Source organism: Eulemur rufifrons, chromosome 30 (genome assembly GCF_041146395.1).
Source record: "Eulemur rufifrons isolate Redbay chromosome 30, OSU_ERuf_1, whole genome shotgun sequence".
NCBI lineage: Eukaryota > Metazoa > Chordata > Mammalia > Primates > Lemuridae > Eulemur > Eulemur rufifrons.
In genome coordinates this window covers 86,581,015-86,869,372 of record NC_091012.1, presented here as the reverse complement: position 1 = coordinate 86,869,372, position 288,358 = coordinate 86,581,015, and the positions used below count along the sequence as shown (strand labels likewise).

General features: G+C 37.3%; 2 protein-coding genes, 1 non-coding gene and 2 pseudogenes across 4 annotated transcripts; 4 read left to right on the top strand and 1 right to left on the bottom strand.

Annotated features, from left to right (window-relative positions):
• Nucleotides 1-25,666: 25,666 nt before the first annotated feature.
• Nucleotides 25,667-35,004, top strand: FGF16 (fibroblast growth factor 16). Its single transcript, XM_069463972.1, has 3 exons — nucleotides 25,667-26,210; nucleotides 32,171-32,274; nucleotides 34,000-35,004. Exons 1-3 carry the CDS (start codon nucleotides 25,937-25,939, stop codon nucleotides 34,243-34,245), a joined length of 624 nt encoding a protein of 207 aa, XP_069320073.1. The 5' UTR covers nucleotides 25,667-25,936; the 3' UTR covers nucleotides 34,246-35,004.
• A 15,556-nt stretch (nucleotides 35,005-50,560) lies between these two features.
• Nucleotides 50,561-267,423, bottom strand: ATRX (ATRX chromatin remodeler). 2 transcript variants are annotated; one of them, XM_069464119.1, is made up of 35 exons: nucleotides 267,196-267,423; nucleotides 225,644-225,756; nucleotides 211,255-211,310; nucleotides 210,046-210,098; nucleotides 209,022-209,146; nucleotides 206,256-206,369; nucleotides 201,774-201,883; nucleotides 199,655-199,722; nucleotides 195,955-199,031; nucleotides 191,200-191,272; nucleotides 180,439-180,572; nucleotides 179,786-179,962; nucleotides 171,909-172,002; nucleotides 169,222-169,324; nucleotides 167,256-167,480; nucleotides 151,847-151,988; nucleotides 150,423-150,532; nucleotides 149,389-149,535; nucleotides 149,055-149,232; nucleotides 136,194-136,331; nucleotides 134,446-134,621; nucleotides 132,623-132,740; nucleotides 127,004-127,134; nucleotides 126,270-126,358; nucleotides 125,970-126,142; nucleotides 119,694-119,847; nucleotides 115,035-115,141; nucleotides 110,085-110,193; nucleotides 90,532-90,709; nucleotides 88,995-89,189; nucleotides 57,820-57,969; nucleotides 56,831-56,956; nucleotides 55,974-56,069; nucleotides 55,339-55,467; nucleotides 50,561-54,313 (listed from the first exon to the last, which is right to left on the bottom strand). In XM_069464119.1, the coding sequence occupies exons 1-35, from the start codon at nucleotides 267,213-267,215 to the stop codon at nucleotides 54,035-54,037; spliced, it is 7,467 nt and encodes a 2,488-aa protein (XP_069320220.1). In that variant the 5' UTR covers nucleotides 267,216-267,423; the 3' UTR covers nucleotides 50,561-54,034. The 2 variants fall into 2 exon arrangements, with proteins under 2 accessions (XP_069320220.1, XP_069320221.1); XM_069464120.1 differs by lacking the exon at nucleotides 206,256-206,369.
• LOC138379207 (U4 spliceosomal RNA) lies at nucleotides 220,148-220,288 on the top strand. The gene has a single exon (XR_011231993.1). It is a non-coding gene; the product is annotated as a U4 spliceosomal RNA (small nuclear RNA).
• Nucleotides 221,448-221,726, top strand: LOC138378575 (large ribosomal subunit protein eL43-like; annotated as a pseudogene).
• Nucleotides 236,415-236,793, top strand: LOC138378708 (fatty acid-binding protein 5 pseudogene; annotated as a pseudogene).
• Nucleotides 267,424-288,358: the final 20,935 nt, after the last annotated feature.

The following is a 288,358-nucleotide window of genomic DNA, read 5'->3' as shown; positions in this document are numbered from 1 at the left end:
GTTCATCATTTGAGTTGAGCTCTGCAAACATTTCCTGTACATCTGCTCCACTCAGGCAACATGCTCTTTTTCCAAGATACAGAGATGGTCAAGATATTGTCTCCACTCTCAAAGAGCTCAGTCAACTATAGGTGACAGTCAAGAGGTAGTGACAACAAGAGGCAAATACCGTGATAAGGGAAATATTTAATAGTAGGCACTGGGAGAACATTGAGAAGGGGTACCTGACTCAGATTGGGAGGTGAGGGTACAGTGAGATTAGGGAAGCCTTTCTGTAAGAACTAACACTTGAACCCAGATATTCTCATGGCAAACCTCATACTCGTTTCATACCTCTGATGATAAACTTCATGATGCCTTGACACTTTGTTTTTCCCAGTCCACAGATAAGTTATAGAGTGCATCAAGATACCAGCACATGGCTCCCAAATTTGAAGTCAGATATATATATATATATATATATATATATATATATATATATAGCTTTGGCTGTCAGATCATCCAGGCTTCCAGGCCCATCCTCATAGTCAGGGTCTCTACGGGCCAGTGGGAAATGAGGAGACCTGAGAAGTCTGGGACATGGTTGAAATTGAGGATCTGCCTCATTGAAAACCAATTATTTTGTTACTCATTGAGGTGACCTAATTAAAAATTAAGGTATTAAGTGTTTACTATGTACCAGACACTGTGCTAAGCTTTTTTTTAATTTTTTTAATTTTTATTTTTTTATTTCAGTTTATTATGGGGGTACAAAAGTTTAGGTTATGTATATTGTCCATGCTCCACCACCCCCCCAAGTCAGAGCTTCATGCGTGTCCATTCCCCAGACAGTGTACATCGCACTCATTATGTAGGTATATACCCATCCCCATCCCCCATCCCCCACCCCTCACATCTGCCCGACATCCAATTGGTGTTATTCCCAAATGTGCATTTAGGTGATGATCAGGGAAACCAATGTGCTGGCGAGTACGTGTGGTGCACAATTCACAATCGCAAAGATGTGGAAACAACCCAAGTGTCCATCAATACATGAGTGATTAGTAAAATGTGGTATATGTATACCATGGAGTATTACTCAGCTATAAGAAATAATGGTGATATAGAATCTCTTATGTTCTCCTGGAAAGAGTTGGAACCCATTCTACTAAGTGAAGTATCCCAAGAATGGAAAAATAAGCACCACATGTGCTAAGCTTTTTATAGACATTATCTCAGTTCATCCTCCAACAGCCCAGTGCAGTAGGTATTAGTAACACCTCCAATCTACAGATGAGGAAATGGAGAGTTAGAGAGATCACATGACTTGTCAAAGACTAGGATTCTAGCCTAGGCCTGTGTACTGCAGTCCACTACACTGTTGTCCCTGAATTGTTGTGAACACCCCTTCCCCTGCCTCACAGCTACTCATTTCATCTATTCACTTACCCAGTATTTATTGAACATCTACTACATTTAAGGTACTATACTCAAATATGCTGTAGTTGAGATTCTAAGATGTGTAGGTCAAAGAATTTACCTTGAAGAAGTTTACAGAACATAAACTTGCTGATTTTTAGAATTTAGGGGTCACATTGCCCAACCCCGTCATCCTACACATGAGGAAATAGAAGACCAAACAAGTGAGTCACCCAAAGTCACATAGCTGGTTAATGACTCAGCCAGGGTGGAGATGGGTCTCCCTAAGTTGCTGGTTCACAAACTTTGAGTATCAGAAGCACCTTCTTTAAAATGCAGATACCGGAGCCCCACCTTAGACTACACATTCTGAATCTGTGGATGTGTTGCCTGGGAATCTGCCTATAAAGAAGGGCTGCATGTGGCCCTTAGACCACACAAGGAGAAACTGTTTCCTGTGTTCTGCTGTACCATCTGTACCACTAAATGGACGCAGCCAAACTCATTTTTACCCTGAGGTGAGACAGAAGAGTCAGACTTGATCAAAAGCAGGCCGGTATTGTGGACACAATTGATCTGGAGAGATAAGACCAAGGCAAAGGAAAAAATTGGAAAGGAATACAAGACAGTGAAATAAGAAATACAAAAATACCTAGCAAAGACAGTCAAGGCTGTAGCAGTCAGTGAAGGAAAAGTTCTCTGTGGGCTGAGTTGATCAGGGAAGCCTTTCTGGAGGAGGTGGGATTTAAATCCAGCATTGCAGGACAAGAAGGATTGTGTGGTCAGGAAAGAGTATGTTCCAGAGAGGGGAAATACATTGAGCATAGGCACAAAGTAAGGACATGACAGTTGTATTCAGGAAACCGAGAAGAAGCCTGCCCAATTCTGCCAGATTCAGGGGATAGAGTCCACGCCAGCTCTTACAGATCATACATGGAATGGGACAGGGGGATTAGAGCGACAATAAACAGCGAAAAAAAAAAAACAAAAAACAAATGACGATTTGAAGCTGTGGATAGGTGCTATGAAGATAATAAGCAGAGTGATATGACTGGGGCTTGGAGGAGCTAGGTAACTAGGGGAGTAAGAGACATCTTCTGAGGAGATGCCATTTTTGCCACAACTGGAATGATGGTGGATGTAGGCGTGCAGTGGAGAAAATGATGGGAAAGGTGGTTTTGAGACCATAACTGGGGACTCTCCACCCTAGCTTATCTGCTTTCATCTAAGCCCAGGTGAAAGAGACACAGTGCAGCATTGAGCCTGTTTTCTGATTTGTTCAAGATAGTGTGGGGTCCAGAAAAGAGAAAAATGCATTTCTGGGTCACTGAGTAAGATTTGGTTGGGGGTCTACCCCAGTAGAGTGGGCTACATCTGAAGGCACACTTTGCCCCAACATCCAGGTCTCTCACTGAGCCCAAGTCCTCACAGACTCCTCCCACTCCCACCAGATACCAAGCAGTTCCCCAGCTGGTTCAGCCTCTCTCTACTCTGTGGAAACCTGAGGCCCTGTGGCTGAGGCCTGACCCACAGAAACTGCTCAAGGCCCATGGGCTCTGCCAGAAATGGCCCACATGCATGGGTAGGCAGTCACCTTTCTCCTTTTGTAAGGCCAGAGTCTATTGCTCTACAGCCAAGGCCCAAGTCCCATGCTGGGGAAATGGCCATCAAACTTCAGTAAATCTTCCTTTTAGTCCTCCCTCCTTACCTTCCCCCACAATCACTGAACTCCTGCTGCCGTAGCCATGACTTGTGTCTACAGCTGGGCCATGGAAAAACTGGCAGCTTGGTGATTTGTCTTCGGTGCCCCAACATCCCCTTTTTGTGGCCATCTCTTCCCTGAGGGCACTCCCTCTCCCTGGCCAGATGTCTAGGACCCTCGTGGTCTCTCCTTTCACCCCATCTTCTTCTCTCAGGAAATAATATTAAAAGCCCACCAATATCCAGATTGAAGTATTAATAACTAATGAGGCGTAAGCAGCATTTGCATTTTGACAGGGTGGAATTGTAGGCCATGGCAAATAGATAGGGAAGATTTTTTTAATTAGGTACTTTACATGCATTCCTAAAATGATACTGGAAAGACAGTTGCCTATTCTGGCAATATGGGGTTAAACTCTGGATCCTTAAAGCAGAAGCTAAAAGAAAGACAATGTAGGAGCAAGAAAGAGCCAAGATACAGATTTGTCATAACTATGGGATGAGTTTATTTGTTTTTAACCATAATAATGATTAATATTATGGCAACACCCTGCATTGCGGGTATAAAAACACAATCTTCTCCCAAAATATGACTCAGCCTCTGTGCTCCCAGATATCACTGAAATTCCTTGGAAGGCAGCTGCAGGCCTCTGCAGAGGCTCCCATTCTTACTCCTTTCACAGTTGGACAAGACAAAGCAGACCCACAACCCTGCTGCTAGATGCCCAGTCATAAGGGAAGGAGGACTGGTCCCACAAATCCCCACACAGTACAGCCAACTGTACATCCTGTTCAGACCAATAGTTCCCCTATCCCCAACTGATGCCCAGGAAATGGGCTGCTTCTAGGCCAAACTCTCTGTTTAACAGCAATCCAAACACTTCATCCTAGACCTTTAAGTGGAAGGGCATGGGAAAGGTCAGATGGATAAGTGTTTGCCTTTATCCACAAAATTCTTATACTTCCAGAACCCTGCCCTCTTCTTGCTTGAGTACTCTTTGTGATTATATCTTTTATATAAAGAAGTGAAAAAAATAATCCCTCTACTCGGACCATATCCTTGGGTGTGGTTTTTCAGTTAACTAACTGATACCTGGCAGGAGCAGAGGTAGGAGGGGCAGCGAGACAAGGGCTAGGAAGATCTTAGAAGTGCAAGTATTCTAATTAGTATCACTTTTGAGTGCTGGCTCCAAAGGTTTTCCCTACCTTTTACCATACTTAGTGAAAAAGAAGCTAAGGCCCCAAAGAAGACAGGAACTTGCCCAAGGTCACACCAAAAGTATAGAGTAGAGCTTGGGAACATGAGCCAGGTCCTCAGCCTCCAGCCAAATGCTCCATCCAAAAAGATGTGTGATTCTCCCCAGTGACTCAGGGAAAAAAATGCAGAGAAACAGGGTTATCAGAGGAGAGAGTTGCAGTTCATGTGCTTTCATTCAGCCTCCTAAAATGAACGGGAAGGAGAGACACAAATAGAGCCTGAATAGATGTTAAAAATCCCTGAATTATAGAAGAGGAGTGGCAGCAAGATGACAGTCTCTTCTGTTTTCAAAGATGCTGCTCCAACATTGGGCTGCTCCATCTGCCCAGATGTCCTACACTATCCCAGAGGACAGAAGGGAAGGAAAGGAAGAAGTAGGGGAGAAAAAGAGAAGAAAGAAGTTGAGAAAAAGATTTGGAAGAAAAATAAAGAATGGCTGAACTAGTGTTTGAAAAAGAGCAACATGCCATCCCAGAATGCTCTGGGGCCCTAAGTTACAGTATAGGTTGGTTTCCTCTCTCCTCTCTCCCTCCCCCGCCCTTTTGCCTTGTCTCAGACACACACACTCTCTGTCTCTCTATCTACCTATCTTTATATCTATCTCTGTCTTTCTGTGTCCGTCTCATTAGTCTCCCTTGGGCCCACCCCTCTTTCCTCCGAGGACACCTGGCCCAGACTCTGGATCCTCTGGGCTTCCACTGTTCTGAAGGAATTGCTGGGCCAACGCAGCATATATGTTGTTTGACCTATATATTTCACAGATGTTAGTTCCCTCTGCCATTCCCCACAGGACCTGAGCACAGATAGTTTGGCAGGAAAAGATCTATTCCAAATGGTCTCATATTCAAAGAGGAAAATGTCATATTTCCTGCCCCTACTATCCACCACCAAGACAAAAAGGCCTCTTCTCAATGCCCCTTAGAGCAGGATTATGTAGACAGTTGAGCTAAGGCTATACCTACACCTGTTACCTGACTCCAACCCCCCTCATCCCTGCCTTTAATCCATAGGAGTGGGCTTCACTAGCCCCAGAGAAGAAGGAGGCCTGAGCCAACAAGAAAACTGTTGAAGCAAGGTGAGAACCACCCTCCAGAACTCAACTGAATTACATCTCACTCACCCAGAGGTCATTTTTCTGGAAACCGTACATATCTGGAACAATGCTTAGAATAAAGAAGTGAGAAGGAAAAAAAGAAGAGGGGCCTCCAGGAAGTCAAAATAAATGTCAGTATCCTTACAGTATAATTTACCGGCTTTACTCATAAAGGAATCTTTCCTAGAGCCAATTTCTTTACCTCAGACTAAATCCTTACAAGTGTGTTTATTGTTTCCATAGCCGCAGCAAATGAGAGACAGCAAATTATGAGGAGGCAGAAATACTGATAACAGCAGGAGTGACAGCTGAATGTAGACATAGACAGTGAATCACAGTTCTAAGATTTTGTCCTCTTAATAATATATCAGGACTACCTCCTATTGTCAAACTTGGAGCAACTTGCCGAGTGATGAGAAAGCTGGCAAGTCTTATGTGCCTAACAATCTGCTTTAGGGCATTGGTACTTGCCTGACCATTTGCTTGAGGATGATGAGTTATAATGGTGACAGCTCAGCTAAGGCTCCTTCCTAAAAAGAAAAAAGAAAAATAATAATAATAATTTCCTTAAGCCCAGCTGAGGCAAACCCAGCCCTGTTTTCAGAAATGGCTGTGTGTGGCCATATGTGTATTGTCATTAACCAGCCTAGAGGTGAGACTATAGTAGCAGATGTTTGGGATGGGATTCAGAGCATCAGACTGTCTCTAGAGGAGGGGCTACCACAGACAAGAGTCTCTTCCCTGGACTGGTCCTGCCAAGTCCTTATAGATTCTTGACCAAGTCTTCTCTGGCATTTCTGGAAAGACAGGTGCCTGCTGGGCCAAGCAGTCCCACCTTCTCCACACTCCTCTGACCATTTTGCTTTTAGTATCAGAACCCCATCCAGGACCACCGGGCTCAGCTAGTGTTAAAATTCCCTGAATATGCTCTTTGCAGTACAGGTAAGATAATAGGATTGTCACCTTTACTATCATTGGAGTGGTTTGGGTGTGAGGCGTGGCATGAGGGCTGGGAGTCACTACCCTGACCACTTGGACTAGGCTCTGAGGGAAGAAGCAATGAAACAGAAGGAGCCTTAGCTGAGCTGTCACCATTATAACTCATCATCCTCAAGCAAATGGTCACGCAAGTACCAATGCCCTAAAGCAGATAGCTAGGCAAGATTGGCCAATGAGACACCGCTCAGAAAGTTGCTCAATGTTTGACAACAGGAATCAGTCCTACTGTATTCTTAGTTAAAGGGCACATGGAGCTCCATGTTGGTTAGGTACAGGGATGCAGGGTCCCAGAAGTATGGCAGGCCCAGCAGCAGCCACCTACCATCACAGCCAGAGAATTTCGGTGGCAGGCAGCAATCCTCCAAATCAGACAGGTAGTAATGTTGAGTCCAATTACAGCTGAACCTCAGCCATTGGCAGGGGAGGATGGGAGAGAAGCATTCAGCCCCCAGGGAAGGAACTTGTTAAGAACTAGGCAAGGAACCAGGGCCCCAACCAAGTAGACCTTAGTCCAAGCAGAGAGCACATGCCCAGGGAGATGAACTGGGGACAGAAAAAGGCCACACAGTGAGGAACAGAAAAAGGCTGTGACTTGAGGACGGCAAGGTACCTGGGTCTTTCTTGTGGCTCACTCCAGTCACCAGTGGGCTGAGGCAACTGAGATGTCTCATACCCCACTTAGAATTAGCTCAGGGGGAGAACTGGGAAAGACTGATGAAGGCAGGGGCTTGCAGTCCTCTTAAATAAAAGAACAATTCCACCTCCAGGGGCATCCTTTATGAGCCATGAATTCACCCTGGATTCCTTAGTTAGCTTCTCTGAAGATCCTTGCACCCACTTTTTAAAAACAGCTTTATTGAGATATACCTCACATACCACACAGGTCACACATATAAAGTATACAGTTTGATGTTTTTTAGTATATTCAGAGGGTTGTGCAGTCATCACCACAATCACCTACTTTTTTAATTAAAATTTTTATTTTGAGATTTTATTTGATAGAGTCACATGAACCTGTAAGAAATAATACAGACAGATTCCTTGCACACTTTCCCCAGATTCCCCAAATGGTAACATCTTACAAAACTATACTGTTATTACAATATCACAACCGGGATATTGATATGGATACAACCCACTCAGCTGGATCAGAATTCTCCAGTTTTACTTGTGTTTATTGGTGTGTCTGTGTGTGTACACATGTGTGTTTCATTCTATGCTATTTTATCACCTGTGTAGGTTCCTGTATCCACCACCACAGTCAAGATGCTGAATAGTTCCATCACCACAAGGATCTCTCATGTTGCCCTTTTATAAACACACCTGCTTCACTCCTCTTCCCTTCCCTAATCCCTGGCAATCACGGATCTGTTCTCCATCTTCATAATTTTGTCATTTCAAGAATGTTATAGAAATGGAATCATACAGTATGGTATGATTGGCTTTTTTCACTCAGCATAATTCCCTCAAGAGTCATCCAAGTTGTTCCATGTTTCAATATGTTCTTCCTTTTTATCTTGTACCCGCTTTTAATTTAGGGAAATCTGCCAGTGACTAATACACTGAAGGAGAGGACCTGGATGAGGCATTTAAGTGCAATGAAGGAACTGCAAAAGCAGAGAGTGCAGGCCTCAGCAGAGCTCTTTCAGCCTTAAAGACACGCCTGGAGTCTGGAACTGCACTGAAGCACATGGCAGCTTCTTTTAACTGAAAAGTGCACAGCTTGGTTCTTGAGCAATCAGCTGCCAGCGGTTGTCACCATAGGACATCTGGCATGTGGGGGCTCCACCCATAGCAGACCCCACTCTCTAGAGGAGAAGCCTCAGAGGTAAGAAATCATTAATCCTAGCAGAGCCCAACCATGGAGTGCTTAACATTCCAGAAACTGTCCACATACTGAGCAACAGTTGCCTTTGGGGGAAGAAAAACCATGGCAGAAGCCAAGGAGCCTCAGGAAAGCCAAAGCCTCTTGCTTGATTTTTAGAGCAGTGTTATCTTGAGGAGGATATACTCCAGCAGTCTTGGTGGTACTGATTTCCCATTTCTCTTCTTTCACTCATTGATCCCACAATCAGCAGAATGAGGTAACTGTTGTGAAGTCTGTGATTTACTTTAAAATATTAGGTCATTAAATATGAAAGGTTTTGAATCAAAAGTCTAGTTTAGCATATCTCAAACAAGAAGCAGTACAATTAACCAAAGTACGTTCCTAAACTGTCAACACAGTTTTGTCATCTTAACTAGGTAGCTTGTTTATGCCATAAGCAAAGAAGCCTGGACAGCAAGTAGTGATGAAATGTGAAAGGCATTTTCCACAGCTTGTTGAGAATGGAATATTTTTCCTTGCAAGAAGTGGTCCAAAGCCTGGAAGAAGTGGTAATCAGTTGGTGCAAGGTCTGGTGATTACAGTGGTTGACAGAGAGTTTCCAAGTCCACCTGCTGTAGTTTGAGCAGCGTTGTTTGCACAACATGTGGTCTTGCAAGAGGATTGGCCTGTCTCTACTGACCATTCTCGGCTGCTTAATCACAAGCATCCTCATCATTTTATCCAATTGGTTGCAGTAGACATCCGCTGTAATCAACTGACCAGGTTTCATGAAGCTGTACTGGATAATACCAGCGCTGGACCACTAAACAGACCCCACTAGTGGGTTTCTTTCTTTTTTTTTTTTTTTTTGATATTCGGTTTTGGACTGTGTTTCAGCACTTCATCTTAATCAGACCATTGTGCCAAATGCTTGCAATTGTCAAAAAGAATCCATTTTTCATCACACATAACAGTACAGTGTAGAAATGGTTCACCTTTATGTCGTGACAGCAAAGAAAGGCAAGCTCCGAGACAATTTCCCCTCTGATGTTCATTAATTCATGTAGGACCCATCTATCCAGCTTCTTTACCTTGCCCATTTGTTTCAAATGGTCCAATATCATTGGAATAGTAGCATCAAACCTTGCTGCTAATTCACATGTAGGTTGAGATGGATTTGCTTCCACTACAGCCTTCAGCTCATCATTATCCACCTTGGTCTCAGGTCATTCACATGGCTCATTTTCAGGATAAAAATCACCAAAATGGAGGCCAGGCACGGTGGCTCACGCCTGTAATCCTAGCACTCTGGGAGGCCGAGGCGGGTGGATCGCTCAAGGTCAGGAGTTCAAGACCAGCCTGAGCAAGAGTGAGACCCCGTCTCTACTAAAAATAGAAAGAAATTATCTGGCCAACTAAAATATATATAGAAAAAATTAGCCGGGCATGGTGGCGCATGCCTGTAGTCCCAGCTACTCAGGAGGCTGAGGCAGTAGGATCGCTTAAGCCCAGGAGTTTGAGGTTGCTGTGAGCTAGGCTGACGCCACGGCACTCACTCTAGCCCTGGCAACAAAGCGAGACTCTGTCTCAAAAAAAAAAAAAAAAAATCACCAAAATGGAACTTCTCAAACCATCAGTGTACTGTGTGTTTATTAGCCACATCCTTCCCAAACATTTTGTGGATATTTTGAGCTATCTGTGCTGCACTTGTTCCACGATGAAACTCATATTCAAAAATAACACAAATTTTTGACTTATCCATGATTTCACAAAAATTGTTCTAAAAATTTTTGAAAGATAATCACAAGCCAAAACATGTGTTTGAAAGATTGAGGATGTACCTTCACAATAAACATAAAACAAGAAGTGTCAAAGTGAAATGTCAGAGATGTCAACTGTCAAACCTAAGGAAATCGGACATTCCATATTTAATAACCTATACTAAAGCAAAGAGAGTGTGATATTCCATAATTAGTTTAAATATACACTCTATAAGTAGTAGTCAGTCAGTTGCCTTAATCAAGACCTCTCAGTCAAAAACCGTACTCCAGAGATGGCTACTACACATCCTTTAGCTATGATCATTTCCTGTTAATATCAGAGGCTATGATAATTAGCATAATAAATGTTAGAAATATGTTTTCATTGGTGAGAACAGAGGCTTATTAAATTATACAATGGTTCTTAAAATGTTTTCTTATTGTTGAAATTAATGGTATTAAAAATATGTGGACAGACTAGAATATTTTAGCTTGAATGGTGTATAAAAATCTAGTAGTGGGCTGGGTACCGTGGCTCCCACCTGTAATCCTAGCATTTTGGGAGGCCTAGAAGGGAGAATCCCTTGAGGCCAGGAGTTGGAGACCTGCCTGGGTGACATAGTGAGGCCCTCATCGCTACAAAAAAAAAATTTTTTTTTTAATTAGACGGGCATGATGATGCACACCTGTAGTCCCTGCTACTTGGGAGGCTGAGGTGGGAGGCTCACTTGAGCCCAAGAGTTTGAGGCTGCAGTGAGCTATGATCATGCCACTGCACTCCAGCCTGGGGGACAGAGTGAGACCCTGTCTCTGGAAAAAAAATTATTAGCTTCCATCTCCTACCTCTACCTTTAGGGATGGCACTCTCAACCTGATCCCTAAAGGGCTCTGGGTCCTGCTTCTGTTTCCAGATAATTCTTGGTCTCCTGACCCCAATAAATGGTTAACTGAATCTGTGGCTGGAATAGTATCACATGTGCCTCAGGTGAAACTTTCATGCAAAAAGAACAACAACAAAAAAATCCAGAGCTCTGAAACATCATTGAGCATCTAGAACAGGTTTAATGACTGCTTTGTGCCTGCCTGCTAATAAATATTTGTATGTGTGGCAGAGTTTGGTCTGACACTTGCTTTTATTCCAAACTGGCAGAAAGGCTGTGGGGAAGTAACTAATCCCCTCACCTTCCTCTAATTGTTGGTGACTACTGAGACCTACCTATCTAACGTTATAGTTGTGTGTAACCAAATTGGTTTAGGTCAGTTCACCACAGGACCCCAAGACTGCAAAGAAGGAGCTATAATGGTAGAATCTCCATAAAGCTCTGAAAAATCCCAAGAGCCACAAAATGTCTGAAGGGAAGATACTTGACTCAGTAGCAAACAGCAGTCTTTGTCATGTGAGCAACCAAGATATCTGTATGTCAGATGAGGTTACCTGCAACTTGTGGTTCTTGGTCTTCATTGGGAAGGACTTTTCCATGGCATAAATCTCTCGAGGTAGATGTTTTTGAAAATATACACATTTCAACTCCTGAAATCATGGAGTATTGATAAGATTTCATAGTCTTAGCCAACCCACACATCTTTAAAAATCTAAAATTTCTGAACAATGATTTTCTTTATCATTATCTTTTACTTTTATTTTCACTTCAAAATATTAAGGGGATACAAGGATCTTTGTTACACGAATGAATTGTATAACACTGAAGTCGAGGCTTTTAGTGTTCCCATTGCCAGAATAATGTACATTATACCTGATAGGTAAGTTTTTATCCCTCACCCCTCTCTTAATTTCTAATGTCCTTTATGCCACTTTATGACCGTGTGCACCCATTGTTTGTTTAGCTCCCACATATTAGTGAGAGTATGTGGTGTTTGTTTTTCCATTCCTGAGATACTTTACTTAGAATAAGGCTCTTCAGTTCCATCCAAGTTGCTATAAATGGCATTATTTCATTCCTTTTTATGGCTGAGTAGTACTCCGTGGTATATACATACACCACATTTTCTTTATCCACTCATCAGTTGATGGGCACTTAAGTTGATTCCATATCTTTGCAACTATGAGTTGTGCTGTGATAAACATTTGGGTGTAGGTATCTTTTTCATAAAATGACTTCTTTTCCTTTGGGTAGATACCTAGTAGTGGGATTGCTAGATCAAACGGTAAGTCTACTTTCAGTTCTTTGAGGAATCTCCATACTGTTTTCCATAGAGGTTGTACTCATTTACAATCTCAGCAACAGCATATAAGCAAGTGTCTCTTTTTCACTGCATCCACACCAATACTTACTGTTTTTTGATTTTTTAATAATTGCCATTCTAACTGGGGTAAGATGGTATCTCATTGTGGTTTTAATTTGCATTTGCCTGAAGGTTAGTGATATTGAGTAGTTTTCCATAAGTTTGTTGGCCATTTGTCTATTTTCTTTTGAAAAAACTCTGTTGATGTCTTTTGCCTACTTTTAATAGGGTTATTTGGTTTTTTCTTGGTGATTTGTTTGAGTCCTTTGTAGATTCTGGATATTAGTCCTTTGTTAGATGTAAGGCTTGTGAATATTTTCTCCCATTTTGTAGGTTGTCCATTTACTCTGTTGACACAGCAGAAAAAAACACACTGGGAAAAAGAAGCCCTATTCAATAAATGGTATTGGGAAAATTGGATAGCCATGTACAGAAGAATGAAACAGGATCCCTATCTCTCGCCATATACAAACATTAACTCAAGATGGATTAAAGACTTAAATGTAAGACCTGAAACCATAAAAATTCTAGAAGAAAACATAGGAAAAACTCTTCTAGACATTGGCCTAGGCAAAGAATTTATGACTAAGACCCCAAAGGCAAATACATCAAGAACAAAAATAAATAAATGGGACTTAATTAAATTAAAAAGTTTCTGTATAGCAAGGGAAATAATCAATTGAACAATGACTGATAGGGAAAAAATCTCTCTGTATATTTAAGTGCCAGGCATGTTATACACATTATCTCTTTCAATTATCAAAAAAAAATGTCTTCAAGGAAAGGGAAGCTCAGAGAAGTTACCTGACTCATCTGGGGGTTCCATGCCCTGTAAGTGACACAGCTGAGGTTCAAACCCTATGTCTTCATCTGTTCGTGCTGCTGTAACAAAATACCACAAACTGGGTAATTAATAAATAATAGAAATTTATTTCTCACAGTTCTTGAGGCTGGGAATTCCAAGATCAAGGTGCCAGCATGTTCAGTGTCTGGTGAGGGCCGGGCCTCTGCTTCCAAGATGGCACCTTGAATGCTGTGTCCTCACATGGCAGAAAGCAAGAGGGGCCTAGGGTGCTCCCTCACACCTCTTTTATGAGGTTGCTAATCCCATTCATGTGGGCTCTGTCTTCATGACTTAATCACCTCCTAAAGGCCTCACCTCTTAATACTATCACGCTGGTGAATAAGTTTCAACATATAAATTTTAGGGGACACACTCAGACCTCCTTTTGCCTGACTCTTTCTGCTCCATACCACACTGCTGATCATCCTTTGAAAAGACGTGTGGGGAGAGAAGGTGAACAGCCAGGCACGGACAGAGCATGCATTCACAAAACAAGTCCTCTATTGCTGCGAAGTCACTCTAACCCACTCTCTCCACCCCTCAACAATTCACTACCATGAGCAACTACAGGAATGAAAAAGAATCAAAAGACCCACTAATGTCAAACACAGTGTCCCAGGTATACATAACATTATGTGTTACTAACTCACTATGAGATCTTCTGACTACATATGTAGCTCATACAGCTCATATATCATATACAACACCCGTCCCTACCCCATCACGAGGATAGGTTCCGAGACCTCCAGTGGATACTTGAAACCTTGGATAGTACTGAACCTGATTGTTGTCAATGAGAACACATTTCTGTTGCCTTCCACCCACGAATTTAATGCCTTTTCCTTCTTAACTAAGTACTTATCACACACTGTGGCCATAACTTTTGCAGTTTGAGGTCCAACAGTAAAACTAGCAGAAATTTCTTTTTCCTTCTTCACAATTTCACAGATAGAAGACTCATTCTTACTGCAGATCTGAGCAACCTCAACATATGATTTTTTTTCCTTTCCTTAAGTTGAGAACTTTCACCTTTTCACTTACAGGAAGCATTTTATGGTTTCTCTTTGGCATATCCAAATTGCCAGCATCACTACTCTTGCATTTTGGGGCCATTAATTAAGTTACTTCAACACAAGCACTGTGATACTATGACAGTCGGTCTGATAACTGGGAAGGCTACTAAGTGACTAACAGGCAGGAAGCATAGACGGTGCGGATACTCTGGACAAAGGGAGGATTCACATTCAGGGTGGGACAAAGCAGGACAACACAAGATTTCATCACACCATTCAGAAGGGCACACGATTTAAAATCCACAAATTGTTTATTTCTGGAATTTTTAACTTAATATTTCAGACTACGGTTGACCACGGGTAACTGAAACCACAGAAAGCAAAACTGTGGATAAGTGGGGAACCACCGTATTTCGTAGATTACATTTGAGTCTCACAATCACCTAAGAGGTAGCTTCAATTATTGTTTCAATTTTACAGCTAAAGAGACAAAATTGTATAGGATTAAATGACTTGCCCAAGGTCACACAGCCAGTAAATGATAGAGCCAAAAGTCAAACCCAGATCTGTCTGATTTCACACCCAGTACTTATCAACCCTTTACCTGACATTTCATACCTTTTACAAGTTCACTCCTGGACTCCAAGAGAGCCTGAGATCCACCACTTATGGTGTGTATCTAATTCCAAGACTGTCAGCCCCCTGGAGGGCCAAGCCCCAAACCCTTTTTGGAAGGCAAGTCCTCCCAACCCATGCAAGCAGCCAACTGGCCCCAGTTATAGTTTAGGAGTCTGAACATTTCCTGCTGGGATTTTCTCTCTCTCTTTCTACCTTCTTCCAGGTTGAGGTCAGTAGGTTAAGCATCCTCTGCTTTGGAAACCTTCAAGGCACTTGAAAAGACAAAGCTTTTTATATCTGCAAAAGTGGAGACCTGTGTCCTGTCACATTAAGAGAAACCATGAGTGCTGGTCCCACTCTCAAACCATCTGGGTCTTGCTTGGCTCCCCCAACTCTCGGCTCTTCCCTCCTCCCTCCCCCAACCATCCCCCAAATCCACACTTGGTTCAGGAGAAAGTCACAATTTTACAAATAGCTTCATGGTCATTGATTGGAATTGCACAACCCCTTGCGTAAACTATGAGATTACAAAATTTAGCTTTAAGAGCAGTTGTTTTATGGTCAGCCAAGTCATGATACTGTCATCTCATCTCACACCAGAGTGATCTCATCCTCTACTGTGGGCCTGAGATGCTAATCAAGAAAGGCCTGGGCTTGAGGAGGTCCAGACAATCAAGAGTCAGTGAAGCCAACGCCCTGAAAGGACAGTTTCGTACTCCCTTCCTAGGGTGGTGGGGAGAAGGATAGGGGAACTGAGGAAGCATATGCCTCTGGACTCTGCTGCAGAGATTTTGAGTAGTTGTATAGCTATGTAAGCTTGTCTAGGTAGCACTGTGATGACCTGTCCAGCTCCATACCCTATCTAGGGCCACATAACTCCCACTGATGCGTTTGCTCCCCTCCCCCATCTCTACCAAACCCAGATTCTAGGATTAATCCTGTGCTGAGTCAGAGGGAAATATAAGATATCTCTATCCAAACTGCAGGACATTATCTTAAGTGAAATAAGCCAAGCACAGAAAGACACATCTCACATGTTCTCACTCATATGTCAGAGCTAAATATTAAAACAATTGATCTCATGGAGATAGAGAATAGAATGGTGATTACCAGAGTCTGGGAAGGGTAGTGGGGAGGAAGGGATAAAGTGGGATGATTAATGGGTGCAAAAAAAAGCTAGATAGTGAGATAGAATGAACAATATTTGATAGCACAACAAAGTGACTATAATCAACAGTAAGTTATGGTATACTTTAAAATAACCAAAAGGGTGGAATTGGCATGTTCCTAACACAAACAAAGGAAAAATGCTTGAGGTGATGGATACTACAATCACCCTGATTTGATTCATACACATTTTATGCCTGTATCAAAACATCACATGTACCCTGTGTGTGTATATATATATATGTGTGTGTGTGTGTGTGTGTGTGTGTGTATACACACACACATACACAACTATTATGTAGTCATAATAATTAAAAATAAAAAATTAATTAATTATTTTTTTAAAAAGATATCTCCATCCATACCTTACCAGCTGTGGCTTAAGTAAGTGGCGTCTGGCTCTGCTCTGATCTCAAAATTCCAATTCCAGTAACTGGGCTCTTGTCTCTTCCCTTATGTATGGGTATCTGCCTTGTACCCAATTCCTGCAATTGGGCTCCTGTCATATTCCCTCAATATCAGCCCTGTAGTTACCTAGGAACCCAAGTTCTTCCAGCACGTGGTGGAGGAAAAGGGGCTTTCTTGTCAATCCCTCCAATACCTAACCTGGATCCCTTCTGACAATTGGGGTCCTTTGGATAAAGGGTCCTTTGAATAACATCAATTTTATATGTTGTCAGTTTCACTGGTAGAAAAGACAAAAAAATCAGCACTCATCCATTTCTGCTTATTTTTTTCCTCCCATCATTTCCTTATTTCTGTTAGTCATAATATTTGTATTTTGTCCAGATTTCTAACATATTGGTAACATTTCTCTGCCACCTGCAGTTGGTCTTCCTTGATACCAGCTCCCTACCTAGCCCCTTATCTCCAGCCTACTGCCAGACTTTCTAGATGTTGCAGGTTCTGCCCCCCTGCAAGGACACCTATCTCTTGCCTGTTGCCAGCCTCCTTGGTCTTGACTGCTGGCCTAAAAGCTACTTGTCCCTGGGCTTGTTGCTGAAACCTCCCCTTGCCACCAACTCTGCTCCCCTTGGGTATCCCTCTCGCCTTAGATTCTGCTCTAAGTCGGTTCTGGCACCACTGTGCCCAGCTGCTAAAGGGCATAATAACACCCTTAACTAATCTTGGTCCCAATATTTTTAAATAATGTGGGGAAAAATTCATTTTCTTCTCGGTTTTAACTAAAACAAAATTAGAATTGTTTGAAGTGTACTTTTTTGCCAATAAATTAAAGAAAACCAGGGGGAATAACATGTACCCAAAAGACTAGAAATCTAATGGCTTGAAGAATAAACATACATCTGATCACAGATTAGACTGAATGACAATGTATGAGACCATTTACATATTTTCTTTTTTTTTTTTTTTTTTTTTTTTTTTGAGACAGAGTCTCACTCTGTTGCCCGGGCTAGAGTGAGTGCCGTGGCATCATCCTAGCTCACAGCAACCTCAAACTCCTGGGCTTAAGTGATCCTACTGCCTCAGCCTCCCAAGTAGCTAGGACTACAGGCATGCGCCACCATGCCCGGCTAATTTTTTGTAAATATATATTTTAGTTGTCCATATAATTTCTTTCTATTTTTAGTAGAGACGGGGTCTCACTCTTGCTCAGGCTGGTCTTGAACTCCTGACCTCGAGCGATCCACCCGCCTCGGCCTCCCAGAGTGCTAGGATTACAGGCGTGAGCCACCACGCCCGGCCCATTTACATATTTTCTTTCTTCCACTCTTTTCCCCAATCCCTTTGTGAGAGTTGTTTTGTTTTGTCCCAGGGATGTCCTACTCCTTGCGGGAGAGGAGTTCAGCCCTGTCACAACCGCCTATAAAAAAATTGAAAAAGACAGTGGACTGATTAAATAGCTAATAATTCGTGTCCAAGGGGAGAAAGACCTCATTTCAGCTTTCCATGCCTCCTGCCAGCATGCCACAATCCCTACAGCTTCCCAACCTTTCCTCATGCCCTCCTCCCTGCTAGCTAGAAAGCCACTCCTTCTTCACTCCATTTATCTGAACCATACTCATTCTTCAAAACTCTAGTATCACTCCAGGAAAGATATCAATCTCCTGCTTCTCAAACTCCTGCAGCACTTAAAATCGACACCATACAATTTAGCACTTAACTCAGTCAATTCTTAACCCCTATTGCTTCATGTAAGCTAGTTTAGGTTCCACAATTAATCCCATACGAATCCTTCTTGACCTCCCTGGGGGGAACTTAGCAAAAGTCTGAGCCTGTAGTTGGGGCTCAGCAAGGACATACTAAAGATACTTGTTCTAGAAATAATATCAGGGGTTTCCATTCTTTTGGCATAACTGGTTAGAAAATGCAGTGTTCAAACACAGCCATAAAAGAAAAGAAAAAAACCTCTAGTATCCTGGGGAGCAGCTACCAAGGACACCACAGGTATTCCTAGGTCACTGAACCACAGAGTGTTAGAGTGGAAAGGAATCTTAATCATCTACTCCCAAACTTTTAAACTGGGGTATGCATACGCTTGGGGGGTCCATGGCAGTGTGCCAGGGGGTCTGTGAAGCCACAGGATAAACATGGCATGCCTTCCTAGAGTGTCAATTTTACTTGAGTTTAAGAAATTTAAAACATTTCTATATTAAAACAAATACAGCTATATAATGGAGGAGAATGCAAACTTTGCACACATTTTTAGGATAAAACACGAAACCTCAAAGACACTTGGAGCTTCTGGTAGGCTGCTTTGGGCTACCCTATCCGCCCCCCCTTTCCCCTACCCATGCTGGGGGATTTCTCCTATGTCATTAGGGTTACTTCAGCGAAAAAATAAAATAAAAGTTTGAGACAGACTGATCTAGTCCAACCCCCTTTTTCACAGTCAGGAAAAATGAGGCCCACAGATGAGAAGTAATTTAGCCAAAGCCCTATACAGTGAGTTCAGCGAGAGCTAGGACCACAATCCACCTCCACTGGAATGTATATTGCTTCTCAGCGCCTTCCTCAGGTGACTACTGACTACTAACTACACTTCCTTGCTAACTCTGCTTCCCACTTTGTACCTTTCAGGATTCTTTTTCTTTGCCAAGGGTTATACAGCCTGTCCTTAGGAAAACCTGTGGCACCAGCAGCTCTGAGAGCACGCCAGACCCTGCCAGTCCCTTTCTACAGCTTCAAATGTAGTGAATAATGATTCATTTCCCAAAAGTCAGCGTGTAACTGATGAGATTCAAACCCCTCCCAGACACAGGATGAAGTCCGTGTAACTGTAGGGACAGAGAAGCAAAGCAGGGTGGAGGTCCTGCTAATCAGCTGCCACATCCAGGAAGCAAAGAGCTGGTTTCAAGACCCTGCTTTTCCCCCTCCTTTGTATAAGGAGGTGCTATAGGGCTGCCTCAGCAAGGCTTCAAGGAAACTGGGGCCTCATAGATGCCCCCCACCTGGCTTCCCTGCCTCCCTCAGGCTGTGAGACTAAACAATTGCCTCAGGTAAAAACAGGAAGTGACTTTGAATTCAAAAGAACCCAGCTTCACTGTTATGTATATTCTTCATGCAAATTAGCAAGGGCTGCCTGTAGACTCACATACTTACCTAGATTTATTCACACCTTAAACCCACAACTCTTGCTGTTACACAGACATATGCAAATTCTTCTGCACACTGTCACAAATACAAACATAAACACACCTTTGTATTGGGGAAACCAATATAATCATAGTCTCCACCCACACTTCTCCTCCCCCATCACCCAGTCCCAGATATACACAGTCACCATTGATACCCACATTCACAATCACATACATCAGGTTGAGAAGTGATCCAGGTTTTCAGGGTTAGAGCCACATTCCACGGTGTCCCATTCCTCTGAGAGAACTAACAGATCATTTCACAAAGATGTCATCACCTGCCAACTAATGTCAAGTTACAGCCAGAATAAATGGTCCATTACCCAGCCCCATTACAGGTAGGCCCACAGGAGAATGACAGCAGAGACAAAGGAGACTTGTGGCTCAGTGTCACTGCAGGAGACTGACCAGACAGGTAATATGGGAGGCTCATCCCAACCAAAGAGATCTCCTTTCCTCCTTGGGCCCTAGAATTGGGGGTGGGGAGATGGAAGGTAGTTTGACTTTTTGCAGAATTCTCAAACTCTAGATACAGATCACCTAGGACAAAAAAAAAAAAAAAAAAAAAAAAAAAGGAAAGGAAAATACTGCTCTTTTAACATGGATTTTTTCTTGTCCAGAAGACAATTGGGTCATGTTATACTACTTTCTCTTTTGAACAAGGTCCCAATTCTTTTTGGAGACATGTAATGATCAACAGCATGGTCTCTGGAGCCAGACTCCAGGTCTGAATTTCAGCCACACCACATACTAGCTGTATGACCTTGAGCAAGTTATTTAACCTCTCTGGCCCTCAGTTTCACAGTCTGTTAAAAATCGAGATATTAATAGTATCTTCCGGCCAGGTGCAGTGGCTCATGCCTGTAATCCTAGCACTCTGGGAGGCCGAGGCAGGATTACTTGAGCTCAGGAGTTCGAGACCAGCCTGAGCAAGAGCAAGACCCTGTCTCTATTAAAAATAGAAAAAAAATTATCCAGGCGTGGTGGTAAGCATCTGTGGTCCCAGCTACTCAGGAGGCTGAGGCAAGAGGATCACTTGAGCCCAGGAGTATAAGGTTGCAGTGAACTATGGTGACGCCACTGCACTCTACCCAGAGTGACAGAGGGAGTCTCAAAAAAAAAAAAATGGAAATTGAACCTCCCTCCTCATTGCCCCCCTTAAAAAATTAATTTAAAAAAATAACATCTTTCTCATGGTGGTATGACATGATTTAAATGTAAGGCACTTAGAAAAGTGCCTGGGACCTACAGTGCTCAATAAATGGAATTACACAAATGAGCAATTTCCTGTTTTTCCCAGTCCTCTACTCCCTCACTACCTGCTTTCAAACCCAGAGCTGACAGCGTGGTCACCTCATTTCCAAGTCAGGCCTTCTAAAACCCAGAGAGAAGCGGGGCACAGTGGCTCACATCTTTAATCCCAGCACTTTAGGAGGTGGAAGCAGGAGGATCACTTGAGGTCAGGAGATTGAGAACAGCTTGGGCAACATAGCAAGACTCTGTCTCTACCAAAAAAAAAAAAAAAGCCAGGCATGGTGGCACACGCCTACTTGGGAGGCTGAGGTAGAAGGATCATTTGAGCCTAGGAGGTTGAGGTTATAGTGAGCTATGACCGCGCCACTGCACTAAAGCCTGGGTGACAGAGCAAGACCCTGTCTCAAATAAATAAATATTTTAAAATATAAAACTCAGAAAGAGCAAGACTGGCCCAATATCACACAGAAAGATTAACGGGATTGGAATTCATTGCTTTGGGGTGACTTGGCCAACCAGTGGCCAATGTTTTTTTTTTATCTATTTCATTTTCTCCTTAGGAAAAAACTAGCACAGTTTGAGGAACCTTGAGAGGAAGTATGCCTTGGGCCAGGCAGGATGTAAATAACATTAAGACCAATGACAACTTAACATGTGCTAGGCACAGTTTTCAATACATTCTGTGTATTATTTCAATTAAACCTCACAACAATCCTATGAAGTGATGACTACCATCATCATCTGCATCGTACCAAGGAGAAAACTGAGGCTCCACCACCTATAATGGCTTAAAGCTGGGATTATGAACCCAGGCAGACTGACACCAGAGACGGAGTGCTCAACCACTACACTCTCCTGCTGTCCACATAAGCAAGTAAAGCAGAAGGAGAGAGGAGGGAGAAACAAAGGAGCAATACAAGTTCTTTTTGAAGTAAATTGCTTGAGGCAGTCTAGTGGTTTAGTTAAGCTAATATAAGATCAAGGGTTAAGAACCTTGGGTTTAAGTCCTACCTCTGCTACTAGTTATTGAATCTCTTTGGGCCTCATCTTCCTCATCTGTAAAATGGGAATAAAACTATTCAATAGTATTTCTTAGAGTTGTGATAAGGTTTATAAAAGAGAATGCATGTAAGCACCCAGGGCAATGCTTAACACATCTACGTAAGCCCTCTTTAGAAGCAACTGATGTCGTTGACTGCGCCACCTGCAGGATTTGCCTAGCAACACAGCTCCCCCTACCCCTTCTCCTGGAAAATCAATCAGGAAGGAAAAAACATGTATAAATTATCCAGAAAATGAAAAACTAGGCAGAGTAACAGTTCTAGACATTGTTTCCCACCTCCCACCAACATTGTATGTGTCGGGGAGCGGTGGAGAGACAAGCCTCAGCATGATTAGCATCGCTTTCTCCTTCCTCAAGAAACAGAACCCACCAGCTTACCCCTCCACCTCTGGTCACTTATAGCCTGATTAAAAACTCTCCTTTTTCTTAAGTTTTGTTTTTCCATATTCTTTTCACATAAGTTGCTTTATTTTTCACATCAGGCGTGTGAGGTATTGGGAAAGGAGGAAATAATCTCAGATGTATTGAGTGTCTTCCATGCGACAGGCACAACGGTGGGCACTTTCCATCAGTGCTTTCATTTCATCCTCGCAATACCACCTATCTTCACTTTATAAATGATGCCTGAAAATTCAGTTAGGGTTTGCTTTTTTCATGTAAATTTTCCCCTCATCCCTTATACCCAGCACAACCCCCTGGACTGAGGTTGTGTCCTGCTGAGGATTTTCTGTAAACTGAAATACAGTATTCTGAAATCTCACTATCCTTGACAGTCTGATCTTTGCATAACTCCAAATCCCAAGAATTGAGAGTAATTTGCATCTGAGATCAATTCTCTGCATTTATTAGCTATATGATTCTGTACTAGGCAGCCTCACCCTCTATTTCCTCACCTCTAAAATGGAGATAATGACACCTTCTACTCCACAAGGTTGTGAAAATTAACTCTCATGAAAGTGCTCTGTCGACTGGGATGCTTCACAGAAACATTTAAAATGGAATCAACAAACAGCTTAATCTCAAAAGAACTTCAGATGGGCAATGGAATGCTTGTATCTCTGACCTTCAATCAAGCTGGACTCCAGATCTGCCAACTGTGGTTCGTGACTTTGGGAATGCTGGGGACAAAGAATGCAGAAATTTCCTGAAGTGACCATTGAGGAAATGGTCTTTGCCATTATCAATGTGTAACTTATATCATCATAGAGATATCTAAATCCTTTATATCACATGCTTCTCAAAGCAGTTTCATCTACATTATTTCATCTGGCACTCACCCCAAGAATTGGGCTTTACCAATTAAAATTGTTCCACTTGCTTTGTTACTATTTTCCCCTTCCTGGAACTGGCCCATCTGAATTTGCAAAATTCTTCCCATCTTCCCTTCAAGGCCCATTCTTTACAAAGGAGACCTTAGTCCAAAACCAGGCCCTAAATCCCCAGATCAGTCTTCCCTCTGCTTTCTGAATCTACACAACACTGTGCACCCTATACATCTCATACTCTAGTCATTTATATAATTGTCTTAACCTCTGCCCCTCTTTCCCCACCTTCTCACTAAATTCACAAACTCTTCGAAGGGAAGAAGGAAGAAGGGAAGAGTGATTTCTTTGCTGGTGTTCTATGTCAGTCACATTTTATAAAGCTTTTTATTATGGAAATTTTCATATAGATTTCATATATATTATATATAATTTTATATATATAAAGTATAATAAACATCCATATATCCATCACCCAGCTTCAACAATTAGCAACACAAGAACAATATTGCACCTATGCCTCCACTCCTTTTGCCTTCTTATTTTGGGTTATTTAATAGTTATCCCAGACAGCCTATTGTTTCATCCACAAATACTCCAATATGGACCCCACCTTTTGCATGCCTATGTCCCCTACAATTGAAAGATGACTGGCATCTGTGTTCCCTACTACCAGCAGCACATCAGATTATTTCTGAGTGCACCTACTATGTCCTGCGCTTGGCTTTGGAGGTTTGGCTTTGGAGGTTGCGTCTCAGCTAGGGAGGCACACCAGCACCAGGCCACGACGTTCCAAACCAAGAATTGCTATGGTTCCAAGGAGTGAGGACGAGGTGCACGTGGGAGCCCAGGAGCAGGACCTCGAATTGCAGTAACTGAATCAGCGGAATCTGTTTTCTTTTCTTTTTTTTTTTTTTTTTTGAGACAGAGTCTCTGTTGCCCGGGCTAGAGTGAGTGCCGTGGCGACAGTCTAGCTCACAGCAACCTCAAACTCCTGGGCTTAAGCGATCCTACTGCCTCAGCCTCCCGATTAGCTGGGACTACAGGCATGTGCCACCATGCCCGGCTAATTTTTTGTATATATATATTTTAGTTGTCCATATAATTTCTTTCTATTTTTAGTAGAGACGGGGTCTCACTCTTGCTCAGGCTGGTCTCGAACTCCTGACCTCGAGCGATCCACCCCTCCTCGGCCTCCCAGAGTGCTAGGATTACAGGCGTGAGCCACCGCGCCTGGCCTGTTTTCTAATCTCATGGTGACATTGGGTTCGAACTCGCTTCGAGATGCAGGGTCTCCAGCAGGAGGCGCTGCAAAGGCGGGGGTGGGGTTGCGTGAGTGGCGCGGGGCGCCCTGTGTTCAGCTTCTCCTGAGGGATCCTGGGAAGCCGGCCAGCGCCGGCTGCGGGAGAAAACTGCAAATAACCACGCCGTTTAACAGGCGAGCTGGGCGCTGAGTGCCAGGGCCCCGGGGTTCAGGTGCGGGGCAGAGGTGCGGGGTCGCGGGGCAGGCCCGCACCTGCTCCGCAGGTCTTCTCGACACTGCCTGTTGCCTTGGCTGCCGCCGGGTCCCGCCCCAACTGCCGCTCTTCCTGATAGAATATCTCCGAGCAGAGCACAGGACAGAGCGAGGAAACACCTGTTTCCAACAAGAAAAGAGGTGGGGGAAACCCCCCACCAGACTTCCAGTGGCCTCTCATGGAGCTTGGTCTCCAGAGCCTTGTAAAAGCGCGCAAAGAAAGCCAGCGGAGATCATTTTTCAAAAAGATGGCCTTCTATTTCTTACTGCCCCCTCCTTTCCCCTAAGCTGTAACGTCCCCTAAAAAAAAAGTCTTCTTTCCTCCTTGGGGTTTCCCGCTCCTCCCACACCCCTCAAGGCCCCAGCCTTAGTGTCTGCAGGGACCACAAACCCCAATCCCAAATTTTGCAACTGCATTTGCTTCTGGATTTTTCACTTCCTCAGCCCCTTGACCTATACAGGTAGGGAGTGGGACTCGGGGGTGCAGCGGAACAAAGAAACTAGGGAGCCCCTGTCCTGGGCCAGACGTCCCTTCCGCAGCCTCCGACTAGCCGAAGAATGAGGGGGGAGCAGGAGCGCTTGGAACCTCCCCCCACCCCCGCCAGCCTCCGCCCTCGGTCTCACGACACTCTCCAAAGGCTAGCAGCTGGAGGACGCAAGGACGCGTAGGAGGTGGGGATAGCCCCCGCGCAGCAGACAGACACAGCCCCACGGAACAGGCCTGAGGCCGTGGGCGCCAACGGCCTCCACGCACTGGACTCCGTTATTTCATCAACAGTTTAAGAAAAACCTGCCAAAAGCAGTTATGCCTCACTGCAATGTGTAGCTTTTTCCTGCCATTTTTTTTTCATAATAAAAGAGGGAGTGAAGTTCGCTCGCTCTCTCCCCCTTCACCCCCCCTCTCCCAAAAAGAGCCAAATGGATGCGAGAAGGGAAAAAAAAAAAAAAAAAAAGAACCCACACACCAATCTCCGAGGGGATGCCAGTGAGGTGTGGCTTGTATTTAAATATCCAATATGTCAATGTAAGGGGAGTGGGTATGTATATAAAGTGCTGTTTGCATCTGATAGCTCGACGAAGCCAGCTATGAAAGGCCAGGGGAGATGGATGCGGAGGGGAAGCGGCACTCTGACTGAGAGCAAGGTCAGGAGCGCGCTGCCCCACACTCCCCGCCGCTGAGAAGTTCCTTGGACGCGAACAGACGTCGACTGCAGCTCGGCAGAGCACGGAGCAAGCGAGCGAGCGCCGCCGAATCGCCGGCGCCCGCCGCTGGGAGAGCAGTTCGCGCCCTGTGGCCCCGGCCCGCGCGCGCCCCGCACCGCCCGCACCGACGTCGCCCCGCCATGGCGGAGGTGGGGGGGGTCTTCGCCTCTTTGGACTGGGATCTGCACGGCCTCTCCTCATCTCTGGGGAACGTGCCCCTAGCTGACTCCCCGGGTTTCCTAAATGAGCGCCTGGGCCAGATCGAGGGGAAGCTGCAGCGCGGCTCGCCCACAGACTTCGCCCACCTGAAGGGAATCCTGCGGCGCCGCCAGCTCTACTGCCGCACCGGCTTCCACTTGGAGATCTTCCCCAACGGGACGGTGCACGGCACCCGCCACGACCACAGCCGCTTCGGTGAGGACGCGGCCGAGAGGGGCGGGAGGCGGGCAGACCGCTCACTGGGGGAGCCGACGGCTTGGGGCTCCAGCGTGGGGCCCGCGGACCGCCCCCGGCTTGGTGCCGTCCGGGCCCGTCGAGGCGGGACATGATGGCGCAGACCTGAGCCGCCCGGCGTCAGGGCGTCCGGCACCCTTGGCCGCTCTCGAGAGGGGGCGGGGGCGTCTTGCGGTGTGGCCTCTCCTTTCCGCACTCCACCCTCTCTCCCTCGGGAACGAGGGTCTAGTCCTGAGAGCTGGACACTGGGCCTCGGACGAAAGCGGGTGGAGCTGGAAGAGGGGTGGGAGCTCTCGCCTAGGAAACCGGGAACCGTGGCTGCAGTGCGGGCCGAGCCACTAGAGCAGCAGGGCTGTCGCGGCCGGTTGCCTGGAGCAGGAGCCTGCAAGGGCCATGGGCGTGCTGGGCGGTCTTTGGCCAGCAGGGACCAGCTGCCGTGGCACCTGCCTGCCTTGGAGTCTCACGAGCTGGGTATCGGGGAGTCTAGGAATACCTCGCGGTGTCCACCGTGTAGGGCACAAGTCCTAGGGCTGCTTTTGCCTGGGACCACCTCTGGACTCCTTGCCTCAGTGAGGAAACCGTCCTGGGCCCACTCCCAGCCCCAGAAACAGGTGTCTCCTGAGCCTGAGACAGGAAACGGCCAATCTCCATCCAGGATTGTCTCTGCCTGCCCACCACTATGCGGATTGTTCAAAGGGCACCGCTGCCTGTCTCACACACAGAGCTAATTACACAATTAATATAAGGCTTGATCTGGGACAGGGGTCATTGGGTTTCTAAGCAAATTGTGATCACTCCTCAATAATTTGCCATTTTTATTTTCAGTTTCATAATCTCTAATAAGCCATCATGCCGGTGCTGTGACAGCTACCCTTCCTTCATGCCCCCAATCCTCCAATGCCTTCTGCTTCCTCCGCAGAGCCCTATAATCCAAGAAGGACACCTTCTACCCCTAAGCCAGTAAGAGGCTCTGCCTACCCTTAAGCATGACACGGTCCCCTTCTTTGTACCACCCACCTTCACACTGTCTCCGCACCCCCAAACCTCCCTATCTTCCTATTCTCCACACCTTGCTAGAGCTGCATCTGGAGTGCACAGTAAAAGGGGGGACATTGGGGCTAGTTGCTGGCTAAGGCCAAGCCTAGCAAACAACTTAGGGCCAGGGTTGGTCTTCCTTGCTGGGAGCAGGCAGGAACCCTAATGAGGTCTATGTCATCTTGGAAAAATGCACTCAAAAGAGCTGGAGTACAGTAAGTTGGGAGGGGTAATGGAGGGGTGCAGGTGTCTGTATAAACTTGCTGCAGGTCCTCAAAAGGGTGATAAGGTGGGGCAGGAGGAGAGGGAGTGTTAACTTGGCTCCTTTCTCTTCCATCGCTTGTGATTTTGCAGTCCTCTTTTGTTCCTCTTCATAAGGAATGGGACTCTCACCCTGGCCTCAGAGGCTTCCCAAAATGGCCTAAAGATACTGGGGTAGTTCATTTCTGATATATAGAAGCAAAGTCATGAAATTATGGAGAAATGTGGGGTAGGGGCAGTGAAGGTGGAGAAACTATGAGCACAGTTCCCAGCGGCTATAAGTGTTTGTCTGACTCTGTGCCTAAGCTGAACCAAATAACCTACAAGGTCAACATAAAATCAGTAATAGGCTCTTGGGATAAGTGGTCTTTAATTACCTCCCTAAAGACACATCTTAATTTCTTTTCATCTCTCAGGCCTGCTAAAGGTGTTAAGTTTAAGGAGAAACCAAAGGAAATAAAACTGGCAGGAGGAAGGGATGTTTTCACTGCTGCTTAAGTGACTGCTTCATTTTTGGGTTTGCCTTTAAAAAAAAAAAAACAAAAAAAAAACAAAACAAAAAAACACTGCCCAAGACCACCTCTGTATCACCTTTTCCCTTTCTTCCTTTGCTGACTTCCTGGCAGTTCCCTGTATTTTCTGTAAAGGAAATGATAACTGGTCAAAGCTGTCTCTTTGTAACCTCCCCTGCCAACTTTCAAACATACACTTACTCTTTCTCAGTTTAGCTTTTGGCACAGAAAGAGGTGGCGTTGAGTTTGCTAACTCTCTCCTCCCTCCACATTTGAGTTAATCAGCCAGGGTATTCAATAAATCGAAACTTTAACATTCCATAAGTGCTTTAGCAGTCAACATTCCAGCAGGGTAAAGTAGGCCAGACTTAAGATATAAAATATTATAGATTTCTGCTTGGGGGGAGGAGGTAGTCTCCAAAGGCCATGTAAAGTAAATAGCTATTTGTTGTAATTGGAGAGCAGGGCCCCCAAGGATTACCCTGGAATCCATGTGTTCAGAACAAGTCAGGCTGAGCCCAAGAGCAGCCCAACTCCAAATAATAACCTGTTGGCACAGCATATGCTCCCCTCTCTCCATCTGTAATCAGTAGCCAGGAGTATTTCAATACTGCCTGGCTGGTGGCATTTACATGAGGTTCACAGGGATCCTGACATTCCTGAGGGGCACCTGTGGACAGGCACAGCAGAGCTGGGGAGCCAGACTGGAGGAGAGGCCTCCCACCAGGTGGGATGGAGCAGGCTCATGCAGCTGCTTTGGTGTTTGAGTGAGCTGGTTCTTATTTGGCAAAATGCCAAAGCAGCACTGTCTTGGCCCTGAAGGTCTAAAAGGATGGCTGAGGGAGCTTGGGCAAATTATGGAATCAGATTAAATGACATATTAACCTGTCATCTAGCTAGATTCTGAAGGAGTGGGGGTCAGGACAGACCAGTTGTGACTGAGGCCCTAGGGAGAGAGGTGTAAGAAGATAAGAGTTTGGAAATTGTTGAGAAAAAGCCAGAGCCTGGGGTGGACAGGTCAAGATGAGGCAGAGTAGAGGGAGGTCCTGGACCTTGAAGGGGTGAGAGTACTGAGGACAAACTTTGTCTACTTAATACTTTGCCTCAACACTTTGCTGTTAACACCCCTGTCCAGCTGTAGCTGGGAAAATATGAAAATGGCTTGTTTTCTCTCCCCTTTCATGTTGGCTGGGATTCAAGAGAAGGTTTAGGAATATCTGTTCCATCATCATGTGCCACTGGGTTCCCACAGTTTGAATCCAGCTAATAGGAAAGTTGGCAAAAGGAAATGATGCCCAAAGACAGCTGGGCAGAGATGATTCCAGCTGTTGGAGACCCCTGTTACTGGACACAACCCAAGTGACTTCCTGTATGATCTGTCCTTTGGCATCAGGGTTAACAGAGAGTTGGAGAAAAACTGTGGTGACTCAAGTGGCCACACCTCTTTGGTTTCATGATTTGTTCTCACACCGGATCTTGGGCAGTGAGATCAGAAGCTGCCCTTGCTACTTAATGAGCTCGGGGTGGTCAGAGACATTAGATACTTAGAGAATGAGGGAACTAAGACTTGAAGCTCAGGAATAATCTGCCTGCGCAAAGCAAAGAACTGAAGGCTGCTGTGGGTTGGTGCCCCTCAGAGTTTAGTACCCAGAACTGAATCATGACCTGGTTTCTAGTTTCCTTGCCATACTGGCCACTCTCCTTTGAACATGCTCCTGTTTTTTCATATTCCTCTCTAAGCATAGTAGAACTAAACACAGTGCTCTCAGTGTGGTCTAACCAAGTCAGAGCAGAGTGGGGCAATCCCCTCACTTATGCTAGTTACTAGACCTCTATCAATGCAGCCTTGGATCACACTAGCTTTTTTCCCTTTTTATTCCTACTGTTTTACACTAGATTTTTAATGATTCTTAATTTTTATATTACCAGTTTTACATAAGCTTTTTAATAATCTCTCTAATCACCCATAATGCTGAGCTTACCTTGTTCAGTCAAATCTCTTAAGCTATTATTGTGTATATTTTGCTAAGCCACATCTCCCCATTGCAGAAATGGGCAGACTTGCATATAATTAAAATGCATAGGAACACAAAATTAACAGTACATGTTTTCAAGAAAATATACATGGCCTGAAGTAGAGAGGTAGATGGGAGCAGAGCATGGAGATAAAAAAGAAAGAAATAGATAACTAAAAAGCTCTTGCACAGACTAATTATGATAATAGGCCATGAACTAAGGGATATGGTTAACTGTCTGCACTGAGGCTCACCCTCCCTCAACAAAACCACAAATACCAAACACCATGGGAAATTGGTTTTGGGGACCAAAGTGCAAGACTTTACAGCGATTCTAATTAAGCATATTTTTTTGGAGCCAGCCCATTTTTCCATCCTCTTGAAATCTCTCTGAATCTTGATTATGTCATCCCTCTCTGATATATGTCTCCTGGAACCAGGGTAAGCAGTCCTATGTCCTCTTACAAGTCATTTAGTAAAATGTTAAACAGAGCAGAACCTTATATGGTGCAACTGAAGATTTAGGTCCATTAAATCAGTGTCTGATTAACCCCTACTTCGCACTAGGTATTTTCCCTTCGCCTCCTACCATCTTGTGCCAGTGTCTTTTTCCCTGACTCCTTTCTTTGTACTGTAAGAGTTACTAACAACCAGACTGAGATTAAAACTTGGAGGATTTCAATGAGAGAGGCCAAAGGCCAAACCCTGAGTGTTCTACAGAATGGCAGCAGCAGAACCTTACATTCTTCCAACGGATCTGGGTGGGCTGTGGAAACATGTACTCCCCACAAAGCTGCTGCACCTGAACACCAGCCCACCAGCTCGAGTCACTGGGGTTCCACAGAGGCCTTCTTAGTAGAGTTTTGAACCTGATTTCAAAATTAACCTCTTAATTTTTTTTTATCTTTAAGAAATCAGTTCAATTCCCTCTGTAGATTACATAGAATATTATTACCCTTAAGAATTGCATTTTGGGATAAGAAAGCCAGATAGGCGCTCATCTCATACCTTTGGATGCCTCAAACAATCATAACAAGTTTTTGGTCTATATGTTGAAAAATGTGGTTAGAAACAGGAAAATCAAAGAGGAATCTAGTCGACTATTATGTCTGTATCCAGATTACTATTTTAGGACAAAACTGTTATCTTCAATATCATCAGGATTTCAGTTCTGGGTCCTTTTTCTCTCTTAATAGCTGATTTCTTTTCTTTCTTTCTTTTTTTTCCTCCCACTGCTGTTGGGTAAATGAAAACATTCTCAAATCTTCACCTCTAATCTTGTCAGCTAGAAGGACATTGCTGAATTTCTTCCCTTTTGCCTTAAAGTTGCAACATCTGAAATCAGTGTCAGGTCCAATACCACCTGCCAACTCTTCACCATGGATAAACTTAAAATTCTCAAGAGACAAGGGGAGAATGACGGGCTTGTCAGCTTGGGGCAGTACTAGCTGAGAACACTTTTTAGGAGAAAGCTCTCACGAAGCCAAGTTTTGCCTCCTGCCATAAGTGGGGGGAACAAACTTAGTGAGTGGCCTGTGTGGCCTTTGTTAGAGTCAGCTACAGGCAGTTGACAGCCTCATTTGGCTTTAAGGACATGGGAGCTGAGATGGTGCAAAACAAGTTCAGCCTACAGGACGGTAAGGTAATACTGTGTACTCAAGGGAGGAGGGAGGTGACTTTGAGAAAGATACAGAAACCTAGCCTCATTCCTGCATTTAGAAAGCTGCCTTCCAATTTCTTGAAATGGGTGGTATTTGACAGCAATAGGACCTTGTACTTGTGTGCAGTTTTTGTCACCAAAGCCTTCTCATGGTCTCTTCCTCATAATGTGACTAAGAGTATTAAATAGAGGCAGAGATGGTTTCCCCCATTTTACATATGGAAAAACTGAGGCCCACAGTGACTGAGTGCCTTCTCTGTCTGAAGTTCCATTCTTGCTGCAAAAGATGGTTTTTGTCAGGCAATTCACCAAAGGCACACAGGGCTGGCCTCCATTTGTCCTCATTTGGGGACAAATGACTGGTAGCTCATGTCACCTGAACAGCTTTCTCTTAACTTGATGTCAGTAACAGGAATGGTGTTCATATTTTTGCCCTAGGAATCCTGGAATTTATCAGCCTGGCTGTGGGGCTGATTAGCATCCGGGGAGTGGACTCTGGCCTGTACCTAGGAATGAATGAGCGAGGAGAACTCTATGGATCGGTAAGTTTAAGGTTTTCTTTTCACTGGAGGCTATTACCATCAGTGTCTGGACAATGTAAGACAAAAGTATAAAAACATTCATCTAGGCCGGGCGTGGTGGCTCACGCCTGTAATCCTAGCACTCTGGGAGGCTGAGGTGGGCAGATCGTTTGAGCTCAGGAGTTCGAGACCAGCCTGAGCAAGAGCGGGACCCCATCTCTACTAAAAATAGAAAGAAATTATATGGACAGCTAAAAATATATATAGAAAAAATTAGCCGGGCATGGTGGCGCATGCCTGTAGTCCCAGCTACTCGGAAGGCTGAGACAGGAGGATCCTCTGAGCTCAGGAGTTTGAGGTTGCTGTGAGCTAGGCTGACGCCATGGCACTCACTCTAGCCTGGGCAACAGAGTGAGACTCTGTCTCAAAAAAACAAAACAAAACAAAACAAAACCATTCATCTAGCACTTGAAAGCACTTTTGTCAGCTGTAAAGGATTAGTGTCTTCTAGTTACTTCTTGGCTGCTCAGGGTCTTGCTATATAACACCTTCACTAATTCAGCCCTCATCAAAACATAAGATTTTCTGTGGTACATTTGCTTTTGCCTTTTCCATTAGAGGGCCAGCTAGTCTGATGATAACAGTAAGCTGTGCTGGTTTGTCAAGTAGATGGTCAGGATTTGGAGCATTAACCATCCCAAGGAGTACATCTGAATTTTAATGTGTGCCCAGAGGAGTAGCAGACGCACAGACACAAAAATAGTCAGTGGAAGAGCTGGCTTTCAAATTGAGGATTCTGAGGTTAACAACACAGTCCCTGATTTCCAGATTGCTTCAGCTGAGTCCCGAAGGCCAAATGAAACAAACAAATGAAGAATGAGGGTTCCAGGGTCTGGTGACAGCCCCAAGCCCCCAGCTAGGACTGGGCTGGCTGTAGTATGTTTTCTCTATTCTGGAAGCTAGCCCAGAGCTGGGGAATGGTGAGTGATTTGCTGACCTTAACCCTTTCAGAGGATCCCAACTCCTGGCTCTGGCTTTTGAGTCACATAGCATACTTTCTGGCTGCCTGTACCCCATGAAATCAGAACACATTTTTCCCTGACACCTACGAGATAGGCCTGTCCCCAGCACTTGGTATCGTCAACCCTAGCAAGTAGTATGGCGGCCGGATCAAGCGTGAGAAGGGACAGAGGCAAGAGACTCAGGAGCTGCCAGCTTGAAGTAGCCAGATTGGAGGAGCTTTTCAAGGAGATCTTTTCTGAGCTTTCCAACTGACAGGCCTGAGACCCTTCATTAGGAGAGATCACAGCTCACCTCCCATGGAGCTTTATATAGATCCAAGGCCTTTGCCTGTCAGTTGATGTGGCTGACTATAATCTGAATGGATTTGAACATCATTAGCCCTAAGTAGAGAGAAACCTCAGTGGGTGTCAGCAGGGCATTGGGAGGCCATAGCAGCAATTCTCTGGCTCAAAGAGCCAGATGAAGCCATCTTCTCAAATCTCCTCCCTTCAGGAAAGATCTCACCTAAAACATTTTTGTGTAGCTCATGAAAGACAATGAAGGAGATACAGTTAGGAGTATTTTGTGCTATTTGGAAGAAAGATACCTCATTAATACAAGGAGATAGGACTGAAATTTTCTAATATCAATGTGCTATTGCTATTTCAGGGTTTCTCCACCAGCAAGCTGGGATGGGAGAAATAGTCATATAATGGGCTCTGCTTTATTTTCTTACCCTCACAGAAGAAACTCACACGTGAATGTGTTTTCCGGGAACAGTTTGAAGAAAACTGGTACAACACCTATGCCTCCACCTTGTACAAACACTCGGACTCGGAGAGACAGTATTATGTGGCCCTGAATAAAGACGGCTCACCCCGGGAGGGATACAGGACTAAACGACACCAGAAATTCACTCACTTTTTACCCAGGCCAGTAGATCCTTCTAAGTTGCCCTCCATGTCCAGAGACCTCTTCCGCTATAGGTAATGGACCGCTGGTGTGACCCTCTGTGACCCATATACTCTGGGGCCACAGTCGTCTCTGCAAGCACTATACTCATAGCTTTTCAATGCTTCCTTCCTATCAATTTAGATAACAGAGAAGCACTTACTGTTCAACTCAACCCAGCTGTTCTCTTGTTGTTCAAAGTGTATATCAAGGTTGGGTTATTTCAGGGAGGGATGTTGTGGGAGGGGGTGGGCTTGAGGGAATCTTGTATATACTTTTTCTTTTCTCATGTTCTTTCCCCTGAGGTAGCATGACAAAGAATGGGGGCCCCTGCCAAGGGCCAGGGGTGTCTTACCCCACAATCTACCCAAATACCATGACAATGGGTATAAACAAAAGACCAAGGAATTGGCCATAGATGCTACCTACAGAGCTTTGGAGAAGTCTTGTTAAGAAAATCCTGGGGGCTACAGCCCTGCTGCAAGCCATCACTACATTGGCTCTGCAGATTTCTCATCTGTCCTGACATGCAGTTTCCCTGCCATTGGAAGTGGGAGATGGGATAGGTTGTAAGAAAATGATATTAAAATGTAAGCATGGATACTGTGCATAAGGACAAACTATTTATGAAATGTATATACTATTTATTTTATATATTTATTTATTTCAAAATAATTTTATTTTTAATGAGAGATGCTATGACTGGATTTTCATCAGAAAGAATAAGGTCCTACTGAAACAGGATAAAATGAATTATTAAAGGCTTTTATTGGCAATAAAATTGTCTTTATATTGTAAGCCTCTGTCTAATTCTATTTATTTGTACATTTATTAGGATTAAAAGGCTGGCCGTTTCTTTCTCTCTGACTTACTAGAATTTTCTGATGTCAGCATCATACTGCCTATGCTAGATGACTCCATTATCCAATATGTTAGCATTCTCTAGGGGCCTTATGTGAAGGCCTAGTGATTCTTTCCAGTTCTGTGACTTTAAATGTAGTGGTGAATCAAAGCTTCAGGAAGGTCTGGACCAACAGCTAATCTGAAGGTCCCATTTGTGCTTAGGACGAGGCATAGAGAAACCCTCTTTTAGGACTTGGTTAGGGCCCGAAGCCCTAAAATCAGAGACACTAATCAGTGGCTTCTTACTTCAGATATGAAGATGGAAGGGATTCAAAATAAACAACAATCAACAGGGAGACTGATTTTTTTGAACCAGTCAACTTCCCTTCTGAACATCTTCTCCCCTTCCCCCTCGTTACCCCCACCTTCAACCCCTGCCTAGTGCTTCTCCTGGGGAATTCTGGGAAGCTGTCAACACATTACCCTAAAACAGTAGAGCTCAGAGTACTGTATGTGGTCTCTTGACCAGTAGCATTACCTGGGAACTTGTTAGAGATTAGAAACTGTGGGAAGGGCCCAGAAATGTGCATGTTAACAAGCCTTACAGCAGGATTCTTGTGCACACTAAAGTTTGAGAACTACTGCCCTAAGTGAATGTTTTTTAATTGTTTTTGCAGCTATATGGTTTATAAATAAAGTTTTAGGGTAACTTCAGCCATAACACAAAAGTAGAGTGGCCCTAGGATGGTGTTATTTGGAGCTCCCTCTTCCCCAGAGCAGCCCCTGAGGTATCTTGCTTAAAATCCCTAACCTCTTTACTGATATTTACTGAGGTAGGAGCATAGGGCTATTTGCATTTTCATAGTTAATGTCAGGAGACAAGAATCAAAGGGATAAAAGTCTCATCAAGTATATAGGCACCATAAAGGCCCGGTGGGAGAAAGTTTTGTGTTTGGGACAGTTCCTCCTAGTGCTCCTCAGTCATATCATGTAGGCATCCACTATTTTTCCAACTAATTGTATGGCTGTGAAAAACAGCTTAGGTAACAGCTCACTTAAAAAGCAAAACCAGAAGGTCTATAAAAGCTCACCCAAATCTGAGTACCCGACAGAGAAGCCATGCATATGAGAATGCATACAAGGAATAGTAAATAAGACTGTATGATAAAAGTGCTAGATTGTGTGGCTTGTGTGATCATAGACTAGAATGCTCATAGTAGAACCACCAAGGTGAAGATTTCAGTGGGCTAGAGTGATTGGGGTGAGTTTTGCGAAAGTGGTTAATGCCTGCTGTGAAGAACCAACAGGATTTGGAGAGGCAAAGAGGCTGATTATGATGTTAGATGTTGGCATTGGGTTGTGGGGAAAAGAAACCACCTCTAGAAGTCTGTGAGAGAAGAGTAAAAATTAGCTATGTGACATTTTTATCACAATTATTTTTATGAGCAGCACACTTTATTTTAAAACAAAAATTGTACCTATGTTATCTACGTAGAGATGTTCAACTACCTAGAACTTTTGATACACAACTGCAATTTCTGAGGACTTGCGAAATACATGAGATCTGTTGTAACCATGAGCGTTAACTCTTGCAGGGCACTTGACATGGGCCTGGCAAGGCCACAAGCACAATACTGCGGGGCAGGATTTGCAAGCAAAACGCCACTGTAATGTAAAAGGGAAAAACTCCAAATCCTAGGGTCAGTCCTTACTTTTTCCTCTGGGTGGAAGTAGAGGAGAGAAAACTAAAAGAATTATGTAAGGTTCCAGGGTGCAGGAGAAGCTCACTCTTCAAGGATATTCTTGAACTTTGAGGGATAACAATGAATAGGGCATGTGGCCAGAAAATGGCAATGGGCAACTGTTTTCATTTTCAAAAAGAGGGGAAAGATAAATTCTGTAAATGGAAATGTAAGATGGATGACCTAGTGCCACTAGAGCAATCAACATATGATTTACTCCATATCCCCAAAGTGCTAGAGTAATGGATTTTGTGCCAACCAAAAGGGAATCATAAGAATACTAAGCTCTGGAACTTGGGTTTTGGATAAAAACATGTGCGGAGATCATTTCTTATTCAGCTTTGCATCCTTTCCCAGTGTTCAGAACATCATTCCTCGAACAGAATAGGCACTTGGAAAATGTTTGTTCAATAAATGAATGATTGGTTGAAAGAATGAATGAGTAAATGAATGAATGGGCAAAGACATAGATGGCTTCTTTAATGAATATATATATGACACAAATACTGGGCTAGAGAGAGCAAATGCATTATAAACAGGATCCTCTGAAGTGTTAAGTTCTGAGCATACTAAATATGCACAATGACAAACTAGAGTGTGTCTTGGGAAAGATAGTTCCCTGTCACCGGGAGAGTTTAAGCAAAGACTAGACAACCACTTGATAAGGATATTGCATCATTTTGAGGGGACAGGGTGAATACTAGGTAAAGATGGCAGGATGTGGCATTAGTTTACTAACTACATATTCTGTGGGAATTCTCCTGAGCACCAATAGTGTTCCAAGAAAGAACATATAAGACCTAAAGGTGCTATCCAACTGCTATTATAGGCCAAGAAAGACACTGTAGATCAGAGGTTCCAAACTTGGGATTCACAAGGTCCTTAAAGGTCCATGGAAAGCCTGAAGGCCTTGGGACCAAGCTCCCCAAAATAGTATGCAAAATTTTATGTAGATGTACATTTGTCCTTTCATGGGTCCTGAAAGGGTCCCCCAAAATGTTAGGAGCAACTACCATGGGAGTTTTCAGAGCCTCAAAGCTGTGGCATAAGAATTGGTGGCCACTGTGATCCTATGTGAAAACCTTAACAGAGTCTTTAGGTGTTTTATTTTTTCAAAAGTATAGATTTTATGTGTGAAACCTTTGACTCCCATCCTCTAAGAGATAGTTTCATGTTTTGCAACAAGGAGAAAGGAAGGGAAGGAGGAGCTTGGATGGCTGTACTACTCAGTGGTTCTGAACAAAGCCCAACCCTGGGTCAGCCCTGACTGCAGTTCCAAAAGCGGCAAGACTCTCCTTACCCTCCACACACAGTCCTCTTTTCACCCCTACTGCCACCACTGGGAGCTTATGAGAGCCATCAGGGAAGGTACCCTCCCAAAAGGAATCTAGTCAAAGGCTTGAAATAATAAGAACCCAAGTTTATCATACCTTCAAGTCACTGCAATGCTCAGCCACCAAATTCTTGGCTGGGTAGTCAGAAATCCATCAGGCTCAGGACTTTAGCGGGGCCACAGGTCACCTGGGCTCAGTCCATGTTGCCTGAAGTGCAGCCCCAGCCTTCCTCCTCCTGAAGAGGCTAGCCCTTGGGGACTGCTTTCCTTCTCTGAAGAGTAGCTGGAGCTACATTGCCTTTCCCCAGCACTTCATGAACTGGGCTCAGTCAGGGAAGAATATGGGAGGTAGGGGGAAGGGGGACCAGAGAGGAGAGATCCTCTCTTTTGGGAAGATGCATTCTCCACCAGTCATCTAACTCCCTTGCTCAACAGGAGGATCAGAACATCATTTAGTTTGTCCTTCCTAGTGCTCCCTCATCCTCAACAAAAAATGGAAAAACCTTTCTAGTAGGTCTCTACACCAGGGCCTTGTTGGCAAGTGCAGAAATACCCAGCTGTCTCCTTGACCCTCAATAGCCTCTCTCCACTCTTCCATCCCAGCATAGGCCGAATTTCCCCTCTGTATCTCTTTCAATCAGCCCCATTCTTTATCCTTTTACAATGGAGCCAAAGACATGCAGAGAACATGTTCTTCAGGCCCTAGAATCAGACCAACCTCATTTTAAATCACATCCCTTTACTTCTTAATTCTTTGGCCCTGAACAAATTCATTGATTCAATGAGTATTTATTGAGTACTTATTACATATTTAGACATATAAAGGTGAGTAAGACAGACATAGTTCCTCTCCTTGTGACATAGTATAGTCAGGAAGACAGACATAAACAAGTAAATCTACCTGTTGTAGTAAGTGCTGTCAAGAAAGAGTATAAGGTGCTATAAAAGTGTATATCAGGGAGGCATCACCTTTTCAAAGGGTTATGGAAGGATTCATGAAAAAGTGTTGCTTAGGCTGAGCCCTGAAGGGTGAGTAGGAATTAGCATAGTGGGAGTAGAAATAGCTTTCCAGGCAGAGGGAACAGGAATACGTGGAAGTCCAGAGGCAATGAAAACTATGAGAAACTACAAGAAAGTAGTATAGCAGATTTGTAGTAAGCCACAGTGTCCTCACCTTAACGGGGATGATCATAGTACCTGCCTCAAGGGCTGTTGCTGTGAAGATTAAATGAGATAATGTATGAGAAAATATAAAGTGCTTAGCACAGTACCTGGCATATAGTAAACAGTCTGTGAATGTTAGCTATTATCCTAACTTTTAGTATCATTATTTATTAGTAATATTAATTTGAAGACATATCTCAGAATAAGCACATGCATCAGTCCATCCTCTCTCCTAGATGTAAGATTCTGCTGGGTTATTATGTAGGACAAGTGGCATGCCATACAAACAAATGCTGGCCTCTTACTAAAAAAATCTAATTAAAGAACCTACCTAGAAATTCCATCTTCTAATGTACCTGGTGTGAAACAAACCAACAGAATCTCTCAGCCTTCCCCAGCTTCTATTCTAGTTATGTTTAGCAGTGCATCCTAGGGCCCCACAGTACTCCCTTTTCCAGGCTCCCATAACCACACCATGAATAAAGAGTGTCATCCAGGTCCCACATATCCAGAACCCTCCTATATTCGTATCTCTTCTTTATAGTCCTTAGAGTGCCCCATCCCTGTCCCCTTTTTAGTGTGCACTAAACTTCTAGTAACCCCCTGTTGGAAGGTACATGCTTGCTCTGTCAGTTTGCAGTTTTCCTGTGTCCCACCAGTTAGTTGTAAATGTTCTAAGTTTCCAAAGCCCATAAAACCATCCCTAACCTCACCTAACACTATACCCTATAGCTCTCCCCAGGTTTCCCCCTTAGGCTATTATACCCACACTCGGGAGGTGCCAGAACTCTCCTCCAATATAAACCCAGGCATAACCTTCTCCATGTACAACCTGAGTGTTATGTATGTATCTAGCACAAGGTAACCTAGAGGGCCCATATCCAAATCCCCATTCCAACTTTAGTTTAAAACACTCGCTTTCTCTGCTTCTGCTATTTGTTGCCAGCATTGCTAGACAAAGCTATCAGAATTGGGTCATCATATGGCTCTACTACAAATACAGTCTTATCAACCTCAAGCAAACCAGCCTTTTCTGCTTGACAACCCTTTGATTTATCTAGTTTTGGTTCTGTCTGGTATTCATCATAGCTCATCATAAAAATCTCTAACATCTGAACACCTTTATATTGACTCAGCATTTACCAGACTTCCCCGGTAAGCACTTGATATAATTATCTAAAAATACAGACTCCTGGGCCCTAATTGGGACTTCTTAAATCAGAATTTCCAACTGAGAGCCTTGGTTATCTATATCGATTGCCTCAAACTTTTTGATCTCAGGAACCCTTATACCCTTAAAAATTATTAAGGATCCCAAAAAGCTTTTGTTTATATGGACTATAGCTATTGATATTAGAAATTAAAATTCAGAAATTATCTAACAATTCATTTAAAATAACAAAAAACCCATTGCACATTAACATAACATTTTTATGAAAAATAACTATTTTCTCAAAAATTCAGTGAGAAAGGTGCTATTGTTTTATATTCCAAACCTCTTTGATGTTTGTCTTGATAGAAGACGGCTGAATTCTCATATCTGCTTCTGCATTCAATCTGTTGTTATATGTTCTTTTGACTGAAGCGTAGAGAGAAAAATCCAGCCTCTCATTGATATGTAATTAGAAAAGAGAGGACCTCATGGGTCCCCAGGAATACTTGGGCCACACTTTGAGAATCACTGATCTGTAGATTTAATAAATCCCCAAGTGATTTATTTTTTATTATTTTTTGTTTTATTAAATTTTAAACTAAATTTTTCCTTATTTTATTCTTCCCAAGTTCTAGAGTGCACCCAGATAATTCTTATCATGAGAATAGGTGGCAAACACTGCATTCGTTCATGTGAGATGTTACAAATCTCCATTTGTCTCAAGCTCTCAGCTCCAGTCTGCTCTGGATTGGGCACTCTTCGGTCTATTGCTGCAGATGAACCTAATACATGTTTTACCAAGAAGACCCAAGCCATCCAATAGTGGCTTCCTATCAATCATTTTTGGTGTTCTTCAGTTTTGCTTTTCTCTTTCTATTTTTATTTTATTTATTTTTTCTTTTTCTTAATTTTTTTTCTTTTTCTTTCTTTCTTTTTTTTTTTTTTTTTTTTGAGACAGAGTCTCACTCTGTTGCCTGGGCTAGAGTGCCATGGCATCAGCTTAGCTCACAGCAACCTCAAACTCCTAGGCTCAAGCAATCCTTCTGCCTCAGCCTCCTGAGTAGCTGGGACTACAGGCATGCGCCACCATGCCCGGATAACTTTTTCTATATATTTTTTAGTTGTCCAGATAATTTCTTTCTATTTTTAGTAGAGACGGGGTCTCACTCTTGCTCCTCTTGAACTCCTGAGCTCAAACGATCTGCCTGCCTCGGCCTCCCAGAGTGCTAGGATTACAGGCGTGAGCCACCACGCCCGGCCCCATAACTTCTTAATGTCAGGATCAAGACCAACAAGTTTTCTCCTCAACTTCATCTTACCTGTCAAAGTGCAGCGAATTCAGTAACTGCTAACAAATTTCATTGACTTAACTTGAGGGGAGGCTTACAGTGTAACAGAGATTCGAAAAACAGAGAGAAATCTTATTGCCCTGAAGCCTTCTGTCCTTTTGCCCTGGTATCCCTTGTCCTCAGGCACAGTGATCGATTTTTACACAGTAGTCACCCAAAACCATGCAACTGACTGGCAAAGGAAACAACCACAAGTTCCCCCCACACTGAACCTCAAGGCATATCTGGATGGGGGGCAGAAATCCTAAGCTAAAGAGGCTTGAGCCCTCTGGCAGTTTTGATGACTTTTAGTAGTTTAAAGAGGAAGAACGTATCATTACATTCCATGTTATTTGAGCTGCTGTATGGTGGGGAGCAACCTAAGGAAATACAACACGTCTAGATGTGTGTTTCAGTAAGACCACTCTGCTGCAGTGCAAAAGATGATTGCAGTGTAGGTGGGGAGACAAATTAAGAAGCTCCTGCAGCTCCTCTTCCACTGAGGAAGTGATCAGGGTTGGGTAGATGGAGGTTGATGGTATTGGAGAGAGACGAAATGATGGATAGAGAGAGATCTCTAAGGAGAAGGGAGGAACTTGGATCCATAGCACAGGTGGAAGAATTCATTTGTTGTTAGAAGGGAGACACTAATACTGAAGCACGAGAAAAGGTGAAAAAAAGGTAAATTTGTGAAGGGAACTCGGTGGAAAGGAGGTGGAGAGATTCTGACTTGATGCCTTGTAATTCTCAGCGAACTAGGAAACAAGGTCATCTCCTAAGCATGGAAAGGAAGGTAATAGGTAGCTTGATTAGAGACACTTAGAAGAGTTTCTAGGCAGCTGAGTTTAGAAATCATGACTTTGCTGTAGCTCCAGTCCCCAGAGTTGTGGGATTTTTCCTTCTAAGAAACAGTCATAGGATTTGGTAATTAGGATATCATCGTTTCCTGTCAAGAAAGTACCTTCTGTGGAGGAGTGTAAGCAGAGGGCATATTGCTGGGCCTAAGGGGTGAACAAGACAGTAGGGGGAACTGCAGGAAGCAAGTACAGACCACACTTTCAAGAAGCTTTGCAGAAAAGAGAAAAGGGGAGATAGGGCCATGGCTTGAGAAGGAAGCAGAGAAGGGATATCGTGTGTTTGTTTTTAGACCTAAAAGCAAACTTTTTTAGATTTTGAGGCCTAAAAAAGATGCATTGTATGTACACTTATGGAGGTGGCATAAAGTAGTGTTTGAGAGCACAGGCTCTGCGCTCAAAGTGCCTGGGTTCAAATTCTGGTTTTGCCACTTACCTTAGGCAAATCACGTATCCTCTCTGTGCCTCAGTTTTTTCATCAGCAAAATAGAAAAAAATATAGGATCTACCTCAGGATTGTTGCAAGTAATAAATGAGATAATATTTGTAAAACACATACGACAGTAACTGGCAGATAGTAAGTGTTCAACGTGTGTTAGATAATTATTTAAGGAAAAATTACATGCAAGATATGACTGGGTTTGTTCTGATTTTAGTAAACTTCTTTTTCTCGTTGTAGAAGTGATATATATACCTTTTTTTAAAAAAAATGGTAGCTTTTGAAAAAATATACAAGTACTTTTTTGCTACAAATCCCAGAAAATAAAGATAAGAAAAAAGAAGTAAACAAAAACAACTGGACCTTCATTCCCTATCACCTTCAACATCTGGTGTTTCTGGTGTGTATCATTCCAGACTTTTTTCTATTTATCCAATAATGGTTTTAAATTCATGTTTTAGGGTGTGTGTGTATGTGGGGGTACTACAGGGAGGCCTGGCAAATATTAATACTTCCACTGAGCTTTTGAGCTTTGTCTCTTGTGGTAGCTAGAGTTAATTGCCCTAATACATTTGTTTTCCTGATTTCCCTTGACCTCATGCCCCTAGGGAAGCTCAAACCCACTATACTGTGGCCCAGCCCCTAGATCTGGGAACCCCAAAACGTGAGAGACCTAGGCCCTCCATCTGCCTATAGGGGAGCTCAGACATCTTCCCTGATGCTCTAGTTCTAAGAATTTCCGCTTTCTGGTCCCTGCTTAGATTGCAGATACTCTATCTCCGACTGCCTTAGATCTACTCTCCTCTTGCTCTTTGAAGCATGGTCCCTGGGCCAACAGCATCAACTTCACCTGGGAGCTTGTTAGAAATGCACATTGTTGGGCCTCACACCAGACCTATTATATCAGAATCTAAAGTTTAGTGAGCTCCCCAGGTGATTCATGTGTACATTAAAATTTGAGAAGCACTGGACCAGGTGATCTCTAAGAATACAAAGAGATTCTAAAAGTGAAGATTTCACTAAATGTTCTTGAACACTAGAAACTTCAAGAACTTTCCCACCAAAAGTTTTACCTTTCTTCAGGCCATTCTGTTTTGTGGACTGAGCTGAGCTTGGTAGGTGAATATTAGCCCTGTGCCTTCCTTTGGGATCCCAGTGCATCCCATTCAAATGTTAAACATCTTTATGATCAAACTCAGCAGCCAGAGAGTGGAGCCAGGGAAAAGACTGAATAACTCTGGTCCTAAGGGGGTGGAGGAGAGCTGACTTTTTCTGACTAGATAATGTCAAAGAATTTCCTCTCAGAAGAATGCTGGCCATGCAATCAGGGAATAAGTTCCCACCAACAAGCACAAAAGGACACCATCTGCAGGATGGTTCTACTCCTTTGTTCTATATACCACCCTAAGTTAAAGATGAGAAACTTCTACCAAGGATCACTCACCCACTGATGTTAATTAAGTAGTTAATAAATAAAGGGGCCCTTGAGTATAAAGCAATTTTTTCACTGCAACAAACCATATTATTTATTTTAAAAACCATGAACAGAAAATATAAGACCTTATTTTGTAAACATAATAGGGAATTACAAGGTGTACTTCAGTTTTTTGTTATGACCATCTAAGAAATAGAGACAGAAAGAAGAGAGAAGAGAGAAAGGGAAGAGAAAGACAGACAAAGAGCACCAAAGAAAAAGACAGAAACAGACATACATATACATACAAGGACACAGAAACTGAATTTTTTTTTTTTTTTTTTTGAGACAGAGTCTCACTCTGTTGCCCGGGCTAGAGTGAGTGCCGTGGCGTCAGCCTAGCTCACAGCAACCTCAAACTCCTGGGCTTAAGCGATCCTACTGCCTCAGCCTCCCGAGTAGCTGGGTCTACAGGCATGTGCCACCATGCCCGGCTAATTTTTTGTATATATATATTCTAGTTGTCCATATAATTTCTTTCTATTTTTAGTAGAGACGGGGTCTCACTCTTGCTCAGGCTGGTCTCGAACTCCTGACCTCGAGCGATCCACCCGCCTCGGCCTCCCAGAGTGCTAGGATTACAGGCGTGAGCCACTGCGCCCGGCCAGAAACTGAATTTGATGGTATTGACATTGCCATAATGTTCTCATGTAGGATATGACTGCTAAGACATTCACTCATAAATTCATTAAACATTTATAGCATACCTTTTCTGTGTCAGGTGCTGAAGATATTAAAAGTGAGCAAAAATAGATGGGCTCCTGCCCTAAGGGCATTTACATATCCAGCAGGGGAGCAAGACATTATTTAAGTAATCACACAAATAACCATTTATATTAGTTTCCTGTTGCTGCTAGAACAAATCACCACTAACATAGTGGCTTAAAATAATACCCATTTATTATCTTACAGTTCTGTTGGGTAGAAATATGACATGGGTTTCACTGGGCTAAAATCAAGCTGTCAGCAGAGCTAAGATCCTTTCTGGAGGCTCTAGGTGAGGATTCTTTTCCTTGCCTTTTCCAGCTTCTAGAGGCCACCCACATTCCCTGCCCATGGCCCTCTTCCTCCATCTTCAAAACCAACAAGGTTGCATCTCTCTGAGCCTTTCTTACTTAATCACATCTTCCTGTGACTCTCCTTCTGCCTCCGTTTTTCCACTTTTTTTTTTTTGAGACAGGGTCTCACTCTGTCACTAGGCTAGAGTGCCGTGGCATCATCACAGCTCACTGCAACCTCAAACTCCTGGGCTCAGCGATTTTCCTGCCAAAGCCTCCCGAGTAGCTGGGACTACAGGTGCGCCACCAGGCCTGGCTAATTTTCTTATTTTTTGTAGAGATAGGGTCTCCCGCTTGCTCAGGCTGGTCTCGAACCCCTGGCCTCAAGCGATATTCCTGCCTCAGCCTCCCAAAGTGCTAGGTTTACGGGTGTGAGCCATCACACCCAGTCCCTTTTCCTCTTTTAAGGACCCTGTGATTACATTTGGGCCCACCTAGATAATGCAGGAGAATCTCCCCCATCTCAAGATCAGTTGGTTAGCAACCTTAATTCCATCTGCAACCTTAATTCTCCTTTGCTATGTAAGGTAACATATTCATAGGTATTGGGGATTAGGATTTAGACATTTTTGAGGGGCCATTGTTGTGCCTATCACACCATTTAAATGCATTACAGCAACTATGGTTTAAATCAGGCTATAACCTTTTGTGCACAAGTACAGAGCACAGCATTTCCTGGAACTATCATAGTCTGAGTTCTGTTCTTTGCTGCCTACATTTGTTTGTGTTTGCTGTTTCCTCTGCCTGGGATGCCCTCCTCCTTATTCTTTACATACCTATATTGTAGTTATCTTTTAAGGCCTCATTCAAGTGTTGCCTAAACTTCATCAGGTGGAACAATGAACAATAAAACTTAATTCAGAGCCCTTAGGATTCTCAGTTGGTGACTAACTGAACTTGTAAGGAAGCCACTGCATTTAAAATGAGTTCTAACATATTAAAACATATTTTACAGTATTCATATTGGGTTTTTCAGACACTTCTGCTGGGATCACAAAAGGACATGAAATGAGTAGTGCTACTGAAGAGGGACAGAAGGAAGTGCCCTGAAAACACCAAGGGGAAGTATTCTGTTTTTTAAGGCCTTGCTTAAAGTAAAGACAGACAAGTGAGAACTGATATTCAAAAGAACAAAATGATAAGGTACTCTAAATTGTTTGCAAAAGGCTGGGATTAAATCATAGTTCAAAGAAGAGTTGCAGCCTTGTTCAATGGCAAAAACAGAATCAGACATGTGCTCTGAATCCTGCCTCTTCCAGTTAGTTGTGTGACACTGGGCAAATAATTTAATTATTTTAGACCTATTTCCTCATCTGTAAAACAGGAATAACAAAAAGTGACTGGCCATAGTGCCTGAAACATAATAAGCATTCGATAAATCATGACTGCCCGTGTGAGAGAAGATTCAGAGAGGTGAGGTAATTTGTCCAAGTTTACACAGATAGAACCAGGCCCCCAAATTCTAGCATAGTAAAATCATTTTGCTGTCCTTCAGTTCTTTGGAAATATGTCAACTATTCATGGTCCATGTGGCACATCTCTATAACTCAAGAATAGTCGCCCTTATTCTGACAGAGATCACTGTGCTAACACAGAGATTTCTATTTTGTTTTCTTGTGAATACATCATATCTCATTTGAAATAGAGGATTTTGAAGTACTTGGTGCATAAACTTGCCTGGTCTGAGGAAGGCTGAATGATTCTATTCTTGGCACTGGACATTGAGATCCAGAAAGTAGAATAGTTTCTAGATCCCATTAGTCTAAACCATGCTGAGTATGGTTAAAGAAGAACCTTTTAAACAAATTAAATATCCCTCTGAAAGAAAATCTGAAGCCAATGCTCTAGATGCCAAATTAAAGGCTTAGGGGATATGTCAGGGGGTCTTCCCATTTTATAATTGTCACTCACACAAGAATGTTTCCCTTTCATTTTGGTTCACATAGTCCTCCACTTCCCACAAACAGTTCTCATTTTAAAGCTTAGTTCAATACCAATTATTCTGAAAATTTGCTTAATGTGGTCTGGCAGATTGAAAAAAAATGAATTGGAATTTAAATGTAATAGGAGGCATCTGAATGGAGTGGAATGAAAACTGGACTATGAAGCTAAAAGACATGAGCACCATTAGACGTCTTTCCCCATCTCTGGGCCTTTTCTTTTTTCCTGATTGTAAAGAGTGAGGCCTGGACTACAAGGTCTCTAGGACCCCTACCATCTCTAGCATTCTAAGATTCTACAAGTCCTCTCCACCTCCGCCCCTGCCCCCGCCCCCCCCCAAATTTTAAGTATTAGAACAGAAGGGGTGTATGTTTATGGATGTGTGCAGTAGAGTTGGGGGGAAATCGTTAAGGGAGAAAAATCACAGGCAGGCACTTCATTTGAGCTTAGCACATCCAGGAATAGTGTATGCAAGACGTGGGAAGAGAGGGTGGAAAACTCGCTAATAGAATAAAATGTTTACTTTGCTAAGAAAGATAAGATCCAAGCAAGCCTGCTTCACTGAAGCCTTTGAAGCATAACCTCTCCATGCTATATTGCTGAAAAGCTACTAATAGTTGAGGATGAACTAACAAGACCTCAGATGGTTATAAACCACGTTTCCCCCACTCCTTCTTAAGTTTGGTTTTGTTTTCACTGAAATGTATTCAGCAGGTTAGACACAGGCTTATACCTGCTTTGCTACTGGCATGTGGGGACAAGCAGCTACAGAAAAAAATGATTACTATTCCACTCTTCTATCAGTTTTCTTAGTTTTGTCACACGATTAGACTATAAAACCTTCACCTCAAAAGGTATTCCATGTGTTGTTACACAAGAGTCAACATAAACAAATACTGCCTCTTACACTCACTATAAACTTTATCCAGGCCAGACAATTTAAACATTGCTCTAATTTGGCTTTACAGTTATGGACAAAAGAATGGTAAATTACCAATTATTTGCTAAAAAGCGGACTTCACAAAAGCTGATTTATATTTTCCTTGCTGCTTTGTCATGTCCATAACCCAATCAGGCAACCAAAATACAACAATCAGATACTTAAACATGTTTTCTCATTTTCTGCAATGAGTTCCAGAGGCAGTAAGGAACAGCTCTGGGAGTGCCTCTGGGCAAAAGATAAAGGAGGTTACAGCTAGTGGAAGTGGTAATTAGAGCCAATTACAACTTGACTTATCTGCTTTGTCATTAAAATGCCTGTCAGACCTCTCATTTTTCTAAACAGAGGAAAAGAAAAGGTATAGCTTAGTGGGGGAGAGGATTAACCAAAGGGAAAGGATTTCTAATGCTGTTTACAAATTTACCCTGTAGCCTTAGACAAACACATTGCCTTTTGGCTTCAGACTGCGCTTTGCTCATAGTTTAATTCTGGGAGCTGAAAGGGATTTAGGAAATCACCTTGTCCATTTCCCTGCCTTCTAGCAGGTAAGGTTATTATTAGAGTCCCATTTTTTTCAAACGAGACATGAAAAACCCAGAGAATTTAAGTAACTAGAATATGTTTTCTGCCTCCTGCAATGGATTTGATTTTGGCCTTTTAGCTTGTCATGAGGAGAATATAATCATTCTCCTATCTTCTCTCACAGATATGTTGTGTAGAGGTTAACACACAATTACCACAAAGTACTTTGAAAATACTAAAGGAAGCTTATAAATATAACATTACCAACAGAGATACTACTACTTTGAATGGATGGGTCTCAAGGAAAAGGAATGGATTTAGCTCTTTGAAGAATTGGCCTGAGGAAAGAAATAGAATTACACTCAATGGACCAACCTCACTTTCTGCAAAAAAGTAGATGGGTATAATTAGAAGTAACAAAAAATTGAGAAAGAACAGGAATACTACTAATGGACATACCATTAAGTTTGAGAGAGAAATCAGAATAAGTGAAATTTTGTGTGTAAAAATCAGATATCCTGAACTAAGTCAGGCTCCTTGGGGTAAAAGGAAATAACAGGTTTTTCTTACAAATACCATATAAAAATTTTGGCATCCTATATAACCTCTTAAGATTTTTTTTCCTTTTGTCCTTAAAATTGTAGTCTGGCCACTGAATGCCTGGGACTCATTATCTTCCAGTATGTTTCTTCGCCTTGCATTCTAACCCATTCAAATTACCACCACCACCCCCCACCCCATCCCAATCACCATCTTTATCTGCTATCTTGAACACATCGTCCACCTCACAAGTTTTTGTCATCCTTTATATTGAATTACTTATTCAGGATTTTAAGGCCTCCCATCAATCAACTCCAATCTAGTCTCTTTCCCAATCCTTCTATACCTTTGCTCCCTTTCTTTCAATACTACACTCTTCTCATATACCTGAAACAAATCCCACACTTGCATCTGATAAGCAATCTCTCCACACTTTTCTTGAAAACCAACACGTATTTGATGTTGAGGACTACAGGGATGGGCCTGGGTATATTTAATAGGTAGACATCTCTCAGTACTCATCTGATATGTATAGCTAGAGATTACTGCCAAGTTCCCCCCTTTACATGTTGCTATCAGACAAGGAAAGGGCATGATGTTCAGGAGCAGAATGTGGAGTGTTGTTTGTGATACGTTCTGAGTATTAAAGAGGGCTTGCCTGCAGTATTTTAGGATTTGTTTCGCCCCTTCATTCCTTCAATTAAAGTTGTATCCTTATTATCTTTAACAAAGGCCTCAATTTATATGCTCTTTCCTTGGCAAAGGTGTGTGTGTATAGTGGTCACTAAGAAAAGATAGATCTATAGAGGGCAAAGAGGAAGAATAATTCCCTTAGTTTAGTAGGCACAATGGTATTGGTAAGGTTATTCCAAAGAGGGTGGCAGTACAAATTGTAAGGGAATTTTATGGTAGCACATACCCTGAGGAGTAAATCTCTTGGAGGTGAGGTACTACCCCATTATTAGATCCAACCCTAGTTTACAGTTTGGTTACCTGGAAGATATTGAGCTTAGACACAGTATATATTTTGGATTTTTAATTTTTATTCACCCCATATAATAGCATATATATTTATAAAATGTTGCACAAATGAAAGCATTTCTGAAATGTGGTCACTCATTTGGGATTGGCTCAGAATATAGACTTGAAAAAAATCAATGGTGGAAAAATGTTCTTTCTCTAAGGGTAGATTTGATTTGCAGATAGCCAAAAGTCACTTGAGACTGGTAAAATAAGGCAGGCAATAACCTGAACATAAATTTAGTGAAATAAACATATAAAAGGATTGACCTATTTTACTGTTAGAATAAGTATCTACAGCCTCACAACATGCTACCCTCAAAGAAAACAATGGTTACTAGGACAGATAAGTATTTAATAAATGCTTTTAAAGTTTTGTTTGGGGCACATAAATATGGATTTGATTTTATGATAATAGAGGGAAATGAGCATAGCTAAGGGAAAACTACAAAATATTCAGCTTCTTTGGAGGCCAGATAATAAGGTTTCCATCTACCTGCTATGGCTTCTGGATGATAAGCAGCTTTTGTATCAAGTATGGGCTGGTAGCCCTGCTTGACTTAAATGAGTGATACAGCTGCTGGGAAGCAGGAAATGGTGCTGGATTACATAGAGACGATCAAAACTAACACAAACACACATAGGCTTGCTTCCTGGTATGTAAATTCTTTTTGAGATGAGAGATCTCCTTTTACAGAATTTTGTATATAACAGATTCAAAAACCAAACTTCTTGACCTCCCAATATTAAATAACTAAATGTGCAAAAGAACCACCATTAAATAGGACATCAAAAGCTATACACTTTCTATGAAACAGTATGTGCACAGATTTTCAAAGCTGTGAAAATGCAATAAAGAGCACAACACATTTTGGTCACTTTATTAAATGACATTAAATAGTTTTAAGTTTCAACTACTAAACAGCACTTTGAATGGTGAAAACACAGATAGTATATTGTCATACTTGAATGCTTTTCTTTAAAAACACAATTCCAGTCCTTATATATATTACAAAACAGCCTTAAAGGAAGAAGTGACACCTTTCTACAGTACTTAAGATACTCAGTACAGAACTGAAAAGCAATCTAACAGAAACAAAGGCAAGTCTTCACAGCTGTATGATTTCAGCAGCCAAAGCTGGATGATGGACTGAAACATTACTATACAACTGGGACAAAAACATATACAATATCACAATACTAAGCAAAAACGCTTTACACCCAAAGAAATAAAACAGGTTACAAAATGTGGAGAATTTAGCAGGCAAAACTGTATTACAAGCAACATTTTAAATCATCATTTTTAAGCCATTGCAACTATTTAAAACATCTAAAACAAATATAAAAATGAGCCTTTTAGTATTTTATTGATGTGATTTTTTTTGTCTTTAAATATTTGTTAAAGCTTGATGTTATACTCAAAGTACATATTATGTAGCTAAAATGTCAAGTGAGAAGAGTGTATGCAAAGTGGTCCAAGTTTTATTTCAAACTCTCTGATTTCCAATGAATCCTTCTAATTATTATTCTTTAAGTCATAATTTCATTCATGGTGAAAAAGGTTTAGAAAGTTACCTAAAATGTTCACATCTATGCCTTTGAGTAAATAATTAGACCATGTTGAAAATTCTCAGGTCTAGTAAATCAGGTTTAAAGTATTCTGGACTTGTAAAAATACCAACTTATTAACAGTTGGCCAGACTGTACTGCCTTCAAATATTTATTTCTTAATTCTTAGCTTTTTCATTGCTTCTAAAGTAAACACACATCTGCCCCCCCCCCATTAAATAAATTTGACTACATGGCTGGCACAATATCCAAATATACGGAATTTGTTAGTGATATCTCACCACGGGAAGGTAGGGGGGTGTTTCCGCCAAACCTCACAAATTTTATATCACAAACCTAGTGTTCTTGGGCTGTTTTACCACTAGTTATTCCAAGATAAAAATGGAAATCTCTTAATCATCCAAACAACTAAAAACAGTTTTAGTTAATGTTAAATTCATTCTAAACCAGCGATTCCTAGAGCAAATCTTTTGCCCAGCTTTCTTTTTTTCTGGAATTCTTTAACTATTTCCACTACCTATTACATCACCATTTCAAAAAATGGTTTTGCCATATTGAGTTGACTCCCATAGTCAAAAACAATCTTTTTCTTTAAGAATTAAAGTAACCAAATTATACATGAATAAAATTATAGGTCATTTTTACAGAGTTGGATTAAGAAAAAATATAATGATTTTCTAGTAAAACTCATAAAAGGGTACTAGATGAACGAATTTTGATCAAAAAATTGCCTCACAGATCTAAACTAAAAAAAAAAAATCATACTTTCAAACAATTTAAGAAAATGTAAGGAAATCGGGGGGAAAGAATATGATGATGAGAGAAAAGAAGAGCGCACAGAAACCAGTGATCCTTAACTTTAAGAGGAATTATTTCACAATACTGACAGTACTGGGAATTGTTAAAGCACATTCCTCATGTGAACTTAAAGTCAGCGATGGTTCTGCCATTTTGATGTTGTCATAAAACAGGGTGTGAATCTAACCACCACAACTTCAGCGTCAACCTCCTAAAATGCTAGAACTTGATTTTCTTAGTCCACATCCCACTGCCAGCAACAGGATGAAGCACTAGCACTGGCACCATGCAGTTAAGAGATGTGCTTTATATTAGTGCCAGGAGAGAGAAAATTCATGTGTGGAAGATAATCCACAACCCTGAAATTTTACCAGTAATTATTTCAGCACATATAACTGAAAATAAAAAATGGCAGAAAGACTAAAGAAGAAAAAGGAATTCTCTTCTTAGGCTGTACTTAAGGCTGTTTATACAATGCTAAGATAACTGCAAGACTCCTCCAACTTTAGAGCAGTAGTATTTAAGAATATTGCACACAATTCTGTCAAAGATAACCTTTAGTTTCTAACTTTCAATCACAGAGATGATATAGCAGGAGCCCCGTTTTAGACTTCAGTCAAAAGAACATTGAAACCATTTCAATCACTTTAATCAAGAAATGGATTAAGTACAAAAGTATTTCATAACTTGAGGAATCAACTCTAAGAACTCAGCTGTGTGTTTTTATGTAAAGAACGAATATATAAATCTTTATTCTTTCCTAAATTCATTAATTTTATGACAATTTCATGGTTGCTAAAAGCAGGCATAAAAATTTAGAGAGGAAATCTGTGGAGCTGTTACTATTATGGAAGGACTTGTTTTCACTGAAAACAATTTGAAATATCTTCTGTACTCAATGTGTGTAAGAAGATTCTAGGCAACATCACTGACAAAAGTCAGGGAGAAATGGTATGCCCTATTTTTAAAAAAAATTTAAACTAATATGGAAGATTGGCATTTAAGGGGACCAAACTATTTATACAGTTGAGTTCTGTTAAGTCATTGATTCCTAAAAAAATAAAAGATCTTTCTATGATTTTAACAATCCTTTATGCTTTTAGTGCAAAATCACATTGATTTCCCTTGGGAAGGTCCTGGATTTTTGCTTCTCATTGGGGGTGGTGCACGCTGTAATGGTGGTGGCTGCAAACCACCAGCCACTGACTGATACATTCCTCTCATATCAATCTGCTGGTAGTTAGAAGGATTCATGATTAAATTTGGAGGCTTTGGCATCATGAGGTGACCCAGTGTTGCTTGTTGATAAGTCATTTGTTGCTGTTGCTGCTGATTGTACTGCTGCTGGAGTCTTCTGTTCATAAGTATTCGTTGAACACAGCTGATTAACTATAAAGAGAAAAGGGAACTGTTAACAAGTGCATGACCTGTCTCAAAGAAGCATCAAGTTTTGAGTTAAAATCAATTTGTTAAGGGGGTACCATACCAAAAGAAAAACACATTATTGTTATCACCATTACTAATTTGATGGCATTCACAGGACCATTACTGTAGAAACCAGTTGGTAACACCATTTAGGGCTAAATTCTCTTAATGACTTGACTATTGTATTGCAAGCAGCATTTAGGTTAGTTGCTATAGTAACCTGTCCTACACTGTGATTAGACTCAAGTATTAGTTACAGCACTTTTGGTCAGACCTCCTTTCTTTGCCATTCTTTTGAATATTTCACATGATGACAGACAAATAAACATTTTAGTGACAAACACCAAAGGGAAAAGCCCTCGCAGTAGGAATAATTCCTACCTGGAATGTCTCAAATTTCCTAAGATAATTTAAAACCATATAATTCTGCAGTGCTTTCTAAGTAAAATTCATGTCACAGAAATTGATTCCCTGGTGTCAAAAGTTGAAATTTCCCAGTGCAGGGCAGATGGCTGGCAAACAACTGTGCTGGGAAAGATGATCAAAGATCCTAGAATATGCTAGCCTTTTAAAGAATTATATAATTTAGTAGAAACTTATGATATACACCATCCCTAGCTCTACTTTTTATTCTTTAAATGCATTAACATGTATACACTTTTATTTAGAAGTTGTTTAGAAATGGCAAGTGTGGTAAAAGTCTGGTAAAAATTTCTATTTAGATGCCCAGAATATATTAAAATAAAATTATATGGAATAGATCCCATAAAAACTTCAAGGAGACTCATTTGGGAAAAGCTGTTGCTCCTTTGTAACAGATATTGCCTTTAGCTGACATTACTAGGTTTTTGACAAATTTTCTTCCAGAATAATCAATGACCATCCCATCCCTCCATAAGGGGGATGGTTATTGACACATCTGTCACACAAACTCATTATTATAAATTCAAGAAAATTAAACATAACCTAGAGATAGTCAGAATTCTTACCATCTGTTGTTTTGTCAACACATCATTGTAGATTGCTTCTCTTCGTTTAACATCAAGCTCCTGGCTGGCTTGTCTACTTAATGCTAATGCCTGTACTTGGGCCTCTGAAAGATTCATGTTTTCCTTCCACTAAAAGAAAAATTTTCTATTTACTCTTTATTACTGTACAATTGAGGAAAAATAATTAAGATGCTTAAAGATACTCAGGATTTTACAAGTCCCGCCCCCGCCCCCACCCCTTATCCTTTATTTTTTCCTAAAGAAAACAGTGATGGAGAAGCAGGGTGCTAGTTGTCTATTGTTCTACATGGGCTGGCTATCTCTGGAATGAAACAACTATTTGGATTTAATTTGTACAACTGGTAAGTAAAATATGTTTATGTAAGCAATGCATAAATTTCTATGCTTGATTTCTTAATTCTTAGATTTTATCCATTTTTCTTTTGTGCCAACATCTATGTAAAATTGTTGGGTTACAGCTTGGCACTATTATCCAATTTACTAGTATTTTACTAATCCAAATTAAGTTATAAGAAGTAAAGCAAATAAAAATAACAATTAAAAATTAAAATAAATAGTGGGCCGGGGAGGACACAAATTGGAGGTTGAAATGAGATAATTGCCAATTAGCTTACTACAGCTGAAATTATATCTTCAAGAGGCTGAATCCTCACTGCTGTCACACTATTTGTTGCTTCCACAACTTTTTCTCTTCCTTGATTAATTAGGTCCTAGAAGAGTGCAAGAAATAAGTTATACCGGACAGAAAGAAGCACAGTTTTAAAATATAGGGGTCCTTCCTCTTGCCAATTTATTGCACTTGGATATAAAACTCTTTAAATAATGGAAGAGAAGAGAAAAATCCAGCATCACTAAAGTTCAGTAAAACTCATCACTGCCAAGAGGGTCTTGTTAGGAAGATAAAAGTTTAGGTTTTAATACACCAATAATTTAATAATTAAAATGAGCCCATAGGCACATTTAAAAAAGGAAACCACAGATTCAATTAAGTTATTAAATTATTGGTATAATAAAACCCAATCTTTCCTCTTTAATTCACAATTGATTCTAGCTTTAAATTACATATTTCATATAATACTGGGTATAATCATCTATTTAATGGTACATTTACCCTGCATTAGAATAAAAATTAATGTATTTATCTTACTTTCAAACATTAAGCAAGCAATTTGTTTATTCCAAATATTTTATAACTGAAGAAAGTGCTATTTCCCCAGCCAGTCGGCTGCCCTATTGTTCCTTAATTAAACTAATTCAAACTACATTCATTCAAGGTCTGATTCTCTTGTGCTATGAACAAACATTTTACTATATGTTGGTTTAAAAAGGTCAACAAATAAAAGCAAAATCTCTTGGTCTATTCAGAGGTAATCTTTTGGAGAATGTGATATTCCTGCACAGAGAAGCCTCAACAAGGCACTTGAAATTGCCTTTAATTTATGTTAAACTACTTTTGTACTTTACAACTTACCTCCAGCTGTTGATTACTCATTGCTGACAGGGCTCCCAAATTAAAAGGAATATAAGGAGTTTGAGCGTTGAAAGTGACAGGGGGTAAATTGGTCCCAGTTGGGATGTTGAAACGCATGGTCAGTCCCTAAAAACAAAAAATTATGCACTTTTCACATTGTGATTTAGAACTTGAAATACTACATCACCTACTCGTTTAGCAAAGAATTCACATTCTCAGATCTAGGAAATTATTAACACTCTTCCACACACAAACAAAACATCTTTTTCACCCGAAACCAAGATCTTATTACACAGAAAGCTTTAACCCCCTAAAGGTGTACTCTTTTTTCCCTGATAATTCCCACAGAATGGGGCAACTCACAGAATTCTGATGAGACTCCTAACATCACATTAACATTAAAGACGTTTGGTACAATGAGTTAGGAGTTTAAAAAGGATTCAGGTATTAGGATAAGGTTTCTTATGCTCAGGCACATTTTTGCTCAAGTGGGTTGGTGTTTAAAAGAGACATGGAATTATTTTCAATAAAGTTGCTGTTGGAAATTGGCATTAATGTCTAATAATGGAATATTTTTGTGTTCTGATAATCAGCCCAAATTTAGAATTCATGGTATACATGCTAAAGCAACACTGACTCCCACCTCCTAACTCTAAGCTCCCATATGTTTGTTACTACAGAGAGGGTGTTGATGGGAGTCAAGTGATGCTCAATATATAGCTCCCGCTCAACTCTCTGTTCAGCAAGTGCTAAGCAGAAATGGGATTTATATTCTTTAAGTGTAAAATATTATTTTGTTTTCTCCTCCCCTCCCACTATACCACCAAAGACAACCAAAGACCATAAACAGATTCTTATAACTGGGGACTCTCTGTTCCTAAAGACCCACTATTATATATATTATTACTTGTTTCAAATGTGACCCTTTTCCTCCTCACTGCTCTCTCAAACAAATAACATAAAAACAAAAAGCATTTTGAATGAACTACCTTCTTCTCTGCTTCATACTCAGCCCAAGCTGCTTTTCTTTCTTCTTCAGTCAACTCTTCTTCTTCTTTGTGGTCCAAAAGAGAATCATGTTCGTGATATCCTACAATGTGTTCTTTATGTATCTGAAGAAGTTCTGCAAGTATGGTGTCCTGTTTAGAGTGGTTGAAATAATAAAGAATTATTTTCTTCCTCAGGATTTCATCTCCACAGTTCTATGGCTAATTGTTAGACTAGAAACTGACTACTACACATATTTATGATATATATGATAAATTACCTAGAAAACAGCCACAAAACATGGACCACCAGCCTCTTTTCAAGAATTTCATGTTTATACAGTATGTATTAGGGATTCAATTTTTTAAAATTACCATTTATCAGCTTTCAAGGTCTTTTCTCCCAATTTAAAAGACTCATATACATTTTGTTTTGTGCTTACTTTTGAGTTGATAAATGCTAATATAAGTCTGCTTAAGTTAGTGATTACATCAGATGCCTCTGCTAAAAATCTGGGCTACTCCACCTTATACATAACAAACAACTTTATTTTCACACTCACTTTAGCTACCAACCACTACACCAACAAAAAATGAATCTAATTTAATCTAAATAGTTACAGGAAAGTTTAACTGGAACATATAGACCTTATATTCCAATTATAGGAAGTCAAATATAAATTATACTGTAAACTATCTGCTATACATTTTGCAATTTATTATCAGTGTCTTTCTAAAGAAATTATGGTATCTAAAGTCAATCTCTTAAGGTTAAAAACTTAAAAGCTTAAATATTGAGATTATTTATATACTCAGTAAGAACATTAAACTTCTGCTCTGTATAATTATGAATGTGAGAGTGAGACACAGAGAGAGATTGAGGTGGGGGTGGTTAAGGTAAATCACGAGGCCAGGCGCAGTGGCTCACGCCTATAATACTAGCACTCTGGAAGGCCAAGGCAGGAGGATTGCTTGAGCCCGGGAGTTTGAGGTTGCAGTGAGTTAGGATGATGCCACTGTACTTTACCCAGGTGACAGACCAAGATTCTGTCTTTCGAAAAAAAAAAGTAAATCATGGATATGTTACTAACAATAAAAAATTTAAAATATTCACAAGGATTTTCCACAGCTTTTCTCAAATGCCCCTAGAATATATTTTCTAAATTGAGTGTGAATTTAAGAAAGGAACATAATTACAGAACAAATGAAGGTAAATGAGGTACATAGCACATTAAATTCTAATTTGATCTGTATCTAGTGATGCATAATTCACCGTAAGTTTTTGCATACACAAAGCCCGTATTTGAAAAGAATTATGTCTTTACATATTTAACTACACCTAGAGTATACAATCCAAAAAATGGTAGGAACTCAAATGTCTTAAATAACTGAAGATGAAAAACTCAAATTGTGAGGCCCTAAGTTTTGTTCTGTACAATAGCAAATGTTGACACTAATTCCAAATATTCTGATATTTAATATTATGTAAATAACTTTTTTATCTTGCTACCCCAATAAACATTTAAAATAATCCCTTCCTTTTGTGAAGAAAAAGGAACTGATTTTGTTAATAGATACAGCTGTAATTGAGACTTTATAATTCATTCTGAAATGCAAGTATGTGCTATTTCCTTTGTTGAAAATAGAAAACATTAAAAGACCATACACAGGAAAAGAGCTCAATAAAGTCTGCTGGTAGAATACATAGATACTAACAAATTCAGGTCCTTTGCAATGTTAACTAAATACTTCTCTCGTAGTAGAAATCTGCCATCAAAGCTGACTTATCTGGCCTATGCCACATATGACAGGTTTATCACCACAATATTGATCACCAAAGGCCAGAGTTATTGACCAGGCAGGCAGGGATAGGCCAGTCTGCATTAATTAATTCTAATCTTGTGTAACTCCTATGTCCACCCAACCCCCAAAAAGTATGATTTGAGAGAGATTAAATAATAAAACAGCAAAAACAAAGACAATGTGATCATCTCAATAGATGCTGAAAAGGCATTCGACAAAATCCGCCACACTTCACAATAAAAAAACCTCAACAAACTAGGCACAGAAGGAACATATCTCAAAATTATAAAAGCCATATTTGACAAACACACAGTCAACATCATGCTGAATGGGGGAAAGTTGAAAACATTCCCCCTAAAACCTGGAATGAAACAAGGATGCCCACTGTCATCACTTGTATTCAACATAGTGCTGGAAGTCCTAGCCAGAGCAATCGGACAAGAGAAAGAAATATACGGTATCCAAATTGGGAAAGAGGAGGTCAAACTACTGCTCTTAGCTGACGATATGATTTTGTATCTAGAAGACACCGTAGATTCCACCAAGAGTCTCCTGGAATTAATAAATAAATTAATCAATGCACATAAATCAGTAGTATTTCTATCTACCAATAATAGTCAAGCTGAGAGTCAAATCAAAGACCCAATACCATTCACAATAGCTACAAAGAAAATAAAATGCATAGGAATATACTCAAGGAGGTGAAAGATCTCTACAAGGAGAACTATGAAACACTGAGGAAAGAAATTTCAGAGGACACAAACAAAGGGAAAAACATATAATGCCCATGGACCGGTAGGATCAAAACTGTTAAAATGTCCATACTACCCAAAGTGATTTACAGATTCAATGCAATCCCCATCAAAATACCAATGTCATATTTCATATATCTAGAAAAAAATAATTCTATATTTTGTTCGGAACCAGAAAAGAGCCTGAATAGCCAAACCAATCTTAAGCAAAAAGAACAAATCTGGAGGTATCACATTACCAGACCTCAAACTATACTACAAGGCTATAGTAACCAAAACAGCATGGTATTGGTACAAAAACAGAGACATAGAATAAGGGAAAAGAACAGAGAACCCAGATATAAAACCATCTACCTACAGTCAACTGATCTTTGACAAAGCAGATGACAAAACACACTGGGGAAAAGAAGTCCTATTCAATCATTGGTGGTGGGAAAATTGGATAGCCATATGCAGAAGAATGAAACAGGACCGCCACCTCTCACCACTCATAAAAATTAATTCAAGATGGATAAAAGACTTAAATGTAAGGCATGAAACCATGAGAATTCTAGAAGAAAATGTATATCTGCCTAGGCAAAGAATTTATGACTAAGACTCCAATGGCAATCACAGCAACAATAATAATAAACAAATGGGATTTGATTAAACTAAAAAGCCTCACCACAGCTAAGGAAATAACCAACAGAGAAAACAGACAACCTACATAATGGGAGAAAATATTTGCAAACTATGCATCTGATAAAGGGCTAATATCCACAATCTACAAAGAACTTAAGCAAATCAGCAAGAAAAAAGCAAACAACCCCATTAGAAAGTGGGCAAAAGACATGAACAGAAGCTTTTCAAAAGAAGATAGACAAATGGCCAATAAATACATGAACAAATGCTCAACATCACTAATCATCAGGGAAATGCAAATTAAAAACACAATAAGATATTATTACATTACCCCTGTTAGAAGGGATTTTATTAAAAAGTCCAAAAACAATAGATGCTAGTGTGGATGCAGAGAGAAAGAACGCTTATACATTGTAGGTGGGACTGCAAATTACTACAACCTCTGTGGAAAACAGTGTAGAGATTCCGCAAAGAACTAAAACCAGATTAACCATTCGATCGAGCAATCCCACTACTGGGTATCTACCCAAAGGAAAAGAAGTCATTTTATCAAAAAGATACTTGCACTCGAATGTTTATTGCAGCACAATTCACAATTGCAAAGAGGTGGAAGCAACTCAAGTGCCCCTCACTTCATAAGTGGATTAACAAAATGTGGCATATGTATACCACAGAGTACCACTCAGCCATAAAAAAGGATGACCTAATGCCTTTTGTAACAATTTGGGTGGAACTAGAAACCATTTTCCTAAGTGAAGTATCTCAAGAATGGAAAAACAAACACCACATATACTCACAATTAAACTGGAACTAACCGATGAGCACACATGTGCACAGAGGGAAGTAAAACTCAGTGGAAATCAAGCAGGGGGAGGGGGAAGGAGGGAAGGGGCACCAACCTACCTAATGAGGAAATGGGACAAGATGGCTGACCAAAGACATCACTTGCTGGACCATCCAGGAGAGAAGGAAGGGTTTCACATAGGGGAGATGGGAGAGAGGATGCAGCACAGTTGAATTTCAGTGAGAAGTGCCAGAGCCTGCCAGGGACCTCTCGAAGGAAAATTGCAAAGCAGAGAAGGAAGAGGATAAAGGAAAAAAGGTACCAGCAAGAACCAAACCTAGGGAGGCTCAGAGCCCAGCAAAGGGGTGAGGAGGGATCCCCTTCTACCTCTCACAATCCTTCTTCGGTGATCAGCGGGATACCAAGTTACTAAGAAGCTTTTCCACCCAAGCAAACCCAAACACTGCAGCAACCACAGAATTATGGGGAGAACTTGTGATCCCAGAGCTTGGACTCTCTGTGCAGGGTTCCCCTCCAAGGAGACTGACCCGAGAGGCCAGAGAGGAGGCTTATTTCCATTTAGACCCTTATCTCTCTCTCTCCCCCCCCCCCCCCACCCACTGCAACGGGGAGAGCAGTTTGAGCTGAGAATTTGGTGAGCAGCCCTGTCCCCCAAGCTGGTGCACCCGACATTCTTAAGTTTCCACCAAGAAGGGGGCCCATGCCTCTCCCCTTGTGGACCTGCACCAGACCTGGGAGGTCTATCTGGGAACTCCCTGCCCACCAGCGCTTCACAGAGATACACACCAACCAATCAGACATGCAGGCCAGATCCCGTGCTCCCAGGATTCAAGCAGGTCGCTGAGGGAAATGGGAGCGGGGAAGGTTTAGGAGCTGGACTTGGGAGCCGAAGGAGCCCACAGGGGCAGAACTGACAGGAGAAAACTGGGGGGATCTGAGATGTGGCAAACTGGGGAAGTACCCATCCCTCCAACAGGAAAGCCCCAGGTCCTCCGGTGGGGAAGATCCCCGCCTGTGGAGCCATAATAATACAGTGCAGTACACTCTGGTGGGGAGGATCCCATCTTGTGGCACCACAGCAGCTGAATGCAGCCCATTCAGGGCCCAAAGGCAGAACAATGCAAGAGGGACAGAACCCTCTCCCCACAGCCAGCCAGGGAAGTATGGACCCTCCCTCACAAGCAGCTCTTCTGGCTTGGAGAGCCAGCCTCGACCCTCCTCCCACCTGCTCCCCCTAGCGGCCAGGAAGATGACCTCTGAGTCCTGCAGATGCTTTGCAGAGCCTTCCAGAATTGCACAATCTAGACACAGCTAGCCCCTCCACCCACCTCTGCTGTGGGGGAGATCAAACAACCCCCTACGAGCTACAGGTCCCCTCCCAAAGCCTGGGGCATTTAAGTGTTCAACCTGAGGGAGTAGAGCTTATCACAAGCAGAAAAGAATACCTCTGCAGTTTGCTCTCTTCAGCAAGCATCACTCACTGACAGGGAGAACTCCATAGCTCATTACAGTATTTACCAACTCAGTCAAACAGGGTGTGGATGATTCTTACAGCATCACCCATCATCTCAGAGATTAAGCTGGGGGTCCCAATAGAATTCACACTGCTTTGAAGAGGGGAAGACAGCTGCATAGAAGCAACCCGAGGGGACACTGCTTTTTAGGAGAGAAACAAAAGTTATAAGCAGCTTGATCTTTGAGGGGTCTGCATCCTCCACTGCAGACCTCTGGGGTGATTGGGGAGCTGCTCAGAGTCTGTGCAGAGACATTGCACCAGTAAGCAGGCGTAGCAAAGAGTCAGTGCATGTCAATCCCAGGTTTCTGCAACCAACACCATCCTGACTGTTCTGGTGCAGAGCCAGGCCTGCTCGGTACCCAGCCTCCCGGCAATAGCCTTTGCATCATCGAGCCAGGGAGGGAACAGATGCTGCCCTGTGTAGTGCCTTGTGGCAGGGGCTAAGCATGCCTCCTCCCCGGCATGGGAGGCTAAATACGTGGGAGCCCCAGATGCCAGAGGCACCACCTGGGAAGCCTGGGTGACTACATCAGTGGGTTCTAGGTATAAGGGGAGAACCTGGGCCAAACCTATGTGGACCCTAGGCCATTGAGACCACGCCACAGGGCATCAGCAGTCCCCACACTGGTGGAACAGCCCTGTATAAGGGTGGCTCTGTCCCCGAAATCCCCAGAGCCAGCTCTGAAACTCTTGCTGTGCCCTAGTCCAAGGCTCTGCCCCTGTAGCTCCAGGGTCCCCTCTGGGGCTGCGATTCCACTCCTGAGACTCCAGAACTGTGTGTGGACCCCAAGACCCCACTACTGAGTCCACACCACTACCAATGGGCCACCAGAACCTCCCCAAGGTCAAACACTTCACTCAGGATCCCCCAGCCCTGAGCAGCCATCACTCCTGGACTTGGTTCGAGAGAGTCCCCAGCAAAGGAGAACAGGTTCCCTGCAATCCTATTAATCCAGAGCTGAGAGAAGGGAAGCCAGATGAGAAGAAATCAGCAAAAGAACCCTGTCAACATGAAAAAACAAAACAGTTTGACATCCGCAGGAGAACACAACGGAGACAGAGTGGTGGACCCCACCCACAAGGAAATTGCCAAAATGACAGAAATGAAATTCAGAATATGGATGGCAAATAAGATGAGTAGAATTGAAGACAAAGTTGAAAACCAACAAAAAGAAGCTAAAAAATTTTTCAGGAGATCAATGAAACAAAAATGAAAAAGTCACTGGAGAGCTAGACAACATAAGAAAGGATATAACAGAACTTGAAGAAATGACAGAGTCATTTAGGGAATTTCAAAAAGTTTTAACAACAGGCTACACCAAGGAGAAGAAAGAATCTCAGAGCTTGAAGACAAGGCTCTTTAGATAACCCAGTCATTCAAAGAGACAGAGAAGACTGTAAAAAAGTCCGAGCAATCACAGAAAGATATGGGATTATGTAACGCAAACTAACATTTGAATTATAGGTATCCCTGAGAGTGAAGAAGAAAGAACTAAAAGCATGGAACACCTATTTGAGGAAATTATTCAGGAAAACTTCTCTGGTACTGCCAGAAATTCAGACATACAGATACAAGATGGACATTGAAAACCAGGAAGATTCATAGCAAACAGGTCATCTTCAAGACACACAGTAATCAACTTGGCCAAAGTCAAAACAAAAGAAAAAATTCTGCAAGCAGCAAGACAAAAGTATCAAATATCCTACCAAGGAAAACCCACCAGACTAACTGCAGACTTCTCAGTGGAAACTTTATGAGCCAGAAGGGGATTGGGGCCCCATCTTCAATGGACTTAAAATGAACAACTGCCAGCCTAAAAATTTCTATCCTGAAAAACTAAGTTTCACAACTGACAGAGAAATTAAGTCGCTTCCAGACAAGCAAACACTAAGGGAATTTGCTATGACCAAACCTGCCTTCCATGAAATACTAAGAACGGCACTATACGTAAATCAACACAACAGATACCCACTCCAGTGTAAATTCACGTAAAAAAAAAAAAAAACCCAAACTCACAACTCCTATAAAACAATAGAACAAGAGGTAAAACAAACCAATAAGAGAACACCTAATGGATGAATGGACAAACATCCTACATATCAATGCTGTCAATCAATGTTAACAGCCTGAATGCACCTGTCAAAAGACAGACTGGCTGAATGGATGCAAAAACACAACCCAAGTATCTGCTGTCTCCAGGAAACACATCTAAATCACAAGGGCACACACAGACACAATGTGAAAGGATGGAAAAAAGCATTCTACACAAATAGAGAATAAAAGAGAACAGGAGTAGGTATTATCATATCAGATAAAATTGACTTTAAGCCAACAAAAGTAAAGAAAGACAAACTGGGTCATTACATAATGGTAAAGGGAGCTATCCAACAAGAAGACATAACAATCCTAAATATATATGTGCCCAAGACAGGAGCTCCGAGACAAATAAAGCAAATCTTACCAGAGCTAAGCAAAGAAATAAGTAGCACCATCATAATTGTTGGGGACCTCAACAGCTCACTGTCAGAGCAACAAGTCATCAAAGCAAAACAGACAAACAAACAAACAAACAAAGGACTTAAACCAAACTCTAAATCAAATGGACCTAACAGACATTCACAGAACATTCTACCCCGAAACTACAGAATATACATTCTTCTCAGCAGCACATGGGACATTCTCCAAGATTGATCATACACAAAACAGGTCTTAACAAATTCAAAAAAATCAAAATCATACCATGTACCTTCTCAGACCATAGTGGAATAAAACTAGAAATCAATTACAGGAGAAACACTCAAAACTACACAAAGTCATGAAAATTAAACAACCTGCTGCTGAACAATTACTGGGTCAAGAATAACATTAAGATGGAAATCAAAAAATTCTTTGAACTGATGATAAAAGGGACACAAGCTATCAAAATCTTTGGGACACGGCAAAAGCATTCCTCAGGGGAAAATTCATAGCCTTAAATGCCTACATCAAAAAGATGGTAAGATCACAAATGAACAACCTATTGTCACACCTCAAGGAACTAGAAAAAGAAGAACAAATCAAACTCAAAGCCATCAGAGGAAAAGAAATGACAAAGATCAGAGCAGAACTAAATAAATTGGAAAACAAAAAAATAATACAAAGGATTAACCAAATTAAAGGTTGGCTCTTTGAAAAGATAAATAAAATCAACAAATCTCTTGATAGACTGAGAAGAGAAAGGACACAAATATGCTCAATCAGAAATGAAAATTATGACATTACAACTCATACTGCAGAAATACAAAACACCATCCATGAATACTACATAAATCTCTACACGTATAAACTAGAGAATGTACAAGAAATTCACAAGTTCCTGGAAACACACAACCTCCCTAGGTTCAATCAGGAAGAAACACAACTCCAGCATACCAACAATGAACAGTTAGATTGATACAGTATAAAAAACCTCCCAAGAAAAAAAAAGCCCTGGACCAGATAGATTCACTAATGAATTCCATCAGAGCTATAACGTAGACCTGGTACCCATAATACAGAAATTATTAGATAATATTGAGAAGGAGGGAATCCTTCCCAACTCATTCTATATGAAGCCAATATCATCCTAATACCAAAGCCGGGAATGGACACAACAACAACAACAACAACAACAAAAAAAAAAAAAAAAAAAAAAAAAAAAAAAAAAGAAAAGAAAAGAAAAGAAAAAGAAAAAAAAAAGAAAGAAAGAAAAGAAAAGAAAAGAAAACTGGAGACCAATACCCCTTATGAACATAGATGCAAAAGTCCTCAACCAAATACTAGCAAACCAAATTCAATAACACATCAAAAAAATAATCCACCATGACCAGGTGGGCTTCATCCCAGGGATGCAAGGATAATTCAACATATATAAATCAATAAATACAATTCACCACATAAACAAAAGCAAAAACAAAGACCATATTACCCTCTCAATAGATACAGAAAAAGCATTTGAAAAATCTAGCACTCTTTCATGAAAAAACCCTCAACAAGTTAGTAATAGAAGGAACATATCTCAGAATAATAAAAGCCATTTATGACAAATGCACAGCCAACATCATATCAAGAAAAGTTGAAAGCATTCCCCCTAAGAAATGGTACAAGACAAGGATGCCCACTGTCACTACTTCTATTCAACATAATGCTGGGCCGAGCGTGGTGGCTCATGTCTGTAATCCTAGCACTCTGGGAGGCCAAGGCGGGTGGATTGTTTGAGCTCAGGAGTTCAAAACCAGCCTGAGCAAGAGCGAGACCCCATCTGTACTAAAAAAAAAAAAAAATAGAAAGAAATTATATGGACAGCTAAAAATATATATAGAAAAAATTAGCCGGGCATGGTGGCACATGCCTGTAGTCCCAGCTACTTGGGAGGCTGAGGCAGAAGGATTGCTTGAGCCCAGGAGTTTGAGGTTGCTGTGAGCTAGGCTGACACCACGGCACTCTAGCCTGGGCAACAGAGTGAGACTGTTTCAAAAAAAAAAAAAAAAGAAAAGAAAAGAAAAAGAAATAAACAACATAATGCTGGAAGTCCTAGCCAAAGCAATCGAAAAGAACATTAACGGTATCCAAATCAGGAAAGAGGAGGTGAAAGTATTGCTCTTCACTGATGATACAATCTTGGATCTAGAAAACCCCATAGATTCCACCATGGGTCTCCCGGAATTGATAAATAATTCAGCAAAGTCTCAAGATACAAAATAATGTACATAAATCAGTAGCATTTCTATATACTAATAACAGTCAAGTTGAGAGTCAAATCATAGACTTAAGACCATTCACAACAGCTACAAATAAAATAAAATACCTAGGAATATACTTTACCAGGGAGGTGAAAGATCCCCACAAGAACTACAAAACACTGAGGAAAGAAATCGCAGAGGATACAAACAAATGGAAAAACATAGCATGCTCATGGATGAGTAGAATAAACATTGTTAAAATGCCCATACTGCCCAAAGTGATTTACAAATTCTCAATCCTCATGAAATTATGCGACCTCCTCGACTCGACCAGAAGGCCATCCAGTCATGGCAGCCGCTCCATCCATGCATATACTGACACAAAATGACCAATTCAGTTTTCCTGATATGTAATCATTCAAAGACTTGAATAGTTCTACAGCTGTGGTGTTGGCTGGCAACAAAAGTGCACATAAACTATCCTCATGCACATCCTCCTGAAAAACATACCACACAAAAACAAGCATTGTTGCCTTGTTGTCAACATCAGTAGACTTGTCAAGCTGGATTGTGTACCACAGTGACTCATTAATCCTAACAATTTTGACTCAATATCCTCTGCTATTTCATCAATTCGTCTATTTATGGTGTTAGCTGAAAGAGGAATGCATGCCACCTTTTGAACTGCAGCCTCTCCTAAAAGTTCAAGACAAATGTCCTTAGCAGCTGGCAGGATCAACTCTTCACCAACAGCAAAGGGTTTCTTAGCTTTAGCAATGTGGTTAGCCACTAAGACTGATGCTTTCAGTGCAGACACATTTGATGAAGTGGTAGCCTTCAATAATTGCTTCTGTTCTTTGTGTTCACATTTTTTTTCCTTTTGAAAAACTCCAAAAGTTTGTCTTTTAATGCAGGGGGCTTGCTCTCTATGTGGCAAAGCAGTTTTGAAGGGTTCATGGCTTCGCTGGATAGCCAGCTGCCACATATTATACAAAGGAGGCTTGGAGAATGTGAATCACCTGTTGCAATGAACCCATAATTTAAGTAGGACTCTTGGGATTTTCTTTTAAATGCAGTTTTCATTTTGTTGGCAGTCTTAGTCTTCTGCGGTCTCATCATTGGGTCTTTCCCCCTCTTCAAAGCAGCTCTCCAGTGACGTTTGTTTTTTCACTTGTTTTTGCTAGGTCTAGCTTGTGGGCTTACCAAAACTGTGACTGAGACAAGTGCGCAGTGCAAGAAAGAGGTGTGGATGGAAGTGGTAAATAAAATAATGGGTGGGCCATGCGCAGACTAAAATAAGTGTCGGATTCTGACTTCAAGCCTGCCACCAGATGCAGCTTAATTGTCACTTGCCACTCACTGATAGGGTTTTGATATGAGTCTGTAAGCAATTGATTTATTATGGTCTCTGTGTAGTCAGATCTCTCTGCTAATGATAACCTGTATTTGCAGCTACTCCCCAGTGCTAGCATCACCGCCTCAACTCCACCTCAGATCATCAGGCATTAGATTCTCATAAGGAGTGTGCAAGCAACCTAGATCCCTCACATGTGCAGTATACAGTAGGGTTCGTGCTCCTATGAGAATCTAATGCTGCCGCTGATCTGACAGGAGGCAGAGCTCAGGCACTGATGTGAGCAATGGGGAGCGGCTATAAATGCAGATGAAGCTTCACTGGCACTGGCCACGCCACTGACCTCCTGCTGGGTGGCCTGGTTCCTAAGGGAAGGTGGGGGGTGTTGGGGACCACAGGGTTAATGGATAAATTTTAATGTATTTCAATCACTTGTTCATACAATGATTATGCCAATAATACTCAAAAGACTCAGACAAGTATGCTTCCCATAATCTTCATTTTAACAAAGAAAAGATAATGTGAATAAGTTAACTGTTTTTTTTCTTTATAGAAAATCATTTATATAGTTCAGAAGCAGGAAGGCAGAACTCTTTCTTTCCTCCAGAGTGCTGTGTAAGACACAAATAAGAGAAAGAAGATACAGGGTTTCTGATACAAACTGTTTCTAGATCTTCCCCTTTAAAATAAATGGCAGTACAATATCAATATAAGAAACAAATGATGACATTAAGACTAAAAAGTATTCGTAACAGGGATCTTCAGATTATTTCTTAGGGAAAAACAGTTTTGCAAAGTCCAGGGCAAGTTATAAAAGTTAATAAAGAAAATTTTCATCCCAATATACGACGCAACTGGTGGAGAGGTTTTTGTTTTTTTTCCCTTAAAGCATGCATTTATATTAGTTGCTATAGTAACACTATTATTAAAAACAACACTGAAGCAGAATCTATAATCACTGGGCCAACAGTCATCAAAATGAGGTTTAAATTACATCCAAATGTGTACCTTTACTTTTCTTTGTCTAAATTTTATTCTTTCTTAAATAAGTAAAAAAGCCTATAAGCTGGGAAAAGCACAGTCTCTATTCTAGTTAACCATCTAAATTATTTTAAGCTTTAAAAATGACTAGTTCAATTAATAAAATAAAATTAGTGACAAATTAAAAGTTTCAGTTAATTTATTTAGAAGTTTAAAGTATTTGGCAAGCTGACAAAAATTCCCATCTAATTAATTCTGAAATTCAACCTTGAAAATAAAATTTTTAAGAAATAATCAAGGCTTTGCGCCTGGGGGTAGGGAAGGAGGTTTGCCACATTTCAAAAATATTTTGCTTGCTATCACTTTGAATTTGAGTTTTATAATATCTGGAAATAAAATCACTAGAATACTTAACTGCCAAATGACCCACTCAAAAAGCTATGAAAAAATGTCCTTTTATTACTTACATAAGTCTAGATGCTTATTAAAGAAATTTAACATTACTGGTCAAAAAGCTTCTACTTACAAATTTGAAGCCTGTTTCTTCCCAAACTACACTGGAAAAAAAAATGCCGTGTATTTGATAAGTAACTAGAGAACTTACTGAATAAAGTTCACATAACACCTCATATCAGATTTTTGGGACAAGAGGACATAACCTTCGCCAAAGAGCCTTTATAAATATATCCAGATTCCTAAATTGTTGGGTATGAATAGGACAGTGACAACTATAGAACTTGTCACTTTCAACGAAAGAAAAGGCAGGCCTGCCAGACTGATTTTGGTGGCACATAAAAGCCTCCTTTGATAAGAATGTTTTCTCCTTAATAACATTTAAAGAATTAGATACTATATTTAGCACTTAACCTTTAAAAGTGGTTATCCATTACAATTATTATACATGCCACATGCCACTGTGAGGTAGAGAGCTGCCAGTCTAGATTTTACATGACTGTAGTGACTTTCTAGAAGTTGCAGCTTTCCAAACAGAGTCTGAATTGGAATTCAATTTTCACTCTACATAATTTGGAGTTCACATTGTCTCTTTATTTCACATTGTTACATCCTCTAATTCAACTATATGTGTGCTGTAAAAAAGGAAACAGAAGACATATAAAACAGAAATGAAAGCAGTTATTTCACACTTCAAATTATATCTTTTTTTTTTTTAAAGACAGGGTCTAGCTATGTTGCCCAGGCTAGAGTGCAGTGGCTGGCTATTCATAGGCACAATCATCATGTACTACATCCTCTAACTCCTGTGTTCAAGCAATCCTACTGCTTCAACCTCCCCAGTAGCTGGGACTACAGGAACGTACCACTACACCTGGCTTTCAAACTATATCTTAAAGACAGAAATCATTAAAAGAAGTAATAAAAATGATATAAATAAGTTCATCTAGTAATTCTTATATTGATAAATTTCTCCTGAAATTTATATTCCTTTAGGGGTCCAACATAATAAATCTAATGTAAAAAAACTTGGTTATGCAAATATTAGTAATTGAAGAGACAAAAGTGAGGTACTCAGATACTTAAGCCCCGAAAAGTTATCACAGCTTCAATTTCTTGCTACTCCTACTCCAGAAATGTTAAAAGACTTACATTCAAATCAACCTAACCAATACAATAATACCACTTTAGTGTATTAATATACAGATACTGTGGCACTCAAATACATATATTAATTCAGGATCATTGATTATTCCAACATGTTAGTTATGTTCTTCTGAACTCCTATAAATGAAAATGGAAAAAAGTGAACGGACATATAGCCTTGCTTCAACAGGTTTCTCTCTACAATATACAATTTCATGACCAGACTGCTTGAACTATAAACAATATAATGTAAACAATATGTTGCTGGAATCAATTTATTTGATAAAAAGAAGACCTGTGTCAAGCCATTTGAATTTCAGAGGAAACTTTAATGGCAGGATTTACATGAAATACACACACACACACACACACACACACTAAAAGATGGTAACTTTGTAAAGGAGCCCTTATGTATAGTGGTGAAGATTGCAGGCTCTAGAGTACTGCTATCCAATAGTACTCTCTACAATGATGGCAATGTCTTGTGTCTGCACTATCCAACACGGTAGCTACTAGCCACATGTGGCTACTGAGCACTTGAAATGTGACTAGCGTGACTGAGAACTGAATTTTTAATGTAAATGTAAATAGTCAAAAGGAGCTAGTGGCTCTTGTATTGGGCAGTGCAGATCTAGACTCTTAATTTCTAGTTTTACCACTTACTAGTCCTGTGTCCTTGAGCAAGTTTCCTTGCTGAATTTCAGTCTCCTGGTCTATAAAATGGGCCTGGTAAGTATCTACTTCACAGGATTATTGTGGAGATTAAACATTACACATGAAGTGCTTAGCATAATGCCTGATTTACCAATGACCATTGTGTTGCTAAATCTGATGGTCAGGTCCCAGACCTGATCTTATCTCACCCATCTCACCCAGTAACATCTGACAAAATTTAACCCCTCTCTTAACCAAAATACCTTCTCTTGGTCAGCTACTGGAAGAACTCTAATGGTGTTATTTCTCTTATTTCTAACACCTTTCATAAAGGTTGTAAAGCAGACACTCACCTACAAAAAAAAAAAAAAGAGCTGGGAACAGTGGTATGGTGGTGTGCACCTGTACTCCCAGCTACCTGGGGGGCTGAGGCAGAAGGATAGCTTGAGCCTGGGAGTTGGAATCCAGCCTGGAAAACATAGTGAGACTCTGTCTCTTAAAAAAAATTTAAGAAAACATCAAAAATGTATTTCCACAGAGAGAGAGAGGCATTTAATGCCGTAACCAAGTTTTTCCAATAAAAAAAAAATTCAAGCAATGTTTGACAGAACAAATTGATATAGGAATTTTCCAAGAAAGTCCTAGATATGTGGCTATCATAAAAAAGACCAATAAGTGATTACTTGTCCTGAGAATGTATATATTTGTAAAAATGTACCTTATGCATAAAGGACACCTCTCATTACCTAGAGTGAAAAACATGATAAGCCTGAGCAACTATGAGGATAAGATAATGTTCAAACTATAAAGGACTTTAGAAGTAAGTTGATTTGTTGCTCTCACTTTACCAGAGACTGAGGCACAGAGAGGAAATGATTTGTTAATAATTCTTATGTTTAAGCCACATGTCTACAGCCAACCGATCTTCAACAAGTCGACAAGAACATACACTGGGGAGAAAGGACATCCTTTTCAACAAGTGGTGCTGGGAAAATTGGACTACCATATGCAGAAGAATGAAACTGGACCCCCTATCTCTCACCATATACAAAAATCAACTCAAGATGAATTAAAGACTCAAATGTAAGACCTGAAACTATAAGAATACTATGAGAAAACCTAGGGAAAACTCTTCTAGATGTTGGTCTAGGGAAAGAATTCACAACTAAGACCTCAAAAGCACACACAACAAAAATAAAAATAGACAAATAGGCTTAATTAAACTAAAAGGCTTCTGTACAGTGAAAGAAATAATCAACAGAGTGAACAATCTACATAACGGGAGAAAATATTTACAAACTATACGTCTGACAAGGGACTAATATCCAGAATTTACAAGGAACTCCAACAACTTAAAAAAATGCCATTAAAAATACACAAAGGACACAAATAGACATTTTGAAAAGAAGACATATAAATGGCCAATAAGCATATGAAAAAATGCTCAACATCACTAATCAGAGAAATGCAAATTAAAACCACAATGAGATATCATCTTACCCAGTCAGAATGGCTATTATTAAAAAGACACACACACACAAAAAAAACAGATGCTGGCAAGGATGTGGAGTAAGGGAACACTTATACACTGTTGGTAGGAATGTGAATTAGTACAACCTCTATGGAAAACACTATGGAAGTTTCTCAAAGAATTAAAAATAGAACTACCATTTGATCCAGCAATCCTACTACTGTGAATCCACCAAAAGGAAAAGAAATCATTCTATCAAAAAGATACTTGTACTCATACGTTTATCACAGCACTATTCACAATAGTAAAGATACGGAACAAATCTAAATGGCCATCAATGGATGACTGGATAAAGAATATTTGGTATATATACACAATGGAATACTATTCAGCCATAAAAAAGAATGAAATCTTGTCTTTTACAGCAACATGGATGGAACTGGAGGCCATTATCTTAAGATACAAAAAGACAAATATCACATGCTCTCACTTATAAGTGGGAGCCAAATAATGGGTACACATGGACGTACAGCATGGAATGATAGACAATGGAGACTTGGAAGAGTATACAGTGGGAGGGCTGTGGATGCTGAGAAATTACTCAATGGGTACAATGTACATTATTCGGGTAATGTATATATTAAAAGCCTGACTTCACCAATACCCAGTCTATGCATGTAACAAAATTACAGTTGTACCTCATAAATATATACAAATAAATTCCTGCTAAGGAAGGATCCCTTGAGCCCAGGAGTTTGAGGTTGTAGTGAGCTATGATGCCACCACTGCATTGTAGCCATGGCAACAGGGTGAGACTGTCTCAAAAAAAAAAAAAAAAAAAAAAAAACCCCAAAAACTTATGTAAAGATAAAGGGACTTGTTTGTTTTTTCCTTCTTGTCTTTATGAATGTGAATTTTGCTCATTAATAGTTGGGTGATCCCTTACTACAAAGAGATAATACCACCTATGGCTCACAGAGTTATTGTAAGAATTAAATGAAATAATGTATTTAAAGGTACATAGTACAAGCACTCAATATATATTACTGCTTTTTCCTCATATCTTATTCTGTTTTAAAAAATATTAATTTTTTTTACACATCATCTGTAAAACATTCTTGCCAAAAATATCTGTCATGAATCTAATCAAGCCCTTAGATCTAACCTCTGATTTCTAGTTTACAGAATATATCAGAGATAGAAGAATAAGTTCAAACATAGTAGGGAGAGGAAGTTACTGCATTAAATTAAAAGAGACATAACAAAGAGAACCAACCAAATACAGTGCGTGCAACTTGAGTGGATCTTGATGTGAACAAAGCAGCTATAACAGATATTTTGGAGGCAACTGGGATAATCTGAATATCAGTGTGCTATTAGAGGTTGTTAGAGAATTAAGTTATGCATTTCATGGTACTGTGGTTATATAAGAAATGTCTTACTATTTTAGAGACATACTGCATAGTAAAGTATTTACAAGTGAAATATCATAATGCATGTAACTTAACATATTTCAGGAAAATAGATGAGGGTAATGTGGCAAAACATTAATAATTGCTAAATCTAGGTGATGGGTATATGAGTGTCCACATTTTTCTGGGTTAAAAATTTTCACAATGGGAAATTTTTGAAAATTAAACATTTATTTTTCAGATTTTCTTTGTAGTAAGGGAGATGGAAAATATTCGAACATATAGCAAAAAAGAGGGCCAGGACCTTTTCTCCCCCTGGTTAGCTCTACATTTTAGCACATCAAAACAGTATACTAAAGCTGCGATGTGCATCCAAGCATCCCTATGCAGATTTTTTTAAAGCTAAAGTGAATGCATGGTTTCATGCCAGCATTATTCAAAGAGCTTCACATGGAATATTTAATTTTCATAATAACTCTATGGATGAAACTATTAACATGGGCTGCTGGCTCCCTCCCTGAAAACCAACTCTGCAGAAACTATAGAAGGGAAAAGGAAATATGAACTCCTGAAACTTACAGACACACATGTGCATATGTGCATGCATATGCACACAGACACAGACATCCCTGGAATGACAACTGGAATCATATGCCATCTGAAGCAGAGTTATTGAAACACACGGAATAAGGAAGATATTACCAATATGAAAATCAAACAAAAATTATTTTTAAAAGAGTCGAAATATTAAGGGCAAAAAGTAACAGTTGAAATAAATATAAATAGTAGGAGGGGTACAGCTGAATAACTTAGTGAATTAGAAGATCAGACTGAAGCACTCTTTCAGAAGACAGTAGGAAAGGATAAAGAAATAGGAATGCAAAAGAAAAGTTAAAAGATATGGAGACTAAAAGCAAGAAAGCAAGGAGCAGGAGATGGAGAGGAAGAGGGGGAGGAGAAGGGAAAGAGGAAAGAAAGAAGGAGGAAGAAAAAGTATAAAGTCACATCAAGGGAGAGTGTCTCAATTTACTTCTTGCACAAGTTTAATCTTATAAAATATTGATGTCAGCATAGTATAGTTCAGTGGTTAAAAAGTATGGGGCAATAACTGTCAAACGGAGAACCAAATTAAGGACTCAGTACCCTTCAAAATAGCAACAAAGAAAATAAAATACCTAGGAATATATTTAACTAAGGAGGTAAAGGACCTCTATAGGGAGAACTATGAAACACTGAGGAAGGAAATCGCAGAACATGTAAATAGGTGGAAAACCATACCATGTTCATGGATCGGTAGAATCAACATTGTTAAAATGTCTATACTGCCCAAAGTGATCTACAGATTCAATGTAATCCCTATTAAATTACCAATATCTTTTTTCACAGTCATAGAAAAAATAATTTTACGCTTTGTATGGAACCAGAGAAGACCCCGTTTAGCAAAAGCAATCTTAAACAACAAAAACAAAATGGGAGGTATTAATTTGCCAGACTTCAAACTATACTACAAGGCTGTGGTTCTTAAAACAGCCTGGTACTGGCACAAGTGCAGGGACACAGACCAGTGGAACAGAACAGAAAATCCAAATATAAAACCATCCTCATATAGCCATCTAATCTTTGACAAAGCAGACAAAAACATACTCTGGGGAAAAGATTCCTTATTTAATAAATGGTTCTGGGAAAACTGGATAGCCACATGTAGAAGACTAAAACAGGACACACAGCTCTCACCCCTCACAAAAACAAATCACGGTGGTTAACAGACTTAAACCTTAGGTCAGAAACTATTAGAATTCTAGAAGAAAACGTAGGAAAGACTCTTACAGACACTGGCCTAGGCAAAGAATTTATGAAGAAGACCCCTAAGGCAATCACAGCAGCAACAAAAATAAATAAATGGGACCTGATCAAATTAAAAAGCTTCTGCACAGCCAAAGAAACAGTCACGAGAGTACACAGACAACCTACAGAATGGGAAAGAATTTTCGCATACTACACATCAGATAAAGGACTGATAACAAGAATCTATTTAGAACTCAGGAAAATCAGTAAGAAAAAATTGAACAACCCTATCAAAAAGTGGGCAAAGGACATGAATAGAAATTTTTCAAAAGAAGATATAAAAATGGCTAACAAACATATGAAAAAGTGTTCAACATCTCTAATCATCAGGGAAATGCAAATCAAAACCACAATGAGATATCACTTAACCCCAGTGAGAATGGCCTTTATCAAAAAGTCCCAAAACTATACATGTTGGCGTGGGTGTGGAGAGATAGGTACACTCATACACTGCTGGTGGGACTGTAAACTAGTGCAGCCACTGTGGAAAGCAATGTGGAGATACCTTAAACAGATTCAAGTAGACCTACCATTCGATCCAGCAATCCCATTATTGGGCATCTACCCAGAAGAACAAAAGTCATTTATAGCAGCACAATTCACAATCGCAAAGATGTGGAAACAACCCAAATGCCCATCGATTCATGAATGGATTAGCAAAATGTGGTATATGTATACCATGGAATATTACTCAGCTATTAGAAATAATGGCAATATGGCATCTCTTTGGTTCTCCTGGAGAGAGTTGGAACCCATTCTATTAAGTGAAGTATCCCAAGAATGGAAAAATAAGCACCACATGTACTCACCAGCAAACTGATTTCCCTGAGTGCACATTTGGGAATAACACCAATTGGGTATCGGACAGAGGTCGGGGCTGGGTGGAAGGGATGGGTGTATACCTACCTGATGAGTGCGATGCGCACTGCCTGGGGAATGGACACGCTTGAAGTTCTGACTAGGGGTGGATGGGGTGGGGGGAGGGGATGGGTGCACACCTACATGATGAGAGTGATGTGCACTGTCTAGGGAATGGACACAACTGAAGCTCAGACTCGGGGGGATGGGGAGGCATGGGCAATGTATATAGCCTGATCTTTTGTACCCCCATAATGAGCTGAAAAACAAACAAAAAATAAAAATTAAAAAAAAAAGTATGGGGTTCTGGAGTCAGAGCACTGAGTTCACACATATATGCTACCACTTAGTAGCTGTGTGACTTTTCTTTATTTTTAATAGAGACAGAATCTCACTCTGTCAACCAGGTTGAACTTCAGGGGTGTGATCACAGCTCACTGTAACTTCGAACTCCTGGGCTTAAGTGATCCTACTGCCTCAGCCTCTTGAGAAGCTAGGACTACAGATGCATGGCACCAAACTGGCTAATTTTAAAAAAATTGTTGTAGAGATGTGGTCTCACTATGTTGCCCTGGCTGGTCTCGAGCTCCTGGACTCAAGTGATCCTCCCACCTTGGCCTCTCAAAGTGCTGTGATTATAAGAGTCCCCGCACCCAGCCTCTATGTAGCTTCTCTATGCCATAATTTCATCATCCATAAAATAGAAATAAATGGTACCTGCTTTGTAAGGTGGCTATAAGGATTAAATGAGATAATGCTAGTAAAACCCTTAGCAAAATGCCTGGTATAAAAAATCGTGCTAGTGTGGTTTACATGGATTATCTCCTCTTTGAGGGAAGTACTTTTATCTTCTTATCTCCTTGAGAAAAGTGAGGCTTAGAAACTTATGTGGCTTGCCTAATATCATACCTCAAAAAGGGTGGTTGGCAGGTTTTCTGGAAGAGGGACAGGGCTTAAACAAATTGTTCTTTTTACTTGGCCTCAACCATCCCAGCAAACACTGGAAGACTTTTGTAATTTAGAAAGAAACAGTAGAATTAAAACAATTTCTCTGGAGCTTTTTATATTTTCTTGTGGTCTATTCTTTTTTTTTTTCTGGTATTCAGATGACTAATCATCATTCTTATACTAGTGAATATAAATATAAGAACAATACTATACTAAACTTGTGATAAAAGAAGCAAAGAAGGAGAAGACAATAATATCAAACCTCATATACGCTTTAATTATGAGCATGGCTTCTCAGAGGTATATGTCAACAAATACTGAGTTCATGATCCACCGCGTGGTTCATGCACCATCACTAACTAACACTTGCTCTATAATTAAAAGGGTTCTTTTGGACCTTTATTCTCAAAGTAAATGTATGCAAGTTCAGAGATAGTTCCTAAAATAGGTTGATTAGTTATTTCATACTTCATATCAAATTATTTTAATGGAGCATATTTCACTCGTGTTAAAAATGACTAAGGTAAAGCCATATATTACCATCTGCTGGCTAACAAAACTACACAGTAACATCTCTGTTCAGTAAACTATGCTTTGAGGTACTAAAGCTTGAATAAAGGACTAAAGACATGGGGAGAAAACTGTATACAAAATCAGGGTGGAGAAAGCAAACCTAAAGCCTTACTTAGGGTACTTTACTTTAAATCCCCATTTTGTTCTTCCTATAATACCAACAAGTAGTCCACATTTAAAAACATGTAAGTAGTACAGTGATGGAAATGGGAAGTGTGAAAAAAACCTTTCTAAGCCAGTTTTACCGGCTTTTGTTTTCTTAATAAAGGGTACAGAATTTAGATTGTGTACACTGTACTTAAGAGGAACAAAACACACACTTAAGCATATTATGAAATATGACCTTAACCAAGATTTTCATCTCTGATATCTATATAATTTATAAGTTTATTAACAGAAAAGGCACTTTCCCTAACATAATTTACATAAATGTTAACAGAGGTTAGCTATTACTTCAATACTTAAAAAACAAACAAGAATCAGTCAACAAATTTACATCATTAGATGTAGATTTGAAACTTGTGTTAAACTACTTGCAAGTAGTTTAGAAACTCGTGTTAAACTACTTATTAGAAAGTTGTGTTAAATTACTTATAAGTTCAGATCATGCTGCGGTTTCAAAATGGCTGAGGAACATTATCCTTTATGAACAGACACTTTGTAGACATGATTCAAGAGACCCTGAAATCAATTTATTAAAAAATAGGTTCACAAGACTACAAGACCATTATATCCCAAAAAGGTAAAAGCAACAGCAGCAACAGTAAGAATCCACTGAGGAATTTAAGATAATATAAGTAATGATATGGGGTGGTGAATGAAGCTAAGATATCAGATTCAGTATAGAACTGAAGACACAAAAGACACACTAAAGCTTCAATTCTCTTCCTTTTACAAGCCCGCTATGACAGATGAATCACTCTTCATTTCAATTTTACTACTTGCAAAATAAGTCTGATACTAGCACTGCCTTTCAATGACATATGGATTATTCAGGAACAATAAAAGTTCAGTTAAATATCACTATAGAGGTAACAAAAATTTCAAAAAAGGCCAGATAAAAATGCCCAGCATTGTATTATTCACTACCGATCACAGACAAGGAGCAAAGAATGTAGTTCTTGCCTTTAAAGAGCTGCAAAGATAGGCTGGGCGGGGTGGCTCATGCCTGTAATCCTAGCACTCTGGGAGGCTGAGGTGGGAGGATCGCTTGAGCTCAGGAGTTTGAGACCAGCCTGAGCAACAATGAGACCCCGTTTCTACTAAAAAGGTAGAAAAATTAGCCAGGTGTCATGGCCTGTGCCTATAGTCTCAGCTACTCAGGAGGATGAGGCAGGAGGATCACTTGAGCCCAAGACTTTGAGGTTGCAGTGAGCTATAATGATGCTACTGTACTCTACAGAAGGCGACAGAGGGAGACTCTGTCTCACAAAAAAAATAAATAAATAAAAGTTGAAAAGATAAAGATAAGGAAAATAGGAAAATAGTCAAGTGGCTAATAAATTAAGTCTGAGATGTTAAACCAAATTAGAAGTAGAGAACTAAAACACTAAACAAGAATAGAAATGCAGGGCTGGGTGCGGTGGCTCACGCCTGTAATCCTAGCACTCTGGGAGGCCGAGGTGGGGAGGATTGTCTTGGAGGCCGAGGCAGGGAGGATCACTTGAGGTCAGGAGTTTGAGACCAGCCTGAGCAAGAGTGAGACCCTGTCTCTACTAAAAAATAGAAACAAATTAGCTGGACAACTAAAAATAATATATAGAAAAATTAGCTGGGCATGGTAGCGCATGCCTGTAGTCCCAGCTACTCGGGAGGCTGAGGTAGGATTGCTTAAGCCCAGGAGTTTGAGGTTGCTGTGAGCTAGGCTGACGCCATGGCACTCTAGCCCGGGCAACAGAGCAAGACTCTGCCTAAAAAAAAAAAAAAAAAGAATAGAAATGCAGGAAGAGTAATTATGTAATATGACTTAAAGAAGTAGTGATGAGACAGAAAGAGATACAGTAATCACACATCAAGTATGTTGAAAATAAGTGCCCTCAGGACTATTGAAGTACAAAGAAAAATCAATTCATAAAAGGCATGCAATTTAATAACTATTTAGATAATAGCAATGGAGGGGGAAGAAAATATATCATTTTTAACAGTCTCTCATCTTAAAAAATTATGGGTAAGAAGGCGTTTATATTTGTACTGTAATAATAGGAACCAACTTTGAAAATATCTTTAATAAAAGCAGGTTCAAATACCAAGAAATTGCTCACCACAAATATCAAAATACCTACTTGTACCCATTTCATAGGACCAATTTTCAAATTCTATTAAAGGATTGGCAAAGTTAAATGAAATTCTACATATAAACCTAGGGAACAAAGTTAACATTTATTGAGTACCTACATTGTGCCTGGTAGTTCTCTGTCCCCACGGCTACCACCTCAATTCAGGCTCACATTATCTCTCTCACCTGGATCATTTTAATAGTGTCCTAACAAGTATCTTAATATCCATTTTCTTTTCCCCAATCTATCCACCACACTGATATACAAAATGATTTTTTCTAAAATGAAAATCTGATGTCTCTTGCTTAAAATTTTTAAATATATCCCATAGCCGATAAGACAACGTACAAACTCTTAACTTTTATGATCTGATTCCCACCTATCTTCACTGTCTTTTACCTTTTCCTATACCCACCCTTACTCTACCACTATCTCTTTACACTTATTTTTAACTACTTAAGGCTCCTCAAACTTGTCATGCTGTTTTATGCATGTATTTCTTTTTTTTTTTTTTGCTCCCCCTCCCGAAGGGCCTTCTGCCCTTTTGCCCTCCTAGCAATGCAAACTTAGCTAACCACTTCTATTTTCAACATTTATTCAAGCCCTCCTAATATCAAGTCCCCATCTCCAAATTTTCTAAGAAAAAAATGAATATTCTTTCCTTGGTGCCTACACAGATTTCTATTATAGCATCCATAACTTTTATTATAATTACTTGCTTAAAGTAAGCTTATTAAACTATAGGCTTCTTGGGAGCAGGATCCTAGACTAACTTATCAATGTATCCTTAGTGACCAGCATAATGACTGGCACATCATGGGCACCCCAAAAAGTTTTAAATCAATGAATGAATAAATAAGTTTCATTATTTAGGTTAACATTTTTCATTGCCTAACCCTTTAAAAGCTAGAGTATATCATCAGTTATTGAGTTCTACTATTTATTTTCTTGAAATGTCTGATTCACTCCACAATCATCACCCTATTATATGTTCTTATCCTGGATTTTACTGCCACGCTAATTTTCCAAAAGCCCACATTCATCATACAACAGCCCCATTCAAGAACTTATAATAAATACGATTTTAAAGCCAAATGCCTCCATTTGCTTTTCATGGCTTTCCTACTCATCCCACCTCAACTCTTCATCTGGCCAATTTCATCATCCCTTAAGCCTGGTACATAAATTCTTACCCAAACTGTTTAATCCCTCACTCACACTTCATTCTTTCCTTTATCCAATTAAATACTAACCACCTTTTATGGGCTGACTAGTCTGATTTTTTCCCATCAAAATTGTACCTGAATCCCCCATCCTCCCCTTCCTAACTATTACAGCAAACATACTCAGTACCACTCACATTAGCACTTCATTCTTTCATTTTTAAGAATGTTACTTTTCTCTCACCAACTAGACTATCAGCTCCTTCAGGTAAATCTCATATACATCCTATTATACTCCCTTTTTAGATCCCTTGCAGGTTTTAGTTACTATGACAGAAAGGCAGCATGCTATAGTGTTTTAAAAACTTTTTAAAAAGCAGATATACTCTCTCTTTAAATCTTATGCTGAAGTCTAATATATAGAAAGATAAAAGAAGAGGGACTCTTCTTTGAAATGTGATGCAGGGCTTGGCGTGCTGCTTGCCTGGCCTCTCTGGACTTGTTTAGCCACATGGTAGCAGCCCCTAAAGCACATCTGTGCAGATCTCTTGGGTTCCTTGGAACACAATTTGAAAACTACTGAATTCAAATTCTAGCTCTAACGCTTACTGTCCATGTACCCACGGGCAATTACAAACTCTCTAAGCCTCAGTTTCTTGAGATAGTACATATGAGAAAGGCCTTAAGAAACCTTAAAGCTTTCTATAAATTTGAAGAATTTAAACTTAACAAACCATGAGCTAAACTGACTATATTATACAATCTTAACAGTTTTCTATCTTACAATATTATTGACTGTGAAAGCATTCTATATTTTAAAATCCAGATATATTTTAAATAAAGGAACCTAAATGTCATTTAGTTCTGGGAATCTCAGGCCCTGTGCCTTGTTTCTTGTACTTTTAACTTTCTAATCTCCATGTGGGGGGCAATAAAGTATAATGATGAAGAGCACATGCTTTCGGCCGGACATGATGGCTCACGCCTGCAATCCTAGCACTCTGAGAGGCCGAGGTGGGAGGATTGCTCGAAGTCAGGAGTTTGAGACCAGCCTGAGCAAGAGTGAGACCCCGTCTCTACTAAAATAGAAAGAAATTAGCCAAACAACTAAAATAGAAAAAATTAGCCGGGCATGCTGGTGCATGCCTGTAGTTCCAGCTACTCATGAGGCCGAAGCAGTAGGATTGCTTGAGCCCAGGAGTTTAAGGTTGCTGTGAGCTAGGCTTATGCCACATTAAAATAGAATAATGGTAGATTTAAACTCCGAAGTGGCACTAAGCCATTATCCAAAGAATTTGATAAAGGTTATCACAAAAATAAACTCTCTCTTAAATGCTGTATCAGTGAAATTCAAGTAGTTCACAAAATATTTGCTCATATATACAAATGACATTTAAAAAATATTTCCAAAATGCTAAGTGTACGTGTTACTTTGACACGTACACTAAAAATTTAACTGGAGAAATCACTGATTTATATTAACATTAGGAAACCATTATTTTCTATTACCTTTTGCTTTAATTAAATGTGTCCAACCACATGAAGGACTAATATACTTTTGAGTTTTTTACAAGTGACTAAAGTGACTTTGGTATAGTGACATCATACCCTTGCTGCTTTCCCAATTCTCTTAACAGTTGCATAGAACATTAAATGCTTGAATTTAAAACCAAGAGACAGGAAATATACCACCCCCCCCACACACACACACAGAAAATTTCCCCAAATGGCCTTTTTGGTAAATACAATAGGTTTAAATATATAAAATCTTTATTTAGATTAGAAAACATACAGATTTTCTCTTATGTTCAAAGAGGTCAAAATGATATCTACCATCATATTAAATTTTTTAAAATAAATACACAACCACCATTTTACCTAGGAGTGTCTTTACTTGCAATATTAATATTAAATAACATTTTCCTATGCAAGAACGATGGACTAGAAGATAGATGTAGATACTAGTCCTGGCTCTGCCACTTACTAGCTGAAAACTGTGGGCAAGTCGCTTAATAAACCTAAGTTTCCCCATCTATAAAACAAGATGGCTTCACTGGATTGCATCTAAGGGTCCTTTTTCAAGTGTGGAAGTTTTACTTGCTTTACAAGAGTGAAAGATATCAAGTAAGAGACACTATTTTATTTTCTGATTAAACAGATGAATAAACAATTATTTCCCTCTGGTGGGCAATGTGTTAGAGCAGAAATAACAGAATTTATAGTGAGGAAATCTGAATTACAGTACTGATTCAACAAATAAATTACTGACTTTGGCCTTAAATATGTCATTTCATTTACTCTTTCTGAGACTCCATGTTTTCATCTGTAGAACAGGAGTAATGACATTATTTACCTTACCAACCTCAAAAACTATTCCACTGATGAACTGAGGTAACATGAAAATACCTTGAAACTTCTAAGTACTATAGTTTTTAAGTAAAAATTCTTTTAAATTTAGAGCTACATCTCCATAATTTTTTGACATACAAAATGCTATACTGTTTCATGCCTTAGGTTTAAGTCTGTTATCCATCTTGAATTTATTTTTGTGAGAGGTGGGGATCCAGTTTCAATCTTCTGCATGTAGCTATCCAGTTTTCCCAGCACCATTTATTCAAAAGAGATTCTTTTCCCCAGTGTATATTTTTGTCTGCTTTGTCAAAGATTAGATTACCATATGCAGATGGTTTCATCTCCGGATTCTCAGTCCTGTTCCAAAGGTCTATGTCTCTATTCTTGTGCCAATATCATGCTGTTTTAGTTACTATAGCCTTGTAGTACAACTTGAAGTCTGGTAGACTGATACCTCCTAGTTTGTTCTTTTTACTTAAGATTGCTTTGGCTATACGAGGTCTTCTCTGGTTCCATACAAAGCGTAGAATTATTTCTTCTAGATCTGTAAAGAATGATGATGGTACTTTGATAGAGATTGCATTAATTCTGTTGATCACTTTAGGTAGTATGGACATTTTAATGATATTGATTCTACCAATCCATGAGCAAGGTAGATTTTTCCATCTGTTTACATCTTCTATAATTTCTTGTCTTAGTGTCTCGTAGTTCTCCCTGTATAAGTCACTTCTTTCATTAAATATATTCCTAGATATTTAATTTTCTTTGAGGCTATTATAAAAGGTATTGTGTTTTTGATTTGACATTCGGCTTCACTGTTATTGGCGTATATGAATGCCTCTGATTTGTATGCATTGATTTTGTATCCTGAGACTTACTGAATTCATTTATCAATTCTAGGAGCAAAGAATTTTTGGAGAAGACCCCCAAAGCAATCACTGCAGCAACAAAAATAAATAAATGGGATCTGATCAAATTAAAAAGCTTTTGCACAGCTAAGGAAACTATCATTAGAGTGAACAGACAGCCTACAGAATGGGAGAAAATATTTGCTCTCTACACATTCGATAAAGGGCTGATAACAAGAATCTATCTAGAACTTAAAAAAATCAACAAGAAAAAAATCAAACAACCCCATCAATAAATGGGCAACGGAAATGAACAGAAACTTTTCAAAAGAAGACAGAATAATGGCCAGCAAACATATAAAAAAGTGTTCAACATCTCTAATCATTAGAAAAATGCAAATCAAAACCATAATGAGATATCACCTAACCCCAGTGAGATTGGCCTCTATCAAAAAATCCCAAAACAACAAATGCTGGCAAGGATGTGGAGAGACAGGAACACTCTTACACTGTTGGTCGGACTGCAAATTGGTGCAACCTCTGTGGAAAAGAATTTGGAGATACCTCAAAGAGCTAAACATAGAAATACTATTTGATCCAACAATAAATAGCACTATTAGGCATCTACCCAAAAGAGCAAAAGACATTCTATAATAAAGACATCTGCACCCGAATGTTTATGGCAGCACAATTCACTATTGCAAGGATGTGGAAACAACCCAAGTGCCCATCAATTCATGAGTGGATTACTGAAATTTGGTATATGTGTAAATTTGGTATACAATGGAATATTACTCAATTATAAGAAACGACAGTGATCTAGCACCTCTTATATTTTCCTGGATTGAGCTTGAGCCCATTATCCACAGTGAGGTATCACAAGATTTGAGGAATAGTCTCCACATGTACTCCCCGTGAAATTGGTACTAACTGATCAACACTATGGTGCTCACACAGTAGTAATACTCTCCAGGGATTAAGGGGTTGGGGGGGAAAACTCACAACTAATGGTCACAGACACAGTGAGCATTATAGAGGGGAAGTGGATGCCTCTAAACCTTGCTTGGGTGAGGCAAAGACATAAAATGTAACCAGAAGATATTTGCACTTCAGTGTTTATTGCAGCATTATTCACAATGGCTAAAATGTGGAATCAGCTGAAGTGTTTACCAAGGGACGAATGGATAAAAAAGATGTGATGTATATACACAATGGAATATTATTTAGCCATGAAAAAGAAGGAAATTTTGTCATTTGCAGAAACATGGATGGATCTGGAGGACATTTTTTTAAGTGAAATAAACCAGGCACAAAAAGACAAAAAAAAAAATGCTATAATGTATTCAACTTGGTAAGTTTGAAGAAAAGTATATACCTACAAAACCATAACCACAATCAATACCATAAACATATCTATCACCTCTAACGATGTCCTCCCACCTTCATTATTTTGTGATAAGAACACTTAACATAAGATCTACCCTCTTAGTACATTTTTAAGTATATAATACAATATTATTAACAATAGGCACTATGCTATACAGTAGATCTCTACGACTAAATTATCTTGCCTAACTGAAACTTTGTGCCCTTTGACCAATACCTCCTCATTTCCTACTCTCCCCACCCCCTATAAGTAATCATTCTACTCTTGGCTTCTATGAGTTTGAGTATTTTAGATTCCTCATATAAATGGGATCATGTAGTATTTGTCTTTCTGTGTTTGGCTTATTTTACTTAGCATAATGCCCTTCAGATTCATGCATGTTATTGGAAATGGCAGCATTTCCTTTTTCTAAGGCTGAATAATATTCCATTGTATTTATATACCACATTTTCTTTATCCATTCTTCTGCTGATGGACATTTATGTTGCTTCCATGTCTTAGCTATTGTGAATAATGACTACAATCAATATGGGAGTTCAGATATCTCTTCAAGATCCTTATTTCAATTCCTTTAGATATACGCCCAGAAGTGAAATTGCTGGGATCACAACATAGTTCTATTTTTAATTTTGTGAAGAACCTCTACATTGTTTTCAATAGTGAGTGTACCAATTTATATTCCCAACAAGAATGTACAAGGATTCCCTTTTCTCCACATCCTCACCAACACTTAGTGTCTTTTCTTAAATAATAACCATCCTAACAAGTGTGAAGTGATATCTCATGGTGGTTTTGATTTGCATATCCCAGATGATTAGTGACATTGAGCACCTTTTCATATACCTGTTGGACATCTGCTGATTCTTAATTGCTCTCTGACAGAAAAGAATGTTACAGAAGACACAGTTTAATTTTATATAGAATTATTTAAATTGTATATGCCTGCCCTCTACCAGAGGTTTATTAAAAGAGGATAGTTTATTAAACTACACTATTTCCTTTAAGGTTTCTACTTGGAGACCTTTTTCTGGAAGGCTGAACATTTTATTTGGCACAGAATACACTATCTTTCTGTGGTTGTTATATGGAGAACTAATCAAGCCCCCTCTCATTTATAATTATCTCAGCAAAATTTATTAAATATAATTTTCTCTTTGAAAGGTTCTGAAATACAGCCTTGATGAGATGACTAACTTTCTAATAGTAGTAAATTTCCTTCATCCATGTTTTTTTTAAGCTAATAATCTAAATATGTTTACCTTTGGCAGCATGGGAGTATCCCTCTTCTTCTTCTTTTCTGAATTAGGGTCATCTAATAAGTCTGGCTCAAAAGTATAAAGTTCAGTAAGCTCATTCATAGTAAAATGACGCTCAACCTGCTGCTGATCAACGACTCGAAAAGACAGTGACTGTTTAGTTACTTGCCGATCATAAATCTTATCTTCCATGGTTCCCTTTGTAAAAAGAAGGAACAACGTACAAATAGAATTTATAAACATGAAACTTAATCAAGGAGAAACATACTTACTGGTTGATATGTAATGGTAAAACTTCATGGCAATATGTTCGCATAAAGAAAAATTCATCAACAATGTTGCTTAATTCATGAAAGATTTCAACTTTCAGCACAGTTTAACATGACAAATTAAGAAAATTAAATCGATGATAATCATTCTATACTGTCTGAGCAAAATGCATTCAGGTGTTACTTTATATATTTCTACACTTGGTGGAAGGAGGAGAGCAGGCAGATAACCAGCATAAACAGAAAAAAAAGGGCACACAAAATAAAAATTTAGGTGGGTATTGAAGTTATAATGCAAGAGAGCAGTTTAATTACTTTTTCAATATCATATAAGCTATCAACAATCTCTATAAACTGCCTTTATAGCAGGTCTTACTTTCTATAATTTCAAGACAACTAATATAAAGTTCTATATACATTACATATAAACTACATTACATTAAATGTATATTAAATATAATGTATTATAGATTATACAGTAGAATGTAAAGAAACTCTAAATTTAAATAACAGGAAAGAGTTTACAATGAGGTTATCAATCATATTAGGTACTAAAGAAGATCAAATAAGCAAGGATTTACCAGTAAAACCCAGTCTCTGGTTGAGAAACTCAGATTTGGAGGCAGGTGGAGAGTGGTGGTAGCACCTGCTCCCAAAGCAGATGTACCAGTTAAAAAGGCAATTTGATCCTATAAACTTGTATTACCTTGAAATGCATTCACTTCTTTGATTTCATTAATACTTATTTTTCTCAAACTTGAGTTTCTGTTTTTTAAGACCTGAGTTTATATTTAAAGAAGAAAAATATTCTTGCCTAGAAAGTATTAAATATTCTTTGTAATGATTCTATGTTAATTTTACCCACATTTTTCAAATTAAGAGAATACCTGGTGGCCACTGAAAAACAATGATCATCTGACTTTTTCATCTATAAGCAAATCAGATTTATTAACAGTTATTTGGCTTTTCTATCTTTATTAATAGATGAACTAAAAATGTTTGACTTTCCTGAACTAGCAAGAAAATATCAATTCTGTTTACTCATGCAAAACAATTTCAACCTGAGAAAGTTGACATTATAGAAAATGACAAATTACAAAACAGAAAATCATGAGAGATGCCAAAATTGACTTATGCTGACTCATGTATAGGATTGACAGTTTCAACTTTGTTTGCCTCTCTGTAATACATGTATGTTCTGCACCTCTAAAATACTATCAGTTTCATCCAGTCTTTCAATATGAAAAAGAAAATATAAATTATAAACCTACCTGAGCTAAGAACCTATATACATAAACAGGCTTAGTTTGTCCAAAGCGATAAACTCTGAATATACTCTGGATGTCATAAGATGGATTCCAAGAAGCATCAAATATAATTACTCGATTAGCAGCTACCAGATTAATTCCTAGAGATCCTGCTTTGGTGGAAATAATAAACAATCGCCCCCTGAAAATGAAAATATAGAATAAATGCTTTAGTAACCAGTGCTTTACAGATATTTCAATTATGATACAACTTTTTGATCCATAGACAGTTTTTTGAACAATCAGGAGTTCAGAGAATTTGTTTCTTACTTACTGAAGAAAATAAGACATTATTCTAAGGAATCAGGTTGATGATTTGTATTCCCAGGAAGAAGTGCTAGAAAATGAAATAGTCTGATTTAAGAATAAAGATGAAATGAAAATCATATGTTTACAATGTAGTCAAGGTTTTATTTACAGATTGCTGAGTAAATTTAGAAAATGTGTAACTTGAAAGCCCATTTTGTATTGGGTACTGTTAGGGGCACTAAGTACATCAAAATGAAGGGCAGTGTTCAAGGAACTGAGTACAGTAGGGGTGACTCATATGCAAACACTTATAAAATAGTGTAATGAATGTAAGGAGAGAAGTTAGATAGATTCAAGGTACTAAGGTAGGTAGAATGGGAGGAAGAAGACACAGGGCTCCAGGAAGGATGTACCTAAGGAAATAAAAACTGATGTGTTGGAACACAAGGATTTATAATATTTTTAGAGGAGAACTGGGAATAAATTAGAAACAGGTACATAGAAAACTAAGCAAATGGTAAAAACAAATCAATACTTTAGCAAAAATAGGTGCACAAAAAAAGACAAGTAATCAGTATTTTAAATGGCTTAAGAATATTTACATAGTCACAATAGAGCAAACACACCAAATTGATTTAGGCAAATATTATAAAAAAATTGTATTGAGAAAACGAATGCAGAAAGGCATGCATGTGCTTGTGGGTAAATTGCCACTTTAGACTGTAGAAACGATACACAATGTCTGTCCGGAAAGTATCCAGCCATTGTTACTATAAGGAGAATAGTTTGGGCGACATCAATGCAACCTGGCAGCCAAGAAGAGTGGACTGTAATGTGTATGTGTGAACAACTAAGACTTCACTATACTAATCAGCGGGGCGCTAAATGCTGTTGAGTGAGCGAGCATGTGTACTGTGTGGCCGTCACATTCTAAATGACTGAGTGGGTAGAGCAACGAAATCTCCATCAAATTTTGCATTAAGCTTGAACACTGCCCTGCAGAAACTATTCAGATGATTGAGAAGGCTTTCGGGGATGACGCAATGAGTGCAACGCAAACAAAAGTGTAGCACAAGCATTTCAAAGATGGTCGAGAATCTGTTGAAAGTGATCCATATACTGGAAGGCCTGAAACAAGCAGAACACCTGACAATGTTGAACATGTATGGGCTGCAATCAACTAAGATTAGTGACAGACAGTACAAGAACTAGAAGCTGATCTGGGGATTCCAAAAACAACTGCGTGCGAGATTTTGATGCAGGATCTTGGCACACAACGTGTCATGGCAAAATACATTCTGTAGCTTCTGCTACCAGAGCAGAAGGAACATTGTGCTGCATTTGCTAAAGACTTGCTTTAAACCACTACCAATGAACAAGATTTCCTTAAGAAGGTCATAATTGGAGATAAACAGTGGGTCTACGGCTATGATCCAGAAACAAGGCCCAGTCGCCCCAATGGAAGTCACCTGGTTCTCCACGCCCGATGAAGGCGTGGAAAAATTGCAGCAAGATCAAGACCATGTTAACTGAATCTTTTGATTGGGAAGGTGTTGTCCATCACAAGTTCACGCCTCCAGGCCAATTAATAAGAAGGACTACTACCTCAATGTTCTTTGTTGGTTGAGAGATGCAAATACAATGAAAATGGCCACAGCTATGGGTAAACGTTGATTGGCAGCTTCATCACAACAACTTGCCTGCCCATGCATCACGTCTCATGCAGACTTTCTAGGCGAAACATCAAATCACCCAGGTAAGCCAGCCCTCCTACAGCCCAGATTTGGCACCCTGAAACTTCTGGTTTTTCCCAAAACTAAAATCACCTTTAAAAGGGAAGAGATTTCAGACCATCAATTCAGGAAAATACGACGAAGCAACTGGTGGTGATTCTAACAAAGGATTTTGCAAGTGTTTTGAACAGTGGACGAGATGCTGGGAGAACAGTGTGAGGTCCTAAGGTGCCTACTTTGAAGGGAACTGAGGCATCGCTGCCCTATGTCTTGTATCTTCTTCAATAAATGTCTCCATTTTTCATACTACATGGCTGGATACTTTCTGGACACATCTCTTAAATAAGTTAATACAGAAGAAATGCCAAGAGTTGAAATTGGTTACTTCCAAAAAGTAGAAATCATGGGTAGAAAGAAGTTGGTCACAGGACTGCTTTCTATTTGAGGCCTTGTAAAATTATTTGCTTTTTTAAAACTATGTAAGTATATTACTTTGATATTAATAAAAATTTAATTTGAAAAAGATTATATATAACATTTTTCGAAAATATAAACAAGTCTAAAGAAAAAAAAATTACTCAGTTCCACTCCCCAGAAACAACCTCCATTCCAATACTGATACATTTCATGTAGGTTTCTTTTTTTCTCAGTATCTACTTTTTGGGTTTTACACAGTCAAGATAACATCTGTACATACAGTTTATATTATGAGCATTTCCTTGAATTTCTTAATAAACATCATGCTTCTTAGCTGCATGATATTTCATTGGATAACTATACAATACTAATTCATTTATTGTTGACAACTTATATTAGAATAAGAAAATCCCTGGAATATAATAAGCTCTCAACAATCACCATAAAATGCCTTTATACCAAGCCTTATTTTCTTTCATGATAGAAAATTAAAAACAAATGCCGTGCCATTACATTTATGGCATTATATACTAGAGTGCAAAAGAACTCTAAATTTTGAGAAAGAGTTTACAATTTAGTTTACTAATCATATACTAAAGAAAAACCTGGTACAAAATGAACAGATATACTAAATTCATGTTTTATGTCAACATGGAGCGATCACACATCTAGGAATACAGCCTCCAGAAATTATCACAATAGTTGACCAATTTTCCAGAAAATACATTTGTCACAATGTTATTTATAATAATAGCATACAGCTGAAAATAAAAAATACATAATAACATAGGGAGCTAAATTATGCTCTGGCTATGTTACCATTAAAAATCCAAAATACTACGTTATGTGGGGGGGGGGGGAAGCAAAATATAGAGCCTTATTGAATATAATTGTAACTGCATTAAAAACATACATACAACGTTAACAGTGGTTATCTCTGGTCAGAGGGATTATAATGACTATTTTCTTTTTATACTTACCTATAATACATATTCATTACAGAGAACAAACAGTGGTTTCTTTAATTAGTGGACACATTTAAGGGTTTATGGGCAAATGCTACTCCAAAATTATTCAAGTTATTTAATATCTATTCCACATAAAAGATAACATAGAGCCATACAAAAGGATCAAGCATGTAGAATGGTATAAACTACGTAGGTTAAAACATATACATACATACACACACATCCCTTACAGAGAACTTCACTAATGAAGAGTTGAATATGTTTAATAAGCATGTTTATCAAATTTCTAATGCTTCTCAAACACTGAGCTAGGCTGAGAATACAAAAGATGAAAAAAATATTTGGTCATGGCAGTAAAGGAGACTACCACCTACAAGACCACAAACATACCAACAATTGTAAAGCAATATAATATAATTTGCAATAATAGAGTTATTTACTAGGTGTAGATGTGCTCAACAACATATTTTGACTTTGAAAAGCATACAAGTGGGAAGCAAAGCTGTTTAACTCCCCCTAAAAGAAAAATAAAGAGTTAATGACTGAATTGGTATTAAGAATTGATTTTACATCAGGGAAATGCAAATTAAAAGCACGATGAGATACTACCTTACCCCTGTCAGAATGGCCATTATTAAAAAGTCAAAAAACAATAAATGTTGGCATGGATGTGATGAAAAGGGAATGCTTATACACCGCTGGTAGGAATGCAAATTAGTACATTCTCTGTGGAAAACAGCATGGAAATTCCTCAAAGAACTAAAAGTAGACCTGCCATTAGATCCAGCAATCCCACCACTGGGTATCTACCCAAAGGAAGAGAAGTCATTTTATCAAAAATATACCTGTACTCATATGTTTATCACAGCACAATTCACAGCTGCAAAGATATGGAATCAACCTAAGTTCCCATCAACTGATGAGTGGATAAAGAAAATGTGGTGTATATATAAACCACCATGAAATACTACTCAGCCATAAAAAAGAATGAAATAATGTCTTTTGCAGTAAGTTGGATGGAACTGGAAGCCATTATCCTAAGTGAAGTAACTCAGCAACAGAAAAACAAATACTGCGTGTACTCACTTACAAGTGGGAGATAAATGATGGGTGTACAGACCACACTGTATATGGAGTGGTATAATGGACATGGAGACTCAGAGGTGGGGAGAGTGGGAGGAGGGTGAGGGGTCCAAAATTACCTATCAGGTACAATGTACACTGTTTGGGTGATGGGTATACTAAGACCCTGACTTTACCACCATGCAAATCATCCATGTAACAAAAAACCACATATACTCCCTAAACCTATTAAAATAATAAAAAAGTGCATTTTCAACACACACAAAAAAGAATTGATTTTAACTAATTAACTTATAATATTATTCAGTCTGGAATATGTAAGTCCACATTGAGATAAACTAACCAGGATAATTTTAGATTTTCTTAATACTAAGCATCAGTATTAAAGTATATACTCAAAACAAACATGATTAAAATATGAACCATTAATATATAGTACTCCTAGAAATTTTCTTGTACATGTCTTTTGGTAAAAGCACTTCTGTTAGGTACATATTCAAGAGTGGAACTGCTGAGCCATAGGGTATGTATATGGCACTGTTAAACTGAACAAATATTTATTTCTCCAAAGTAGTTATTCCAAATTACATTCCACTAGCAGTGTGTGATAATTCCAGTTGTTCCAGATCTTGACAAACCATGGTACTATCTTTTTGTTTTTATTATAATCTTTTCAATATAGTTTAAGGTTCATAAGAATTTGCAACAGTAGTTTAGAGAATTCCCATGTATCTTTCATCCAGCTTCCCCCAATGGTAACTTATAATAACTTACACAACTACAGTACACTGTCAAAACCAGGAAATTGATATTGTTATGAACTCAAGTACAGAGCTCATTTGGACTTCATCCGTTTTTGTTTGGGGTATAAGTTCTATGAAATTTTATCATGTATGTAGAATCATGTAACCATTGCCACATGCAGGATACAAAACTGTTCCATCATCACACATAAAAAACTTCCTTGTATTATCTCTTAGAGTATTCACACCCTTCCCCTAATCCTAAACCCTGGCAAGCACTGATCTGCTCTCCAGCATCACAATCTTATCACATCAAAAATTCTATATGAGGCAGGGTGCGGTACCTCACGGCTGTAATCCTAGCACTCTGGGAGGCCAAGGCAGGAGGATTGCTTGAGCTCAGGAGTTCAAGACCAGCCTGAGCAACAGGGAGACCCCGTCTCTACAAAAAAATAGAAAAATTAGCCAGGAATGGTGGCATGCACCTGTAGTCCCAGCTACCCGAGAGGCTGAGGCAGGAGGATCGCTTGAGCCCAGGAGTTTGAGGTTGCAGTGAGCTACGATGACACCACTGCAACTCTAGCCAGGGTGACAGAGCAAGACTGTCTCCCCCCACCCCCCCCAAAAAAAAAATGAAAAAAAAAAAAAAGAATGCTATATGACTGGAATCATACAGCATGTAACTTTTTGAGATTGGCATTTTCACTCAGCATAATGCCCTTAAGATCCACCCAAGTTGTTGCTTGGATCAGTATTAATATTTTACTCGTTTTTATTGCTGAGCAATATTCCATTATATGGATATACCATAATTTGTTTACCCATTCACATCTTAAAGAACATTTGGGTTGTTTCTGGTTTGGGGCTATTATTTAAAGCTGCTATAAACACTTGTGTTTAAGTTTCTGTGTGAAAATGTTTTCATTTCTATGAGATAAATTTCCAAGAGCATAACTGCAGGGTTATATGATAAGCATATGTTTTATTTTATTTTTTTAAAGAAACTGTCATATTGTGCTCCAGAGTAGCCGTACCATTTTACATTCCTACTAGTGACAGATCATTCCTCTGCATCCTCACCAGCATTTGGTGTTGTCACTATTTTTTATTTTAGCTATTCTGATAGGTGTAAAGGGATAACTCGTGATTTTAAATTACATTTTCCTAATGGCTAATGATATTAAACATCTTTTCATATGCTTACTTGCCATACATAGACCCTCTTCAGTGAAGTGTCAGTTCAAGTTTTTTGCCCATTTTCTAACGAGCTTGCTTCCTTTCTGAGAATTCTTTGTACATTCTGGATATGAGTCCTTCGTCTTTTCCTTTCCCTTTCCTTTCCTTTCTTTCTTTTTTTTTTTTTTTTTAAGAGACAAGGTCTCACTCTGTCACCCAGGCTGGAATGCAATGGTGCAATCATAGCTCACTACAGCCTCGAACTCCTGGGCTCCAGCGATCCTCCTGCCACAGTCTCCCAAGTAATTCAGACTACACACATGTGTCACCATGCCTACCTTGTCTTTTCCTTTTCTTTTTTTTTTTTCTTTTTTTTTTTTGAGACAGAGTCTCACTCTGTTGCCCAGGCTAGAGTGAGTGCCGTGGCGTCAGCCTAGCTCACAGCAACCTCAAACTCCTGAGCTCAAGGGATCCTCCTGCCTCAGCCTCCTGAGTAGCTGGGACTATAGGCATGCACCACCATGGCCGGCTAATTTTTCTATATATATTTTTAGCTGTCCATATAATTTCTTTCTATTTTTAGTAGAGATGGGGTCTCGCTCTTGCTCAGGCTGGTCTCGAACTCCTGAGCTCAAACGATCCGCCCACCTTGGCCTCCCAGAGTGCTAGGATTACAGGCGTGAGCCACCACGCCCGGCCTCTTTTCCTTTTCTTAACAGGGTCTTTCACACACATGAGTTTTTAATTTTGATTAAGTCCAATTATTGATATTTTCTTTAATGGATTATTTGCCTTTGGCATAATAACTAAGAACTGTTTGCCTAACCTGAGTTCTGGAAGATTTTCTTTTACGTTGTCTTACACAAGTATAATAGTTTAACATTTAGATTTATGATCTGCTTTGACTTGGTTTTTTGAATAGGGGTAAGGGTTATGTCAAGGTTTGTTTTTGGTCTATGAAAGTCCAACTGTTCCAATACCATTTTTTGAAAAGACTATCCTCTCTATTGAACCACTTTTGCACCTTTGTCAAAAACATTTTTAACTTGCATTTCTCTGATGATTAATGAAGATGAGCACCCTTTCACATGTTTATTGGCCATTTGGGTATTATCTTTTGTGAAGTCCTGTTCAAGTTTTTTGTCCATCTTTTTATTGGGTTGTCTGGTTTACCCTATCAATTTTTAAGAATTCATTATATATTATGGATAAGAGTCCTTTCTAAATCTATATATTAGAACTAGGTTCTCCTACTTTGTAGCTTGCCTTTTCACTCTTAATGTGAAATGCCTTTTGTATTAGTCAGGGTTTCCCAGAGAAACAGAACCAATAGAATAGGAGTAAGAGTGAGTGAGTGAGTTTGTGCGTACGAGATTTGTTATGGGACTTGGTTCACTGTGATTATGGAGGCCCACAGGCCCTATAATTTGCTGTCAGCAACCTGGAGAACTAGGGGAGTTAATGATATAAATCCTGGTCCCAGTCCAAAGGCCTGAGAACCAGGGGGTAGAAGTAGGGATAGGAGGAGTTGGTATAAGTCGTGGTCTGAGTCTGAAGGCTGAAGAACCAGGATTGCTGATCTTTAAGGGCAGGAGAAGATGCATGTCCCAGCACAAACAGAAAGAGCAAGTACATTTGCCCTTCCTCTGCCTTTTTGTTCTATTCAGGCTCTCAATGGATTGGATCATGCCCACCCATATTGATGAGGGCAATCTTCTTTACTCAATCTACTGATTAAAATGCCAATCTCTTTCAGAAACACCCTCACAGACACATCCAAAAATGTCTTACCAGTTACCTGAGCATCCCTTAGCCCAGCCAAGTTGACACATAAAATTAACTACTACACATTTGGAGAACAGAAGTTCTTAATTTTAATAAAGCTCAACTTATCAATCTTTCCTTTTATAGTTAGTACATTGTGCATCCTGTTTATTCAATTTTTCTTACTGCAAGATGAAGAAAATAATCTTTGCTGTTTCCTTCTAAAAACTTCATTGTTATAGCTTCCAAATTTAAAACTACAATCCACCTGAAATTAGTTACCAGGGAAATACAAATTAAAACTCTGAAGCCTTACCACTATATAAACATCACAAGTTTTTTTAAGAAAAGGACAAACAATATCAAGTGATGATGAGGACGGAGGACAACTACAACACACATATACAACTGGTGTGAGTATAAATTGGTACAACCATTTTAGACAAATGTTTTGGCTACACAAGCTAAAGCTGAACATACCTATTACCTAGCAATATCACTCTTGGGCAGCAGTCCCCAAACTTTTTGGCACCAGGGACCGTTTTCATGGAAGACAATTTTTCCATGGACGGGGGTGGGGGATTGGGGGAGAGGTTTTGGGAAGATTCAAGTGCATTACATTTATTTCTATTATTATTACATTGTAATACATAATGAAATAATTATACAATTCATCATAGGTTGGGGACCCCTGCATTTAGACATATACCAACAGATATATATATATATATATATATATATATATATATTCATCAAAAGACATATATACAATAATTCTTTTAAAAGTTTAATCTTTGGACTTTCACTTCTAGAAAGATGGAATACACATACTGTTCCCTATTCCTCACAATAAGTACAGCTAAAAACTCTGGACATTATATATAAAAAGAACAGAAGAAGACTCTGAAAAGTGAAAAGGAGGAAGCAGACTGGGCATGGACTTCAGGACTTAAGGCACAAAATGGCAGTGAGTTTCATAGGCTTTCTTTCTGCCTTACATATCCTAGACTAGTTTCTAAAGAACTCCAGCAGATGGTATAAAAAAAATTTCTAAGAAAAGCCTGGCCTTTCTAGATAAAGGTCCATAAAAGGGGTAGCATAGCAAGACAGACAACTCTAAGATAGCCACTCGACTCCAGCCAAATAGTACAGAAAAAAAGGTAGCTGCACCTCTATCTTTCTAACCTAACCAAGTTATAACTAAAGGCACTGCCAGGGTGGTCTTAGAGAAGTATGATTTAACAAGGTCCTCCCCGAGACCCAGGAGTATCAGTGAAGACCATGTAGGGAACCAGGACATCCACCTACACCAAGTGGTTACAAGAAAACACCTTCCCCTCCCTACTGGGGTAGTATCAAAAGGGGCCTAGTGGAGAATTAAGAATTATACCACCACCCAAGAACTAATGAAATACCCCCTGTAGTGTAAGAGGAGGCCATATGGGGAGAAGTAAACAGATAATCCTCACCTTCCCAGCCAGGATAGTACCAGCAGAATCCCAGCAGGGAGACTGAACTCTTACCATCAACTGGCAGAAATGAGGCAGGGCACCTCATGCTCTGCCAGAACATTTTTCAGAAGATGCCTAGTATAACAGAACATTTAAATAAGCTCCAAAGTCTCATGATATAGTAACCAAAATGCTCATTTTAAACATAAGAAGTTTGTCATAAGTACCAGGAAATAATGAGTTCAAGAAGGCAATCAACAGACACCAACATTGAGACAACAAATGTAAAAATTGTCTGACAAGGATTTTAAGAGTAGCCATTAAAAAAAATGCCTCATAAGCAATTATCAACACACTTGAGACAAATGAAAGAAATAGAAAGTTTCATCAAAGAAATAGAAGACATAAAGAAGAACCAAATGGAAATTTTAGAACTGAAAAATATAATAACAGAAATAAAACACTCAATTCTATCCTCTACATTCCTCTGACTCAATGGCAGAATGTAGAGGATAGAAGAGTCTGTGAACTTAAATACTAAACAATAGAAATGACACAACCTGAAATGACACAACAGATAGAAATTGAATGGAAAAAAAAAGAGACTATAACAAAAAAATCTAACATTTTTGTCATCAGAGTCCTAAAAGGAGAGGAGAAAGATGGAGGGGCTAAAAAAGTATTTAAAGAAATAATGGCTGAAAATTACCAAAATTTAGCAAGAAACATAAACCTACAGGTTTAAGAACCGGAATGAACCACAAACAGGATACACTCATAAGCATTCTCTGAAAACTAAGATAAAGAAAAAAGAATCTTTTTTTTTTATTTCAGCTTATTATGGGGGTACAAAAGTTTAGGTTATGTATATTGCCCATTCCCTCCCACCCCGCCCAAGTCAGAGCTTCAAGCATGTCCATTCCCCAGACAGTGCGCATTGCACTCATTATGTAGGTATACACCCATCCCCTTCCCCCACCCCCCACATCTGCCCGACACCCAATTGGTGTTATTCCCAAATGTGAATTTAGGTGATGATCAGGGGAACCAATTTGCTGGTGAGTACATGTGGTGCTTATTTTTCCATTCTTGGGATACTTTACTTAGTAGAATGGGTTCCAACTCTTTCCAGGAGAACATAAGAGATTCTATATCACCGTTATTTCTTATAGCTGAGTAATACTCCATGATATACATATACCACATTTTACTAATCCACTCATGTATTGATGGGCATTTGGGTTGTTTCCACATCTTTGTGATTGTGAATTGTGCTGCTATAAACATTCAGGTGAAGATGTCTTTGTTATAGAATGTCTTTTGTTCTTTTGGGTAGATACCCAGTAACGGGATTGCTGGATCAAATGGTAGGTCTACTTGTATCTGTTTAAGGTATCTCCATATTGCTTTCCACAGGGGTTGCACTAGTTTGCAGTCCCACAAGCAGTGTATGAGTGTTCCTGTCTCTCCGCATCCACACCAACATGTATTGTTTTGGCACTTTTTGATAAAGGCCATTCTCACTGGAGTTAAGGAAAAAAAATCTTAAAATAAGAGAGAATTCAAAGCAGAGAGAACACCTTATCTAAAGGGGGAAAAATAATTTGAACAAACAGGTTTCTCATAAGAAACCATGGAAGCCAGAAGGAAGTGGCACAATTTTTTCAAGTGCTGAAAGAAAAGAACTGCCAACTCAAAATTCTTTATCCAGCAGAAATACCCTTTAATACTGAAGGAGAAATCAAGAAATTCTCAAATGAAGGAACTCAGAGAATTTATTGCCAGCAGACCTGCCCTAAAAGAATGTCTAAAGGAAGTTCTCTAAACACTAATGAAATGATAGAAGTAATGCTGAAACACTAGGAAGGAAGAAGCAACAATGAAAAGAGGGAAAAAAAAGAGTGAAAGAGTAAATACAATACTTTCCTTCTGTTTATGCTTTCTAAATTATGTTTTATGGTTAAGGACAACATGATTACACTGACTGAAGAGGTTGAACACTTAAAACAGTTACATTATAAAAAGAGAACCTGGCCAGGCATGGTGGCGCGCACCTGTAGTCCCAGCTACTCAGGAGACTCAAGCAGAAGAGTGGCTTGAGTCCAGGAGTCTGAGATTGCGGTGAGCTAAAGATGACACCACTGCACTGTAGCCCAGGCAACAAAGCCAGACTCTGTCTCCCTGCCCCTGCACCACCCAAAAAAAGGAACCTAAGGGGTAAGGTTTCTGCATGTTAATCAAACTGGTAAAATGATGTCACCAGTAGACTGTAACAAGTTTATATTTGCGCACACACACACACACACACACACACACAATGTAATACTCAGAGTAACTGCTATGAAAGGCATACAAAGAGAAACACTAAAAAACACTACAGATGAATCAAAATAGAATTCTAAAAAAGATCAAAATAACCCACAGGAAGGGAGAAAAAAAGAAAAAATAAAATAAAACAGAATGAAAGAACAAATCGAACAAAAAATATAATGGCATACTCAAGCCCTATATTCAATATAAGTGGACTACACACACTATTTAAAAGAAAGAGATTAACAGAGTGGGTGAAAAAGCATGACCCAACTACATGCTGTCTATAAGAAACTCACTTATAACAATATAGGTAAATATAATAATATACGAGAGTTGAAAGTAAAAGAATGAAAAAAAAATGCCATGTAAACATCAATCAAAATAAAACAGGATTGGCTTATATTATTAATAGTATCATATAACACAGACTTCACAGCAAAGAAAATTATGAGAGACAGAGAGGGATACAGCAATTCCAAATATGTATAACCTAAACAAAAGCTGAAAATATGAGAAACAAAAACTGATAGAACTGATGGGAGAAACAGACAAATCCACAATTATAGCTGGAGGCTTCAACCTTCCTCTCTCAAAAATGAATAACCAACTAAAAAAATCAGCAAGGATAAAGAAGAACATCGAAGAACAAAATATGATGAACATTTACAGAACGCTCTCCTCAGCAATAGCAGAATACACATTCTCTTTAAGGGCCTGTGTACCATATGCCAAGATACACAATATCTTGGGCCATAAAACAAAATGCAACAAATTAAAAAGAACTGAAATCATACAGAGTATATTTTCTGAACATAATTAAATCAAACTAGAAACCCGTAACAGAAAAATAATAGAAATCTCTTGGAAATTAAACGTTATTAGCTATGTGTCAAAGAGGAAGTCTCAAAGGAAATAAAAAATATGATGAACTGAATGAAAATATATCACAATTTGTGTCATAGTTAAAGCAGTGCTGAAAGGGAAATTTATAACACTAAATGCTTACATTATAAAAGAGGAAAAGTCTTATATCAAATTAGTAATGTAAGCTTCTACTTTAAGAAAGTAGAACAAGAACAAAATAAACCAAAAGCCAGATGAAATGAAAATAGAAAAAAAAAATCAATGAAACAAAAAGCTGTTTTTTTGTAAAGATGAATAAAATTGATAAACCTCTAGAAAGACTGACAAAGAGAACAAACAAATAACCAATATTAGAAATGAAACAGAGGCAATCACTATAGACCCTACAGATATCAAAAGGATAATAAGAGAATGCTATGAACAATTCTATACATAAATTTGAGATCAAGATGAAACAGACTAATTCCTTAAAAAACACAAATTACTGTAAACTATTCAATATGAAATAGATTACTTTTATAGTCCTAAAACTATTAAGGGAATTTAATTAGTGATTTTAAAACTCTCAAAAAAGAAATCTCCAAGGCCAGAAAGTTTCACCGGCAGATTTTAGCAAACATTTAAGATTAACATAAATTCTACATAATCACTTTCAGAAAACAGAAGAGAGAACACTTCTCAACTCATTTTATGAGGTCAGTATTATCCTGATACCAAAACCAGAGAAAGAGAGTACAAAAACAACAAAATATGTATCATAGCTCTCATGATTATCTCTCAACAAAATATTAGCAAATAGAACCCAGAACTACATAAGAAGAATTAAACACATGACCAAGTAGAGTTTATTCCAGGGATAAAAGACTGGTTAAATATTCAAAAATAAATCTATGTAACATGCCACATTAACTGGCTAAAGAAGAAAAAACAGATGATACTAAATGAGGCAGAAAAAGTATTTGACAAAATTAAACATCCTTTCATAATAAAAACTCTCAGCAAATTAGGAACAAAGGGGAACTTCCTCAACTTGATAAAGAGTTATCTACAAAAAACTTACAGATAACATCATAGTTAATGAAGACTGAATGCTTTTCTCCTAAGATCAGGAAGAAGGCAAGTCGTCTACTCTCACCACTGCTACTCAACATTATTACTGAAGTTCTAACCAGTGCGATAAGGCAAGAGAAGGAAATTATGAACGTTTGTCATATAGATCAGAAAGGAAGAAATAAAACTATTCCTACTTGCAGAAAACATAATGGTCTATGTGGAGAAAATCCCAAGGAAACTACAAAACAAACTCCTAGAACAAATGAGTTCAGCAAGATCACAGACAAAAGATCAAAACAAAAATCAATTGCATTTCTATATGTAAGCAATAAGCACATGGAAACCAAAATCATTTACAATCACTAAAAGAAAGAGAAATACTTATGTGTAAATTTAACAAGAGATATACAAGACTTGTATGCTGAAAACTACAAACCCTGATGAAAGAAATCAAATAATGGAGAGATACCCATACTATGTTCAAAGATCAGAAGACTCAATATAGTAAAAATATCAATTCTCCGCAAGTAACAGATTTAATACAATTCCTACTAAAATCTCTCTAAAATTTTTGTAGATATAGACAATCTTATTCTAAAATTTATGTTGAGGCCGGGCGCGGTGGCTCATGCCTGTAATCCTAGCACTCTGGGAGGCCGAGGCGGGTGGATCGCTCAAGGTCAGGAGTTTGAGACCAGCCTGAGCAAGAGCGAGACCCCGTCTCTACTAAAAATAGAAAGAAATTATATGGACAACTAAAAATATATATATAGAAAAATTAGCCGGGCATAGTGGCGCATGCCTGTAGTCCCAGCTACTCGGGAGGCTGAGGCAGGAGGATCGCTTGAGCCCAGGAGTTTGAGGTTGCTGTGAGCTAGGCTGACGCCACGGCACTCACTCTAGCCTGGGCAACAAAGTGAGACTCTGTCTCAACAAAAAAATAAATAAATAAATAAATAAATAAAATTTATGTTGAAAAAAAAAAAAAAACCCAAAGAAATTAGACTAGCTAAAACTATCCATAAAAAGTAGAATAAAGTGAGAAGAATCAGTCAATGTGATATTAAGGCTTACTATATAGCTATAGTAATCAAGGCTATGTGGTAATGACAGAGGGACAGACATATGGATCAATGGAAAAGAATAATGAACTGAGAAACAGCCCCACACAAGTATAGCCAACTGATTTTTCACAAAGGTACAAAAGCAATTCAGTGAAGGAAGGATAGCTTTTTCAACAAAGGATGCTGGAGCAGCTGGACATCCACAGCCCAAAATATAAGCCTTTAACTAAACTTCACACCTTATACAAAAATTAACGATGCCACATGGACCTAAATATAAGATGTAAAATTATAAAACTTTTAGAACACAACACAGGAGAAAATCTTCAGGACCCATGGCTTTGGGGATGAGTTCTTAGACTTAACGTCAAAAGCATGATCAAAACAAACAAACAAACAATCATTGACAAACTATATTTCATCAAAATTAAAAACTTTGCTCTGGAAATATCCTGTGAAGAAGATGAACAGATAAGCCATAAACTGGCAGAAAATATTTGTAAACCATTTATCTGACAAAGGACTCATATCTAGATCATATAAAGAACTCCCAAAGCTCTACGATAATTTTTTAAAAATCCAATTAGAAAATGGAAAAAAAAAGACATGAAGAGACATTTAACCAAAGAGGATATACAGTATTTGATGGCAAATAAACACATAAAAAGATATTCAAGATAACTAGCTATCAAGGAAATGGAAATTAAGACAATGAGATACTACCACACATCTATCAGAACACCTAAAATAAAAAATAGTGATAATACCAAATGCTGGTGAAGATGCAGAAAAACTTGATCTCTCACACATTGCTGGTAGAAATATAAAATGATACAGACATTTGAGATAAGAGCTTGGCTATTTCTAGTAAGCTGTGGTATATGTATACCATGGAATATTACTCAGCTATAAGAAATAATGAAGATGCGACATCTCTATGGTTCTCCTAGAGAGAGTTGGAGCCCATTATATTAAGTGAAGTATCCCAAGAATGGAAAAACAAGCATCACATGTACTCACCAGAAAATTGGTTTCCCTGATCGTCACCTAAATACACATCTGGGAACGATACCAATCGGATATCAGACTGAGGTGGGGGGTGGGGGTTGGGGGGAGGGGATGGGTGTATGCCTACATAATGAGTGCATTGCGCACCGTCTGGGGAATGGTCACGCTTGAAGGTGCTGACTCGGGAATGGGGGGTGGGGAGGGGAGGGATATATACCTACATGATGGGTACAACGCGCACTATCTGGAGAACGGACACGCCTGGAGCTTTGACTTGGGGGGACAGGTGGTACATGGGCAACGTATGTAACCTGAAATTCTGTATCCCCCATAATAATAAGATGAAATAAAATAAAAAAAAATCTTCACATCCAAAAAAAAAAAAGAGTTTGGCTATTTCCTAAAAAATTAAGCACAAACTTACCATGTAACCTAGCAATAACACTCCTGGGCATTTATCCTAGAGAAATGAAAACTTAGGTCCACACAAAAACCTAAACACTGTGTTCATAGCAGATTTATTTGTAATAACCAAACCTAGACATAACTAAAATGTCCTGCAACAAGTGAATGGTTAATCAGCTGTGATACATCCATATCATGGAATACTACTCCGTAATAAAAAGGAATAAACTATTGATACACATGACAACTTGGATATAACTCAAGAGCATTTTGCTGAGTGAAAAAAGCCAATCTCAAAAGATCACATATATAGTATGATACCATTTATATGTCTTGATATGACAAAATTATAGAGATGGAGTACAAATTAGTCATTGTCAGGGGTTAGGGATACTGATGAGGTTGATATTAAGGATGGATTTGACTATAAAAGGGCAATATGAGAGAGATCTTTGTGGTGATGGAATATTTCTGTATCTTGATTACGCATGTGATTAAAAAGCACAGATAGATATATACACTGAAACAGTATCAATTTCTTGGTTTTGATATTATACTATAGGTATGTAAGTTCTAACCATTGGAGAAAATTACGTGAAGGGTTCACAGGACCTCTCTGTACTATCTTTGCAAGTTAAGGAGAATCTATAATCATTTCTAAATAAAAAGACAAACAAACAAATAGAAAATAGTATTAAGTTAACCAGGGCCCGAGACTGCTGAAAACTACTTCCAGGTAACAACACAACAAGATTAAGTATGGTCATTATCTTAGGGTTTATCTTAATGTCTCTTTCAGATCACTTTAGTATAAACAAGGATTATATTTATATCCTATTTTCTGAAAATTACTGAGTCATGAGAAGTTAGGATATATACAGACGTTTGTGGATTTAATCTGGATGGATTCAGCTACCCAAGTGTAACCCTCCAAATCCATAATATGTATAAGCAGGTTAACATACCAAATCCAGCAATCTGAAGTCTGAATGCTCCAATATCTGAAACTTTTTGAGCGCCAACATGATGATGCTCAAAGGAAATACCTGTTGGAGCATTTTGGATTTCAGATTTTCTGATTTGGGATGCTCAACAGGTAAAAACATTCCAAAATCGTAAAAAATCTGAAATCTGAAATACTTCTGCTCCCAAGCATTTCAGAAAAGGGATACTCAACCCATAAGCATGAATTTGAATGAAATACTTTTTGGCATATATTTAGGGATTCACTGGTGAGTAAGCCAAGCTGACAGCTCAGCATCTAAATTTCAATGTTGTTCCCTATTGATCATCAAGTATGAATGTTATGGGACAGATCATATGCTTTTTTGATATTTAAAATTTTGGTAAACTGAGCAAGTCAAAGGTTTAGATTATGTTTAAAAAAATCAGAGTTACTAAATAAAATTACTTCTTCACATTCATATACAAATAATTTTTAAAAACAGGGCAAACAGAATATAAAATGTATTTATTCTGCAAGTGCTTACATAATCAATCACATGTTTATAGCTTAACTGTACTTAAACCACCCCTTTGTAAGCTTTCCTAGACAATAGATTTTCAGTAACTATTAATCTTTCTATGATCTAACTAGAATATCTCTAGCCTTAAGCCTAAGTCTACTTCATGAATCTGCTAGAATTAAAACATGTTTTACATACACAATATAATACCCTTCATAGTTTAAAACATTTCTTAAGGCATACTTCAGTCATCTTTCCATAAAATTAATCCCCCATCTAAAGGCCATGCTTTCACACCTTTGTATACAAGGGCTGTATGGAAAGTATCCAGCCATGTAATATGAGTTGTTATATTAACAATGGCTGGATACTTTCCAGACAGCCCTCATATGTGTGTGTGCATCTATGTATACAGTCATGTGCCACATAATGTTTTGGTCAATGATAGACCACATATATGATGGTGGTCCCATAAGATTATAATGCCATATTTTCACCATACCTTTTCTATGTTTAGATATATTTAGATACACAAATACTCACCATTGCATTACAATTGCCACAGTATTCAGTACAGTAATATGCTGCACAGGTTTGTAGTGCAGGAGCAATATGCTATACCATATAGCCTAGATGTTTAGTAGGCTATACTATCTAGGTTTGTGTAAGTATACTCTAGGATGTTCACCCAATGCAAAATTGCCTAACAATATATTTCTCCAAATGTATCACCATTGTTAAGCAACACATGACTGTATATATAAATTTTTCTTTTCCAAATGCAGTTTGATTTTGTCAATTACTAACAGTTAAAAAGCAACATCAACAATGTAAACACAAATGTAAACACACCTTATATCTATAGTTGATGATACAAAAATGTTCAATAAGAGTACATGAAAAGATGCTCAACATCATTTATCATTAGGTAACAGCAAATTAAAATCACAAGAGATACCATTAGACATCTATTAGCGTAAAATAATTTTTTAAAAAATATAACAATACCAAGTGCAAGCAAGGATAAAGAGCAACTGGAACACTCGTATGTTGCAGGTGGAAATGCAAAATTACATAGTCACTTAAGAAAACTGGCAGTTTCTTACAAAGATAAACATTAACTTACCATATAACACAGCAATGGCAACCCTGAGTTTTCATTTCACTTAAGTAAATACCTTTGTTCACCCAAAAACTTGTACATGAATGCTTAACGCAGCTTCAATTTTAATTCTTCAGAAAGAACTCAAATGTCCCTCAACTGGAAACAGCTAAACAAACTGTGATATATCCCTACAATGGAATACTATGCAACAATAAATGAGAACAAACTATTGACACACGCAACAACATGGATGAATGGCAAATACATTTCACTAAGCGAAAGAAGTGAGACTAAAAAGGCAACAAGGGGCTGGGCACGGTGGCTCAGGCCTGTAATTCTAGCACTCTGGGAGGCCAAGGCAGGAGGATCACTTGAGCTCAGGAGTTCAAGACCAGGCTGAGAGAGAGCAAGACTCTGTCTCTACTGAAAACAGAAAAAACTAGCCGGGCATGGTGGTGCATGACTGTAGTCCCACCTACTCGGGAGGCTGAAGCAGGAGGACCACTTGACACCAGGAATGTGAGGTTGCAATGAGCTATGATGATACCACTGTAATCTAACCAGGGCAACAGAGCAAGACTCTGTCTCAGAAAATAAAAAAACTCTCTCTTTCTCACTCTCCACACACACACACACACACACAAAATTTTCCTACCTCACATTAGTTTCATCATTAAATTCTTCAGCCCACTTCTTCCTTGACTGTGCAGTAGTAGAACCATCTAAACGGTAATAGTCAATGTTTCGAAGCCACTTCCCTTCACCTGAAAATTTAACAAAAAAAAAAAAGCACAAAAGGGATTTGATAAATTGCTCTGCTAATATTAGTAGATTTTCCTCCTCACTCACTATTTAAAAGTGAGTTATACATATTCTATTTATATATCAAAATACAGTATATACTTTTCCTAATCAAGGAGTAATTATATTACAAATAAATTCATCACAGATTTCATTCAAATAGATATTGATGAATACAACTATTTTTAAAACCTATTTCATCTACATGAGAATTTCTTTTTTTTTTTTTTTTTTTTTTTTTTGAGACAGAGTCTCACTCTGTTGCCCAGGCTAGAGTGAGTGCCGTGGCGTCAGCCTAGCTCACAGCAACCTCAAACTCCTGAGCTCAAGCGATCCTCCTGTCTCAGCCTCCCGAGTAGCTGGGACTACAGGCATGCGCCACCATGCCCGGCTAATTTTTTTCTCTATATATTTTTAGCTGTCCATATAATTTCTTTCTATTTTTAGTAGAGGTGGGGTCTCGCTCTTGCTCAGGCTGGTCTCGAACTCTTGAGCTCAAACGATCCGCCCACCTCGGCCTCCCAGAGTGCTAGGATTACAGGCGTGAGCCACCGCGCCCGGCCTACATGAGAATTTCTTAAAAGAGTTTTCTTGATTAGAATCCACAAGAATATGATTAAATTACATTTTGCACATGTGGCTTGCTTTTAATTAAATCTATAAATGGCCAAGTTTTACCTCCTTATTAATGACTTGATAATAATCAGATAAAAAATAGAAACAAAGAATGCCTTTTTTTTTTTTTTTTTGAGACAGAGTCTCACTCTGTTGCCTGGGCTAGAGTGAGTGCCGTGGCGTCAGTCTAGCTCACAGCAACCTCAAACTCCTGGGCTTAAGCGATCCTACTGCCTCAGCCTCCCGAGTAGCTGGGACTACAGGCATGCGCCACCATGCCCGGCTAATTTTTTTGTATATATGTATTTTAGTTGTCCATATAATTTCTTTCTATTTTTAGTAGAGACGGGGTCTCACTCTTGCTCAGGCTGGTCTCGAACTCCTGACCTCGAGCGATCCACCCGCCTCGGCCTCCCAGCAAAGAATGCCTTTATTCATTCACTGAACAAGTATTTACCGAATGCCTACTGTGTGCCCAAAACTATTCTACAGCTAGCCACAAATGTCAGCATATGTTACCATTTCATGAATATTGTTTGTGTATGTGTAAAGGATTGCAACTTTATAAATTAGTGATCTAATATGTCAATTTTAGGTGATATTTTACCCAATACTTGCATTGATATTAAAATATTGAGGGATTAAGAGTTTATGATATTTTTATATTGTATCATAGATGATTTCTATCCTAATTCTCTAATTGTAAACACAACACTACTATTTGTCATGTAAGCAAAATTCATATTATAATGCCCTATCCTAGAGACTTAACATAAAGACATGTTAACAAAACTGAGACTTATGTCTTTTCAGTAAACTCTTTAAATTTAGTATGTTAAAAAGATGCTTTTCCACACCTTGATTACTTACCCATGTCTTTACTGATATTGAAAACCTAGAATTTCCTTGCTAAAAATTCAGTAATGTCTAGGAAAGTAATTTTATTTATGATTTTTATTTCTTTCAATTAGAAAAAAGGCATACATATCAAGGGAAAAAATAATTTGAGACAGATGGTTAGATAAAAAGGTAAGAGGCTAGAGTCACATTTGCATTAATTGTTTACTCGAACTGGATAATTATTAAGGTAAATATGCTAATCATAAATGAATTGAAAATGATATGACTATTTTAAAAAGCATTTCAACATACTCACCTTCTGTGATAATGCAAATGAACAATCTCTAATAATACTACCTCCATGCATCCAATGCTTACAACCTGATAGTCAATATAGGTTACTGGTTAAGAACACAGATCTTGGAGTGAGACTCCCTGAGTATAATCTCAGTTTCACCATTTCCTAACATTCTCACTATGGCAAGTAATTAAACTCCTGTGCCTCAGTTTCTTCATCTAAAAAATGGGGATAATCAGAGTAACTACTGATTATACAGGGTTGCTGTAAGGATTAAATGAATTAATATTTTTTAAAAACCCACTTAGAATAGTCCCTGTCACAAAGTAATTAAAAGCTTATTGAGGTCAGGTGTGGTGGCTCACACCTGAAATCCTAGCACTTTGGGAGGCCGAGGTAGGAGGATTGCTTAAGGCCAGCAGTTCGAGACCAGCCTGAGCAAGATCGAGACCACATCTCTACCAAAAAAAAAAAAAAGAAAAAAAATAGAAAAATCAGCTGGGCGTGGTGGCACATGCCTATAAGTCCCAGCTACTCAGGAGGCTGAGGCAGGAGGATGGCTTGAGGCCAGGAGTTCGAGGTTGCTGTGAGCTATCATGACGCCACTATAATCTAGACTGGGCAACAGAGTGAGACCCTGTCTCAAAACAAACAACAACAACAAAAAAAAAAACAACAAAAGCTTATTGAGCACTTAATATTATGCAAGATCCTATAGTAAATTATACCTATCTCTATTATGGCAAATATTGTGTGTGTTTGTTCCCCTTTAATACCACGTAATTATTTTCTGTAATACCCTTTGAACCTAGCTCAGTGCTCAATACACAGTACTAGTGGTAGTGGTAGTAGTAATAGTAGTAACTCAGAAGATAGACCAGCCTGAATGATAGTTAAAACAAATGTTTGCTGAATACAATTTATAAAATTAGAAATAAACTAGCAAGCATATGAAAAAAATATACAATCTTATTAGTGGTCAGAAAAATACAAATTAGAACAATGTGAATTGTTTTTATGCATTGAAGATAGAGACACATGTAATTACAATACTATAGGTATATATATTAAAAGGGATATTTTTCCATTTATCGATGGTGGCAGAAATAATGAAACACTGCCAGAACAAAGAATCTGAGTAATAAAATACATAAGGATAATAGAAAAACATATTTAAGCTAAGATTACTCTCAGTTATAGTCAAATTAAGGAAGTAGACATACACACTATACATATATATGTTAAAATATGCCAATAAGGGATGCTAGAAACAAAAAAGGAGAGGATGAGAAAGATAAAAGGTGCTAGTGTATACCTAGCACTGAAATGTAAGGGGCACAAAAGAAAATGCATCATTAGTGCATTATTCTCTATGTAAACAAAACGAGAGAAGATCCAGAAAAGGGTAATTTATTTCCTTGCCAGTTCAACAAGTATTTACTATGGACCTACTACATGCACATCGAGCTTGGTGCTAGACAGAGATGCAAAATGGATAACTAGTAGAGTGAATCTGTGCTCAATGACAGATTTTTAATGAGAATTCCCATACACGATGAGGCACTCTGGGAAGCCTTGTTATCTGATCTTTCACACCCCATCTCCCCCTTCCCATAGCCCCTGGCAAACACCATTCTATTTTAAGTCTCTAGGAACCTCATGTAATATGAATCATACAATATTTGTCCTTTTGTGACTGGTTTATTTCACTTAACATAACAGATTCATGGTGGCGCATGCCTGTAGTCCCAGCTACTCGGGAGGCTGAGGCAGGATTGCTTGAGCCCAGGAGTTTGAGGTTGCTGTGAGCTAGGCTGATGCCACAGCACTCTACTACCATGGGCAACAGAGTGAGACTCTATCTCAAAAAACAAACAAACAAACAAAAAAAACAAATAAACAAACAAACAAACAAAAAAACCATAACAGATTCATCCATGTTGCACCATGTATCAAAGCTTCCTTTCTTTTATCCATTTATCTGTCGATGGATACTTGGGTTGCTTCTGCCTTTTGGCAATTGTGAACAATGCTGCTAATAAACATGGGTGTGCAAATACCTCTTCAAAACCCTGCTTGTGAAGTGAAAGAAGCCAGTCACAAAAGACCGCATATTGTATGTTTCCATTTATATGAATAGTACATAATAGGTCAATCTGTTAGAGACATAAAGTAGATTAGTGGTTGCTTATGTGTGAGGGAGTTGAGTAGGGGAGAAGGAAATAATAAAGGGTTCAGGGTTTTATATGGTGGTGATTAAAATGTTCAAAAACTGGCCGGGCGCGGTGGCTCACGCCTGTAATCCTAGCTCTCTGGGAGGCCGAGGTGGGCGGATCGTTTGAGCTCAGGAGTTCGAGACCAGCCTGAGCAAGAGCGAGACCCCACCTCTACTAAAAATAGAAAGAAATTATATGGACAGCTAAAAATATATATAGAAAAAATTAGCCGGGCATGGTGGCGCATGCCTGTAGTCCCAGCTACTCGGGAGGCTGAGACAGGAGGATCACTTGAGCTCAGGAGTTTGAGGTTGCTGTGAGCTAGGCTGAAGCCACGGCACTCACTCTAGCCTGGGCAACAGAGTGAGACTCTGTCTCAAAAAAAAAAAAAAAAAAAAAAAAAAAAAAAAAAAATGTTCAAAAACTGACTCTAGTGATGATTGCACATATCTGTGAATATACTAAAACCTTTGATTTTTATACTTTACATGGGTGAATTGTATAGGATGTAAATTATACTTTATTAAAGCTGTTTAAAAAGACAAAAATTTTAATTTATTCTACAATCGCAACAACAAAGACTATATTATTAGGGATTTTTGTTAACTAAGTAGATGTTTGCTGCTCTTGTCACCAAAAAAAAAAAAAAAAAACTATGTGAGATGATAGATATATTAATCCACTTCACTAGAGTAAACATTTTACTATCTATATAGATCCTATAACATCATGTTGCATACCTCAAATATACACAATAAAAATCTGTTAAAATGTTTGTATGATATGTTTAAATGAGTATTTTTAAAAACAAAATATCAAAGTGTTCGTAGCTCACCTTTATAAATAAGAGGTTTATCTTTATCTTCTGTCTTCTCCCTACTAGCCAATTCAAGAAAATCTTCAATCAAGTCCAGAGATATGAGGGACTGGCTGAAAACAAGGCTAAAAAAACAGATTAGTGTTCGTGGATTAGAAGATTCACCAAATAAAGATATCACTTCTTCCTAAACTGATGTACAAATTTAACACAATGGTAATCAAAATCCCAGCAGGATTTTTTGTGTGTAGAAATAAAATGATTATAAAATTTATATGGGAATGCCACATACAGAGTAGCCAAGATAATTCTGAAAAAGAAAAACAAAGTTGGAGGCCTAACTCTACATGACTTCAATACTTACAAAGGTAATCAAGACAGTGTAGTAATGGTGAAGGGACAGGCACAGATCAATGGAACAGAATAGAGTCTAGATATAGAGCCACACTGTATGATTAATTGATTTTTGACAATAGGACACAGATAATTCAATGGAAAAAGGACAGTCTTTTCAACAATGGTCTAGGCAAAACTGGGTATCCATATTAAAAAAAAAAATGAACTTTGACCTAAAGCTCATGCTTTATACAAAAATTAACTCAAAATAGAACATAAATATAAATGCAAAATGTAAAAACTACAGAATGCTCAGAAGAACACAGAAGAAAATCTTTGTAACTTGGATTAAGAAAACAACTTTTTACACATGACACAAAGTATGACTGGTTAAAAAAAGTTGATAAATTAGATAAACTTCATCTGTTTAAAGAATGTAAAACAAGTTTTTCCTATTAAAAGTATTTTAGTAATTTAAAATTATGTGCAATCTACAACACTTTGTCATTCCATTTCAATTATGTCCAAAATTCCTGATTCTTGATCATAGCAGTTTTCTAAGTCCTTTTTAGCCATGAAAAAACTATTCGTTCACATGAAGTTTTATGTGGAGTTAAAATAAAATAAATAATAAAATCAAGCTGCTTTAGGCACTATGGGAATAAAAGGAAAAATATTTTTTCCCTCACCTTCTGCTCTAAGGTCACCAACTTGCAGGGCCTCTGAGAAAGTTTGCAAACCACTACTCTAATCTAACCACTACTTAGTGAGAAGTAAATGGACATAATTACCCACTGGAAATGAAAAAAATGAAAGAGAACGTAGGAGGTCTCCTTCTCTCCCCCTTATATAGGCAAGCAAAAGTAGGTCAGTATATAAGAAACTATATACCTGTGACAAGCACGCTTTTTTAAGTTTTGTTTTGATTCTGAAAGCTCTACTATAGGAGAGGGAGGTGCTTATGACTCCAGAAGATCTTCAACACATACTGCTAGATGTCTTCAGATTTAGTAGAACTGAAGCTATAAAATACCTATTGGACTTAAACACACATGCATCTTCTATTGTATGGCCTTCTAAGTTCTGCACTGCTGGGGTCTACTATCTCCCAGTTGCCTACTTCTAGAATGCTGATAAAGAAATGAACTGACTGCTGGTGCTCAGCTTAAAGCAATGGCTATGCCTCAACCCTTTAGTAGTTTATCTTTTCCAGAATCAAAAACTTCACTGAATTGATTCTTTATGAGCTATAAATTAAGTTCTTGACAGTTCCTATAAGAACTGAACTTCTTAGAAATACTAATTATTTAATTGGAATTAACCTAGAATTTGGGTTACTATGCTGGAAAGAGGTTGATCTGAGTCAGTTAGCGATTAAGGCTGTTTCTGGAAACCACTGAACTTAGACAAGTCTCACTATGAAAAAGGTAAAGAGTTGCTAGGATTAAATGTTTTTATACTAATGGTTATCTGTGTTAACATTGTCTAGCTGCAGACAACATGAAGAATTATTGTCCTGACTGATAATTTTCATACCTGCATAAACCATTTTGGTTTTAGGTATTTTATTAATGATTCACATGAATATATAAAAGAAATACTTATCTAATTCACACATAACAAGCTGGGAATAAAGATTCAATCAAAATTTAATATTTACATGACAGAAAACAAATAAGTCAGAAGGGCTGTGCTGAAATCAGTGGTCCACTAGAGTTGGCTGTAACTACTCTGAAGTAGGAGAGTTGATTGTTAGCATCTCTTCCCACTTCTGATGTAATGATGGTAGCTTGAAATTCGCTATGGTGAGAATATTTATACCATGGAAATAGCAAATGCTACAAATCAGAGCATTCCTTTTTTGTTTGCTTGCCTTTTCTTCTTCTTATACTTATTATTGTTACTATTTTGGGAAGGTAGTGAGCCAGCTGTTAAACATTTAATAGCACATCTTTGGCTAAAATCACCAAAATTTGTTTATCTCTAGCTCTCTGAAATAGCAAGTTTTCATTTGTGTTCAAAAGATCCACTGTACAAATAGAGAATGGGGGGGGGGTCTGACTTGACAGCAATTCTTCTAAAATAGAAGAGTCTTAGCTGACCAAGTTCAATGTGAACCGATAGTGCTATTTAGACATTGACAAAACACCTCTATATTGGACTGCATGAATGGAAGTACAGGGTCCAGAATATAACTCTGTGTTAAGAAGAACTCAGTTGAAGTGTTTTGTTTCTGAGACTGTGAGATGAGTGCTAACAAACTGAAGTATATTCATGACCATGGGTCAGGACTGAAATTATGCCATACAAAGAACAGATCAAGGAAATGAGAGGAAAAGGCTAAAAGTCACAGAGAGATAAACACCACTGTCTAAAGAGAAGTCAATTTCAGTAGTACTTGTGATGTCTGAAAACTTCTCTAAAATGCATCAAGAAAATAAGATGGATAAATAGAGGGATAGACAGTTAGATATATGATAAAGAAAATACAGTAAAATGTTAATTATAGAATCTAAGTGATGGGTATATTGGTAGTCACTGTAAAATTTTTTCTACTTTTTGGTTATGTTTATAAATTCCCACAATAAAATGTTAGACAAATAAAGAATAGTACTAATCACAATTCTAGAAATACAGTTTTATAGTGTTAACATTGATATCTATGAGTTCAGCTTATAACTAAAAATAATAGTAAAAAAAATAAGTAGTAGACACATTGTACTTTAGACAAAAGGGGAGACAGCCATAGGGGTAAGGCCTAAGCTAAAGATAAGGACACATATCCTAACAATTTGAAGTATTCAACTGTACGGAGCCTTCTGAGATGACAAATATTCTATCATAGTAGAGGCTTGGGGGACATTTATTATGAACATGGCAGAAGAAATTCTTGCCCTGGGTAGGAAATTAAAAGACAACTAAAATCCTTCTCCCATTTTAAAATTCTTATATAGAAGCCATAAAAATTAATTTTAAATCACAGAAGTTGACAGCAAAAAAAAAAAAAAAAAAAGCATGTCTACGACAATAATCTCATCTGATCTTTCAGGAACTCTGAACTCCAATATTCATTTCCTATTTCATATTTCTCACGATACCTAATAGGCCTCTCAAACTTAACATAGCCAGAGCAGAACTCTTTATTTCCTATAATAAACTTAGTTCTCCCTGATCTTCTCCATCATAGTAAATAATACCATAATCCATCAGCCACTGAAGCTGGAAGCTTAGGAGACATTCTTTGACTACTCTCTCCTCCTCACTGCCCTGTATTTAATCTATCTAACCTCATTGTTTCTACTCCAACACATACCCTTTGTCTCCACTATTACCAATGTAGTGGTATTAATAGTACGCCAACATCATCCCTTACCTGAACCACTTGTTTCTGTGTAAATTAAGTGGCAATATACAACCAAAATAACTTTTAATGAGCACTTACTAGGTCCCAGATATAGTGGTTAATAAAAAAGCATAAAATAGTCTGTGTCTTCAAACAACTTACTATCCAATGGAAATACATATAAACAGGTATGTTAAAATGCATTAAGAGCATTAAGAGTAGAGGTCTATTAAAAAATGGTATTGGAATATAATAGAGGGTTTTGCCTCTTTACAAGAGGGTTAAAGAAATCAAGCTTGATTTTTTTAAAGATGAAACATTATTTTAGTTTAGCCTTATATTATTGAGAGCATCACAGATACTTTTTAAAACTATTTTATAATCAGATGTTGAGACCTTGCAATAGCCTATACAGTAAGTCTGGTTCAGAACCTTAAAAATACGTTTTCTGAATGGTAATTTTAAGGGTGAGATTGGAGGTGGAGATGCAAAGGAGGGAATGGTGGCACAAATGTTAGAAGTAAAACAAACAGGAACAAAAAAGAAAGGAAAAATGATAAAGAATAATCAAACAGGTGAAATAAAGTCTGAGAGCTGTCCACTAGATTTGCAGATTAGAAGGTCACTAGTGACTTTAGGGGGGGAAAATCTCAGTAAAGTATGACAACAGGGTAGAAGCCATACTACATGGACTGAAAAATAATTTTGAAGATGGCAAAACACAGATATCAATTAAAAGCTAGACTCAAAGAAACAAGCTCCAGATGCAATAGCTAAAAGCAGAAAACAGCACCGAAGAAATAATCTAAATATTCAGTCAGAACTAGTGGCTCACAAGGAAGACAGTTGTTTGTACTGGCCTAGCACTATAATAACCAAAGAAAATAATATCTTTAGAAAGAAAAAAAAACATAATAGATTTGTTCAAATAAGTTGTTTAAGCAATAGAAAGGTTCTCAAAAGGTTCATTTATATAATAAATATAGGAAAGCACTTACACTTTATCCCCAATTTCCTCTGCCATTCGAAGAATTTCAAAGAGCAGTACCATTTTTCCAGAATGCTCTAAAACCTCAGCATCAGCATCTGTAACAAAATCTTTGTACCAATCTGGAGCTGGGCTGCTTGGATTAGAAGAGGAAGTAGCTTTACCTAAATAAAATAAATGGAATATAAATAAGTAGGTAAATCAGGAAAGAAAATGAAAGTGAGCAAGAGATACAGAAATAGATCAATCCAAAGAGACTCAGAAAGAAAGAGACTGATGGAGATTCGGGAGAGGGGAGGAAAAAAGAGACAGGCAGGAGTGCATGCATGTAGCATGAAAAGAGAGACCACCCCCAGAGAGAAAGCTCTAGACAGAGAAAGACAGACAGGAAGTAGGGGAGGGAGGTTGAAAGAAAGACAGGAAGGGTGGTGATAAATGCCAAGTGAGAGAACAAGCAAGGGATGAACCCTGAGAGAATGTAAGTGGGAGAGGCAGACTCTGGGGATATGGGTGGGGAGCTCAGAAAGACAGAGACCCCAAGAGGTAGGAAACCCTCCCAGGCCCTGAGAGAGTAATACCCCTCAAAAATATCCCAAGAGACAGGAATCAACAGAGACAGAGAGATTCAGAGATCAAGAAAGAAAAGACCTTGGGAGAGGAAACATTTTACTGTGCTACTAGGATTCTGGAAAATATAAACAGGAATGGACCCCAGAATTGCCATACCATGGTTAAATGATTTTATCCTTACACATTTTCCCCACAAACTATCACCTAATCTATTAAAAGATTTAAATATAAATAGTTTGATTTAAAATAAGGAATTTACATGTTTAACCTGTTGACATACTTTCTCAATTGATTTTTAACACTAAGTACTTTACATTTATATTTTTGTTATAAAAATTTAAATACTCAGAAAAGTATATAGAATGTAATGAACAGCTATGCTTCCACATCCCATCTTCATCAAATTTTAACATTGTTAAATCTTCTTCTGATACAGTTGAAGCCTAATATGTGACCCTACCCAATCCCACTCTCTCTTTCCCTCTCTCCTTTCTGATAGATAACTAAACCCTTGAATTCTATATTTACCATTTCTACACATGTTTTTGTATTTTTACTATTAATGCATGTGTATCCCTAAACTATACATCATCTTTGCATGTTTTAAAACCGTACATAAATGGTACCATATTATTTGTATCATCCTGCAAATAACTTTTTCACTCAATGTAGTTTTTTACTCAAAGTGATACTTATTCATGCTTGTCATGGAGCTCCCATTGAATCATTCTAATTGCCATGTAGTATTCCACTGCATTAATAATATACCATCATTTATCAGTTCTCCTCTTCATAGATGTCTAGGTTGTTGCTTATTTTTGGCTACTATGAAATAAGTGCAATGAACACTCAATGTTGTTGAGTTATATTTTTCTTGAATACTGTCCATTTTATCTAAGTTTAAAGTTTTCTGGCATAAAGTTATACTTATGATTTTTAAAATATCAATTTAGATATACTTATTTTATAGTCTTTATCCAATAGCTCTATTATTCGAAGTTCTTAAGAATCTAATCATGCTATTTGTTTTGTGTGCTAACTTTCCTCAGGTTGACTGCTAACACTTTTTGTTGCTAGCTTTTCCTGAGGTTGTTTTCTCAGGTGTAGCTATGCTCTGAGACTCCTGCGTAGTCTAGGTTAAGGTCATAGATCCCCAGAGTGATTCTCTATTTGTTTCTGCCAGGTGCCCCAAGGGATTATCAACCTATAATTACTTTTGAGGTTGTTATTTCAGCTTGGGATTTTTAGACTAAATGACTAAAACTTCAAACCATAAAGTATGTGAGATAAAGCCACCAATGAATCTATTTTCTCCAACTAAGAGCCCAAGCTGAAACAGATAAGCTTCCCTGTCATCTCCCAAATTGATAAGCAATTTTTTTGGTATCCTATTCTTCCATGGCATATGTACCCTTTAAAGGCATTCAGCTTTAAGAATGGGTTTAAGAACTCTTCACCTTATTGAGGGGCTTGAGGCCATCTTGTATCCTGTCCCTGGGTAGGTGAAAATCAAAGTTGCTAGTCTCAAGACTAAATATCCTTAGGGCTTCCATGGCATACCTTCTTTTTTTTTTTTTTTCTTGAGACAGAGTCTCACTCTCTTGCCTGGGCTAGAGTGCCGTGGCGTCAGCCTAGTTCACAGCAACCTCAAACTCCTGGGCTCAAGCGATCCTTCTGCCTCAGCCTCCCGGGTAGCTGGGACTACAGGCATGCACCACCATGCCTGGCTAATTTCTTTCTATTTTTAGTAGAGACGGGGTCTCGCTCTTGCTCAGTCTGGTCTCGAACTCCTGAGCTCAAGCAATCCTCCCGCCTCGGCCTCCCAGAGTGCTAGAATTACAGGCATGAGCCACCGTGCCTGTCCATACCTTCTTGAATTTACCATTTCTGTTCATGAGTTTCCTCTCTGTGTCTGGGCCCTGGTGATTTCCATTACTTTATTTTATTTTATTTTCTTAAGGCTGGTCAAGTGGAGCACTGGGAGTGGAGAAGGAACAAAGGAATCTGTAACTGGTTGTGATCAATTAGTTGTAAACACCACTGCACTCGGACCAACCAATTTCCATTACTTTTAGAGAGCTCACTATGCATCTGTATTCAAACCACAATGAAATACTGCTTATACATGCTACATACTTGTACAATTCCATACCTTCCCTGGAATTTCTTATATGATGTTCTCTCCCTCTTTGCTAGGCAAAATTCTATTCATGCCTTACTGTCTTTCTAGTCAACTCAAATTTCATCATCTCAAAAAAGCTTCCATGTAAGGATGGCCTTTGGCTGGTGTCTGGGAACATGAATGGTAGACAGATCATCTCCCTCATACTGATATAAAACTTTGCTTGATAACAGTGGCTCACCGTGCCTAGATTGTTTGTACAAACAATATGCTTTATTCTGAATACCTGCTTTCCTTGAGGGAATCTGGAATTTGCTAAGAGCCAGGCGATAGTGCCTAGGTGACCACTCCCCAGTAAAAACCCTGGGCACTGAGTCTCTCTACCTAGCTTCTCTGGAAGACAACACTTCATATATGTTGTCACAACTCAATGCTAAAGAAATTAGCGCATCCTGTGTGGCTTCACTGGAAGCAGACTCTGGGAAGGTTGTACTTGGTTTCCTCTGGACTTCACCCCCATAATGTGTCTTTTCTCTTTGCTGATTTTGCTTTGTATCGTTTTGTTGTAATAAATCATAGTCCTGAATATGACTATGTGCTGAGTCCTGTGAGTCCTTCTAGTTAATCACTAAGCCTAGGGGTGGTCTTAGGGACCTCTGATACATACAGCAAATGCTGATTAAATTCTTTTTTACGATTGATTAGTCAACCAGCCAATAAACAGTACCTTTGGGAAATTCTGAACTTCCACAGATTACACACAGCTTCAGTAATTGTTACCCAAACTTATTAAAGATACTTTATTTAAGGTGAAAATATCAGAACTTAAAATATGCTAGCAGAAAGTTAGTAAAAATGTGGCAGCTGGATAAGAGTCTCAAGGCTTAGAACAGGTGACAATTTCTGTGCAAATATAATAGGTTTCATTTTAATTTTATCTCTACTGGATATAATCAAAATATCTTACAGTAATGTCTTTAAAAAGTGATCCAGAGAAATATGGGCTAATCCAATTAATATTAATACATATCTGAGTATGTATGTTTTGTACTGAACTTTCTTATTTCATCATCCACATGGATTAATCATGACTTCTTCTGTAACTCTGCTATGTACATATACAGGACAAGTAACAATGAATGGTTAATTAATTAAAGTTATTACTTAATATACACTCTGGATATCACAACGTCTTTAGACAGTACAGCAAAAATGAAATACAAAACAAATAGAAGGCTGTGCCTTTACCCTTAATGTCTTGATGCATCCTAAATAAATATTTAAATAAAAGGTCCTTTATTGCATTTGCAGCAAGATACACTGTAATTTTAAAAAGAAAGTAGTATATCAACAAACTATTAATTATATATATAGTAGTAGTAAAATGGTAAGCTCCATGAATGCATTTTGTTCACTGATATGACCCAAGCCTGTAGAATAGTATCCGGGGCACATAGTAAGCATTCCATAGACATTTGTTATGTGAATAAATATGGTGTATTAGTGCTAATATTACAGCCCTACATCATATATAAGGATTCTGTAACAAAAGTTTATGTCCATACAATCAATTACATACATTTTAAAATGTAAATGTTTACCAGTGAAACTTTAAAAATACTGAAGTAATAATAAATCTGACACTTTGAAGTAAGTTACACAGTCATTTCCTCATCAAAAAACTTTCCCTCTAATTAAACACTTAAAACCCAGAAATGGGGATGATGTAAGGCAAACTTAAATGACTTATTCAAGATGCTGCTTCTGAGAAAAATCAGAAATCTGCATAAGAATTAAAGAAAACAGCAACTCTTTGAGGAGAAAATGAAATATGTAGGGAAAATCATATAACAGCTCAATTAAAGTCATCTACTTATTTAATATCAATTTCAAATTCTAAGTGCAACATTTTGGTCCCTTAATATCTCCTATTTTTCTTACATTTATTATAAGATAGTGATTTTCTTTAAAGTTATATACTATCAGCTAGATATGTTCATATAATATGATATACTGTTTTACATGGAGTTTATTTAGATCTAAAGAACAAAAATAGTTTTTTATCATCTATTAGTTCTAGAGAATGTTTGTGATAAACTATACATATATATAAGCCGCAAGAAATATAAAATACACCCATATATAAATGATTTCTATTAACACACAGCTAAAATGTAGCATAGGACTATGCACATAGTTCGTCTACTCTTTCTCTCCTCTTAACCACAAGATACGCCAGAAAATTTCAACAAGAAGTATTTTAAGAAAATCATACCCAGGAACTTATCAACTTTATTTTTAGTGATGAGATGACAGACTGAGGAATTTAAGTGGAAAAGACAAATTGGGAGATCAAGGGAGGAGATAAGAGGAACTTTCCATTACCTTAAATTAAACTATAACCATTTCTTTACTATTCTGGTAAAAATATTCTTTATATCTAACTGGAAGATGAACACTGATAGTAAACTGGCTTTCTGGGGTAGCAGGAGAGAAGAAGGAAAGAAATCTTGTAGTTTAATTTTTACTATCCCCCTGATTTCTTAAGAGTCACGAGGGTCTGTGGTTAGGCTGCCATCTGTTTATTACATGGAGGTACTGAAGAGAGAAATGTTTTATAAAAGAATCATCAAGTTAGTTCAGCTGCAGGCCTTAGACCAGCCAAGCTTGTTTGATCACAGGATCACACACTTAGCTGGCCCCCACATCCCTCTCTCTTCTCCTTACAGATGGTTACCTGCTTTGTTCCACAACATCCAAATGCCAAATATTTAGAGCCATTACATTGTTCTCTCTTCAGTTATTTGATATTTCAAATATTCAAATATTAGATCCTATCTTTTAAGCTCTGAGATACACAGGCTGCAGGAGGAGGATACAGTCTCAACACTAATCCTTTAACTTATATATGAGTAAAGACAACTTAAACCACTGGAGAGTTCAATCTAAGACTTTCACTTTCGTGCACAACAGCGAAAAAGGAAGCAAAAGAGGTTACACAAACGGTACACAATACAGGGGAAACCTAAAGTAGACAATAATTATAGATCATGAAGAATTACAAAGAAAAAAGATTAAATGATTAAAATTAGTTTTACTGTATAACTACAATCACACTTGACTACCTGAAATACTTCCAGTCATTACCACAGAATTAAGTGAAAATACCATGGTGACTCTGAAATTAGACATATCTAGGTCTGAATCCCACTTCTATCACTCATTCATAAAACTGAAGATATCAACTACATTGCATGGCTACTCAAGAATTCAATTAGCTAACACAGAGAAGGAAAATAATAGAGTTTGGATACATACATGTAAATAAACATTAGGGGTTTTTTTTTGTTTTGTTTTTCTTTTTTTCCTTTCCTCACAAATACTAGAAAGTGCACAGTGGCTTGCCTATAATTAAACATTCATCAGATATTTGTTATAATTATGTGTACCTGATTATCCCAGACTTTTATCAACTGAGTAAAGAAATTCCTTTGAGCCAACTAGTGAGGATAATAAGTGACTGAAAAAAGCACTAATGACATGACATTTTCTAAATCAATGTCCAATGATAAAGGCAAAATTCATTAGACTCACTTTCTTCCAGCTTTACAGAAACAGAAGGGTTGTTTCCTGTTTCATCCACATTTCCTTCACCACCTCCTCGAGATCTTGAATTCCAAACTTTAATCACTTCAACATCATTGTCACTGCCACTTCCACTTGAGCTACTATCTTTTTTCCCCTTTTTCCCCTTTGTTTTCTTCTTTCTAAAAAAAGAACAAATTCAGATTGTTAAGAAAGCATAGTAAAGATACAAATGCCAATTAGCAGAGGACAGTCAGTCGGTAGGGGTTTAAATGTGTCAATACAGGACACAAGAAGTATTCAATTTACTTTGTATAATCATCGGAGCTTAAACTCATGGAGGTTTCATCGGAATCTGAGGCTATAAACTCATCCATACTGTCTTCATCAAAATATCCCTAGAGAAAAAAAATGAATGTTTTAATAGTTTATTTCAACTTATATTGGAAATTATAATGATTTTTGTTTATTTCATTTAAGACTATGTTAATTAACATGAGATGAGGAAGGACTAAGGAACTATTATGGATTAGAGGAGACAAAGGAGACATGGCAGGATATGACTACTAAATGCAATGGGTGGTCCTGGATTGGATCACGGAAAAGAAAGAGGACATAAGTAGAAACACTGATGAAATCCAAATAAAGTATGTTATTTAGTTAATGTTATTGTACCAAAGTTAATTTCTTACTTTTGATAACTTTATTATGGTTATGCAAGATGTTAACATTAGGGGAAACCAGGTCAAAGACATAGGGGGAACTCTCTGAACTATTTCTACAACTTTTCTGTAAGTATAAAATTATTTCAAAATAAAAAGTTTTTAAAAATGGGTTCAATAAAGATTAACATTGAACACTCCTTCCATAATTATAATGCATGCAAGACATATAGGAGCTAAATAGAAATAAGAGACTGAATTAATGTACAACAAAGCAATAGAAATTTTGAATGTACAGTAAATCTATATATCAGCCTTTCTCCTAATGTTGTTCTGCTTCCAACAAATACCTTTTAAACAATTTTAGGTTACTCAATTTACCTTATTTTCTTTGCTAATGTAGTCCAGCTGCAAACACCAAGGATGAGTCCATATTCTACTTAACATCTGAAAATCCTGGAAAAGTTTTGCACCTGCCTTTCCTCTTCCACCTTCACTGCTATTACCTACACCTGATCAAAAGAAAAAACCAAAGTCACAAAAATTCTCTATTTCAATCATGATGTTTCCAGATTAGGAGTTTTAACATTATTTGTCACATAGACCTTTTGGCAGTGTGGAGAAGCTTGTAAACTCTCTTTCTTAGAATATCATTTGAGACACATAAGATAAATAGGATTACAAAAGCAACCCACCATATAGAAAGTATCAAAATATTACTGAACAAATTTGTGGTACAGAAATATGTGCTTTTTGAAAATAATTCATTAAATTAACAAAATATAGCAGCAGGTCTAATAAGTACCTGAAATTTTGAAGTATTGAGAAGAGCCCAGAACCAGATGCCTTCACAAATGATTTTCACCAAACATTCAAAGAACAATTAAGACCAATGTTTCTTAAACTCTTCCAAAAAAAACAGAATTACCAGCAATACTTCCAAACTTACTTTATGAGGCCAACATTATCCTAATACCAAAAGCAGACAAAGAAACCACAAGAAAAGAAAACTATAGGTCAGTACCACTGATGAACATAGATATAAAACCCCCCAATAAAATACTAGCAAACCGAGGCCAGGCTTGGTGGCTCATGCCTGTAATCCTAGCACTCTGGAAGGCTGAGGCGGGAGGATCACTTGAGCTCAGGAGTTCGAGACCAGCCTGAGCAAGAGCGAGATCTCCCATCTCTATGAAAGAAAGAAAGAAAGACAGGAAGGAAGGAAAAGATAGGAAGGGAAGGAAGGGAGGAAGAAAGGAAAGAAAGAAAAGAAAAGAAAAGAAATTAGCCAGGCAACTAAAATCAGCCGGGCATGGTGGTGGCACACCTGTAGTCCCAGCTACTTGGGAAGTTGAGGCAGGAGAATCACTTGAGGTTGCTGTGAGCTAAGCTGATGCCATGGAACTCTAATCCGGGCAACAGAGCAAGACTCTGTCTTAAAACAAACAAACAAACAAAAAAAACCAGCAAACCTAATTCAACAACACATCAAAAAGATTATATACCATGACCAGCTGGGATTTATTCCTGGGATGCACAGTTGGTTTAACATATGCAAAACAGCAAATGCAATAATATAAAGGAAATATAAAAACCACATAATCATCTCAATAGATGCAGAAAAGCATTTGACAAAGTTCAATATCCTTTCATGGTAAAAACTTTCAACAAAATAGGTACAGAAGGAAATTTCCTCAACATAATGAAGGCTATTTATAAAAATCCCACAGCTAATATCGTAACCATGGGAGGAAACTAAAAGCTTTTTCCCTAAGATCAGGAATAAGACAAGGATGCCCCCTCTCACCACTTCTATTTAAGACAGTACTAAAAGTACTAGCAAGAGGAATTAGACAAGAAAAAGAAAGTAAAGGCATCCAAATCGTAAAGAAAGAAGTAAAATTATCCCTATTTGCAGAGGACATGATCCCATGTACAGAAAACCCTAAGGATTCCACTAAAAAACTGTTATAACTAGTAAGTGAATTCAGTAAAGTTGCAGGCTACAAAATCAACATACAAAAAGCAGTTCCATTTCCTTATAACAATAATAATCTATTCGAAAAATAAATTAAGAAAGCAATCCCATTTTCAACAGTATCAAAATGAATAAAATACTTAGGAATAAATTTAACCAATGAAGTAAAAGATCTGTACCCTGAAAAATAAAAAAAAGAAAAGATGAAAGAAATTGAAGAAGACACAGATAAATGGAAATATAGCCTATGCTTGTGCATTAGCAAAATTAATATTGTTAAAATGTCCATTTTAACTACAGTATGACTGAACAATCCCTCTTCTAAGAATATACCCAAAGAAAAATCACCACCTTCTAAAGATATCTGCACCTCCATGTTTATCAGAGCATTATTTACAATAGCCAAGATTTGGAAACAACCTAAGAACCTAAGTGTCTGTCAACAGATGAATAGATAAAGAACTTGTGGTATATATTTTGTATATATTCCATGATGAACATAGTATTTCTGTAACCAGAAAACAAATCTTTTTTTTAAAAAAGAAACTCTGAGATTAACATCCTTGAATATAAATCTATACACATTTCTGACCATTTCTCCTTAGGATCAAAGCCTACAACTGAAATTAATTTTGATGTACTTTTCCAAATTACTGTCTAATTTATATTAGCATCAAGAGGGTCCATTTCTCTACACTTGGTATCACTTTATCTTTTTCAATTTAGTAGTGTCCTGGGTTTAATGGTGATTATGATGGCACAACCACTTTTGGAAATTACTATTATACATTCTTTCCCCAGCTTGAACTATACTATACCAATGTTAGTCATAATATTTTTAAATGTTAAATTTAACTTAATAATTTATTAAAATAGCTAGAAGAAAAGGATTGTGAATGTCCTCACCTCAAAGAAATGACAAAGTGTTTGTGGTGACAGATATGTTAAGCACCCTGATTTGATCAGTATACAACATATACATGTATCAAAACATCACATTGTACCCCATAAGTATGTACAATTATTATGTGTCAAATAAAAACAAGACTTTAAAAAATTGTCTTATAAAAATTATATCTAAATATCCCTTAATTTTGCAATTTTTGCAGAAATATATAACAAGTAAAAAACAAAAGAATTAATATTTCCAACACTTAGATAAAATAACCACAGTTAACATTTCAGTGTCATTTCCCCATGTTCCCCTTGTCTACTTAAAACTCATCTCTTGGGTCTCAGCTTAACTATAAGTACCTTACAAAGAAAAAAAAACTTAAGAGCAATAGTTCTCAAGCTAATGGTACATCAAAATCATCTGTAGGGCTTATGAAAATGCAGGTGTCTGGGCCCTACTCCAGACCCACTGAATCAATCTCTAAAGGGTGGTACTTGGATCCATTCATTTTTAGAGACAAAAGCATATTATTGTGCTCCATTTTGGGGTACTTTTAAGGTTCTGGTGAAATATGCATGACAAAAACATACTATTCTGACCATTTTTAAGTGCACAATTCAGTGGCAGTAAGTAGAATCGCAATGTTGTACAAACATCATCACTCTCCATTTCAACTGCAGAGTAAATTATAATGTTTATAATTTACATGTTATTATAAACTTCTGATACTTGACAGTAAAAGGCAGCCTACAGAATTACACTAAAAATGCAATCTAAAAAAATTAAGAGGATTTTAGATTTCCTTTAAATTCATTAAAAGCCAGTCCCTTATAATTTTTATTCTGCAAATATTGAATATATTATAAATTATCAATAATAAAACTAACATCAAACTGCTACTAATGTTAAAAGCAAAATTTAAGTGAATTTCTTAAAAGTAAGCACAGTCTGCAGAAACAAAATAATTTTTGGAATATATAACAGATAAAATACCAAACATTTTAAATGCAAGTGAGATAGATAACATTTCAAGAGAAACATTGTGATGGTATGCAGTGAGAATCAAGATAGGGTAGGTGTTAATATAACCCATTTGTACTTTTATGGATGTTTTTTCAAAGGGGCTATTTAGTGCAGGTTATTCTACTTTAAGGAAAATGCTGTATTTAGTAAGGGGGAAACCCCACATCCCAAAACCGAAAGATTCACAGCACAAGATGATAATTTAACAATCATAGCTTCCAGAGGTTAACTTTGGCAATTAGTGCTTTAGAGATTTACTCCAATCAATAATAGTCAAAAATAATAACCCCCCTAAATTCTTAAATATTGCATTGTTCTCAAAAAAGTACTTTTTAAAATTGATACATAATATTTGTACATATTTATGTGGTACAAGGGATATTTTGTTACATGCATAGAATGTGTAATGACCAAGTCAGGGTATTTAGGGTATCCCTCACCTCAAGTATTTATTATTTCTGTGTCGGGAACATTTCAAGTCTACTCTTCTAGCTATCTTGAAATATACAATACATTGTTGTTAACTATGGCCACTCTACTCTGCTATTGGGTATGAGAACTTATTCCTTATATCTAACCATATTTTGTACCCACCTAAACTCTCTTCATGCTCCCCTCCCTGCCACTGACATACACACACCCTTCCCAATCTCTGGTATCTACCATTCTACTCTCTGCTTCTATGAGATCAACTCAAAAGAGTACATTTTAACATTTATACCTGAGCTGTTAATATTTTTGACTGGTTATTAAAGACACTGATTCTCCAATATTTGAAAACAGTGTAGTTAGCACTTTCCTAAGATAAAACAAAATTTTAAAATGAAAAAAATACCAGATAACCAAATTTAGTATCCCTTATTACTCAGAGATTAGTGAGTATAGATCTGGACATCCCTCCCTTAAGCTACATAGTAACTACTCTCTCATTGGGATAACTATATTTGGTTATTTAATTATGGCTGCAATTTTTATTATTCAAAACAGGATGGTATAATAAATGTAAAAGCTTCTGATAGATATACAAATAAAAATATGTGCCTTATTTCAATTGATTTTATTCCAAAAGTAAGAAAATTTTGCTTTTTAAGATAGCAAAAAAGCAGTTCTGTAAAATACTAACATTCAAATACTGTTTTCCCCAAGGCAGAATGTTTCTTGAGGTTTATCATCATTCTATTCTCTAAAATGCACTGCTACTGCAAAAAGAATATGACTTTAGCTATTACAAAGTATCACTTTAATGTGTATACATACTTCTATCCTCCTTTATTTTTTTGATCAATTATTATATTCACAATGAGCCAATGGGCACCTTCTAAACTGCATCCCCTAACTAAATCTGGCACATCACTTGGAGAAACGAATCAGAATAATTAACCAACAAGTCAGAAATCTCACTCCAGATCAGAGACTAGGTTTTGTTGTGTGAAGAGGAACACCCTCAGGCACACAGGGATGGACATACACACACGCACACAAGCTTATTGATTATAAAACAATACCTATTCATGTATTTTTTAAAAGCAATAGACAAAGATAAGAAATAAACTAGAAGGTCTTAATAACAAAACCACCCAGAAAATAAACTTCTGTTAACATTTTAGTATATTTTAGGCATTTCTATTGTATTTTTATTATAACATGGAGAGCATACTGCATGCCCTGCCTTATATTTTGCCTTTTTTGCCTTCAACCTTTGTTATTTTAATAACTGAGAAACAATCTCATGAATTTAATTTATATGCCTTCTATTATTAATGTGGTTGAATATTTTTTACAAAATACTCTGGAATTTTGCATATCTCCCTTTAGGATTTATTCACATTCATAATTTATCTGAAATAAAAGTTATTTACAATTAAGGGCATTATTCATATATGCTATATATATTTTTCATTAGTTGGTTCCTAGATTTAAAGTCTATTTTGAATTAAATATTTGTATTTTTTAAATTAGAAATATTTTATGCTTTTAAGCATACCCATTTTATTAAAATGCAAAAATTAAAAAATAAGTGTCATGGTGACATTACCAGGACAGCATTCTTCAGAAAAAGAATGTCTTTATAGAGAAGATGAAAACAACAGTATGTATCGGTTACCTGTTAAGTGATCTAGGTAGTACTGATAGAGCTTGCACTGAATAGGAGTCATTCTCACAGCTAACACATATTCATGTTTTGGAGGCAAGAACTTTGTTAATGCTGTATAATCTTTCCTCTGTAATTAACAAGAAAGAGAATGAAAATTAATCTAAACATATGGCAGGAATGAACTGCTCTAAGAATGCTCATTGCTTATAAATAAAACATACATAGAAATAAATAGGCACTGAACATAAAAGAAAACATTTTCTTAAAAATATTTACATTTACCCTCTAAAACCCACAGTGATCCACATATGATTATAGTTAACGTATTTCACATGACTATACAATATGGTGCACTGGTACAAAGATATTATTAATACAACTAATCAGATAGGTTTTAAATTGAAGTGGTCATATTACCAAGTGCACAATTTAAGTTTTCAAAATAGTCTCCTCTACATAGAAAAAAAAATAACAAAAGGTGGGGAGAGGATGTAGTAGGTAGTGCTAGCAAAATGACTTGCTTTAATCATAAGGTAAAATCTATAAATCAAAATCTCATGCAGTCTGAATTGGCCTCTGGGCAAAATGTGCTAATATGTCAAACAATAACATATAACTTCAGAGGGAATGTTTGCCCAATTAAGAAAGCAAACCATGTACAAGCACACTTGAAATCATTTTATTATAGAGATAGAAAAAAAAAAAGAACACTAATGTGCTAGATACAAATGACTACTTAAACCAGAAAAATGCTGCCTGGTAGTAGCAGCAATATAAAAACAGAGTACATGAAGTACTTAATAGTACCTGAAGCCAACCTGACCAAACAGGATGACTTGCCTTATATCAGGGCAATACAGTCATCCCTTGTTATCAACGGGGGATTGGTTCCAGGACCCTCCTGCAGATACCAAAATCCATGGATCCTCAAGTCCCTTATAAATGGTGTAGTATTTACACATAACACATGCACATCTTCCTGTATGCTTTAAATCATCTCTAGATTACTTATAATGCCTAATATAATGTAAATACTATGTAAAGAGTTGCAATACTATATTGCTTAGGGAATAATGACAAGGGAAAAAAATCTGTATGTGTTCTGTACAGACACAACCATCCATTTTTTAAAAAATATTTTTGATCCCCGGTTGGTTGAATCCATGGATACAGAACCCATGGATACAAAGGGCTGACTGTATATCCAGCTAAAGAATAGCCTGTCTTATTTGTTACAATCTTTCGGCTATCATTAGTATCTAGTGTCTGAAGACAAAGTGCAGATCTTGAGATCTATTAACTGCTAGCTCAGTCTCTTAAGTACTTATCCATTCATTAATGTAGATTCACTGAAGATCTGTAAGTAAACAACACTATTAGCCTGTTCAGATTATTGTCTCTACTTGAAGGTAATAAAACTGTTTCTTCAGGATTACTTTAAAAATGACTCCTCTCTTAATTCATACTGGCCTTTCCTAAAATCATTTCAGAAAAGTGAGATTTAGCATACGATACTACAGAATTAGGGTGAACATAGAAATTTCTTAATCATAACAGCTGTGTTCCTCTTAAGGAACTCCCTATCTTAAGGATGAAGAATCTAAACATTAACATAATAAGATATGAGGTTTTTAACTTGGCAAATGAATTAATTTAAAAGTTGAATGCTACATAAATTTTTTAAGTCAACGCAAAGGGATATAACTGTAAAACTATACACTGAAAAAGGGGGAAAGAAAACACAAAATAGTTAAAGTTTAAGCTCTGAAAATGTTTTGGGATTGCAATATAAAAAAGTAACAATATTTTATTACTATGGAACATATTTGTACCTGAACACATCCAGCTAACATCTCATAGAGAATGTGAGCACGTTTTTTCATCACTCTGACATCTACCATGGTGGAATCTGCACACTGACCATTTTGAATTGGATTTATAAATCTATTCCTGAACTCTTTAATGGATCCAAGCAAATTTTCCTTGATAAAGTTAACCATACAATGATCTAAGAGAGAGAAGACATGAATTCATTAAAAACTCAGAAAAATTCCCTGATGAAATACTCATGTCAAAAATGCATGCCATAAAAGCATTAGAATTAAGCTACAAAGAGAATATCAAGCTAAGTACAGAATAAACATTGGTAATAAGCCTGATCTAGAACTAGACTACCTAAATCAGATGAGAAATTGAACTAAAAATCATCCCTAAATACTATGCATGAATGTTAAAAAAAAAACGTAAGGACATTTTATTCTAACTCACTATTCTTTATAACAGATATGAAGTACAAAACAAGTGGTCAGTCTATCACTTTAACCATGATTTTATGGTCAGTGAGGGTACTGTGTGAAGAAAACAGATACTGAATCAAAATGATGAAAGTAGGTAATAAGCTACTATACCAAAATTTATATTAACTGATTCAGTTCCAGAAGTCCTTAATAGAGCTATCAATTATCCTATACTATATATATAGGACCACAATGTGAAATAGAATTTCTACAAATAGGGTAACAGATCAGAAGAGGGAAACTAGAACAGATGAAAACAAACATAACAGGCTGGGCACAGTAGCTGACACCTGTAATTCCAGCACTTTGGGAGGCTGAGGGAGGAGAACTGCTTGAAGCCAGCAGTTCGAGACCAGCCTGAACAACATAGCGAGACCCTGTCTCTACAAAAAAATTTAAAAAATAGAATAATTAGCCAGGCTTGGTTGCACATGCCTATAGTTCCAGCTACTAGGAAGGCTGATGCAGGAAAATCCCTTGAGTCCAGGAGTTTGAGGTTGCAGTGAGCTATGATGAGGCCACTGCACTCTAACCCAGGCAACAATGTGAGACACTGTCTCAAATAAACAAACATGAAATACAGGCTAAAGTGAAATAATAACCAGTATTACAAATAAAAAAAAATAGAAAGCAGTTAAGTTACAATAAATATACTAACGGACTGCAACAAACATAAAAATAACAAAAAGTGTTTACAATGGAATGAAGAAAAAAGAAGTAGATTACAAAGGGAAATTTTTAATTTGTTAGGTGCAGAATAATCTCATGTTCCCTTCTTTAGTGTCACTACATACATATGAAAATGACGGAAATTTACAAGTCACTTCCCTAGGTTCACATTATCTATCCTCTGTCTCAACAAACTATCCTACCATGGATTCAGGACAGCACTTCTCCCATTTCCATCTTCCTGAAATGTTCATAATTAGCATTTTTTAAATTTCTTAACAGTACCTCCTCAAAAACTGGATACATGTCCTTACAATATCTCCTGAGTAACAATACATGCATATGTATTTTTTAAAGCAATCACTTCTGATACTTTTGAAATACTTCAAATTTCATATTTATATGTGAACACTCAAAATGGTACATCTCTTCACTGTGTTTACCATCCATATTTACAAAACATCTCACTTGAAAAGTATGGTATTCTTTCACAGTAGACTAAGATGGACCAATGTAGATCACAGTCAGGGACTAAACAACAGAAAGGCAAAAAGGCAAAAATATATCCGAGGCAATACCAATACTCTACAGCATAATCACAGATATTAACTCACACTCAATTAGGTTATTCTGAAGTGGTGTTCCTGTTAAAATAATCCTCCTCCTTGACCGTATAGAATTCATAGCTTTTGAAACAGCAGATGCTTCATTTTTTAGAATATGGCCTTCATCACAAACAACAAAGTCAGGGCCTATAAAAATGTAGAAAAACAACACTGAATTAAAAATATAACAAAATAAATAAAACTAAAAATGTGATCCACTTAGGTAAATAAAGTTAATCATTTTAAAGTACTGGTCTTGTAGGAAGATAAAACAATGTCATTATAAGAATAATCATGTTTATCTGCTGCTATATTTGGTTAATATGGCACTAATTATTATTAATTATGTCCCAACAGTAGAGCACTAAAGTACTACTATAAGTGGTACTTTAGGTCCTCTAGAGTGAATATACAAAAATAGGCAAGAATAAAAATAACCATGAGAAGGAAAAAGATCCCCCCAACAGATCTGGAGTATTTAAAAAATACAGAAGCCTTTTAAAATTTAAAACAGCCTGTAAAGATATTTCAGCATTAGCATATCAAATAACTACAGGCAAAGACTAAGAGCAATTTATACATACACACACAGACAAATCTCAAAAGTTCTATTTTAATATATTTCATGTAACCAAAATGTTTGTACCCCCATAATATCCTGAATTTAAAAAATTAAATTAAAAAAAACAAAAGTTCTATTTTAAGAAATAACATATAAATCATAGTAGACCATGTAATGTTTCCCACTTAACTTATTACAAATAACTAATACCCATTGCTGAGGAAAAATTTATCTGATAAAGGAAATCTAAAGTGGTTACTACATGGGTATGGGGGTGGGGAGAACACTTTTCTATCTATAAAAGATCTCACGGCTGAGAATGATTCTTTCAAAAGAAATACTATAGGCTCATTCATTTTTAAATAATGTATATATTGTTTGCTAAAGTATCCTACATACACAATTTGCTTGGTTAACATACACACACATATTACTTAAATGTTGATTTCAACAAGAGCAGCTGTCAAACTCCCCCCGCCCCAAATCTGTTAAGCATTAGAGAAAATTCATCTCCACGATCTCTAAAGTAACTGCTTCAGTATGACAGATCAAATAATACAATTGTTATTCAGTATTCAGATGGGGCTACACAAATAGTAAAAAATATTTTTAAATTACTAATGTATTTTCTAAAACAAAACTCTGTATCTAGCTTTGTATTAAAAGATTATGCATTATTTCTTTTGCAACTGAAAACATTTTTTCAGGTTTATAGCACTATTTATAGGTTATCATAGGTAACTTGACTTGTATCAGTTTTAAGTTCATTCGAACTGCATATTTAACAATATCAGTACTAGCAGACTTAGCATGAAAATCTGCCAAAGCATTTACTTGGTATTCAGTAAATTCTTGTTCTGCTTAATGTTGGGTTAGCAGTTTTATAAACTAACCAGTTTCTTCATTAGAGTTCTGGGAATTCTTACCCAGTTCAAAGGTATGATCGTACAGTTATCAGACAACTGTACTTTTCAGAGTTCTTTCCATCAATCTCCTCAAAGACAAAACATTTTAGGTTTATAGTTGTTTACAATAGTTTTCGGTAAAAAATATTAGAGTCAAATAATTCACTGTCTATGAATGACAAGAATTAAAATGAGCATGGTTGAAGATCTAATGAGAGTTCAACACAATGCAACTGACAAAGAAAATTTCATTATTTCTGTAACATACAACATTTGAAGATAATAACTAGAATAAGGATGACAGTGTTATACCAGGACTATCAGATTTCTAAGGAATCTTATATAATTCCTGAAACACAAATTAATGACATACCCATATGATTTAAAGAAAGCTCAATATAAATAACGGTGATATAGAATCTCTTTTGTTCTCCTGGAGAGAGTTGGAACCCATTCTACTAAGTGAAGTATCCCAAGAATGGAAAAATAAGCACCACATGTACTCACCAGCAAATTGGTTTCCCTGATCATCACCTAAGTGCACATTTGGGAATAACACCAATTGGGGGTCGGACAGATGTCGGGGTAGGGGGAGGCGATGGGTGTATATCTACATAATGAGTGCAATGCCCACTGTCTGGGGGGGCATGGGCAATATACATAACCTGAACTTTTTTACCCCCATAATAAGCTGAAATAAAAAAAAAAAAGTAAGTTCAATATCATTTATTACTTGACAAGCTTCCCAAACAATTTAACATACCTAACAATGATAATAAGTTTAACATCTTTCATTTTATAAGTAAAGAACATATTATTTTACGATATTCCAGGAGCACATCTGGAAACTCCTGAAGTTATTATGAAGTAAAAAAGAGCTTAATTTAAAATTTGATTTTGGAAAGTTGCCAAAAAATCTCAAAGCGTTTTAAGACACCTGATTAAAATAAGATTACAGATAACTGTGGAACAGTATTTAACTAGCGTGATAATTAAAAGATTTCAAAGGCAAATAGGGAAAGCCATATAGCCATATGTACAATACAGTTGCACAAAAAGTCTTAGCTCTTTTAATAGAGAGAACTCAGTTGTCTTAAAGAAATCAAACACCTGAAAAAATACATGAAATGCAGGAAATTATCTTGATAAAACACAGAATCATCGGTTTCTAGATCAATTACTTAGAAGGTAAGGAAAAGCCTTTCATAATTTCTTAGTAAAGGCAGAGCAATATGCCAGTATCACATTAGCGGAAAAACAAATCAAAAAAGCAATTCTATTTGCAACACCTACAAAAATATCTAGGAATAAACCAAGAAGGTGAAAGTTCTCTACAATGAAAACTATAAAATATTAATAAAAAAATTGAAGAGGATACAAATAAATGGAAATATATCTTATGTTCATGGAGTAGAAGAATTAATAGTGTTAAAATGTCCACATAACCCAAAGTGATCCTCAGATTCAATGCAATCTTTATCAAAATACAAAGGATATTTTTTTTCATAGAAATAGAAAAAAACATAGGAGTCTGCTAACAGGGGTTAAACTACAGTATAATGGTTTAAGTTGCAGAGTTAAAATTAGTGACGTAGGTTGATATGTATCTCTATGTACAAATCTTGAAAGATATGCCAAATATATTATTAAACAAAAAGAAAGCGAGCTACAGAATAGTTATCTATATTATGATCCCATTTGTTTTTAAACCACCTCAAATAGGGTGATTTTATCTATGTATACATATATGTATGTACGTACAGTAAAGGATTAACCTTGCCCAAAGAAAGGTTTGAACTTTGCCTCCACATCCTAGGAGGTACCTCTAAACTCTTGGAATGTCCTGCCTGATAAGTGTGTCTTTGTTTACCTGGAGGCCTTGGGACATGCCAAATAGACTGTGCTAACAATATAATTTATGGTAGGGGGCCTTGGGACATGTGGCATCTAACCACTGGAGGAACTTGAGACTAAGGTCAGCCACATGAGTAGTCAACCATATCTACGTGATGAAGGCCAAACTCTAGAGGCTCAGGCGAGCATGCCTGGTTGGCAAAACTCCATGAACAAAGCATTGCTGGGAGAAGTAAGCACTCTCTGAATGATTGTCCTGGAAGATCACGCCTGGAACTCTCCTGGGCCCTGCTATATATGCCTTTCCTGTTGCTGATTTTAATTTGTATCCTTTTGCTGTAACAAACCATAACCTTGAGTATGATGGCTTTTCTGAGTTCTGTGAGTTCTTCTTATGAATTACTGAATCTGTGGGTGGCTTTGAAGGATCCCTCAAACATTCCAATATAAAATACATGCTTCTGTAAGCACAAAAAATTTATAGAAGAATATATATGAAACAACAGCGGGACAAAGAGAAAGAAATTTTTACTTTTCAGTATATACCTTTTTCTTCTGTTTGTATTTGGCTTAAGAATATGCATTATTTTTATAATCTGTTTGACATAAGAGACCTATTTGTTAGCACGGTAATAAAGAGTGAGAGAAGAAGCCCTATCCTTAGTAAGGATATCTGAGGAACAAGAAGTAAAAAGAAAGAAGAAAAGTAAATATGCTTGTTAATAACCCTAAGTCAACAAAAAAGTCAAATGATGTTATTCATATGGTTAATATTTAACTAAGGTAGGAATGTATATGACATTTTCGAACATTAAAAAAAATTTAAAATAAAATTGTTAATGTTAAAAAGGAGTAAGTTTTAGTTGCCCAGTAAGTATCTTTTCTGGAAAACCTCATTCCCAAACAATGATATATGTATGAGGTAGTAGGTTTAAAAATATCTATAGTTAAAAATAATTTTACAGAAACTACAAGGAGAATGTCAGCTGTGAAGCTCTGGAGTGCAGAAGAAAAGGGATTTAGAGAGAAAGGCTTGAAGATTTCTTCTGTTCAAAAATTAAAGCCTGACTGAAAGAATCTGATAACTTAAGATGGTTCAATACACTATGGAAAATCTGTCATTATTTTATAAATTTACATAGATCTGTCTTACTGTTTAAATCAAATAGTACCTTGAATTAATGTGAGCACATGCACACACACAAACACACACACATGTATACATGTAAATTGATTATGTCCTTTGAAGCTAAAAACCTTGGAACATCCCTCTAAAAACACTAACGTGAATTAGAAAACTTCACCAGATCAGCATAAGTACATTAAATAGAAAAATATGCCTCAAAACAACGGGTACGTTAGGGAAGAAAGGCCAAATAAAGGTTTTGTTACTATTATATTTAAATATAAGTTCTTTTCTAGTATCTTACATTGCCACCTATTGGTGAATTTTTAAAAATCAAAAATCATAAATAGACAGAAAAGTCGATTAAATGTTTGGAACTGCCCGTGTAAGCCTGTTTGAAATCCCTGACCTACTCAAACCAGGAGAGATAAAAATATGACTATTTATTGTCACTTTAAGCCATAAGGTTTGGGGTTATTGTTATGACCTAACATCTCTGGTCAGCTCTAAACACTGTTTCCAATTTTAATACATGCTCCCAATTTTCCAGGCTTCTGACCTAATAGCCTATCTTCCTAGTTGATGATATCACCTCATCTTTAAGAGTCTCACACTCAAAACTGTTTGTCTTGTTATGATACTTGCTTCCATCCTGAACTTCAATTCAGATTTTTCTTCTACATTACACCCAAACCCAGGTCTTACATACTCAGCTGCCATCTGTATGATTCTTCACTACCACCAATTTGCCCCAATCAGAGAAGACAAATTGGGCAAAAAATTAAACAGTAGTGGAAAATTGAGTGTTATGCTTAACAACAGATCCCGTCTAATAAATTCAGAAGTACTTAACAGACCCTGACACTTTAGACTTAGGTGGCAAAGAAAATTATATCTAAAAGTTATTACTACCACTACATCCTGAAGCTTATTACAGTTTTAACAATATTCCTCTTAGTGTGTTACACATGATGGATATTACGAGATTCTTGCTGCAGTGCAGATAGTTTTCCAGATATGGCTCACCAGCTATCTCCAATCCTCCTATATACTTAGTTTCACAATGAACTTCCAATAAAACCTAATGGAGAGCCCAAAGCCCTGCTTAGGTTCTAACAAAGGTAACCTGAGCATTTATTTTAAAAATCAACAAAAAATAAATAAATGAATAAAACCCAATGCAGAACTTACTCAACGTAATAAAAGACATCTATTAGAAACCCACAGCTAATGTCATACTTAAAGGTAAAAGAATGAAAGCTTTCTCTGAGAGCAGGAACAAGACAACTGCTCTCTCAACTCATATTCAACATTGTACAGAAAGTTATAGGAAGCACAATTAGGTAAGAAAAAGAAATAAAAGATATTTGGATTGAAAAGGAAGAAGTAAAACTCTCTCCACTCACAGATGGCATGATCTTTTTAACAGAAAACCCTAAATAATACACAACACAAACAAAAAATATTAGAACTTATAAATGGACTCAGCAATGTTGCAGAACACAAGATCAATATACAAAAATCTGTTGTATTTCTATACACTTACAATGAACAATCTGAAAATGAAATTAAAACAATTTCATTTATGATACACTCAAAATGAATAAAATAGTTACGAATAAATTTAAGAAAGGAAGTGCAAGACTTGTACACTAAAAACTACAAACATTACTGAAAGAAATTAAAGACCTAAATAAATAGAAAGACACTGCATGTTCACGGATGGGAATATTTAATATTGTTAAGTCAGCACTACTCCCCAAATTGATCTACAGATTCAATGCAATCTCTAACAAATCCCAGCTGGCTTACTTGTGGAAATATGTAAGCCAATCCTCAAATTCATACAAAATTGCAAGGGACCTCAAAGAGCAAAATATCTTGAGAAAGAAAAATAAAGCTGTAAGACTCACCACTTCCTGATTTCAAAATTTACTACAAGGCCACAGTAATTAAAACAGTGTCATACTGGCATAAAGACAGACATATATCAATAGACCAATAGAATAGAACTGAGAGCCCAGAAACAACCATATACATCTACGGTCAATTTTTTTTCCACAAGAGTATCAAGACCCATCAATGGAGAAAGAATAGCCTTTTCAAATGGTGCTAGGACAACTGAGTATCAAACTAGAAAAAATGAAGTTGGACACTTACCTCATATCAATACAAAAAAATTAATTCAAAATGGACCATAGATAAAAATGTAAAAGCTAAAACTATAAGACACTTTAAAAAAAAGAAATAAAAAAAATTATGACCTTGGATTAGGCAATGAATTCTCTGATGTGCACTAAATGTACAAGCAACAAGAAAAATTAGATGAATTAAACGTAATCAAAATTTTAAAATTTGTGCATAAAAGTATGATATAAAGAAAGTAAACAACTCATAAATGGGAGGAAATATTTGCAAATTGTGTGGGGGGGTATGTTATAGGCACAGTATCCAGACAATATACAGAACACTTATAACCCAATAATAAAAAGAAAAATAAACCAATTACAAAATGGGCAAAAGGCTTGAAGAGACATTTCTCCAAAGATGATAAACATGGATGGCAAGATGGCTAACTAGAACCAGCTGATGTGCACCTCTTCCTTGGAGAAAAATCAAGGTATCAATTAGATAGCCATACTTCAAATAGATCATTTGGGAAAGAACACTTGAATATAACAGAGAGGTAACAGGAGACACCCAGGGTGAAGGAAGGAGAAATGGGGCTGCCTGCTTGGGGTTGCTGAGAGCCTTTAGTGGCTGCCAGACCTGGACTCGGGGAAGGGATAAGTGAGAGACCCTTGGGGCCCACACTCCCATCTGAGACTTTTACAATTTTAGCTACCAAAGAGAGCTCCTCAGCCCCCACAGGCCTCCTGACTGGCACAGGGAGCTGCCTGGAGATCACACATAGGCACTGCTCAAATTTACATGGATTTCCACAGGCTTCAGAATTCAGGGCATCTGCAGTGCAGAGCCATTCTGGGAGCCCTACCCAGAGAGGGAGACAGCAACCTGGGCATTCTCACGCACCCCAAAGACAAGTTCCACCACTGCAGCTGTGGGCAGCTATGGGACTGAGGAGCAGTCAGACCACAAACCTCACACCTTTTGGCTTTCCTCCAGAGCTGCCCGCCTGGCTGCTCCCAAAGAGAAGGGCATGCCCATACTGGTAGTCGGTCCACAGCACAACTACCCCGCTGACTGCCTAAGTGTTCCACAGGAAGTCTGGGACCAGCCCACCATTCCCTATCACAGCACTTAAATTTAGGGGCCTGAGGACAGGCCCGCTCACCTGATCCTGTCCACCCAGGACCCAAACATATTGATCAAGGATAGGGAGAAGATTTGCAATCTAATCTCAGGTGGAGAAGGAACCCCCCCAGTCAGAACTGAGAAAAGAGTGTAGCATGGGATAACACCCGAGCAGGGCACCCCTCCCTTCACAGGAATAGGGGAAGGGTGTGCCTGAGATTTTGGTTTCTAAAATGAGAGATGAAAGGCTTGTCGGTTTCTGTCCTAGGTGAGGAGGCTTATGGCCTGGGGTGGCTTTTCCACTTGAACGCAGACTGCTTGGGACTGGCCTAGCTGGTATGGCCTGCTGCCTGTTGGCAGTCTCTGGAGGGAGAGCCACCAGGTCAGGGCAGTGGAACCTAAGCAGGTCCCACTATTGTCTGCTGAGTTGTGGATTTGATACCTGAACTCTTATGCTTATTGCAGCATAATTCACAATCACAAAGATATGAAATCAACCTAGGTGTCCATCAATTAACGAGCGCATAAAGAAAATATGGTGTGTGTGTGTGTGTGTGTGTGTGTGTGTGTCTGTGCACACACACACACATATACACACCACGGAATACTACTCAGCCATAAAAAAGAATGAAATGTCTTTTGCAGCTACTTGGATGGAACTAGAGGCCATTATCCTAAGTAAAGTAACTCAGGAACAGTTACTTTACTCAAATACCACATGTTCTCACTTGTAAGCGGGAGCTAAGCAATAGGTCATACAGAGTGGAATAATGGATACTGGAGACTTAAAAGGGGGTAGGGTTGCAAAGGGGTAAGAGATGAAAAATTACCTATTGGGTACTATACAGGTGATGGTAAACCCAGATTTCACCATTATACAATATATCCATGTAACAAAACTTCACTTGTACTCCCTAAGTCTATTGAAATAATAAAAAATAGAAGATAAACACATAGCCAACAAGCACATGAAAAATGCTTGACACTATTAGAAATTAGGGAAACATAAATCAAAACCACAATGAGACACTATTTCACACATAGTAGGATGGTGATAATAACAAGTGTTGGCATAGATGTGAAGAAATGTGAACCTTCATACACTGCTAGTAAGAAGATCAAATGGTGTGGCCAGTGTAGAAAACCGGCATTTCATCAAAAGATTAAACATGGAATTACCATGTGACCCAGCAATTCCATTCCTAAGTAGATACATAAAAGAACCAAAAAACAGATGCGCAAATAAAACTTGTACATAAATGTTCACAGCAGTATTATTGACAATAGCCAAAAAAAGTGGAATCTACCCAAATGTCCATCAACTGATGAACAGATAAACAAATGCAGATATTATCCACACAAGGGAATATTATTTGGTAGTGAAAAGGAATGAAGTACTGATACATGCCACAATGTGGATCAACCTTGAAAACATTAAGCTAAGTGAAAGAAGACAGATATTGTATGATGCTGTCCTTATGAAATGTCCAGAAATATTTTAATTAACGTTCAGAATAGGGCAGTCCATAGCAACAGAAAATAGGTTAGTAGTTACCACAGGATAGGGGGAATAACGACTTAGAGAGACTTATACATACAGGATTTCTTCTTAAGGTTATGAAAATGTTCCAGAATTCAATGGAATAGCTGTGATGGTTATACAACACTGTGAATATACTAAATGCCACTGAATTGTACACTTTAAATGGTTAGAGAGATTTACTTATACATATAGGATTTCTTCTCAAGGTTATGAAAATGTTCCAGAATTCAATGGAATAGTTGTGATGGTTATACAACACTGTGAATATACTAAATGCCACTGAATTGTACACTTTAAAATGGTTAAACTGTGAATTTTATGTTATATGCGTTTCACCACAATTTTTAAAAACTCTAACCATTAAATTATATGTGGGAAACTGTAGACTAACAGGTTACTGCTATGAACAATAAATGCTTAGAATGATTAAAATGAATTAAAGTAGGTATTAATAATTAAACTAGTTATTTTATGAAACAAAAAATCCAATTACAGTAATTATTTAAGGTTATAAAAAGATTAACTCTATTCATTTGTCAAAACCCACTAAATGCTGCATTGAAAAGAATAAACTTAAAACATGTAAACAAAATATATTAATAGGAATTGACCTATGTAACTTTAGAAAATGATATTTTAACTAGAAATTATAAAGCCACAGATAAAAGCAATCATGCAAAAACACTGTATTCTGGTTGGTAAATTTGTTTCTCACATAAGTATGGATTGACAATTCTGAAACTACTTTACATGTATATTGAGGAGGAACAAATAAGTAAATGGATGGTGGATGGTGGGAGCTAGGATCCTCATTGTTGGAATGGCAAAGTTACAGATTAATTTAAAAAAGAAGGCTAAATGAACCCTGTGGTACTGGATTAGAGTTGAAGACACCATTATGAAATCACATTTAGTTTAATATATACATACACAGATATGTGGATTAATACATATACACATATTTTACTGAGATGACCTAGTAGCAATGACAATTCAGTAACAAGAAACATACCCAGTGTCCAGATCATGGTTTATAAATGCCATTTTCTAAAAAGAACCATGGCATCTTAGAGAAATGGCTGGTTCTGGGGCCAGGAAAATATAACATGAACCTGGAGCATCTTGTAGTACCAGAAAGTAATGAAGTGCTCAAAACCCAAAAGGATGGGGGCATATCAGAAGGACACAGGAACTAAACTAAAAAGAGCTCCCTAAGGCCAAAGTGAAATAATTTGAGGAATAAAATAAATAACACAGTATTAAATTATAGTCTAACATATAAACTAAAAATAGATGAGTCTATATCGATATAAATCAATGACTGAATAAATAGGTGAGAATGATACATCTTTCTTAAAGAAAAAAATCCAAATATTATGTGTAGATACTGCCCACGTTAGGAGAGGCAGATTAATTTCTGCCCTCCTCCCATTAGAGTAGGCTCGTATTAGTGACTGGCTTCCAATGAACAGAGTAGGGACAGGTAAAAATAGCAACTCTATAGGAGAGAAACCTGGCAAACACTACCTTAACCAAGTGATGAAAGTTAATATCACCTGTGATGCCATGTGGATATCATGTACTCCCTGATACGTGACACAAAGGATACTTCACCTCTGGTATATTCTTTTAAAACCTATAACATCATTCTAATCACAAGAAAAACTATAAATTCAAATTAGTGAACACTCTACAGGATATCTACCTAGACAGTACTCCTCAAGACAGATGAGATAATGAAAAATAAAGAACATACCAAAAGACACTGCAGATGTGACAGGTAAATGCAACGTGGTACTCTGGATGGAAAAACTGGTGAAATCCAAACAAAGTGTGGAGTTTAGCTAATGATAACAAGCCAACGATGTTGTCAATTTCTTAGTTTTGACAAATGTACCATGGCAATGTAAGATGTCAACAGTGAGGGAACTGATCAGGCGTGGTGGCTCATGCCTGCAACCCTAGCATTTTGGGAGGCTGAGGTGGGAGGACCACTTGAGCTTAGGAGTTCGATACCAACCTGAGCAACAGCGAGACCTGGTCTCTACCAAAAATAGAAAAAAATTAGCTGGTGTGGTGGTGTGTGCCTGTATTCCCAGCTACTTGGGAGGCTGAGGCAGGAGGACCACTTGGGCCTAGGAGTTTGAGGTTGTGGTGAGCTGTGATGATGCCACTGCAATCTACCTGGGGCAACAGAGTGAGACTCCATCTCAAAAAAAAAAAAAATGAGTGAACTGGTTGCAGGTGCAGAGTACATGGGAACTTTCTATGCTATTTTTTCAACTTTTCTATAAACAGAAAATTATTCCAAAATAGGCTAGGTGCGGTGGCTCACACCTGTAATCCTAGTACTCTGGGAAGCCAAGGAGGGAGGATTGCTTGAGCTCAGGAGTTCGAGACCAGCCTGAGCAAGAGCGAGATCCTGTCTCTACCAAAAATAGAAAAATTAGCCAGGCATAGTGGCACATGCCTGTTGTCCCAGCTACTCAGGAGGCTGAAGTAGGATTACTTGAGCCTAGGAGTTTGAGGTTGCAGTGAGCTACGATGACGCTACTGCACTCTACCCAGGGTGACAGAGCAAGACTCTATCAAAAAAAGAAAAAAAGAAAAAAAATGAAAGGAAAGGAAAGGAAAGAAAAGGGAAAGGAGAACAAAAGAAAAGAAAGAAAATTATTCCAAAATAAAACATTTTCTAAAATGTCACTAAATGATAAAACATGGAAATGATAAAGGTATCCTTCATGTTAAGAGCTTTAATTTCTTTTTGTCTTCATTTCGTCATGAAAAAATAAGCACACTAAGAACCTAAAATTATTTTCAGTTGTTCCAAGGAAACCTTATAAAAACTCTGCTGCAATGATGCCAGTCACTAGCTTATAGTTCTCCAACAATAAACCAACCACGGGGTTTTTAGATACCTACTTTAATCGTAAGAAAAAGATAAACTTATTTTTAGGCCTTAACTTTACAACAGCAAAAAGTTACTTTGGTATAAAGCCTCAAGAGTGTCTTTAAGTAATATACGACAAGATAACATTTGAAGAAAAAATTTGTACACACAAATTAATAATCTTAAATTTTAAAAAAAAATTAGTTTTATAGATAGGACAACTTGTTGCTTTTACAAGTGGCAAATAAGAATCAAATATTTGGTTTTCACATCAGATTACTGCCATGTATGGATTGAAAGTATTGCAAATATTAACCATAATGATGGCCCTTAAAAGGATAAGAGATAAACAAGCAGCAATTCTTCTAATCACATGAAGTTGGAAAAAGACTTAAGAACTGTTTTCAGAGTATGGACAGAGCTCTTATCACCTAATATTCACAAAGTTGGAAGAATCTTCAATTATGACACAGGCATCTGATGCATTTTTAATTGTTTATAAGGTATCCCCTGAAAACCCCAAACACTTCTAGATTCGGTAAATAAATTCTGAACAGCTGGCAACATTAAAAGTGATTTTATCTTACCGAAATTTTAAAAAGGCAAAAACCTGAAGGATAAACAAAACAAAAGACCAGCTACTTAGTAGTTACCGAATTAGTATTTGTTAAATAAAATATAAACATATTTTTAATTCAATTTACTTCTTTATGTCAGTGCCTGTTAATATCTTACCGGGATCAACCAAAGCTTTGTTAAATATTTCTTTAAGTTTCCGACTCTTCACGTTCCTTCCTTGAGCAAGATTTCTGTACATCTCATAGCCTATGATCATAACACCACCATCTTCTTGCCACCTCTGCAGCATGTAGCTTCTCTCCTGTGGACGTTTCACAGTTGCTAATTCAGAGACCTTGGTGGGAAAATAAGGATTTTTAAAAGTAGATATTAAAAAATGTATGAGTACTAAATATTCCCATTGAAATACACATCATTGGTAATTGAAAATATTTTTTACCATATAAATTCCATATGATTATTTTAACAGAAAATATTTAAAATATGATACCTCAAGCTTCTCATCATCTTTTAATCCTTCTTGCCACTTCTCAAATTCATTCATCCAGTTCAAAGCAGTATTAAGAGGGCAAACCACTAAAGCTGTGCTGAAATCCAATTTGTCACACAAAAGAACTGTATGAAGAAAACTTACCACCTACAAAAAAAAGATTAAGTTGTCATCTTCATTTAAATGTCCACAAAAAATTAATAAATCAAGCAGTCTTGCATCCTAATAGCTTTGTTTTGCTTTAAACAATAAAAAAACCAACCAAAAAGTCATAATTTCCAAACGAGGCAAATTATAGGGAAAGAGATATCATAGTAAAATGAGAAAGTTTGACTAGATGATATATAACACCCTTCCAATGCTAAAATCTCCATGATTCTAAGATCAACATGAATGTTATGTCACCACACTAAAACACCTACTAAGTCCCTGGCCTCCACAGACTGTCCCTACAGCCTTTCAGAAAATACCACTGCCCATTTAGAAGAGAACTGTGTTATACAGAACTTTTCCATTTGAACATGTTCTGACTCACTGAATCTATGATAATTACCTTACGGTTTAAAACTACATATGTACTCACTAATCTAACATCTCTGGTACAACTCTGACCATTTAGAAATACAATTTTAACAGTGAAAAAAATTTTACTTTCTCATTCCTGTAGCATCATAGACAGTCAAAGGTTATCAAATTGATTTCCCACCTCAGTCTTTGCAGTTTTTCTTGGCCATACCTGTAACCCCCACTGCCTCACTTCATTAAGATCTCTACTGAAATATCACCTCCTACAAGATGCCTTCCCTAACTCAGTATCTTCCCTTAACACTTATTTTCTGAAAGTACATATTTCGTATTTTATTTGATTAGCAGCTCTCTCCTCCACTAGAATATAAGCTTCTTGAAGAGAGATCCTGTTATTCTTGTTCAATGCTTTATCTTCAGCTCCTACAACTGTGCCTAAAACATAGTAGAATCCAACATATATTAATATATGCACAAAACAGGATACCTTCATATTCTTTAGTTCTTACCTGTAAAGTCTTACCAAGGCCCATGCAGTGAGCAAGAATGCATCCTGAACCTGGAGATTTCTTTGTTTTCTTCACAGACTCACAGCAGCAATCCCACATAAACTGAACACCTAAAAATGACAGCTTCATTAAATTAAATTTAAAGGTCCAAGTTAAAAACCTTCCTTTATAAAGACATCACAAACAACCAAAACTTCTAAGAAATAGTGTTTAAAGACACAGAACTTGGCCGGGCTTGGTGGCTCACGCCTGTACCCCTAGCACTCTGGGAGGCCAAGGCCCGCGGATCGTTTGAGCTCAGGAGTTTGAGACCAGCCTGAGCAAGAGAGAGACCCCGTCTCAACTAAAAAATAGAAAGAAATTATATGGACAGCTAAAAATACATATAGAAAAAATTAGCCTGGCATGGTGGCGCATGCCTGTAGTCCCAGCTACTTGGGAGGCTGAGGCAGGAGGATTGCTTGAGCCCAGGAGTCTGAGGTTGCTGTGAGCTAGGCTGACGCCATGGCACTCTAGCCCAGGCAACAGAGTGAGACTCTGCCTCAAAAAAAAAAAAAAAAAATTTAAGAAAAAAAATTAAAAAATAAAAAAATAAAAACACAGAACTAAAAAATGTCTTAAATGTAAATAGGGTGATTTTTCTGGTAAGGTAAACTAGAAATAAGTGAACACAAACACACAACAGGGTGAGTTTCCTTCATTCTCCTTATCTAAGCTATCAAAGCAGACATTCTGTATTCCCTGGCATGGGTCAAAGAGATACAAGAATACTCTAAAATAGAAACTTTATCTGAAGAGGGAACTAGCTTCCTATCAAATATACCTTCAAGTTTATTTAATCAACAAGGGAAAAAAACCCAGAAGATAATTTATCATTTCTCCCTTTATTCAAGAGTAAAGACTGAGCCAGACAGGAGGCTGGCCACCTAAGAAGTAGGAACCATAGAACTTCCCTTATGAATTAATTCACATAAATGCTCAAAACTGACTTACTGATTCTACTCCAGCAAAGCAGAGAGTAGGGACAGTTTGGTGTCTTTCTAATAGCAGTGTAGGAATATTATTTAAAAACACCTAAAAATGTAGAAAGAGTATTTCCTAAAGAAGGCTTTTAGCTAACTGTACTTCTTCCTACTCCCTGCCTTCCCTTAGCCAATTACTGCAGACTAGGTAAAATCAACCTGTAATATATACCCGTTTGTAAATAGCACTTCCTTCCCCTTTTATAACACTCACTGTGTTTGCAATCACCCCATTTTGTTTTTCCTCATTTGTTTATAAGTTTCGTAAGGGCAGAGGGATTGTGTATTTTTGCTCACCAATGTACCTCCAGTGCTTAGCAGAATACGAGCACACATTCTGCCTCATACCCAACTACAGGTAAAATTTAACTAAAAATTATTGATCATCTAATAGTTTCTTACCATCTACTTGATGGGGTTTCAATTTGATAACCATATTTCTATGAACCTGCACTAAAGGTTCTTTGGTTTCTTCGTCTTCATCCAAAACCAACTTGGTTGTTATTGGACATTTGGTGGGTGAAGCATCTTCAATTTCTATCACCTATAAGAAAGGGAGTTGTTGATAGTTAAGTTCATAAGAATCTTTGAAGCAACGGTCAGTCTTACCAAGGGAGACTTTCCAAAATATAGACACATTTACTACCACACCACACATCCAATATGTTGGTTCAATAAAGCCAGGATAGATCACAGGTTTACATCAATATCAAAATCAAAAACCTCCACAGGACTTTAAATCACTATGCTAATGCCAGTAATTTAGCTCAATGGTTCTCACCCTGGATATCTCAACACATATGTGTTAGGTAGAGTTGTGAAAAAAGAAGTGCTAAAAACTAATCTGTGCAACCACCATTAAAATTTGAATAGACCTGCAGCTCCCAACCAGGGATAGTTCTACTCTTCTAGAGGACAACTGAAAACGTGCAAGATCATCTATGGTTGTCACCATTGGTGACATTTGGTATTTAAGGTAGGAGAAAGGGAAGATAAATATAAAACGTAATATAATGTGAAAGAAAGTCTCAAACAAGAACTGTCCAACTTATGATGTCAACATGAATCCTACTGAAAAACACTGTGAATGTTGTGAAAGGGAAAAAACATTTAGAAACACTGGTTTCAGAACCACAAGCTCAAAAAGCATGACAGGAACGTAAAATACCTTCTAATTGCAAAAGGAAAACAATTATGGAGAGTTCCTTGTCGAAAAGAAAACTTAATGAGACACACATACACGGCCACAAGTATGTGTATGTCTATATATTTTTTTGCTGTATTATCCTAATTTCCATCTATTACATATCATACTCAATAACTGTATGAGGTAGGTACAAGTATTACTATTTTACAGCTAAAAAACCCTGAGGCATAGAGAAGCAACTTGCACAAGGTGATACAACTATTAACTATTAACTTTCCTCTGTAACACTAAGATTATACCCAGAGAGCTGGCCTCCACAGTCAATGCTCTTAACCAATATAAAATACTACTTTAATACAAGAAACAGACAGGGAGGGGAAACATGGCAGACAAGAAGCAACACGCGTGCCTCTCTCAAGGAGAGGAAAAGTTGCAGGTGGATGCCTACATATGGACAGGCCTTCTTGGAAAAAGCATTTTAAAACACCAGAGAAGTGGGAGGACAAAGTGAAGGAGAAGGTGACACAGCAATTCATTCTTCAAGAGTGGAAGGGGATTTGAGCAGCAAAAGCATCACAGATGCTACCTGAGAAGCCCTGCAGGGACTGCCTCTGCGGGACCCGGGGAAGGGGGAAATCCCTGGCAGCCTCAGTTGCAGCCCCAACTGCAGCCCCGACCCTAAGACCCGCCCCCACAATGCCAACAGCCCCACACAGCTCCAGCTCCATGGTTCCCTGCTGCTCTCCGACCATGCAGCCTCACCCACACAGCTCCAGCCCTGCCTTGAAGACGTAGCTCTGGCTCCCGCTGCCTGGCCCCCACCCCCATCCCCTACTTTGCCCTCTGAGGCTCTAACACTATTACCAGGTCCTGCAGCTCTGCCTGAGGTTCCTCCACTGCTGAAGAGACTGTGGCTCCACCCTTGAGGCTCCAGTGCTGCCACCAGGCCCCTAGACCCAGCTCCAAATCTCTCTGCTGCTATCCAGCCCCATGACCCTGCCCTCAAGGATCCCACTTGCCACTGCGTTGTGATCCAACACTCAGTGGTGGACTTGCCAGCCTCAAGCCGACATCACACCTGGACCCAGTTCAAGCAAACGTCTACAGCCTGGACACCCGTGATCACTGCCTTGATAGCCTCGCCCAGCTGCCACTGTCACGTCCATGGAGAGACCCAGGCAGAGCAATCCCCAGCAACACCAGACTCAATGGAGGACTCGCCCAGCCCCCAACTCGAGCTTCCAACAGTGGCCTGGGGGACAAGCCACCACACCCCATGAAGCTCATCCAGAACTGACTTGAACTGTCATAATCACAGGGGACAGGACAAAAACAAACAGCTGCATTACAGGCTCTCAGTGTGTCCATCCCTCCCCTGCCAGGTTAATCGTCCAAAGTAAGACACAAAAGCACCATCTGGGGACCTCTCCTTCTTCTAAGTAGGAGACTTCCCAGCAAAGAAGAACAGGTGCACTGCAAACCTATCAGACCTGAGCTGGGAGAAGAGGATTCAGATGAGAAGAAACCAGAAAAAGAACTCTGGCAACATGAAAAACAATATAGTTTGACACCGCCAAGGGATCACAATGGATCCACAGCAATGGACTCCAAACAAAAGGAAATTGTTGAAATGTCACAAATAGAACTGAGAATACAAATGACAAATAAGATGAATGGAAGTGAAAAGAAAGTTTAAAACCAACACAAAGAAGTGAAAAATATATTTCAGGACATCAATGAAAACAATGAGAAAGTCATCAGAGAGCTAGGTAACATAAGAAAGAATCTAAAAGTACTTAAAGAAATAAGAGTCATTTGTGGAATTTCAAAATACGGCAGAAAGCTTCAACAACAGGCTAAACCAAGGAGAAGAAAGAATCTCAGAGCTTGAAGACAAAGCTCGTGAACTAGCAGTCACTCAAAGATATAGAAAAGAAAAGAAAAAATAATGAACAATCACTCAGAGAAATATGGGACTATGTCAAACGAAATAATATATGAATTATAGGTATCCCTGAGGGAGAACAAGAAAAAGCAAAAATCATACAAAATCTATTTGAGAGAATTATTGAGGAAAATTTCCCTGGTATTGCCAGAGAGGCAGATATCCAGACACAAGTCAGTCTTCAAATACTGAGAAGAATCATATCAAATAGGACATCCCTAAGATACGTGGTCATCAACCTGGCCAAAGTCAAACGAAGGAGAAAATTCTACAAGCAGTAAGACAAAAGCAATAAATAACCTACAAGGGAACACCCATCAGGCTAACAGCAGACCTCTCAGCAGAGACCTTATGAGCCAGAAGGGATTAGGGCCCCATTTTTAGTGATCATAAACAGAACAACTGCCACCCCAAAATTTTATACCCTGCAAAAATAAGTTGCCTAAATGATGGAGAAATAAAGACTTGTGCAGACATACAAACACTGAGGAAATTTGTCACTACCAGAGTGCCCTACAGGAAATATTCAGAACTGCATTATGCATGGAACAGCACAATAGATACCCATCAGTGTAAAAACAATCAAAAATTAAAGAACACAGCTCTTAAAAAACAACAGCACAAGAGGGAAAACAAAACAATAAGGTATCACCCAACATAATGAAGAGAACAATATCCTACATATGAATACTAACATTCAACGTGAAGTCTGAAAGCCCCAGTTAAAAGACATAGACTGGCTGAATGAATGAAAAAATGCAACCAAAGTATCTGCTGTATCCACAAAACACATCTAACCCAAAAGGACTCACAGAGAATCAAGGTGAAGGGATGGAAAAAAATATTCTATGCAAATGCAAAACAAAAGCGAGCAGGTACAGCCATTCTCATATCAGATAAAACAGACTTTAAATAAACAACAGTTTTTAGAAAAGGATGGTCATTATAATGGTAAAGGGAGTAATTTTAACAAGTAAATGTAACAATCCTAAATATATATGCAAATAACACAGGAGCTCCCAGATTCATAAAGCAAATTCTACTAGATCTAAGCAAAGAGATAAACCGTAGCATCCTAATTTCCAGGGACTTCTATACCCCACTGACAGAACTGGACAGATCACTGAAGCATAAAATCAATACAGAAACACTGGACTTAAATTGGACTTTAGAACAAATGAATCTAACAGACATTTACCTAACATTCTCCCCAAAATCTGCTGAATATACATTCTTCTCATCAGCACACAGAAATTTTCCAAGACTGATCATATCTTAGGTGACAAAACATGTCTCAGCAAATTCAAAAAAATCGAAATCATACCATGAATCTTCTCAGACCACAGTGGAATAAAACTAGAAATCAATTCCAAGAGAAATACTCAAATCTACACAAAGTTATGGAAATTAACCTGCTTAACAATCCTTGGGTCAATGATGAAATTAAGATGGAAATCAAAAGACTGCTCAAACTCAACAACAAAGAGGACACAAGCTATCAGAATCTATAGGATACAGTACAAGCAGTCACAAGGGGAAAATTCATAGCCTTAAATGCCTACATAAAGAAGACAGAAAGATCAAAAATTAACACCCTAATGTCACATCTCAAGGAACTAGAAAGAGAACAGCAAACCAAACCCAAAGCTACTGGGAGAAAAGAAATAACATGCCAGGCGTTGTGGCTCATGCCTGTAATCCTATCTTTCTGAGAGGCCAAAGTGGGAGGATCACTTGAGGCCATGAGTTCAAGACCAGCCTGATCAAGAACAAGACCACTTCTCTACAAAATTAGAAAAAATAGCTGGCTGTGGTGGCACACGCCTGTAGTCCCAGCTACTCAGGAGGCTGAAGCAAGAGGATCACATGAGCCCAGGAGTTTAAGGTTGTAGAGAGCTATGATGATGCCACTGCACCCTAGTCTGGGGGGGCGGAGCCAAGGCCTTGTCTCAAGAAAACAAAAAACAAAAAAATCAAATAACAAAGCTCAGAGCAGAACTAAATAAAATGGAAAACAAAAAAATAATACAAAGGATCAATGAAAGAAAAACTTGGTTCTTTGAAAAGATAAACAAAATCGGACGTCTACCTAGTTTGACCAGAAATTGAAAAGAAAGGATCCAAATAGGCTCAATCAGAAATGAAAAAGGAGATATCACAACTGATACCACAGAAATAGAAAATATCATCCATAAATACTATGAAAATTTCTACACACTTAAACTAGAAAATGTAGAGGAAATGGATAAATTCCTGGAAACACACAACCTCCTAAGATTCAAATTAGGAAGAAATAGAAATCTTAAACAGACCAATAACTAGAAGTGAGAATAAAGCAGTAATGAAAAATTTCCCAACAAAATAAAAACCCCAGACCAGATGGATTCACAGCCAAATTCTACTGGATTCACAGTGAACTTCTACCAGGCCTACAAAGAAGAAGTAGAACCTATCCTACAGAAATTATTCCATAACATTGAGAAGGAGGGAATCCTCCCTAACCCATTCAATGAAGCCAGTTTCACCTTGACATCAAAGCCACAAAAGGACACAACAAATAAAACTACAGATTGATACCCCTTATGTAGATAGATACAAAAATCCTCAACAAAATACAAGCAAACTGAATTCAACATCACATCAAAAAGATAATTCATCATGATAAAGAGAGTTTCATCGCAAGGTTGCAAGGATAGTGCAATATATGTGATTCACCACATAAACAGAAGCAAAGACAAAGACCATATAATCATTTCAATAGATGTAGAAAAAGCATTCAATAAAATCCAGCACCTTTCATGATAAAAACCATCAACAAACTAGGCACAGACAGAACACAGCTCAAAATTATAAAAGCCATATATGAGAAACCTGTACCCAACATCATACTGAATGGGGAAAAGTTGAAAGCATTTCCTGTAAGAACTGGAACAAGACAAAGGAGCCCACTGTCACCATTTCTAGTCAACATAGCACTGGAAGTCCAAGCCAGAGCACTGAGGCAAGAGAAAGAAATAAATGGTATCCAAATTGGGAAAGAGGAGTTCAAACTATCACTTTTCACTGATGATATGATCTTGTATCTAGAAAATCCCAAAAACTCTATCAAAGACTCCTAGAATTGATAAATAAATTCAGCAAAGTCTCAGGTTGCAAAATCAATGTATACAAATCAGTGGCAGCTCTACATACTAATAACAGTGAAGTTGAGAGTCAAATCAAAGAGTCAATATCATTCACAATAACTAAAAAGAAAAGAAAATACTTAGGAATATACTCAACCAAGGAGGTGAAAAATCTCTACAAGGAGAACTACAAAACGCTGATGAAAGAAATCACAGATAACACAAACAAATGGAAAAACATCTCATGTTCATGGATTGGTAGAATCAACATTGTTAAAATATCCATGCTGTCCAAAGTGACTTACAGATTCAATGCAATCCCCATCAAAATACCAACATCGTATTTCACAGATCTAGAAAAAATAATTCTATGCTTCGTTGAGAACCAGAAAAGAGCTCAAATAGGCAAAGCAATCTTAAGTAAAAAGACCAAACTGGAGGCATCACATTACCAGACTTCAAATTATACTACAAGGCTACAGTAACCAAAATAGCATGGGACTGGTATAAATGTAGAGACACAGACCAATGGAACAGAATGAAGAACCCGGATATGAAACCATCTATCCACAACCAACTGATCTTCGACAAAGCAGACAACAACATACACTGGGGAAAGTAAGCTCTACTCAATAAAAGGTGCTGGGAAAACTGGATAGCCACATGCAGAAAAATAAAACAGGACCACTATCTCTTGCCATAAACAGAAATTAATTCCAGATGGATGAAAGACTTAAATGTAAGGCATGAAACCATAAAAATTGTAGAAGAAAACATAGGAAAAACTCTTCTAGACATTGGCCTAGGCAAAGAATTTATGAAGAAGGCCCCAAAGGCAAATACAGCAACAACAAAAATAAATAAATAGGGTTCGATTAAATTAAAAAGCTTCTGCACAACAGAGGAAACAATCAACAGAGTGAATAGACAACCTACAGAATGGGAGAAAACATTTGCAAACTATACATCCGATAAAGGGCTAATACCCAGAATCTACAACGAGCTCAAACAAATCAGCAAGGAAAAATCAAACCCCATTAAAAAGCGGGCAAAAGACACAAACAGAAGTTTTTCAAGAGAAGGTAAACAAATGGCCAAGAAACATATGAAGAAATGCTCAACATCATTAATCACCAGGGAAATGTAAATTACAACCACAATGAGAAATCACTTTACCCTTGCCAGAATGGCCATTATTAAACAGTCCGAAAACAATAGATGCTGGTGTGCATGCAGAGAGAAAGGAATGTTTATACACTGTTGGTGGGACTGCAAATTAGTACAACCTCTATGGAAAACGGTATGGAGATTCTTCAAAGAAATAATTGTAGACTTACCATTTGACCCAGCAATCCCACTACTGGGTATTTACCCCAAAGGAAAAGAAGTCATTTTATTAAAAAGATTCCTGCACTCAAATGTTTTATCACAGCACAATTCACAATTACAAAGATGTGGACTCAAACTACATGCTCCTGACTTCATGAGTGGCTTAAGAAAATGTGGGGGGTGTGTGTGTGTTTGTGTGTGTGTGTGTGTGTGTGTGTGTGTACCATGGAGTACCACTCAGCCATAACAGGGAATGAAATAATGTCTTTTGCAGCAACTTGGATGGAACCGGAGACCATCATCCTAAGTGAAGTATCTCAGGAATGGAAAAACAAACACCATATGTACTGTCTAATAATTGGGAGCTAATCAATGTGCACACAGGAGCACATAGAGTTTTATGCAAAGGTCAGTGGAAATCAAGAAGAAGGGGGAGGTAAAAACCTACCTATCTGGTACAATGAACACTATTTGGCTCATGGGCACATCAAAAGCCCCGATCTAAGCATTATAAAAGGTATCAATATAACAAAAACATTTGTACCCCCTTAATATTTTGAAACTAAAACAGAATTGCTTATATAAACATTTTATGTTTCCATGAAAAGAAAGACTCATGATTCTAAAATTATAAACATTATGACATTTAAGGAATAAAATTTTAACCATTGTTTTTTGATTTACAATTTTAACTAGGAACAAATGGATTTCTTAATGTTCAATGTAGATATTTTCAAACATACACAAAAGTAGACAGAATAATGAATACTATTGCCCATCACTCAGTTTAAAAAGTATCAACTTATGGCCAGTTTTCTTTCACTGATAGCCTCTCACCCATTCTCCAACTCTCCAGATCCCACAAATTATTTTGAAGTAAACACAAGAAAATATGTAATTTCACCTGTAAATGTTTGTAAATGTCTCTTTAACAGGACACTCTCTCTTTTTAAAACCATAACCAAAGGACCACTGTATCATCTAAAATATTACAAATAAGTCACAGATTTAGATACCGTACTTACATCAAATTGTATATGATATGCAAATCAAGATTAACACTGGGAAACAATGTGGTGAAGTGGAACTAGCATAAGCTATTTAGAGCCAAATTCCATTTCATCAAACTACCTAAACTCTTAGCTTCAGTGTCTGAATATGCAAACTGGGAAAGATTATCAATACCCCTCACAGAGATACTGTGGAAATTAAATAAGGCAATGTATGCAAAGTACCTGGCATAAGCTAAGTATTCACTAAATTATTATTGTGTCCTAGCTTGGATATGTACCAGTTTCATATCACTAACGCAAAGCCCTTAGATAAAAATGGAAAATTCCCTAAATGTTTTATACAGTTTGCAAGGTGTGGTAGGCAGAATCCTAAAATGTACCCCCCCCCCCAAGATTCCCACCCTCTGGTATAAACACCCTGTATAATTCCTTTCCGTTGAATGTGGTTGAAACCTATAAATATGATGGGATATCATTCCCATAATTGGGCTACTAAGTAGTTGACTCTGACTTAATGAAAAGGGAAATTCTCTTAGGTGAGCCTGGAATAATCAAAGTGAGTCCTTTTAAGACTGAAATGCTCTCCTGATCTCAAAGATGAAGCAAAATGCCATGTGGTTGACAGAAGCCTCTAGTAGCTAAGGATCTAAGTGTTACAACTGCAATGAACTGAATTCTGCCAGCAAGTGAGCTGGAAAGGTATACAATCTTAGATGAAAGCACAACCCTGGTTAACACCTTAATTTTAGCTTGGTGAGACATTAAGCAGAGGACTCAGGAGAACCACATTCAGCTAAGCCATTCCCAACTTCCTGACCTACACAACTGTAAGATATTAAATTTGTCTTAACAGGTTAGGTGTATGGTAAATATTTAATGCAGCAATAGAAAACTAATACACAAGGCTTTAATTAAGATTTTGGAACCATACATTAATCACTGACTTGATGATATTTTTGTTATTAAAGGCTGTCTTCGGGGCCGGGCGCGGTGGCTCACGCCTGTAATCCTAGCACTCTGGGAGGCCGAGGCGGGTGGATCGCTCAAGGTCAGGAGTTCGAGACCAGCCTGAGCAAGAGCGAGACCCCGTCTCTACTAAAAATAGAAAAAAATTATATGGACAACTAAAAATATATATATAGAAAAAATTAGCCGGGCATAGTGGCGCATGCCTGTAGTCCCAGCTACTCGGGAGGCTGAGGCAGGAGGATCGCTTGAGCCCAGGAGTCTGAGGTTGCTGTGAGCTAGGCTGACGCCACGGCACTCACTCTAGCCTGGGCAACAGAGTGAGACTCTGTCTCAAAAAAAAAAAAAAAAAAAGGCTGTCTTCGGGATTGGGGATTAGTGAACTTCATCCTGAATGTAGGAGATAACTCATAAAGAAATCATCTCCTTATTAATGACTAATTAGATTTGTCTGTTCACTCAGGCTATAGTATAAGGAAAATTTACATAACTAATAATAGAAGGAAATGAAATGTAAGAACAACTTAGGACAAATGATCGATTAAACTGTAGTAAAAATAAAGACAGGAAATGTATCCTACATCTGAATTGAAGGGTAAAAAAAGAAAAAAAAAACATCATTTGACCAACACATTAAAAGCTTGAGCCCACCTTCTGCTTCCAGTCATGATGGTTTTTTAGGGACCAGATTTACTCTCCTGTTGTAATCAGTTAGAAAGTAGGCAAAATATTTGAAAAAAATATTTTCAGACATTGGATTAGAGGCACCAACAGGATCTTAACCCCTGAGAATAGGAAAACCAACAAGGAGAGCCCTATATCCTCCCTGAATTGGTGCCTAAAGGTACATTCCAGAATCAGGGAAAGAGGGATGGATCCCAAGCAAAGCACTGGAGGTGTGCTAAGTTGAGGAAAAAAAGGTCAGGCTGAGATGGTTGGAAGTTGTGAGGCAGAACTGCAAAGAAAAAAAGAACTAACAAAAGACCTCTAGAAATCAAGATAGGATTCACTGTGAGTCATAGCTGAATATTAAAATGCACATATGAGGAGTGAAACTCTGCAAGGCCAGGCAAAGAATGACCGAGAAGCTGTGAGCTAAACAGTTCCCAGTCATCATACAGCACTGGGAAGCATTCAATTTTAGACAAAGCAAAGTGGAGTGTCTTCATGTATAACTCAGGGAATTCAGTAGAGAATTCTTAGCAGTGGGGAAAAATAATTCATAAATTAAAGGGTACTTAAGATGCCCATTAACCAAGCTTCAAAATTACACTAAATTAAAAGTGACTTAAATGCCTGCCAAAACAATGCCAAGCACTCTCTAATATAACAACATATAGCCACTCAACAAATATCTAATTTATAATGTCCACTTTTTAATAAAACATTACTAGAATTAAGAGGAAAATATGAACAATAATGAAGGGAAAAAATACTCAACAAAAATGGACAAAGAAGTGACAGAGATAATGAAATTGGCAGATAAGCACAGTAAATAGTTGTTAATAAATGTTCAAATATTGAAAAGAAAACATGAACAGAAACAGAAATAGGAGATATAAAAAAATCAAACAGAATCCCTAAAGATGAAAATTACAGTACACTGCAATTCACTGAATGGGATTAATAACATAATAGTGCAGAAGAAAAGATCAACAATACTGAAGACAAAGCAAGAGAAAGTATACAAAATGAAATAGACAGTAGACTTTATCTGCAAATTACTATGTACATGTAATCTTGCCTGTCTGAGGGATATCTGAAGGACTGATATAAGGGCTCTAATCATTGCTTCACCTAACTCAGAACTCGGGCAGAAAACATAGCTAGCACTGCTAAAAAAAAAAAAAGAAAAGAAAAAGAAAAAAAGTTGCAAGGTGATTACAGACACACAGATGCCCGGGGCAAGACATTATAGGTGGATGCATACATACACCATCTAAGGCCCAGAAGAGAAGCTGGGGAAGAGACAGTTTGGAATTTAGGACATTCAAAAGCAGCCAAGTATAAAGGATAATTCAGAAAGCCACGTCTACACCCAGGCAAGATACATGTTCAATAAAGACCTAAGAAGACCTTAAGTTTTTCCCTCAGGCTGATCTTCAAATTCAGTGCAAGCCTACTTAAGGATTGAAAGAATGCCCCAGCACAATCAATCTACAAAGACCAGGAGAAACATAAATATTTCTCTCAAAACATTAGTTGAACATGAATGAAAGGGACAGAGACTTTAGTGATGATATACAGCAAGGAACACTCTGACAAAAATAATGTGAGGGAGTCTTAAAACTATAGGTCTACTACTATAAATATACATTTTAAAACCCCTTGAAAAGGGAGAAAACTTCTTATACAGAGTTACAAAGTTATAATAGTCAAATGCCCAATCTGCAATTTAAAAAAGTTATCATAAAGCATACAACAAAACAGGAAAACATGGCCCATAACAGAAACTATCCCTGAGAAAGACCAGACTACACACTTTATATTAATAAGATAAGGACTTCAATGCAATTGTCTTAAATATGCTAAAAGAACTAAAATAAACCATGAGCCAAAAAAACTAAAGGAAATAATGAAAACAATATATGCACAAAATGAGAGGATAAACAAAAAGGTAGAAATTTTAAAAAGGAACTAAACAAAAATAATGGAACCAAAAAGTACAATAACTAAAATTAAAAATTCAACAGAAAATCAATAGCAGATTTGAGCGGGCAGAAGAATCAGCAAATATGAAGATGTTAACTGAAATCATAAAAGCGAAGAAAGAAAGAAACCTGAGGGAATCCATCAAGCAGACTACCTTATTTATTATAAGAGTCCTAGAAAAAGAAAAGAAAAATAGTCAAAGATGATTTGAGGAAATAATGGCTGAAATATCCCCAAATTTGAGAAGAGACCTAAATCTGCAAATCCAGAAAGCTCAATGAACTCAAAGTAGGATAAACTCAAATACACACGGACCAAGACATATTATACTGTGGAAGGCCAAAGATAAAAAGAGAATGTTGAAAGCAGCAAGAGAGAAAGAACTCATCACACACACAGTATCAGCTGATTTCTCATCAGAAACTTAGAGGCGAGAAGACAGTGGGATAATATATTTAAAAGTATTGAACAAAAAATATTAGCTGACAATTCTATATCCGGCAAAATTATCCTTCAAAATGAGGGAGAAATTAAAACACCTCTAAGCTGAGGGAATTTGTTAAAACTAGACCTGCCCTACAAAAAGGCTTGATAAAGGGAAGCCTTCAGGTTGAAAGGATGCTAGAAGTAACTCAAAGCCATATGAAGAAATAAAGATTGCCAGAAAAGATACATACAGGAGAAAATATAAAACCCAGCATCATTGTAATTTTGGTTTATAACTCCACTTTTTATTTTCTATAGTATTTAAAAGACAAAAGCATAAAATATAATTATAAATGTTACTGTACATAAAAGATATAAAAATATAATTTATGACATCAATAATACACAGTTACCACATAATATAAAGACGAAAGGAGCTGTGTAAGAATACAGTTTTTGTATGTGATTGAAATTAAGTTGACATCAATTCAAATAAGATTGTTATAACTTCAGGATATTATATGTAATTCCCCCTGTAACCATAAAAATATCTATAGAATATACACAAAAGAAAGTGAGATGACAATCAAAATTTGTCACTGCAAAAAAATCAACTAAACACAAAAGAAAGTAGTAGCAGAAGAAATGAACAAAAAAAGGAGTTAAGACATACAGAAAACAAAAATGGCAGAAGTAAATCCTTACTTATCAGTACTTACATCAAATATAAATGAATTAAACTTCTAAATCAAAAGGCATAGATTGATAAAATAGATAAAAAACATGATCCAAATATTGGCTACCTATAAAAAACTCACTTTAGATCTAAAGACACAAATAGGTTGAAAATGAAAGAATGGTAAAAGACATTCCATGTAAATAACAACCAAAAGAGAGCTGGGATAACTATATAAACATCAGACAAAATAAATTTTTAAGTCAAAAACTGTTACAAGAGACAAATAGGACATTATGTATTCATAAAAGAGCCAACTTATCAAGAAAATATAATTATGAACATATATAAAACAAAAAGAGCTCTAAAATGTATGAAGGAAACACTGACAGAAATGAAAAAAGAAATAGTTCTACAATAATAGTTGGAGACTTGAATACCCCAATATCAATAATACATAGAATAAACAAAGATCAATACGGAAATATAGGACTTGAATAACACTATAAACCAATTGGACCTAACAGATATGTAAAGAACATTCCCACTCAACAATGGCAGCATACACATTTTGTCAAAGGTACATTCTCAAGGACATACCATATGATAGGATAAAAATCAAGTCTCAATAAATATAAAATGACTAAAATCATACAAAATATCTTTTCCAATCAAAATGGAATGAAACTAGAAATCCATAACAGAAGATGACTGAAAAAAAACACAAATATGTGGAAAGTAAACAACACACTCTTAAACTACTAATGAGTCAAGAGATCACAAGGGATATCAGAAAATATGTTGAGAAAAATGAAAATAAAAAACACAGAATACAAAATATATGGGATGCAGTAAAAACAACACTAAGAAGGAGATTTATAGTGGTAAATGCATACATTAGAAAAGAAGATCACAATCAAAAATCTAAGTTTACATCTTAAGGAACTAAAAAAAAAAAACCCAAACTAAACCCTAGATAGAGAACAGAAGGGAAATATAAAACAACAATATATAAAAGGACTAATATACCATAACCAAACAAGGTTTATTCTAGGAATGCAACACTGATTTTCTAGGTCACTCCAACAGATGCATTAAAAAACATTTGAAGAAATTCAGCATCCATTTATAATTTAAAAACGGAAGTAATTGACAGACTAGAAAGTAATTAACAAAATGTTTTTTCTTTACATACAATATGAATGTACATGTAAACATCCTAAAGAATTTGCCAAAAACACTACTAGAACTATTAAGTAAATTTAGCAAGGTCTTAGGACACAATGTCATTATACCAAAATTATTTGAAATTGCATTTCCTGTAACATCAAACAAAGTGATAAATTTAACAAAATATGTACTAGACCTATACAATGAAAATTATAAGACACTGCAAAGAAAAATGAAAGGAGATCTAAATAGAGAGGTACACTGTATTCATGCAACAGGAGAGAAAACATTGTTAAGATGTCACTTCTGATCAACCGACCTAAAGATCCAACACAATCCCAATAAAAGTTCCACAAGGACTTTTGTAAAAATCAAAAACATAATACTAAAATTTATATGGAAATGCAAAGAACTGAGAATAGCCAAAATAATTCTGAAAAAGTGGAACAAAGTTGGAGGAGTTAAATCACAAAAAAAAGAGACAATCAGACTTAAAGTACCCCTTAGTGAGACTGAATCAATCTAAGTCTGATCAGGCCTCTAGATCCTACCACCAGTTTTCAGGAAATACAGGCAACAATGAAACTACACCACAGGGATACAAACAGCAAAACTCTGAGTACAGGAAATTCTACACAAATAATCTGGTTTCTAAAACAACTGAATTGTAAGAATGGGAGAAAAAACAGAAAGAACAAAAGGAAAACTATAGATTAAAATGGATAAAAGATACAGCATTCAAATGCAACAGAATATGTACCCGGACCTTGTCAGACTCCTGATTCACACCAACTGTTTTAAGAAACCACTACTATGTTTCTGAGGAAATAAGGGAATTATGTGTAATAATAGTACTGTAGTAATGTTTAAATGGTCCTTATCTTCTAACAATATATTCTCAACTATTTATAGATGGAATATGATTTCTGGGATTTCTTTCAAAATAGTTTGAAGGTAAGGGAATAGACGAAACAAAACTAGCCCTATGTTAGCAACTGTTGAAGTTAGGTTAACAGATACAGGGAGGTTTATTATACTATTCTTTCTACTTGTTATTTAAAATATTTTATAATATAAAGTTCATTAAATAACTGAAATCTTTTATGGATTTAAGAAATAATTTTGAAACACTTTTCTAACCCAAATACACCACAATCATTTTGGTGATGAAAGGATCTCAACTCTTTCCATGTACTTAATTAAATTAATATAGCCTAAACAAGGTGTTTTAAGTTGCATAGAATACTGCCAATAGGAAAATGCAACTGTAACTAGAAATCTGTGCTCTACTCTTGCAATACTGAAATATATCTGTGAAAGTTATATCTCAAATTTTAAAAATAATAGAAATAATCTGGTTACCTCTCTCAATTTTTCTCGCTCACGCTCCCTCTCAGCAATACGTTTTCGCCTCTCTTCCTCTTCCTTAAGAGCATTTTGTGTCTCTGTTCTTAGTTTGTCATCTTTAAGAATCTTTCGAATTTTTTTTCTGCCTTTTCCAGGAGACTTGGAATCATCATTTTCATCTTCTTCCTCCTCTTCCTCCTCCTCCTCCTCTTCTTTTTCTTCTTCTTCTTCAGAATTACTCTAGAAAATTTAAATAATTACAGGTAAACAGTATAAAGTTGTTTAATTTATCCATTTCATATTTCACTAACATACCAAGAAAAGGTGGAAGAAAACATCCTCAAAACCTTTAGAATTATTTACCAATAAAGAATAGTGTTAAACCACCCAATTAAAGATGGGCTACAGATTGGAATAGCCATTTTTCAAAAAAGATTTACAAATGGCTAATAAACACACAAAAAGATGCTGAACATCACTAGTCATCAGGTAAAAGCAAATCAAAACCACAATGAGATAACATTTCACACCTACCAGAATGGTTATTATTAAAAAACAAAAAGAATAAGTGTTGGCGAGAATGTAGAGAAATTAGAACAATGGTACATTGCTGGTAGGAATGTCAAATGGTACATCCACTATAGAAAAAAAGTAAGGCAGTTCCCCAAAACGTTAAACATAGAATTAGTGTATAATACAGAAATTCCACTTTTCTGTATATACATAAAAGAATTAAAAGCAGGGACTCAGATATTTGTGCACTCATATTCCTAACAGCATTATTCAAAATAGTCAAAAGGTAGAAACAACCCAAATGTTTAACATATGAATGGATAAACAAAATGTGGTAAACACATACAATGAAGTATTATCTGGCCTTAAAGAGGAATGAAATTCTGATACATGTTACGCATGGATGAACTCTGAAAACATGTCAATAAAATAGGCAAGGCACAAGAGAATAAATGTTGTGATTCCATTTATATGACATACTTAAAATAGGCAAATTCATAGAGACAGAAATGAAAATAAAGGTTACCAGGGGATAAAAGATAGAAAAGCATGGGGAGTTAATGTTTAATGAGAAAAGAGTTTCTGCTTGTGAACGTAACTAAAGCCATTGAATTTACACTTTAAAATATTCAAAAAAATTTCCTCCATTCTTGTTGCAGAAAAAAAGAAATTAAAAAAAAAATTCAAAAAGTGGTTTTTTTTTTTTGTTAAAGAGACAGCATCTCGCACTGTCACCCAGGTTGGAGTGCAGTGGCATGATGATAGCTCAACTACAACCTTGAACTCAAGGGCTCTAGTGATCCTCCTGCCTCAACCTCCCGAGTAGTTGGGACTACAAGCATGCACAACCACACCTGGCTAAATTTTGTATTTTTTTTTCAATAGAGATGAGGTCTTGCTATGTTGCCCCAGGCTTGTCTTAAATGCCTGGCCTCAAGCAATCCTTCTGCCATCGCCTCCCAAATTACTCAGATTACAAGTGTGAGCCACCATGCCTGAACAAAAACTTAGTTTTTAAAAAATGAACGACCCTCCAAAAGAGAATTGTGTTGACAAAACATATTTACAGATACTTTATATTTTATGCAAACCTGCTTATATATAAGAAATCAAAATGGATAATTTCATTGCCAGAAGAAATTTATTCACATATAAGTCATCATTCAGGATAGTGTTTTATGTCATCAGAAAACAGAACACTTCGCATCACTTCCATAGCCCTATGAATATAAAATAATGAATTAGAATGCCTTGAAATTTCCATTAGAAATTAAGGTACAGAAAAAAATTGAAAATATGTCAAGTTAATACTTCTACATATTTATACATTCAACAAACCAATCCTCCACAAGTGTAAAATGTAAATGAGCCAGTAGAATATAATTAATGAATGGAACAGAGAGGTTACAGCATATTACTATAGTCTACCATACCAGTTATAATTCAAGTACATGGTAAACGTCATTACCTTGTTTTCACTGGATGAATCTTCTTGAACTTTAATGCGTCGTCTTTTCTTTTTCTGTTTATAACTCCGCTGATTTTCTTCCAATTCTGCTTTCTTCGCAGACCTGAAGAAAATTTAAAACACAAAACAAAGTATGTCATGATGAATTTCCGTCAATGAATTATGTACTATTTTAGAACTGTTCTACTTTTGGGTACATTCCCAAAAACAAAGAGGCAAAAAAGCCAGGAGTGGTGGCTCATGCCTTTAATCCTAGCACTCTGGGAGGCCAAGGCAGCAGGATTGCTTGAGGTCAGGAATTCAAGACAAGCCTGAGCAACATAGTGAGATCTTGTCTCTACAAAAAATAGAAAAATTAGTCAGGCATGAGGATATGTGCCTGTAGTCCCAGCTACTCAGGAGGCTAAGGCAGGAGGATTACTTGAGCCCAGGAGTGTGAGGTTTCGGTGAGCTATAATGACGCCACTGTACTCTAATCCAGGCAACAGAGTGAGACTCTGTCTCAAAAAAGCAAAACAAAAAACAAAAAGCCAAAAAAATTTAGTAGGTTCAAAATGGATATTCCAGCAGAAGCCTAACTCTCAATTTTAATCCAATGATCACCATTTTAACGTATAGAAAAGGGAGGTTTGGTAATATGAGTAGAAAGACAGATGAAGGGACTTTAGGACTGTTCTTGTAGTGAGAAATACAAATGGCCAATATACATATAAAAAACATTCACCATCACTAAAAAAAAGAACCAAACTATGAAAGTTGAATATTATTTTCTTCATAATAGGTCACAGAGACTTGAAAAAATAGCAAAAGCTTTTGGTAAGAAAAGCATTTTTAATCTTAGAAATTAGTACAGAAAACTACACAAAATTAAATCAGAAAATAACCAGTGTTGGTGAGGACGTGGACAAAGTGGAACCCTTGTACACCACTGGTAGAAATACAAAATTGTACAGCCAGAAAACAGTATGGCAGAGTTCCTCAAAAAATTGAAAATAAAATCACCACATGATCCAATTCAATTTCTGAGTATATACCCAAAGGAACTGAAAGCAGGGACTTGAAGAGATATTTGTATACCCATGTTCATAGAAGCATTATTCATAATAGCTAAAGGGTAGAAGCAACCCAAATGTTCATTAATAGATGAATGGATAAACAAAATATAATACATAGCAACATTATACAGCCTTAAGAAGGAAGAAAATTCTGACACGTTACAACACAGATGAACCTTGAGGACATCATGCTAAGTGAAATAAGTCAGTCACAAAAAGACAAATGCTGTATGATTCTACATATATGAAGTTCCTATAACAGTAAAATTCAGAGACAGAAAACAGAATGGTGGTTGCCAGGGGCTGTAGGGACAGACAAAAGGGGAATAGTTGTTTAATGAGTATAGTTTCAATTTTGCTAGGTGAAAAGTTTTTGGAGATTGGTTGCAAAAAACTGTCAATGTACTTAACACTACTAAACTATACACTTTAAAATGATTAAAATGGTAAAATTTTATGCTGTGTGTATTTTACTACCATCAAAAAAAAAGGAATGAAGCACTGATACAGGCTACGACATGGATGAACCTTGAAAGTATTATGCTAAGTGAAAGAATCCATTCATATGAAATGTCCAGAATAAGCAAATCCATAGAGATAGAAAGTATGTTAGTGCTTATTAGGGGACTAGGGCAGGGAGAATGGGACATGACTAGTAATAAGTATGGGGTTTCTCTTTTGGGTGATAAAAATTTTCTGAAATTAGTGGTATTGGTTGCAGAACTTTGTGAATATTGTAAAGACCACTGTATTCTACACTTTAAAATACTGAATTTCACATTTTGTGACTTACATCTCAGTTTTCTTAAAACTCTCATTGTATCTTATTATTTTATATTTCCCAGCAATGATATATTGCTATACTCCAACAAGCACAACTTGGTGAGTAAAAAATCTCAAATGTTTTAAAACTTACAAGTGCAGATAGACATATATATAGACATACATACACATACTCACACTAACACAAATATTTGTTCATTTGATAAATTGTGGAAGATTATGTTATTCTGCGGGAAATAAAAAATCTTAGAATGGTTAGTACTATCTAAAATACCATGCTAAGAAAGAAGCCAAATTTTAAATAACTGGTAATCTAGATCAGTAACTGCATGTAATGTGAGAACAAATACAACTTCATTACTGTAATAGTATTAAGACCAATAATTAGTATTCATTGAGCACTTACATTGTCAGGCAGGTACTGTTTTAGCCCTTTACATGCACTGTCTCATTTAATGTCCACAATAATCAGTAAAGTAAGTATATCATAGTCTTCCATTATACAGATGAGGAAACTGAGGTATAGAGTATTCATACACACAGAAAGTAGTAAGTTAGATTGAGGCAATTTAACTACAGAGCCCGATAACAATCAGAAACTGGAGTCAAGAGTGTTTTTGCACACTGAAAATCCACCCAGATTAGAACACACAATTCAACTATATGTAAGATATGCTTCTTAATCACTCTTCTTAAATTAGTGATTTTAACAATTAGTTTCAAGTGAAAATATTACACATTGCACTAACTGAACTTTACTGATAACAGTAAACATTCTACAAATAATTTGAAGACATGGTCATTCAGATTAATTCCTAAAATGTTTGAAAAAAACAATATAATACTTACCTTGTTCTGGGCCGCTGTTCATCTTCAGATTCACTAACTTCTTCACTAACTCCTGATTCCTGAAAATCAGAATCTTCTGAATCTTCACTGCTCACTTGAATTAAAAAAAATTTAAATTATTAAATATTTTCTAATAACAACACAATTCATTTAATTTGTCAATAACTTCATATTAAAAGTTACAGCATTGTAAGAAGAATATCAGTAGTATACATGTGAATGGGTATTACATCATATAGAATATACCAGTTAATGATGTAAATGGTATCCTATAAATATAATTCAAATGTATTCCAAATTACAAAACTATGGTTCTACATTAAAATGTAAGTATTCAATTGCATGTATATTGATAAAATGAAAATAAATTAGCTATCAATAAAATATATAATTAATTACTGAAGGTAAATTAGAGAAAAAGATGTCTGGCTATTCAAAACAAGCAAAGTAGGCTGGCCAAGATGAAGTAAGATGATTATAGATTCTCCCCTCGAATGATGATAACAAAAACCTATGGATAAGATACATAAGGAAACAATCTAAGGACTGCGAAAGGGAAACAACAGGAGGAAGAATGGAAACTGAAATCAAAATTGGAATAATGACTCCTCTATAAATGGGGAAGAAGGGGCAGCTGTGAGTGTCATGGGTTATTTTCCTCCTTTGTTTCTTGGCTTTGACTGGAAGGCAAGCTGAATTCCCTACGTATGCAGAGGGTGCTGACAGCAAACTGTGGAAGAAACTCCCTATTTCTAGCCACACCACCAGGAAAAGGGGGCCCTATATTTCACAAAGAATCTCCCCACAAAACATTCATTAAATACAAATAGAAAAATAATATCTTTTTCTTGACACTGGAAAAACTAGCAGATACCAACTTAACCAAGTAATCAAGGTTAACAATAAGATTAATAAGACATATTGACATCATATACCTTTTATATGATGTATTGAAAAGAACACATCACTTCTGTGGTATTCTTGTCAAAATGCATAACCTTAATTTAATTATGAGAAACCATTAGATCAATACATATGAAGAAATGGTTGAGAAAATAATAGATCAAAACTCTTCACAAGTATCATGGTCAAGAAAGAAAAGACGGAGGACCTGTCAGAGATTGGAGTAGATAAAGGAGACATTATAAATGAATGCAATATTGAATCCTAGATTGGATCCTAGGGGAGAAAAAGGACATTAGTGGGAAACCTAATGATATTTCAATAAGATCTATTGTTTACTTCAGAGGTCAGAAAATATTTTATATGAAAAGCCTGACAGTAAATATTTTTCATTTTGTGGACCATATGGTCTCTTGCAACTACTTGTCTCTACTCGACTTGGCCATTGTACATATGTGAAAACAGTAAATGAAAGAATATGGACGTGTTTCAATTAAACTTTATTTATAAAAACAGAGAGAGGATCAGATTTGACCCACAGGAGTAGTTTGCCAACTCCTGGCTTAGTTAACAGTATTATATCAATGTTAAGCTCCTGGTTTTGATAACTGTTCTATAAGTGTAAGGTATTAACTTAGGGAGGCCAGGTGAAAGCTATACAGGAGTTCTATACTATTTTTGTAGCATTTATATAAATCTAAAATCATTTCAAAATAATTTTTTTAAATGATCTATCATACCTGAGATCAAAATCAATAGCTAGTTCTATTCTAGCTAAAAAAAAAAAAAAAAAAAAAAACCATGGGAGAACATAAATGCTATAAAGAATTGTTAAGGGGAAGAAAGGGGAATTATTGTTTAATGGGTACAGAGAATGATGAAAACATCCTGGAGACAGATAGTGGTAATGACTGTATAACAATGTCAGGGTACTTAATACCACTGAATTGTACATTTAAAAATGATTAAAATGGTAAATTTTATATTATGTATATTATATCACAATAAAAAACAAACAAAAAAAGAATTGCTAAGCAACTGTGAAGTTAGGAGAGCACCAAAAACACACATACTGACACGTGTGCCTACACGCACACACACAAATTCTGAAGTTAAGTAAAATTTTAAACCTAGTAGTAATTTTTCACCCAACACTTTTTTAAAAATTCAAACCTACTAAAAACTTAAAAGAATTGTTGAATGAACACTTATATCCCTTCTCCTAAATTCAATTATTTTTACAGTATGCCACATTTGCTTTCTCTCTCTCTCTCCACACACACACATCCTTTTTTACACTGAACTGTTTGAAATTAAGTGAGACATCATGACACTGTACCCCTAAGCATAAGGATATTGTCCTACATAACTATATACCATTATCACACCTGAAAAAAATAATATTATCATCTAATATAAAGGCAATATTTACAGTTTCAAAACTGTTACTAAAATAATTTTATAACATTTTTCCAATTTAGGAGAAAATTAAAGTTCACATGCTATATACTTTGTTCTTATATCTCTTTAAAGCATTTCAATTTAATTTTAATTTAATGATTAGATTTAATAAATAAACTATTCTCTTTTGATTTTTCCCCATCTCCCAATCCAAGTTTCCAAACAACGTGCAAACACCAGTTTACAAAACTTGAAAATGATGCAACTTCAAATGTATCAATCACTATGACCAGAATCGATTTTAGAAACATACATATGATGAGATTTTAGGAATTTACTCTCTCTTACACAACGAACCAAGAGAGAAACACTTGGGTAACAAATTACCCACAGAAGGAGACAGCAGAAACACAGGTCACAGAAAACTTGGGTCTTAAGTAAATCTCATATGTAATCATCTACATCCTGAGGTGAGCCTCAGAGGCAAAATCAATATTGCTCCTTTTGTTGAAGATGCACACAAATATATTTTGTTATATGTAACCTATAAAATCATTCAGTTCCTTCACAGAATCTGTAAGAAGAGCCTGTAGTCATGCTGCAAAGAAATTTATAAGCATTCACAAAATGACGTACTATTATTTATTAACATGAAAATGTCCATGGCATATTAACTGTATGTGTGCATGGCAGGGACTTCCTCCTCCTCTCTAATGGAGAACTTTTTCTCAAAAGCCCTATAAATGTTTAGGATTCCAAGAATCTTTCTTTAGCCCTCCATTTGCAAAACATTGCAGCTCCACTGAACAACCTCAACTATTTTTGTGGCATTATACATATACCATGACAACTCTAAAAACCTGACAATCATCCTAGACTTTTCCCTTTCTTATCAGCTAAGAAGACCTAATAATTCGATCTCCTATATGACTCAGGTCAATCTTCCTCTTCTCCAACAACCCCACTTAGCATCAACTCTACCAATATCTTCCAAATAGATTCAATGCCTCCAGTCTCAACGAATAATAAGCAACCAATCTGATCACATTACATCCTTTATTAAAGCCTTTCCACAGGGAAAAAAGTGGTCATGCTGAGTTTGGGATCCTTGGGTAGTAGTAATAAACATCCTGTCCCTTGACCCGGATGCCCTCTCTGTGTGTTCATTAGCTGTCCTCTTATGATGTTGGCACTTCTTTGCATTACACTATACTTCAAAGTTTTTTTAAAAAGTAGTGGTAGCCGGGCATGGTGGCTCTTGCCTATAATCTCACCACTTTGTGATGCTGAAGTGGAAGGATCCCTTGAGAACAGGAGTTTCAGACCAGTCTGGGCAATATAGTAAGACTTCGTTTTCTACAAAAAATGATTTTAAAAAATTAGCTGGGTATGGTGGCAGGCGCCTGTAGTCCCAGCTACTTGGGAGGCTGAGGTGGGGGAATTGCTTCAGCCTGGGATGTCAAAGTTGCTGTGAGCTGTGATCGCACCACTGCACTCCAGCCTGGGCAACAGAGCAAGGCCCTGTATCAAAAATAAAAAAAAGAGTGGTGGTATTCCTCTGGGAATATACTAAAAACCATTAAACTGTACATTGTAAATGGATGAATTGTATGTTTTATTAGTTATATCTCAATATATCTGTTAAACAAAGTTTAAAAATAAATACAATAAAAACCTTTCAATGATTCTCTCTAGCCTTTAGAGACTATTGTACTTCTTGAACACAACTAAAAATGCTCTCCCATTCCTAGTGGCAAAGAACAGTTAATCTGTCCTTCAGGGGTTTGGTAGTATCTATAGTCTTTGGAATCTGCCCCTAACAAGCAAAAAAAAATTTTTTTCTTTGAACATCTTTTGTTACCCAAAATTCTCAGGCAAATATCACATTTAATTGCCCAATACACATCATTATTCAATATAAAAATGCCCTTCCCAAAATCTCAAGTAAACTGGAGACACCGAAGAGATGTACCCCTTGGTATACCACCAAGTATTCCAATCTGAGAAACACAAGCTTACAAGGGTCTCCAGAATCTGGTCTCTGTCTTATAAGTCCAGTATCATTTCCTGTTGTTCCTTTCCCTACTCTTACCTATAGTCCAGCTTATACCATATTAATTATATTCCCTTCACCACACACCATTTTACACAAGCTCATAAAATGTTTTTCCCTGTTTGTATTATAAATCTTCACAACACATATACCTGCTCCCCATTTCCAATTTGATCTGCTTGGTGAAACCCTTCTTCTTCATGAAGCCTTCTCTGTGGATAACCCTCACTCCTCAAGAAGCTAAAGAAATCCTCCTTTGTGCCACACTGTATTAGGTCATTAAATATGAAATGTTGGCCAGGTACAGTGGCTCACACCTGTAATCCTAGCACTCCGGTAGACCCAAGTGGGAGGACTGCTTGAGGTCAGGAGCTTGAGATCAGCCTGAGCAAGAAGGAGACCCCATCTCTACTAAACATAGAAAAAAATTAGCCAGGCGTGGTGGTGCATGTCTGTAATCCCAGCTACTTGGGAGATTGAGGCAGGAGGATCACTTGAGCCCAGGAGTTTGAGGTTGCTGTGAACTAAGCTGACGCCACAGCACTCTAGCCCAGGCGACAGAGTAAGACTCTGTCTCAAAAAAAATTTCCAATTTTGAATCAAAAGTTTAGTTTATTATATCTCAAACAAGAAGCAGTACAATTAATCAAAGTATGTGCCTAAACTAGCAACACAGTTTTGCCATCTTAACAGTAGCTTGTTTATGAAAGCAGCAAAGAAAATAAGAGAGTGAGTCGTGATGAAATTGCAAAAGGCATTTTCCACAGCTTGTTAAGAATTGAGTATTTTCCTTGCAAAAGTGGTCCAAAGTCTGGAAGAAGTGGTAGTCAGTTGGTGCAAGGTCTGGTGAATATGGTGGATGACAGAGACTTTCCAAGTCCCGCCTCTATAATTTGAGCAGCATTGTTTATGCAACATGTGGTTGAGCGTTGTCTTGCAAGAGGACTGGCCTGTCTCTAATTGACCAATCTTAGCTGCTTAATCGCATGCATCCTCATCAGTTTGTCCAACTGGCTGCAGTAGACATCCTCTGTAATCGACTCACCAGGTTTCATGAAGCTGTAGTGGATAATACCAATGCCAGACCACCAAACAGACACCATTAGCTGGTTTTGATGAATATTCAGTTTTGGACTATGTTTGGCACTTCATCTTTATCCAACCATTGTGTCCGATGCTTGCGATTATCAAAAAGAATCCATTTTTCACCACATGTAACATTATGGTGTAGAAATGGTTCACCTTTATGTTGTGACAGCAAAGAAAGGCAAACTTCAAGATGATTTCTCTTCTGATGCTCATTTAATTCATGCGGTACCCATCTATCCAGCTTCTTTACCTTGACGATTTGTTTCAAATGGCCCAATACTGTTGGAATAATAACGTCAAACCTTGCTGCAGGCTGGGCACCGTGGCTCATGCCTGTAATCCTAGCACTTTGCGAGGCCAAGGTGGGTGGATTGCTTGAGCTCAGGAGTTTGTGACCAGCCTAAGCAAGAGCGAGACCCTGTCTCTACAAAAACTAGAAAAAAAAAGTAGCCAGTGTGGTAGTGCATGCCTGCAGTCTCAGCTGCTTGGGAGGTTGAGGCAGGAGGATCGCTTGAGCCCAGGCATCTGAGGTTGCAGTGAGCTATGATGAGGCCTCTGCACACTAGCTTGAGCAAGAGAGCGGGACCCTGCCCCCCAAAAACAAGAACAACAACAACAAATCTTGCTGCTAATTCACACATAGGTTGAGATGGATTCACTTCCACTACAGCTTTCAGCTCACATCCACCTTTGTTCTCAGGTTGCCGACGTGGCTCGTTTTCAAGATTAAACTCACCAAACAGAACTTGTCAAACCATTGATGTACTATGCATTCATTAGCCACATCCTTCCCAAATACTTTGCTAATATTTCAAGCTGTCTGCACAGCATTGGTTCCACGATGGAACTCATATTCATAAATAACACCAATTTTTGACTTATCCATGGTTTTACAAAAATTGCTCTAAAAAAAGTGAAAGATAATCACAAGCCAAACTTTGTGTTTGAAAGACTAAGGATGGATGGGCATGCTGGTTCATGCCTGTAATCCTAGCACTCTGAGAAGCTGAAGCAGGAGGTTCACTTGAGGTCAGGCGTTTGAGACCAGCCTCAGCAAGGGTGGGACCCCCATCTCTACTAAAAATAGAAAAATTAGCCAGGTGTGGTGGTGCATGCCTATAGTCCCAGCTACTCAGGAGGCTGAGGCAGGAAGATCACTTGAGCCCAGGAGTTTGAGGTTGCTGTGAGCTAGGATGATACCACAGCACTCTATCCTAGGCAACAGAGTGAGACTCCATCTCAAAAAAAAGACAAAGGACGTACCTTCACAAAAAAAATAAAAAAAGAAGTGTCAAGGTGAAATATCAGACTGTCAAACTTACTACTTAAGGAATTCGGATATTTCATACTTAATAACCTAATAGAATGCCTCTGTTACACAATATGCCCTTCATAGTGCTATAATATTTTATGTTATAAATAATTCCTACTAAGCCAGTGACTACCAAACCTAGTTACATATCAGAATCACTGAGATGCTTTTAAAACATTTAGACATCTAAGTCCCACTACAACCAATTATGATATAATTACCTTGGGATGGAGCCCAGTCATAGGTATATTTTAAAACTCCCCAATTCATTCACATGTGTAGCCAGGTTGAAAACCACTATACCAGACAATGATCAGCTTATTCATTTTTGTATTCTCAATGCTTACCATGATGTTAGAAACATGAAAGTGCTCGATGCAAAAGGATTCATACTTTCAATGAAATAAATATTTAATCTGACTACATGTAAGTCAGGTCTTGCATATAAGCTTGCATAAAACTACCCAAATTAATTGTATCTGCTACCTTTCCATGGAAAAACACTATGTCTTCTTGCAGTTGTATGGAATCTTATATTTTCTACATAACCTTTAAGTATATTTTATTTATTAAGTCACATTTTTTCTCCTTATAATCTAAACGTGTATGACAATTAAAGGTTAAAAATATTTTTTTGTGCCAGCTCAGTTTTCTGGGTTATCTTCCCACTCTAAATTTGTTTGTTTTGAGACAGTCTCGCTTTGTCACCTGGGCTGGCATGCAGTGGCATGATCCTAGCTCACTGTAACCTTGAATTTCTGGGATTCAGGGATCCTCCTGCCTCAGCCTCCTGAGTAGCTAGGACTACAGGTGCACACCACCATGCCCAGCTAATTTTTTTTGTAGAGACAGGGTCTGTCCAGGCTGGTCTGGAACTCCTGGCCTCAAGTGATCCTGCCACCTCAGTCACTCCAAAATGCTGAGATTATAGGTGTGAACCACTGTGCCTAGCCCACTCTAAATTCTTTATTTCACTCTTGTGTAAGAGAATAGTTGCTGCCAGTACACTGATATTCATTTAATATAGATCATCAACTCAACAGATATACTTACATTTCATTACTATAGTTAGTTTATAAAACCAGTATGTTCCTTACATTCAGAATGAAAATGTCTTACCCTTCCTTCTATTTCTGCCCTTGGCTTCTTTATGCTCTTTAGACTTTGTCTTTTTTTCATCTCCAGATTCTCCATCACTCACAGTCAGTTTGTGCCTCAAAAGCCTATGTCTGTATCTTGGCTTCTTTGATTCTTCAGAATCTGAATCTGATTCAGAATTGACTTGATTTTTTGCTTCTAGATAAAGAAAATAAATCAATAAAACCTTTTTCTTCAGTCTTTTTCTTTTAAAATGCTTTGTAAAATTATTTTTCTGTTGACAATTATCATAATTTATGGGAAAGATCAAAGTTGTACACATACCTTGGTATCAATGGTGATGCCAGGTAATTTCACACATGAGACTGGATATATTACTATTATTAAATATTGACTAAATATCACCAATACAGATTTATAGAATGTTTTTTAAGATATAAAATATTTCACTTTAAAAATTATCTGTTTATTGTCAATAACTGACAAAATTAGAGTAAAAAAACTTCCACAATTATTACAAGATACTCAATAGGAGTCATGGTAATAAAGTTTTAAACATTTTAGTAAACTCTAAATGCACGTATTAAGAGATTTCTTGGTCAGATATTCTTCAAAGACTGAACTGGTGAAAGAATCATATTATGACATTGTGTACTTCTCTTTGGGGAGCTCACCCTCATCTCCTGGGTTTTCTTCATTTTGTTTTCCAGTTCTTTTTTTCCCTTCTTCTGGTTCATCATCTGAAGATCCATCCTCATCAGAGGAAAGATTGGCTTTAATTTCTTCTAAAAGCATCTTCTTGGCAATTCTTGAGAGTAAAAAAACAATTAAAAAAAACATATATTTGGGGGTGAAGTATACCAAATTAAAAACAAAAACAGAATCATCTGTATCAAAATAGAAATAAATGTGCCAATAAATTTTATATTGTAAATAAAAGGCTAGCAAAACATTTTGACCTAAGGTATATACAAAAACTTCTGAAAATGTTCTTTGCATGGATTATTTCTCAATTCTATACAATTCCACAATATAATGAAAAATCTGAAGGACATATTGTACTGACTATTTTGACCAATTTGCAATTTGATGCTGGATAACCTTCCAATCCTATATTTGCTTTGCTGCCATCATCCAACAACTACAATGTCAGACAGGCCAACAACAGTAAATCAGCTTATTCAGACAAGTGGCATTCCAAGACAAAACTCCACATGAGAGGTTTTAGTCAACAGCAAAACATATTCTTAAAAAATCAGCGTGTCATAAACCGTTATATTATAAAACAGTGCCTCAAACTGGAGAATACTTTTGGACCTCAATTGCAATTTACTTCATAAATTCTATTAACCAGATGAAAACACATACCAAATATTAAGTCTTAAAGCAATCAGGAATCTCTAAAAATATTCAAGCTAGGGCAGAGAAGGGACATGAGTGCTACTAATTACACATGGTAAAAAATACAAATTACCATAAGTGAGTTTTCACTTTTAGAAAAATACAGTACACAGTAGCCTTGCTCCCACCAAAATTTCTCAAAATGCTCCTTCAAAGACCAATTTCCTAGGAAATTTCCATGTTTGCACTCAAGAAAGATATCTGAAAATGTAAGATAAAAGCAACTGTGCAGCTTTTGTGCAAGAAAGACAAGGTGTTTTCATAAGTCTGGGGTGTCCTTTTCATATAAATTCATAAATCACAGTGACAAAGAAATACTTTATAGAAAGGTTCAAAAAGAAGATGGCATGATTCTGACAGCCATAGGTTAACCATTATGGGGTAAACATCCTCTTGGTAATCAAGACTGACTCCCTAGCTCGGTCAAAAACTTGTAGCTGGGATTATGAAACCTTTGTTATTTCTGGATTTGAAACTCCTCTTTACATTTTTTAGCATGCACACACATTTCAATGAAGAATTCAATGGTAGGAGATGTTAATGCATGTTGATTCTTCCTCAATTTTATTTGATAGGTAGATTGTTCATTACTGTTATATTCAAAATACGTAGCAAAGACACCTAAATAGACTAAAGCAAAATAGATGATAATTTCCATAATTGTTTATTATACGCCTTTTGGTGCTTTTTCCCTCAAACAAAGGAATCAGAAATATCTAGACAACACAGAGAATCACCATTTGCTAAAGGACGCCACAGACAGATTTGCTTTTCTGAGGTTTTCTGCCCTGATTTGTATTTCAATAAAGTGAAGATCACCCCAAATTTAAATCTTTAACTAGAGTTGAGCTAAAAGGCTTTGCTCTTATAATTTTAGAACAATGGTTTGCACACAGTAAACTTTTTAAAAATGAGGACTAATACAAGGTTGCCAACTTTTCATTTTGCCAAGAAAAAAAATTCAAACCCAAATACCATTTACTTTCATCATTTTATAAAATAAAGAATATTTACAACATATCCTCCCCAAATTAGGATACAGTTTCAGAATAAAAAGAAGTCCTTTAAATTGAATAAAAGTATCTTTCTGGAAAAAACTCTCTAAAATGATCTTTTATTTCATAGATATTTATTGTAATATTTTTTATAATAGCAAAGAATAAGAAAAAAATCTAAACATTCAATATCAGAAAGGGATTAAATAGAGTATTATCACATGACTATCCATAAGACGAAAAGTTAGACATTGTAAATAAACAAATAATATTCTAAATAAGATTTATTGACACACGGCCGGGCGTGGTGGCTCACGCCTGTAATCCTAGCACTCTGGGAGGCCGAGGTGGGCGGATCGTTTGAGCTCAGGAGTTCGAGACCAGCCTGAGCAAGAGCGAGACCCCATCTCTACTAAAAATAGAAAGAAATGATATGGACAGCTAAAAATATATATAAAAAAAAAATTAGCCGGGCATGGTGGTGCATGCCTGTAGTCCCAGCTACTCGGGAGGCTGAGACAGGAGGATCGCTTGAGGTCAGGAGTTTGAGGTTGCTGTGAGCTAGGCTGACGCCACGGCACTCACTCTAGCCTGGGCAACAGAGTGAGACTCTGTCTCAAAAAAAAAAAAAAAAAAAAAAAGATTTATTGACACAGAAACTATTTAAGTGAAAAAGTAATTTATAAACCAATAGGCACAATATAATTCTATTTTGTAAAAAAAGTTTCTAAAATTTTTTTGTCTATAAAAAAGACTAGAAGACTCTCAAATAAAATGTTAGCAGCAATTTTCTGTGTGGCATGGCATTAAAGTTTTTTTTCCTGCTGGTCTATATTAAAATCATCTTTAATAATACCATGTTGTCATTTCTCATGGACCATGAAAAACTTTCTCAAACTAATTTGCATAATAAATTTTGGAATGATGTATATGTATAAAATATGTGAAGCATTGGATGCTAATTTAGCCATGGAAAACATAGTTTACTTGCAGTTACAAGGAGATCTTATATCATCATTTGGGTGGGACAATATATTGCCAACAAAAATACAATTGCTAACGTAGTTACCGTAAAGGTTAGTTCAACAACCTGATTTCAGTCTGTATTCACAAGTTCAAAAAAGTCTTAAAATTCTATATTAGCTATAAAGATTTGGCTGCTAATTGTAAGAAACCACACAATTCTTCTTTCAAACCCTATACTCCTACTAAACGGGAGGTCAAAACATGTAAAGCTACCTAATTCATTCTCAAGTTCTGGATTGTCATTAAACTAAGAAAATATGATGTACATGAGATAAGATACAAGTATATCTCAGCTAACAAATAAACCTTAGAAAATGAAATCAGATCCAAAAACTGAAGAATTACAATTTATCAACAACTTTCAGTAAGACCATATTATGTAGAACAATCATAGTCACTTTAGAAGCACAAAAATTACAAACTTCAGACAATGGTCTCCAAATCACAAGTTACCTACAAAGTGATGGAGACTTTACCCTCTTTAGCTTTACCTGGCTAAAATGTTTTATCTTTGTCCTCTAAAGCCATTTGACCAAAGGAAATCCTAATTTATAGTTTTGTAAATTAAGCCCTAAAAATAGTAAACTGAATCATTCTGCATAAATTATTACTGATGGATCAAGTCCAATATGTCAAAGACCCCTGTACCATAAACCTATCCTATAACATAACCTACATTTCAAAATTAGAACTTAAGTTAAAGGACCTAAGGGCTGAGGCTGACCTTCAACCTGAGTAGTCAGCAAGTATGCTGAGTTGAGATGTGTCCCATCTACAAAGCCTGCTGTGAGATGCTTTAAAGGGAAACTCCACTACCTTAACTCTGGAGTCACGGGCCACAGAGACTTCAAGGACATCATCACTTGAGAACCAGCTGAGGCTGGCAAAGCATCATTTTGGAGGTCTCGGCTGGACCCATGCTGGTATGCATGTGATGGATGTATAGTCATGATCCCTAGTTGATTCTGTTTGCTCTGAAGTTTCCTTTCTTGAGGCTTTCCAGGACGTTTCTGGGAAAATCATCCAGGCAACAAGGTACTGCCCCTGGAATCTCAATGCTCAACATTACATCTTGGGGCAGGTGTAGCATCCAAAGCAGTCACGACTCTATCAGAAGCATTACAGGCACAGGCTGTGCCACTCTTGTGGCAGAAAACCTGGGCAGAACCAGAAGTAATGGAGCCACTCCTCCATTTTCCTGAAAGGGAGGGAAGGGGGAGGGGAAGAAAGCAAAACAATATGGGAGGGAGGGTAAAAACCTACAAACAAACAATGACCGGAACTGGTGCATGAGAGAATAAATAACAGGATCCCAAAACCCACACAAACTAAGTTTTCTAAATCACATAATGAACACTAAGATAACGCCTTATTACACCTTCATCTACTGAAAGAAAGCACAAATAATAATAGTAAGAAATGAGCCTAACAAAGCATGACAAACAAGCAATCAGGGAAAAAAAAAAGCAAAAGCCAACAAAGCCTTTAGTAATTCTGATCCTATCTAGAAAGAAAATGAGTAATCTCTCGTTTAAGCACTTAAACAGGAAAGTAAACCATTTCTTGCTGATAATTAAATCAATAATTCAAAATGTTGAGTTTCTCAAAAAGGAGCAATCAAAAGAAGGATCTCTTGCACCAGGGAGCTTTAGAGAAACAGCCACAACAAAAGCAACACAAAATGTTAGAGTTAGAAGAAAGGACCTTAGAGTCTACCTTCGTCATTTCATAGATGAGGAAACAGGCTTAGAGAGGGGAAATGACGAGCCAAAGAAACAAAGCTAGTTAGTGAGTGGCAAAGCCAGGAGTAGAACCCAAAATCCTAAATCTCAATATGTTATTAATTTTACTATTATTTTGCCAGTACTATACTCTCATTAACACTTCTGTGCTAATGAGGTCCTGGGAAATACATTATACTCACATTTCAAAAATCATCTGTATTTAACTGATTTCAAATTTATGTATTTAGAAATAAAAGAATTCAAGCTTTGATTTTTAAAGATTAAAAAATGTTCTAAACATCTTGAGTCAGCATGTTTCATCTCTAAAATGCACTAACATGCAATCTGAGATACATCCTACAGCTACTATTTTATCTTTTAATAGGTTTGAAGAAAATTGTTAAATAAAAGAAATACATTTTTAGAAGGCCAAAATACTGGGCATCCATACACAGGGTGATAAAATTAGTTTAAAAATTGTTTCTATATATTTTGTGTAACACAAACAAATAATTAACAGAATTCTAAATAAAATCACAAGTTTAAATGCATGCTCTTTAGAGATACAAAATAACTAAGTATATGTAGTACTAAAGCATCACACCATATAAAGGTTGATAATGTATAACAATTCAAAGGAGAATAGCCAAGGAATGTTAAATATTTTCTGTTTGAACAGGATGATAAGCACATATCCTTCTAGTAGGATGTGAGGCTTCGTTTTAATAAATGTCATGTACTTAAGAGCTAGAAATTTTTAAAAATGTGTAGAATTACTATGGAATTCTTCTAAATTTATATTAGTATGTATTTCAATTCTTAAGTTCAAAATTAGTACCTTAAGTTTTCTATTCAAAGATATGACTAAGGAATAATAATCTATACCCCAAAATGGTAGAATTCATGAGTAATAATGAAGTCACCAAATAATCAAAAAGCTAAACAATGATTTGAAACATTTTTTTAGTCACATGTCTGTAGTTAATGAAAAGTAGCTAATGAACATTTTCTTTTTGGTGAGGGTACCAGAAAAATTAATATCGAATGACATTTTTTAAAAATCTTAGAAGTAGAAAAATAAAAGATGTATAATATTAAGAACCCACAAGTCATTAATAGTTTATACATAGACTCTGATGTTTGAATAGGCACGAATCAAATGCATATTCCCTGATTTTATTCAAAATCTAAGCCAGGTTTAGAGGGAATTTAACAAAAAAATATATTAACACTGATATAAATATAGGAAATTTGATCATATTAAAGAACTAGTTCGATATTTTTATACTTAAATGAAAACAGAATTTACTCGTCTCAATTTTATTTTGAAATTTCAAAATTAAAGACAAAGGATATTAAGTGAGAAAAATGAATCACTTTTGCTAATAACAGAAATCCAAAGTCTTTATTTATTTCTTCTCTCTCTCTCTTTTTTTTTTTTTTTTTTTTGAGGAAGAGCCATAGAATTTTTTCTGGAAGTCCCAATATCACCAAAGAACAGAGAACAAGAAAGAAAGGCTGAATATAATGTTTAAATTTTAAGCAGAAATGAAGAAAGGTCACCACTACTGCCTATCTTTCTTTCTTTACTGGGTAATTCTAATATAAAAATGAGAGCCAATAGCAGCTACTGAGTATCTGAGTTGTATACTTAAATGACTTACAATACTTACCTGTGCTATACAGACAAAATAAATTGAAAATAATTACCTTAAAATTACTTCATATTTAAAACCCTTACTCAAACAGAAAAATAAGTAAAATACTTAATTTAAAATGCCACCTTTGTTTTTCAAGTACAATAAAGAAAAATCAAAGCAATTTTGCTAACCAAACAGGACCACCATAGGAAAAAAAAAATCACAGAAAAAACTTATTCCAGATTTACCAAATTTACATAGAGAACAGATAAAAACAGATGTAGAAGACAGACATTTGGGAAAGTATTTAAAATGGAAGCCAATGAAAGTCAAATGATTAAGGGACTTATGATATATTCATGCCATTAATTTTGCTGAAATCAGGAAAATAATCATTAAATATCTTCATTAGCATGAAGAACATCCATAAATCATTAGTCTCTTCACAAAATATGCTGGATTAACAGTACGGAGCCTTCATCAACAGAATACCCACACCAAACTAGTAGGAAAAAAAATTGCATATTTTCTAGTTTGAAAGGCAAAAGTATTACCAAATGATACAACAATAATTGGAAATTTAAAAGGCTATGGTCTAGTCCCACACTAATTAAGTAGAATTTCTATAAACAATGGACAACTTCTTTGAGCAATCTCCACATCAAATTTTGCTTCTATGAAAAAAAAATTATTTAGTCCCACTCACAGAGAAATTATGAAAAAAACTGGAGTATTACTAGACCCAATTAAGTATCCTTCAACAATAAAGTGTGTGTGTGTGTGTCTCTTAGTGTGGCAGTGGAAGATATCCACATAAAAATCTCAGCTTTTACTCAAAGTTGGGGAAAAAACAATGCTTATTTAGAAAAATCTAGCAATTTGGTTTTTTACCCTCAAAAGCTCAATTTTAAATATTTTTCACATCCTGCAAAATATAAGAATAAGGAATAGTCCAAAACTGCTTTTTTTTGGGGGGGGTAATGGTCTCTTCAGTGATTGTTCACTATGTACACTCTAAAGACAAGCCTGGTTCAATGATCCTCAATACTAGTAGTGCTGAACACACAACCATCTTATCACTGAGGCTCATTCACAGTGCAAATATTAAATTTAAATATATAATATTACTAGAAAGTGTTTCATCAAAATATTTTGATTTACATTGAAAATATAAAGCAATCATGATGCATTTTCAATGCCAGCCTAATTGCTGAATTGCAACCGTAATAAAAAATTATTATATATAAATGGATGTCTTTTCAAAGAAAGACTCAATTTAAAACACAATAGGTATTTGAAAAGCAAATGAAATATTACCCTAATGGCACATTCAAATAACAGACTTGAAAATTATGCTTATAATTTTAAAAATCTGACAAGCTACTTGATAGTACTATTCTGCCTTTCAAAAAGTACATCAAGCCTAAGCTATAAAATTTAAAGTAAATTTTCAGTCATACAAAATTCTAATTATAAGGCCAGTCTACCATTCATATTTTTTTCCCTAAAAAAGCTCAACCAAAAAAATAATAAAAGAGTGTTGGCCAGGCAAGGTGGCTCACGCCTGTAATCCCAGCACTTTGGGAAGCCGAGGCAGGAAGATCACTTGAGGCCAGGAGATTGAGCTCAGCCAGGGCAACATAGTGAGACCTTGTCTCTACAAATAATAGAAAAATTAGCCAGACATGGTATCGCGCACCTGTGGTCCCAGCCACTCAGGAAGCTGAAGCAGGAAGATCAACTTGAGCCCAGGAGCCTTACGCTGCAGTGAACTATGATAATGCCACTACACTCTGGCCTGGAAAACAGAGTGAGACTCTGTCTCAAAAAAAAAAAAAAAATCTAGGCGTGGTAGTGCACGTCTGTATTCTTAGCTACTTGGGAGGCTGAGGTGGGAAGATCACTTGAGCCCAGGAGTTCGAGGTTGCAGTGAGTATGATTGCACTACTGCACTCCGGCCTAGGCAACAGAGCGAGACCCTGTCTCAAAAAATAAAAAAAGTGTTGATCAACTTATGTTATCCTTGTCCATTAAATAAATGTAATTAATTAGGAATTAATTTACAAGTTAGACTACTCTATCTCACAATAATATAACTTTATTTTAAAATAAGAATCTAAATGACCTCAAAAGCTTTAGTTTTAAAATAGAAAAAGTAAATAGTAAAATATGTTGTAAAACTTTCACACAAATATATGTATGTGTTTATAGAATTAAAAATATTTACTTCCTCAATTTCAAAATTTCAAACCTTCTTTGGCTACAAACTAGCTTATATATCTTCATTCTAACGAATTATTTCAATTCTCATGAAAAGATACATTATCATTAAAATTAAATGCTTGAACAAGGAAAAAGTTTTACACAAATTTATTGCACCCAAATAGTTAAGCATTTGCAATAATAACACTATTTACCTCTTTATAAACACCAACACTGAAAATATATTACAATACTAAAAGGCAAAGCATATGAAATTTATATACAATTTATATACAATTTATACACAATTACAAAATTGTGTACAAATTTAGACATACTTACAATATGCTGTTTAGCAAAATATTTCCTACTCAAAAAAATGTAAAGTTGGAAAAATAATTGCCAGACTTAATCATGATCTGCAAACAAATTTTTAAAAGTTGCTTAGCACATATTCAAATATGCTCAAATACATCATCTATACAAAAATAGTTCAAGAAGGTATTTGTAATGCCATCATGACTAGATAACCCATGGGTATTAGATACCTCTTTGGTATAGTAAATATTAAACAAGTTATTAATTGTTTACTTTATAAAAGCACATTAAACTGAATATAAAGAAAGACATGCTCAAGATAAAATTCAATTCTTCTCAAAAGTACTCAATAGGGTTGTATTTTTTAATCACAAATACAAGATAAAATTAAAGATACTTTCCAATAAAATATTTGCCAGTTACAGAGAGATATGATTATGTAACGTAAAAGTTGAAAATGGTGTTTATTTATTTTTTCACAAACTCTAACAAAAAATTATCATACCTTAACAAAACTCTTATTTGATGGTTAAATATGAAACTAGGGCTCATCACTCACAGTTAAACTAGGATATAGAATGTTTTAAACATTATTAGCCTTTTCATAACATTTGAGGCCTCATGATCTTTAGGAAAACAAATAGTAGTATATATAAAAGAAGAGAAATTAAAGCATTTTAAAAGAGAATGAAATTTTAAATGCTTTCATAATCTGGCTGCAATGATATACTATTAATTCCCTGATGAATAAAGAGTACACCTTTATCATTCAATTCTAGACCCCACCTCCATCCCATAAAATAGCTGGACATACAGTTTTGAATTTTAAAAAATGTAGGTAAGCAGAATCTGAGTCTGTGACCACAATTAAACTCTATTCAGAAGTGTAAAATAAAATTGTTCATTTACCTTAATAAAAATGTTTTCTTGTTAATTAGCAGAATGCTGATCTTTAAAACAGAGAAACCTATCAGCATCAGTAAGATATAAAACAGAGCTATACTAACAGCTGACCCTAAAGCATTTATTCAGTTAATGTCTTATAAAACTATGACACAAAAATTACATGTATATCTTCATGTTTTCTTAACATTAGAGCTTACTATTAGGAATAAATGAATGGTTAATATAGTACTCTTTAATGAAATCATCTCAAGTCTATCATATTTTTGGTGCTAGAACTAATCGGAGAAAATTTGATCCAATCTTTTGATTTTAAACATAGAAAACTTTGGCAAAAAGTAGTTAACTTCATGTGCCCAAGAGCACACAGATAGTTGTTAGAAACATTAGAAGTCAGATATCCTTATCCATATTATTCCAAAATTCCATCCACTACACCACACTGTCATCTTGTTGAAGATTATGAGTGTGGGATATACTGTAGTCCAGGAAGTGTTTAAAAGATATGTAGAAACACAATGGTTATATTCTTTAATACCTTTGTTTCCTTATACCTCACTGCTATGATAGTGTGTTTTTTTTTCCTTCTCTTCTCCCAGCCACCCCTTAGTTAAGTAAATCTGTACAGGCTATATACTATTTACATTTAAACCTACTGTTTGAGTCCTATTAAAGTTAATACTATCATACTGTCTGTTTCCATTCTATTCGAAAAATTCTTAAAATATAAATCAGTCTAGACACCTTGTAAATTGATACTTACTTTGGAAGCTATTTCTTAATCTTAAATATCTGAGTTATCTTTTTTATTATTTTCAACAGGTCTTAATAAATAGAACCACAATAATCAAATATAAAGGAGAAAGATGTCCGTTGTCACCAACTTATTGAGATATGATTCACTTTCATCAATAAAATAATCTGTCAAAATTAAAATATTCTCAAAAAATTATCAGTTTACATGAAAATATAAAATTGACAGTTCTGGATTTATAACACACCCTATGCTAGGTGTGTTAATACTGATATTTACTTTCTCTTAAGGTTTCTGAGCTTTAGCCCATTTTCTGGCCTTTCTTTCAAACTTGCAAGAAGACTGTGAACGAGTCTTTCTAAGGCAGGCACTCCTTGTTTTTACAACCTGCTTGCTGTTCCGTTGCTGCTGTTTGTGCCCACGCCTAGGGTGTGTTATAATCTTTTTAAGGTCCTTACAGATGGAATCATACCTATTCTCAGGATCATTGTCGTCGTCATCATCATCCACTGTGACAGGCACTGATTTAGATAAGGCTTCATCTCCTTAAGGGAAAAAAGTGTACTTAAAATTAGTTTTAAATAATCTATATAAGTAAAACCAAGTAAAATAAAACTGAAAGCCAAATACTTTAAAGCAAATTAAGTGGGTTCTAAACTCTACTCTGGAAGACAAAACATGAACAAAAAGAATCTTTTATGGAAAACATAATGGGGAATTTGCTAAGAGCGAGCAGTATGTATTTCAAAATTCCTTCCCAGAGCACAAGGGTTTTAAAGCCCACGCTTCTCAATAACAATTCTATGTCAATCACCATGACATTGGCATAAGATTCTTGCTAAAATAAACCATGTACTGGTCCATTTTAAGTTGAAGTTAACAGGTGCCTAATTTATCCTGTATTGTTGAAGAATAGCAAAATGGCTATTAATATTTCAGTAGTACGAAGTAATTTAAAAATGTATTTGAATTTGTATGGTATTCATGACCTGAATTACCCAGAGATACATTCAAGCATAATAAAATGTATTTTCTTATTAAAAACTATATTTCTATCCTCTGATTTAAAATCTAAAGAAATTACTATTTGTGCATGTCATCATACTTAAATTTTACCTCAAAAGAAAAACAAACTTGGCTGGGTGCAGTGGCTCACACCTATAATCCCAGCACTTTGGGAGGCCAAGGTGGGAAGATCACTTGAGGCTGAGAGTGCAAGACCAGCCTGGGCAACATAGTAATACCCCGTCTCTACAAAAAAATTAAAAAATTTAGACAGGCATGGTGGCATACACCTGTAGTCCCAGCTACTCGGGAGGCTGAGTCAGGAGGATTGGTTGAGTTTGAGCTTGCAGTGAGCTATCATGACACCACTGCACTCTACCCAGGGTGACAGAGCGAGACTGTCTAAAAAAAAAATGCATGCTGAAGTATTTAGGGAGAAGTATGCTTATATTTACCATTTAATTTGAAATGCATCAAAGATTTCAGGGGCATTACACTGAGCGAAAAATGCCAACCTCAAAAGGTTATGTATTTTATAGTTCCATCTCAAAATAACAAAATTATAGAGATGAAGAACAGATTACTAGTTGTCAGGGTTAGGAATGGAGGTAAGGAGAGGGGTGTCTATAAAGCACAATGGAGTCTTGTGATAAAATGGAAAAGTCTGATATCTTGGTTATGGTGGTTATATAAAGCTACACATGTGGTACAACTGCACAGAGGCATACACATAGACACACAACCACACACACACACAAATCAGTGTGTGCAAAACTGGTGAAATCGAATAAACCTTCAGTTTCCTAGTTTTGACACTGTACTATAGTTATACAAGTTATTACCACTAAGGGAAACTGAGTGAAGTGTATGAGACTTTCTTGTAATTTCTTTTTTTGCAAATTGTTACGGATTTATAATTATTTCAAAATAAAGTTAAAAAAGCAAAAAAGTTAAATACACTGATACATACATAAAAGGATATATTGGGGCCGGGCGCAGTGGCTCCCGCCTGTAATCCTAGCACTCTGGGAGGCCAAGGTGGGAGGATCACTCAAGGTCAGGAGTTCGAGACCAGCCTGAGCAAGAGCGAGACCCCGTCTCTACTAAAAATAGAAAGAAATGATCTGGACAGCTAGAATATATACACAGAAAAAATTAGCCAGGAATGGTGGCACATGCCTGTAGTCCCAGCTACTTGGGAGGCTAAGGAAGAAGGATTGCTTGAGCCCAGGAGTTTGAGGTTGCTGTGAGCTAGGCTGACGCCACGGCACTCTAGCCTGGGCAACAGAGCAAGACTCTGTCTCAATAAATAAATAAATAAAATAATAAAAAATAAAAGGATATATTAGATGTGTGATCAAGCAAATATAGTACAATGGTAATGGTAGAAACTTTTGTGTATATTTAAATGTTTTTCATAATAAAATGTTGGAGGGAAATATTGGAGGAAAAAATCTATAAAGAACAAAGACACCTATGGGCTCAGGATACAAATGTGCTAAATATAGAAAGGCAAAAATAAATCTCAAAATACCCCAGTAAACTCGCAATAAATACCTCATTCAACAGAATGATCTTCAAATGAAGTATCACTAGAAATACTACTGTCATTCCCTCTTTGCTACACATTTCAAAATTTAACCTATCCTTAGAAGGTTCAAATACTTCCTGTTCTTTTAAGTCTGCCCTCAAATATTTAAATAGCTCACTTGCCATTTATTGCATAGTCCCACTGTAGTTTTATCTTTCTTCTTGTACTTTTTTAAAAAAATTATTGATCCATGACTATTTTGCATTCGACTGCAATCTCCTAGGACCATGTTCTTCATCTTAGTTGCCCATACCATTCCCAAACTCCAATTTCTAGTAAAATATTGTACCTATAACAGGATTCTCAAATATTGCTGAATAAATTGGAATCATCTAGACTCATTGTAGGAGTTGGGAGAGGCTTTTTTAAAGCTCCTAAAATTGTCACCTAAAATTAAGTTAGTCATGTTAGAGGAATATATGAATTCAGCATGCTGATATAAACATGCAAGTAAATTCTTACAGAATATCACTTATAATTAGCTCACACCCAAATTTATCTTCAAACACAGTACTTTTTTACATAGTGCTTAGTTTCAAGGCCCTTCATATTCTATTCTGCTTAAATGTTTCTACTGACAAAGCCCAATATTTGATGGGTTAAATGCTCCAGCAAATTTATCTTTTTTTCATTCAAAGTAATCAGCTTAGTCCCAAGAAATATGCAACCAAACATCTGAAGGACTGACAACTGCCAAAGTGATGGATTCTCAAGGTTTCTCAAGATATATACCCAAGAAAAAGTTTACCTCCCAATGAGCCCACTGGTCCTTCAGATCAAAGTCAAGTTGAATAAATCAAAATCTAGACCAGTGCTGAGTAAGGAATTATCAGGAGGTGCATCCTTGGAGTATTTGCCATATGTTACCATCTCTTCTTAAGGTCTAATGAAAGCATATTATTTATTACACTAAGTATTAGTAATTCCAAACATGAGAGATATATAATAGAAACTTTCATATGTGTCAAATCAAGTGAGATTTTGGGAAATGAAAAGTAGTAAAATATTTGAAATCAAATATATTGATTTCACCAGGGAAGCTATTTAATCACAGAAACCAATTTTCCAAAATTTAAGATTAGTTCAATAGCCTATAATTTGCTAATGGGAATACTCCACATAACTAATCACAATTGATTATTCTTAGACTCTAATCCTTAGTAAGGGTTTTATCACCTAATCTGATAACACATTGATTTGACATCAAAATAACTATTAGATTCTGTATATTTACTACAAGTCCACAATCCCTTATATGTAATTCTGAAATCCAAAATGCTCTCAAAACTGAGTTTTACAAGGTAGTGTCAAAGATCATTTGGCAGCAAAATCTGGTCTGAACTGTTTATTCCTCTAATTGTGAATGCTCAAATGTTTTTTCTGCAGAAATACTATGTATTTGATTATGTGGTATTATATCAGACCCTACTGGGGCTTTTATAAAATATATTGTAACTGCTCTGTTATCTTTCTAAAAGCCAAAAAGTTGTAAATTCTGAAACACACTGGACTCCCAAGAATTTCAGGCAAGGGACTATGAACTGGTAATTTCAATAACCTACAAACAGAAGTCCATCTAGGCATCTGATACAGCAGAGCATTAAACTGAAGCACACACCATGCATCTCACACTTGGTTTTCAAATCAAGTCATTAGGTAAATGCTCCCTAAAAGAAATTTTAAGTAAAAACAAAGATTCATGTTAATTCCATTAAAATCCAATGCGGATAAGAGGAAAACTCTAACACAAGGAATGAAAGGAAACATTTTTTAAATTCTACCCATGTTGGGAACACAGTTTTATATGAAACTCACTTTATCAAAAAAATTTTTTTTTAATTGTAAGTGTCCCTAGTTAATGGACAGGTCTTATTGACTTAAGAAAAAGGCAAATGCACAATACAAGTGACCAGTGCACATTTATTTTAAAAGAACTTTAATAATGATAAAAAAATATTTTTAAAATTATTTTTCTTGGCATCATTCACCAGTTGACCCATACCCTAATATTCCTAGTGCTCTATCTCATTAGGTTGTGGTGATACGCCTACTTTTTGGATTTTCTTTCTTCCTTTATTCTGATGGTCTTTTTAAAAGAGAAACATTTGTTCATGTCATTAGAAACTAGTTAATGAGCATCAGCAAAGGGTTTCAATGAAGTAAATTTAAATTGTTTCAGGGGATTTTATGAGACACAAAGTTATCTGTTCTAATTTAAAAAGCCATATGCACAGCAGTTAAAACTTTCACACACCATGTCATGCTAGTACCAAGCACTCATTTCCATCACATGAAATAAATATATACTTAACTACCAGCACCAGTCTGATTTTCCTTCGTAAACTATCGCTCATTACTCCAGATAAAAGCATTAAACACTGATAAAGAAATTTTGCTATATACCTAACACATTTGGGATCCCTGATACAGAATACTAGCAATGTTTGAAATAACTCCCAATGATGGCATAAAAATAAATGGAAGAAGGCTTTGTAGTAAATTTTTAACTAATTTTTAAATGGTATTTTCCTAAGCACTAACCCTGAATTAGAATAGCTTTAGGAAAAATTAAACAACAGTGATTCAAGGGGGGGGAGTATAAATTATAATTTTTTTATTATTTTTGCATACCTGAAGACTGGCAAAATCCAGTATGTGAAGACAGCACTAAATTTTCAGTCACCGGCTTAATTTTCTGTTCATCACTGCTCCCCTCGCCTATAGAATTCTGATCATCATCTCCTATATCAGAAGAAGATGAGGAAGTAATGTCTGCTTGCTTCCTTTTAGTGCTTGTTCTTAGGGAGTTTCTCTTTTTCTCCTTGACATTGACTGCCTTCTTTTTAGCTGAAGTTCGTTGTTTCTTCTTTTTATTATTATCTTCAGAACTTTCCTCAGCATCAGAAGATGATGAGCCACTTTGTGTTTCCTTGGTATTTCTCTTTGAATTTAAATTTCTTCTTTCCATCAATTCTATTCTTTTCAGTCTCTTTTCAGAAGAGTCACAGCCATCTTCTTTCATGGAGCATTTCTCAGTATCAGATGATGAACAATCTTGTCTCTTCCTGGAACTCTTTCCAGGCAAGTTGCATCTTTTCTTCTCTCTACCAGGTGCTCCATTCTTATTCTTTTTATCTTCTGAAGACTCACAACTATCTCCTTTCCCTGGTAACTTCTCAGCATTATCAGATAATTCATCCTTCTTTTTAGAAGATTTACGTTTTATTTTTTTATTTTTCTTTTCCCCATCAGTTGTATCATTCTTATTTTGTTTTATGCACTTAGGAAAATGACAAATTTCTTCTCTCTCAGGTAACTTCTCAGTGCCATCAGATGACGATTCATATTGTTGTTCCATCTTAATTACTTTTTTCTTCAAGCCTGGAGTTTTCTTTTCTTTTTCTGGAGTTCCTTTCTTGCTCAGCTTTTTATCATCTTCAGAAGATTCATCACTCTGCTCTTTCTTTGAGAATTTCTCAGCAACATCAGATAAGCCACCCTGTACTTTTTTATACATTTTGGTTTTCAGATGCTTGTTCTTTTCTTTAGTCTCAGCAACCTTTTTGACTTCTGAAAAATTAAAACTCTCCTCTTTCCCAGAAGGCTTATCAGCACCATCAGAGGAAACACTTGGCTGCTGCCTCTTAGAAAGTCGATCTCGTAATTCCATCATAGTCTTGTCTTTATCAACTGTGCCTTCTGAAGAGAAATTCTCTCTCTCTTGTTTCCTTTCAGCATCATCAGATGATCCTTCTTGGGCAGTCTTCAAACTTTTTTGCCCTTGATTACCTATTGCTTTTTTGTTGTGTTTTTCATCTTCAGAAGAATCATAGTCTTTCTTGTTTGGAACTCTTTTTTTGGTTGCTGTGGCAGCCCCAATTTTACTCATGCTCTTTATCTCTTTTTCTAATTCTGAGTCGTAATTAGAAGATTCAGACTGGTTTTGTCGTTTCTTTTTAGAAAGTATAGAGCTTTTAGCCGATTTGCCTTTTTTAATATCGAAATCTGAGCCAGAAGTAGAACTTTTTCGTTTCCGTTTTCCTTTATCATCTTTCCCTGTTTGAGTCTTTAAATCATACAAAGTCTTATGATTTGTATGAATTTCATTAATATCAGTATCTGAAGAAGAACTGTGATTTATCCTGCTTACTTCTTTGAGGATTGCTAACATTTCATCAGAATCTGAATTTTGATCCACAATCTCTGACTGCTTAGATTTAGGCAACTTATTAGGCTTAGGATTATCTATAGCACTGTCAGAAGAATTCCGCTTATCCTTTTTTCTCATTGGAACTGATTGTTTTTGTTTCTCCTTAACTGTTTCATTACTCTCTTCATCTGAATTGGATGTTGTAGGGTTGGTTTCTGTTTGTCGCCTCAAGGGTGTAGTCTTTACACGTGGGGATCTTCGAAGATCAGATTCTTCTAAAACTAATGGAACTTGAGTTTCAACCATATGTTCATTATCACTGTTTTCCTGTCCAGGTCCACATTTCTCTGACTTGGAGTTTAGACTAGAACTTTTACAACCATCTTTATCTTGTAGAACGTCCTGACAATCAGCACCTTTCACTGGGGAATTAGAAAGGGAAACAGGGGTGAGTTTAACATATAATTCTTTTGTTACCTTCGCTGCAGTTTTTGATTTAATACCTCCTCTGTTGTCTTTTGAAGGAGTATTTAATTTTACAGATGAACTTTCTAGTTCTTGCTCCGTTCCACTGTTGCCATCCCCCTGATAATCAGCTGAACTCTGAACTTCCATAGCAGTCTCAAGATTCTCAAAAATGTCTTCTGGAACTGAGGAAGGAACAGACACAATATCCATGTCTAAGTCTTCAGAAGTGTTAGCAGGTTCATACTGAGGTTCTTCCTTTCTATCAGATTTCTTATGTTCACCACTGGTACTTTTATTTGCTCTTTGTTCCTCTGTTGGAACATTCTGATCTGTGTGCTCACTATCTACCTGTTTTCTTGGCAGTTTAGCTTCTGACTTTGAAATATCCTTCCTTTCCAAAGCACAGGGTTTTTCTCCTTTTCGTACTTTTGTTTCAGACTTAGCATCTATGACTTTATGCTCTTTGGTATTTTTCTCTTTGTTTATAGCATCCAAAGCTTGAATCTCTGAATTCAAATCTTCTTCTAGTGCAAGATGAGCCTTCTTGATATCAGCCAACACGGATTTAAAAGCCTTGAGCTGACGTAACTTTGTAGCAGAACTGATTTCTGAATTATCTGTTGTCTGCTTTAAAAATTTAACATAACTAGAGTTCATGTTCGCTGTGGTCTCAATCAGTTTTTTTGCCTTCTTAATCATTTCTTTGGGCACAATTAGTGCTGAATAAGAGTAGGTTACAGAACCAGAACATGAAACATCTAATTTCTTTTCTTCTCCATTACAATTTGAACTATTCTTCTTTGGAGAAAATCTGGGTGTGTGGTCATATACTTTATTACTCTTTTCGTTGTCAACTTTTATCTTCTTCTTATTTTGTTGCAACAACTGTTCTAAATTCTCAAATACGCTGTTACATGCAGTGACCAAGTCCAACAAAGGCTCCGGGTGACAAATGTAGCAATACCATTGGTTGTTTTCATCCATTATTGTAGACAGCTCCTTTCGACCAAGGTTGCGTAGAATGCATTTCTTGCAGAAAGCATTATGGCAAAAGTCACAACAAATCAAGTTTCCACCTTCTGCACACCATCTGAAATGTTTTAAAGATTAAAATATTATTCTCTTTTTCAGTAAAAGGCCAGATTAAATATATTATTCCCAATAAAATTTATTTTAATTTCTTCATTACTAAAGTAATTTCAATTTTCCTGGCCATGTGCAGTGGCTCTCGCCTGTAATCCTAGCACTCTGGGAGGCCCAAGCAGGAGTATTGCTTGAGGTCAGGAGTTTGAGACCAGCCTGAACAACAGTGGGACCCTGTCTCTACTAAAAATAGAAAATCTTAGCCGGGCGTGGTGGTGAGCACCTATAGTTCCAGCTACTCAGGAGGCTGAGGCAGGGCTTGATCCCAGGAGTTAAGATTGCTATGAGCTGGGCTGATGCCACAGCACTCTAGCCCGGGCAACAGATGTGAGATTCTGTCTCAAAAAAAAATTCCTTCCAGTAATTTTAGTAGTAATTTAGGTCACCTGGCTATTCTTTGTCAGAAACTTAAACTAGGCGTAAACCCTAAAGCTTTGTGGAAAAGAACAACTTTCTGTTAAAGACATCAATGATGATACTACAAAAGATGGATCTAATAAAAGACTATATAAGAATTCTCCCAAAAAGTAGACAACACTGAATTTTAGATCATCTTGATTTATTACGTACCTACATTGTTCATCCATTCCATCTGAGTCGCGGCTAATGTCATCACTCATGTAATACTTAAAGCAATTCTATTAAAAGAAAAGGGGAAGGGGAAATTTTATTAAAATTGGTAACATTCATAAAGAATAAAAACTTTATTTTCTTAACTCATTAAAAAACTGAAAGGAATGTGTATGTTTTAGAGACTCAAAGCAAAAACACTATGCTACCCAATGCTAATATTTTCCAAACATCGAAATATTTCAAGAATTAATTCTCTGAAATAATTTTCCATACAGTCTAGTACCACTATTCCTTATGTAATAGATGTTAGTAAAGCAAATTCCTGGTCTCATACAACTAGCTACTAAAGCTCTACATAAAAATGTATTAGATGTTGGTACTTAATAATTTTAATAGCCACCATATATATACAGCTACTATGTAAAGAGCTAAACAAGTAACTAATCTACATTATCGGTAAATCTCCTAATACCTACCATGTAAGGTAGGAAGTATAATGAGAGAAAAGGCTATGGTTCATTAACATGTAAATAAATCTCATATCATATAACTAGTAAGAGGCAAAGCTGTTATTCAAATTCAAATCCATGTTTGACTGACTTTGAATTCTTTTCCAGTCGGACTATAGAAAGGGAAGGGTCTGTGCTCACTGATAAAACTATTGATTACTAAAATAGCCTAGGCTCCACAGACTGGTCATTGAAAAAAACGATCATATATAGGAAAAGAAAAAGGAAACTGATGTTATAAATCCAGCAATACAAGATTCTGCTGTCACAATTTAAAACTAGACACTATAACATGTACCCTAAATAGGCCCCTCAGCTGAACTGAATTTAAGGCAAGGAGGGACACAAACTGCTTAAGAACAAAGTTATGTTTAATACATTTAAGCAAGTCTGAATCTATCAAAAATTCATGCAAGAAACTATCTAGACTAGGTGTGGTGGCTCACACCTGTAATCCTAGTATTTGGGGAGGCCGAGGTGGGAGGATCACTTGAGGCCAGGAGTTTGAGACCAGCCTGAGCAACACAGCAAGATCCCATCTCTGAAAAAATTTTTTTTAAATTAGCCAGGCATGGTGGCATGCACCTGTAGTCCCAGCTACTTGGAAGGCTAAGGCAGGAAGATTGCCTGAGCCCAGGAGTTTGAGGTTGTGGTGAGCTATGATGATGCCACTGCACTCTAGCCCAGGCACAGAGCAAGACCCTGTCTCCAAAAAAATAAAGAAAAAGGAAAGAAAGGGAAGGAAGGGAGGGAAGGAAGGAAGGGAGGGAAGAAAGGAAATAAGGAAGGAAGGAAGAAAGAGAAGGAGGGAGGGGGAGAGGGGAAAGGAGGGGAGGGGAGGGGAAGGAGAGGAGGGGAGAGGAGGGGAGGGGAGGGGAGGAGAGGAGACTAAAACTCCAAGGAAACCATGGCCTGACCCTGCATTTCAAAGGCAGCTTTTTATTGGGAAACAAACTAACACAGGATTAATCTTAGTGGTGATATGAGTTGAGGAAACCATAACCTTGATACTATATTTAAAATTAACTCCAAGGTATTACTCATAAAAGAGTGTACACAGACTATCAAAACTATAATCAACACATACAAAACATTTTTAATTGTATTATCTCCAAATTATGTCAAAATCCTGCTCCACATTGAGAGTCTAGATTTGGTGAATTAGTGTATATAAGAGGGAAGGTTATAAAACACACAGATGCAACACACATATACTCTTCAGGTTTTCAAACACACCTGGCTCTCCCTCAACTACCAGCCGTTGAATACCATGTTATCTCTGCCTAGAACATGCTGAACCAATTCTACTTACCAGGCTAATTCGTATTCATATTTCAGATATCAGCTTATATCATCTCCACCAGAAAGCCACCTAACCCAAGTCCTATTTACACAGGCTTCCTGTGTGCTCCCATAATCATAGTATCTCCCCTATCACGGCATGGCACATATCAGGCTTTTTATATGGCTATCTTCCCCACTTTAATGAAAGCCCTCCAAGGGCAGAGACCATTTTCATCTTTCTTCATGACTGTGCCCCCAAAGGTCTGGGATATGGCAAGCATTCAAATATCTGTGGTATGAATTATCAACAAATCATTACATACCTTACAAATAAGGACTTGTAGTGAAGGGTGTCTATAAATGGAATCTTTTTGAAAATGATTGACTTGTTGTCCACAAGCTGTGCAGCTCACAATTCCATGAAGCCCATCTTCTAGGAGAGAGGAGTTACCATTATTCACATATTTACACAGAGAGAGAAAAAGATATTTACTTTAGTTAGCATTTCGTAACTTTTGTATTAGAAATGAAATATCTCATAATCCTTGGGAAAATGACATTTTGGACACAAGTTTAAAAAGTTAATAATTTTATTGACTTACTAAAAGCACGACAGCCTTGGCAAATTCCAAGCTACAAATCCTAACTTGATTCTTTTTACAGATGCAAACCCCATTTCTTACATCTTGAGATAACATGAAGAGACCCCATAAATTTCTAAAAATAAAGGGTAAGAGCTCTTTTTCATTTTGCTATTGCTCTGAAAATAAATTCAGTATCATTTCTTAAAGAATGGGGAAGTAAGTGACATACATGGAAGAGATCCTTTTGCAGCCCTATACTTAAGTTAGGCATGCCATAAAGGTCTCAAAGTGGAACTGTCTGCACAGAGGCGCAGGTCCTACCAATACAGCATGTAAAAAGTTGGCAATTTTATGATATTACCAATTTCCTTCCTAATATTTACTTCAAAACTATCCATGATCCCCATTAACCTGCCTTCTATGTCTACTCTACTGTCCGCTCTATATCAATACTGTCTGCTATTTCCAAATAAAGACAAATAAGGCATTGCAAGTCTACCTATCTTGGCAGCAAAACATCAGAACAGCTGGAGGTAAAGGCAGAGCCCCATTCTGTACTGTCTGCAGAAAAATAGACTGAAGACAATCTATGCAGAAAAGACTTAAAAGGAAACCTCTTCTGCCTCACTCTTGTCCCTAGTTCTGTTACAGTAGTTCTTCATAACCTGAGCTGAATATTGGAATCATCTGAACAATCTTTTAAAAAACACAGACAGCCGTTCTCACAACTAAACCACTGAACTGAAATCTCTCAGACTTTTTTTTAAGGTTTACAGATGATCCTGATGTGCAACCAAGACCTTGATCCAAATGAGATGGTAGATTATGATTCAAAAGCAGTCAGTGAAGATGCCTACATTCACAAAAAGGAGACGACTAAAAAGAAACAAACTCTTCTATCCCCAAATAAAAGACAAAACACCAAATACATTTCTCACCTTTTAATTTTCTATTTTGTGCTTTTGTTAGTCTTAAGGTCCAAAGCACCATGGACCCAAACATTATTGCAAATATTTTTATTTGTATAAGCTAAAAATTGTAACACATAAGGATACCATCATACTTTTTCAGAACATAAAACAGAATTTAAAGGTTTATGATATATGTTGCTAATATTTTATTTTTAATCACACTGTCCTGTGTTTGATCTTAGGTATTCCTACATTCTGTATTTGTTTTAACAGTAACAAATACAGTGTACTTTTTCATTTCAAATAATTATTTCATTCAGATAAACAAGATAAATAAAAGGTAGAGTCTAAATGTTCATCCAATGTTAAATAATATTTATTAAGCATCTTCTATGTGCTTTTGTGTATATATCACTCAAGAATTAAAACTAGGTGATCCTTTGGAGAATTTCTCCCACACGTGCACAATGAATCATATATGAGGATATTTGTTGCAGCAGTAATTAGAAAATTAAAAAAATTAGAAAATAAAAAATTGGAAATAACTTCACATTTGAAATAGTGGTTTATTCATACAACAGAATTCTATAGAGCAGTGAAAAATAAACAGCATATTTACTGACATGGATACATTTCAAAAACAATGTTGAAAGAGGAATGTTCTCAAAGACTAAATATAGCATACTATTTTATATATTTTTAAAATGAAAATAAATGTTTAATGAATACATTATATAGAAAATACAGAAAAACATGCATACACATGCACATGCATAAAACTTCAAGACAATCATTACCTGTGGGGTGGGAAGAAGGGGAATGGATGAGAGTAGGAATGAACCAATGTTTTATTTAAGTGAGATCTGAAGCAAATATGGTAAAATGTTGAAATGTTACTTTATGTACTAGTTTCTGTACATGTATGTTTTAATTGTATTTTTAGTTATAAAATATCTGTAAGATTTTAACACAGTGTGTACATGGAAAAGAGGCATTTTCATTTCTGAGCTTACTACATTATAACGGTTTTAAAGAGAGAACAAAATTATTGTGCCAGGTAGAAAAGTTAGGTGTAAAATATATTTTCTAACAATTAAACCAGGGAAAGTATGTCCAAGCAGGCTATGATATTTTTTAAAAGAACAGTGGTTCCTAAAATGGTCACTTTAGCTATGTCTCTGTTCTGTAATTTTGTTTCACATGAATGTAAGATTTTTTCTTTTTCTTTTTTTTTTTTTTTTAGACAGAGTCTCACTCTGTCACCCAGGCTGGAGTGCAGTGGCACGATCACAGCTCACTGTAACTTCAAACAACACCAGGGCTCAAGTAATCCTCCTGCCTCAGCCTCCTGAGTAGCTGGGACTACAGGCACATGCCAACATGCCCAGCTAATGTTTTTATATTTTATAGAGACGGAATCTCACTACATTGCCAGGCTGATCTTAAACTCCTGGCCTCAAGCGATTCTCCTTCCTTGGCCTCCCAAAGTGCTGGGATTACAGGCATGAGCCACTGCACCCAGCCAACATAAGATTTTTTAATATAGAAAGTTTACATTGTTGAGTTTCCTAAATTAGGCTTCAATTCTGAAACTAATTTACCCAAAGAGTTTGAATATTCACTACAGCAATTCAGTACCTCAGATCACTAGTTTATTCAAACACGTGTATATAAGTAATCCTTGAATTAAATTTACTATGTGATTTCTGACAGCTTAAAGATATAGCAAATCATTAAGGAAAAAACACAAAAGATTTAAGTGCTACTATATGCCTATAAACACACATATTACAGAAACATTCTTACACACTCAATAAAATGTTCCAGAAACATCAGCTGAGACCAAATACCAGCAGCATACCAAAGTGGCACTAGGAATACCCTCCCCAACAATAGTGGTTCTTCTTTCATTTCCCTTTCAGCCCCTACCCACACTTCAAACATTGACTGCTCCAGAGTTCCTTCCCAAAAGACACCATAGACATTAATTTTATGCAATGCAGCACACTTAGCTGTCTGTCTTCACTAGAGGACTCATAATCAGAGGAAAGATCACTAGTTGCTACTCATCCTTACCATCACCTTCTACTTGCTGATTCTCTTAAGTTTTAAGAATAATACCCCAGTTTTGATGAGCTCTAGTGCTGCAATGGCAGTTTCCCTACTATGAACTAGATTCTCAAAAAATCTTCTTTATGCTCAAAAGGGGTTGATCACCCCCTTGTGGACAAAAGACTAAACAACATTTCCTTGATTTTTGCCAGCAATTTAATAAATTAATCTAAAACCTGGCATGTATAATATTTTATAGGCACAGATATATTTTATTAGTTCCATCAAGATAATCACAGCATTGAAATAAAAATCTATATAAAATTTCATCAACGTAAGAACTTCACTATGATTTCACAATTATATAACACGATGAATATTAAATGGACACACTTTCATCACAATTCTATTTAGAAATTTAGTGTCATGTTCTATCTTTTGGAAATTCATTCCTTTCATAGTTAAGAATTCTAGCTCTATTAATCTACCCAAAAAGTATACACAGGCACTATTTAAAAATCACACAAACAAGTGGGACACATATATATTTCACTGTCATAAATTTCTGAATGAATCCTGCTCATGCAAACTTTCCTTAGAGGGTAGCCAATATGTTTGTGTGCTTAAGTGAGGGTAGACACAACGAGAGAGGCGGCTCAGACAGATGGAGGGAGAATTATTAGTTCTAGCTTCCTTCTCCTTCCTACTCAACTCCACATTGCTATCCTTAGATCAAAGGATCTGAAACTTTAGTGTACATAACAAATTGGGGCACATACTTGACCTCATCACCAGAAATTCTAATTTGTTAGGAATAAAGTCAAGGGACTTGCATTTTTAATAAGTATCCCAGGTAACCCTAATGCAGATGTCTATCGCTCTATGTAATAATGTTCTAAATATATATAAAGTTACCTGGAGGCCACAGACAAGATTTTGCACAAATCTGAAATTCTTTCAGGGTGAGGGAAGACACATGCTATTCTGGCATATAGGTTTTACAGAAGTAACATGTGGAAGAAGGAAATGTTAAGCTTCTTGAGATAACTTAATAGCCACTGAAGGCAAAGGTATTTTGATACATGGTGTTTATCCTTTTCTGCTTCAGAGCTCAGAGAGAAACAGAAGTTATTTTTAAGTAGTGCTTTTAATAAACAATGGGCAGAAAAGTGGAGGTATTTTTAGTAAGCACATCAGATTTTCCAATATGGTCATAAACAGCAATTTAAACTCATGTTTCATTTTCACTTGTATTTACCTCCGCGTTTTTTGAGATTTTCAGTTTTCATTCTACTTCTGCTTCTAAATTCAGGCCCTTTAAAATCATCTTTGTCTTCATTCAGCACTGGCTCTGGTTGTACAATCACTGTACCTAGAATGATTTCATTTAAAAAACCATTACACATATTAAATGTGCAAGTGAAGTACAAGACTTCAGTTCAGATAAAGCCAACATTGCTGGTACATAGTTTGTTTCTTTCAAGCTTTCAATATTTGTATAAGGACCTCACAAGAGTAAATAAAACAGGGAAATAGTAAAAGGGCCAGGTGTCAACAATCAGATTACTTGTTGGAATATAGTTCATAAAAACAGGAGGGGAAGGTATTATGAACTGATCATAACAGAAATGTATGAATCAAATAGAAAGCCTCAGCCCAGTTCTGAATTTTATAGTGTTTATCACAAAAGCTATTATGAATATGAATATCCGTGATAAGCTCCATAAAGAGTTTATAAAATAAGTGGTCCAGAGGGAAAAATTTTTTAAAGACATCCTATTCTTCTCATAATTGAAATCATAAATTGAGAAAAAAGATTTTTAAGTGTTGTTTTATATTACAGGGGGGATGTATGTCAGAGAAACAACAAAGTTCATTCTACTACTGCTATACCTATTCTGCAGCATTTCCCAATGGCTATGTCAAAGCTTCATTACCCTGCAAAGTCCTTAAAGAGCATTAAAAGAAGATTACTTTAAGAAACTTAAGCTGAAGTGCTGTAACAATAAACTGTACCAAGAGATCATTTGTTGATCACTATGGAAATATTTTAGAAAGAATGCCCTTCCTTAAGTAAAAACATGTGAACTGAGGAGAGAAGTTGTCGATTTAAGTTTTCATCCATTCTGTCAAGAGCAAATAAAACAGGCATAATAAAAAGGGTCCAGGTCTCAATTTTTACTTACATTGTTTGGTTTAGTAATTAGCCATTACTGGCAACACTTAAGAAAGTAAAAGCAGGTTAGTTGCCAGGGGCTCTTTCTGAAACATCGGACTGTGTTATTCAACAAGCAGATTTTGACAAGTTATATCATTTAGTTGTTAAATGAATTTCTGAGTTTTGGAAAAAAGGGAGGGAAAGAGGATACATATGATTGAAATTTTATAGATTGTGGTAAGTTTAAATAATCCCCACCAAAAAAGTTATTCACAATAATCATTTCACGTATATACTCTCAGAGAAGCCCCAGCATTTAAAAAGAGCTAAAGATACAAAATTAACAAAAAATAATGTAATTCCTCTGGAAGATTCTTCTCTAAATGGAAGCAAAGCAGTAGAGTGGAAAGAGCACTCACTAGCTTTGGATTCAGGTAGGCATGGGCTGAAATCATAGCTTCTCAATTTAAAGTTGAAAAAGTGCCTTGAGCTCTGAATTTGTTCCTTCATCTCTACAAGCAGAAACAATAACTACCTCACAGCACTGTTTTGAGGATTAAAGGAATTAATTCTACAGGAGTTGGGTACCTACACATATTCAATATAGTATTATAACAATAATAACCACTCAGATTTAACCTTGTGAAATGGTTCTATTTTTGTTTTGATGTGACAGAATTAAGCATAGTTCAGGTTAGTAACATTGCATACTGACTTTCTTCCACGGTACTATTAAGAGAAAGATTTGAATTCCTAGTTCCTTTCATCATAAACACTCCCAGCGACAACCACTGAGAATGTAAAAAGCCAAAGTGATTCACTGCCTATGGGACTTAAACAATCATGTTAGTTGTTTCTGCTCTTGGCCACCAAAACCATTACATAAAATTGTCATAGATGATTTCCAAAACCAAGTAAATGGTAGGCCTTTCAATTTTCCTTCCATCTCTCTTATTTCATTCATTTCCCGTCCTCATTTCATTTCTCACCTCTGGTAACTCCTAAATTATCCTAGTCAAGCAAAGGCCCATCCACCCTACCCATATTTTTAAAACTTCCATAATTTAAAAATATCACAAAAACATAAATACTGCTGCAAAGGGTTTAATAAACACTGCTGCAGAAGATCTGACTGTGAGAATAAATTTGAAAAATCTGCTAAGAAACTAGAACATATTATTTAACAAAGAAAAAAATCTAAAATATTGACTCTTTGAAACACTGTGAAATTACCAAGTCCCTTGTCATTCTCTCATCATCTAATTGCATAGCTCTCAGACTTGGGCTATGAAGAGTCCAAGATTTTCATTTGTTTTTTTCCCCCAGTCTAATTAATGAAGTTGTATGGTTAGAACTCAGAGGTATTTGACAAGGTTTCTTAAAGAGGTAATAGCAAAAAATACACCTAAATCTATCTATGATGGTTAACTTCAGCTTTCGGCCTTAGAGAATTTAAGAATGCAGCAAGACTAAACTAGATGGTAAAATTTTTTAAGTTTTTAGGAATAGTCATTGCATCTATGTATAAAGCAAGCACACTAACATTTACTGAACATAACATACTAAAACTTTTAAACCTACGTCCACATTCAAGTATAATTTGGAAACAAAAACTCCTTTTCTAAAACACAATAGAAAGAAAAAATAAATTTTGTTCTTTTCAAAGCAAACTGAATATTCCAATTTTTTAATCTCAATAACACAAGTTATCATTACCATACTAACACATTTCCAGACCACCACTAGTAAAATGCCCAGTTTGGTCTTTTACACACAGCTAACAGTAATCAAGTTCCAATTTTATATTAGTGATATTTAAAAATACATTTTAACTTTAACTTCCTATGAAAAATTAACACACATTACCTTTTGGCAAGCTTTGCATAGTAATATCATTTTCTGAATTTTCATTAGAAGCATCTTCATTTACAGTTTCATCCAAGGGTTTTTCATCGTCAGATTCTACATACTTTGTTACAATTGAAGGCTTCCTATGAAAGAATTAAGTCCATAGAATTATGGACATTTGTGACAATTGGAACAATACCCAAAGAACATAAATGTTTATATTGAGTAGCACCTCTCAACCAGGATGCACATCAGAATCACCTAGGGAAGCATACATGTCTATGCCAAATCACTGAAGATTATGATTCAGTAGCTCTGGGGTAGGACCAGGACATGCGCACTCTGAAAAAGCTACCAGAGGGATCTTAAAGGGCACTCTTTTAAGAATCACTACTTTAGAGAATAAATTAATAACAAGCAAGCTGTGTTTATTAAGGCATTCCCTCTGGTTAGAAACAACAAAAGTCCAATAGACTAAGCAGCAAACTTCTAGTAAGAACGATACTCCATAGCATTTGGGGCATTATAGTATGCTTGGAAGTAGATTTGGTCCTTATGTATGATTTGCTTTGACAATTTATCACAAAAAGGTATTTTTACCATTCTTTCATCTCCTTATAACTTACAATTATGGAGACTATCTAACTCCCCTTCCTAGACAATTTCATATAACTCTAAAAACCCATATTGCTTCATGAGGCATTCAATATTTCTCCTTTTTTAAGCACATAGATTATCTGAAGAATTGAACTACATATTGCAAGAGCCACTAATACTTAATAAATCCTTCTAAAAAGTTCCTTTAAAATACAAAGTTGTAATGAATTAATAGTTGTTAAAACCAGGTGATAGATATAAAGAAATTCACTATATTATACTGCTCATTTTTAAATATGTATATTTGCATAAAACAGTTTACTTAGAACAGTAGTGCTTGAAGTTCAGGAAAAAAATATTTTTTCTGAAAACACAAAATTTTTTTCTGAAACATAAAATAACCTGAAAAAGAAAATAACTTTTTTTCCTTTCAACATCAACCAACCTCTTTGATCGTGACGATCCTGAAGATTTGAATTTTTCTGAAGAGCTAGTTCCCTAAATGCGAGACATAAATACAAAGGTGAGTAAACTCTCAAAGCAACATCCATTCCTACGATTAACTATTTCCCTATAGCAAGATCGTTGATACAGTGATATAATGAGATACTATTTATATGCACGGAATGTTTTTCTAAAAGGAAATTCAAAACTAATTCTCATTTACTGTCAGGTTTCCTTTATTAAATTTCTATCTTTTTAAATGGTTGCTGTTACATGCTTGGGGGGCAGGGAAGAGGTACACAGCTGTATCATGACCCTGGTCCCAGTCAACAAAGACAAAACAAAGGTGCAGAAGTAATCAGATCTCAACAGAGATAGGGAGTTTTAAGGATCTAAAAATATGTCATTCTTCTCTATGCTAACATATGGCATGGAGTAAGTTCTACAATTTGCTTTGAAATACTAAATTTACCCTCATTTTGCCAGTATAATCAATATATTATATTGGGTTCAATTTTTCACCCTAGGTGGAAGAAATCCCAAAACCATAGTTGTAGACCTGTATAGCAGGTGGAAGGACCTCAGCATGAGTTGCCATAATAATGCTTAGGAGATTCTGAATACCAAGTTTTGAGAGATCTCAGAACAATGGAGTCATGCCCATAACGTCCACCTCAAAACCACTGGTGCATATGTACTCACCATCAAATTGGTTTCCCTGATCATCACCTAAGAGCACATTTGGGAATAACACTAATCAGGTGTCGGGCAGATGCGGGCGGGGGGAGGGAGGGAATGGGTGTATACCTACATAATGAGTGCGATGTGCACTTTCTGGGGAATGGACACGCTTGAAGATCTGACTGGGGGGGGGAGGGCAATATACATAACCTAAACTTTTGTACTCCCATAATATGCTGCAATAAAAAAAACACTGGTGCAATGTAATGACAGTTAACTAAATACTTGTCTGTTAGCAAGCCTTCAGTTGTCTGACTTTAGGTAAACTGAAGTGAACCACAAAAATAATGAAACAATGAACATCTTATCAAACTGAAAAACTACCAAACTGAAGGATCATAATGACAACTGGGTATAACAATAGCCTTAAACACATGCATGTATTAACTAGAAACAATCTAATGACATATACTCTAGTTGATTATTAGTAGTTAATAAACATCTTTAAAATGCTTCAAATTATTCTTACCTCTTCCTTGTTGCTTTCCATCATATCAGAGTTATTTCCGGAACCACTGATTTTATCTAAAAAAGAAGAAATAAAAAATGTTATTTATATCTTGAGAATATGAATACCTAAAACTTCATGAACCCATTTCAAGCTATGACGTATGGCAGTATTGGTAATAAATTATTCACATTAAAATATTCCTAGAAGAGTTTTCTCACTAGAATTACTCTCCTTTGACATACCAAACCCTTCTTATAAAGCATTCAATTTCCATAAAGAGTACTTTGGTAAAAACAAACATTTTCTATTGTAATTTATAAATATTGCAAGATATTTCCAACTAAGAGAAAATTTAAGCTCCATCTTACACTAAAAATTAAAAAATACTACTAATAAATTTTATTTCATTTCACCAAAAATACTAGAAAAATAAGAGCAAACTAAATCTAAAGCAAGCAAAAGGAAGGAAATAATAAAGACTAGAGCAGAAATTCATGAAACTAATGGAATAGGGAATAGAAAAACAATAGGGGGAAAAAAATCAATGAAACCAAAAACTAGTTATCTGAGAAGATGAACAAGCAGGATGGTGGCCATGGAAGTTGGAATCTGCTAAGGAGTAAGAACTCACCTGCCAAGGGGGAAAAAAAAGATGAACAAACTTTGGGCTAGATTGACCAAGAAAAAAAAAGAAACAAGGCTCAAGTTACTAGAATCATAAAGTAAGAAGGGACATTATTACCGACCTTACTGAATAAAAGGATTATAAAAGAATACTATCAACAACTGTATGCCAAAAAATTAAATAACTTATATGGAATGGACAAATTCCAAAACACATAAAAACTACTGAAACTGACTTAAGAAAAAATAATGTGAATAGATCTATAACTGAAGATTACATCGGGAATCAAAAAACCACCCACAAAGAAAAGCAAAAGCCCAAATGGCTTCACCGTTGAATTATACTTAACATTTAAAAAAGAAAACCAATTTTTCACAAATTCTTCTAAAAATTAGAAAAGGAAGGAATACTTCCCAATTCATTTTATGAGACTAGCATTACCCTGATACCCAAACTAAGTAAGATATCACAGAAAGAGAAAATACAGACCAAAATCCCTTATGAATATTGACACAGAAGTCCTCAAAAAAATAGTAGAAAACTCTGAATGAGAAGACAAGCCACAGACTGGGAGAAAAATCTTTGCAAATGATATATTTGATAGAGGACAATTATCCCAAGTATACAAAGAACTCTTAAAACTAGATCATAATAAAACAACCTTATTTTAAAATGAGCAAAAAACCATCTGAACAGACACCTCACCAAAGAAGATACACAGAGGCAAATAAGCATATGAAAAGATGCTCAACAATATATGTCATTAGGGAATTGTAAATTAAAACAACAATGAGATACCTCTACACACATACTATTAGAACAGCCAAAATAAATAGCTATGAAAACACAAAATGCTGGTGAGGAGGCTATGGAACAACAGGAATTCTCATTTATTTCTGGTGAGAATGCAAAATAGTATAGCCACTTTGGAAGACAGTTCAGCAGTTTCTTATAAAACTAAACTCTTACCATATGATGTGGCAATCATACTCCTTGGTATTTACCCAAAGGAGCTGAAAACATATGTCCACAAAAAAACCCGTACATGGATGTTTATAAACATTTTTTTTTCTGTTTCAGAGAGAGGTCTCATTCTGTCACTCAGGTTGGAGTGGAGTGGCATGATCATAGACTCCAACTCCTGGGCCCAAGCTATCCTCCCAACTCAGCCTCCCAAGCAGCTGGGACTACAGGAGTGAGCCACCACGCCCAGCATCCTTATTTTATTATTTTGTTTTATTTTTTTGAGACAGAGTCTCACTCCGTTGGCCCGGCTAGAGCGCAGCGGCGTGATCACAGCTCACCGCAACCTCGAATTCCTGGAGTCAAGCAATCCTCCTGCCTCAGCCTCCCGAGTATCTGGAACTACAGGCATGCACCACCATGCCTGGCAAATTTTTCTATTTTTAGTAGAGATGGGGGTCTCACTCTTGCTCAAGCTGGTCTCAAACTCCTGAACTCAAGCAATCCTCCCACTTCAGCCTCCCAGAGTGCTAGGATTACAGGTGTGAGCCACCATGCCTGGCCTTATTTTATATTGGTATAAAATCTTTATAAGCAGCTTTTTTCATAATTGCCAAAACCTGGAAGCAGCCAAGATGTCCTTCAGAAGGTGAATGGATAAACTATAGTACATCCAGACAACGGAATATTATTCAGTGCTAAAAAGAAATGAGCTATCAAGCCATAAAGAAACATGCAGAAAACTTAAATGCACATGACTAAGTGAAAGAAGCCAATCTGGAAAGACTACATATGATTCCAACTATACGACATCCTGGGAAAGGCAAAACTACGGAGAGAGTAAAAAGATCAGAGGTTGCCGGTGGTCATGGGGAGGAAGAGATGAATAAACAGGCGCAGCACAGAGAATTTTTAGGTCAGTGAAACTATTCTGTATGATATAACAATAGTCAATGCAGGTCATTATATATTTGTCAAAACCCCCTAGAATGTATAACACAAAAGGTGAACCTTAACAGTATGGATTTGGGGTGATAATGATATGTTAATATAGGTTCACCAATTGTAACAAAAGTACCACCCTGTTACGGAATGTTGATATGTGCAAGACTGTGCATGTGTGGAGGCAGGGGCATATGGGAATTTCACTGTACTTTCCCCTTTATTTAAAACAGCGCTAAAAAAATAGCTCTAACAGCTGTCTATTTTTTTAAATAAATTAAGGAAAAAAGAAACTTCTTCAAAAATCTACGAAAAACCCACAGGTAATATCATACTTAATGTTAAAAAGCTAAATGCCTTCCCCCTTAAGATCAGGAACAAGACAAGGAAATCTGCTTTTGCCACTTCTATTAAACTTTGCACTAGAGATTCTTGTTAGAGTAAATATATAAGAAAAAGAAACAAAAGGCATCAAGATTGACAAAGAAGATGTAAAACTATCCCTATTAGAATATGACATTATCTTGCACACAAAATATCCTGAGGAATCCATTTTAAAAACTATTAAAATTAATAGAGTTCAGGAAGATTGAAGGGTACAAGAATATGTAAAAACCAATTGTATGTCTACATCCTTGCAACTTATGATCTGAAAATGAAATTAAGAAAAAATTCCACCTATTAATACAATATAGAATTAAAAGGAATAAAATACTTAGAAATAAATTTAACAAAAAGAAATACAAAAGTTACAGTCTGAAAACTATAACACATTGTTGAAAAAATTAAAGAAGATCGGCCAGGCATGGTGGCTCATGCCTGTAATCCTAGCATTCTGGGAGGCTGAGGCGGGAGGATTGCTCGAGGTCAGGAGTTCGAGACCAGCCTGAGCAAGAGCAAGACCCCGTCTCTACTAAAAAATAGAAGAAATTAGCTGGACAACTAAAAATATATATACAAAAAATTAGCCAGGCATGGTGGCGCATGCCTGTAGTCCCAGCTACTCAGGAAACTGAGCCAAGAGGATTGCTTGAGCCCAGGAGTTTGAGGTTGCTGTGAGCTAAGCTGACGCCACAGCACTCACGTATGGGCAACAGAGCGAGACTTTGTCTCAAAAAAAAAAAAAAAAGATCTAAATCAATGGAAAAACACCTCATGTTCATAAATCGGAAGACAACACTCTTATGATGCAATATTCCTCAAACTAATCTATAGACACCATGTATGAATCCTAGCTGACTTCTTTGTAGAAACTGGCAAGCTCATTCTAAACTTCATGTGGAATTCAAAGGGACTAAGAATAGGCAAATAATCTTGAAAAAGAAAAATAAGGAAGACTCATACATCCTGATTTTGCCAGGACTCCATGTTCTTGATTACCACTGTTTTTCAGTTTGCAAACAATGACAATCAAGACTATTGTCTGGAAGTTTGAAAACAATGACAATCAAGACTATTGTCTGGAAGTTTGAAAACAATGACAATCAAGACTGTGGAGTACTGGCAAAAGGACAGACATAAAGATCAATTGGATAGAATCAAGAGTCCAGAAATAAATTCATATATCTGATTTTTTGACAAGAGTACCAAGGCCATTCAATGGAGAAAGAATAGTCTTTCAAAAAAAATAAAAAAGAATAGTATTTCATCAAATGGTGCTGGCACAACTGGATAGACACCTACAAAATAATGAAGTTGAACCCCTACCTCACAACATATACAAAAAATTAACTCAAAATAAATCAAAGACCTAAATGTAAGAACTAAACTAAATCTATAAAACTCTTAGAAGAAAACATAGGAGTAAATCTTCATGATCTTGGATTTGGTAATGGATTCTTAGATATGACACCAAAGCACAAGCAACAAAAGGAAAAGTAGATAAATTGGACTTCATCAAAATTAAAAACTTTTGTGCTTCAATTAAAGACAAACAATGGGGGAAAATATTGCCAAATCACATATCCTACCCAGGTGTCCACTGACACATGAAGGGATAAACAAAATGTGGTATATAAAGGAATGGCATTCTGCCTTAAAAAGGAAGGAAATTTTTATATGTACTATAACATGGATAAACCCTGAAGATATGCTAAGTAATAAGTCAGATGCAAATGGGTAAATATTGTATGATTACACTTAATATGATATTCGTAGAGTAGTCAAATTCATAGAAACAGAATGCAGAATGGTGGTTGTCAAGGCTGGAGAGGGAGCACTGAGGAGTTCCTGTTTAATGGGTAAAAAATTTCGGTTGGAGAAGATGAAAAAGGTTCTGGAGATGGATCGTAATGACAGTTGCCCAACAATTGTACTTAATTCTACAGAACTGTACAGTTAAAATTAGTTAAAATGGGTTAGGCACAGTGGCTCACACCTGTAATCCTAGCACTTTGGGGAGGCCAACGCAGGAGGATCTCTTGAGATCAGGAGTCCAAGACTAGCCTAAGTAACACAGCAAGACTCTGTCTCTACAAAAATTTTTTAAAAAATTAGCTGGGCATAGTGGCATATACCTGTAGTCCCAGCTACTCAGGAGGCTGAGGCGGGAGGATTGCTTGAGCCCAGAAGTTTGAGATTTCAGTGATCTATGATGACACCACTGCACTCTAGCCTGGGCAGCAAAGCAATTCTGTCTCAAAAAAAAAAATCAGTTAAAATGGTATTTTTTTACATTATTTTTAGAGATAGGGTCTTGCTGTGCTGCCCAGGCTGGTCCTAAATTACTGGCCTCAAGTTATCTTCCCACCTCAGGCTCCCGAGTAACTGTGATTACAGGCACAAGCCACCACGCCTGCTTCAAATGGTAATTTTTATGTTATACATATCTTACCAAAATAAAAAATCTAGACTATATAGAGAATTCTTAAAATCAACAATGAAAACACAAATACCCATTTAAAAACTGGGCAAAGAATCTGAATAGACATTTCTCCAAGAAACATATACAACTACCAATAAGCACATGAAACAATGCTCAGCATCATTAGCCTTCAAGCAGTTGAAAACTAAAGTCACAATGAGATACTACTTCATATGCACTAAGATGACTACAATCAAAGAGTCAGATTAACAACTGTTGGCATGGATGCAGAGAAATCAGAACCTTCATATACTCCTGGTGGGAATGTCAAATAGTGCAGCCACTTTGGAAAACAGTTTGACATTTGCTCAAATGACTTAACATAGTTACCATATAAATCCAACAATTCCACTCCTAGGCATATACCCAAGAGAAAGGAAAACATATGGCTACACTTAAAATTGTACACCAATGTTTGTAGCAGCATTATTCGTAACAGCCAAAAGGTGGGAACAAGCCAAATGTCCACAAATGGATCAATGGTAAACAAATGTGGTATATACATATAATAGAATATTACTTGGCCATAAAAAGGAATGGAGTATTAATATATGTTACAATACAGATGGATCTTGAAAACATTATGGTAAGTGAAAGAAATCAGTCACAAAAAAACACATATTATATGAGGCCATTCATATGAAAGCCTAAAATAGGGAAATCTGTAACAACAAGAAAGTAGACTAGTAATTGCTTAGAGCTAGAGGGTGACAGCTAAAAGGTATGGAGTTTCCTTTTGAGGAGATAAAGATGTTCTAAAACTGACTGTGGTGATGATTGCACACATCTGTGAATATATTAAAAACCATTGAATTCTATACTTTAAATGGGCAAACTGTACAGTATGTAAATTATATCTCAATAAAGGTGTTTAAAATTTTAGTATACATTAAAGAAATGCAAATTAAAACCACAGTACATTATCACTAAATATCTATCAAAATGGCTACAATTTTAAAATAGTGTTAACACCAAATTTGGCAAGGACGTGGAGAAAGTGCATCACTCATACAATCCTGTGAGAATATAACATAGTACAGCCACTCTGGAAAACAGTTTAGGAGTTTCTTTAAAAAAACAAACATGCAACTATCACATGACCCACCAACTGCACTCCTGGGCATTTGTTCCAAAGGAATGAAAACTTAAGTTCAAGCACTCTGGGAGGCCGAGGTGGGCGGATCGTTTGAGCTCAGGAGTTCGAGACCAGCCTGAGCAAGAGCGAGACCCCATCTCTACTAAAAAAATAGAAAGAAATTATATGGACAGCTAAAAAAAAATATATATATATATAGAAAAAATTAGCCGGGCATGGTGGTGCATGCCTGTAGTCCCAGCTACTCGGGAGGCTGAGACAGGAGGATCGCTTGAGCTCAGGAGTTTGAGGTTGCTGTGAGCTAGGCTGACGCCACGGCACTCACTCTAGCCTGGGCAACAGAGTGAGACTCTGTCTCAAAAAAAAAAAAAAAAAAAGAAAACTTAAGTTCATACAGAAACCTCTACACGAATGTTCCCCATCAATTTTAATTTTAACAACCCAATTCTGGAATCAGCCCAGATGTGCTTCAAAGGATGAATAGTTAAACAAACAGGGGTACAGGTTGACTATCCCTTATCCAAAATGCTTGGGATGAAAAATCTTTCAGATTTCAGATTTTTTCAGATTTTGGAACATTCGCATTATAACAGTTTGTTTGGATTTTACTGATTCATCATCCCTAATCTGAAAATCCAAAACCTGAAGTGCTCTAATGAACATTTCCTGAGTGTCATGTTGGCACTCAAAAAGTTTCAGATTTTGGATTATTTTGGATTTTGGATCAGGGTTACTCAACCTGTACATCCACACCATGGAATACTACTCTTCAATAAAAAGGAAAGGACTATTGATACATGTAAAACCCCAATCCCAAAAGGTTACTTGCTGCATGACTCCATTTATATAGCATATTTGAAATAACAAAATTTTCAAAATGGAGGATAGATTAGTGGTTGCCAGGTGTTACATACAGGAAAGGGTGAGGGGAGGGAGGTGGATGCGATTATAAAAATGCAAGATGAGAAATCCTGTGGTGATGGAACTGTTTTTTATCTTCACTGTGGAGGTAGATACATGAATGAATCCAGGTAATGAAACTATATAGAACTTAATAAACATACACATACATGTACACAAGTATAAGTAAAACAGAGGAAATCTTAATCAGATTGTTTGATTTTATCCATGTCAATATTCTGGTTATGTTATTCTATTACAGCTTTGTAAAATGTCACCATTGGGGGAAACTGGGCAATATGCACAAGAATTTTCTCTGTATTAGTTGTTACACCTGCAGGTGAATCTACAATTATCTCAACAAAAATTTCAGTTTTAAAAAAACTCCCAGCAAACTAGGAATAGAGGAGAACTTCCTCAACTTGATAAAGAACATTTATTAATACAACAATCCTACACAGCAAACATCATACTTGATTGTGAAAGACTGAATGTTTTCCCACTAAGATTGGTAATACCAAGGGGATGTGTGCTATTAATATCATTATTCTTCAATACGATACTGGAAGATATAGGAAGCCCTAGCCAGCACAATGAGGCAAGAAAAGGAATTAAAAGGCACACAGGTGGAAAGGAAGAAATAAAACTGTCCCTATTTGCAGGCAACATGACTATCTAAATAGAAAATCCCAAGGAATCTACATGAGGGGAAAAAAGGTCTCCTAGAACTAGTAAGTTCAGCAAGTTCACCAGCTACAAGGTCAACATAAAAGGGTCAACTGAATTTCTATATACCTGCAATGAATTTAGTGGAATCTAAATTTTAAAATAATAAAAGTTAAAATAGGCCGGGCGCGGTGGCTCACGCCTGTAATCCTAGCACTCTGGGAGGCCGAGGCGGGTGGATCGCTCGAGGTCAGGAGTTCGAGACCAGCCTGAGCAAGAGTGAGACCCCGTCTCTACTAAAAATAGAAAGAAATTATATGGACAACTAAAATATATATATACAAAAAAATTAGCCGGGCATGGTGGCACATGTCTGTAGTCCCAGCCACTCGGGAGGCTGAGGCAGTAGGATCGCTTAAGCCCAGGAGTTTGAGGTTGCTGTGAGCTAGGCTGACGCCATGGCACTCACTCTAGCCCGGGCAACAGAGTGAGACTCTGTCTCAAAAAAAAAAAAGAAAAAAAAGTTAAAATAGCACTAGCCAGGTGCAGTGGCTCACATCTGTAATCCCAGCACTTTGGGAGGCCAAAGCAGGAGGATTGCTTAAACCCAGGAGTTTGAGAATGGCCCAAGCAATAGTGAGACAGACTCCATCTCAAAAAAAAAAAAAATTAAACTTAGCTGGGCATGGTGGTGCACACCTATAGTCCTAGCTATTTCGGAGGCTAAGGCAGGAGGATTGCTTGAGCCCAGGAATTAGAAGCTGCAGTGAGCTATGATGCCACTGCACTCTAGCCCAGGCAACAGAGGGAGTCTCTGTCTCAAAAAAAAAATAAATAAAAATGAAAATAAATAAATAGCTTTGCACAGTGGCAGTATCGTAGCCAATGAGGTTTATCCAAGGCACAATTATTGCTAATTGAAAACTTTTCCCAATACCCCACCATGAGGACTTGCAATATAGTCGGCACTGGCAATTTTTGACGGTCCCTACAGGGACTGTTTAAAAAACAAAAAAAAAAGAAAGAGAAAAAGAAAATAAATAAATAAGCACCCCCAAACCTGAAATACTATAAAACATGTGCAAGATTAGCATACAGACAACTCCAAAACACTAAGCCAACTCAGATTTTCTGCTGTCTCCTTTTTTCCTGAATATGGGTTAAACATTTCCATTGTTTACATGTGTTTGGTTGATACCTATCCAGTTTTATAGTTGTTTCTTGGGAAAAGGATTTGATGAACAAATTGTTCTATATACTTTTCAATGTTTTCTGTTTTCAGATTGGACAATTTCTATTGGTTCTATTGGTCTATCAAATTCACTGATACTTCTGGCTATCTCAAATGTCCTATTAAATACAATGATTTGTTATGCAGAAAATAAATTTTTCAGTTCTAGAATTTCAAACTTTTTTTAGTTTATATTTCTGCACTGAAATTTCAAATGTTTCTTAGTCTCTATTTCTGCACTGAAATTTCCTATCTGTCAATTCATCATAAACATATTTATTTGCCTTTTTGTACTTGAGCATGGTTATAAGAACTACTTGAAAACTCTGCCTGCTAATTTCAACATGTGAGTTGGTCTCTATTGATCCCTTTCCTTTTGAGCATGGGTCACATTTCCTTTCTTCATCTGTCTAGGATTTCTGATTGGATACTGGACATTGAGAATACATTGAAGACACTAAATTGCTACATTCCTCCAAACAGTTGACACTTTTGTTACAACAAATAGTTAACTTACCTGAAATTAAACTCCAAACTATCCACCCTATAGTAGGAAACAGCTGAAAGCTTTGTTCTGTTCTTTCAGCTCTAACGGGACTACCCGGAATCTCAGCTAATCTTAGGCAATTCAGCCAGAGCATGGGTAGAGATTTTGTTTTGTTTTGTTTTGTTTTGTTTTGTTTTGTTTTCTGCAGAATGTGGGGCTCCCATTCTGTGGCTATCTTCTAGGTGGGATCTCTCCATTTACTTTACAGCCACTGTAGTCCCCCTAAATTTTTTCCTTTATACCACATCCAGTAAGACTGCACATTTTTATTCAATCTTAACTGCCACTGACAGAGCTAACTGGATCTTTCTTTGAGGCAAAAAGGCTTAATAATGGGGAATTCAGCTCTCTCTGGGCTTGGACCTGGTTATTGGTGACATGGTTAAATGCACCAAGAAGGTTGGAACTGTCAGTAAATACAGGACCAGCTATGGGGCCTCCCTCCGAAAAATGGTGAAGAAAATTGAAATCAGCCAGCACACCAAGTACACTTGCTCCTTCTGTGGCAAAATCAGGACAAAGAGACGAGCTGTGGGGATCTGGAACTGTGATTCCTACATGAAAACCATAGCGGGTGGTGCCTGGACCTAGAACACCACTTGTGCTGTCAGAGTAAAGTCCAGCATCAGAAGACTGAAGGAACTGAAAGACCAATAGAAGATCCACCTTTTCAAACATCATTAGCCTATAATGAATGGATTAATTTACATTAAAAAAAGGCAGTGGGGGGGATTCAGCCATTGGGTTTCCTTCTTCTGTTGGTTGACTCCCCTCCAGTTTGTTTGCTTTTTGTCAATATCTAGTTCCTTCAGTATGTTGCCCAGAGTTTATAAGAGGTATTGGTATGTGATATCTGTTAGTCTGCCACTACTAGAAGAACTCCTCAACTAACTGGTGAACACAGGACTCTGACAATATAACTTCATTTTAAAAATGAAAAGAACTTTAAACAAATATTGAACCCTAGTTAAGGTTTCTTCAATGTGGTGGTATGGTTGGCAATTCTGAAACTATGTGGGTACGATGAGGACTGGGCAAATGAATATATAAATTGAGGAGCCAAGTTTCTTTCTGTTGAAGAAAGAAGTTAAAATTCTGTAAAGGGGAAGACTAAATGAAGTCTCTGGTACCAAATTAGAATTGAAAATACCAATATCAGCTCACGAAAATGGAACACATATATTGGCTTTCTCTATGAAACAGCCTGGAAGCAAAGACATGTGGCAATGAGCACATATCATGCACCCTGATCTTGGGTTCTAAATACCATATCCCACTAAAAGGAATCATAACACCTGGGAGAAATAACTGATTTCAGGTTGGGGAAGGGACAGTGGAAAATAAGGCTTGAACTTCTTGTGGAGGCAGAAAGTACAAAAAGTGCTCAAGAAATAATGAGGACTTGTAAAAAGGTCAGCAGGAGCCATCCAGATGAAGCTCCCACTAGCCAAAACTGGTGCAATTTCAACATTAAAATAAATAATGATAGTAAGATAATATTCATGGAAAAATAAAGAGTATATAATAAATAGAGAAGGTAGAACATAAACCTCTCCCTTACAGAATTAGATCAACTAAGAAACATAGAAGAAATGACAGATTATAACCATCACCATCTTGAAGCTATCATAGTTATAAACCATTTAACCAAGACACATAAATGGATGCTGTGATAGCATCTCTAGGAATGGCCCACAAGATTCCACATCCCTAATCCTAATCCCTAGAACCTGTCGATGTGATGAACTATCACTCCCATGACTGTGTTATGTAATATGGCACAAGTGACTTTAAAAATTAGAGATTATTGGGAGGAGGTGAGAGGGAAGGGGACCTAATCAAATCAGAACTCCTTAAAAACAGAAAATTTTCTCCAGCTGATAGTAGAAAGCAGCAGAAGCAACAAGCAAAAGGTATATCAGAAAGATTCAAACCCTAAGAAAGACAATGTGCTGTTGTTGGTTTTGAAGACCGAGTGGGGGCATGTGAGAAGAAACGAGGACAGCTGAAAGGAGCTGAAAGAGAGGATCCTGGCCAATAATGAGTGACAAACAGGCACCTCAGACCTATAATCACAAGGAAGTGAATTCTGCCAACAACTGGAATGAGCTTGGAAATAGATTTTTCCACAGAGCCTTCAGAAAGGAACATGGTCCTATTGACACCTTGACTTTGACCTTGTGATATGCTGAGCAAAGCCCAGCAAAGCCCACTGGCTTCCTGACTTATAGAACTATGGGTTAATAAATTTGAGTTAAGCTGCTAAATTTGTGGTCATCTGCAATAGAAAACACATTAACTTTTTTTTTTTTTTTTTTTTTTGAGACAGAGTCTCACTCTGTTGCCCAGGCTAGAGTGAGTGCCGTGGCGTTAGCCTAGCTCACAGCAACCTCAAACTCCTGGGCTCAAGCGATCCTCCTGTCTCAGCCTCCCGAGTAGCTGGGACTACAGGCATGCACCACCATGCCCGGCTAATTTTTTCTATATATATTTTTAGCTGTCCATATAATTTCTTTCTATTTTTAGTAGAGATGGGGTCTCCCTCTTGCTCAGGCTGGTCTCGAACTCCTGAGCTCAAAGGATCCGCCCACCTCGGCCTCCCAGAGTGCTAGGATTACAGGCGTGAGCCACCGCGCCCGGCCTAAGTTAACTTTTGACAATAAAAAAGAATACCTAAGTAATCTCAAAGTGCTCACAATCAAATTACTTATTAGTTACAAAGGATTAAATCACAACTTTACAGTGCATTAATCTAGCAAAAACAACAAAGTCTCAATTAACATCATCAATTAAAGGGACAAATCATATCACATGCACTGTGATAGGTTCACTGAGAACATAATACCATTTTAGCTAGTATTCCTGCCAAAAAACATATAACTTGAATCTAATTATAACTAAACAACCCATATTGAGGGCCATTCGATAAAGTAACAGACTTGTACATTTCAAAAATGTCATAGTCCCAACAGAGAAGCTGCTTCAGATTTTAAAAAGACTAAAGAGACATGACAACTATATTCAATATATAATCTTGAAATGGATTCTGGATTTAAAGAGGAAAAAATTATCTATGAACAACATTATTGGGGCAATTGATGAAAGAAAAATAAAAACTGTGGATTAGATAACAGTACGTATTTAGTTTTACTCACATATTTACCCTTCCCATTGTTATTCATTACTTCCTGTATTTTGGTGTTGCCATTTCAAATTATTTTCCTTCTGATTTCAGAAAACCTTTGATTTACTCCAATGTAGAGGTATTTCCTCTAGGGTAGGTTTGCTGACATCAAGTGATCACGTTTTATCTGTCCAGATATGTCTTTATTCCACTCCTCATTTTTGAAGGATGTTTTCACTGAATATAGAGTTCTTTGGTGGCAATCACAGTCACATACCACATAAAGACATTTCATTCAATGATGAACCGCATATGTGACAGTGGTCTCATAAGATTATAATACTGTATTTTTACTGAACCTTTTCTATGTTTAGATATGTTTAGATACACAAATACTTATCATTGTGTTCCAATTGCCTACAATATTCAGTACAATAACATACTGTACAGGTTTGTGGCCTAAGAGCAATAGGCTATACCATATAGTCCAGGTGTGTAGTAGGCTACACCATCTAGATTTGAGTAAGTACACTCTGTGATTTTTGCACAATGACAAAATCACCCAATGAGCCCGGTGCAGTGGCTCTCACCTGTAACCCCAGCACTTTGGGAGGCCAAGGTGGGAGGATCACTTGAGCCCAGGAATTCAAGGCTGCAATGAGCTATGCTTGAGCCACTTCACTACAGAATGGAGCAATAGGCTATACCATATACTCTAGGTATGCAGTAGTAGGCTACACCATCTAGGTTTGAGTGAGTACACTCCATGATTTTTGCCCTTTAAAGAAATCATTTCATTGTTATCATTTTCCCATAGGTCCATCACCTCCCAAACCCCACCCTCCTCCCCTGTCAGATCAACAGCCACATCAGACCCTCATAGGAACGTGAACGCCACTGCAAACTGCATATGCAAAGGGTCCAGGTCACCTGCTCCCCATGAGAATCTAACGACTGATGATCTGAGGTGGAGCCAAGGTGGCAACACCCACCACCCCCCCCCCCCGCCCCGTGGAAAAACTGTCTTACATGAAACAGGTCCCTGGTGTCAAAAAGGTTGGGGACCACTGATCAAACAACATCAAAATTTCACTCCTAATACACAAATAACTGCTAAGATAATATATTTCTATACTACTCCTGCTTCTTCTAATACTATCTATTTTTTACAGTCAACATTCATCAGCCATTCTATAAGACATTTCCATTATGCATAAAACCATAATAAGTGCTTCCTTCTCTAAGTTTCTATAACCATACAATCTTACACTTTTACTTACCAAAATTAAAATCTCCTATGTCAGATATTAGCAAAGATACATAACAGAGGCTTTTATAAAGGTTGCTAATCTGTCATTTTCCACAAACTGAAAACCTTTTAATAGCTGTTCCCCCTAAAAATTAAATGGAAAGAAGACTAGAAGATATAGCACATTCTTCTTCAATTTACCTGTGCTTTGATTCGTAGGAAGTCGTGGAGGAGAACTTGTTTCTTCAGATTCTTCTGATGAGTGTGCGAGGAAGTCATGAAGCTTCTGCACCAATGTATTCAACTTGCTTTCACTATTAAAACAAAAATTTAAAGAATTCCCTTAATTAACCTGCCATGTATTTAATTAAATATAAAGCTCTAACAAAAAGAAAACCTATCTATATGGTAAGTCTTCTGAAAATAGGCATATTCAAAGTAAAATGAATTTTATTGTACTGAGGATATAAAAATATGAGTAACACAACCTACCTGGGATAGGTACAACTACCTGGGATCAAAATATCATTTAAGGAAAATGCTGATACTATCCACTAAACACTTCCAAGATACTGAGATCTTTCAATGTGCTCTGACGTGTTTAAACAGAAGTTAAACTTTACTTTGTGTTAAATGATTTAAGATGTATCACAAAATACTACTCTTAACCCAATTTGTAAGAAATAATAAACCCACCTACCACAAAAGAGTTTATAAAGAAAGCAAAAAAAAACTTGGGGGGGGGATAAAAGGCCAAAAGGTATTCATATTTAAATTATACCCATTCTTACTTCACAATCAATAGCTGTTCCTTGTACATATCTTTTTTGTTTTGTTTTGTTTGTTTGTTTGTTTGTTTGAGACAGAGTCTCACTCTGTCGCCCAGGCTATAGTGCCATGGCGTCAGCCCCGCTCACAGCAACCGCAAACTCCTGGGCTCGAGCAATCCTCCTGCCTCAGCCTCCTGGGTAGCTGGGACTACAGGCATGCGCCACCTCATGCCTGACTAATTTTTTCTGCATATATTCTTAATTGTCCAGATAATTTGTTTCTATTTTTAGTAGAGACGGGTTTTGCTCTTGCTCAGGCTGGTCTCAACTCCTGACCTTGAGCGATCCGCCCGCCTCAGCCTCCCAGAGTGCTTCGATTACAGGCGTGAGCCACCGCGCCCGGCCCCTTGGACATACCTTGTCATATTACCACTAAGCACTTTAGTTACTATTTCTTCTCACTTGTGTATACCCTGTACTTGGAAAGTCTTAGAAACCAAAATATATACGTAGATCACATTTTCAAGGAAGATTTAAACTTGCCAACATCCAAAAAAAGGGAGGCCAAGATTTTGTTTTGCGTCATTTAAAAAAATAATTCAGTAATCTATCAAACGTATTTACTGAGCACTTACTCTCTAGAAGGCCTCAGCAGTACTATCTTCTACTTGGCACAGGATAACTGTATAATTGACTGACATAAAGATAAATAAAACATAAAACAGGACTTAGAAGAGCTCAGTCTCCCTGGGAAATATTTATGTAACTAAATTTTATATTATCCTGGGTGGAGCTAGAGCCCATTCTTTGAAGTGAAGTATCACAAGAATGGAAAAACAAGCACCACATGTACTCACCATCAAATTGGTACTAACTGATCAACACTTAGGTGTTCACATAAAAGTAATATTCATCAGGTGCTGGGCCGGTGGGAGGGGAGTGGAGGGGATGAGTAAACTCATAACTAATGGGTGGGGAATGCATTGTATGGGGAATGGGCACACTTGCAGCTGTGGCTTGGGTGATGCAAAGGCAATATATGTAACCAAAATGTTTGTACCCCCATAATATTCTGAAATTTTTTTAAAAAGAAAATAAGTAAATAAATTGGAAAAAAAATAAAAAATAAATTTTATAGCATAAACTTAAGTTATATAATAGGTACATCTATAATTCAAAAGAGTTATAAGGAATTAAAAGTTTAAATGCAGAAAGTAAACATTTGCCCCCCTTTTTTTTTTCTGAGACAGAGTCTCACTCTGTCACCTGGGCTAGAGTGCCACTGCATCAGCATAGCTCGCAGAAACCTCAAACTCCTGGGCTCAAGCAATCCTCTTACCTCAGGCTCCCAAGTAGCGGGGACTACAGGCACTCGCCAAAACCAGCCACAAAGCCTAGCTAATTATTTCTATTTTTAGTAGAGACAGGGTCTTGCTCTTGCTCAGGCTAGTCTCGAACTCCTAATCTCAAGCAATCCTCCTGCCTCGGCCTCCCAGAGTGCTAGGATTACAGGCGTAAGCCACCATGCCCAGCCACCCTATTTTTTCAAAAAGAAAATTTTCTAAACTTAAAAGCAAGAGGTATAATAGATGAATCTGACTCTATCAAAATTTAAAACTTTTGTGTATCAAAGGACACCATCAAGAAAATGAAAAGACGACCTACACAATGGGAGAAAGCTATTTTCAAATCATATATCTCATCAGGGTCTAATAACCAGAATATATAAAGAATTCTTACAATTAAACAATAAAAAGACAACTCAATTTTAAAATGGGCAAAAGACTCAGATATACATTTCTCTAAAGATGATATACAAATGGCCAACGACCACATGAAAAAATGCTCAAGATCATTAGTCCTTAGGGAAATACAAATCAAAACCACAACAAGAAACCATTTTACACTCAATAAGATGAATATGATAATAATAATTTGAAAAACAAAATATAAGTGTTGGGAAGGATATCAAGAAATTGGAACCCATACACATTAATGGAAGAAATGTAAACTGGTATAGACACCATGAAAAAACAGTCTGGTAGTTACTCAAAAAGTCAAACAGAGTTACCAAATGTGACTCAGCAATTCTATTTCTAGTTATATATCCATGAGAAATATATGCCCACACTGCAAAAATATTCATAATAACCCAAAAAGTGGAAAGCATCCAAATGCTCATCAGCTGATGAATGGATAAACAAAATGCAGTATATCCATGGATTATATCCCAGTAAAAAGGAATGAAATATTGATACATGATAAAACATGGATGACCCTTGAAAACATTATGCTACAAGGGTAAGCACAAATTTTATGATTCCATTTACATATATGAAATGTCCAGAATAGGCAAGTCCATAAAGACAGAAAGTAGACTGTGGTTACAAGGGGAATTGGAAGGGGAATTGGAAGATACAAGGTATCTTTACAGGGTGGTAAAAATATTCTAGAATTAGGTAGTGGCAATGGTTTCACAGCATTGTGAATTTACTTAAAAAAAAAAACCCACTGAACTTATACTTTAAAATGGTTAAAATGGTGACTTTTAGGTTATGTGAATTTTATCTCAATAAAAACTGCCCCCCAAAACCAAGACAGAAATTCAAGAAAATACATACCTATTTAACTACATTAAAAAAAAACCAGACTTGTGCACATACCTTCAAAACAAGTTCACAACCAAAATTTAAAAGGAAAACTAGCTTGAAATTTTACATAAAAGGATAAACACTTATTATATTAAAAAACTGCTATGGGAGAACAAACACTTCAACTTCACCATTAATGAAAAAATGCAAATTGAAATACTGTAAATGAGGTTGCAGCTGTGTCACACCTTTCTGGGCCACCCTCATGCAGGCCTAGTATTGAGAACCAAAAACCACTGGCCCCTCTGCATGATTTACCCCTGTTTAGTTAGAAGAACCCAAGATACTTAGGAAAAGAAAAAGAAATGAGATATAACAGACATCCTACAACTGGAGATCTTGTGTGAGTATTTGCTTGTTTTCTTTTAGTGGAGAAGGTTGTTTTATAAAATTTTGAAATAAACTTTGACTCTAGAAGGAAGGTACCAAGAGGGTATGATGTCTACTTTTTGCCAATAACTCTTCTTTAGATAAGAGTCAGATGTACAAAAAATTTGTCGTCAGGTCACTCAGTGTCTTTAATCATGTTAAGCTGCAAAATGTAACCTGAGGAAATGATGCTACATGTCAACTCACAGCCTACAAAATTCCTCAGAATCAAAATTCAAAAACAAGAATGAATAGTGTCATATTATATCTTATTCCATCAATGGACCCACCAGAGAAAAGCTGTTCTCTAGAAATGAAAGGCGTACAGCAAACCTGCAGAATTACGACTGCCCCATTCATTCCCAGAAATCACAGCAATCCACCTATTGCAAGAATTTATGCTGTGGGTAACCAAAATTAAGAATATGGATAAACTAGTGCAGCCTATCAATAGTACCATCACACTCTAAAAATAAAACCAAGAGAATATGAGAATATGATCAGCACAACTTTTTATTTTGTGAAGGACAGCACTTGGAGGCATAAACATATTTCTGTTGTGTTAGGTTGGTGCAAAAGTAATTGCAGTTTTAGCATTGTTGAAATTTCCCAGTTGATACTGGAATACATTCTTAAATAAATGTGGTTATGTTATACATTGTTTTAATGCAAATTTCTTGCTTTATTTTTTTTTTTTTTGCTAATGACTTATTACTTGCTCTTTATTCTATATTTATTATAGACTATGGAAATGATGTTAGACAAAAAGCAAATCTGAGCGATTTTCTTTTTTCTTTGCAACAGAGTCTCACTCTGCTGCCCAGGCTAGAGTGCTGTGGCGTCAGCCTAGCTCACAGCAACCTCAAACTCCCGGGCTCAAGCAATCCTTCTGCCTCGGCCTCCTGAGTAGCTGGGACTACAGGCATGAGCCACCATGCCCGGCTAATTTTTTATGTACATATATATTTTTTAGTGTCCAGCTAACTTCTTTCTATTTTTTTTTTTTTTTTAGTAGAGACGGGGTCTTGCTCTTGCTTAGGCTAGTCTAGAACTCCTGAGCTCAAACGATCTGCCCGCTCGGCCTGCCAGAGAGCTAGGATTACAGGTGTCAGCCACCACACCCGGCCTGAGCAATTTTCTTATTCAAGTTCAAAATGGGTCAGAAAGCAGTGGAGACAACTCGCAACATCAGCAACGCATTTGGCCCAGGAACTGCTAATGAACCTACAGTGCAGTGGGGGTTCGAGAAGTTTTACAAAGGAGACGAGAGCCTTGAACATGAGGGGCGCAGTGGCCGGACATCAGAAGTTGACAACGACCAACTGAGAGCAATCATCAAAGCTGATCCTCTTACAACCACACAAAAAGTTGCCGAAGAACTCAACCTCGACCATTCTATGGTCATTTGGCATTTGAAACAAATTGGAAAGGTGAAAAAGCGCAGTAAGTGGGTGCCTCATGAGCGGACCAAAAATAAAAAAAACATCATTTTGAAGTGTTGTCTTCTCTTGTTGTATGCAACAACAATGAATCATTTCTCTTTCGGATTGTGATGTTCGATGAAAGTGGATTTTATACGACAACCAGCTCAGTGGTTGGACCAAGAAGAGACTCCAAAGCACTTCCTGGAGCCAAACTTGCACCAAAAAAGGTCATGGTTCCTCTTTGGTGGTCTGCTGCCAGTCTGATCCACTACGGCTTTCTGAATCCCAGCAAAACCATTACATCTGAGAAGTATGCTCAGCAAATTGATGAGATGCACCGAAAACTGCAATGCTCATAGCTGGCACTGGTCAACAGAAAGGGCCCAATTCTTCTCCACGACAATACCCAACCGCACATCGCCCAGCCAACACTTCTTTTTTTTTTTTTTTTGAGACAGAGTCTCACTCTGTTGCCCAGGCTAGAGTGAGTGCCGTGGCGTCAGCCTAGCTCACAGCAACCTCAAACTCCTGAGCTCAAGCGATCCTCCTGTCTCAGCCTCCCGAGTAGCTGGGACTACAGGCATGCGCCACCATGCCCGGCTAATTTTTTCTCTATATATTTTTAGCTGTCCATATAATTTCTTTCTATTTTTAGTAGAGGTGGGGTCTCGCTCTTGCTCAGGCTGGTCTCGAACTCCTGAGCTCAAACGATCCGCCCACCTCGGCCTCCCAGAGTGCTAGGATTACAGGCGTGAGCCACCGCGCCCGGCCTAAGCCAACACTTCTAAAGTTGAACAAATTGGGCTACGAAGTTTTGCCTCATCTACCATATTCACCTGACCTCTTGCCAAATGACAACCACTTCTTCAAGCATCTCGATGACTTTTTGCAGGGAAAACGCTTCCACAACCAGCAGGATGCAGCAAATGCTTTCCAAGAGTTCATCAAATCCCAAAGTACAGATTTTTACGCTATAGGAATAAACAAACTTATTTCTTGTTGGAAAAAATGTGTTGATTGTAATGGTTCCTATTTTGATTAATAAAGATGTGTTTGAGCCTAGTTATAATTATTTAAAATTCATGGTCCGAAACCACAATTACTTTTGCACCAACCTAATAAATTATGAGAACAGGTAGAAGTCCAATGGTAGAAAAAAAAATTGATACTTAATGCTGCCCATTCATTTGTAAAAGCTTCACTTTTTGAGGGTATGATTTTTTGGAAACAGCCAGATGTCACTTAGAGTCCAATACGGTGAATAATGCAAAATGATCAAGTTGGGTAAAACTAATTTTTTGCCAAAATGTGAAGTATTTCTGAAGATTTATTTTCTTGTATGACTTCTAAACTGGTTATCAAAGGAGAGTTCCCAAAATATCCTCAGGGACTAACATTAATGAAAACATCATTAATATCAATGTGGCCTCCCAGGGTGAATATTTAGAGAGGAACTATTCATTTGCATATATAAGTTCTGACACCGATTTTTAAATTTTGTCTCATTTATAAAGTCACACTTTAGAGATGGTCCTTGGAAATGGGTCCTATTTTTGGAAATGGTATTTAAAACACACCAAACCAACTGTATAACTCACTAATCCTTTTTGTAAACTGAAAAATCTTTTCTTAAGGCAAAAGAGCACACATTAAACTTAACAGTTTTATGGTTGTAAACTATTACAAGTTAAATTTTTCATTACAACCACAGGTAGTTGTCACTCTCTTCCTCCCTCTAGCAAAACTTGAAGCTGACTCATCTAGTACTATGCATTACTCTAGGCTAGGTGAAAGTCCTTAAATGTATCTTTTCAGAGTAGTTAAAAATCTCCCTTAGAGAAGAGTGGGTTCAGCCTTTGGGTTCACATTCCAACAATTACAACAGGAAGTTGATGCAGATAACAGCCCATGAGATCTTATCTGCCTATCTACAATTGAATCCAAAAATTAAATCTAAATTTCTAAAATGTAAACCAACCAAGTAACAAATGCTTGGATTTCAGACAAGTTTTAAGTTCAAATGTCACTTTTTAAACTATGGCCCATGTTCTTTCCCTTGAATATTTTACTGCTTTGTGGTTTTTTTCCCAGAAGGAATTATGGGATTCAAAAAATTATTAGTGTTTTTTTTACTCTTCGCACATATGTAGTCTATTATTTTTGGAGAAGTATATGTGCAGAGGAACTAGCCTTTTTTTAAATTAAACTTTTCATTTTGAGATAATTACAGATGTGCATGCAGTTATAAGAAATAATATAGACAGACCCTGTGTATAATTTACTCAGTTTCTCACAATGGTAACATCTTACAAAACTACCTTTTATTCTCACCCATTCATCTACCTGTTCCCATAGATGGGCTGCTGTCTTTAAGATATAGCAAGGGGCCGGGCGCGGTGGCTCACGCCTGTAATCCTAGCACTCTGGGAGGCCGAGGAGGGCGGATACTTTGAGCTCAGGAGTTCGAGACCAGCCTGAGCAAGAGCGAGACCCCATCTCTACTAAAAATAGAAAGAAATTATATGGACAGCTAAAAATATATATAAAAAATATTAGCCGGGCATGGTGGTGCATGCCTGTAGTCCCAGCTACTCGGGAGGCTGAGACAGGAGGATCGCTTGAGCTCAGGAGTTTGAGGTTGCTGTGAGCTAGGCTGATGCCACGGCACTCACTCTAGCCTGGGCAACAGAGTGAGACTCTGTCTCAACAACAACAAAAAAAAAAAGATATAGCAAGGGACCATACAGTCTCTGACATTTGGGTAAATGATCATGGGTATATTCACCAAAATGGTCTTATTATAAAAAAAATCAACAGTAATTAATTTAAAATTTTTGTTCTCATGATTGTTTAAAACAGAGTATTATAATCCAAATTAGAAAGGAAAATGTAAAATGATCTCTGTTCACTGATGACATGATCTTACATGTAGAATACCCCAAAGATTTCACAAAAAAATTAAGTTAATAAACAAATTCAGTGAAGTTGTAGGACACAAAATCATCACACAAAAATCAGTTGCACTGCTATACAATGAACAATCTGAAAAGAAAATTAAGAAAAGAATTCCATTTACAATAGCATCAAGAAAAATGAAAAACTTAGGACTAAATTTAAACTGAGGTTAGACTTGTACACTGAAAACGACAAAACATTGCTAAAAAATTAAAGATGACATCTCATGTTTATGGATTAGAAAACTTAATATTGTTAAAAATACAAGACAAAACAATCCACAGACTAAATGTAAACCATATCAAAATCCGAATGACATTTTTTGTAGAAATAGAAAAACTATCCTAAAATTCATAAGGAATCTCAAAGGATCCCAAACAGCCAAAACCAACTTGAAAAAGAACAAAATTGGAGGACTAACACTTCCTGATTTCAAAACTTACTACAAAGCTAAAGTAATCAAAACTGTGGTACTGGCAAAAGGACAAACATAGACCAATGAAATAGAATAGAGAACCCAGAAATAAACTCTCTGTAAGGTTTCTTTGAAGTATCCGGCGCCAGAGAAAGAAAGACGAGCAGAGTTGAAAGGGATAGGTAAAGAGGCTTTATTGGGGTGCTCCCGGGTGGGGGTAACGAGTCCCCCAGAGAGGGAACCGGGCGAGCCTCACGGGACCCATGGGACCCAGAGAAGCCGCCCTGCCCAGAAGTCTGAGTGGGTTTATATAGGTTCTTAGGGCTGGGGGATGGGAGCTTCTTCAGCCAGGAGATGTCGGTGCGAGGAGTGAGGAATTTCTTTGTTTCAGCTTTGGGGCGGGTATTGAGGGATAGGAGGGGCTTCTTTTTTCATTAGGGAAGGGAGGGGTACCTGCCACCAGCCTTACACTCTCATGTATGTGTCAATTGCTTTTTGACAAAAATGCCAAGACCATTCTACGAGGAAAAGATAGTCTTTTCAACAAATAGTGTTGGGAAAACTGGATACATGTATACAAAAGAATGAAGTTGAACCCTTACCTGATACCACATAAAAAAAATTAACTCAAAATGCATCAAAGCCATAAGAGCTGAAACTGTAAGACTCTTAGAAGAAAACAGAGGAAATTATGACATTGGCTTTCTTAGATATGACACCAAAAGCATAGGCAACAAAAGAAAAAATAACTTAGACTTCATCAAAATTAAAAAAATTTATGCCTCAAAGGATATTATAAAAAACATGAAAAGACAACCCACAGAATGGGAGAAAATATTTGCAAATCATATATGTGATAAGAGTTTAATATCCAGAACATATAAAGAACCCCTACAACAAAAACCCAAACAATCCAATTGAAAAATGTTCAAAGGACTTAAACAGATATTTCTCCGAAGATGACACAGAAATGGCCCAATAGGCATATGAAAAGATGGTCTACATCACTAGTCATTAGGGAAATGCAAATCAAAACCACAAAGAGGTATCACTTCACACCCATTAGGAAGCCATTATCCACAAAAAAAAAAGGAAAATAACAAGCATTGTTATTATAACATTGCACACCAATGTCCACTGCAGCATTATGCACAATAGCCAAAAAGTGGGAACCAAAATGTCCATCAACAATAGATGAATGGATAAATAAGATGTGGTATATACATACAATGGAATAAAAGGAATGAAATTCCCTATAAAGGAATGAAATTCTGATACACGTTACAACAGAGATGAACTTTGAAAACGTTATACTAAGTGAAATAAGCCAGACACGAGAAAAGGATCACTTTTGTCCACTTATATGAGATATTTAGAATAGGCAAATTTTGTAGAGTCAGAAAGTAAAATAGAGGTTATCAAGAGCTGGAGGGGAAAGAGGGGAATGGGGAGTTGTTTATGGGTTACGGAGTTTCTGTTTGGAGTGATGAAAAAGTTCTGGAAATAAAGAGGGGTGATGGCTGCACAAGACTGTCCGTGTACCTAACACCACTGAAATGTACACTTAAGAACAGTTAAAATGATAACGTTTTAAAAAGGCATTTGATATATCATGCAAATACTAATGAAAAGGCCGGGCGCGGTGGCTCACGCCTGTAATCCTAGCACTCTGGGAGGCCGAGGCGGGTGGATCGCTCAAGGTCAGGAGCTCGAGACCAGCATGAGCAAGAGCGAGACCTCGTCTCTACTAAAAATAGAAAGAAATTATCTGGCCAACTAAAAATATATATAGAAAAAATTAGCCGGGCATGGTGGCGCATGCCTGTAGTCCCAGCTACTCGGGAGGCTGAGGCAGTAGGATCGCTTGAGCCCAGGAGTTTGAGGTTGCTGTGAGCTAGGCTGACGCCACGGCACTCACTCTAGCCCGGGCAACAGAGTGAGACTCTGTCTCAAAAAAAAAAAAAACTAATGAAAAGAAAGGTGGTGGTGTTCATGGCCACTAAGATACAAGTGAAGTCATGTACAAACTGCAGCACTGTTAGTACTAGAGAAAATTTGGAAATAACCTAAATTTTTTCCATAAAAAATGAAATGGATAAATTCACATAGCTTTATCTCCAATATTTTAGCCTATTTTTTAAATCTGAAAAACATAATTTTTAAATAGCATATTATTTTTAAAATAAAGCAACTTGGCTAGCAGGATACGCCCAAGGAGCCCTTGCATCCACGGGCAGGTGGAGCTGATTTGTACCTCCTGCCCTAGGGGAAAGGGGAACAAGCAGGGGTTAAGCAAAGCATCCACCCTGCACCCTCCCACCCCGGCCATCTACATTACCCACTTCCCAACAAAACCCCACTCCCCACCCCTGCCTGTCCATGCCCACCATGGCTACTACTCAGCAGTTTGTAGAAAGATGGCATCTGGTACATAGTCAAGACTTTAATGAATATATGAAAGAAGTAGGAGTGGGAGTGGCACTGTGAAACATGGGTGCAGTGGCCAAGCCAGATTGTACCATCACTTCTGACAGCAAATCCTTCACCATAAGAATTGTGAGTACTTTAAAAACACAGTTTTCCTGTAAACCAGGAGAGAAGTTTGAAGAAACTACAGATGATGGCAGAAAAACTGTCTGCAAATTTACAAATGGTGCATTGGTTCAACACAAGGAATGGGATGGGAAGGAAAACACAATGAGAAAAGTGATAATGGTGGACTGTCTTAAACAATGTCACCTGTACTCAAATCTATGAAAAGGTATAATAAAATTTCCACTATCACTTTGCACAGGAATCAGCTGTAAAAATAAACAAGCTCAAGTTTGAGGAGCAAATTTCCATAATGCTTCTTTTTTTCATTGCTATGTTCAACTATCTGTATCACAAACATTTTACTTGCAATTGGCTTATTAGGATCATCCTTTTGGTTAGTAATTAAACATGTTTGTGCTAACAAAATAAATAAATAAAGCAACATAAAACTCATTACTTTGCTCTGATTCCCTTATAGAAACTTTTGGAAAAAAGTAAATAAAATGCATGAAGAAATGATTAAGAAACTATAACTTATTAAACTCTATAAAGTGTTAACTGTGATGCATGCCACTTTTTTAACCTATCAAATATTTAGGGGAAAAAATGACGACTCCTTGTGGGTCAAAGTGCCATGAAACACTCTCATGGATGGCCTGAGATGATACATGCTTCTAGAAAACAACCTGGCATTAAGCATCAAGAACCTTTGATCTAATAATTCTGCCTCTTTTTATCTATCCAAAGAAAATAATTCTAAATAACTACTCATAAAAGGTATCAATCTATGACATATTTACAATATCAAAAAAACCTGTAAACAATTATATGTACAATAATAGCTAGATATAAAAAGACAAATATATAAGGTGATGGATATCCTGAGTACAATGATTTGATCTTTACAAATTATATAAATGTATTAAATTATCACATGTACCACAAAACTGAGTACATCTATTATGTATTACTAAAAAATAATTTTTTAAATTTTAAAAATAATGGCTGGGTAAACAGGTATTCACACAAGTTATACAATATTATACCAGCCATTAAATCCAAAAAAGTTAAAATACAATATGGAAAATGGTTCATACTATAATACAATGCTAACAAAAACCAGGCAGTCTATAAATTGACTACAAAGTATGATTACAATTATGTTTAAAATTGCATAAAAGGCCTGGCATAGTGGCTCACGCTTGTAATCCTAGCACTCTGGGAGGCCGATGTGGGAGGATTATTTGAGGTCAGGAGTTCAAGATCAGCCTGAGCAAGAGTGAGACCCCATCTCTACTTAAAATAGAAAAATTAGCCAGGCATACCTGTATGCCTGTAGTCCAGCTACTGGGGAGGCTGAGGCAGAAGGATCGCTTGAGCCCAGAAGTTTGAGGTTGCTGTGAGGTAGGCTGAGGCCACCGCACTCTAGCCCAGGCAACAGCCCAGGCACTCTGTCTCAAAAAAAAAATGTATAAAAATATTGCTATAAAATATACCCCAAAATGTTTACAGTAAGTGTTATCTAGATAAGATTACAGGGAATATTTTTTTCTTCTACCTTTTTGTGATATAATAAAATCATTGCTTTCATGCTGGAAAAGTTTTCCTTTTTTAATTTGTGTAATTTTCTCCAAAATTTCATAAACAAAGACATTGTATGACCCAAACTAAGTTAAAAGTTGAAAACATCATTTTCCTAATGTTTTTTAAGATAATTCACTTCCAATTAAGAAATTCCTCATATGTGAATGTGTTTCTATTTTCAAAATTACATGTAATACATGATAAAATACACGGTTCATTTAATATCCATAACTTCACTTATACATTAAAAGTTAACAGTTTTTGACTTTTCACTAATCCAACTGATTCTTTCTACCCTCCTTTATTTTATTTATAAGTTTACTACTCATTGAAGTGTTGAAAATCTACCAATTTATGCCCTTATTCAAGTAGAATTATAAGAAATCCTTTCCAAAACTGTCAGGTATTAACTATATAAGTTTATAAAATAAAGTCTAAGTCAAATTGTCTTATAAAATTTTTATGCCTTAATTTTTTTTAAGAGACAGAGTCTCTCTCTGTCACCCAGGCTGGAGGACAGTGGCATGATCATGCCTCACTGTAACCTCCAACTCCCGGGCTCAAGCAATCCTCCAGCCTCAAGAAGCCAGATCATGCACCACTGTACCTGGTTAAATCTGTTTGTTTTTTGTAGAGATGGGGTCTTGCTATCTTGCCCAGGCTGGTCTCAAACTCCAAGTCTCAAGCCATCCTCCCACTTCAGCCTTTCACATGCTGGGATTACAGGCGAGAGTCTCATCCAGCCTATGCCTTAATTTTACTCTCAAATGTAATACAAGTCCATATAGGTTTCCTCCATGCCATCAAATATCAACCACTGAAAGAACAGCTGTAAGGGTAAATGTTGGAATTTTTCTCAGTGGGTCCATATTTCTCCGGTTTCTTTATATAACCTTACCAAATACCAAATTTTAACATGTACATTTTACACACACTAACCTGATTTAAACCTCATGAGAACCTTATTATAGGAAACTAAGACTCAGAAAGACATTTATTTGCTGAATACAATAAGGGAGTTAAATAATTTCCACTTACAACTATTAAGTGAAAATCAGAAAGTCTATCTCCAATCAAAGCCACCTCTGTACTGCATCCCTTAGGGGAACTAAAGGCACAATGACTGATAGAATTTAATGAGTAGAAAAGTACTTACCCTAATAGATAATCCTCGAAACTAAGAATGCTTAAAAGGACTAAGGATAAGCTACGATGTCCATAAAAGTACTTTCAGTTAATACAACATAATGTTTCTGAAATTTTTAATCTCTTTATTGTCTTGTTTACATTCTCACTAATTTCTTAATTTATTAATAAAACATTTTATGGACATTAAATTACCTGAGGTCTCTAGTTTTACTTCTCATATCTAAGCCACTGAGCTTACCACACTATCCAAATAAGCACAGCAGTAACTAAAGATAAGGTGCTAACAATAAGAAAAACAAATCATGTTAAAACCAATTACTAAAATGTCCAACTAAAATTAGAACCTGATCCTCACAAAGACTAAGACTTGAGAATTGTTTCACAAGCATTTCAAACAAAGGAGAACCCCAAAACTACAGCTATAGACAGCTATGGCATTTCACATAGCACTATTTATTAAAAATAATTTAAAAAACAAACAAAACAAAACTAACCAGTTAGCTATGACATGTAAGGAGCTTGGAAGTCCTCATTCCCATCCTTATGACAAGAAAATATACTGAACAAACTGAAAATCAGTAAATTTATCTTTTTCCCTCCAAGAACTGAGGTCACAGGGCAAACCTCCACCAAAAAAAAAAGAGCCAGAGAGACAGGCAGATACAGAGAAGCACAGCTTACCTGGAACAGGAATGCTTAAACAGCAATTGATGAACTGCTGGAAAACAAGCATGAATTAGCTTGAGTTAAAAAAAAAAAATCTTGAGGTCCCAGTCTTAGAGGGGTCTCCACACTTTCCTGGGTTTTACCTCCAGGAGCCCTATAAGGTTTTTAGGAGGTTTTCACCATAAAAGTTTGAGGAAAATTTCCTTGTGCCTTTAGCAGGAGGAAGGGAAAGTAATCATATTGAAATATGCCCAGAGCATTATCTACGTGGAAAAAGAACAATTAGAGAACTGTAGACCCTTCTAGCTTTCCTGTCTCATCTAAGGGGAGAGGAGGACAGGGGAAGGTAAGAAACACTTCCTAAGGTCACAACTCAGGGACTCAGGACCACAAAAAAAAAAAAAAAAACAAACCTGAGGTTTCATCCTAAGATTACAGAACACTTCCCTTCCCCAATTCCTTATCACTATAGCAACAGGGTTTCAACATAGTAACAATGAATTGCAAATGAGAAAGCTGTAAGACACAAACACTGTTTAAGAAAGAATTATTAGGGAAACTCAAAGACAACAGGGGAGGAAAAAAAAAAACTAAAAGAAAACTGATGTTTCTGGAACCTACATCTACAGTAGACATTAAACACAGCCCAGCTCCTAGCCAGATTAACCTAAAACTTCACACTAGAAGTCTGATTATCTCAGTTTCTATTGGCAGATATATCATGTCCAGCTTTCAACAAGAACTTACGTGGCATGCTAAAATTCAAGAAAAAAACTGGCCAAAGAGACAAAGCAAGCACCAGAACCAGACTCAGATATGATACAGAATTTGGAATTATCAGATAATTTATTTATGTATGACTACTACAATAAGGATTCTAATGGAAAAATTAGACAACATACAACAACAGATGGGTAATATAAGCGGAGAGATGGAAACTCAAATAATCAAAAGGAAATGCTACACATCAAAAACACTATAAAAGAATTAAAGAATGCCTTTGATGAGCTCATTGGTAGACTGGACATAGGCAAGGAAAGAATCAGTGAGCTTGATGACATGGCAATAAAAACATCCCGGCTGAGCGCAGTGGCTCATGCCTATAATCCCAGCACTTTGGAAGGCTGAGGCAGAAGGAATGCTTGAACCCAGGAGTTCGAGGCTGCAGTGAGCTATGATGGTTCCACTGTATTCCAGCCTGGGTGACAGAGAAACACTCTGTGTCTCTTTAAAATAAATATTTTTTTTTCATAGTATATCTTTGAAAATCCATGTGCAAATATATTTCCAGCACATCATATAATTATTGTCTATTATATAATATTATACAGTGCAAATCTAGAGCTACATCAAAATCCCAAAAATAACATTGAACAAAAAAAGCAAGTTGCAAACTAATATGTACTGTATGGTGCCACTTACATAAACTTATAAAACTGAAAGAAGTCTAAATAATGTTTATGAATACATATTTATGTAGAAAACATTAAAATAATCCATGAGGCCTCAACTCTATCTGTAATATTTTATTTCTTTAAAAGAAATCTAAAGCAAATATGACATAAGATTTCTTAAAGCTAAGCAGTCAGTGCAGAGGTATTTATATTATATTCTTTGTTTAAAATATTTCCCAATTAAATAAACTTAGAATATGCATGCTCTAAAACTCCCTTTATTTCTGTTTATATCCAATAACTTAAATCTGAAAATATGCTACAGAAAAATTTAGAGTATAAATTTCATACTTCACCTTGTACTACATAAACCCAGGGTTATCCTTCTATCTTTCAGGTAATAAGTTTGAATTAAAGATAAAAACTGATGAATTTGTCTTGTTTATTCAACAAGCATTTACTATATGACTACTGTGAGCATTCCAGAAGCTCATGATGTAGTTAAACAGCTTTTTGCCACAAGTGATACAGTCATGTAGAGATCAAAGTATACTTTGGCACTGTATAGAACACCAAGATCAAACAAAGAAAATGAGCTAAACACTAAAAACAGTGACTTTGGGTCCTCAAAGTAATTGTTTAATGGAAAATGTTAAAAGGGATTCTTCTTTTTTTGCATTATATTTAAGTTGTACAATATGTTTTCTTGGAGACAGAGTCTCTCACTCCATTGTCCTGGGTAGAGTGCAGCGGCATCATCGTAACTCACTACAACTTCAAACTCCTGGCCTCAAGTGATCCTCCTGCCTCTGCCTCCCCAGTAGCTGGGACTACAGGTGTGCACCACCATGCCTGGCTAATTTTTCTATTTTTAGTAGAGACTGGGTCTTGCTCTTACTCAGGCTGTTCTCAAACTCCTGAGCTCAAGCAATACTCCCATCTCGGTCTCCCAGAGTGCTAGGATTACAGGCGTGAGCCACAGCACCCAGGCTGTACAACATGTTTTGATACACATACACATAGTGAAATGATTACTACAGCCAAGCAAATTAATATATCCATCTCCACACCTAGTTACCTTTTTGTGTGTATGCGTGTTGAGAGCACCTGAAATCTCTTGGCAAATTTCCAGTATATGATACAATATTATTAACTATAGTCATCATACTATATGCTTTTTCATCCTATATAACTGCAACTTTGTACCCCTTGACCAACATCTCCCCATTTCCCCCATCTTCCCACCCCTGGTAACCACCTTGCTACTCTCTGCTTTCTTGAATTTGACTTTTTAGCTTCCACATGTAAGTTAAGATCATGCAGTATTCTTTCTGTGTCTGGCTAATTTCATTTAGCATAAATGTCCTCCAGGTTCATCCATATCGTCACAAATGGCAAGCATGTTAGTTTAGTGTACCACCCTGAGACACAATTACACCCTAGCTTTTTCTTTAAAGACTGGAAAAAATACACATGCAAAGCCCTTGCTATTCATTTTACTTAGTCTTGGCTAAATACTTTATATATCACTTGTATATAACTAAATTCTAATAAAGGTTCACAGTATATGAAAGAAAAGTTCAAAATGGGAATCACTGGAACCACAGAGATTATGTGTTGTCACAATGTATAACCAGATATAAAGTCTTTCATAACAATAAAGTTTACACAAGAAAATAAAAACTAGTTGAAAATACGACTTAGTGCCTATAGTTACAGCTACTCCAGAGGCTGAGGCAGGAGGATTGCTTGAGCCCAGGATTTCAAGTTCAGACTGGGCAACATGGTGAGACCCTGTCTCTTAAAAAAAAAATAAAAAATAAAACAAAGAAAGAAAAGAAAATGTGACTTTAAAAACTGAAATTCAATTATACTTATATCTGTAATTTACTTTGAAATGAATAAGAAAATAAAATGGACTATTACATCAGTAGGGAGTTGGATAGATGGAAAAATATGTGATAAAACAAGAACAGCAAAATGTCAAAAGTAGAATCTAGGTGCTAAGTATATGGGTGTTCACTGTAAAATTCTTTCAGCTTTTCTGTTTAAGTTTGAAATATTTCATAATAAAATGTTAAAAATTAAACTTAAATAATGTGAGTATAATAGCTTCTAAACTACAATTATGATGACACCAAATTTTAAAAAATCACTTAAAAGAAATCAACAGGGCAATCGTTATTTGCATTGGCACCAGAAGAAAAAAAATAAACTTGTCTTTTTGCAAACAGTTCATTTTAGGAAAACATCCCATAGTATAGTTTTTTAAAAAAAAATTTCAATACAATAATATGATGTCTGGAATTTGTTTCAAAATAATCCACTGAGCAGAGTATTAAACAAATTGAACTGGTCACAAGATGATAATTGTTGAAGCTAGGTGAAAGGTACTGTGAGGATTCATTATACTATTTTCTTACTTTTGAATATGTTTGCAATTTTCCAGATTAAAAAAATTTAAATAGAGAATTTTTAATACCTACTTCAGTGTCTTATTTCCTAGAACAAATAAAATAAGCTGTTTCAATTTTTTATATTAAAGGTATAACTAATCCTAGCTCAACCTTAAACCATAATCTTGTACAAAGGTACTGATCCTTGTTTTTATGGACAGCTAGTTCTAAATCTGCTGGATACTTCCATATCTCCAGATTCCTTGATCTAATATTATAGTCCACACTTAGAAAGGTATTAAGACAATTGATATGCGTTCCATTAAGTCTGACTCAAGCTTCTGGACTTTGCCCATTCTGATCAAAGATGTTAACCTTTCTATGGCCAACTTCTAACTTATTCCATATTTTTCACAACAAAAACACACAAGTAATAAATGGAGATACAAGTTCCAACACACAGAAGACGCATAATGCAAAAGTCAAATAAGGAATATTTTCCCCATAAAAAGACTGGTAGAAATCACTTAAATTTGATAGAATACTGGTTATCCTTCTTACTTTTTTCTCCCACTACAGACTTCTTCCTAGCATAGTAAGCATAAGCACTATTGTTTCTAGTAAACTGAAGCTGGTCTCTAATGAGTACACTGTTAATCTAGTTATACTGCTTAAAACAAGGTCAAAACTATGCAAATCCAAAGTAAAAACCACATATCACAACAACAAAAATATATATAAGGTACTTTGAGATTAGAAAAAGAAACTTTTCTGATGAAAAACAATTATGTCAGCCAGATGCAGTGGCTCGCGCCGGTAATCCTAATACTTTGTAAGGTCGAGGTAAGAGTTCAAGGCCAGGAGTTCAAGACCAGCCTGAGCAAGAGCGAGGCCTCACCTCTACAAAAAAATAGAAAAAAATTAGCTGGGTGTTGGTGGTGCAAGCCTGTAGTCCGAGCTACTCCAGAGGCTGAGGCAGGAGGATTACTTGAGCCCAGGAGTTTGAGGTTTCAGTGATCCATGATGATGCCACTATACTCTAGCCTAAGCAACAGAGCCAGACTCTGTCTCAAAAAACAAAAATAAACAAAAAAAACTATGTCACTGACTAATTCCATACTCTTAGAAAACCCTTTGCCTCTCTGAACTATACTGTAGTGATTTTAGTAAATAATTATACCTCATCTTAATTTAAATAGCAAAGAAATAGCTCTGAAGCATGTGAACAATAATACAAGTAATCAAGAAGATCCTAAATAATTCAGTGTCACAATATAACTGTAGCTAATCAACTTCCTTGAGCATGTGGCAGTGATAGAAAATTGTAAAAATTGCTTTATAAAAAATCACATAACAGGTGTCCTTTATTTTCTTGAACAGGAGTTCTGACACACCTTATAGAAAAATATTCTACTTTTTACTGAATTCCTATAAAATACATAGAAAACAATTTAATGATATGATTAAAAACATAGTACTGCACCAAGAAGCTTGAATTGGGAGTCAGATAACCTTGGTTCCAGTCTTTACTAATTAGATCTATGACATTAAGCAAATTGCAACCTCAGTACAGCTCAATTTTCTGACTTATAAAATGAGAGAAACTTACTAGATGACTATTAAAATATCTGCATCTATAAAATGTGCTTCTGAAAGAGACCATCAATCCAACATAATAGATTTAAGAGTAAACCAGCTGCATGTCCACTCCTGGAAATAATAACCAATTAGCAACTTCCTTTTCCTCTGCAATGTATTGATCCCAATATCCCTCTGTGTTAACCCACACTATCCTCTGACCAAAGGAGAAGTCTATCTCACTTAAGGATTCCCAACCCCAAACCGTATTTCTGAAATGCTATTGCCTTCCTCTTTTTATCTAGATTATCTCATAGGATTGTTACATAACCCAACAGATCATTGGGATAGAATTAAAGAGCTAAAAGCACTTTTAATTGAGGGACTGAACTAGAAAGTATTACCACAGATAAAAAGGAAAAAATGGGGGCTCAGGGTCACAGTTAACAGAAGACCTAGAACTAAAAGTTATAGAAGGCATGGTCCAATGCTTTTTCAATAATCCATTTTAGGCCGGGCACGGTGGCTCACGCCTGTAATCCTAGCACTCTGGGAGGCCAAGGTAGGTGGATCGCTCAAGGTCAGGAGTTCAAGACCAGCCTGAGCAAGAGTGAGACCCCGTCTCTACTAAAAATAGAAAGAAATGATCTGACCACCTAAAAATATATATAGAAAAAATTAGCTGGGCATGGTGGCACATGCCTGTAGTCCCAGCTACTGAAGAGGCTGAGGCAGGAGGATTGCTTAAGCCCAGGAGTTTGAGGTTGCTGTGAGCTAGGCTGACGCCACGGCACTCACTCTAGAATGGACAACAAAGCAAGACTCTGTCTCAAAAAAAATAATAATAATCCATTCTATTAATAACACTATGTCCCATTACCTGAAAATACCTTGACTTACTTTATATTACCCAAAGTTTCAAAGTTATTCTATTACTTACCAACTACTTAAATGTAAGTAAAAATAAAGCTATTATCGCTTAATGGGAGATAGGTCATAATAAATCTACTTTACCGATCACTGTTAATTTTTATTAATTTATCATTCTTTATAAAGCATTCTTTATAAAGCAACAATAACAAGGATTTATCTATCATTACACAAATAAATGCTGCTTGTAACAGTAACTTTACTAAAACAAACTTATGAATAAATGGAAATGTTTGAACTGCCTAGCTGGTTTTTTGGTACAGGAATTGTCCTTTTATTTTATTTTTTATTTAATCAACTGACTTTTTAAAATTGGATCACAAGCTCAAAACTAAGGAAATGTGAACCATACCCATTTCCTTAGAAGAATATCATTAAATCCACATTCAGGAAAAATTCTATTCTTGGGCAATTTTCTTACAAAACAGAGATATAGTAAATAAGTGATATGAACAAAACTAAGCACAGCTATGGACATACTTCTAGCCACTTCTTAGAAGGCAAAATACTACCCATACCATTATCATTATAACACTTAAAACCATGAAAATCTCATTTCTGAAAGCAATGTTATGGGCTCCCCTTTGAGAAATCATGCTTTAAAGTAACAAGACTTGGAGATTTCTTTCTTGTTTAATGTATCTATGTTGTTTTCAATATTTGCATGGTAAATAAAAACACTTTAAAGGATCAGAGTTGGGGGCCTATCAACTTTTTCTTCCCCCTACAAACCTCCCTCACAATCTACAATTTTTATCCCAAAGGAAAAGAGTTGGGGATCAAAGGACAAAAGTGAGCAAAGCAAGCCAGACACAATGGCAAGTGCCTATATTCCCAGCTACTCTGGAGGCTGAGGCAGGAGGATCAATTGAGGCCAGTAGTTCCAGGCTACAATGCACTATGGTGCAAACTGTGAATAGCCACTGCACTCCAGCCTGGGCAACATGGTGAGACTCTGCCTCAATGAATCAATCAATAAAAAATAAAAATTTTAGTGTTCCTGTCTCTCCACATCCACGCCAACATGTGTTGTTTTGGGACTTTTTGATAAAGGCCATTCTCACTGGAGTTAAGTGATATCTCATTGTGGTTTTGATTTGCATTTCCCTGATGATTAGGGATGTTAAGCACTAGTGCAACCCCTGAGGAAAGCATTATGGAGATACCTTAAACAGATTCAAGTAGACCTACCATTCGATCCAGCAATCCCATTACTGGGCATCTACCCAAAGGAACAAAAGTCATTCTATGACAAAGACACCTGTACCCGAATGTTTATAGCAGCACAATTCACAATTGCAAAGATGTGGAAACAACCCAAATGCCCATCAATTCATGAATGGATTAGTAAATTGTGGTATATGTATACCACAGAGTATTACTCAGCTATAAGAAATAACGGTGATACGACATCTCTTTGGTTCTCCTGGAGAGAGTTGGAACCCATTATGTTAAGTGAAGTATCCCAAGAATGGAAAAACAAGCATCACATGTACTCACCAGAAAATTGGTTTCCTTGATCATCACCTAAACGCACATTTGGGAATGATACCAATTGGATATCAAACTGAGGTGGGGGGTGGGGGGAGGGGATGGGGGTATGCCTACATGATGAGTGTGTTGCACACCGTCTGGGGAATGGTCACGCTTGAAGGTGCTGACTTGGGGAGGTGGGGCGTGGGGGGAGGGGATGGGGGTATAACTACGTGATGAGTGCGATGCGCACTGTCTGGGGAATGGGCACGCTTGGAGCTCTGACTCGGGGGGATGGGCGGTACATGGGCAACATATGTAACCTGAACTTGTGTACCCCCATAATAAGCTGAAATTAAAAAAAGAGACACACACAAAAAAATAAATAAATAAATAAAATTTTTAGAAATGGGAAAAGCAGCAAATTGTCACACAAGGATTGGTTTTCTGCAAACTGTTCTTCTTCTTTTTTTTTTGAGACAGAGTCTCACTCTGTTGCCCAGGCTAGAGTGAATGCCGTGGCGTCAGCCTTAGCTCACAGCAACCTCAAACTCATGGGCTCAAGCGATCCTCCTGTCTCAGCCTCCCGAGTACCTGGGACTACAGGCATGCACCACCATGCCCGGCTAATTTTTTCTATATATATATATTTTAGCTGTCCATATAATTTCTTTCTATTTTTAGTAGAGATGGGGTCTCGCTCTTGCTCAGGCTGGTCTCGAACTCCTGAGCTCAAACGATCGGCCCACCTCGGCCTCCCAGAGTGCTAGGATTACAGGCGTGAGCCACCTCGCCCGGCCTGCAAACTGTTCTTAAATAGATTACTAAAACAATCTTTTTTTTTTTTTTTTTTTTTTTTTTGAGACAGAGTCTCACTCTGTTGCCCGGGCTAGAGTGAGTGCCGTGGCGTCAGTCTAGCTCACAGCAACCTCAAACTCCTGGGCTTAAGTGATCCTACAGCCTCAGCCTCCCGAGTAGCTAGGACTACAGGCATGTGCCACCATGCCCGGCTAATTTTTTGTATATATATTTTAGTTGTCCATATAATTTCTTTCTATTTTTAGTAGAGACGGGGTCTCACTCTTGTTCAGGCTGGTCTTGAACTCCTGACCTCGAGCGATCCACCCGCCTCGGCCTCCCAGAGTGCTAGGATTACAGGCGTGAGCCACCGCGCCCGGCCAGATTACTAAAACAATCTTGGCATGGCAGGCTTTAATACAATTTCCACACACCTGGCATTATGTTGATTTTGTATTATTTTCTACTATATCTTATTATCTTTCACTCTCATTTGTTTCATTATGTCAGTTTGCTTTCTCCACGATAATGTAACTTTCAAAATACTTTTCATCAAATACATGTTTGTAAATGTCAATAATATGTGCTGAAGAAGTGAAGTTAAACAATCACTATTTTTTTAAAAATCATACTAATAGGCCGGGCGCGGTGGCTCACGCCTGTAATCCTAGCTCTCTGGGAGGCCGAGGCGGGTGGATCGCTTGAGGTCAGGAGTTCGAGACCAGCCTGAGCAAGAGCGAGACCCCGTCTCTACTAAAAATAGAAAGAAATTATATGGACAACTAAAAATCTATATAGAAAAAATTAGCCGGGCATAGTGGCGCATGCCTGTAGTCCCAGCTACTCGGGAGGCTGAGGCAGTAGGATCGCTTAAGCCGAGGAGTCTGAGGTTGCTGTGAGCTAAGCTGACGCCACGGCACTCACTCTAGCCTGGGCAACAAAGTGAGACTCTGTCTCAACAAAAAAAAAAAAAAAAAAAAAAAAATCATACTAATAATTGAATGCTAAAACCAGTGAGTTTATTGAGGAACAGGATATTTACAGTCTCAAAATATCACCCCACAAATTATTTACTGGTTAAAAATTGAGAAAAGATTAATTTTATATAGAAAAATCTAATGGAAATCACCCAATTGATTAAAATTATTCTCACCAGTAATGGGACCAACTGACATCATGTATCTTCTGCTAAAGAGACATGAAAGGACATGCCATCACTTCTGTGGTACTTCTGCCAAAAATGCATAACTTTCATCTAATCATAAGGAAGTATCATACCAACACAAACTTAGAACATTCTAAAAAATAATTGGCCTATACTCTTGAAAAAAAGCCAAGATCAGGAAAGACAATGAGAGGCAAAGGAACTACTACAGATAAAGGACATTATTAGAGCAACTGGGAAACCTGAATATAGATCTTAGATTAGAAAAGCATATTGTATATATTTAAAATTTCTTGGTTTGATAATTACCTTGTAATTATGCAAGGTAATGCCCTTGTCCTTAGAAAATACTAAAGTATTTAGGGAAGAAGAGGCATGATGTCTGTAACTTATGCTCAAATGGATGTGGAAAAAAACTAATATAACTAAAGTATGCAAATGATACAGTAGTTGGGACAAAATGTGACTCTAGATAAAGGGTATATAGGAGTTCTTTGTACTAGTCTTACAAATTTTCTGTAAATATGAAATTATATCAAAATAGAAGTAATAGGCCGGGCGCGGTGGCTCACGCCTGTAATCCTAGCACTCTGGGAGGCCGAGGCGGGTGGATTGCTCAAGGTCAGGAGTTCGAGACCAGCCTGAGCGAGACCCCGTCTCTACTAAAAATAGAAAGACATTATATGGACACCTAAAAATCTATATAGAAAAAATTAGCCGGGCATAGTGGCGCATGCCTGTAGTCCCAGCTACTCGGGAGGCTGAGGCAGTAGGATCGCTTGAGCCCAGGAGTTTGAGGTTGCTGTGAGCTAAGCTGACGCCACGGCACTCACTCTAGCCTGGGCAACAAAGTGAGACTCTGTCTCAACAAAAAAAAAAAAAATAGAAGTAATAAAAAAATTTTGTAGCATTTTAACTTTTTTTCAAGTATCTTCCTTCTCTCAGAACACAGAACTATTTTAGGAGTGCAGTTTCAGTTAACCTGATTTCATGTCCAATCCAAGAAAGCTGACAACAATTTAAAATATATAATTCTGATAACCTGCTTGAAAAAAGATACAACTTTGTATATTGGCCCACTTCCCCCTCGCTTTAAATACCAAGAATCTTCATCAATATTGACACTGTGTAAGAACTTTGACAAATGTATGATGAAAAATGCCTACATACAGGGTGATATGATTTAAGGGCAACATATGACATCTAGTTTTAGGGTTTTTTTTTTTCTTTTTTCAGCATCAGCAGTACCACACTAGACAGCTTTAGTTTTATATAAATTTCTACCCTTCCTATTAAATATTTTCCTGCTTTATAGGCTAGAGTTGAGTTTTATATTTACCATTTGCTTTTTATAATTACATTATATCATTGTTCTTTTAAAAAGATCATATTACTCTAGACTTTTAAAGTATTTGTTGGTTTTCTATAATGAAAAGGGAAAAATTGAAACATTTTAGCATTATGTAAAAAGCCTTTCTCAAACCTGACCCTGAGGTCGGGCATGGTAGCTCACGCCTATAATCCTAACACTCTGGGAGGTCGAGGTAGGAGGATCAATTGAGCTCAGGAGTTCGAGACCGGTCTGAGCAAGAGCAAGATCCCATATCTACTAAAAAACAGAAAAAAATTAGCCAGGCAACTAAAAATGAAACAAAAAAATTAGCCGGGTGTGGTGGTGAGCGCCTGTAGTCCCAGCTACTTGGGAGGCTGAGGCAGGAGGATTCCTTCAGCCTGAGAGTTTTAGGTTGCCGTGAGCTAGGCTGACGCCATGGCACTCTAGCCCGGGCAACAGAGCGAGACTTTGTCTCAAAAAAAGAAAAAAAACAACAAAACCAAACCTGACCCTAACTACCTTCATTGTTTTTCAGTGGTGCCTGCCATATTCTCTTCGATCAATTTAATGTCTCATTTTTCTCAAGGCACTCAAAGGCTCTTCTACCATGTCTCTAGACATGACCTTTCTATCACCTAGAACATCTCCCCCTCCTAATTCCCCTCACCACCATGCTACAAGACCCAATTCAAAACTGCCATCTGTCTTGGGAAAATACTTGCCATCAACTCTCCAAGGCAATTTTTTGCTATTCTTCCCCATCTCTTGGTGCATATCTCTGAAACTGTATTTAAACATATGGTGAATTTCAATCATTTACTCCTCCATTTCGCTCAGTATTCATTATCTATGAATCCCTATCATCCAGAATAGTGGTTCTCAAATCCACAGTGCCCACAGGGATCATCTAGTAATGTCTAAAAACATTTTGGTTGTCACAACTCTGAGGAGATGTACTACTGGTATCTAATGGGTAGAGGCCAAGGGTACACAGGGCAATCTCCTATAACAAATAATTTTCTGGATCAAAATGTCTACAGTGCCAAGGTTGAGAAAATATGATCTAAAATAATACCTGGCTCACATTAGGCCTTAAAAGTGCTTATCAAAATAGAAGGACACGTTTATCAAAGAATTTAGAAACATAAAAATTGATATATAATATTAAACAGTACAACGTTAAGTAAATAGCCAAGATAGTACAAAAAAGAACAATGTGAGCATTCATACCCTATCAAATATCAAGATTTTTTTAAAAGCTATGGTTATTAAGAAAATGTGGCACTGGCATAGGGATTAAAAGCAAGCACACTAAGAATGAAGTCACACAAAATGGTGGAGCAGGTAACTCCAAAACTCCTTCCCTCCACTAAGGCAACAATTATGCTAGTAAAAACTGTAAGAATCATTTTTTAAGAACTCTATGGCCAACTAAAATATATATAGAAAAAAAATTAGCCGGGCATGGTGGTGCATGCCTGTAGTCCCAGCTACTCGGGAGGCTGAGGCAGTAGGATTGCTTAAACCCAGGCGTTTGAAGTTGCTGTGAGCTAGGCTGACGCCACGGCACTCACTCTAGCCTGGGCAACAAAGTGACACTCTGTCTCAAAAAAAAAAAAAAAGAAAAAGAACTCTAGAATCTAATTAAAAAACTTACAATAACCAAGGGAACATGCGATGAAAAAAAGCGAAATTTCAATACGAAAGCATTGTGGTGTTTTCATTTACACACCTACCATGCCCTAGTCCCTGGCTCAGTGGTGGCTAGAAAGGCAGTGGTCCACATTTTCTAGTGCAACTTGTAGATGCCAAAGGGTGTAACACAGACCCTATTCTCAAAGAATTGTGACTGTGTATTTCAACCAGTCTGGTTGTTATTTGAGGGACTGAGTCAGGGGCTTGCCATTTTTTCATCCATTTCAGAACTTTCTCAGGGGAAGCAGGTCCCTAGAATAGGTAGGGTTTGTCAAAAGCATTTAAAGGCAAATATACCAGCCACAGCCAGTCGGGGCAAGGGATAACAGGTGGAACAGACAATAGAGAAGCCAAAAAGGTAGGGAAAGAAGAGGCTGAGGAAAAAGTTACATGGGGGAATAAGAGCTCTGAAAAGCTTCAGCATATAACAGGGAATTTGGAAGGCTACACATATGCCCAAGGCTAAATCCATGCTCAGAAAAAAAACATGACAAGGCCATAGCCTTTGACCTCTAGCTGATCTTTAGCTTCTGTGCAATCAGGAAATGAAGGCTAAAGAAGAGTAATAAAAGGACTGACTAAGCACAGAGAAGCGTGCCAACACTGAACCAATCTGCAAAACTCTAGGCATTAAGGAAATCTCTGTCAAATCACTAACTGACAAATAAGCTACCAGAACAAACACTTCAGAGTCCACACACAACAAAGAATATAGTCTTTACAAAAACAGTTTAGAAAGTTCACTAAGCAAAAACTATAACTCACAACAAGCAGCAAGAAACAACCAACCATGGGGAGGGAGAAAATTGATTTCCAGAGCTACCACACATTACAATATACAAAATGTCCACTTTTCAACAAAAATTATGAGCTTCCAAAGAAACAAGAAAGTATGGCCCATTCAGGGAAAAATAAGAAATTCACAGAAACTGTCCCTGAGAAAGCCAAAACATTGGAATTAGTAAGCCAGAACTTTGAATAAACTGTCTTAAATGTGCTCAAAGAGCTAAAGGAAATCATGGACAAAGAACTAAAGCAAACTAGGATGTCTCACCAAGGTAATAAGATCAAGAAAAAGACAGAAATTATAAAAAGAAACCAAATAAAATTTGAGCCCAAAAGTACAATCATAGAAATGAAAAATTCACTATAAAGGGGTTCAACAGAAGATTTGACCAGAGTCAAGAAAGAATCAGTGCATTTTAAGATAGCTCCATTGAAATTACCCAGTATAAGGGCCAGGCATGGTGGCTCACACCTGTAATCCTAGCACTCTGGGAGGCCAAGGCGGGAGGATCCCTTGAGGTCAGGAGTTTGAGACCAGCCTGAGCAAGAGTAAGACCCTGTCTCTACTAAAAAATGGGGGGGGAAAAAAGAAAGAAAAAAAAGAAACTGCCCAGTATAAGGAGCAGAAAGACAAAAGAATGAAGAAAAATTAACAGAGCTTTGGAGACCTATGAGACACCATCAAGCATACCAACACATGCATAATGAGCCACAGAATGAGAGAAAAGAGAGAAAGGAGCAGAAAGAATAACTGAAGAAATAATGGCCAAAATTTCCCAAATTTCATGAAATACATGAATCTACACATCCAAGATGCTCAACAAACTCCAAGTAGTATAAACATGAAGAGATCCATACTGAGACAAAATATAATCAAATTGACAAAAAGCCAAAGAGAATCTCAAAATAAGCAATAGAAGTGAAAGACAGTAGACTGGATCCTCATTAACAGTCAATCTTCATTACAGTTGAACACCATAGAAAACAATGGGATGACATTTAAAGTGCTGAAAGGAAAAAAAGAAAACTGTCAACCAAGAATTATATAGCCAGAACAGGTATGCTCGAAAAATAAAGGAATAATTCCCAGAAAAATTAAAAGCTGAGGGAAGTCATTGTTAGTAGACCTGCCCTACAAGAAATGCTAAAGTAAGTCTTTCAGGCTGAAATGAAAGGACACTAGACAGCAACCTGAAGCTATATATAAAAAAATAAAGAATGGTAAAAGTAACTACATGGGTAAATATCAAAGCTGTATTTTTGGTTTGTAACTACTTCATCTCATTACTTGAATCCACAATCAAAAATATCCCAGAAAAGAAAAACCAAGGACCAGAATGGCTTCACTGGTGAATTCTACCGAACATTCAATGAAGAATTATTATATCCACCTTTTTCAAATTCTTCCAAAAAAAAAAAAGTGGGAACACTTCCTAACTCATTCTACAAAGTTGCCATTACTCTAATACCACACAGACGTCACAAGAAAACTACACATCAATATCCCCAATGAATACTGATGCCAAAATGCTAAACAAAATACTAGCAAACAAAATTCAATGGCACGTTACAAGGATTATGCGACATGACCAAGTGGGATTTATCCCAGGAATGCAAGAACCACATGAAAATAAATAAACGTAATATACCACATTAATAGAATGGGGAAAAAATCACATGATTATCTCAATTGATGCAGAAAAAGCATTTGACAAGATCCAACATCTTTCATGACAAAAACACTTAGAGAACTAAGAATGGAACTTTGTCAATCTGATAAAGGGCATTTATGAAAAATCCACAGCTTATATCATATTCAAAGGTGAAAGACTAAAACCTTTCAACCTAAGATCAGGACAAAAACAAGAATGCCCATTTTTGTCACCTTTATTCAATAGCAATCAAGAAAAAAAAAAGAAATGAAAGGGATCCACATTGGAGAGGAGGAGGTAATACTATCTCTATTTGTAGATGATGATATAATCTAATATATAGAAAATCCTAAAGAATCCACCAGAAAAAAAAAAACTATGAGAGCTAATAAATGAATCCAGCAAACTTACAGCATGAAAGATCAACACAAAAATATCAATTATATTCTGATACACTAGCAATGAACAATCCAAAAAGGAAACTGAGAAAACACTCCCATTAAAACAGCACCAAAAAGAATGAAATACATAGGAATAAATCTAATCAAAGAAGTTCAAGACTTGTACACTGAAAACTATAAAACACTGCTGAAAGAAATTAAAGAAGACCTAAATAAATGAAAAAATAACCCATGTTCATGAAATGAAATATTTAATATTAAAAGAGCAATACTCCCTGAAGTGATCTACAGATTCAATGTAATCCCTATCAAAATTGCAAGAGCCTTAACTGCAGAAATGGAAAAGTCAACCCTAAAATTCATATAAAAATTCAAGGATCCTGAGCAGCCAAACCAACCTTGGAGAAGCTGGAATATTCTCACTTCCCAGTTTCAAAACTTAATAAAAAACTAAAGCAACCAAAGCAGTGCGGTACTGGCATAAAGACAGACATACAGACCAATGGAATAGAATTGAGAGTCAGAAATAAACTCATGCATCTATGATCAAGTGATATTGGACAGGATGCCAAGACCATTCAATGGGGAAAGAACAGTCTCTCCATCAAATGGTTCTAGAAGAACTTGATATTTATATGCAAAAGCAAAAGTTGGACCCCTATCACACATCACATATAAAAATTAACTCAAAATGGATCCAAGACTTAAATATAAAAGCCAAAATTATAAAACTCTTAGAAGAAAACAAAGGGAATAAATCTTCATTATTTTGGATTTGGTAATGATTTCTTAAATATGATATCAAGTACAATACAACAAAAAATTGATAAATTAGACTTCATCAAAATGTAAAACTTTTCTGCATCAAAGGACACTATCAAGAGAGCGAAAAGACCAACCCACAGATTGGGAGAAAATATTTACAACAAATAATATCTGTTAAGAGATTAATATCCAGAATATATAAAGGACTCCTACAATAACAACAAAAAACCAATTTAAAAATGGGCAAAAGACTTCAACAGGGGCCAGGTGTGGTGGCTCATGCCTGTAATTCTAGCACTCTGGGAGGCTGAGGCGGGTGGATCATTTGAGCTCAGGAGTTTGAGACCAACCTGAGCAAGAGCGAGACCTCGTCTCTACTAAAAATGGAAAGAAATTGTATGGACAGCTAAAATATATATATAGAAAAAATTAGCTGGGCATGGTGGTGCATGCCTGTAGTCCCAGATAATTGGGAGGCTGAGGCAGGAGGATTGCTTGAGCTCAGGAGTCTGAGGTTGCTGTGAGCTAGGCTGACCCCATGGCACTCTAGCCCAGGCAACAGAGCGAGACTCTGTCTCAAAAAAAAAAAAAAAAAAAAAAAAAAGACAGATAAACGGATAAAATGTATTAGGTAATTAAATATGAAATGTCTGATTTTGAAGCAAAAGTTTAGTTTATCTCAAACAAGCAGTACAATTAATCAAAGTAGGCACCTAAACTATTGACATAGTTTTGCCATCTTAACAGTAGCTTGTTTATGCTAGAAGCAAAGAAGCCTGGAGAGCTAGTGGTGATTAAATCATGAAAAGCCTTTTCCCCAGCTTGTTGAGAATTGAATATTTTTCCTTGTAAGAAGTGATCCAAAGCCTGGAAGAAGTGGTAGTCAGTTGCTGCAAGGTCTGGTGAATACAGTGGATGACAGAGTTTCCAAGTCCAGTTGCTGTAATTTGAACAGCATTGTTTGTGCCACTGGTGGTCAAGTGTTGTCTTATAAGAGGATTGGCCTATCTCTATTGACCAATCTCAGCTGCTTAATTGCAAGCATCCTCATCATTTCGTCCAATTGGTTGCAGGAGACATCCACTGTGATCAACTGACCAGGTTTCATGAAGGTACAGTGGGCAAAACCAGCACTGGACCACCAAACAAGACACCATTATATTTTTTTTGATGAATATTCGGTTTTGGACTGTGTTTTTGGCACTTGATCTTTATCCAACCATTGTGCTCAACGCTTGCGATTGTCAAGAAGAATCCATTTTTCATCACATGTCACAATACAGTGTAGAAATGATACACCTCTGTGTCATGACAGCAAAGAAAGGCAAGGTTTGAGACTATTTCTCTGCTGACACTCATTTAATTCATGTGGTATCCATCTATCCAGCTTCTTTACCTTGCTCATTTGTTTTGAATTGTCCAATATTGTTGGAATAGGAATGTCAAGCCTTGCTCCTAATTCACACATAGGTTGAGATGGATTCACTTCCACTATAGCTTTCAGCTCATCATTATCCACCTTGGTCTCAGGTCACCCATGTGGCTCGTTTTCAGGATTAAACTCACCAGAACAGAACTTCCCAAACCATCAACATACTGGGCGTTTATTAGCCACATCCTTCCCAGATACTTTGTTGATGTTTCAAGCTGTCTGTGCTGCACTGGTTCCATGATGGAACTCATATTCAAAAATAACACTAATTTTTGACTTATCCATGGTTTCACAAAAATTGCTCTAAAAAAATTGAAAGAAAATCACAAGCCATACTCTGGTTTCTCTTCAGATCGAATAAATCTTTCGCCTTTTACAAAAAAAAAAAAAAAAAGAAAAGAAAATCACAAGCCAAAATGTGCATTTGAAAGAGTGAGGAAGTCCCCTCGCATAAAAATAAAACAAGAAGTGTCAAAGTAAAATATCAGAGATAGCAACTGCCAAACTTAGTACTTAAGGAAATCGGACATTTCATACTTAATAACCTAATAGTGTGTATATATGTATATATATACACATATAACAAAATATTATTTAGTCTTAAAAGGAAGGAAATTCTGAAACATGACACATCATAGATGAACCTTAAAGACATTATGCTAAGTGAAATAAGCCAGACACAGAAGGACAAATATATGATTCCACTTAAATGAAATAACTAGACAAATTTATAGACAGAAAGTAGAACAGTGGTTTTCACGGGCTGAGTGGAGAATGGAGAGTTACTGTTTAATGGTTATAGAGATTCTGTTAGGAATGATGAAAAAGTTCTGGAGACAGGTGGTGGTGATGGTTATATGGCAATGTGAATGTACTTAATGCCACTGAACTAATTGGACACTTAAAAATTTATTGAGAGGGGAGATGTCTTGTTAAGTGTTTTTGCCACAACTAAAATTTTTAAAATATCATATTTTATGACACACGATATTTATGATATTGTACAACTCCATTTATGTGAAATTTTCAGAATAGGCAAATCCATTGAGTTAGAACGTAGGTGTTTGCCAAGGGATGGGGGAGGCGAGAATTGGGAAATACAGAGTGAGTTTCTCTTGGGGGTAAAGGAAATGGCCTAGAATTCGATAGTGATGATGGCTGCACAACGTTGTAAATGTACTTAATACCACTGAATTGTACACTTTAAAATGCTTAAAATGTTAAATTTTATGTTGTATGTATTTTACCACAATTTTTAAAAAGAACAGAGAAGGAATACACAAATAACAAGGTTAGTAACCCTAATCTTCCTCCATTAATGCTCTCCCTTCCAGTATAAGAGTAACCTTTAAAATCTGTTTTAAAAGTTCCTAAGTGTACATGTATAAGCTACTTCCCTATTTATTGCAAGGAAAATATATTTACACGATTTATTAAATACTTGCTTGTCTATGTTATTTGTTTTTAGTCTAAATGCACTTTTCAGGGCAGAACCTAGGTATTTCTGAATTTACTAGGCTCAACCTACCTGGGCAAATAAATGCTATTCAGAATTTGTCTGAAAATGTCACACTTTCCAAACCATTTTTTTTTTTTTTTGAGACAGAGTCTCACTCTGTTGCCCAGGCTAGAGTGAGTGCTGTGGCGTCAGCCTAGCTCACAGCAACCTCAAACTCCTGAGCTCAAGCGATCCTCCTGTCTCAGCCTCCCGAGTAGCTGGGACTACAGGCATGCGCCACCATGCCCGGCTAATTTTTTCTATATATATTTTTAGCTGTCCATATAATTTCTTTCTATTTTTAGTAGAGGTGGGGTCTCGCTCTTGCTCAGGCTGGTCTCGAACTCCTGAGCTCAAACGATCCGCCCACCTCGGCCTCCCAGAGTGCTAGGATTACAGGCGTGAGCCACCGCGCCCGGCCCCAAACCATTTTTTTAAATAAAGGACTGAACAAATCCCAGTCTTTCGTTTTAAATACAAAGCTATAAATGCTCTAATGGAGGTAAGAAATTATAAATTTGAGTAATAAAGCAGCAATATTTGAATCAGATCTCCATTTTACCTTATTACTTTAAAATAGCTGTCTGTACATAATGCCCAAAACAAAAAAAATTAAATTGCTATAAAGGTTACCATATTTATGTGGGCCAAATTACTGGGAACTTCAAGAAATGTTTCATTTTTTTTAAGAGATGAGGTCTTGGGCCAGGCACAGTGGCTCACACCTGTAATCCTAGCACTCTTGGAGGCAGAAGCTGGAGGATTGCTTGAGGTCAGGAGCTTGAAACCAGCCTGAGCAAGAGTGAGACCCATATCTACTAAAAATAGAAAAACTAGCCAGGCATCGTGATGTGCACCTATAGTCCCAGCTACTCAGGAGGTGCTTGAGCCCAGGAGTTTGAGGATGCTGTGAGCTAGGCTGATGCCACAGCACTCTACTTGGGGCCATAGAGTGAGACTGTGCCTCAAAAAAATATTAAGGGCGTACAAATGTTTTTGTTACATGGATAGCTTTTATAATGCTTGAGTTGGGGCTATTAGTGTGCCCAACACTCGAATAGTGTTCATTGTACCTGTTAGGTAGGTTTCTACCCCTCACTTCCTTTCCCCTCCCCCTCAAAGTGTATATTAATATAGATTTTTTAAAGTGCAATGTAAGCTCCATGAGGACAGTGATCTATTTGTCTTGTTCATCAATGCAGTACCTAGAACAGTTCCTGGCACATGGTCATAGTAATTAAGTAATAACTAATATTTGAGTAATTATGATGTCCCAGACACTAATCTAAGTGCTTTATGCCCATTAAGTCACTTAAACTTTATGTCACCCCAGAAATATTTGGTAAGTGAATTAGTATATTTTGCAGGATGACAATAGTCAGTACCTCAATAATGTAATATATGGGTTCCTAAAAACCACCAGACTATGCAAAATTGTGCAATGAATACCATATAACTCATAGGAAAAATGGGACTAGAAGCACAACACTCAATAAACTCATCAGTGACACATTTTTTTAAAAAGATAGAAACCTAAGAAATATGGTAGATTAAAAAATGCACAAATACAATAAATATGGCACTTTACCTTGAAAAAGACCTGAAGCTTGCTTGTGGAAGTGGGCATCAGTTCATGAATTATTGTGAAGTGGTAGAAGGAAGGTTATCTGAAATCGGATGGAAAATTGTAACAACAGATATGGATGGGTGTGGCTTATAACATACCTGAAGAACTGAGGTAGCTGGTAAATGTCTGAGGTATGTGCATGTATATGCATGCACTTTTACCCAGCTCTGTTCAGGTAGGTACAGTTTCCAGCATTTACCTAGTGCAGTAATCAGCAAACTCCTTCTATAAAGGGCCAGATAGTAAATATTTTAGGCTCTGTGGGCCATGAAGTCTTTGTTGCAGTTATTCAACTCTGAAAATTGGTATGCAAAAGCAGCCACAATGTAAACAAATTAGCATGGGTGTATCCCTATAGAACTTTACAGAAAAAAAGCCACTGGTTGGTAGGCCATAGTTTGCTGATTCCTGACCTTGCAGACAAAATCCTGAATAAGCAAATGCAAATTGTGCCCTATACTTCAAATTGTTCACTGATATATCAACCTTGTTGGAACAAATTCACATTTTCAAACCAAGCATTATAGCAGAACTAAATTTGGAATGCTATCAAATAAACCAAAATATAACTAATATAATTCAAATAAGCAAAATAATCCAGTATTACTCAAAAATAATATATTTTGGATCTTATAAGTCTAATGTTACCCAACAGTCAACCAACCACTTCAAAAGACCAAATAAAGACAACTAAGCCCCGTAATATTCTGAAATAAATAAATAAATGACAACTAAGGATACAATTTGATAAAGTCATTCAAAAGCTGTACCTTAAATTCTACATAATCTTTAAGAAAAGTAATACTTTTGACAGTTCTGAACTGAAATTATCAGGCTCATTCAATAGGGCACATGTACCTTTTACAAGATTGTCAAGCCACAAAAGCTACCATATAAACTGCACAATAGTTATATAGTGTTTGTCCAGGAATTGAGTTAAAAATTCTATGTTGACCTTCTTCCAAAATAGAAAATGCTAATATATACAAAATTCCTTTGCTTGAGCTGCTATTCCTCACATTTGTAATCCTCCCACAGTCTTCTTTGTCAAAACTGTACCATCCTCCAAGGGCCAGATTCAAATGCTCTCTCTCTATAAAGCTTTCCTTGGTTCCCATTAGAAATGTCCTCCTACTCTGAACTCCCACAGCAACTAACTTTTTACCTCATGCAGGCTTTATCACTTTATATCCTGCTCCAAAACTATTTGTGTACATGTTGCATTTCCTCTGCTATGTGGAAAATAAGACTAATCTTTAGCTATACTAATCCCTCTACCTGACTGCCCTCTCACAGCCAATCCTTACCTAAGTCATTCAAGACTCAATATAGGTACCATCTCCTCTGCAAAACTTTCCTAGACATCCCCCAAATTATGCTTCCCTTCATTTGTGATCCCTAGCACAACCAATATATTTCCGTAGTAGCACTGCTTTGTAACTGCTTATTCAGTTACCTATCTCCCTTTAAAAATGCCTTAAGGTGGCAGGAATTTCATTTTTTCATTCTTTGCATATCCTAGCATGGTGCCATGCATGGCCCCTAGTTGATATTCAAGTATTTGATCAACTAATAAAGGATTTCCTCCAAATATGGAGTGCAGGATATATACATGTGAACACTATTGCCAATAATTTCTTAAAGAATTATTGTATGTATGGAAAAGTTAACAAGAGAGCTGGACTACAGATACCAGGAATGGCTATTTCAAGCCAAAACTAGGAGACAAAATTTCAGCAGAGAAAGGATCTGAAAATAGCAGCTACAGTGCAAAGTTCAAAGACTCTTTTCCCATGGCAAAAAGAACCACTGGCTACAGTTAATATAGGTTTTTCAGAAGTATCATCTTCAATCATAAAACGGCAAAAATACACTGGATACAGTAATCTTTCAAAACAGAAAGATCCTGAGCCACAATGATAAACTTCCCAGCAAAAATGGTTTTCTTTCCGATACATGTTTGCACAAGTATGTGCACGATACTAACTTCCCAGCAAAAATGGTTTTCTTTCCGATACATGTTTGCACAAGTATGTGCACATGATACTATTACAGATATTAGCAACAAAACACCTGTTTCTTAATCGTGTTTCTTTCTTTCTTTTTTTTTTTTTTTGAGAGGGAGTCTCGCTCTGTCACCTGGGCTAGAGTGCCATGGAGTCAGCCTAGCTCACAGCAACCTCAAACTCCTGGACTGAAGTGATTCTCCTGCCTCAGCCTCCCAAGTAGCTGGGACTACAGGCGCAAGCCACAACGCCCAGCTAATTTTTCTATTTTTAGTAGAGACGAGGTCTCACTCTTACTCAGGTCTTAAACTCCTGAGCTCAAGCGATCCTCCCGCCTCAGCCTCCCAGAGTGTTAGGATTACAGGCGTGAGCCACAACGCCCTGCCCTAATCATGCAAGTTTTAAGGCAAAAAAGATATAAATACATTGAATAAGGAAACTTTCTCTCACCACTACCCTTCTCCCTACCCCACCAAAAGGAAGATAAAATAAGAAAATGATCAACACTCATAAAAGCAGAATTTTTTTAAAAAAAATGGCTTTATAGACCATCTAGTACAAGTTCATTCTGTAAATGACCAATCAGAGACCTGGAAAGGATAAATGATTTGTCCAGGGTCACACAATCAGCTAAGCTACAGAGCTATAACTAGAAAACCCAGGTTTGACTCATAGTTCAATGTTCATTTCTCTATACCAGAAGTTCTCAAACCATTTAGTCTCAGGACCTCTTTACACTCTTAAACATGAACAAAAACCCCAAAGAATTTTAGTTTGTCTTTTAAGAACCACTGTTATAAACATGTTACCTACTCCAGAACACCTGCAGGCTATCAAGAGCTATTAAACTTACTCCCATTTTACAGATAGAGAAATGGAGGTTAAACTGTGCATGTCAGCTATCAAACTGATCTTAAGATAAACATTAAGACACACTTAGAGACACCACTTAGACACTCCTTTTACTGCCCTCTTACATTCAACATTTCTAAAGGAAGTTCTATGCATCATTTTACTCTAAAAGTGAAACAGGCACATAAATACACAATTTCTTACGAAAAAAAATCTCACACACCTATATCAACATAGAAGTATTCTTTTAAGTACTACATTTATCTGATCTCTAGAAATTATAGCATATAACTGAAAGCTCATAGCCTACCACATCAAAGATCGCCAATAATAAAAACTGGCCTGATCAAAATTAAGGTCACAAATGTCTTTGCTCTCCAACCCATAACATAAACAAACAAATGGAATTTAAATGCTTTCAAAACCCTTTATAAAATTTTTATCTCCTCCCCCTCCACAGGCCTGGCTTAATGCTTTCCACATAGTGAAAGTGAAAATATTTCACAAATAACATTTTTCAAAAATTAGGTTACCATGTAATTGCTTGTTAACTACCACCTTAACAAACATTTTCAGAGACATTCAACATATCTCAATTTGAACAACCTCTGCCTTTTTATACAGAAGACCAATAACAAGTTAATACAGCTGTAAGCTTTTCAAGTAATCGACTGTCATAAGAATTAGAAGAGTTCCATCAAGTCTCCCAATATCAAGATCTTTCTATGAAAATAAAGCTAAGTTTATCAATCAGATGTTCATCTTTTATAATGTCAAAAACTTAAAGAAACAAGTCAATCTTATTTAAAGCAAAACAAAGAAGAAAAAAATCTTTAAAAACAACAAAACCTTTAAATACAGAGCCACTGATTATTCAGTGTATCATTTAGCCAGGTCATCGGTTTATTTTCCTCTCTTGCCTTTTGGCCATTTTTCCACCACAGAATCCTAGAACATTTATTTTTTTATTAACACAAGTAAAAAAAATTAGAACTAGTCTTTGTTTCTACTTCTTAATTGCTAGACAGAAGATCGACAAAGAAAAATTCTGGAACTACTGTGTAAAATAAAATTAACGATAATGCATAGAACTGCTTACATTATTTCTGCCTCACATTAGAAGAGACTCAAGAGTGATTTAGTACTGTGGGTTCAACTCACTCAAGCATTACCTGTCAGATTCTCCTTTAACTATGATCATGGTTTGGGAGATGAATGATACCTCAGCCTGAGACAGTTCTTCTGAACACCTACTTTGAGCTTTTTCATAGTAAATAATCAGGGAGTGTCACACTTTTTAATTAATTCCCTACATTTATATATGTGTTTCTTTACAAGGGGTTTTTCATATAATAGCTTAGGACTTTCCTGGAATTAAATGTTTCAGTTACCTCATGATATAGCATATCTGGACATAAACGGTACATTATAAACAGCTACAAAATCACAGACCTACAACAAATGAGAGGAGGTAATATGAACTTCTTCCACCATAATACTTGGCTAAATTAAAACGGTCATAATCAGGTTAGACCTGGCAGCTCAAAGAGGCATTAATCTTGTTAAGAATATAAACTCTAGAGGCAAGACTGGGTTCAATTCCAGTTCCACCAATTACAAGCTGAATACCTTTTGTCAAGTTCTTTGATCTCTCTGTGCCTCAGTTTCCTCATTTGTAAAATGGGGAAAACCAAGTACATATCCCATAGGGCTATTCTGAAAATTAATCAAGACTACAAAGGACAACAAAAAGCAATCAGTTTTAGTTATTATTATTATTATTACCACCAAGATCTACAAAAATTCAAGACCAGCAAGAAAAACCCTGGCATAAAATGAATTATTCTATTCAGAAATTCTACACATAATTTGTTCACTCTAAAGAAAGGAAGAAAATTCAAGTTCAATCTATAGTTTTAAATGTAGACATTGAGAAACTCAGTAAAATCTAGCCGCCATATTTAACTGTAGAACACACCGTTCATGCATATGCACATGAGTGCCTGACAATAAACAGCCAACAAGTTGTACTGGGTATCTCTTATGTGCCCAATACCCCCATAAGTAAAGGCTTGTTGTACTTGAGCCAACTGACACAAATTCAGAAACCAAGGTCACAATCTTTACACAACTAGGCCTCTATAATCTAAGAACTAAAGCATATTTTTCCCAAGGTAAGAAAAGCATCATCTATCTACTGTTTGTTAATGCAGAAAAGCAGACATAAGTATCATAGGCTCATTCCCAAAATCTACATTGTAGCTAAAGTGCTCTAAAAACATATGCCATACGCCATAATAGTTACTCAAAGACACATTTTTGCCAACTATGAATGCAACATCCATGCTCCCTGTAATTTTACTTTGCCACTAGGCACCAAGGATGCATCTCATAGTATAAAAATTACTTAATTCACATCGTGGGATGAAAAATCAAATGTTAAACTGCCTGAAAAGCCAGCCAGATACTTGGGTAAAAGTGGTATACATTTCATATTAACTACACAAATTTTTCGACACTGTCAAGAGGCAAATCAGAAGCGTATGAGAAAAACAGCCTCAACCTAATAAACGTGCTTGATTGGTAAGAGGCGGCCTGCCAGGCACAGTTTCCCTTGCAATAAATCTTACTACGCATCAATCCACATTAACCTGTCCCCCATCCCTCATGGAATGAATGAATGAATAAAAATAAGGCCTAATTACCTGTACTCGAAATTTTCCCAGAAAGTGGGGCAATTTGAGGTGCCATTAAAGCTGGATCTCACAAAAAGTAGTATACTAGGGTCCTCTGGAAGCAAAACCCTGCGTTAGTATTCCCTGGCCCAGAGATAAATCCAAGGATACCCTTCAAGATCTGGGGTAGAGAAGATAAATAAATACCTGGTAGGACACCTTCCCCCAAAAAAGGCTTGATTCCTAGGGCTGCAGAAAAAAAATAATCCCGCAGGGCCCGGGTACTTCCCGTCTCCAGCAGTCTAAACGCCACTAAGTCGTCCCAGGATCTCACATGCTCCGTCCCGCCCACCCCTCCCCCTTCCCCTCCCCCTCTTCTCACCCTCCCCCCACTCCTTCCCCACGCAGTTTCTAGGCCCAAAGATTACGAAGAATGACCGGGATACCAAAGACCGCCTCCGATTTAGGGGTCTCGATCCCACATGCAGCAAAGAATAAACAGAGGAGGCTAACCAAGCTTCACCAGTTAGCGGAGGTTGGAAGAAGCGCCCAATACCCCAGGCCGCGCCCCCCCACTCCCGCCCCCATTCCCACCCCCACCCGCACCCCTGGTAGAATCCTTCCGCCGAAAGCCTTCTCACCTAACGAAAAAAACGATACCTCTTTCCGCCAAGCAAGACGTAGGCCTAACCCACCAAGCAAAAGCCTTCCCAAACACCCGACTCAGAAGGTGCCTAGGCCCAGACTGCTGGGGCCGAAGAGACGGGGTTGCGTTTTACCTCATGGGCTCAGTGGTCATGTTTTCGCTTGAACGCCTTGTCGGCTTCTGCGACCGTTGGGCGCCGCTCTGCACTCCCCGGCGCCCGGTTAAGACAGAAATGTACTGGAATCTTAGTCGTCACTGTGCTGGATCCTCCCCACAGCTCAAAGGCAGCTACCACTGCCACCGCCGCAGGACCCGCGGAAACAAAGCGACGCCGCCACCGCCGCCATTTTGTTGGGCCGAGGCTCAGGCAGGAGAATTGGCGCGTCCTCCCTCTTCCTCTTTCCGTCATCCATTGGCTACCACCTCCGCAGCGCAGAACCTTATTGGCTACGGAGATTCACCTTCTTTGGGGGCCTGTTGCTAAGGCGGTCGACGTCATTTGATCCCCTTCACCTTTCGCAGGGGGTCCAGTTCAGTCACAAATGACCTGAAAGTGCTAGTGACATATTTTGACTTTATTCTAAAAATGATCTTTTGATCCATCCTCTTTTGTTTGACATACTGTCGAATCAATAACAGCAACTTACATTTATTGAGAGTTTACTATATGCCTGGCACTACACTAATCCTTCATCTGAATTATCTCATTTAATCTCTACACCGTTTGAGACAGACCTACATTTTCCAGGTGAGGAAACCAAGACACAAGAGTCCCACAGTAGAGGAGCCGAGATTCATAGAATGTATATGGCAATCGTATATAAATATTTCTTTCCTGTATTCTGGATTACCCTCACATTCTTTTCTTTCCTACATGTTTTATGTATAATACTCTGTATGCCAACATACTTACAAATGCATATGTATATATACTGGTCTTATATATTACCTGTATGCATATGTGGGTATATGATATAAGACCAACTTGAGATCTACATACAATTCTTTTGATATTCAGTCAACTAAAACTGCCACTTAGAATGCACATACACATCGGCCATTTCCCCAGTCTGATGTTATGTCTAGCTCACAAACCAACCAATCTGATCTGTTTCCTCCTCATTACAGAGGAGGCTTGGTTAAATGATCTCTAAAAGGCTTTCCAGCTTTTATGTTCAATAATTTGATTCTACATTGGTAATCTCTGCTGATCACAAATCAGTTCTCTAAAATAGAATATTTTGAGTGTTTTGAATTTAATTTGTTTTGAATTTTATTTCCAAATTTATTCTGCCATGCATGATTTAGTTTATTCTGTTTATTTTTCTTGAAATGTGCAAGAGCTCCTGATGTAGTTAGGCGACAGAGTTGCTGTTTCCTACTAAAATAGCAAGAGATAAGCCTTTTTTGAATGGAACATTTTGATAACCTTGACAGACTCAGGCAATTTTTTTTTCAGCTCATTATGGGGGTACAAAAGTTCAGGTTATATATATTGCCCATGCCCCCCATCCCCCCGAGGCTGAGCTTCAAGCGTGTCCATTCCCTAGACAGTGCACATTGCACTCATCATGTAGGTATGCACCCATCCCCTCCCCCACCCCATCCCCCCCCAGTCGGAACTTCAAGCATGTCCATTCCCCAGGCAGTGCACATCGCACTCATCAAGTAGGTATACACCCATCCCTTGCCCCCAGCCCCCACCTCTGTCCGATACCCAGTTGGTGTTATTCCCAAATGTTCACTTAGGTGATGATCAGGGAAACCAGTTTGCTGGTGAGTACATGTGGTGCTTATTTTTCCATTCTTGGGATACTTCACTTAATAGAATGGGTTCCAACTCTCTTCTTGAGAACCAAAGAGATGTCAGGCAACTTTTTAATCAACAGAAGCCTGTACACATTTCAAATCATCTTTGGAATGTTCAAATTCCATTGCCAGCTGTAGAAACCAGCCTTCTGTATCTACTATACTGATTTTCATTTTATCTTCCATATATTAGATACCACTTAAACAGACAATTTACAGGAGTCCTGTTTTCCTCCTTGGTCTCTTCCATCACAAGACAGCACACAAGCATGCTTGCTATCAAACAGACTTTACTATGGGAAAAATAGTAAACAGGCCATTTTTTTAATATGAATTAAAATTTTTTCTTTTTTTGCTTATGAAAATCTATCTGATATGGTAAGTTTTTTTTTTTTTTTTTTTTTTTTGAGACAGAGTCTCACTTTGTTGCCCAGGCTAGAGTGAGTGCCATGGCGTCAGCCTAGCTCACAGCGACCTCAAACTCCTGAGCTCAAGGGATCCTCCTGTCTCAGCCTCCCGAGTAGCTGGGACTACAGGCATGCACCACCATGCCCGGCTAATTTTTCTATATATATATATATATATTTTTAGTTGTCATATAATTTCTTTCTATTTTTAGTAGAGACGGGGTCTCGCTCTTGCTCAGGCTGGTCTCGAACTCCTGACCTTGAGCGATCCACTCGCCTCGGCCTCCCAGAGTGCTAGGATTACAGGCGTGAGCCACCGCGCCCGGCCATGGTAAGTTTTTATTTCTTTTTTCTTATAAGTATTTTTTAAGTTTTTAATGATAAATAATTGTACATATTTATGGGGTATAGTGTGATATTTTGATATATGTAAACAATGTGATGATCAAATTTGGGTAAGTAATATATCCATCACCTCAAATATTTATCATTTCTTTTGGGGGGAACATTCAAAATCCCCTCTTCCAGCTATTTGAAAATATAGAATAGATCATTGTTAACTATAGTCACCCTACAGTGCCATAGAACACTAGAATTCATTGCTCTTATTTAGCCATGATTTTGTATCTGTTAACCATCCTCTCTTCCTGTCCTCCCTTTTCACCTATACTTTCCAGCCTGTGATAAACACTATTCTGGTCTTTACTTCTATGAGATGAACTTTTTTAGCTTCCACATGTGAGGGTGAACATGCAGTATTTATCTTTCTATGCATGGCTCATTTCACTGAATTGAAATTTTTAAAGCAGAAATAGTTGGTATTCACTTCTTTCTAATTTCTATACATCCACTGTTTTTAAACTAGCTCTTGGTAACAAGACTTCTTAACACTAAACAGATTCGAATGACAAATCTCAAAATAGAGAAACATCTTAATAAAAAAAACCATAATCACAAATTTTTTTAAATGTACTATAACTCACTATATTTGTAAATCATACGAAAGAGAATCCCTTTACTCTTAAAGGATGACTAACAAAGTTTTACTGATATACGTACAGGTGTATCACTTTCAGTGATGATTCTCAGTAGGTTCCCATCAACAGTATTTCAGAAAAAATTAACTGGGGCCCAGTGCGGCGGCTCAGGCCTGTAATCCTAGCACTTTGAGAGGCTGAGGCAGGATGATTGCTTGAGGCAGGAGTTCAAGACCAGCTTGGGCATACATAGCGAGACCCTGTCTCTACAAGAATAAAAAATACAGGCATGCACCTGTAGTCCTAGCTACTTGGGAGGCTGAAAGGGAGGATTGCTCGAGCCCAGGAGTTTGAGGTTGCAGTGAGCTATGATGACACCACTGCACTCCAGCCTGGCCACAGAGTAAGACCATATCTCTAATAAAAAAAAAAAAAAAAAAAAAACAAGAAGAAGAAGAAAAAATTCACTGGTACACATCTAATTCACATTTTTTCTTCAAGTTGCTACAGAAATCAACATAGAACCCTTTCTCCAACTCTTGACCATAAATGCATAACTTGTAAATTTGCTTATTTGTTTTGGAAGAAAGACAAGGTAAATTACCTGTAAGAGCAAATTGGCTAAGAAAATAGTTACCCTCATAATTTTTAATAAACACTTTCAAAATCCCCATTTTATGTCAACATCATAATGTTTTGGCAATATCTATGAAATTTTGAAATGCATATATTCCTTAACTCAGCAATTTAACTTCTAGGAGTTTATCCAACAGATACACTTTGCATGTGCAAAATGAGATGTCCACAAGACTACTCACTGCAGCATTGTTTGTAACATCAAAACACTGGATAGTCGGGAATGGTGGTGTGCTCCTATAGTCCCAGCTACTCAGAAGGCTGAGGCAGAAGAGTCACTTGAACCCAGGAGCTCAAGGCCAACCTGGGCAACATAGCAAGACTCTGTCTCTTAAAAAAAATTGGAAACAATATAGATGCTCCCAAATAGGAGACTAGTTAAATAAAATAATGAAACATCCATACAGCAGAATGCTATATAGCTCCTCAATATAGTTTTTCAAAAATAAGTTATATTTCTATGCACTAACAATGACCAATACAAAAAGGAAATTAAGAAATCAATTCCATTTACTATAGTATCAAAAAGGATAAAATACTTAGCGAGACCCGGTCTCTACAAAAAAGAAAAAGAAAATTAGCAAGGTATAGTGGCGCATGCCTGTAGTCCCAGTGAGCAGTTACAGTGAGCTATGATTGGGCCACTGTACTCCAGTCTGGGTGACAGAGCAAGACCTTGTCTCAAAAAAATAATATGTTCATTTTTTGACTAGGATATAAATTCACGTGGTACAAAATATAAAAGGAACAAAGGAGTAAGGAATCCCTCCTGCTCTGTTCCCCAGCTACCGGACTAGCTTCCCCAGGCAACCACTATTAAGTTTAATTTTCATTCTTTTAGAGTCATTTTACCTTTTAGCTTCCCACTCTCTCTCACTCTCTCTCTCCCTTCTGCTCCCTCTCTGTCTCTCCCCAACACAAAAATTAAAATACTACATAGTGTTATGCAACTTGATTTTTTTATTTAACAATATAACTAGGAAATCATCCCATATCTATACCTCTAGAAGACCTGCCTCTTTAAAATATTATTTTTATTGTGGCAAAAATACATAACATCGAATTTACCATCTTAACCATTTTTAAGTGTACGATTCGGTAGTGTTAGGTATACTTACATTGTTGTGCAACAGATCTCCAGAATGTTTTCATTTCACAAAACTGAAACTCTATATCCATTAAACACTAATTTTCCCTCCCCCAACCTTTGTCAACCACATTTCTACTTTCCTTTTCTATGATTTTGACTACTTTAGATACTTCATATGAATGGAATCATACAGTATTTGTCCATGTGTGACTACCTTCTTTTGGGTAACACAGTATGCTTAAGGTTCATCCATGTGGTAGCATGTGACAGGATTTCCTTCTTTTTTAAGGCTGCATAAAATTCCAATGTATGTATATGCCACATTTTGTTTATCCATTCATCTGTTGATAAACAATAGTTGGGTTGCTTCTACCTCTTGGCTATTGTGAATAAAGCTACAATGAAATGGATGAGCAGATATCTCTTCAATATACTGATTTGAATTGTTTTGGATATATACCCAGAAATGGGGTTGCAAAATCATACGACAATTCTATTTTCAATTTTTTGAGGAATCTCCATACTGTTTTCCATAATGGCTGGACCATTTTACATTCCCACCAACAGTGCATGTGGGTTCCCATTTCTCCACATCTTTGCTCACTTACAGGTGAGTGCCACCATGCCCAGGTAATTTTTTAAATTTTTTTTGTAGATACAGGGTCTCACTATATTGCCCAGGCTGGTCCCAAGCCTCAAGCCTCAACTCCTGGCCTCAAGTGATCCTCTTGCCTCAGCCTCCCAAAGTGCTGGGATTACAGGTGTGAGCCAAAGCACCCAGCAAAAATACATATAATTTTTAAATTCAAGTGATTTCAGTGAAAGAATAGACAAATAGATCAATGGAATAGAAATAGACCCACACAAATACAGTAAACTGATCTCTGACAAAGAAATGAAGGTAATTCAGTGCAGAAAGGACAGTCCTTTCAACAAATAGTGCTAGAAGAGCTGGACATCCATATGCATAAAAATGAATCTAGACACAGATCTTACACCTTTCACAAAAATTAACTCAAAATGGATCATAGACATACGTTTAAAACACAAAGCTAGAATTTAAAACACAAATTTACAAATTTAATTTAAAACACAAAGCTAGAAGATAACATATGAGAAAATCTACATAACCTTAGGTTTGGCAACGACTTCTTAGGTACAACACAAAAAGCATGATTCATAAAAGAAAAAAAATTGATAAGTTGGACTTCATTAAAATTCAAATTTTCTGCTCTGCGAAAGACACTGTTAAGACAATAAAAAAACTAACTAAAGACTGGGAGAAAATATTTGGGGTTTTTTGTTTGTTTGTTTTTTGAGATGGAGTCTCGCTCTGTTGCCTGGGCTAGAGTACCTTGGCGTCAGCCTAGCTCACAGCAACCTCAAACTCCTGGGCTCAAACAATTGTCCTGCCTCAGCCTCCCTAGTAGCTGGGATTACAGGGACATGCCACCACACCAAGCTAATTTTTCTATTTTTAGTAGAGACAGGGATCTTGCTCTTGCTCAGGCTGGTCTGGAACTCCTGACCTCAAGCAATCCTCCCGCCTCAGCCTCCCAGAGTGCTAGGATTACAGGCATGAACCACCGCGCCTGGCCTGGGAGAAAATATTTGTGCAACACATGTTTGATAAAGAACTGGTATCCAAAATATAAAAAGAACTCTTACCACTCAACAAGAAGAAAACAAAGACCCAATTTAAAAATGGATAAAAACCTGAACAGATGCCTTGTCAAAGAAGATATACAGATGGCAAATAAGCTGCTCAGTATCATATGTCATTAGGGAATTGCAAATTAAAACAACAATTTGATACCACTATATACCTATTAGAATGGCTAAAATCCAAAATAGTGACAACACAAAACATTGCCAAAGATTCGGAGCAACAGAAACCCTCATGCATTGCTGGTGGGAATGCAAAATAGTACAGCCAATTTGGAAGACATTTGGCAGTTTCTTACAATGCTAAACCTACTCTTACCATTTACCCCACAATTGCACTCCTTGGCTGAATGAGTTGAAAACTGACCTCTACACAAAACCTTGCAAGTTCATGTTTATATCAGTTTTATTCATAATTGACAAAACTTGAAACCAACCAAGATATCCTTCAATAGATGAATGGATAAATAAACCATGGTATATCCACACAATGGAATATTTTTCAGCAATAAAAACAGATGAGCTATAAAGTCACGAAAAGACATGGAGGAAACTTAAATGCATATTGCATATTGCTAAGATAAGCAAATCTGAAAAGGCTACATATTGTATGATTTCAACTGTATAACATTTTGGAAAAGCCAAAACTATGGAAACAGTAAAAAGATTAGTGGTTTCCAGGAGTTGAGGGGATGAGGCAAGGAGGGGGAGAGTGATAAATCAACAGAGCACAGGGGCTTTTTGGGCAGCGAAACTATTCTGTTTGATACTATAATGGTAAATACATGTCACTACACATTTTTCAAAACTCATAGGATGTACGATATAGTGAAACCTAATAAAAACTATGGATTTTAGTTAATATATATATCAATATTGGCTTATCAATTATAACTAATGAAACACACTAATGCAAATTTTTAATAATAGAGGAATTTGGGGGTAGGGGAGCCAGGAAGGAGGTATATGGGAACAGTGTACTTTCAGCTACATTTTTCTGTAAACCTAAAACTGCCCCTAAACTAGTCTATTATAAAACAAATGTAATTAATACCATAAAGTAACAATTTATTTTTTCTTTTAGGTCTGTCTAGTTTTTTAAACATAGAAGAAATAAAAACCACCTCTCCACACACATACTGAAAATGATGGGGGAAAACAGAATCTTTAACAGTAACTCAAACAAGCTTAATCTGATAGCTCCAAATCAGATAATGCTTCCTTCTCATAAACCAATAGGAGTTTTAATGAATGATGCAATATTTTTTAAAGATTCTAAACTTAAGGCAATATTATAATTAAGGCATTTAACTCCATTCTCCAAATCTTCTAACCTTTCAAAAAGAGATGCCAAAAGGAAAATTTTTAAAAGATCAGGCATATATGGAAGTGGACCAAATAAAAGTCCTAATTACAAACCAGGCATGGTGGTACATGCCTGTAGTCCCAGATACTCAGGAGGCTAACACAGGAGGATCATTTGAGCCCAGGACTTCAAGACCAGCCTGGGCGATATAGCAAGATCCCATCTCTTAAAAAGAAAAAAGAAATCCCCATTATAAATACAGTGAAGTAAGAACCTGAATGGACTTACTGAAGAAAAAAGCAGCAAGGGAATTTAAGAAGATATCTATGACAAAATAACCAAGATTGTCTAGTTTGGTGGAACATCAAGAAAATTATAATTTTATTTTTCTTTTATTTCATGTGGGGAGTTAGCTATGCTAACTCCCCGCAAATTGGCATAGTCAGCAGGATGTCCATAGGGACTAAAGTCTAAAACAACACCATAAGATGTGGACCCAGCAAGAATGCGCCCTGTGTGAGCTCTACAATTCTCCTATTGTACCCAGGTTTTAGGGTCAGAAATTATTATTTTCTTACAAATGGGTACATCTGTGGGTGCAATTTTAGAATGCCCAAAAGGAGAAAAAGGGCCGGGCGCGGTGGTTCACGCCTGTAATCCTAGCACTCTGGGAGGCCGAGGTGGGTGGATCGTTTGAGCTCAGGAGTTCGAGACCAGCCTGAGCAAGAGCGAGACCCCATCTCTACTAAAAATAGAAAGAAATTATATGGACAGCTAAAAATATATAGAGAAAAAATTAGCCGGGCATGGTGGTGCATGCCTGTAGTCCCAACTACTCGGGAGGCTGAGACAGGAGGATCCCTTGAGCTCAGGAGTTTGAGGTTGCTGTGAGCTAGGCTGACGCCACGGCACTCACTCTAGCCTGGGCAACAAAGTGAGACTCTGTCTCAAAAAAAAAGGAGAAAAAGAAGAGACAGTTAGAAGGAATAACTGGGCTTTAGTTTTATCATCAGTTGAACTGCTGGTGACTAATTGGGTTTGGATGGCAGGTTTTAAGCAATGAATACCTTTACCAATACATATAGGAGGGCCTTCTGTCCCAACTTCATATTTATTAATTCTGGTGCCCTCTTCATTGGGTTTCATTGGACCACGATAATCATAAGGTCCTGGTAGCCAATTAGAATCATTGACAAATACTAAGAAAGGCATGTCAGCCCAATTAACAATCTTATTTAAAGGTGGATTAGGAATATATGCCCAATAGTGATAGGTTTGGTTGCCAGACACTCTTACCGCCATGCTCACCACGCAGATCATGGCAAGAAAAAGATTTACAGACATTTTAGGTACAGATGTCTGGTTTAATATCCTGTCTGCTTCTTCGTAGGTTCTCTTCAGCTGTCCCCACGTCATGGTCTGTGCCTGACATGTCTTCTGCTTTTTCCCCTCGAGTTTCCACTCTGGGCTTGATTCTTCTGCTTGGAATCCAGACTGTTGTCCATCATCTGTCAAAACACAAGCAAAAACTCTCCCCCACGCCTTCACCCATCCTTCTTTCCATATATTTTCTACATCGTCTTTCCACCAGATGGGCTGGTGAGGGAAAGAGTCTGATTATCGACTCCCATTCCAATGCTTTTCTATTGCTGTTAATTTATCTTCCTTATGAATATTCAAAAAATTTAAGGTAAATAAGGCTTGATTTATTCTATCTTTGGGAGACTGTCTACCTCCCCCTTTTTGTTTTAATAACATGTTCTTTAAAGTTTGATGTGTACGTTCTATAATATCTTGTCCTTGAGGATTATAAGGAATGCCAGTAATGTGCTTAATGTCCCATTTAATACAAAAAGCTGCAAAAGAATGACTAGTGTAAGCAGGGCCATTATCAGTTTTAATGGTGACTGGGCCTCCCATGTATACAAAACAGGAGTGTAAATGTGAGAGTACATGTCTAACAGTTTCTCCAGAGGACGGTGTAGCCATAATAAGACTTGAATAAGTATCTACGGTAACATGTACAATACCTAACTTTCCAAATTCAGGAATATGTGTAACATCCATTTGCCATAATTCATTTGGTGAGAGACCTCGAGGATTAACTCCTGCAGAAAATTTAGGCTGATTAATTAATTGACAAGTGGGACAATGAGAAACAATATGTTTGGCTTGATTACTGGTTATGTGAATTTTTTTAATTAAACCTTTAGTATTAATATGAGTCAGTTGATGAAATTTAGTTGCTTCTTGAACAGAACCAACAAGCAATTGATCTATTTTTTCATTGCCAGCCACTAATGGGCCTGGAAGGTTAGTATGAGATCTGATATGGGTAATAAAAAGTGGAAACTGGCGATTCCACATAATCAATTGAAGTTGCTGAAATAGGTTGGAAATTTCATCAGTTTCTGTAACAGTAACTGTTTCTAAGGCTAGAACTGTTTGTACAACATATTGTGAATCAGAAACAATATTTAAGGGTGAAGTAATATCTCGTAAAAGCTGAGTAACAGCCTGCAATTCTACCTTTTGTGCTGAAGTGTAAGGGGTGGTCCATACCTTAGTTAAAGAACCAGAATAACCTGCCTGACCACTGCTACTGCCATCAGTAAAAAAGGTAGGAGCATGAGGTATAGGCATGGATTTTACTGTCTTAGGTAATAGCCATTGAGTCAATTTTAAAAATTGGAGCAACTTATTTTTTGGATAGTGATTATCAATAATTCCTATAAAATCAGATATACCTGATTGCCAATCTAGGTTTTGCTGACAAGCCATTTGAATTTGAGAATTAGTAAGAGGAACAATAATTTTTTTAGGATCCAGGCCATTTAGATGTTTTAATCTTTGATGGCCTTTAAATATAATTTGACCGATTTTGTCTAAATATGTTGAAAGACGTTTTTGTTGTTTATGTGGGAGAAAAATCCATTCAATTATACCCTCTTCTTGAATTCAGGTAGCAGAGAGAGAATGTTCTGATGGATAAACAATTAAATCTACTCCTTTTTTAAGATTTACTCTAGAAAGTTGAGCTTTGTGAATATGAGATTGAATTCATGCCAATTCCTCCTGAGCTGCCTGAGTTAGTTGGCGAGGACTATTAAGATCAGAGTCACCCTTTAGTATATCAAATAAATTAGTTAAAGCTTAAGTAAGAATCCCTAACATAGGTCTAAGCCAATTTATGTCTCCTAACATCTTTTGAAAATCATTTAAAGTTTGCAATTTGTCAATACATAATTGAACCTTTTGAGGAATTATTTTGTTTCTATCAATGAGGGACTCCAGATAAGTAAAGGGGTAATCTTTGTGGACTTTATCTTCAGCAATTATTAAACCGAATTGAGGCAAAATTTGTCTGGCCTGTTGGTACAGTTGTTCTAATTTTTGTTTTGATGAACATGCAAATAAAATATCATCCATATAATGAATAATATAATTATGAGGAAAACAGTTTCTTAACATATCTAAATGCTGATTAGCAAAATATTGGCACAGGGTTGGGCCATTATGCATGCCCTGAGGCAAGACTTTCCATTGGTATCGCTTAGTCGGCTGTTGATTGTTTAGTGCAGGTATGGTAAAGGCAAATTTCTCTCTATCAGATATTTGTAAAGGAATTGTAAAAAAGCAGTCTTTTGAATCCACTATTATAATATGCCAATCTTTAGGGATCATAGCTGGAGAGGGAAGTCCTGGCTGCAGGGTTCCCATTGGTTGTATAATTGCATTGATTTTTCTTAAATCAGTTAACATTTGCCATTTGCCAGATTTCTTTTTAATAACAAATACAGGAGAATTCCACAGACTGGTGGACTCCTCTATATGTCCTGCTTGTAATTGTTCTTTTACTAATATTTGAAGAGCACCCAATTTTTCTTGATTTAGCGGCCACTGCTCTGTCCATATAGGCTTTTGTGGTATCCAATTTAAAGCCAGAGCATAATGGTGCTTTTCAGTAGCAGTGGCCGCTGTCCAAAATTTGGATAGCCTAAACCATGCTGAGAAGTATGTGCCTTTGGTGCCTTGAAAGTCTTAGCCCCTTGGCTCCTTTTACCCAAGCCAAAACAAGGGTTATAATTCATATTTAGCATAATCTGTTTAGCAGGAGCAGATATATTAGGTATATTGATGTATGCTCCCCATTGCTGTAACAAATCTCTTCCCCACAAATTAATAGCGATGTTAGCCACGTAAGGTTTTAAAGTGGCTGTCTGTCCATCAGGGCCTGAACAATTTAAAATTTGTTGACTTTGAAATATATTAGTCATCGTTCCTATTCTGGTAAGAACAGTAGGAACTTGTTGTAAAAGCCAAGCCTTTGGCCAAAAACTTTTAGAAATAATTGTAACATCAGCTCTAGTATCTACAAGTCCAACAAAAGATTTACCATTTAACTTAATTTCTAATTGAGGTCTCTGGTCATTAATAAAAGTTTGCCAATATACTTTAGTTCCAGTACTCCCACAACCTCCTTGCCTTAGAGCATCAGATTTTCCAATCTGTATATAAGGTAACAATAGAAGTTGTGCAATACGGTCTCCAGCCTGAATAGGATAATCAAAATTGGAACTCATCATAACTGAAATTTCTCCTGAGTAATCTGAATCAACTATACCCAAATGCACAGAAATTCCTTTTAATGTAAGAGAGCTCCGGTTATGGATAAAAGCTCCAGAAAGTTGTTTACAAACTTTTCTTAAATGTCCTTTATGGCCATAATTGAGACATTTTACGACAGTTTTTTGCTTTTTGGGAGTGCTTTTCCCACCGCTAGCCTCAGCTAACATTTGTATTTTAAAAGCCTCTGACTTAACTTTTTGGCAAAATTTTCTTTAAAAATTTTTTGAGTGGTGGATGTAAAAGCCGCTAACACTTTGAATTAGTATTATTAAAAGCCAATATATGTAACATCAAATTTCCCAAGTCAGGCGGACTAACCGTTTTTTGCACAACATCTTGAAATCTAGTAATAAAATCTACATAAGTTTCATTAACATTTTCTTTAACATCGTACACAAGAAAACCCAGGCTGTTTAGGAGACGCTATCTTTTCTTATGCTCTAATACAGCACTGTTGAATTTGAGCAATAACCTGATCATCTTTTTTCCAGATTTTGGTTTGCTCTTTAAAAGTTTTTCTATCAGCCTCTCTCAAGGGTGGATCATGCTTCTGGGAATCATTTGCATTAGAAAGCAGCAGTTCCCAAGCTTAAAGTGGCTGACTTGAGCCGTGCAGAGAGCTCTTGTTTAAAGTGAAAGTTCACCTTTAGAATTTTTTGGCTGGGCGCGGTGGCTCACGCCTGTAATCCTAGCACTCTGGGAGGCCGAGGCGGGTGGATTGCTCGAGGTCAGGAGTTCGAGACCAGCCTGAGCAAGAGTGAGACCCCGTCTCTACTAAAAATAGAAAGAAATTATATGGACAACTAAAAAATATATATACAAAAAATTAGCCGGGCATGGTGGTGCATGCCTGTAGTCCCAGCTACTCGGGAGGCTGAGGCAGGAGGATCGCTTGAGCCCAGGAGTTTGAGGTTGCTGTGAGCCAGGCTGACGCCACGGCACTCACTCTAGCCCGGGCAACAGAGTGAGACTCTGTCTCAAAATAAATAAATAAATAAATAAATAAATAGAATTTTTTTTTTTCTTTTTTCTTTTCCCCCCTTTTTTTTTCCCCTAAGCTTTTTTAAGGACGGAAATCCTCCATCTCACTAGAAGATTTTGAATCAGAAAAGATAGTCTTCCTCATTATTTTATTCTGGACAGAATAATAATTTACTTTGCCCTGGAGATGTTCACTTACCTCTCTTTAGGTAAGACACACGTGTGACTTCCAATCCTCTCCAGGTCCCTTGCAATGCAATTCGGGAACTTCTTCCCTCGAGCAAAGCCTTTTGCCTTTAAGACCCTATCGAAATATCCTGCCAACTATGCCAGTTTGTGGGGAGCGTAACTAACTCCCCACAATTTCAGAATATTATAGGGGTACAAATGTTTTGGTTACATGAGTTGCTTTTGTACAGTTTGAGCTAAAGTTATAAGTGTACCCATCACTGAGATAGCATGTATTGTACCCGTTAGGTGTGAATTTACCTGCCACATCATCCCCCTCCCACCTGCTTGGGTTTTCATAGAGTGTTATTTCCATATCTGCCCATAAATGTTGAACGATCAGTTCCAATTTAATAGTAGTTACATATGGTATTTATTTTTCCATTCTTGCAATACTTCACTTAGAAGTTGTTATAAAAGGTATTAGTTCACCATTTTTATGGCTGAGTAGTATTCCATGGTATACATATACCACATTTTATTAATTCACTCACGTATTGATGGGCACTTGGTTTGATTCCACATCTTTGCAATTGTGAATTGTGCTGCAATAAACATTCAAGTGCAAGTATCTTTTTGATAAAATGACTGTTTTTCTTTTGAGTTAATCCCCAGTAGTGGGATTGCTGTATCAAATGATAGGTCTACTTTTAGTTCTTTGAGGTATCTCCATACTACTTTCCGTAGAGGTTGTACTAGTTTGCAGTCCCACCAAAAAGTCCCACCACTAGTTTTCTCTCCACATCCATGCCACCATCTGTTGTTTTTGGACTTTCTGATAAAAACTATTCTGACTGGAGTTGGGTAATATCTCATTGTGGTTTTGATTAGCATTTCCCTGATGATTAGAGATGCTGAGCATTTTTTCATATGTTTATTGGCCATTAGTCTATCTTCTTTTGAAAGGCTTCTGTTCATGTCTTTTGAGCACTTTTTTTGTGGGGTTGTTTGATTTTTTTTCTTGCTGATTTGTTTCAGTTCTTCATGGATTCTGGTTATCAGCTTTTTATCATATATATAGCATGTAAATGTTTTCTCCCATTCTGTAGGCTATTTGCTCTTTTGATTGTTTCCTTGGCTGTACAGAAGCCTTTTAATTTAATCAAGTCCCATTTATTAATTTTGTTTTTGCTGTGATTGCCTTCGGGGTCTTTTTTATGAATTCTTTGCCTAGGCCAATATCTATAAGAGTTTTTCCAATGTTTTCTTCTAGAATTCTTTTAGTTTCATGTCTTAGGTTTAGGTCTGGTATCCATTGTGAGTTGATTTTTGTGAGAGGTGAGAGGTGAAGATCCTGTTTCAGTCTTCTACATGCGGATATCTAATTTTCCCATAACCATTTGTTTACGAGGAATTCTTTCCCCCAGTGTATGTTTGTGTCCTCTTTGTCAAAGATCAGATGGCAATATGAGGATGGCTTTATATCTGGGTTCTCTGTCCTGATCCATAAATCTATTTCTCTGTTTTTGTCCAGTACCATGTTGTTTTGGTTACTATAGCCTTGCAGTATAGCTTGAAGTCTGGTAAAATGATGCCTCCCCATTTGTTCTTTTCCTTAAGGTTGCTTTGTCTATTCAGAGTCTTTGCTGGTTCTATACAAAGTGTAAATCTATTTTTTCTAGATCTGCAAAACATTATGCTGGTATTTTAATGGGGATTGCATTGAATATGTAAACTGCTTTGGAAAATAAACAAAGAAACAATGGACTTAAATGAAACTCTAGAAAAAATGGGCCGAACAGACATTTACAGAACAGTCTACCCCAAAACTACTGAATATACATTCTTCTCATCAGCTCATGGAATATTCTTTAAGATTGATCATATCCTAGGCCACAAAACATGTCTCAACAAATTTTAAAAATTATAAATATGCCATGTATCTTCTCAGACCACAGTGGAATAAAACTAGATATCAATTACATTCATCTCTACACAAAGTCATGGAAACAAAATAATCTACTCCTGAATGATAGTTGGGTCAAGGAGGAAATTAAGATGGAAATCAAAGGATTCTTTGAACTAAATGATAAAGGGGACACAAGTTATCAAAATCTGTGGGATTCAGCTAAGACAATCCCAAGAGGAAAATTCACAGCCTTAAAATGGCTACATCCAAAGGACAGAAAGATCACAAATAAACAATCTAATGAATCATCTCAAAGAACAGGAAAAGGAACAGCAAACCAAGTCCAAACACAGCAGAAGAAAATAACCAAGGTCAGTGCAGAACTAAATGAAATCTATAATAAAAGAACTATACAAAAGATTAATGAGGCCGGGCGCGGTGGCTCACGCCTGTAATCCTAGCACTCTGGGAGGCCGAGGTGGGTGGATTGCTCGAGGTCAGGAGTTCGAGACCAGCCTGAGCAAGAGCAAGACCCCGTCTCTACTAAAAAAAATAGAAAGAAATATGTCCAACTAAAAATCTATATAGAAAAAATTAGCCGGACATAGTGGCGCATGCCTGTAGTCCCAGCTACTCGGGAGGCTGAGGCAGTAGGATCGCTTAAGCCGAGGAGTCTGAGGTTGCTGTGAGCTAGGCTGATGCCACGGCACTCACTCTAGCCTGGGCAACAAAGCGAGACTCTGTCTCAAAAAAAAAAAAAAAAAGATTAGTGAAGTAAAATGTTGGTTATTTGAAAAGATAAACAAAATCAACAACCTTCTTGCTAGACTAACCAGAAACAGAAATGATAGGACAGTAAGAAGCACAATCAGAAATAAAAAAGGAAAAATTCACAACTGATACCATAGAAATATAAAATATCATCTCTGATTACTATAAAAATCTCTATGCACATAAACTTGAAAATGTTGAGGAAATGGACAAATTCTTGGAAACACACAACCTCCCTAGGTTCTATCAGGAAGAAATAGAACTCCTGAACTGACCAATATCAAGTATCAAAATTGAATCTGCAATAAAGAATATTCCAGCAAAAAAAAAAAAAAATCCCTGACCAAATGGCCTCACAGCTGAATTTTACCAAATCTACAAAGAAGAACTGGTACTTATACTGCAGAAATTATTCCGTAACATCGAGAAGGAAGGAATCTTCCCCAACTCATTAATACAAAGCCGATATCACCTTGATCCCAAAGACAGGAAAGGACACAACAAAAAAAGAAAACTATAGACCAATATCCCTTATGAATATAGATGAAAAAATTCTCAACAAAATCCTAGCAAACTGAATTCAGCTGCACATCAATAAAATAATCCACCTGGACCAAGTGGGCTTCATCCCAGAGGTATAAGGATGGTTCAACATACACAAATCTATAAATGTAACTCACCACATAAATAGAAGCAAAAACAAAGACCATGTGATCCTCTCAATAAACACAGAAAAAGCATTTGACAAAATCCAGCACCCTTTTATGACAAGAATGCATAACAAAATAGGCATAGATGGAACATGCCTCAAAATTATAAAAGCCATATAAGACAAATCCACAGCCAACATCATACTGAATGGGGAAAAACTGAAAGCATTCCCACGTAGAACTGGAACCAGAAAAGGTTGCCCACTATCACCACTTCTATCTAACATAGCGCTGGAAGAGCTAGCCAGAGCTATCAGGCAAGAGAAGGAAATCAAGTGTGTCCAAATGGGGAAAGAAGAGGTCAAACTATCACTCTTTGCTGATGATATGATCTTAATTTAATTTTTTTTAAGTAAGGGGTTGTGAGGAGGGGTGCTCAGTTTCCTCCTTTGTTTTTGTTGAGACAGAGTCTCACTCTGCCGCCCTGGGTAGAGTGTAGTGGCATCATTGTAGCTCACTGCAACCTCCAACTCCTGGGCGCTAAGCAATCTTTCTGCCTCCGCCTCCTGGGTAGCTGGGACTACAGGTGTGCACTGCAAGGCCAGGCTGGGTTTTTAAAAATTTCTTTTTGATAGGGATGGGGTCTCACTCTTGCTCAGGCTGGTCTCGAACTCCTGACCTCAAGCAATCTTCCTGCCTCGGCCTCCCTGAGTATTAGGATTATAGGTGTGAGCCACCATGCCTGCCCTGATGATATGATCTTATATCTAGAAAACTCCAAAGATTCTGCCACGAGACTCCTGGAATTGATAAATAAATTCAGCAAGGTCTCATGTTATAAAATCAATGTACACAAATCATTAGCATTCCTATATGCCAAGAATAGTCAAGCTGAGAATCAAATTAAAGACTCAATACCTTTCACAATAGCAAGAAAGAAAATAAAATACTAGGAATATATTTAACCAAGGAGGTGAAAGACCTCTATAGGGAGAACTATGAAATACTGAGGAAGGAAATAGCAGAGGATGTAAACAGACAGAAAAACACATCAGGCTCATGGATCAGCAGAATCAAGGAAAATTATAATTTTAAATGATAAATATTATTCACAAATGCTGTTATCATTATAATGTTTTATTTTTCAAATTACCAAAATCAAGATAGTCACATGTTATGTTCAGAAGAAGAAAACAAAGTGAGTGCTTATATACAATGTGGAATGTGACAAGTCATTAAAGTATTACCTTGAGTTATAGAAATACAGAATTTACATATTCTTTTTTTTAACATTATGCACAAGGCAGCATGAAATTTATATGTAAAGCAAAAGGTCTCTTTTAATTTTAGGAATCCTGGAGAACTCAACTCAATTTCAAGCCAGTCCTGGATTTTTTTTTTTCATTTCATAAGTATTGAGCACCTACTATGTGCCAGGACACTTACAAATACACTATACATTTCTAATCTTTACAACCATCCTTTGTGGCAGGTATCATGATGAAGTTGCTCATACTCAAGAGAAGTTAAATAACTCATCCAATGGCCACATAGATAGCTTGGGAAGCTTCACAAAGGAATTGACAGGAGGCTAGTCTTGGAGGATGAATAAAAGTTGTATAGGCAGAAAAGGGGCAAGAGCAGCATTCCAAGCAGAGAGAACACCATGTGCAATTGGCATGTGCTCACCACCAAACCTCTCTTGCTGCACTTTCATTTAACTCTTACATACTTTCCCTAAATTTAGCATACAAATCCTTCCCTTCCCAAATGTTTTTCCTTAATAATTCCAGTCTTTAGTAATTTTATTTTATTGTTCTTTATGACATTCCTCCCCCAAGGCCTGATAAAATCCTGCTCATCCTCCAAGACCCTGCTAAAATATGAACACCTTCTCTGACTCTTGTAGACTTGGTGGAATCTCTCATTGTCTGGCAGCAATGTTAATAGTTCTCAGAATGTTTTCAGTGTATTTTCTTATAATTATCTATCAACAGGGCTACCTCAAAAGACTGTGAGTTCCTTCAGGCCAAGAATTTTGGGAAGCAGTAGTGTATAGTGATTAAATCTATTGGTTTTGAATTAAATGATTTAAATTCCAGCTCCACCACAATTCCTTCTAATTATTTGACCATGGGTAAGTTATTTAAGCTTAAGTCTAAATTTACCCATTGTAAAAAATAGGGATAATTGTATCTATTCATAAGATTATTGTGAAGATTATATGAGATAATCCATGGAAAGTGATTAGCATAGGACCTGGCATATAGCCCTATCAGAATCTTCTGATCCATAGTCAGATGCATTATCCACTGCACGACTGCCCCCCTCAGTAAGCCCTATTAAATGTGAGCTATTATTACCTATCTTTGTTTCTTAATACCTATATGATGATTGGCTCAGAGCAGGGGCTACATAAGCTAGCATTGCTAGCTGATTTCATGTTCACTTTTTTTTTGTTTTTATAACCAGACGTAAGCTACTTTAAGGCAGCAATTTTTTTTGTGTAATGCATTTTGCCTACCACATTTCCAGGCACACTGTAAGGTCTAATGAGTGTTGTTTGAATTGATTCTCACTATTTCATTCATGCCTATCAATTTTCTCCTTAATCTTCATAGGGTTATAAATGCAAAGTAGTGCCGAATTTGTTTGTGAAGCCCTTTTCTTTTACTGGTTTTCCTTTTCTATCCCTATTCCTGTTTTATTTTCACAATACCAGAATGAGAACATGGGCCAAATTCAAGACATTGTCATTACTTGATAGAGCTAAAAAATTAGAAAAATATACTTTAAGAAAATCAATGCCTTAAGTTTTCCAATAGAAGAACAGAATGAACATTAGTATTGTTCAATGCCACTAATGAAGAATAAAAAAAGTCTCTTTAGACTCTCAAAATATAGTTCATTTACACAGTAGAGTTAATGTGAATTGCAGGAAGGGAGTGGTTTTATTTTATTGTGTTCTTTCCTGAGGCAAGACACAAAAAGCTACAACAGGCCAATTCCAGATGAGGAGTTTGTTTTGTTTTGTTTTGTTTTCAGACAGAGTCTCGCTCTGTTGCCTGGGCTAGAGTGCAGTGGTGTCAGCCTAGCTCACAGCAACCTCAAACTCCCGGGCTCAAGTGATCCTCCTGCCTCAGCCTCCCAAGTAGCTGGGACTACAGGCACGCGCCACCATGCCCACCTACTTTTTTCTATTTTTAGTTGCCTGCCTAATTTTTCTTCTATTTTTTTGTAGAGATGAGGTCTCGCTCTTGCTCAGCCTGGTCTTAAATGCCTGGCCTCAAGCAATCCTCCCACCTCGGCCTCCCAGAGTGCTAGGATTACAGGCATGAGCCCCTGTGCCCAGCCAGGAGTTCATTTTTAATTAACTTGAAAATATGTCATACGTCTACATCTCAAGGACTTTTCTACCTTTAGCTCTTCTTTACAGAGCAGACATAAAATAGAATGTATAATTTATCATAAGATATATGTAACCAGAAGAGGCTCTTCAATGTATTGTGTTCAGAAAGGCATTTATAATTTTTTTCCTGGAGTTAAATGTCATCATATAAATATGACTAAAAGTGTCCTTTCAAAATAATGTTCAGAAAGTATTCAGTTATCTCAAATTGGTGTTTCCAATCTTGATAATCTCCTTCCAACACTTTATAAAACAAAGGATAAATTTCATTCATTTCCCAATAGATATTTGTTCTTGTGGACAGTATTTTTTAATGAATTTATTCTACATTAATACAACTCATTTAAAAACTAATATAAGCCAGGCGCAGTGGTGTGTGTCTATAGTCCCAGCTACTTGGGAGGCCAAGGTAGGAGGATCCTTTGAGCCTAGGAGTTCTAAGTCAGCCTGGGCAACATAGCAAGACCCCATCTCTAAAAAAAAATTTAAAAGAGTTGTCATTCTGAACTGTTAAATGGGCCAGTCTATATAGAGATGAAGAAAATCCTGGAAATTCCCTTGCTTACTTTCTCTCCCAATTTTCCCAATATGTCTTTGTTTATAGCATTATTTTGAATGATATATATTTAAAAACATTTAAGTAACATAGTAGTTATAAATAGATATTTTAATCTAAAGTTCTAGGATGCAAAGTAACACAGATTTTTACAAAGCTGTTACTGGGTCTCCTAGACAAGGAATTAAACAATTGATGTTCAGTGTAAATATAGAATTCTAAGATGCCTTGTCCTTAAATTTTTTAAAAAGGTGTTCAAGGCCGGGAGCGGTGGCTAACGCCTGTAATCCTAGCACTCTGGGAGGCCGAGGTGGGCGGATCGTTTGAGCTCAG

Bases quoted from the DNA above. Each gene is read 5' to 3' on its own strand.
- FGF16 (XM_069463972.1), top strand. From the start codon at position 25,937: ATGGCGGAGGTGGGGGGGGTCTTCGCCTCTTTGGACTGGGATCTGCAC. The intron at 26,211-32,170 runs GTGAGGACGCGG...TTTTTGCCCTAG, and splicing joins CCACGACCACAGCCGCTTCG to GAATCCTGGAATTTATCAGC. The intron at 32,275-33,999 runs GTAAGTTTAAGG...TTACCCTCACAG, and splicing joins GAGGAGAACTCTATGGATCG to AAGAAACTCACACGTGAATG.
- ATRX (XM_069464119.1), bottom strand. From the start codon at position 267,215: ATGACCACTGAGCCCATGAG. The intron at 191,273-195,954 runs GTATGCAAAAAT...TTTTCCCTTAAG, and splicing joins TGGATTTTGCCAGTCTTCAG to GAGATGAAGCCTTATCTAAA. The intron at 126,359-127,003 runs GTAAATTGAGTA...TTTTTTCTCTAG, and splicing joins ACATTAGCAAAGAAAATAAG to GGATATTTTGATGAAGACAG.